The sequence below is a fragment of the Saccopteryx leptura genome, chromosome 1 (genome assembly GCF_036850995.1).
Source record: "Saccopteryx leptura isolate mSacLep1 chromosome 1, mSacLep1_pri_phased_curated, whole genome shotgun sequence".
In the NCBI taxonomy this organism is placed as follows: Eukaryota; Metazoa; Chordata; class Mammalia; order Chiroptera; family Emballonuridae; genus Saccopteryx; species Saccopteryx leptura.
The window spans coordinates 267,484,190-267,712,147 of record NC_089503.1 but is presented as its reverse complement, the minus strand read 5'-3'; the positions used below and the strand labels follow the sequence as shown (position 1 = coordinate 267,712,147).

The following is a 227,958-nucleotide window of genomic DNA, read 5'->3' as shown; positions in this document are numbered from 1 at the left end:
ATTTTGCTCTTTTTTAAAAAAATTATTTATTGGTTTTTAGAGAGAGAAAGGGAGAGAGAAAGAGAGAAACCTCAGTTTGTTGTTCCACTTATTCATGCTGTCGTTGGTCGATTCTTGTATGTGGCCGTGACTGGGGTCGAACCTGCAACCTCAGCATGTCAGAACAACATTAACCACCTGAACTACCCAGCCAGGGCTAATTTTGCTCTTTTTGAAAGAGAAGAAAATGAAAGCTCCAAGGAGGTAAGGAGTCTTCTCTATCTTGAATTGCTAACAAGTGTCAGAGCCAAGGCAGGAATCAACAACCCTCTGACTTGCTGATCTGCCTGCCCTCCACCACCATTGTGGTTTTCAAACTGTGCAGAGACTTTTCAGCAGTTCCATCTTTAAATGTATTTCTAACTCTTTAAATCTAATAAATGCCAGGCAGATGTGAGTGTGTTGATACCTACATTTTAACACCTAGGCATTCACCAGCAGGCTCACTTTTGTTTTCAGTGACTCATTTTGTGCTGACATTGGAAAAAAGGTTCCCTTGCGTGATCTTGGCATGTAACCAAACTCCACTCTCTCTTTTTTTCTCTATTGAATTTATTGGGGGGGGGGTGACACTTGTTAATAAAATTATGCAGGTTTCAGGTGCACAATTCTACACCACATCATCTGTATATTGTATTGTGTGTTCACCACCCCAAGTCTGGTCTCCTCCATTTATCCCCCCGTGCCCTCCTCCGCTTCTCCTCCCCTTCCCCCTTGAATTTGTCTTAATGTTCATAGATTAAGGGATCTCTAGCTCCTCATGGGTGTTTCAATCAGGCCCGTGCATGACCTTGGTATGAATGTGCTAGTACAGCCATAAGCACCACTCAGTGAAATGCTAGTTGATGCAGCACATCACGGTAGCATCCTGTGTATAACAAAGTTGCTTCGCTCCTCCGAACATCAGTTTCCTCATCAGAAAAACGGGAAAGTCACAGAGTAAGGCTGTTTGTTCTGTTAAGATAAAATGATATAATGCCTTTTAAGCACTTAGCATGACGTCTGGAATATAGAAAGTCCTTGATACACTGAGACATTATTTTCATGATGCTTATTGTCTGCTCAGTGCATGCTCTCTTTATTGTTCTAACAGTTGTGCCATAACAAATAAATATGTAATCTGTTAGTCAAGTTGTGACAACATTGCCATGTGAGTGCTTCGTGCCCGTTATTCTGTGATAAGTATTCTAGCCATTGTTGACTCTTCCTAGTGATTCAACTTGGAAACAATAAATTACTCTTTCTGATTGTGGATAATTTTAACTGAAGAATACCCTGAGATTGTAAGGAAAGCATTTTTTTTTAAAGAAAAGGTATCACTTGTGATCATTTACCTTTCTAAGTTATATTTTTCAATACTGTTCAACCAAAGTGATAAAATTATCATTCTGGGCACCCTAATTTTGTGTTTTTTGTATTCATGAAAATGCCCTCATTATTTTCATTTATTGATAGTATGTGAAGTAAAGTGTTATAAATGTGAAGTTATAAAATAAACACATGCTAATAAAATTCTGAGTTTTTTTTCTGTTTCATGTAGTGTGGTTTTATATAAGCTATTAATTGAAGAAGGGGTTTTATTAGTAAAAGAAAAATGTTGGTAGGCAAGGTTAGACAATCATTAAAGCTAGAAGTCTGGAAGTCTTCTCGATATGCAAACCTGAAAGCAAAATGCTGAAATAAGAATACTTGGGCTTGCCAGTTGGCTCAGTGGTAGATCGTTGACCAGGTGTGTGGAAGTCCTGGGTTCAATCTCTGGTCAGGGCACACAGAAGAAGCAACCATTTGCTTCTCCACCCCTCTCCTTCCCCCTTCTCCCTTCTCCCTCTCTCTGTCTCTCTTCCCCTCCCACAGCCATGGCTCTATTGGTTCGAGCAAAATTGGCCACGGGCACTGAGGATGGCTCCATAGCCTCACCTCAGGTGCTAAAATAGCTCAGTTGCCAAGCAACAGAGCAATGGCCCCAGATAGGCTGAACATCGACCCATAAGGGACTTGCCAGGTGGATCCCGGTCGGGGCACATGCAAGAGTCTGTCTCTCTGCCTCCCCATCTCTCACTTAATTAAGAAAAAAAAAAAAGAATATTTAGGCTTTGTTTCCAGGGATGAGAGAGGGCTCAGTCCACCCATCATTGATTTCTCTTTTAAACTATGAGAAAATGACAGGTGGAGGCCAACTCCTTCAGAGATCTTCAACTCATTGGCTTAGGCCAGTAACTGGATAAATTCATCAACCTCTATTCTATCCACAGTGAAATGACTAGAAGTTGAAATACTGCATTTCTTGGATGAAGTCATTTTTCTACTATACAGCTGTGCAGGGTTAAAATTTTCTCTCACGTTTGGCCCTCTGGAAATTGTTTCTCTGTCTCTTTTCTGTGGTACAATAGGGAGCATTCTCCCTGGGCTGCACACAGTGAACCTCGACCTGTTACAAGTGTCCTGAAGGGTGCCCAATATCCTCTCCCAAGGTTTTGAGCAACAACTTCTTAGGAAGTTAACTGGTCTTACCCTGTACCAGTCCTGACCCTCATAGGCAGAGGCCTCCAAGATTACACAGCCCACTGCTGCAATAACTTTTCACCAGGGGCCAACTGCCTCATCAGGCACCAGGTGTCACCTGACATCTCCACTTGGATCAGCTCCCCCTGCCAAGCCTCTCATTCTGTTTTCTGTTCATCCCAAATGCAAGAGTCTCTGACCAGCAGTTCCCACCTTTCCTGTCATGTCCATGCTACCCTGTGCTTCCTCCTCAGTATTAGTCTGTAAGATTCTCCAACGTGTCTACCGGATATCCCATGATGTTCTAAACAAACTAGCCTACGTCATCAGCATCCCTGCAGAACATCCTGCCATCATGTTCCTTAATTGACCACTGGTCCTCCCAGTGGTCTGCTGCCCTTGGCCACCTTCTTAGGCTCACCATCGCCACCTCCTTGCTCCTTCCTGTCATGTGCTTGCCCACTCTACCTCACTGTCCACTGTGGACCAGTCCTTCTTCTAAGAGCACTGGCAAAGAAGCTGAGGAGGGACCCATTGAGGATGGAATCTGGCTGGGGTCATCTAAAGCAACAAAAGTAAGGAGAGAAAGCCAGTGATTGTAAACCATGTTCAAGAAAGTTCTGCAAGTCAAGATGGGGAAAGCTAGAATTCTGAAGGGGTAGGGCCTGACCGAAACATAAGAGGTAAAGTAAGATGATTGGAGACAGAACTGTCAAATGTACTAAAGGTTTGTTTTTTGTTGAACACCAGCATAAGCTTTGATGTGAAGGCCCTGGATCATGGTAGACAAGTCTCCCACCCACCCTCTTGTCAGGGAGAAGCTCTCTTGGAGAGGAAGATAGTGCCTCTAGATCAGTGGTTCTCAACCTTTCTAATGCCGTGACCCCGCAATACAGTTCCTCATGTTGCAGTGACCCCAAACCAAAAAATAATTTTGGTGGCTACTTCATAACTGTAACTTTGCTACAGTTATGATTCGGAATGTAAATACCTGATATGCATTATGTATTTTCCGATGGCTTTAGGCGACCCCGCCGGGGTCACGACCCACAGGTTGAGAACCGCTGCTCTCGATGGACTTCTGGGAAGCTAGCCTCTCTACCACAGCAGGCCCTGGAGCTGTCCCTGGTCTGGGCTGCAATACACAACTTGATGTATGCAGTGGTTCTTGACATTTCCAGATGGACATTTCCTTTAAAACCACAGTAACTCTGAAGCATATGTCGAGAGCACTTCTATCAGAAGGAAAAACAAGTAGGGTTTCAGTCTCTCAGGACACCAGCTGGAGCTGCCCATTAGTTGTCCAGGCAGCTTTAAGCAGCAGCTGAGACTTTTTCCCAGTCTTCCCCACCCCTACCCAACCCTGAAGGGAAAAGTTATTAAAAGGAGGAGTTACCCAGACTGCGAGCTGGTGCTGAGGCTGAGAGTCACTTCAGGAAGTCCCCCAGGAAGGCAGAGGATGCTTACCCCTCCCATATATCTCATTACCTCCAGGTTTTTCTTTAAATTCCTGAGCATGTTTATGATGGCTCTTTTAAAGTCCTTTTTTGTTAATTCCATCATCCCTATCATGTCTGGGTCTGTTTATATTTTTATTCATTTTATGGGTCCATTTCCTTGCATTATTGCATATCTAACAATTTTTTTTATTTGATGCCAAATATGATGGCTTTGCAATGCGTCCGGCTGGGCAAGGTGGGTTGAATGACAGTCCCCAGAATCCCGTCTCTAGCGTGTGTCCAGATAGGGTGCAGCACAAGGGCGCTGTCCCATGGGAGCTGTAGGCTGGAAGGAAAGAAGCAGAATTCTGTAGGAAACACGTCTCATCCCTGCTATTCAATCACACAGCTGCTTCCCTGAGGATCCTCGCAGAGCTGAATTCTTAGTGGTCATGAGGAGGAACAGCAGGGGCCAGGGTCAGCTCTCTTCTGAGGGCAAAGCAGTGCCCATGCACCAAGGCTGACAAAGAACAAAAGAGAGAGAGGGAGAAGCAGCAGCCAGGGCAGGCCCTGTTGCTCAAAATGTGCAAACACGGCTCTGGCCGGTTGGTTCAGCAGTAGAGTGTCGGCCCGGCATGTGGAAGTCCCGGGTTCGATTCCCAGTCAGGGCACACAGGAGAAGCGCCCATCTGCTTCTCCACCCCTCCCCCTCTCCTTCCTCTCTGTCTCTCTCTTCTCTGCCCTCAGCCATTGCAGCAAAGTTGGTCCGGGCGCTGAGGACTCCAGGGCCTCTGCCTCAGGTGCTAGAATGGCTCTGGCTGCAGTGGAACAATACCCCAGAGGGGCCGAGCATCGCCCCCTAGTAGGCATGCCAGGTGGATCCCGGTCAGGTGCATGCGGGAGTCTGACTGCCTCTCCGTTTCTCACTTCAGAAAAATACAAAAAAAATAAAATAAAAAACCAAAATGTGCAAACAAGGCCCTTTCTCAAAATTAGAGAGAACTCTGCGCTACTGTTGTTCTAAATAGTGCCAGCTAATGCCGCTGTCAGCTTTTCTCAGACCTCACCGCTGGCATCGTTTAACGTCTTGGTGGGCAGCAGAGTGGCCTACCGAGGAGTCACTGAAGCCTGCCTTCTGGGCTGGCGAAAGTCATCTGCCGCCTGGTCAGCATGTTCCTCCTTGCCTTGTCCAGTCTCGTTTTCAGTGCTGGCCATTGCTCCCAAGGGGAAGGCAGGGGTCTGGCACACTGAGCAAGTATTTCTTTCAAAGAAAGCCTGTTGCCATGGGAACTGGCTATCAACTGCTTTTCTGCAGGGGAGGTGTCAAGAGTGGGGCCACAGCGTTTCCTTAGCACTGCCTGCTTCGCTTTCTAATTTGTGACAAGAACAATGAATGATTGGAGAGGGGGTGGGGAGGAAAGTGCTCCTGTGTCATAAATGTACTCTGAGCGTGAGTTGGGGCTTATGGTATAGCCTGTTCTAATGGAGCCTTCCAGTTGAAGTGCTTAGGGATGGAGCTTGATGCACTGGAGACAGTTCAGGAAGCAGTAAGAAGCCACATGGATGGGAAAGTGTCCCCAGATGGGGCTCAGCCACGGGCTGTAGGGATGGTAAGGAAGTCAGACACAGTCTGTAGCTTTGGATAGCTCACACCTTGTTGGGGAAGGGGAACTAGGACACCCAGAATGACATAAATGTCACAAATTAATGTGCGATATTGACACGTGTTGCTACTCTAAAGGCACCCTATCTCCACGGGCAACACTGCTTAGCATGGATGTAGACGTGGAGAAGGGCATGCCTATGCCTGACCTGTCTCCTTGAAGAGCTGTTTCCCTCCACATGGGACCAAAGTTAGTGTGACAAGAACGGAGATGTGTTGCTCAGGTTGGCCATCCTGGAAGCACTGGCCAAGCCACTGGCCATGTGGTGAACTGACAGGCTCCAGTCATAACTCCTCTAGATCCACTGCAGTGTGCAGCGAGGCAACGACTGTGCAGGATGTTGCAGTAGTGCCCGGCGTTCCCACGCAGGAGCTGGTGCATGCTCCGGAGCTGCCGCAGAGCGGGCAGAGACAGGTGTGCACCGTGTCTGACTTCCCGCAGGCCTACCCCTCCTGCTTCCCGTGTTTTCCTTTCCCAGGTGTTACCCCTAATAAACCTTTTGCATTCTTACCTCATCTGAGTACCTGCTTCCCTGAGGAGCCTAGCAGAACTGAATTTTCACAGTCCCAAGGTGACTATGGGGATTGAAAGCCATCCTAGAACATTGGCAGTAACAGGGACTTAGAAGGTTGCCATGCATCCGTGTTATTCTGATGGGCTCAAGGACCCCTCGGAATCTGCACTGGGAAAAAGGCTATTTTTCTATGCAGACGTGGAGGAAAAAGGGACCACCCACTAAACCTGACAAGCTCAGGGGAAACCTGTGTGGAGGCTTTACAAACTCAGTCCTAAAGAAACCACACAGGATGGACTGAAATGAAAATTTCTTAATTAAAAGCGAGTCATGGCAGTTGGTCATGTCCTAGGCCAGTATTTTCCTTGACAAAGGTTAGTCTTTACCTGAACCGAGCCTGTCTTTTTTCACTTACCATAACATACCTTTGGCATGTCAGAGTAACCTCCTTTTCTGGACCACTCAGGGTACACTTACACAGTAGAGGCCACAGAACCCTTATTTGCTATCTTGTTGCCCAAATACCATCTCTGAGTGCTGTAAACATTAACTATCCTATATCCACCAATGTAAAAGTATTTGTCTCTTCACTTTATCCAATCTCAGAGATCCCCCCTTTTGTTCTCTCCTGCCTCCCTAACCTACCACCCATGGGTTTTACATAACCCCCTTATGCCTCCTCCTTTGAGTCTTTTTTTTTTAATTACGTGAGAGACAGAAGACAGAGACAGACTGTCATGTGTACCCTGACCAGGATCCCCAGCAAGCCTCCTACCAGGTGATGCTCTGACCATCTGGGGCCACTGCTTTGTTGCTCAGCAACCCAGCTATTTTTAGCACCTGAGGCAAGGCCTTGGAGCCATCCTCAGCATCCAGGGCCAACTTGCTGGAACCATTCGAACCATGGCTGTGGGAAGGGAAGAGAGAGAGAGAAAGGGGAGCGGTGAAGAAAAAGATGAATGCTTCTCCTGTGTGCCCGAATCGGGAATTGAATCCAGGACTTCCATATGCCAGGCTGACACTCTACAACTGAGCCAACTGGCCAGGGCCTCCTTTGATTCTAATGTATAAAATAAACTGCAAAACTGCTGTCCTCTAGAGCATCCTCTCATTCCATTGAGATTTTGCTTTCTGGCAATTATCATCAGTTTGGCTCAAATAAACTGATAAAAATTCTCTACAGGTTTGGAGGTTTCTTATGTCAACACTGGTGTGAACATTAATAAACAGAAACCTTATTTAAAATAGAGTCTGGAGAGGAGAAGAATGAACTCTCTTGTATGTGTCACTCAACACACATTTTAACTCCAACAGGAAGAAATGTACCTTGTGTCTCCAACAGGAAGTGACACTACTACCTCAGGAGGAGGAAGAGGAGTCCTCCTTGCCTAGTAAGACCTTAACCGATGGGAGGCTGTGTGACTCAGCCAATGAACAGTTAGTTGCAGCTTCCAATCCTTAGGAGGAGACCTTCTCCAACTTTAAGATCAAAGTATCCAAAAGTCACCATGGCAAGAAGCGAAGGGCTGGCCATGAACTACAACGCCTTGAGGGTTGATATATAATACAGGGCTGCACTTGTTTGAACTCCTCCTGCCTCATATCCACTTCAGCTATAATTTTTCCACGTTTGTCTTCCTCACTAAGCTGTGAGTTCCTTAAGTGTTCTTTGTGTCCTCAGCTGGTGGTGCAGTACCTGGCACTGGGTAGGTGCTCCATAAATGACTGTGGAAGTATGAATGAATGAGTGAGTACTCAGCTGGGCAGCAGTCCTTGGAGACTGCTGAATCATGCAACGACTGAGCAGATGTGGCATCAGAGAGGCCACAGTCCTCCTGCGGGAAGCTCAGCAGTCCCTTGTTAGAATTGTGTCTAAGGATTTTTTGTACTTCTCAACGAGTTTGATAGGTGTGAGTTTTTAAAACCTACACATACCTGGTTTATTAAATAAACACAAGGGTTTCCCCCCCTACATATTGAAGCTAAATTGACTTAATTTTTTTACTTCATTTGCTTTTTGTATATGTGGTGAGAGGGGCTGTAAACAGCATTAGAGAAGGTAGAGGAAAGATTCTGGGCTTCTCAGAAGCATCCAATCCATTGTTTATCCAAAGCCACAGAGAGCCCAGAATCTTAGCATCCTCCTTCTGAAATGTTCCCATGGAAACCATGCTTGTGCTATGCATACAGAAGGGCAACTTCTAGTATGATCAGCCATGGCTCCTGAGAGAATGTGGTGCTTGAGGTAGCAACATGCAGACAAGTCATCAGGAAGGAATAGCAAAAATATTTCTGCTCTACAATCAGAATGTATGCCTTCTTCCTCTTTCCTCTTGCTCCGTTTTCCCTGATGGGAAATGTGCCAACCCTTCAATGACATGGAGCACAGATCCTGTCCTGGCCTGAGTGATGGGCCAAACAGGCATCTGCTTAAGAAGGCTAGAATGTTAATTGCACCCTGTCATCCCAGAGGAGGAAATGAGCCAGGGATGAGGGGCAGAAAAGGAATTTTGCTTGGGCAATGTCTTTGATGCATTCTGCCATGTGGACAGACAATGATTAAGAATAACCAGGACAAAGCTGCTGCTTCCATGGACAGGGAGATGTTGGTTATCCCATCCCCCGACTCCTGGTTAACCAGTCAATCTTTCAGGCAGAAGTCACTGGAGCTGCCATGTTTACCTTTAATGCCAGCTCCATACCCCCTTGTAAGACAGTTACTAGTTGTGTGACCTTGAGACATCACATGACCTCTCTGAGCCTCTGTTTCCTTAGCTGCCAAATGAGGATAATAAGATCTGTTGCATAAGTTTCTTGCAATTCAAAAAGGAGGGGCTATATGGAAGATTCCTAGCATAGCTGTGGGCACGAAGAGGCATTCAGCCAGTGTTTGAGCTCTCTTCCCTTTCCATTTGTACACCGATGCCCTCTCTGTCAAGAGAACTGACCCTTCTTCCTTTGAATGTCCCTCAACATACCCCTGCTCCCCATCCTACCTCTGTAATTGTTTACATGGACAGTGCTCAAGAGCAAATTAGACTCTGCTGGAAGGATGCCCAGGTATCACATAAAATATTAGGACAGGAAACATAGCCAGGCCTCATAAGGGAGGAACCAGGAACTCAGACTAAACGGCCTCTCGTCTTCTTGAACTCTGGCCTGTCTTTCTCTGCTTGTCATCTTGCCCCACCTCTGTGCACATGGAAGACAGGGTCAAACCAGCCTTGACTCCATGCAGCTTTAGACTTTAATGTTCAATAAGCACTCAAAGTGTCTCCATGCCAGCCCCCAATTCCAGGAAGATCATCTCATTTATCCATGGTCAGGTAACCCTCTACAGCCCACTGAACTGTGACCAGAGATGGTGCTCATGGCGGATCCTAGGCCCTTCCCGCAGGAGGAGTACTCAAGAAGGGAGTTTGGGATGATCATACACTCAAAGTGTTCTTTGGTTCCCCCGAGCTCTCATTAATGGATTTGCAGGAGATTGTGGTCCAGACTGTCTCCTAACACACATCCTGTCATGGATAAAACAGGCTGCTAGTTCCTGGGAGAAATTCAGGTCTCCATCTATGCCCATTATATGGCCACATCATCCATGTGCAAAAGGGGACACACCTAGTCCAACCCAGGAGCCTTCTGCCTGCTATGGTCGAGTGCAGACACTCAGTGCTTACAACTGTGCCCAGATTTCGGCATTTGGTATACTAAGAGTTTTCTTGAGCTCTAAGGAAATGGTGATGGCGTGAAATTACAAGCTAGATTTCAGGAAGAGTTGTATGCTGGGAGAAAGAAATACCACTTACTGGATACTTTCCCAGAAAGTCAAAAGCCATTCTCTATAGCTGAGTTTAATAGGATTTATCGGCTTTAGAGTTGCTCACATTTTGGGGTGATTTTCTGTCTTCATTATGCCAGCCTCAGAAGAGGCCCATGAAGAGGATCAGCCTGTACCGAGAATCCTACAGGAAAGTAACTCATCTAATCACTCATTCATTCAACAAACATTTACTGAGTACCCATTATGGGAGGGACAGGGGATTGAGCACTAGGGATAAAATGGTAAGCAAAAGCAGGTAAAATCCCAGCCTTATTGAGTTCACAGTCTAAAGCTGAGTCTAGACACTACACAAACCACACAGGTATATAGAATGGCAACAGTGACAGGTGCTCCACAGAACAGCGCCTCTGCTGTTAAGGGGAAGGTTTGTCTCACTCAGGAGTGAGCTCCCTTGCTACGTGAGGCTTGAACTGAGTTCAAGGTGATTCTAGGAATCAAGGCAGGAGGAGGATTCAAATTAGAGGAAACTGCATGTGAAGAAGGCCTGAGTGTGAGGGGCATGGAGAGGAGGAAGGACTGACTCAGACCAGTGTGAGCGCTGTGAGGGTTGTGAGCAGTGGTGGGATTCAGCCAGTTCTCACCTAATTTGTTGTTGAGTTCAGTGAACTGGTTGTTAAAATGGCACTTGTAATCAGGGTTCTCTCTAAGGTGAATGCCCGGGCAGCAGCCAAATGTAGAAATCACAAATTTACATTCCTTACCCCTTTTTATTGGTCATCTGTGCAACAGCATACTCTAAACTCTCGGGTAATGTTCATTCTGTCCATAGGTGAAAAAAATTGCAAGTGAAAAAGCCAATCAAGAAGCAATATGGAGAAGGATTCCAAGATGGCAACAGAATAGGTGGACGTTCCAACTGCCACCTCCCAGGACCAAATTGGATTACAACTTAATTTAAAAACAATCATCTTGTAAAAACAACTTTGGACTAAACGAAGAGGAGTCTATAACCAAGCATCACTGAAGAAGCCACACCGAGACTAGTAGGAAGGGCGGAGACGTGGAAAGGGCTGTCCTGCTCCCAGGAGCGAGGTGTGGCTGAGGGTCCGAAGGGACTCTCACTATGGGAAGGGTTACTCTGAGAGGTGTGGGTGCTCAACCCCAAGCCTGGAGACCCAGCCTAGAGCCCCAGAGCCTAGAAGAAGCACCCAGACAGCATTTGGCAGTGAAAAGAGCAGGGTTTCTGTCTTCGAGAAAGAGACTGAGCTCTTGGAGTTGCAAGCTCTGTCTTAAAGGGCCTGTGAAGAAAATCTCGTTCATAGCCACTTACTCAGGGCTCCACTGGAGGGAGAGCTGAGAGGAGTTGTGTGAGTAGAGTGTAAAGTTGGAGGCCCAGGGAGAGACACTGGGGGACGGCCACCGGAAAACCTGTGCTGAGTCATTCTCCAGTACTTCAGTCGCCATCTCTCTTGGGTGAAGTGTCCCCTCTGTGCGGCATCAGCCTGGGGAAAGGCAACTGCTCTGTTCTCGGGAGTCTCTCCTACCCCAGCCACGGCGATGGGTTGTTCTGAGAGGCCAGGAAGCAGGGGGCACGTCAGTGACTCAGTTTTCTGGTGTTGACACTGGAGCTTTTCCCACATGCTCCCAGCTCTAAGACTGGAGTTTCCACTTCACACTTCACGGGAGACTCAGTAGAAACTGTCTGAGCAGGAGGCAGACCACACCTCTGGGTCTCACAGGCCACACTCACCAGACTCCTGGGGCCACACCCTACTGAGGTCTGTGAAAAAGTCTGGACAGACTGACACCTGGGGCTGAGGGGCAGAGCCACACCCACCACCCTTCCAAATCACTGAAGTGCCACAGGCTCTAGACTCTATCAGAGGTTTTTTCAGTGGCTGAGCCCAACAAGCAGTCAGCAGAGACTGCAGGAGGTGGGACTCAAGAAACCTTGGCCTTCTAAGTGGATCTTCCCCCAGGCCCAGTGTGGGTAAAAGCCAGTCTAGGTGTGCAGCTTGGTATTTCCATGTACACCTGGGCCCAGCAGAGGCAGCCATAAACTCTGGATTGCTTGTAGCTCCAAGAAGGTTGCTGAGGGCCAGTTATGGGCAGTGTCTGCCACTGGTCTGCACTGTGTTCTGCCAGAGAGGCCCAGGGCTGGCACATCCAGAGGCCAGATGCAGAGAGCATCAGTTCAGGACCTAACAACCCTTGTTAGGGTGGTATCCTAAGGAAAGGTTCCTCACACCTGGCCCAGCTGAGGTGAGTTTCACTCTCTGTGATCAGCACTGGCACAGCGGCTCATGTATATTGGATAAAGTGGAGCTTCACAGTGAGCTGGCCCGGGTACTGGATATTCTGTCCTGCTGGGCTAGATTCCACAGGGTAAAGGGAGAGAGGCTTGGAGCATGGACATTTAACATGTGGGTCCCTGTGAGTCTATTGTTGGGTCTGGTCAAGGGGCTTAGCCACCTTTGGGGGGGGTGATAGCACCAGGAGAGGACTCTCTCAGTCTTCCTCTCTGAGACCAGGGTCTCACCAGCTGTAAGAACTTTTGCAGAGGGGACTGTAGGCCACACTCAGTCTGAACCTGCTGCTTTCTTGAGGAGAAATAAAATTTGAGTGTCCAGCAGTGGCTGAGGGATCAAGCTCTGGAGTAGGGGCCACATTCCCTGTACTGAGCTCCTGACCAAGAGACCCCTGATGTAGGGGGTCCCACTAATGTATTCTCAACTTCAGCTGCCCTAACCCAAAAAGTGTGCAACCTGTAGAGCAGTAGGTTGGCTGAGGCCAGTCTGAGCCCACACTACAGTCTTACTACAGAAGACTCTGTGGGAAGACCAGGCAGCTGCAAGAGGAGGAGGAGCAGCTGAGAAGTGGAGACAAATCTTACAGAACTTGGGGCTTTTATGGAGCTGCTGTCATCTCTAAGCAGGAGGAAGCTGATCCTTATACACAGGTTGGTCCCTCCCACACTACACAGACACAGAAAACACAGACACAAACGGTAAAAAGTGCAGTAGTTCAGACTGGTAGCCCATAGTGGGTTACAAACAACAGCTGACACCAACTCAAGAAGATCTAGAGCCAACACAACTGGTAGTGGGTGGCAGACAGCACCAACCCTAGACTCAACTACCTATATAAGCAGCACGCCCAAAGGTGGAGTCTAGCAGGCACCAGACACTGTGGAGAATAAATACACCCAACAGGACGGACATTGCACAGTGTGTAATACACATGATCAATGTTGACCCTTAGAGCCAGCCAGCCTGAAGGGATAACCATACCCATGAAAGGACAACTGCATCTAATACTCACAGACAAGAGGGAAAATAGTACCCTCAGGAAGCATTCCTAGAACAAGGGAAACAGGTGACCTGGAGGTCAGTACCACCAAGCCCATCCTCTTCATAAAGACACCACAAAAATTTCAAAGTCAGACAGCACTACCTAATACACAGACAAAATAGGCAGATGAAGAAATGCAACCCAAATTAATCAACAAGAGAAATCCCCATAAAAAGGGAGAGGGGATTCGAAATAAAAATGGAGGAGTAACACTGACACGGTAGAAACACAGAGGATTGTAAGAAAATATTATAAAGATCATTATGCCAACAAATTGGACAACCTAGGTGAAATGGATAAATTCCTAAAATCATACAATCTTCCAAGACTCAATCTGGGAGAATCAGGAAACTTAAACAGACTAATTACAACAAATGAAATTGAAATAGTTATCAAAAAACTCCCAGCAAACAAAAGTCTGGACCGGATGGTTTCACAGGCGAATTTTACCAAGTATTCAAAGAACTAACACTTATCCTTCTCAAGCTATTTCAAAAAGTTCAAGAGGAGGGAAGACTTCCAACCTCCTTTTATGAGGTAAAAATTATCCTCATTCCAAAACCAGATGAAGACACTACAAAGAAAGAAAACTATAGACCAATATCGCTGATGAACACAGATGCTAAAATTCTCAACAAAATATTAGCTAACTAGATCCATCGATACATTAAAAAAGTCATACATCATGATCAAGTAGGATTTATTCTGAGAGGCAAGGCTGGTACAATATTTGCAAATCAATTAATGTGATTCATCACATAAACAAAAGAAAAGATAAAAATCACATGATTACATCAACAGATGCAGAAAAAGCATTTGATAAAATCCAGCACCCATTTATGATCAAAACTCTCAGCAAAGTGGGAATACAGGTTGGGGAGAAATAAAATTTGTATTCACAACCTCATAGTAGGAATACAGGGAACATACCTCAACATAATAAAGGCCATCTATGACAAACCCACAGCCAACATCATACTCAATGGGCAAAAATTAAAAGCAATGTCCTTAAGATCAGGAAAAGACAGGAGTGCCCCTTTTCACCACTCTTATTCAACATAGTTCTGGAAGTCCTAGCCACACCAATCAGACAAGAAGAAGAAATAAAAGGCATCCAAATTTTAAAAGAAGAAGTAAAACTATCATTATTTGCTGATGACATGATACTAAACATAAAAAACCCTAAAGTCTCAGTCAAAAAACAACTAGATCCAATAAATGAATTCATCAAGGTGTCAGGATATAAAATTAATATTCAGAAATCTGTAGCATTTTTATACACCAACAATAAACTGTCTGAAAGAGAAATTAAGGAAACAATCCCCTTCACTATTGCAACAAAAAAAATTAAGTACCTAGGAGTAAATTTAACCAAGGAGATGAAGACTTGTACTCAGAAAATTATAAGACATTGAAAAAAAAATCAAGGAAGATACAAACAAGTGGAAGCATATACTGTGTTCATGGATAGGAAGAATAAACATCATTAAAATGTCTATATTACCCAAAGCAATCTATAGACTCAATGCAATTCCTATTAAAATACCAATGGTATAGTTCAAAGATATAGAACAGGCCCTGGCCGGTTGGCTCAGTGGTAGAGCGTCGACCTGGTGTGCAGGAGTCCCAGGTTCGATTCCTGGCCAGGGCACACAGGAGAAGCGCCATCTGCTTCTCCACCCCTCCCCCTCTCCTTCCTCTCTGTCTCTCTCTTCCCCTCCTGCAGCCAAGGCTCCGTCGGAGCAAAAAGTTGGCCAGGCGCGAGGATGGCTCCATGGCCTCTGCCTCAGGCACTAGCATGGCTCTGGTTGCAACAGAGCAACGCCCCAGATGGGCAGAGCATTGCCCCCTGGTGGGCATGCTGGGTGGATCCCGGTTGGGCACATGCAGGAGTCTGTCTGACTGCCTCTCCGTTTCCAACTTCAGAAAAATACAAAATCAAACAAACAAAGCCAAAGATATAGAACAAATATTCTAAAAATTTATATGGAACCCCCCCAAAAAAACTACTAATAGCCTCAGCAATCTTGAAAATGAAGAATAAAGTGGGAGGTATCACACTTCCTGATATCAAGTTATACTACAAGGCCATAGTAATCAAAACAACTTGGAACTGGCATAAGAACAGGCATACAGATCAATGGAACAGAACAGAGAAACCAGAAATAAACCTATGCCTTTGTGGTCAATTGATATTCGACAAAGGAGGTAAGAGCATACAGTGGAGTAAAGACAGTCTCTTTAATAAATGGTGTTGGGAAAACTGGACAGGTACATGCAAAAAAATGAAACTAGACCACCAACTTACACCATTCACAAAAATAAACTCAAAATGGATAAAAGATTTAAATGTAAGTCACGAAACCATAAACATCTTGGAAGAAAACATAGGCAGTAAATTCTCCGATATCTCTCGTAGCAAAACTTCTGCAGATTTATCTCCATGGGCAAGTAAAATAAAGGACAAAATAAACAAATGGGACTATATCAAACTAAAAATCTTTTGCACAGCAAAAGACACCATGAACAAAATAAAAAGACAACCCACACAATGGGAGAACATATTCGCCAATATGTCTGATAAAGGGTTAATAACCAAAATTTGTAAGAACTTCTAAAATTCAACACCAGGAAGATAAACAATCCAATCAAAACATAACAATCCAATCAAAAATGGGCAAGAGAACTTAATAGTCACTTCTCCAAAGAGGACATACAGATGGCCAATAGGCATATGAAAAAATGTTCAATGTCATTAATCATCAGAGAAATGCAAATTAAAACAACAATGAGATACCACCTCACATCTGTTAGAATGGCGCTCATTTAAACAAATCAACACACAATAAGTGCTGGTGAGGATGTGGAGAAAAGGGAACTCTCCTGCACTGCTGGTGGGAATGTAGACTTGTGTAGCCACTGTGCAGAACAGTATGGAGTTTCCTCAAAAAATTAAAAATGGAACTGCCTTTTCATCCAGCTATCCCACTTTTAGGAATATATCCTAAGAATACCAAATCACTGATTCAAAAGAAGAAATGCACCCTCATGTTTATTGTAGCATTGTTTACAATAGCCAAGATCTGGAAACAGCCCAAGTGTCCGTCAGTGGACGAGTGGATTAGAAAGCTGTGGTACATATACACAATGGAATACTACATGGCCATTAAAAAGAAGGAAATCTTACCTTTTGTGATGGCCTGGATGGACCTGGAAACTTTTTAAAAAAATTTTATTTATTCATTTTAGAGAGAAGAAGGGGGAAAAGGGGGAGGAGCAGGAAGCATCAACTGCCATATGTGCCTTGACCAGACAAATGCAGGGTTTCGAACCAGCAACCTCAGCTTTCCAGGTCTATGCTTTATCCACTGCGCCACCACAGGTCAGGCGGATCTGGAGACTTTTTTTTTTTTGTATTTTTCTGAAGCTGGAAATGGGGAGAGACAGTCAGACAGACTCCCACATGTGCCTGACCGGGATCCACCCAGCATGCTCACCAGGGGGCGACGCTCTGCCCACCAGGGGGCGATGCTCTGCCCCTCCGGGGCCTCGCTCTGTCGCGACCAGAGCCACTCTAGTGCCTGGGGTAGAGGCCAAGGAGCCATCCCCAGTGCCCGGGCCATCTTTGCTCCAATGGAGCCTCGCTGTGGGAGGGGAAGAGAGAGACAGAGAGGAAGGAGAGGGGGAGGGGTGGAGAAGCAGATGGGCGCTTCTCCTGTGTGCCCTGGCTGGGAATCGAACCCGGGACTTCTGCACACCAGGCCGACGCTCTACCACTGAGCCAACCGGCCAGGGACCGGACCTGGAGATTTTTATGCTAAGTGAAATAAGCCAGGCAGAGAAAGAAAAATATCACATAATCTCACTTATATGTGGAATCTAATGAACAAAGTAAACTGAGGAACAGAATAGAGTCAGAGGTGGGGTCACAGGGAGCAGAGGGACAGCTGTCATAGGGAAGGGGGAATGAGAGGATGGGATCAGAGAAGGTGAAGGGATTAATGAAACCATATATACATAACACATAGATATAGATAACAGGACAGCAAATCCCAGAGGGAAGGGGGGAGGAGTTTTAGGGAAGGGGACAAAAGAAGTGTAATGGGGACACAAGGGGATGGGGATGATGGAGTTATATTGAGTGGGACACTTGAATCCATGTTAATGCAATAAATTAAAATTAATAAAACATTTTTAAAGAAAAGAAGCAATATGTAAATATCTTAACCTTTTGAGTAGTGAGTTTTCTGTTAACCCTTTGAGTGAGGACGAACATAAACGTTCGTACTACTCAAAGGGTTAAAAAACAGTTTTATTGTTTTTTGTCAGGTATTATTTAACATTTTTCCATTAATATTTTAAAACTCTTATAATCTAGTTTTGTGTACGTCTTTTATTGTTCTTATTTAAGTATTAAATGCATGAAATAATAAACTACATTTCAGTATATCGTTTTTTATACTTAAAACAGTCATTAGGGCTGAGAACCAGTTATTACATTATTTGAATCCCACCCCTGGTTGGGAGGCGGGGACACAGGTGGGATCTCACCTCTTCTGAGAGCAGGAAGATGGTATGAAGAGATTTGCATGTTGAAGAGATCACTGGGCACTGTCCTCTTTGTAGTAGTTCAGGTGAGAAAATGTTGCTGAAACTGGGTGTTACTGTTTTGGCAGTGTTGGCAGCAAAGAGAAGTGAATGAATTTGAGAATGCTTTGGATCCATATGGACAGGACTTGGGTAAGAGGATGAGGGAAGGGAGAGGGGAGGAGTGGCAGTGAGGGCTCTGACGTGCCCAATTGGATGGTGACGTGCACAGAAACAAGGACTGCTGAAAGGGGGTTGGGGTTGGGGTCAAGTCAGAGGTTTGATTTGGGCCATGTTGACAATGAGGAAAAGGCTGGGCTGTCCAAAGGATGATACCGGTCTAGAACCGAAAGGACACATTTGGGCCTGAATCATTTTGCTGTTTTCTGTAGTTATGTGTGAATGGTAGATGTGGTTGAATGAAGGTCAGGAGAGAATATGGAGTGAGAGGAGTGCCTCGGACCTCTCTTGATAAAAAGCAGTCATGGCGTCCAAGCAGAGGAAGCGGAGCCTGCAGGGGGTGGCAGAAGGAACATCTCCAAGGCTGCAGAGGGCAAAGGCAACCCTGGACCACCGGGCCCAAGGGAAAGAAAGGAGCAAGAAGCAAGTGTTAGGTTCTGCCAAGAAACAAGTCTGATGAGGACTGAAGTATGCGTTGTATCAAACAATATCACTAACGGATCTATCAGGAGCTGTGACCATCTAGGTCTAGAGCTAATCAGAATAGACATCATTGCCCTGAATGTTCTCAGGTAAGGGGGGGGGGCTAGTGACTTTGAGCTTGGAGGCCTTCCTTATTAAAGATAACATTTTCTGTCATTTCATGGGATTTGGCATAGAAGAAGAAATAGATGCATGTACTTGGTAAACCATTTCAATTCAATCTCTGCTTTTACTATAGGAGGAAAGCAACTGAAAAAGCTTATTTTAAGACAAAAATATGAGACGAAAGCAGAGGATGATGCTCAAAAAAGTGGGAGATGGCTTGGTAGTGGGGAATTTTAGGAATGGAGTCCAGTTTATTTGGGGATTTAAGGTCTTCAAAGGGTAACTCCATATGACCCTGTGAAGGTAAACTTCTTTTCCAAGCATGCGTTCAACTCTGCTAACTGTATCTGGTTTGACATTGGCCAGAGATGTCAGAGCAGATACCCTGAAGAGCCAGATGACAGGCTAAATCACTGGCTAAAGAACCAAGGCCAGGAGCAAGAAGCCAAGACCTATTCTGGGTCTCACCAGGAATGATCAAGTTTTGAGCCAAAGAGAGGGTACAAATTGCTGAACACTGTGTCTGACAATGCTTTAATCAGGTGTGGTAAGGTACGCAGGCATAAAAAATGACTGTCATGAAGGATGTTTTTTTTTTTATTAAAATTAATGCAGGCCCTGGCTGGTTGGCTCAGTGGTAGAGCGTTGGCCTGGCGTGCGGAAGTCCTGGGTTCAATTCCCGGCCAGGGCACACAGGAGAAGCGCCCATCTGCTTTTCCACCCCTCCCCCTCTCCTTCCTCTCTGTCTCTCTCTTCCCCTCCCGCAGCCAAGGCTCCATTGGAGCAAAGATGGCCCGGGCGCTGGGGATGGCTCCATGGCCTCTGCCTCAGGCGCTAGAATGGCTCTGGTTGCAACAGAGGGACGCCCCGGATGGTCAGAGCATCACCCCCTGGTGGGCATGCAGGGTGGATCCTGGTCGGGCGCATGCAGTAGTCTGTCTGACTGCCTCCCCATTTCCAGCTTCAGAAAAAAAAAAAATTAATGCAGTGACATTGATAAATCAGGGTATATATGTTGAAAGAAAACATCTCCAGATTATTTTGACATTTGATTATGCTGTATAACCCTCACCCTGAAGGATGTTTTTTATATCCAAACATCCTTCCTTAAAAATTGGAGGCATGCCACCCAGGGAAGTCCCAGGGGCAGTCAGGAGGCAGAGGGAGTGGGGGACAGTGAGCAAGAGCCTTTACGGTGGCTTTTGCAGGGATGGTAAGGCAGGGGAAGCAGGCTCGGGATTGGCTAGTTTAAATAATTTCAGTGGGCTCTGCGGCACAGGACTTTCCCTAGTTGTCTGTTCCTAGAGAGATCAGGGCAGGTGGACAGTGGTCCAGACTGCGAGAGCCAGTGAGGGCGGTGGCTGGTTGCAGGCTCTGCTTGTGTTGGGTTGCATGCAAGAGGTGTACTTGTGGGCAAGTTTTTACTGTCCCTAGGAACTGGCCAGCTCTGAGAGAAGCAGCCTCTCCAGGATCCACAAGGCCAAAGCACTGAAAGTACAGAAAATAAAAGGCACAGTTTATATGAAAGTCTTAACTCAAAGTGGGAACTGAGGATCCGGAATCAGGAACAGGTCGCTGGGAAACTGGTAGACTAGAATGGCTACGTGGGGACCTGCTGTTCTGCAGAGGACTTGAGCGTGGCCTTCAGAAATGTCTCGTGTAGTAACTGGATGCCTGATGTTGTCCCCAGAAAACTGTCCCCAGCTGGGACACCTGCCTCTTCATTTCCCCATAGCTCACGATCACCAACACAACAGCAAGTGGTTGTCCACAGGGTTCTTTTAATTAGTGAATTTATATGAAAAACTTAAAAAATATATAAAATCTACATCACATTTCACTATTACCCTTAGCATGTTATCTCTGTTCTAATAAATGAAGTAATAATCTGAACTAGTCCAGAAAAATACAGACCGACATCCTATTCTCTGTGCAGTGGAAGTCTGGGTTCCATCAGGAGGCTGGTGGGTCCTGCTCCTGTGGATGGACAAGCCCTCGAGGGGAAAGTGGCCAAGAGAAAGCCACCATGCCTGCAGATGGCACACAGGTGATGCCAATGTGTGGGTCCCCCGAAGGGGACCAGCCATCCTCCTGGGCTCTCCAGCTCAGCCAAGTCCAGCTGAGGTGGTGAAAGCATCCATCAGGGACAGAAAGCCCCGCCAGTCAGAGCCAGCGTGTCTGATCCAATGAACAGGCCTTTGGCTGGTGGCCATAGAGGTGACAAGTATAATCCTCTGAGATGGCTGAAGGGTCTCTATCTCCTTTCTCTGCTATCCTGGCAGTTACACCTGCTCCAGCATGAAGAAAAGCCAAAGCATCAGGAAGATGTGACCAGAGTCTGTGTTTTACAAGGAGCAGGCGAGAGACAAGGGCTGTCAGCTCCTTCTGGCCCCCCTCCCAGGGAGAGGCAGCAAAGCCAGTGGCTATGGAGTCTCGTTCATTTTTATAGTCAACAAATATTTGTGCAGCCCCGCTGAGCCAGGCACAGGGCAAGTGCTGTGGGACATGCAAAGAACAAAACTCAGGCTCTGCCCTTTGAGAGTTCACCAACCAGAAAGCGGAAGAGGTCAGTCCGCAGGCCTGGACAGACAGGGAAAGGGTCAGAAACAGCCTCTGGGGGAGCAGGAGTCTCCCCAAACTGACCATCGTCTGCTAGTCGGAGTAGACTGTGCTGGGAGCTGGAACAAATGCATCCTCTCCCGGCAGGAAGTCTGTGCAGTGCAGGGAGCAAGGAAGGAATGCAAACACTTCTCAGCCAGAGCCGTGCACACAGGAGTAGCGGTGTGCATTTGCACAGCCACAGCACTGGGGAGCGCTTGAACTGGGTGTTCAAAGCCCAGGAAGGATTTCAACTGAGTGGAAAGGAGAGAAAATCCTTGTTTTAGCCAAAAGGAGCAGTTCATGCTAGTGTGAAGAGGTAATAATGTTCTGGGCATGCCCAGCTGGGGTAACCAGAGAGCAAGTATGAGAAGGGTTGAAAGCAAGGGTACAGAACTTAGATTTACTCGATTCATCCATTAGTCATTTTTAAAAATTATGACAAAAAGCACATAACATTTACCATCTTGACCATGATTTTATTTTTTAATTCAGTGAGAGGAGGGGAGGCAGACAGACAGACTCCCACATGCCCCCCCCACCAGGATCCATCCAGCATGCCCACTAGGGGCCGATGCTCTGTCCATCTGGGGCCACTGCTCTGTTGCTCAGCAACCGAGCTTTTCTTAGCTGAGGTGGAAGCCATGGAGCCATCCTCAGTGCCCATGGCCAATTCGCTTGAACCATTCAAGCCATGTCTGTGGGAGGAGGAGGAGAGAGAGAGAGAGAGAGAGAGAGAGAGAGAGAGAGAAGCAAGAGGGGAAGGGGTGGAGAAGCAGATGAGTGCTTCTGTGTGCCCTGACTGGGAATCAAAACCGGGACATCCATACACTGGGCTGATGCTCTACCATTGAGCCAACCAGCCAGGGCCAGTCTTGACCATGTTTAAGTTCAGTGGTACGAAGTGTATTTACATGGTTGTGAAACAGATCTTCTAAATGTCTTTATCTTGCAAATATGAAACTCTGAACCCATTAAACCAGTGATTTTCAACCTTTTTTTAGCTGCGGCACATTTTTTACATTTACAAAATCCTGGGGCATACAACCTATCAAAATGACACAAAATGACACTCTAACACAGTACATATTATACATATAGTTAATAATATAGTTTCTAAATGTATTTTTTTTTTTTCATTTTTCTGAAGCTGGAAACAGGGAGAGACAGTCAGATAGACTCCCGCATGTGCCCGACCAGATCCACCCAGCACGCCCACCAGGGGCGGACGCTCTGCCCACCAGGGGGCGATGCTCTGCCCCTCCGGGGCGTCGCCATGTTGCGACCAGAGCCACTCTAGCGCCTGAGGCAGAGGCCAAGGAGCCATCCCTAGCGCCCGGGCCATCTTTGCTCCAATGGAGCCATGGCTGCGGGAGGGGAAGGGAGAGACAGAGAGGAAGGCGCGGCAGAGGGGTGGAGAAGCAAATGGGTGCTTCTCCTGTGTGCCCTGGCCGGGAATCGAACCCGGGTCCTCCGCACGCTAGGCCAACGCTCTACCGCTGAGCCAACCGGCCAGGGCTCTAAATGTATTTATACTCAGTGTGAAACCTGTGCCTGTTTCGATGAACACAAAAGGGATATCCTGGCAGGAATGGTAGAAAGACACACACGAAGCTCTTCCTCAACAGTTCTCAGTCTCTCTCTGTTTTTAGTTTTTATCGCAGTCAAGTTTGAGAAGCTCAGCTCACATAGATATGTGGTTGAAAACGGGAGCAATGTCAAAATAGCTTTGTTGGCCAGAATGGGGAACTCCTTGGCAACAGATAACCAAAAACTGTCCAAAGGAAGATCAGCAAACTTCAGCTTTAAAGTTAGATAACATTGTGATGCATTGTGTATCATCAATATGCATGATGATATACATGCATATATATATCATCTCTTTTAAAAGAGGCCCTCTGCGGGGGCCTCTTTTAAAAAGAAAAAGGTCAAATATCTATATATACCATCAGTATAGACATAACCAGCTGAGGCTGAGGCTTCATCTAGTGGTGGCAACATTTACCTCCAGTCCTGACCAGGATTAGAAATCGGGACATGGGGAGGAGTAGCAGCTTCAACTACTCGCCCCAGCCACTCAATGACAAGTGCGCGGCAGCCCAAGCAGGGACCTTCCTGGGTGTGATGAGAGGCGGCCTACTATTGGTTCATCGCTAGTGGTCGGGATGAATCCTAGAAGGTGATTGGTCAGTGAGCATTCCCTGTGCCTCCACTCTTCCTGTCGCTGATAGCTGGAGGGATTGTGAGGGGAATGTTTATGTTTGGATGGAGGCGGCTGGCAGCGGGCCGGATAAATAACCTTAGTTTGGGGACCCATGTTTAATTTCCCCATGGCACACCTGACCATGTCTCGCGGCACACTGGTTGAAAAACACTGCATTAAACAACTCCCCCTCTCCCCCACACACACTCCAGGCAACTCCCATTTTACTTCTGTCTCTACAAATTTGAGTACATTTAAATCTGGGTACCTCATTTAAATGCAATCATACAGCCTTTGTCTTTTTGGACTGGCTTATTTCACTTCACATAATGTCTTCAGGGCCATCCATGTTATAGCATGTTCAGGACTTCCTTCCTATTTAAGGCTGGATAATTTTCTATTGTGTGTATCTACCACATTTTGTTTATCCATTCATCTATGGATGAATACTTGAGTTGCTTTCACCTTTTAACGATTAGGGCTATGACATATGGGTGTACAAATATCTCTGAGTCTTTGCTTCCAATTTTGGGGGGTATATACTCAGAAGTGGAATTATGGGATCATAGTGGTAGTTCTATTTTTCAACTTCCTAGGAAGTGCCATACTGTTTTCCTTAGTGATTGCACCATTTTACATTCCCATCAGCAAAGTGCCAAGGTTCAATTTCTCTACATCCTCACCAACACTTGTTATTTTCTGTTATTATTATTTATTATTATTATTATTTTTTTTTTTTACAGGGACAGAGAGAGAGTCAGAGAGAGGGATAGATAAGGACAGACAGACAGGAATGGAGAGAGATGAGAAGCATCAATCATCAGTTTCTTGTTGCGACACCTTAGTTGTTCATTGATTGCTTTCTCATATGTGCCTTGACTGTGGGCCTTCAGCAGACTGAGTGACCCCCTGCTCAGCGACCTTAGGTCTGAGCTGGTGAGCTTTCTTTTTTTGCTCAACCCAGATGAGCTCGTGCCTAAGCTGGCAACCTCGGGGTCTCGAACCTGGGTCTTCCGCATCCCAGTCCGACGCTCTATCCACTGCGCCACCGCCTGGTCAGGCATGTTATTATTTTTTTATAGTAGACATCCCAGTCTGTGTGAGCATCCATCAGTCAGTTTTGAGAGAGGCATGGGAGGATCTGTCTGGCAGCAGAAAAATCAAGAGACAGGAGACAGCCAAGGCTTTGGTAAGGGTCAGAAAGAAGGGAGGGACTCCTGACCAGCAGGGGTGGCAGAGAAAACAAGGACCACAAAAGGAAAGCAGCAGCAGATTTATGTTAGGAAAGGGGAAGCCAGGGAGAGGGAAGAGGGAGATGTGACTCAAGTTCAAAGCACAAAAAACTGAGAAAATAGCAATATAATGAGAAAAATGGGAAGTCATGAGGGACAGCTGCTTATGTGGGAGGTACTAAAATCTCACAGGTGCCCAAAGGTGGGAGGTTTGTTGTTGAGGTAGGGCTGGTGCCCCAAAGCGAGTGCAGGGCTAGAGACAATCATGACATTTAGTCATATACACCTTCATTTACATGGCTCATGACACCTCTGAGGTCAGCCCAGATAGGCATCAGTTCCACAAGCTGAGCATGAGAAACCAGGAAGTACAAAGAACGAACCAAGGCCACGTAATGTGTCAGAAACAGAGCCTGGGCAAGCTCCTGAACCTGGTTCTAGTACAGAGGCCTCTTTTCCTGAGATAAGACTTGTGTAGGCCCTGGCCAGTTGGCTCAGTGGTAGACCATCAGCCTGGTGTGCGGAAGTCCCAGGTTTGATTCCCGGTCAAGGCACACAGGAGAAGCAACCATCTGCTTCTCCACCCTCCTCCTCCCTATTCTCTCTCTGTCTCCCCCTCCCATAGCCATGGCTGGAATGGTTCGAGCAAGTAGGCCCTAGGTGCTGAGGATGGTTCCATGGCCTCGCCTCAGGTGTTGAAATAGGTCGGTTGTCAAGCAACAGAGCAGTGGCCCCAGATGGGCAGAGCATTGCCTTGTAGGGGGCTTGCAGGGTGGATCCTGGTTGGGGCGCATGTGGGAATCTGTCTCCCTGCCTCCCTGCCTCTCACTTAATAAATTGATAAATAAATAAATGAAAATAAACTTAGAAAAATACGGCCTGACCTGTGGTGGTGCAGTGGGATAAAGCGTCAACCTGGAACACTGAGGTCACCGGTTTGAAACCTTGGGCTTGCCTGGTCAAGGCACATATGGGAGTTGATGCTTCCTGCTCCTCCCCCTTCTCTCTCTCTCTCTGTCTCTCTCTCACTCCTCTTTCTCTAAAAAATCAATAAATAAAATATTTAAAAAAAAACAACTTAGAAAAATACTTGTGTAGGAGCACACAGAGAGTCCAATCAAATGAACTTATTCATTTGAAAAATATTTTCTTGAATTCCAGGCAGTGTTTTAGGTGCTGGGGATTCACTAGTTTAAACATACACAGACTAGACATGATCCTGCAGCATGGAGCCTATATTCTTGTACATGAGAGAGGAGACCCACTGGTCCTTTGCCAGTTTACCTAGAAGCCCAGAGAATTTCCCAGGAGAAGTGTCCCAAGGCAAAGCTGTGCCTCACAGATGGAAGCTTCTCTGCTGTGTCTGTCATGCTAATTAAGGTTAACACACACACACACACACACACACACACACACACACACACACACTTGTGCACACGGTTGGTCATTGTCTTAAGTCACTAAATTTTGGGGGTGGGAGATTATTAGTTAAACTGGCAAAACAACTAAAGCACCTGATAAAGCTGGCTGCCTCTCCTAGCATGACTCAGGTGTGTTAGACTAACAGAGTCTCTATCCCCTTTCCCCATTTTTACCAAGGATACATCTTAGTATCCTGGCATAGCATAAGCTGGGGCCCCAGGAAGGGGGGGACATAAATATCCCATCTCGGCAAGAGGGGGAGGGGAAGGAGAAAAGGATGCAGCCTGACAGCTATGCCTGGGTGTATCTAGAGGGCACCTGACCTGACCTTCATTCCGCATGACTCTGGGTGCTGCAGGAGCACCGAGACATACCAGGTAGCATCCCTGCCCCCAGGAAACTCACATTCCAGATGAGGAGGTAAGACTCACGGACATAGGACATTGGCAGCAACTCACAATCGTATAAGTGTGTAGAATGACACTCAATGTCATATGAGTTCACAGAGCAAGGCTGCAGTTGCCAGGAAAGGACTGGAGATGGACATGGGCTCGCAATGGATGTGGAGGATGGGCAGGACCAACTGGTGTGAGAAGATAAGTCAGGTGTGTGTATGGGGATGCTGTAGGTTGGTATGAAGACGTTAATGAGCCTGTTGAGAGGGGCAGAGGTAATATAATACTGAGAGTGGGAAGGCAACCTGGCTAGAAGGAAGTGGTCTTATAGCTGTCCTGCTTCCTCGCTGCTGCCTGGAAGGTCAACTGGGATGCCTGAAGGACATTCAAGAGCTGTAAAGCCTGCTTGGCACCCCATTATGTAAAGTTCTGAGGAGTAATGGTAAGTCCAAGAACAAGCCTGTCATCAAAGCAGGGCCAACCTGGAGAAGGCAGCAAGGCTGGCCGGGCTCCTGAGGGCTTGGCTGACTACTGCATTGTTTGCATCCATGGCCACATTTTGTGGCTCAGCCCTGACTGTTCCATAAAGCAAGCTGCTCCTTAAATCCCATTCCCACGTTCGGCACAAAGAGAAGCTTCACCTGCCCTGGCCAGCATCCCAGGCATCCGCAGAGCCAAGCTCTGCTTCAGAGAAACCTCAATGTCATGATGGCTCTCTCTGCCAATCCACCACACCTTTCCAGACTTCCTCCTCCTCTCCCTTTGAGGGGTTGCCCCCTCCCTGCCAGGCTGCTCTGTGTTGCTTCAGCTGTGCCAGGGCACTGACCTCACTGGGATGCTGCTCCCACTCCATCCCACAGAAATGACAGTTCCACCCACCAACTGACGACATGTGGGAGGAGATATTTAGGACTGAGCCTGCCCTAAGGGAAGCTAAATAGTCAGCATCCTCACTTCTGACTTGCAGGTGGAGAAACTGAGTCATGGACGTGACCTCCCAGGGCATTTGAAACACTTCAGTGACTCAGTAAGATCCAAATTCCACAGTCCAACCCACAGCTGTGTGACCTCAGGCCTCACTCTGCTCTGTGCTGTGCAGTCCTGAGAGTCTGCCTCTCAGACCTTGTTATGTTGCCGCCACTAAAGCTGGAATCCTGAACCCAAGACAGACCTGCAAATCAAGGAATTCTGGCTGGGGCCTATGAAGAGATGAAGCCAGCAAATGTGTGTCTCTGTGTGTGTCCATCCATTTTGGTGCAATGTCAGTACTTCCCTTTGCTGTGATAGGTAAAGATCCCCAGCAAAGAATAAACAAGTTAAAACCATAAATGTAATGCAGACCCAATCTCTAAGGGGATGTGCGTGCCAGAAACAGATGGCCGGCGAGGTTGGTGCCTGTTCTGCTTGACCCTTGGACACATTCTGTTGGACTCTATTTGGCTTTTTGCTATATTTGTAGTGTCCAGGGAAGCCTCACATGTTAAGTCCTTTCTCATGCTGGGAAGGGTACTACACTATTACATACAAATCTTCACCACAGTGAGATGCTGTCCCACCTACTGCCGGGGTCATCCAGGATACTCCGGCCAGGTCACACGGAGAGCCTCCCATGCACCCGCCTCACACTATGAGGACTCTGCAGGGCTCTGGGCTGGCCCAGAACCTCTCCGGCGCCCCTCCCACTGCTCCCGTCCTGGACCCCAGCAAGCCCCTCCTCCTGTCTCAAGCACTTCATTCCCTTAGCTGAGCGTACCCACAGCTCCATCTTTCAAGGCCCTCTCCTCTGTCCTGACGCTCCAAAACCCCCAAAACCCCGCAATCAGACTCCCTTCAAGACCTCTTTGTAGCTACCCCCATCTAGGGGTCCTCTTGGTGATCTCGTATCCTGGGTACCCTGGTTTTATATCCCATTCACCCAGCACCGCACAGAATGCCGCCAAGCTCCCGGGAAACGACCCCGACGTCCCTCCCCTCCCGTGAGCACAGTCTGGCAGCAGGAAAACGGAAGGGCGGTGGCTGTGAGAACTGCCAGGGGAGAACAGAAATTCCCAGAAACATGCTGTGACAGTAAATCTCCTGGGCACTCAGCCTGAGCTGCAAACCCAGTCCTGCCCAAGACTTCTGCGCACCAGCACACACCGTGTCCCCGCCCCCAACCCTTCTTTAGGAAGCCCAGGCTCCCTTCTCTCCGCCTAAAGAACCAGTAATGGGTCACCAGGGACAACATTCTCCACGGGAAGAGAGGGACGCAGCGGATCCCTGCCCCTGTCTCCACCCTACCCCAACCCCCTCCTCCAAATGGTATCCCTCTCCCTCTTCCCACCCTTAGTCACCCTCTACCCTCCCCACCCTGGTCCTCTCCTCTCTGCTCCCCTCAGCAGTTTGTCCCTTTCCTCGCGTTTGCTCACTGTGCCTCTTTCCCCGCCCTCACCTTCCCCCTCCCCCTGTACCCCAGGAACCTGTGGTGGGAGATGCAGAGTGGGGAGCGTTGTGTGCAGTAGCCAGGGTGGGAGGCAACTCCTGGTGCAGAAAACACCAGAAGACGGGAGTGTCCAGACATCAATCATTTAGCCAAAATTGTGAAGCAGACGTTAGTCACATGCATTTAACCCTTTATGACTTAAAACCTGCTTTCCTATAAGTGATCTCACTTGGGCCTCCAAATAACCCAGTGAGGCGGGTGTCATTACCTGTTCTCATAGGGGAGGAAATTAAAAAGCACAGAGATAAAGTCAGTAGCCTAGGGTCTCAGACTGGGCGGCCCAGCCAGGTTTGGTCAGAGGCAGACTGGAAACAGATCTGGGCCAGACTCCACTGCCCTCCTACTTAAAAACCGAGGACAAGTTGAGTCACGGGTGATTTTTCTTGGTTGCCCTGACTTGTAATCACTTGCCTGGACAATTGTTCCAAGAGCTTTGATGTACTGCGAGGCAGAGTTTAGGCAGAAAGGTGAAAATCCAAAAGATGACTTTGGAATTTCTTCTGCTACAAGTCTGGCGGGTCTAAGGGAGGAATTTGCATTTTATCAAAGAAAACCAAAGATAGAAAAGCCTTGGGAGATATGATGAATGGCAGAAACCCTAAGAGGGCAACGCTTTACATGCGAGTGTCCCCAAGGATGCACAGAGCCCAGTGCTCTGTGAATTCCTGTTCTGCAGTGCCACTCAAATGACAGTTCAGAGACAGAAATAGTGCTGCCAGGACACACCCCAAACAGAGGCCTGAATAAATACATGGTGAGAACAGGTCCACTTCATCGTGACCCTCTTTCCCCACCAACTTATGCCATTGACAAAAACAAACTCAAAATGGATAAAAGACTTAAATGTAAGTCGTGAAACCATAAGCATCTTGGAAGAAAACATAGGCAGTAAACTCTCTTGTAGGAATATTTTTGCCACTATATCTCTGCAGGCAAGTGAAATAAAGGACAAAATAAACAAATGGGACTATATCACACTAAAAAGCTTTTGCACAGCAAAAGACAGCATTAATGAAGTAAAAAGACAACCTACACAATGGGAGAACATATTCGCTGATATGTCAGATAAGAGGTTCATAACCAAAATTTATAAAGAACTTCTAAAACTCAACACCAGGAACATAAACAACCCAATTAAAAAATGGGCAGTGGAACTGAATAGACACTTCTCCAAATACAATGGCCAATAGACATGAAAAAATGTTCAATGTCACTAATCATCAGAGATATGCAAATTAAAATCACAATGAGATATCATCTCACACCTGTCAGAATGGCGCTCATTAACAAATCAATACACAAGTGCTGGTGAGGATGTGGAGAAAAGGGAATCCTCCTGCACTGCTGGTGGGAATGCAGACTTGTGCAGCCACTGTGGAAACCAGTATGGGGTTTCCTCAAAAAATTAAAAATGGAACTGCCTTTTGACCCATCTACTCCACTTTTAGGAATATATCCTAAGAATTCCAAAACACTAATTCAAAAGAAGATATGCACCCCCATGTTTATTGCAGCATTGTTTACAATAGCCAAGATCTGGATACAGCCCAAGTGTCCAACAGTGGACGAGTGGATTAAAAAACTGGTACATATACACAATGGAATACTATGGGGCCTTGAAAAAGAAGAAAGTCTTGCCATTTGTGATGGTGTGGATGGACCTTGGGATCATTATGTAATGTGAAATAAGCCAGGCAGAGAATGACAAATATCATATGATCTCACTTATATGTGGAATCAAATGAACACAATAAACAGAGGAACAGAATAGAGGCAGAGGCGGGGTCACAAGGAACAGAAGGACAGCTTTAGAGGGAAGGGGTGATGAGGGGACAGGATCAAAGAAGGTGAAGGGATTAGTGAAATTATATATACATAATACATAGACACAGATAACAGGACAGCAAATCCCAGAGGGAAAGGGCGGATGAAGGTAGTGAGAGGCGGGCAGAAGGGATGAAATGGAGAGAGACTGTATGGGACATGGGCACAATGTGCGGGGTTGAGGGTGTTATATTGAGTGGGACACTTGAAAACATGGAATTAACATATTAGTAATTATATATTTGAAAGTTGCTAGGAGAGTAGATTTTAAAAGTTCTTATCACACACAAAAAAATTATAATTGTGTGTGGTGATGGATGTTAAGTAAACTTACTGTGGTGATCAGTTCCTAATATATATATACACATATCAAATCATGTTGCACACCTAAAACTAATACAATGCTACACGTTAATTCTATCTCAACAGAAAAAAGGAAAACAAAAAGCAGCAGTGGAAGCTAAAGCACTGGGACTTGATTTTTGACCAAGGGTGGCTACCCATCTCTGCTTCCTGTGGGGTTCAGCATAACACCCTTACACAGCTGGTGGCAATCAATGTGGTCAAATAGACAAGATTCTCCTAAACACACACACATGACTTCCCTCTCACCCTACACCCCTCCATCAAAAAGACATCCCCCCCCAAAAAAAACTAGTAATTAGTAACAAAAGGTTGACCACTTGGAAATGTTAGAACCCTCTCTTGAACTCTTGGATCAAAGAGAAACTCAATATTGAAATGATAGTTTGGTTAGAAAATGACATGGAGAACATTTACCTATGAAAAATAAGATTAGGAAAATCAAAAGAAAAAATTAATAATGATATGGGAAAAATTAATTTGTTATAAAGTAAAAAACAGTAATGAAAAGATAAAGATTTTTTTGGAGCTTCAGACTGACAGCCTGCACTGCCCTGGTGTCTCTAACGGGGCAGCTGGCCGACCAGAAAAGCAGTGTTTCCTCTTTCCTTCCATTCCACCCGTATCATATCTAGGTAGTCATAGAATATCTAAGGTCGACGTCAGAGAAATGGTGCCGTCAGGAGCACTCCTGATACCTCTCCCCAAAATTTCAACAAGTTATACAACCAGAGACAGAAAAATCTATCCCTGGAGCGTCTGGAAGTCCTACACACTGAACAAGAAGTGGTATTAACAAAACCACCCTCAGATGCCATTAAGGAAAAGGAAATCAAATATCATGGAGACAAAAGACAGAGATGTAGCACAGATAGATGAGGAAAAATCTATAGAAAAAAATTTTAATAGATTGGAAATCTTGAAGTTAAATGACAGAGAATTTAAAATAGAAATCTTAAAAATACTCAGAGATATACATGAAAACACAGAAAGGCAATTTAGGGAGCTCAAAAAACAACTCAACGAACACAAAGAATATATTACCAATGAAACTGAAACTATGAAAACAAATCAGAGATGAAAAACTCAATTCATAGACTGAAAAACAAAGTAACAAGCTTAGCTAATAGAACAGGCCAGATAGAAGAGAGGATTAGTGACATAGAAGACAGGCAACTTGAGGCACAACAGAGAGAGGAAGAGAGACTCGAGAATTTAAAAAAATGAGAAAGCCCTACAGGAATTGTCTGACTCCATCAAAAAGAGTAACATAAGAATAATAGGTATATCAGAAACAGAAGAGAGAGAAAATGGAATGGAGAACATATTCAAACAAATAATAGATGAGAACTTCCCAAGCCTGTGGAAAGAACTAAAGCCTCAAATTCAAGAAGCAAACAGAACACCGAGTTATCTTAACCCCAACAAACCTACTCCAAGTCACATCATAATGAAATTGGCACAAACCAACGACAAAGAAAAAATTCTCAAGGTAGCCAGGGAAAAGAAGAATACAACATATTAAGGAAGGCCTATTAGATTATCATTGTATTTCTCAGCAGAAACTCTACAACCTAGAAGAGAGTGGAACCCAATATTTAAAGTTCTGAAAGAGAGGAACTTCCACCCAAGAATACTATACCCATCAAAGCTATCCTTCAAATACAAAGGAGAAATAAAAACATTCACAGATACAGAAAAGATGAGGGAATTTATCATCAGAAAACCCTCACTTCAGAAAATGCTAAAAGGGGTTTTCCATCCAGATACAAAGAACAAAACAAAACAAAACCACAAGTAAAACCTCCACCAAGAACACAATAAAACCAAATTTAAACTGTGACAACAAAAACAACAAAAAGGGGAGAGGACGAAGATTAACAGTAGCAAAGGACAATGGAGTGCAGAAGCACTCATAAGATAATGTACTACAATGAACATGGTAGGTACCCTTTTCATTACTTAATCTGAAAAAACCACCACAGAAGCACATGACTTAAAAAAGGTAGTAACTGAGAAAAAAAGTATGGATTACAACCAAACAAAAACAAAGGATAGAAAAACAAAAGAGAAGGATCAAACAAGATAAAAAACTAATAGAAAGCAATATATAAAATGGCAATAGGGAACCTCAAGTGTTAATAATTACAGTAAATGTAAATGGATTAAACTCACCAATAAAAAGACACAGAGTAGCAGAATGGATTAAAAAAGAAAATCCAACTGTATGCTGCCTACACGAAACACATCTAAACAACAACGATAAAAACAAACTCAAAGTGAAAGGCTGGAAAACAATACTCCAAGCAAATAACATCCCCAAAAAAGCAGGCATAGCAATACTCATATCTAACAATGCTGACTACAAGACAGCAAAAGTAATCAGAGACAAAAATGGTCATTTCATAATGATTAAAGGGACACTGAATCAAGAAGACATAACACTTCTTAATATACGGTCTACCAGAAAGTTCTGTCCATTTTTGGAATAAAACAAAATACAAATTTTTCTTACCATCAATAAACTTTATGAAATAATATAATTGCCATTATTATTAATGATTTCTTGCCAGCGTGAGGGCAATTTGTATATCCCTTTTTTTAAAATTTTTATTTATTTATCTATTTTTTACAGACACAGAGAATGAGTCAGAAAGAGGGATAGACAGGGACAGACAGACAGGAACGGAGAGAGATGAGAAGCATCAATCATTAGTTTTTCATTGTGCATTGCAACACCTTAGTTGTTCATTGATTGCTTTCTCATATGTGCCCTGACCACAGGCCTTCAGCAGACCGAGTAACCCCTTGCTGGAGCCAGCGACCTTGGGTTCAAGTTGGTGGGCTTTTGCTCAAACCAGATGAGCCCGTGCTCAAGCTGGCGACCTCGGGGTCTCGAACCTGGGTCTTCCGCATCCCAGTCCGACGCTCTATCCACTGTGCCACCGCCTGGTCAGGCTGTATATCCCATTTTTGAAAAATGTTTTATTTTTTGATGTGAAAAATTGAAACATTGCTTGTTTAATATCTTCTTCATTTTTTAATTTTTTGCCCTTCAAAAAATTTTGTAAGGACAAAAACAAGTGATAGTCAGAGGGTGCTAAGTCCGGGGAATATGGTGGATGTGACAGAATTTCCCAGCCTAGTTCTGCAATTTTTTGACAAGTCCCCAAAGCAGGCCTGGCATTATCATGATACAGTATGATGTTGTTCTTATTGAACATCGCTGGCCTCTTTTCTTGGACTGCTGTCTTTAAATTATCCAGTTGCTGACAATACTTCTCCGAATTGAGCTTTTTGTTCGGTTTTAAAAGCTCATAATGTATTGGTTCTCGAATGTCCCACCATATACACAACATTCTCTTATTCAGAGTCAAATTTGGTTTAGAGGTGGAAGGGCTAGGTTTTCCAGGTTCACAATATGCCCTTTTCCTTATGATATTTTCGTAGGTATTCCACTTTTCATCCCCAGTTATTATCCGGTTCAAGAAGGGCTCAATTTTGTTCTGAGCAAGCAGAGATGTGCATATGACAACTCGATCATCCAAATTCTTCTGACTTAATTCATATGGCACCCATCTTGAATATTTCCACAAGAATCCTATCTTCTGAATATGGTCCGAAATGGTTTGCTGAGCTGAATTAAGCCTTTCTGCGATCTTCGATGTTGTCAGAAAAGGATCTTGCTCCAACATGGTCTTAACATCATCATCGATCAAAGGTGGTCACACAGAACGTGGCTTATCAGAAAGGTCGAAATAACCTGTTTTGAATTTTTTGAACCATCTTCTGCATGTCCTATCAGAAACTATACCTTATCCAAACACTTTCAATAAATTTCTATATGCTTCTGTAGCATTTCTTCCTTGTTGAAATTCATAAAAATTACAGTGGCGTAAATGAACTTTATCAGTAGCCATGGGTACACTATCGCTTCACACATAGAACTAACGTGAATCAACTTTGTTTTAGTTAATTTGCTACGTCAGTATGTATACATTAAGTGATAAAAATAGAGAGGCACACATGCGCCAAATAAACGTGCTTATGTGTTGAAACTTGTTGTGATAGAAATGGACAGAACTTTCCGGTAGACCTGATATATATGCACCAAACCAAGGAGCACCAAAATATACAGTGTGTCCATAAACTCATGGTGCACTTTTGGTCAGAGGAAAGCAACAAAAGACGATAGAAATGTGAAAACTGCACCAAATAAAAGGAAAACTCTCCCAGTTTCATACCTATCCAGTACAGTTCGATGTGGGCTCACACACAGATTTTTTAGGGCTCCTTAGGTAGCTATCCTGTATAGCCTCTACAGACTCGTCACTGTCTGGTGGCCTACCAGAACGGGTTTCTCCACCAAACTGCTGGTTTCCTTCAACTGCTTATCCTACCGAGTAATGCTATTCCTATGTGGTGGCACTTTGTTATAAATGCGCTGATATTCACATTGCACTTTGGTCACAGATTCGAATTTAGCAAGCCACAGAACACACTGAACTTTCCTCTGTACCATCCACATCTCAACTGGCATGGCCGTGGGCTGCTCTGCTGTATACATGGTATTATGTCATCATCTGCGCATGCACACATGCTGCCACATCATCCTACAGAAACTGGGAGGGTTTTTCTTTTATTTGGTGCAGATTTCACACTTCTATAGTCTTTTGTTGCTTTCCTGTGACCAGTCAAAAGTGCACCATGACTTTACAGATACACTGTATAAGATAGCTACTGACTGACCTAAAAACAAAAACTGACAAAAATACAGTTATACTTGGAGACTTCAATACACCACTGACGGCTCTAGATCATCCATCCAAACAGAAAATCAATAAAGAAATATTGGCCTTAAACGAAACACTAGAGCAATTGGATATGATAGACATCTACAGGATATTTCATCCCAAAGTGATAGAGTACACATTTTTCTCTAGTATACACGGAACAGTCTCAAGAATTGACCATATGTTGGGCCACAAAAATAACATCAGCAAATTTAGAATAATTGAAATTGTACTAAGCATATTTTCTGATCATAAAGCCTTGAAACTAGAATTCACCTGCAAAAAAGAGGTAAAAAAAAACCCACAAAAATGTGGAAACTAAACAACATACTTTTAAAAAATGAGTAGGTCAAAGAAGAAATAAGGGCAGAGATCAAAAGATACATACAAATGAAAATGACAATATGACATATCAGAATCTCTGGGATGCAGTGAAAGCAGTAATAAGAGGGAACTGCATATCACTTCAGGCCTATATGAACAAACAAGAGAGTGCCCAAGTAAACCACTTAACTTCACACCTTAAGGAACTAGAAAAAGAAGAACAAAACAACCCAAAACCAGCCAAAGAAAGGAAATAATATAAATCAGAGCAGAAATAAATGAAATAGAGAACAGAAAAACTATAGAAAAAATTAATAAAACAAGGAGCTGGTTCTTTGAAAAGATCAACAAAATTGACAAACTCTTGGCAAGACTCACCCAGGAAAAAAGAGAAAAGACTCATATAAACAAAATCCAAAATGAAAGAGGAGAAATCACCACAGATATCAAAGATATACAAAGAATTATTGTAGAATACTATGAAAAACTACATGCCACCAAATTCAACAATCTAGAAGAAATGAATAAATTTCTAGAACAATACAACCTTCCTAGACTGAGCCATGAAGAAGCAGAAAGCCTAAACAGACCTATCAGTAGAGAAGAAATAGAAAAAACCATTAAAAACCTCCCCCAAAATAAAAATCCAGGCCCAGACGGCTATACTAGTGAATTCTATCAAACATTCAAAGAAGACTTGGTTCTATTCTACTCAAAGTCTTCCAAAAAATTGAAGAAGAAGCAATACTTCCAAACACATTTTATGAGGCCAACATAACCCTCATATGGAAACCTGGCAAGGACGGCACAAAAAAATAAAACTACAGACCAATATCTCTAATGATACAGATGCTAAAATACTAAACAAAATACTAGCAAATCAAATACAACAACATATTAAAAAAATAATACATCATGATCAAGTGGGATTCATCCCAGAATCTCAAGGATGGTTCAACATATCATACGTAAAATGGTTAACGTAATACACCATATCAACAAAACAAAGAACAAAAACTACATGATCCTATCAATAGATGCAGAAAAGGCATTCGATAAAATACAACACAATTTTATGTTTAAAACACTCAACAAAATGGGTATAGAAGGAAAATATCTCAACATGATAAAGGCCATTTATGATAAACCATCAGCTAACATCATATTAAATGGCATAAAACTGAGGGCTTTCCCCCTTAAATCAAGAACAAGACAGGGTTGTCCACTCTCTCCATTCTCATTTAACATGGTGCTAGAAGTTCTAGCTTGAGCTATCAGACAAAATAAAGAAATAAAAGGCATCCATATCGGAAAAGAAGAAGTAAAGGTTTCACTTTTTGCAGATGATATGATCCTATACATCGAAAACCCCAAAGACTCCACAAAAAGATTACTAGAAACAATAAACCAATACAGTAAGGTCACAGGATACAAAATTAATATACAAAAGTCCATAGCCAACAACAAAACATTTCTATATGCCAACAACAAAACATTAGAAAATGAACTCAAAAAAATAAATTCCCTTCACGGTTGCAACAAAAAAAATAAAATACCTAGGAATAAACATACCAAAGAATGTAAAGGACTTATATAACGAAAATTACAAAGCATTGTTAAGGGAAATCGAAAAAGATACAATGAAATGGAAAAATATTTCTTGTTCTTGGATAGGAAGAATAAATATAATCAAAATGGCCATATTACCCAAAGCAATATACAAATTTAATGCAATTCCCATCAAAATTCAATGACATTTTTTAAAGAAATGAACAAAAAATCATCAGATTTATATGGAACTACAAAAACCCCAAATATCCAAAGGAATCCTAAGGAAAAAGAATGAAGCTGGGGGCATTACAATACCTGACTTCAAACTATATTATAGAGCCATGACAATCAAAACAGCATGGTATTGGCAGAAAAATAGACACTCTGACCAATGGAACGGAATAGAAAGCCCAGAAATAAAACCACATATATATGGTCAAATGATTTTTGATAAAGGGGCCAACAACACACAATGGAGAAAAGAAAGCCTCTTCAACAAATGGTGCTGGGAAAACTGGAAAGCCACATGCAAAAGAATGAAACTCAACTACAGTTTGTCCCCTTGTACTAAAATTAATTCAAAATGGATCAAAGACCTAAATAGAAGACCTGAAACAATAAAGTACATAGAAGAAAATATAGGTACTAAACTCATGGACCTTGGTTTTAAAGAGCATTTTATGAATTTGACTCCAAAAGCAAGAGAAGTGAAGGCAAAGATAAATGAATGGGACCACATCAGACTGAGAAGTTTTTGCATAGCAAGAGAAACTGACAACAAAATAAACAGCCAACTAAATGGGAGATGATATTTTCAAACAACAGCTCAGATAAGGACCTAATATCCAAAATATACAAAGAACTCATAAAACTCAACAACAAACAAACAATCCAATAAAAAAATGGAAAGAGGACATGAACACACACTTCTCCCAGGAAGAAATACAAATGGCCAATAGATATAGGAAAAGATGCTCATCTTCATTAGTTATTAGAGAAATGCAAATCAAAACTGCAATGAGATACCACCTCACACCTGTAAGATGAGCTATTATCAACAAGACAGGTAATAGCAAGTGTTAAAGAGGCTGTGGAGAAAAAGGAACCCTCATCCACTGTTGGTGGGAATGTAAAGTAATACAACCATTACGGAAGAAAGTATGGTTGTTCCTCAAAAAACTAAAAATAGAACTACCATATGACCCAGCAATCCCTCTACCCCCAAAACTCAAAAACATTGGTACGTAAATACACATGCAGCCCCATGTTCATTGCAGCATTGTTCACAGTGGCCAAGACATGGAAACAACCAAAAAGCCCTTCAATAGGTGACTGGATTAAAAAGCTTTGGTACATAATACTATGGAACACTACTCAGCCATAAGAAATGATGACATCGGATCATTTACAACAAAATGGATGGATCTTGATAACATTATACAGAGTGAAATAAGTAAATCAGAAAAAACTAAGAACTGCATGATTCCGTACATAGGTGGGACATAAAAATGAGACTAAGAGACATGGACAAGAGTGTGGTGGTTACCGCAGGAGGGGGGAAGGGAGGGCACAAAGAAAACCAGATAGAAGGTGACAGAGGACAATTTGACTTTGGGTGATGGGTATGCAACATAATTGAATGACAAGATAACCTGGAGATGTTTTCTTTGAACATATGTACCCTGATTTATTAATGTTACCCCATTAAAATGAATAAAAATTTATATAAAAAAAGAATATCTAAGGTCATTAAGATTGGTTCCTATGTTTTTCTCTTAAGAATTTTATCTCATACATTAAATGTATTATCCATTTTAAGTTTTAAAATGGTTTTATTTAGAGATTCAGATGAATTCTTTTACATGTAGATGTCCAGTTATCCTAGAATTTAGGCACACTAATTGAATAATCAATTGACTGCGAATGTAAAAGTTTATTTCTGAACTCACAATTATATTTTACTTGTTTATGTTTATCCTTATGCCAATACTACAGTGGGCTGATTAGTGTAGTAGTGATTTTTAAAACTTGTAAATGTGAGTCATCAAAGTTTGCTCTTTTTAAGAAATATTCTTGACCAAATATCTGGGACCTCTGAAAAGCTATATTTTAGAATAAATTTACCAATTTCTGCCAAAAACCCCTCACAAACAACAACCAGATATCCTCAGACAACAACAACAAAACAGCAGCTGGAATTTTTTATAGGAATTGTATTGACTCTGTAAATATATTTGGAGTGTCACCATTTTAAGAATATTAAATCTTGCAATTCCTGAAGAAAAAAAAAGATAAAGATATTTTTATTTCTATTTAAGAAAAATGGATACAGAGGATGTCCAGGAATTGGGGGAGAAGAGATTGTGCCAAAGAGGAGAGAGAAAAGGAACCAAAGAAATATTTATCTTTGCTTGACTGGTGGTTGCGCAGTGGATAGAGCATCAACCTGGGATGCTAAGGTCTCAGGTTCCAGACCCCAAGATCACCGGCTTGAGCACAGGCTCATCTGGCTTGAGCACAGGCATGACCCCATGGGATCACAGACATGACCCCATGGTCACTGGCTTGAGCAAGGGGTCATTGGCCTGGCTTGAATCTCCCCCACCCCTGTACCCCGTTAAGGCACGTATGAGAAAGCAGTCAAGGAACTACTAAAGTGCTGCAACAAGTTGATGCTTCTCATGTCTCTCCCTTCCTCTCTCTCTCTCTAACAAAATAAGAAAGAAAAAATATTTATCTTTCCCTACGCCTCCTACAGCCTAAGGCTGCCCTGGAATTCAGGTTTGACAGTCCTATTATACAGCAGAGTTGTGAACAAGGGCAGATTACTCAACCTTTCTCTGAACTTCAGTATGTTCATCTGACTAGTAGGGGTGATGTCTACTTTTCAGGAAGAAGCAGCCAGTGATCCGATTGGAAAGACCCGAATGCAGAGCCTGGCACATGAGGGTAGTTGTTACTACTACTGTGTTGTTGATGATGATATTGTTAATGAGAATATTAGTATTTCATTTCACCCTGTGGGAGGTCCTAGGGAGGAAAACGTGAGTGGAAACCTGAGGGCCATGCCTGGGACCAGTTCACTGTGACACAGAGCAGAAAGGCGTCCAGCAGGACAGCAGGCCACTCCAGTGCACAATATGAGCTCCCTCCTCCAGCACCATCACATGAGAACTCGGTCAAAATGAAGGTCTTGCCCTCTGGACAGGGTTGGGCCTGGACTGGTTGTCCTGATGTTTTTCCTAACTCTGCTGGCCTATGGCCAGGGGACTCTGAAGACAAGCTGCAGAGAAGGGAGGCCCAGTAGAGGAGTGGGGAGTAGTTTTCCAGGTCAGATGCTGAGAGTGATGGTAGTGGGATGTTATGGGGTCATGATCCAGATATAGACCTCCAGATGTTTTCAGCTTCTTGCTTGCCTACGCTGGGAGAGAGAGGAGCAGTGCACTAGACACATGGGGGTTCCCTGAACACCAAGGAGGGTATGGTTCAAGGAGCTGTGCCCAGTGGTCAGCCATCCTCAGTTCCAGACTTGGTGTCATCACTAGTTCACTGCACACCCCGAGCATGGTGCCCTGTCACTCTGTGCACCTGCAGACCAGATGTCTCCCAGGTTTCCCTCCCGCTCTCTTCTCCGATCCTTCACACCAGTGTGCTGAATACCAGCCAGCTGTGCCATGTATCAGGACAAAGACACGAAGGCCGCCACTGCTTCTGTCTTGCCAAGTCCTTCGCAAGGTTGCTTCTACCCACGACTGTGTAACAGCACTGTGTAATGCAGAGAGCGGCTGTCAGGAAATGGTGTCAGACCCAGTGATCAAAGTGGGTCCTGTGAAGTGGCCACTGTGGTGCCCTTGTTGGAACCATGCCAGGCCACTGTGCTGAGCCGGGTGCCCACAGCCCAGAGCCCACAGCCCCTCCTGTCTGGAGAAGGCCCCTCCACTGATAGGAGCCCCCCACAGTCAGGAACTGATTGATACAATACACAAAGCTGACCCCTTGCCTCGAGGCAAGTCAGCTGTGCAGTGTGGATTATGTTCTAGAATCCTCCCTGTGCAATAAGCCAAACCTAAACTTTGAGATAACATGCTTGCTTACTGCCCCAGCCTTGCCCTCTTCCACCCTGCTCCCTCCCAGCTTCTTCCTGAAGAGCACTGTCTTAATCAGTCCCTTTCACAAGACCACCCACCTCAGGTCCTGCTTCTAAGGACTTGATCTAAAACTGTGCCTTTCATAAGGAAAAGTAAAACGCCACCAATGGGTAAAAGGTGACTGGGCCAAACATGTACGGGGGCACGGGAAGTAAACACCCAGATTCATTCTGAACAAAGAAAGGCTTCACCAGCAGAGGAAGGCCAGCTTGCGGTGTGTCCCAGGAGGGGAGTCAACTGAGTAGTTTCCTATCGAAAGCCCAGTTTTCCTGTTTCGGTTCCTAAGCATCGTGGCGCAGCTGAGAGCTTCCAAAGTAAAGATCAGTCCCTTTTCTTGAACAGCACCAGGGACTAACCTCACGCGGAAGCCCCTTGTAATGAAACTCCAACAGGGAACATAGTCTTCCTTTTCTAGAGGCTGGGCGCATCTGTCGAGTCCAATTTTAAAAGGCAAGAAGCCACACCAGCCAAACTTGCTCCACCCCCATTGACCACTTAAGTTCCAACTGAAGTGACCAAGGGCAAGCCATGCCCGATAAACACCTTTGCTGGGCCCATGCAGTGCCCTCAGGCACATCTGTCAGATTGTGTAGCGTGGGGTGAACAGCACAGGTTCTGGACCAACGTATGCATGTACAGCTCCTGGCTCCGCCTCTTGGTGTCTGTGTGAGCCTGCCTCCGAGTCCTCCTCTGTCCTATGTTATTAGATGCATTAATACAGAGACTGAGCTGAGAATGGTGTTCGGCACATGGAGAGGTCAAAGTTAACTTACTGTTATTATAATACATACCTGCTCATTCATTTGAGGGCACTTGGGTCACCACCACTGTTATATGTATCTGAGCAAACCACTTAAGCACTTCTAGCTCTTAGACACAAGGTTCACCAGGATGTCCCGCTTCTAAAGTTGTTTCTAGACATAAAACTGAGTGAGTCAATGATCTACTAATGTCAGCTCTGAGCTCAGTATGCTTACAGTTCAGGTCCTGGACTGCAATTGTAACTGGACATTTTTTTCATTTATCCATGTAAGACTTGTGACAGATAGTTTTGTCAATTTGACCAGGCCAGATATTTGGTTAAACATGATTCTGGTGTGTCTGTGAGGGTGTTTCTGGTGAGATTAACATTTGAATCAGTAGACTAAGGAAAAGCAGGGTGCCCTCCGCAATGGGGTAGCACTCATCCAATCCATTAATGGTCTGAATAGAACTAAAAAGTGGAGGAAGGGGGAATTCTCTCTGTGTGACTGTGTTCGAGCTAGAATATTGGTCTTCTGCCCTCAGACTGAACAGCCACCACTCACTCTTGCTGGGTCTCCAGCTTGCAGATGGCAGATCATGGGACTTCTCAGCTTCCGTAATCACATGAGCCCATTCCTTACAACAAGTTTCTTAGCTAGCTAGGTAGACAGATAGATAGATAGACAGACAGACAATAGATCTACTACTGGTTTTGTTTCTCTGGAAAGCTCTAATATACAACTGCGTATGCATGTCCATTAAACAAAGACACTGAAACAGGGATTTGTTTAAATAAACAAAAAATATTCAGGAGTGTGATTCATTTATTTTCAAAAAGAAGAAAGACAGTAGGGACAAAACTTTGGACATCCCAAGGCAGTTATGTTTCCTTGTTTTATGGTCTAGCTCTCCTTCCAAAGACTTCAAGTTCTTACCAGAGGTGAGCTCTTGCCCCATCTGGTAGGTACCATGGCCGCCAACCATTCACAGTTGAACTTAACTTTCATTTTAGAGGTGGGAGTGCTGGGTACAGGACGGACCTAAAGCACATGGTGACGAGTAGCCAGCTCTTCCTTTAAACCCAGGGTCCATGACTTGTGTTGCACAACTGAATCTTTACCTAACGAGTCACACTCTCCTCTGCAGTGTAAAAGGTCCTAGCTTTCAGTCACGTCAGGAGGTATAAATGAAAGAATGCATGTGAATCAGTTTTCCATTGCTGCTGTAACCGACTGCCACAAAGTTAGTCACTTAGCACAATACAAATGTATTATGTAACAGTTCTGGAGGTGGAAGTCGGAGCTGAGTCAGTAGGGCTGTGTTCCTTCTGCAGGCTCCACAGGACACCCGTGTCCTTGTCTTCTCCAGCGTCTGGAGTCTGCCTGCATGGACTGGCCCGCGGCCTCCAATCATGCAGAATTCTGCTTCCAGCACCACAGCTCCTTCCAACTCCAGTGTATCCTCTTATCCTTATAAGGACCCTGTGATTTGCAGTGGGCCCACCTGGATAACCCAGGTAATATCTACCCTCAACACCTTTAACTTAATCACCTATGCAAAGTCTCTTTTGACATCGAAGGTAACAAACATATTCACAGGTTTCACGAATTAGGACAAGGACATCTTTGAGGGGCTGGCATTTTGCCCACAACAGCCTATGAAAGGCCTGGGACAGTAATTCTGAGCACAGAGTAGGCGCTTCACAATAGCACTTATTTGGCACGGAAAGCAGGAAGTCAACAGTACTAGAGCAGTCAGTGTTGACAGCATTCGCTGGTCACAAACAACAAATACTGTATGTTTTCACTAATACGAGGTAACTAGGTTAGTCAAATTCAAAGAGACAGAAAGAACTGTGATTGTCAGGGGTGGGGGACAGGGAAATGGGGAGATGTTGTTTAATGGCCATAGAATTTCAGTTTTGCAAAATGGAAAAGTTCTAGAGAACTACTGCCCAAAAATGTGCATTTAGTTCACACACTGAACTGCACACTTAAAGATGGTTAGATAACCCAAAATGGATCACAGACATAAACATAAACTGCAAAATGATGAAATGCCTAGAAGATGACATGGAAGAAAATCTAGATGGCCTTAGGTTTGGTGATGACTTTTTAGATAGGCATGATCCTTGAAAGAATGAGGTGGACTTCACTAAAATTAAAAATTCCTGCTTTGTAAAAAAAGATGTCAAGAGAATGAAAAGATAAGCCACAGACTAGGAGAAGAAATTTGCAGAAGGCATACCTGACAGATGACTATTATCCAAAATACACACAAAAAACTCTGAAAACAGTAAGAAAACAAATTTGATTTAAAAGATGGGCCAAAGTCTGATCAGGCAGTGGTGCAGTGGATAGAGCGTCAGACTGAAACACGGAGGACCCAGTTCGAGACCCCGAGGTCACCAGCTTGAGCGCGGGCTCATCTGGTTTGAGCAAAAGCTCACCAGCTTGAGCCCAAGGTCACTGGCTGGAGCAAGGGGTCACTCTGTCTGCTGTAGCACCACCCCCTCCACCTCCCATCAAGGGACATATGAGAAAGCAATCAATGAACAACTAAGGTATCGCAACAAAGAATTGATGCTTCTCATCTCTCTCCCTTCCTATCTGTCTGTCCCTATCTGTCCTTCTCTCTATGTCTCTGTCAAAAAAAAAAAAAAAAAATGAGCCAAAGACCTTAGCAGACATTTCATCAAAGGAGACATGCAGGTGGCAAATATAAGAAGATCTACATCATATTACATCAGAGAAATACAAATTACCACTCTATACCTATTAGAGTGGCTAAAATCCAGAACACTGACAACAACAAATTCTAGAGAGGATGTGGGGCAGCAGGGACTCTCATCTCTGCAGGAATGCAACACAGAACAGCCACTTTGGAAGACAGTTTCTTACAACTAAACAGTCTTACCACGTGATCTGGCAATTTCGCTCCTGGGCATTTACTCAAATGAATTGAAAACTTACGTCCACACAAAACCTTGCACACAGATATTTTATACACCTTTATTTATAATTCCCACAACTTAGATGCCACTAAGATGCCCTTCAGTAGGTGAAATAAACTGGTACATCTAGAAAATGAAATACTATTCAGTGATTTAAAAAGAAAATGAGTTGTGACGCCATGAAAAGACATGAAAAAAATGTAATTGCATGTTACTAAATGAAAGAAGGCAGTCTGGAAAACAGCTACATACGGTGTGGTTCCACCTCCATGGCATTCTGGGAAAGGCAAGACTGTGAAGGCAGTAAAATGATCAGTGGTTGTTCAGGGATTGGGAGGAAGGAGGGGAGCATAAATGGAACAGAGAGGATGTTTAAGGCGGTGAAACTACTCTGTATGGTACTGTCATGGTGGATACATCACTATACATTTGTCCAAACCCACAGAACACACAACACCAACAATGCCCCTTGCGTACACTATGAACTGTGGGTGTAATGATGTGTCAGTGTGGGTTTCTCATCTGTAACAAATGTACCCTCTGGTGGGAGATGCTGGCAGTGGGGAGGCTATGTGTGTGGGGCAGGGGACACATGAGAAATTTCTGCACCTCCACTCAATTCTGCTGTGAACCTAAAATTGCTCTAAAAAGAAAGTCTATTGAAAATGATATTTTAAAAAGTGGTTTAGAGGGTGGATTTTGTTATCTGAATTATTACACTTAAAAAACCCCACTCCTTTCATCTCAGAGACTCATCAGACTGCATCTATTTGATTGCTTAGAACAGGTTGGAGCAAGCTTCTTACACCATGTAATCTGATCAATATTGCCTGTAAAGTGACTTTTAAAAGGCATGCTTTCAAGTACATCCAACACTTGTAATTACCATGCCACACCATCTTTTTTTCCTTTTTTAAACAATTTTGTCAGGTGACTTGCTTACGCATCTCAAAGGACTTCTGACTGAGATTGTTCCCAGTTTTCCTAAGCATTTTGTTCTTAACGTGAGGATAATATGAATAATGTGAGGACGTGGGAAGCTGGGGGACAGGTGATGAAACTGTTCTGTATCTTGATTTTTTTTATTTATCCAAGTTTCAGAGAGGAGAGAGAGAGAGAGAGAGAGAGAGAGAGAGAGAGAGAGAAAGGGGAGGAGCAGGAAGCATCAACTCCCACATGTGCCTTGACCTGGCAAGCTCGGGGTTTCAAACCCGTGATCTCAGCATTCCAAGTCAACACTTTGTCCCACTGCGCCACCACAGGTCAGGCTGTATCTTGATTTTGGTGGTGGTTAAAAACAGTATATACATTTGTCAAGACTCCCAGGACTGTATTAATGAAGGGTTTTACTTTTTGTAAACTTATTTTCTTAATGGGAAAAATAAGATATTTGGTAAATACCGCTTTGTCTGAATTATAGTTTTGACCCAGTTGTGAAATCTGTAAGGTCGGTGGGCAATGGGGGAAGGTCACCTGAGGAACCAGGCCTGAGAACTTTGGCTGGAACCGCCCACACCCAAGCGCACCAGAAAGAAACTTCCCAGAAGCCCTTTGGAAAAGAGCGACTGTCCGTCAGCCAGTGAGATTTCGCCATGTCATATCAACTCGCCTTCACCCTGCAGACCCTATAAATTTACCTCACATAGATTTCTCCATGCAACTTCTCTGGCCCCTGTCCCCTGGGCCAGAGAACCTTGTCTGAGAAGCGCTGTACTAAATTAAGCTTTTGCTATTTCACACTTTGCCGTGGCTACGTCCTACCTTCTTCTTCGGTGGGGAAAAATACTTTACAAAATCCATCTCTTTAAGTACCCTCCAAAATAATCAGTAAGTATTTGAGGCAAACAAAGCCGACTTCACTGGAGACTTGGTTTGGAAAGAAGAGGTTTACATTCCAGGTCCTCCCAGCTAGCAGATTTCTGTGGCCTCTTTTCTCTCTGCCCCTTCTCTGTCCCCTAGGAATCTGCACTCACCCCCGATGCTTTGCCCTGGATTAAACGGACCAGTTTAGCTCTCTGCCTTGTGCCCTCAGATCACATACCAGGTGTAATTGCAAGTGTTGGGTGTAGTTGCAGACATGCCTTTAAAAATTACAAGCAATATCTATTGATTTAATGGTGTTGAAAATAGGCACATCAATCACCCTGCTTAGAGCAACTGTCCCCCGCAGGCACTATTCTTGGCCTGGACAGAGCAACCAGGGGCTTGGCAGCCAAGGGCACAGTGAAGAATCTCGAGGCGGCTTCGTTCTCTGTGAAACAGAATTATGTTAAAAAGAAAACAACAAAACCCCGCGATCCTGTATCCCTCCTTTATCTTCAACTTCTTCCTACTAGATCCTTCTCCTAAGGATTTAAACATGCTCAAAATCTGTTCCATCTTTTAGGAAAAATCCTCATGCCACTCTCCCCTAATATATCATCCTATCTCATTCTTCTTCCTGGCCACATTATCCAAAAACGGTTGCCCCCTGCTTTCTCTTCTCCCTCCAAAAGCACTCCAGTCTGGCCCTGTAGGGCCAGTAGTCACAGCCATTGTGGCCATGCACATGCAGGTTCCCGCTGAATTCGGACAGAAGGTAAAGAAACAGTGGAGCCAAAAAATGGTGGGCCATTCCTTTATTCAGTCTCACACTGGCCGACTAGCAACACACACAGGGAAAACACTTCCCTCTTCATTCAGAGCTCACAAAGCCCTGACACATTCTCCGGTTACACAACCAGGAGAATCTTCTCCAGTTTCCCCTACAATCAAAGGCCTCACCAGTCTCAGCGGAGCTCGCAAAAGCCCCTCATCTCTGGTTCCCCATCTGCACACTTTCATTCTCTCTGTTCTCTCTGCACAAACTCGGCAAAAACATGGCCTCCCCCTTCTCTTTTCAATACTTTCTGGCACAAATACCTCTCCTCCAGCAAACATTAGCAAGACAAGGGCCATTCCCAAGCAGGAAGGTAAGTTGCAATTTCACAGATCACAGACCTGGCGCTGCCCACCACCATTTTTTAACACTAAAAATGAGCAAACTCAAAAAATACAAATTTTACAAACTCATTTGCCCAACAGGCCCCATCCCCACAATATTCTAAATGGGATTTGGTTCTGGTCAGTAATAGCTATGTAGATGAAAGCAGTCACACTCTGCAATGCTCACTGAAATGGGTCTTAAAACAACACTGGGCATCATGGCTCTAGAGCCGTGGTCGGCAAACTCATTAGTCAGCAAACTCATTAGTCAGCAGAGCCAAATGTCAACAGTACGATGATTAAAATTTCTGTTGAGTGGCCAGGACATGGAAACAACCAAAAAGCCCGTCAATAGATGACTGGATAAAGAAGATGTGGCACATATACACTATGGAATACTACTCAGCCATAAGAAATGATGACATCAGATCATTTACAGCAAAATGGTGGGATCTTGAAAACATTATAAGAAGTGAAATAAGTAAATCAGAAAAAAACAGGAACTGCATTATTCCATACGTAGGTGGGACATAAAAGTGAGACTAAGAGACATTGATAAGAGTGTGGTGGTTATGGGGGGAGCGGGGAGAGGAAGAGGGAAAGGGGGAGGGGGAGGGGCACAAAGAAAACTAGATAGAAGGTGACAGAGGACAATCTGACTTTGGGTAATGGGTATACAACATAATTGAACGACAAGATAACCTGGACATGTTATCTTTGAATATATGTATCCTGATTTATTGATGTCGCCCCATTAAAAATAAAATTAAAAACTCCAAATACAGACCCTGGCCGGTTGGCTCAGTGGTAGAGCGTTGGCCTGATGTGCAGAAGTCCTGGGTTCGATTCCCGGCCAGGGCACACAGGAGAAGCGCCCATCTGCTTCTCCACCCCTCCCCCTCTCCTTCCTCTCTCTCTCTCTTCCCCTCCTGCAGCTGAGACTCCATTGGAGCAAAGATGGCCCGGGTGCTGGGGATGGCTCCTTGGCCTCTGCCCCAGGCGCTGGAGTGGCTCTGGTCGCAACAGAGCAACGTCCTGGAGGGGCAGAGCATCACCCCCTGGTGGGCAGAGAGACGCCCCCTGGTGGGCGTGCCGGGTGAATCTCGGTCGGGCGCATGCGGGAGTCGTCTGACTGTCTATCCCCATTTCCAGCTTCAGAAAAATACAAAAAAAAAAAACAAAAACAAAAAAAGAAATTTCTGTTGAGAGCCAAATTTTTTAAACTTAAACTATATAGGTAGGTACATTGTTATTAACTTAATTAGGGCACTCCTAAGCTGGCCTTTGAGTCACACTCAGGGGGCCAAAGAGCTGCATGTGGCTCGCAAGCCGCAGTTTGCTGACCCTGCTCTAGAATGCTCCCACGCTTGGCTCTCCTCTCTCTGGCTCTTCCTTCCATCCTCCTTCTAGCTTCTCCTCTGTCCAAATCTTTCAAAGTTCTGGTTTGCCAGGGTTCTTCTGAGACCTTCCTTCTTCTCTTCCACCCTCTCCCTCTATACAACATCCTCCATTCCAGCTTCCTCTGCCATCCTCTTGCTGATCAAGTACATCTGGGTCTGGAGCCCAGCTCTTTCCTGAGTTCCAGACGCATCTATCCAATGACCTTGTCTGACTTCCACCTGGTTAGCTGACACACCCTCAGTGTCATTCTGGACCACGAGACAGCTGTCAGGAAATGGAGCCATCATCCTGTAACTATCTAGGAGTAACCCTTTTCACGGTTGGGTGACATATCCTCATTCACTCAGCCCCCTAATGATTTTACTTCCTGGATAGTCCTCAAGTCCCTCTTTCCCAACATCCACAACCACAAACTTAACTGGTCATCCCTCACTTGTTCTTGTCCTTCTCAAGTTCATGCTGAGTTTAAGAGTGGTCTTTTAATAATGCAAATCTATGCTTGTTGTTCCTCTATTTAAAATTCTTCAGTGATGTCCTCAAACTCCTGGAATGAAGTCCATAATCCTTAGCACAGCCTCCAAGGCTGCATCTACCGTTTGCTGTCTGCCCACTCAATTCCTCCCAGCTATGTCTCGTCTCTTGGATCAGCTTTCAGGTACTCGCAAATTTTTCTTTTTTACCTTAGGAGCAGATGCTGCTCCTCTACCTTGAATGCTCAAATATCCCCCCCCCCCCCATAAGCCTGCTCCTCAGCTGTCTGGGCTGGGTTTAAGGCCACCTCCTTTGATCCCCTACATTCATGTCCCCCATGTGAAAGGCTCTCCCAGTTTTCTTTACTTCTTTTGGATACTATCATAATACTTTGTGCAACTGTTTACTTTTCCTGCTAGATAAAAAGTTCTGTTTTGTTCAGTCACAGACACTTCTTTCCTCTTCACGATACCTACACTTTCTATGTTGGAAGAATCAACCAGTTTATGAATTCTAGTTGAAGTGGCAGGAAGGAGTGATTGTCGAAACCCCTCACTTTCCCACCCTCTCCTGTAGGTAGGCCGCAAGCAATCCTCCAGTCGGCACCGCCTTAGAGGATTTGCGCTCAAGAAATGTAAACACAGGAAGAGAAGGTTGGGACACTCACTCTTCTCCTCTCCTCTGGGCAGAACAGCGAGCTCCTAGGACAGTAGCAGCATTAGTGCTAGCTGCTGAGCAAGCTCCTGGAAAAGTGGGAACTGCAGTATCTGGTGTTCAGCAGTTCCCACCAGCTTGGAGAGAGGCTCTCCAGACCTCTCAATGACTCTGATCAACTTTTTAACGGATTCCATGTGCAACAGGGTCAGAGTACACCAGAGTGCACTGAACAGCTATTAATCTGATGTCCCGGAGGAATTCCTGGCACGCAGCCTACACAGTGAATGTTTGCAGGTTAAAAGAATGCATGGAACAAAAGGCTTTTGTGAACTGAAGATCCCTTATTCTTACCCTGAATAATTTTATTTATTTATTTTTTAATTTTTCCGAAGTTGGAAACGGGGAGGCAGTCAGACAGACTCCCACATGCGCCTGAATGGGATCCATCCAGCATGCCCACCAGGGGGCAATGCTCTGCTGCAATCAGAGCCATTTTAGCACCTGAGGCAGAGGCCATGGAGCCATCATCGGCGCCCGGGCTAACTTTGCTCCAATGGAGCCTCGGCTGCGGGAGGGGAAGAGAGAGACAGAGAGGAAGGAGAGGGGGAGGGGTGGAGAAGCAGATGGGCGCTTCTCCTGTGTGCCCTGGCCGGGAATCGAACCCGGGACTCCTGCACGCCAGGCCGCTCTACCACTGAGCCAACTGGCCAGGGCCTACTCCTGAATAATTTTTATTTTATTTATTTATTCATTTTTAGAGAGGAGAGAGAGAGAGACAGAGAGGGAGAGAGAGGAGAGAGAGAGAGAGAGAAGGGGGGAGGAGCTGGAAGCATCAACTTCCATATGTGCCTTGACCAGGGAAGCCCAGGGTTTCGAACCAGCGACCTCAGCATTTCCAGGTTGATGCTTTATCCACTGCGCCACCACAGGTCAGTCCTGAATAATTTTTAACACTCGTATCCATCCTGACAAGTAAATGGCAAAAATCACAAATGTTAAACAAATGCTTGGAAAACACTGCATTAAGCTGATATTGGAAACTCCTTTAGGATTGTGTTCCTGTATTAATTTGTAATTTATTTCCCACTGGAAAAAACAAGTCACATCCACCAAAATATGAAAAGTTGAACCAGCCACCAGGGCATGTGCTTTCAGTGAAGGACAGCTCCGTCAGAGGGGAGGGCCACCTAACAACTAACACCCCACAGGTTCAGAAGCTGTTCGATGAGAAAGAACGTGGGCAGACACCTGCCTGGTTCATTTACTGAACTTAGATTTTCTCCTCAGTAAAACCAAAAAAGCAATGACCTCAAGTGGATTGTTATGAGGATTAAAGAATATGAGAGAGTTCAAAAGTCAATGTCTCGCTCATGCTATGCTCTCCTTCAACTTTTCCTTATTTCTTACTCCCTTGCTCCTCACTCCTCACCCAAAACAGTGATTAAATTATATGGCTAACACAGCAATGTTTAAGTAATCTGTGATACTGGCCCTGGCCAGTTGGCTCAGAGGTAGGGCATCAGCCCAGTAGTGGAACTCCCAGGTTCGATTCCTGTTCAGGGCACACAGGAGAGGCGATCATCTGCTTCTGCACCCTACCCCTTCTCATTCTCTCTCCTCTTGCAGCCATAGCTTGAATGGTTGGAGCAAGTTGGCCCCAGGTGCTGAGGATGGCTCCACGGCCTTGCTAAAAATAGCTCAGTTGCTGAGCAATGGAGCAGTGGCCCCAGATGGGCAAAGCATCGCTCTGTAGGGGGCTTACTGGGTGGATCTTGCTTGAGGTGCATGCAGAAGTCTGTCTGTCTCCCGTCTCTCACTTAATTGAAAAAAAAAAAAAAAAGATCAGTGATACTGCTTGACCTGTGGTGGCACAGTGGATCAAGCATCAACCTGGAATGCTGAGGTTGCTGGTTCAAAACCCTGGGCTTGCCTGGTCAAGGCACATACAAAAAGCAACAACCACATATTGATGCTTCCTGCTCCTCTCCCACTGCCTTTCTCTTTCTCTTAAATAATAAAAAATCTTAAAGAAATCAGTGATACTGAGTTTTTTTCATGCTATTCTAACCCTGAATTACATCCTCCAAAATATAATTTCTTGGGGGGCAAGAACATTACAGCATTTATAAAAGCACAGATGATATGAAAATAAACATTCAGAAATGGTTGAAATAAGTATGGATCTTCTATTTCAGATTTATTCACGATGCTGAAGCTAGTGATGCCCAAATGGATAGCTTGAAGATTAAAATTTATCTTCACACAAGGGTTATCCGTGGTGCTGAATGTAATAAATGCATCACACTGACTCCGCTCTTTCCCAAATCTGCCATTGGAATGGTTGACAAGTATTTTCAAGAACATTAATTATTACAGAAGTGTAATGTTTCAGTTAGAAGCTGTAGTTTTCAGGATATAAATTGACACTTCAGAATTATTTCAGAACTCAGAAACCCTAGGTGCTTCATTTCCTACTATAAATGTCTGGGTTTTGTGAATTTTTAATGATTCCAAAAGTCCCTCTCCCCCCTTTCCAAGATTACTTTCCCAAGTCCTTCACGCAGCCCACTCCTGCCAGGTTCTTATTCCATTCCTTATCTGTTCCTGCATACCTTTAACATATCCTTTGTACTCTCTCCTTAGCCTACAGACTTACTCCTGTTTCTTACCTCAGCCCAAGAAAATGATCTTACCCTCCTGTCTCTGTAAATCTCCCACTCCTTTTCTATCTCTAAATTTACTGAGAAAAACCAGTACTTCCTCACTTGCTACTCACTTACCTAATTACAATCTCATCTGGGTCCCCCTTTTGTTCCTACAGAAAATGTTCTTGCAAAGATGAGCAGTGATTCAACTGTCAAGTTCCAAAGCTCCCCTTCAATCCACCCTCCTTAACCACTACATTTGACAGGACTGGAAGCCTACTCCTCTTGGGGTGCTCCCACAATACATTTTTGAGTTTCTCCTCTGCTCAATCTTCCAATGTTAAATACTTCACTGCTATTTTTTTATTCATTTTTAGAGAGGGAGGAGAGAGAGAGACACACACACACACACACACACACAGAGAGAGAGAGAGAGAGAGAGAGGGAGGGAGGGAGGTGGAGGAGCAGGAAGCATCAACTCCCATATGTGCCCTGACCAGGCAAGCCCAGGGTTTCAAACCGGCGACCTCAGCATTCCAGGTCGACACTTTATCCACTGCACCACCACAGATCAGGCCACTTCCCTGCTATTTTAACGTTCTTCCTTCCCTGTGTTCAAATGTTTAAATACTATATAACACGTGTGTGCATCTATGTTTCATTTTTGTTCCAGACCTTTCTCCTGAGTCAAGTTCTATGCAAGTACTTACGTTCTAACCAGCTTCAGTGTATTGAAAATGGAATCATCTTTCTCTCTCCTTCTCCTGTCCTCACTTTCTTAGTTAAAGGCATTGATAAATATTCAGGCTCCCCTCATTCCTCACCATCAGAAAGAGCACACACATGACTTCTTCCTCTTTAAAATCATCTTCTCACCACTGACTTCATTCAGCTCTGGGTCTCACACCTATCCAGGTGTGTACACCTATCCAGGCCATCTTTCCCATCCCAAGGGTCACAGCCCAGGACCGGCTCTTCGTCACTTACAGAACTGACTGATCTTTGCTCCCGGTACCTTCCTTCACGCTTTCATAACCGTGTAAACCCTAAGTCTTCAGCCATTTCCCTGCTTTGAGTAAGCCCTCTAGGCATCCCACTGATCACACACAATGAGGTTCAGCCCCAGAAGGCCATGTACATTTCAACGTGGTTCAACACTGAGTTACGTGTGCAGTTTCCTCTCTACATAGTGTCTTCCAACCATACTGAACTGCATGCTATTTCTGGAATAGACTTCCACATGTTGGTTCCTGCTGTTCCCTTTGCAGGTGTGCTATGCTCATAAGTCCCTCTGCACTTGTCAGGCACTTACTCGCCTTTCAATAAGTCACCTCCTCTGTGAATAATCTGGCATAATAAATGCTCTGAATTCCAGCCACCATCCCATCATACTTCATACATACTTCTCCAACAGATTATATGTGTGCTGTCTACCTGACAGCAGAAAACTCGGGAAGGCAGGAGTGTTACTCACTTCACAGTGCTTGGCAAGTGCTTCTGTTAGGGCGGGCTCCATGATAAAAATTTTCTCATCTCCTCTAAACTCTCAGGCAACACACACGACAGAAAATGAGATACAGACAGAGAGTTTTGTGAGCTTTAATGGCACAAAATGTTCATAGCTACAAGTTATACATGTATTGTAAACTGTATATAATGATACAAAGTGCTAACTAAATAGATAAAGAATCCATAATCGCTTTGGCTCAGTTAATTCCAATAATTTCAACAACTGGTTCACTTAAAAATTCATCTGCCTGGCTAAGTCTTCAATTTTCATTGTTTGGGAACAGTAAATATTTGTACTGCAATCAAAGGAGCGTGTCACACTTTTTGATGTGCCAGTTTGTGCAGTTTTGCTCTTGACTGTGCTTATAAATATTGTAAGCCAGTTTTCATCAAACTGAAAGGAAATGAAGCCTGCTGTTTCACCTCTAAATTGTAAACAGGTGTAAAGCTTTTTAAACACTAATCTTAAAATGTCAACTATTACTTGCTGGAGTCTGCTTCCCAAGCACAAAATGCTCCTATCTGACATGGACCCGAGCGGAACACAAACACCCCCGTGTCAGGCTATCAACAGACACTTGTGACTTCAGCTCATGCAAAGTCTGCCTGTGACCATGCAATTTAATGGTCCAAAATTTCACTGGTATTCTTAAGAAAAAGGAGAGAATTAAATTTACTTTCAATATTGAGAAAAAAGCATTATACCCAAGCCCAATCACACTAATGACAGAACTGCTACTGAATTTCAAAAGAGGGCCATGTATATTTTAGCCTGTACAAAGTTGCTCTTATTTCAAGAATAATTTTACTTTTCTCTCCCATGATACCAATTGTAATTCAAAGTATATATTATAGCAGTTTAGTTATTTAGTTCTCTTAGTTTTACCAAACTCTCCAATTTTATTCAGGCTTTTCAAAAATCAGTGGGCCGTCAGGTTTTTGTTCTTCCCAAAGAAATTTAAATATGAACACTTGAAATAAATAGGTTATAGAAAGCAAATCAAGTGTCATCAAAGTTTAAGAATAAGACAGAAATATGGTATAATAAAAAGATGTACAAAATTATTTAGCATCCCTCGCTAGAAACAAAAACAAGGTGAAATAATTCAGAAAACTATTTTGTATATGTCATCTTTTTCTTAAAGATAGGCAGCTATATTCTTGAAAAGAGAGTCAGAAATTTTTGTTTAATTTGTATAATATTTTCCACTATAACACTTCAATTTTACAAAACCTGATGTCAGAGAAAAAAAAAGAAAGTTAGTTTCTACAAACTGGCAAACCTGGTTGTCAAAGTGTTTTATTCAAGTCAACTTGATGCACTTTATTTAATGAGTAAGTTGCTAGTTTTAACAATGGTTTTCTAAATATTCAATAGTAATGTCTATACCATAAACAGTAATTATTTATATATAAAACATTTGTGTCATGCTATATGTTCTGAAATCCAATAAATTTACTTGAAATAACTGGTAATCCTGATGCTTTCTTAACAATTTGGTCCTAAAGCTTCACATTTGAGAAACAAACAAGACAGGTATGTCACTGAAGGAAGTGGGAGAGTTCTGGAACTTGAGGAGTTGAACATACTGAGAAGATGGCAACATGAGAAAGTGACAGAGCCTGCAGAATCACAGGCATCCCCTGGGGGGGGGGGGGTCACAGAGTAAACGTGAGATGGGCGAGATCAGAAAAAACAAACACTGTCTTCTCAGAACTGTGTCAAATGTTCCCACAAACCAAGTCTGCTTTTCAAAGTTGCATGAGCGCCCGGAATAACTGAAAAGATTCTCTTTAGAGTCTAGAGGCTTGAGAGTACGTGCTTCCTAAAACAGCACGCCTATACTTATTCCACAAACTGGACCGCATTCCAAAGCCTCTTTTTAGAAAAAACTTTTTTTTTAAATTTTAAGAAAGTCATGAAAAATTTACATGCAGCTAATAAACATAAAAACAGCAAACGCACACACAAAGACCCCCAAAGCAATTTCATATATTTCTAGGCCTGAGACGTTCCTTATTGGAAATAAAAATTCTATGCCATAGAAGATGACATCACGACACACGAGGGTTAAAATCTGATGCACGTCAGTCCTCCCTGTCCGTCCCACCTGCCATCCCAGGGACCGCCTCCTGCAGACAGAGGCGCCGCAGGACACTTCCACAGAGTGGCTCCACAGCTGGTTTCAAATGATTTTTTATTGCCTAGGATATTTTTTTTCTTGTGTCTTTTTTTTTCCTCTTATTTTTTAATAACTATAAATTCAAGCTCAGGGAAGCTTGCCTTTGTCTTGAAAACCAAATGAAATACAAAGCTGTTGTATCGTTTTCTAATCTGATCTTGTTTTAAGAGAGAGAGAGATGATAGTTATCTTGCAAGAGTAAAATTTATACCATGGGTGACTCAGGTCTAAGTCTGGTGGTACTAAGAGAGACAAGAGCATTATTGACAACATTATCATTTGCTGGTGGCATTTGCAGAAAAGAAGCCCTTGCAAATTTCTAAACAATAGTAAACTCTGTTAGGAAATTCTAAAGTGTCTTACAGGCCAAAAGGGGAATGAGGTTAGTAAAATGCCTCAACAGAGTTTGAATAAAATACTGGATTTGAGAGTTACTGGAGCTTGGATAAGTAAAAATAGGGTTGTAGGTTGGGTCATGCTTACAATGGTCTCAAGTTCAGATAAACTATTGTGACAATACACCACTTCACAGGTCACACGCTTTTCCAAGGCTCCTTTCCTTCAGTAGGTGCTTGCAGAAGGGGTGCTCAGTCGCTTTCCAATATAGATGCTGAAAGGAAACAGAGTGCACCATGTATCATCTGCTCCGACAGTTCCATGCCAGCTCCCACACAGGACGAGCTCCAATGAAAGGTACACTCTTCAGTTCTCACAAAGCGCGCAACAGGTCTATGTGCACAGTTCCCTATCACCTTGGGGTCATCACTGACTGACAGCCAGTCAGCAGCCAGTTAAACTGGTTCAGTCTGAATCTGTTCAGCGCACTGGGTAGGACTGGACAGCACAGGGGGAAGCCAGACAGAACAGACCCCTTCAAAGAATAAAGCAGAGCCAACCTCCTTTGGATTATTCCTCTGTGGTAGACAAAAGTTCTACTTTTTACAGATTGACACTTCAAATACAAAATATAGTTACAGGCCAAATTACAAAGTTGCCAGTGCTTTTAAGAAGGTTCTTAATAGTTGAAGTCTCAAGGATTAAGAGCCTAATATGACTTTTTCATGCAGAGCAAGTATTTTGCCCTTAAATAACATAAGCAGAAGAGAAGATAAGGAAAATAGGAATTAACACCCTCCTCCAGTGTAGTAAACCAAATTTTTAAAATCCGTTTTCCTACGTTTATCTATAACAACAGTTACACTTACAACAACAGCCAGAGAAATAATCTGCATTCATGATAGAAAGAGATACTGCAAGGGACAAAAATCAACCTCTTGAGGGCAAATGAACTGCTGTGCAGTTGATTCTGTAAGAGTTAAACCCTACCCCATCCCCGAACACTCATACACTCCCCTTCTCCACGGACGTCCACCAATTTGATATTTGTTTCTGGCCCTCAAAAGCAGACCGAGCTCAGAGAGACAAAGAGGTGCGTGAGAAAGCCACACACTCGGTCCATGTTCCTGACTATGAACCTCTCCCCCATGTGCTGAGCTCCTTAAAGGGAAACGAAGGGAAGATGTCTCTTACTTATTTTATATGCAGAAAGTGACCCACTGGGCATGCTTAAAGAGAGTAACAGATAGGTCTTGAAAAAAAATTAACAGCTAGTGTTTAACTCCCAAAATATTTCAAAAATATATTTTCTCAATTATACAAATAAAAAAAAGAATTTAAAAGACATGCCTGAAAAATTTATGAATTACAGGTAAATGCAGGACCAAGTTTAGAAGAATACCAATCTCACTCAAGGGTTATACAATAAGATGGTGCATTGCCCAGGTGGGAAAACATAAGTTCACATCAACCCCCCAATTTACATACTGAACATTACAAGATTTAAAGAATCTTGAGTCAATTTATAAGCAACAACAAAACCCAAAAAGAAAAATTAATCATAGACAAGTCCACTGAAAAATAATCGCTTAGGAAATGAACAACTTATTTTACAAATAAGAAAAAAACCTCTACTATTAAAAACCTCTACTATTAAAAATGGTTATCAGTATACCAACAGTGTCCCAACCATAATAATTTTTTTTAAGCTCACACCCTATTTGCACTAAAACATTCAAAGCAAAACAATACAGTTTTCACGTGTACTTCTTACGGCTGGAAATGTAATATGAGGATAAAATGACTGAAGACACAGCTGTGTGTTGAGCGGTACTTACCCCAGCCCCAATGCCAAAACATGGGAAAGGAAGAGAGATGGAATGAACACCTTGAGAAACTCAGCCGAGAAAATACCACCTTTCTTCATGGCCCCACTCTTCCTCATGCTCAAGGAAACAGAACGTTTAGGGTGCCTGAAGTGGAACTCCCTGGGGGAAGAAATTCAGAAACAGGTTATCAGAAATGCATCTGTGGCCTGACCAGGCGGTGGCACAGTGGATAGAGAGTCGGACTGGGACACAGAGGACCCAGGTTTGAGACCCCGAGGTCGCCAGCTTGAGCGCGGGTTCATCTGGTTTGAGCAAAAGCCCACCAGCTTGAACCCAAGGTCACTGGCTCAAGCAAGAGGTTACTTGGTCTGCTGAAGGCCCGCGGTCAAGGCACATATGAGAAAGCAATCAATGAACAACTAAGGTGTCACAACGAAAAACTGATGACTTATACTTCTCATCTCTCTCTGTTCCCGTCTGTCTGTCCCTGTCTATCCCTCTCTCTGACTTTCTCTGTCTCTGTAAAAAAAAAAAAAAAAAAAAAAAAAGAAATGCATCTGTGAAAGTATCTTGGGACTAGCAGGTTCACTGCACATACATGCACTGTGTCCTCTGAAAACAGGGAAGGACTTACTTCGGGGGAATGTTCTCGGGCCGACTGGACCAGTCCGACACCCAGTCTACACTCTTCTTCAGAGCATCGACTTCTTTCTCTCCTTCCACAGCTTCTTCTTCTGACTGGAGAGAAGAATTCAAACTTTAAAAAAGACTAAAGGGGGCAATGGGAATGCAGCATAATCAAATGTCAAAATAAACTAGAGATGTTTTCTCTGAACATATGTACCCTGATTTACCAATGTCACCCCATTAAAATAAAAAAATAAAAAAAGACTAAAAGGAAGACCTACTACAGACAAATCTAGACAGAAAATGCACGAAAATCCTGAGGTTGTATATCAGTCATTTTAATGTAAAAAACATGCTGTTTTGCTGAATAGGCTGACAAAATAATTTAAGATCAAAGTGTTTGATATCTTAAAAAGACCTTGAGTGAGTTTCATTGTTTTTGTATCTAAGCACAGAATATGAATCTGAAACTTTATTTAAAATTAAAATAAACTTGACTATAATTTAAAATTAAATTAAACCTCTATTTAAAAAGTGAACCTGAAAAAAAGTATATTTGAGGATATGCTAACTAAAAGCATAAAAAATGTTGATGACTGTAAAATCTGGGCGATGTTTACTTATATGAAGGCCTACTGTAAAAATACCCTCTTTACTTTTGAATGTATTTAAAACTTTTCAAATTAAAAAGAAAAGAAAACATATTAAAGAGTACATGCTAACAAAAAGTGATGAGAAAATAACTGGGAGACTTGAGGAAACAAACAGTATTTATTACGCAGGTATCAGGAGACAAGCATGATTCTCACCACTTCCCATGGGCTAACTTTACCCTATAAAAATCCTATAAAAACAAGCCCTGGCCGGTTGGCTCAGTGGTATAGCGTCAGCCTGGCATGAAGGAGTCCCGGGTTCGATTCCCGGCCAGGGCACACAGGAGAAGCGCCCATCTGCTTCTCCACCCCTCCCCCTCTCCTTCCTCTCTCTCTCTCTCTTCCCCTCCAGCAGCCAAGGCTCCATTGGAGCAAAGTTGGCCCTGGAGCTGAGAATGGCTCTGTGGCCTCTGCCTCAGGCGCTAGAATGGCTCTGGTTGCAACAAAGCAACACCCCAGATGGGCAGAGCATTGCCCCCTGGTGGGCATGCCGGGTGGATCCCAGTCGGGCGCATGTGGGAGTCTGACTGCCTCCCCGTTTCCAACTTCAGAAAAATACAAAAAAAAAAAAAAAAAAATCCTATAAAAACAAATTCTCTTGGCCTTGGCTGGTTGGTTCAGTGGTAGAGCGTCATCAGGTTAGATGTTCCAGGTTAAATTTCCGTTGAGGGCACAGAGAAGAAGCACCCATCTGCTTCTCCACGGCTACCCCTCTCGATTTTCTCTCTCTCCCTCCTCCTGCAGCCATGGCTCAATTTGAGCAAGTTGGACCTGGGTGCTGAGGCTGGCTCCAGGGCCTCTGCCTCAGGTTACTAATAAGAGCTTGGTTGCTGAGCAATGGAGCATCGCCCCAGAAGGGCAGAGCATTGGCCTTAATGGGCTTACCGGTTGGATCCCGGTCGGGGCACAAGGGAGACTCTCTGCCTCCCTGCCTCACTGAATAAACAAACAAAAACAGGAACTCTCATACTCCATGTCACAGACAAGGACACTGAGATGTCCGTGAAAGTGCAGCCTGAGGTCCTCTGAAAAGCACGTAGTGGCAGGGCCAGACTTCAACCCAGGCATGCCCCCAAAGTCCCCTCCCTTCAGCTCTGGGTCTAACTCCCTGGAAGATGGTATTTTTCTAGACAAATTACTATCCAAACATTTCCTGAGGTTTATTCAAAACTACTTAAGGCAAAAGTTTTTTGGAATAAGTTGTTTTATACTGAGTCAGAATTTGACATCTTTCATATCAAATAAATGAAAAAGAAATTTGTTTTCTCTTCAATAATAACCTCAAGTTTCCAGGCCAAGAGCAATGAAATTTTCCAAGAGCTTCTCTTTCAATAGAAGCCACAGGAATGAGACATTCCTAAAAATGACACAACCTTATTTACTCAGTTTTAGAGAATGTGATGCTATGACCTCAAACCAAAGGATCTCAAAGCTAAGAATTGTTTTTGATGTGTTACTTTGTTTGAACAGGATCCATTCTCCGACCAACGATTTCATTCTTTTCAGTAGGTAGTTATGAAATGCAGACCTGACATACACCCATGGCTCTTTTTGACAGGTCTAGTCTCTGGGGAATAGCTGCCCAGGAAAGGTAGCTTCTCTAGATATCTCTGGATACAAACAGTCTCTTTTACTATCAAACTCAAAGGAAAACCTCTGTAGGTTCTTGCTACTCTGTTGTATCATTTCTATGTAGTTCACTGGACTTGGCAAACCCCCTGGATGACACAACGCAGCCTTCAGGATTCGGCTTTTTCCGCTGATTATTGAGGTTACTCGGAATCATGAGTTGGCTCTTTAGATAAATCTAAAAACATCCTCGATCAGAAACAATACATTATTACAATTTATTTATAGATCAATTCGTGTACACACAGTATCTGACCAACACCTTCAACATATTGCAGGTTCTCTCCTTAAGTTTCCAACCTTGGTCTCACACCTCTCTCTAAAACTGCTCAGTTTTTAGGTTTAAATTTGTGAACACATTCGTATTTCATTTCCAAGAGAATAAAAATATAAGACTTTTTTTTCTTTTTTTAAAAAAGCTGATGTAATTTTCTCAGTTGAGTGAGATCCCAGATGAGTTCAGAATCAGAATTATGAGCTCTGCAGTCCTCGATTACTACCAGCCCCATGTTTCCTTTTATTAATCTTAAATTTACCAGTTTCAGATTTTAACTTGTCTTCCAACTCTGAGAATTCCAGAATGCGGTAAACATGTACTTAGTCTAATTAAGTGTCACGCTTTCTTCCAAATCGATCACTCTCTCTTTCTACACCTACAACTACTCCGATCAGCTAGTAAATGATGATCGTTTTAGCCTGTCCACCTGTGGAAGGCCCTCACCTTTTCTCCACTTCCGCTGCCATCTGTGATCTGTGACCTCCCTTGAGTCTCATAGTCCTCTAACCATGGGTAGTATAGCGCACACTGGGGCCCACGGTCAGAGAAACCACACTTTGCGAGAGGAAAAGGGAGGACAATTTCATTTTCTACCACCCTCAAAAAATGCTCAACACTGTGCTGGCCTCTGTGGTCCCAGAAACACATAGCAAAAATGCCTTCAAGAGACAAGTATGGTCTATTTTCTGCTATAAGCTGAGACTCTTAGGGACTACCATCCTGAAAGTATAGTTTGAATGACCTTTTGCCTAAAATGCATGGCTTCCTCAGACCAGCCATGTTTTAGTTCATTCTCAGGACTTTGTGAGTGCTCCTGAAATCGATCCTGTTCACTTACTTATTTTAGTGGAAGGACCAGGGGTCACAGGCTCAGAAAGCCCTGTTTTCAATCCTGATTCTATCACTCACTTGGCTTTGTAATCTTAGATAAGTAACTTAATTAAGACAAAGCCTCACCTCTCCCATTTATTCATGGGTATAATATCACTTCTTTCCCTGCACTGAGAACATTACAAGTGTGAAAAACTTAAAAAAAAACAACCCAAAAAACTAGTACCAATAATATAGCTAATAAATATATTAGTACTTTTCCTTCTTTCCCCTAGAAAAGGCTGAAAATGTCATATTTCTCATACACACACAAATATTCAGTAAGAGCAAGGACCATAATAGTCTTTTGTTACTGGTTTTTAACTGCTTCCTAACCTTAAACTTGCTTCTCATTCATGAAAATAATCTATCCTCCTAAAACCTACAGTGATTCATTTAAAATGATCATTTCTGCAATTAAAAAAAAATTTTAAAGGCTTTTTGAAAGTTTAAGTAAATTGTATCTATTGATATTTCACTTACTAAGTCTTAATATAAAAGATATAATGCTTTTGATATAGAAGTTAGACTGCTTTTCCAAACATTAACCCTGTTTAAACTGTGACTGTTACTATCACTTGCCAAAGGCTTGATGACCACTAGTTTTCTTTTAGGTAATTGTTTCTGAATAGGGACCACACTAGCAATGCTACCATAACCTGACACATAGGCCAAAAGCCTTACAATTTCAACTTTAGAAGTCCACTCAAATTCCACTCAAGCTCAAATGAACAGCTGCTACTTACTCCATGAGCCAGGCAGGACAGCACTTATCAAAGTGTTCCTTAAGGTTGTTCAGTAGATTATTACAGAAAAAAAAATGTATTGGGTTGGGGAATAAGTTCGTAGCGTTTTTATATTTTATTTTACAACGATTTGTTTGCTGTTTGGCAAAGGGTAAGTATTCATTCGATAAAACTCTTTCTGCTCTACAAAACTATGTTAATTGTATTTTTGAGTTATTTAATTTTTTATTAGTTTTGAGGCTTAGAAATGGAATACCCAGGAGGCAAAAATCAACATTTTCGACACCTGCTCTTCTTTTGCTTTTCATTGAGGTCAAAAAGCTGCTGAAGCAGCCCGGGACATTTGCGACGTGTATGGAGAAGGTGTCATAGGCGAGTCTACAGCACGGAAATGGTTTGCAAAGTTCAAAAATGGCGACTTTGACGTCGATGACACGTGCCGCAGAGCAAGGTCTTCTGAATTCGATGAAGAACTGGGAAATGCTCGAAAAGAATGCACGGTCAACAAGGAGCTCTACACTGCCCAGCTACACCGCGTGAATGAGGCTATTCGACTGAAAAGACTTGATCGACGTGGTCAAACCATACTTCTTCACGACAACGCCAGGCCCCATGTTGCACAAGTCGTCAAAGCTGCACTCCAAGAGCTCGAATGGGAGGTCCTTCAGCATCCGCCGTATTCTCTGGACCTTGCACCGACCGATTACCATCTTTTCCGCTCCTTGTCAAACCATATGAAGGGTGTTACCTTCGATAACAAAGAGGTCCTTAAAAACTGGCTCAACAACTTCTTTGACACCAGACCGGGGATTTTTGGCGGAAAGGCATCAACAAATTGGTCGAGAGGTGGGAAGAGGTTGTAAACAGCAACGGCGAATATATAATTGATTAACTTATTGATATAATTATTGTTTTTTGTTTAAATAAAAGTCTTCGGTAAAAACGCTACGAACTTATTCCCCAACCCAATATGTGCAGGGAGAGGGAGGTCTAAGGTCCAATAAATAATAGGGAAACACTTGGTTTAAAGAAACAGATTTCTTTATTGCAGGAACTGTCAGAGCCTTTAACACGCACTACCTGCTGTAACAAATGGTGCGGGACAGGGAGGGAGCCCAGGTGTGGCACGGTTCTCCTCCTCCCTAACTTCAGAGCTGTCTTATGGAGCCTCCCAGGGAACAAACACCCTCAGCACACATTTTGGAAAACGCTAATCTAGATTTTCAATGTGTCTATACAAAAGGCAGTATGATTGAGGACATTTTCCTCAGGACAGACTACAGCAAAGAACTAATTTCATTTCTCTATCCTGGGATTCCTTAGAACACTTTTTACCACGGAAACTTCATAGACTTTCTTTTACACTGTTATAATTTAACTGAACATGGCCAAAATGACATACAAAAGCCAGCATTTTGATAATTCCAGTCAAAAATGTTCTTATATGACAGCCTTGCTACTAGAAGCTTCTTTACAGAATAAAGGCCATCATAAAATAAATTTGTATTCAAACCTAGAGATTTCCTAGGTTTCAGAGAACAGCACAAATATAGCACAAAGTCAGAAGAAATTGTGAGCCTTCTGAAAACAAAGCATACTGGTAGATCCCAAATAACATGCAAAATAAAGCAAAGTTTTTGTTAGAATTTATTTAAACATTCACTCAACATATATTCTTCAAGCACCTCAGTACAGGAGAAAAGGACAACGGTTCCTGCCCTCAAGAACTTGCATTCCGACACTTTCAGGTGACCTGACACATCACTAAGTTAAGGGCTGACTGGGAACATTCCAAATCATTAACAATTAATTACCATAAATATTATAACATAATCCTTTGTAAGTTTCCAATACTATATCCATCTCTATTTCCAACAACATTAACTCCTAGTAGACTGCATTGATCTTCATTAACTTAAGGAACCTGTGTAATTAGATCAATTTTATCTTAGCTGCTGCTAAAGCATCTCAAAAAGTCATTGCTTTCATTAGGACACAGAAAAAGTTTTCATACCTGATTCTACAGCAACCTTTCTTTACTTTTCCTTTTTTTTATTTTAAATTTTATTTATTGATTTTACAGAGGGAGGATGGTGGGAGGGGAGCAAGAAGTACAGTCGCTTCACTTTGGCTATTCATTGCTGCTTGCCATATGTGCCTTGACCAAGCAAGCCTAGGGTTTTGAACTGGCAACCTCAATGTTCCAGGTTGACACTCGATCCACTGTGCCACCACAGGCCAGGCTACAACAACCTTTCTTTTCACAAGACGTGTCTCGCCTGACCTGTGGTGGTACAGTGGATGAGGTGTCAACCTGGAACGCTGAGGTTACCAGGTCGAAGCCCCAGGCTCACCTGGTCAAGGCACAGCGAGAAGCAACTACTATAGGAGTTGATACTTCCTTCTCCCCTCAATTTCTCTCTCTGTCCCCTCTTTCTAAAATGAATAAATGAAGTCTTTAAAAATAAATAAATAAATAAATACAACGTATCTGTTTTCTATTTATAAACTCAAGAAACTAGCCAGGAATACTAAAATGATACATCCTTCATATTCAAGAATTTTCCAGTTCTTTCAGGGTCATACTTCTCCCACTTCTCAGTTGTAAAGGAGTATAACAAGGATATATCACACTAAGTGAATTCCAAAATCAGAAACCAAAGAACTTAAAAACAGCTTCAAACTATTTTAAAATTTTTTCCTATTTGGTAATATATTTTAGCCATACTTAGAGGCTTGCTTTTTCCCTAGTTTATTGTAAACCAGAAAAACAAAGACACACGCACACACCTGAGAGCTATGGTCCCTGCTGGTGTGCATCTCCACATCAAACATGATTTGCCCATCTTCTTGTGGGGAAGGGCTAGAAGAAAAAGAATTTAGCCATTAGTTTCCATTATCATTTTGTCAAATTAGCCTCTAGTGAAAATTAGAAAATTAAGTTATAGTAATATGGTTGAAAAGCATCAAATCAGAAATATACCACAATCTCATAAAAGAAAAATAAAATTGAGCACATCCAAAATGTTCTGGAATTTTTCAGTAGTGATTAATTCTTCACAATAACTTTGCAAAGGAAACGCTGTTACCTACAGATGCAAAACTGCCACATTCTATTTTTAGAATAGAATTCTATTTTCCAATAAAGGAAAAAGGATCTTTAAATTCAGAAACCTCATTTGCGGTTCTTTGTCTCAAAGTTCCTCCATCATTAAATAATTCATCACTAGCAGTTCTCAAAGTCTGAAGCAGTTTTCAAAGACTCATTTAAAAGGTCTTCAAGGTAAAAAATTTCCATAACACTATTAGATTCACTTGCCATTTTCATTCTCATTCACTCATGAATCTACAGTGAAATTTTCCAAAGTCTACATCATGTGTAATATCACAACAGACTGACCACAAGAGCAGATGACTATCCAGCGGTTTTCTATTAAACTACATAATAAAGAGGTTTGTGAAAATGTAAAACAGTGCCTCTAGTCCTAACATTTTTTGTTTATGGAAAAGTTATTTTCCATTTAAAAAAATTTAGTTACATTAAAATATAATTGTTTATTATTGCTGAATGAATACAGATTTTTAAATTTTCTCAGTTTTAATTTCTAATATAGTCAGTACCAAAATATATAACCCACATAAATAAAAGCTCCCTCGGATCCATAATAATTTTTAGAAGTGTAAAGAAGCACAGAGACCCAAAAGTTTGAGAACCACTTTTTACTTATTTCAGAAATATTTGCTTTGAGATATTTCATTGAATTAGGTAAGCTTATACACACACACACACACACACACACACACATACACGTACTTATATATGAATAATCTTCAATGAATTAATTTATATATACATATACAAATATATAACCTTTAATGAAAAACATAAAATATAGTCCCAGAACTACAAAAACACAGATAAGTTTTTAGATAAAAACACATGACCATGAAGTGTACTTGATATAATGAATGACCACAATGTGCTATGTTCTATTCCTAACTTTATCAATGATTCCTTGTATCACTCCACAGTAAGTCTCTAGGTCTTTCGCTACATACCTTGCCCCCCCTAAATCTAAATTCAAGTAGGGATAAAAATTCTCCAGGGCTTAACTTGCTCAAAGGAGTAGACATTAAAACTATTAAATTTACCATGAGCATGTGTACAATGTTAAGATATACACACACTTGAGACTGACTCAAAACAAGTAAGACCACCAAAAATGTATCAGATTGATTAAGCCTAAGAGCCCTAGACTATTATAGTTGTCACAGGAAATTCGTAAATGAAGACAGGAAAAGAGAAAAGCTGTTTCTGCCTCAGACAGACATATTCATGCACTTAGAAACTTTTAGTTCTGAACTAGAACTCTCGGGGACCAAGCAGAGCAAGGTGCTCTCGTCCTCGGTTTATGGCCACTATGTTCATAACCTAGGCTCACAACCAAAGATCAGGGTTAGGGGCAGCTTACACAGCCACGGCCAGGCCAAGGCAGTGGTCTGAGCACATCTGGACTTGGACAGAAGCACCCTTCTACTTTACCCTCTTCTTCCCTGTTGGCGTCCAGCTCGCTCAGGGAAGACTAAACATGTCCCTGCTAAACTGCTTATGACTCCTTCACAATTTGGAATGCATTGCAGCTTCAACCTGGGCTCATGTTAGGACTGGCTAGGAAGATTTTCAAATATTCCCACATTTCCACCCTCCTGACAACAGAATGAGAACCTCCAGGGATGGGGTCTGTACAATGGTATTTTTGAAAGCTCCCTAGGTGAGTAGAGGGTATAGGCTGGGAAGTCCTACGACAGGTGGAACACAAGGAGAACACATTGGGATTATATTCTAACAACCACCACAGTGACAAAACGGTATCCATGGAATAATTCTAAAAATGCAAGTATACATAAATTAACTTTGGGACTAATATCCAACAATCTTAAAACTTTTCTACATATAAGAAATACTTCTTAACCACTTCAAATATAGACATACATGACAATTCAAATGATGTGATTTTGATGATTCTTTAAATGTTCAAGTGTGTTAGATATCCCAGGATTAGAAGCTGGAGGTCTAGGCCTCCCCTGACAGGTGGCCAGTAGCCCAGGGCAGGAAGGTACAGAGCTGAGGGGCAGAGGATCAGAAGCATTCGCCACACCTCTCTACACAGGTTTACAAACCCAACTGATACAAGATCATGAAGGGGAATTCATATTTGATCACAAGTGTAACTGCAACCATAAATGAAAGATGACCAAAAAGGCAAGCCGCTGACCTTTTCTCTGCTCAATGACAGCATCAAGTGAACAATAGGTAAAGAAACACACTGGTTCCAATGATCAAGGGTCACATACTTAATGTACAGTAAAAGCCTATCAGCAGGGCCTTAGTAAGCAGTAAACTTCAGAACCCCATCTGGGAGTCTCAGATATGAATGTAATGCATTATATTTTATTTTTTGTGCTATGTTTTACTGTGCTTTGCTTTACTAAACTTTATGAATGTTGCATTTTACACAAACTGAAGACAAGATCCTCCAGCAGCAAAGTGATGACGACTTGCTTTATTGAAATACCATAAAGCTTGCCTGACCTGTGGTGGCGCAGTGGATAAAGCGTCAACCTGGAAACACTGAGGTTGCTGGTTCAAAACCCTGGCTTGCCTGGTCAAGGCACATATGGGAGTTGATGCTTCCTGCTCCTCCCCCTTCTCTCTCTCTCTCTCTCCCCTCCTCTCTAAAATGAATAAAAAAAAAACAAAAAACCACATGTATAGCCTGACCTGTGATGGCGCAGTGGATAAAACATCAACCTGGAACCCTGAGGTTGCCGGTTCGAAACCCTGGGCTTGCCCGGTCAAGGCACATATGGGAGTTGATGCTTTCTGCTCCTCCCCCTCCCCTTCTCTCTCTCTCTCTCTCTCTCCCCCCCCCCTCTAAAATGAATAAATAAAATTAAAAAAAAAAATTAGAACGTCTGAAATACCATAAAGCTTCACTGCAGTGGTCTGGAAACAAACCCACAGTATCTCCGAGGTCTGCCTACATCACATCAACTTCGTTCTAAGAAACAAGCTAATGCTGTTGCAACTGGAATCAGAGGCAAGCTGCTCAAAAAAGAGCTGTCTGTTCTGCTCACAACCAGAACCATTCCAGGCTCTCAAAAAGCACAGGATAAGTCAGAGATGAGACAGGGTGGTGGCTGGGTGCTCACTACGCCACCGAGACAGTGAGCCAGTCCTCTGCTGCCCTGGTTACATCAGTGGGTCATAAGACACACGGGAACTTCAAAAATTTAACTCTGTTTTCTCCTTTTATACCCTATCTGTAATTAATACTGTGTGCCACACACACAATTTTTACAAAGTACAAAAATATTCAGAAGAAAATCTGTAATTCCATCACCTGGAGATAATTGCTGTTTACATTTTTAAATATTTCCCTAATCTTTCCCCAGGACATTTGCATTTTCTACATGGCTGATATCAGTTAACTCTTTTTTTTTTTTTTTTTTTAAATGTTAGTTCCATATTTTTTTTTTAATTTTATTTATTCATTTTAGAGAGGAGAGAGAAAGGGAGAGAGAGAGACAGAGAGGAAAGAGAGACAGAGAGAGAAGGTGAGGAGGAGCTGGAAGCATCAACTCCCATATGTGCCTTGACCAGGCAAGCCCAGGGTTTCGAACCGGCGACCTCAGCATTTCCAGGTCGACGCTTTATCCACTGCGCCACCACAGGTCAGGCCTCAGTTAACTCTTAACCAGAAGATACTAGCACCTGTAATGGTACCAGTATGTCGCTGAATATATAGTCCCTCTGAAAAAAAAGAGATGCTTATACTGAAAAATAAACTAACAGTTAAGTGTCATTCTACCCATACATACCTCTATATTTTTACTGCTCCCCCATAAGCAGTCCTTAATCAGTGGAATTGGTTTCTCTAACTCAAATAGAGAAAAATGAGGTCTGAAATAAAACTTCCTCTGAGGAAACAGAACAGCCTTCAAAATTAACTATACAGACCTTGGCTTGTGCTTCCACCGTGCAAATACTACTCTAACTTGAATTAACTTGCAGTGCCTATGACACCAACATTTCCTGAGTGTCTGCAACATGCCAGCACCATGACTGTGAGAGTACAAAGGAGATGGAACCTGAGCCGGCCTTCTGGAGTCTCAGAACCTAGAAGGGAGGGCAGATATACACAGATAACTATACTCAAGGCAGAATGTGATCTGTGAAACAGGGACACAAAGGACAACAGAAAACAGGAGAAAGGTTAGCTCTATGAGTAAACACTTATGCCACTGACTTTATTTTTTTAGAGAGACAGAGAGAAAAGGAGAGAGATGAGAAGCATCAACTTGTAGTTGTGGCACTTTGGTTATTCACTGATTACTTTTTATATGTGCCTTAACTGCAGGGCTCCAGCAAAACCAGTGACCCCTTGCTCAAGCCAGCAGCCTTGGGGTTTCAAACCTGGGTTCTCCGCGTCCCAGGTTGATGTTCTTATCCACTGCACCACCACCTGGTCAGGTATCATTGACTTTTAAACTGATAAATATCTAAAAATGATACAATCTGATAAGGAAATGGATTTAATCTGGGGGAGAAGAGTAGGCATGCAAGTGCTTGTCAATCAGCAGTCTGACTTAAATACACATGCTGTAGTAAGTCAAGTGTCACATTTTGTGCAATGAAGATGGAAGCCATTTATTTTTCCTACTGGGAATTAACCTTGTGACCCCACCTGTTGACTGCATTCTACCAAAACGTGGATCTCACTTACCTGTCACAGTGAGAACTGCCTCTTGAACTACTTTGTCCGGATTCATGTTGTGCATCCAAAAGAATCTTCTCCATGTCTCCATTGTGGATGGAGGAGGAGGAAGGGACATGTTCCAGCCCCCCGTTCTTCCCATTGCCATGATCATTGCCATTGCTGCTGTTCATGGGTAGCTCCACCCAGGAACCTGTTGGACAGGTCAGATAACTTAACCACAGTAGAACTGGAATCGTCATGTGCACACAGATGTGAGTACAGTGAATTCAGATAAGAAGTCTTACTCCCCTCACACCAAATGCAAAACGTATTCTGAAGAAGACAGACAAGGAGCAGTCAAGTCTAAAACTCGTATCTAATTCTGTCCCTGAAGGAGCTCACACAATCAACCGACTGAGAAGAAGCTAGAACTCTGAAACCACTCTTAGAAAATGTGTCTTTCAGCCAATTTTCTCTCTGGTTAAAGCTTAGATTATAAACAAAAAATACTTTACTGAAAACTTTTAAGTTGTTTTTCAAAAATAAAAAAGCTACTTTCTATCTAGACTGGCTATTTACCATTAATATTTTAGTTACATATATATTCCAGAGTCTACCTCACCTATTTAGTTGTATTTTTTCCACAAAAGAAATAAAGATAGGAGTTAACTTCATCAAGGCCATCTAATTAGTTAACAACTATATCTTAATGAGCATAAACACTGAGAAGCTCCCAGAGAAGAAATTTAAATGTAATCAAAAACATCTCAATTTGTACACGACCTGAAGCGTAAAATTACTGCGCTGGCTCTGGACTGAATCAGGGGTTAGTATTAAAGTCTGAAAAGAGTCATACCTCTACCCACACACTCGGTTCTTCCTTTTTTTACACCTCTCTATTTTTTCTTTCCTCTATGCACTAAACATACCTTGTGAACTTGTCTTTGGTCTCTTCTCTCCTCCGAGTTCCTACTTTCTAGGGTTTTCATTAATAAGCCTTGCTGGTTTGTGGGGACAAAGAACTGCGTATCTGTTACCAGCCACACTGAAGTTTTCCCAGGGAACAAAGGGGGTGGGGCCACAGGAAAGGGGCTAAGGTCTGGTAAGGTTGATAGGTCTTAAAATTACTTACTGGCTCAATGAGTTTCCTGAACACATAAAGGTGCTCTAATTTTAAGAACTGGCAACAGTGGCCAATAAGCCAACTTCACAACAAGGGATAGTAATATACATTTTTTCACAAGTTCCATTCCTTACAATAAATCTTGTTTTAGAAAAATGTCACCACGCAGGTTGTTGGGCCACTCCTCTGAAACCCCAGCAAAAATGTTAAGAGTTTGTGGGAAAACAGTATTCCATCAGAAAATCCGAATAACACCTGTTTGGATATCTGATTCTACCTCTTCCTATCTGACTTTCTGACTTTGAGTTTCCTCATATGTAAAACAGAAATGATAACATAGTACTGATCTCCCAGGGCTGCTATGAGGATTAAATACAGGAACATAGGTAAAGCAGATGCTCAGTTACACACTAGTTAAAAGAATTTATATTTGTAAAGTACTTAAAACATTACTTGCTAAATAAAAACTGGAGTTACCCTTTCCTTCCTTTCCCTCTGAGGTAGTCCTGGCGCTGTCAGAGTCTCATAATCACCACCAATTCTTTGGGACTACACTGCCAAACAACAGAGTCATACGACATCTCTGTGGTCTCATTCTATATACACACAAAAAAATGGACTCACTAGATAGAACTCAACATGGGTTAACAAATTCAACTAGCAAAGCTAAGACAGATCTAACGCTGAAGGTAATTTAACTAAATACAATACTTAAGAGTGCTTCTGGACTGTATAAGAAATATGCTAAAAGCATGCTTAAATTTAGAGTTCTACAAAATATTTCAACGAAAAAAGAGAGGCAGAGAGAGGTACTATATATACCCATGTATAAGATGCACATTTTCTCGAAAAATTTGGGGTCTAAAAACTGGGTGTGTCTTATACAGTGGTTGTAGAAGTTTTTACTTGTGTTTTCTGCTTTTTTGCACTTGTTTTTGTGCTCATTGTTGAAGACTGATTAGTCATCAGACACAGATAAAGACAAAGCTAATGGATGGGAGTTTTGACAGTGATGAGTTGTATGAATTTCATGATGAATAAAACTTCAGTTTAATAACTTTATGTATTTTTTTTTCTACAAATTTCAGGCCCCAAAATTAAGGTGCATCTTATACATTGGGAGCGTCTTATACATGGGGAAATATGGTATATGATAAACTGTGGGGTTTTTTTTTCTGCTCATGCTATTTCTGGAATTTTCAAACTTATTCTATTTTTAAATGTTTATTTTATTGATTTTTAGAGAGAAAAAGGAAGAGGGCAGGAGAGGGACAGGAACATCTGTATGTGCCTTGACCAAGAATCAAACCAACAGCCTCTGTGCTTCAGGACGACGCTCTAACTGACTGAGCTATTTGGCCAGGGCTCACACTTATTTTAAACCAATAGGATCAGTTCTTACACAGAAGCCCAATGTGTAAAATAAACAAAAACAAAGAAAAGGCTGGAGCTGATCAGGCAGAAGCAGAACTGTGTAGAACATAACAAGGAGTCCCCAATGGGTCTGTGGGAGCCAATGTTCCCTAAAACACAATTCATGTTCACCTGAAGTAGCTGATCAAAGAGAAAAAAAGGTTTTAAGAACATCAGGTTTTCTGGACCTTACTTTTCTGAAGAATTTCCATACTAATACCTAAATTCTATTTCCTGCATTAAAAATATGTAAGCAATCATCATCTAGGAACTTAGAAGACACACCTAGATGAGCTTAGTAAAAGTGATCTCAATAATCGTCTTAACACTCAGCATAACTGAAGGCGTTTCTACTTAAAGCAGATAATATTTATTTGAATATATTATACAGTGGTTCAGAGCACAGACGGAAGCCAGACTCCCACTCCATCACATACAGCTGCTCACCCCAGGCTTGTCAGTTTTCTCACTGTAAAATAGGGATAATAACTGTATCTACATCATAGTATCATTAGGAGGATGAAATGAATAAAACACATTAAAAAAATAGGAAAGGCTGCCCTGACCAGATGGTTCAGTTAGTTAGAGCACAGTCCTGAAGTGTGGCGGTTGCCGGTTTAGGCCCTGGTCAGGGGACACACAGGAACAGATGGATGTTCTGTCTCTTCCCCTTCTTTTCTCTCTAAACTCAATAAATTAAATTTTTTTTTCTTAAATAGGAACTGTTATTAGTACATGGTAAGTACTAAGTATTAGCTATTATTATTATTATACTCTTTTAAATTTTTCCTACAAATAAAGTGATAAAATTTTCTAAGTTTTTTTTAAACATTTATTTATTGATTTTAGCAAGAGAGGAAGGGAGAAAGACAGGAATCAATCTGTTCCTGTATGTGCCCTGACTGGGAATCGAACCGACAACCTGTGCACTTTGGGATGATGCTCTAACCAACCAAACTGTCTTGCCAGGGCTGAAGTGATATAATTATTAAAATACCTATTTTGGGGCCCAGGCTAGTTGGCTCAGTGGATAAAGCATCAGCCCAGCATGTGGATGTCCAGGGTTCAATCCCTGGTCAGGGCACACATGAGAAGCAACCATCTACTTTTCTTCCTCTCCCCATCCCCCTTCTCTCCCTCTTCCCCTCCTGCTACCAGTGGTTCTATTGGTTCAATTGTTGGCCCTAGGCACTGATGATAGCTCAGTTGGTCTGAAGGCGTGTTAGCCTCAGGTGCTGAGGAGAGCTCAGTTGACTTGATCATTGGCCCTAGAGTGGGGGGGTTGCAGGTTGGATCCCAGTCGGGCACATGTGGGAGTCTGTCTCACTATCTCCCATCTTCTCAATTAAAAAAAAAAAATCCTAATTTTGTTTTGTATACTAAATACTCCCTTTTTTTTTTACTTTTTAAAATTTAGAAATTTAATAGGGTGACAATAAAGCCTATCTTTTAAAGAACATTTGTTACAAAATTTTTTGTGTGTGTGTGACAGAGACAGAGAGAGGGTCAGACAGGGATAGACAGGAAGGGAGATGAGAAGCATTAATTCTTCATTGCGGCATCTTAGTTGTTCATCAGCTGCCTTCTCATATGTGCCTTGACGAGGGGTGGGGGTGGGGGCTACAGCAGACTGAGTGACTCCTTGCTCAAGCCAGCGACTTTGGGCTCAAGCTAGTGAGCCTTGCTCAAACCAGTTGAGCCCCCGCTCAAGCCGGCGACCCTGGGGTTTCGAACCTGGGTCCTCCATGTCCCAGTCCCAAGCTCTATCCATTGCACCACCTCCTGGTCAGGCACAAAAATATTTCCTGAAAATGCATGCATAGAGTAAAAATGACCTCTCCTCCCACTCTCACAATCCTATCTTAAAGGAAGCCACTTTTAAAACATTCATATGTAAACTTCCAGAGTTTTATAAACATAGAATCATACTATACGTATTTTTCTGTAAGTAGCATTTCTTACCTAACAACTTGCAGATGTCTTTTGATGTCAATATATATATTGCCTTACTTCGTTTTTTTAAACATCTGCTTTGCATCACATCATAATGATAAACCATACTTTAACCATTATCCAAAATGGTAACGGTTAATCATTACCCAAACTATTATTTCTAATACTGTTATTAAAATCAAGGCTTCAATGGAGGATAATTTGGCAATATGTATTAAGGGCCTTAAAAAGGCAGATTTCCTTTAACTCAATAATTGCCTTCCAGAAATATCATCTATGGGGGGAAAAACAGTACTACAGAGAAAGTTATGCACAGAGATATTCATTAAGAGGCTACATATCAGCTTTATCTTTTTTTTTTTTTTTTTTTTTTTTCTTTCATTTTTCTGAAGCTGGAAACAGGGAGAGACAGTCAGACAGACTCCCGCATGCGCCCGACCGGGATCCACCCGGCACGCCCACCATGGGGCGACGCTCTGCCCACCAGGGGGCGATGCTCTGCCCATCCTGGGCGTCGCCATATTGCGACCAGAGCCACTCTAGCGCCTGAGGCAGAGGCCACAGAGCCATCCCCAGCGCCCGGGCCATCTTTGCTCCAATGGAGCCTTGGCTGCGGGAGGGGAAGAGAGAGACAGAGAGGAAAGCGCGGCGGAGGGGTGGAGAAGCAAATGGGCGCTTCTCCTATGTGCCCTGGCCAGGAATCGAACCCGGGTCCTCCGCACGCTAGGCCGACGCTCTACCGCTGAGCCAACCGGCCAGGGCCTCAGCTTTATCTTTTGAGAAAAATGGGGGAACGACAAACTTATCTTTCTCAATAGATAAACTACACATGCCTTTTTCTCATCACCTAGTTTATTCCTGATTTATAGCTCAGAATTTTTCTTTGAATTTTATTTAGAAAATTAACAGTGATATTGATCAATAAGAGTACACAGGTTTCAGGTAAACATTTCTATAGCATTTGAACTGTTGATTATGCTGTATACTCATCACCCAAAGTCAAATTATTTTGTCACCTTATATCTGTCCCTCTTTACACCCTTTACCCCACACCCTTCCCATGCCCCTCCACCACTTCCCCTTCCTCCACATCCCCTCCCCCTGGTAACCACTTCACTTTTATCTATGACCAAGAGTCTCAGTTTTATATCCTACCTATGTGTGAAATCATATAGTTCTTAGCTTTTTATGATTTACTACTTATTTCACTCAGTACAATGTTATCAAGTTCCATCCACGTTATCATAAATGTCACTGAATTTCTTGATGTTTGAACTCTACCAATCCCTACTAAGTCCCTTTTTACTTGGAAGAGAAACAAAGGCAAGATGTGAGAATTGTGCTTTCCAAGCAATACAAAGTAGGAAAAAAAATCTCAGTGAATTCTCTTACTAATAAGCTTTAAAATGAAAAACTGCAGGCTCTATTAAATTAAAAGTATACTTACAAATTGAAAATGCCAGACAGTATATATACACAATACATTCTTTTCTAGTTTAAGTTCTTGAGAATTGCTAAGAGATTCAAAGAAGCATGCTTCTATATTCTCAGTATAGTACATGTCGTGAAGACTGGTACAGCTGTTGTGATTACACTCGTGACTATATGCTGTATACACTCTTTATAATCACCGGTTCAAACCTCTTGTAAGGGGAGTGGGAGAGTTAAGGGATGAGGGAGAGGGGAGAGAGGAAGAAGAATACTAAATACTTTCCCCCATGTTCAGTCTGACCCTAAGCAGGGTGACACATTTCATTATGTCTTATCCCCTTTCCTTAAAACCTTTATTTTATATTAATTACCTGATGCTAGAATCCAGGCCACTAACAGTCACTGACATTCTTTTCTCTTTTAAGAATTAAAAAAAAGAAATTATTTATTGATTTTGGCGACAGAGGAAAGGAAAAAGAGACAAACAGGAATACTGAACTCTTCCAGTATGTGCCATGATCAGGGATCGAACCACCAACCTATGTGCTTTGGGACAATGTTCTGAATAACCAATCTATCCAGCCAGGGAAACCAATGACATTCTTATGAAAATAAAAGTTGGTCTTTTTGCACAAGTACTTACACACTAGTTACTTATGTATTCAAAACAGTATTATGAGACAGTGAAGTTTCACATATCATAGCCTTAAGAGCCATGCAATACTGGGAAAGCAAGAACATTATGGTTGAAGATGTTTAAAAAGAAAAAGAAAAAGGGCTGTACTTCCTACATTAATAACAAGAATTATACTACTATTTTGATTTTCATTATATTATCTATTGATTTTTGACATAAATGTCCTATACAAATATTAAGTCCTATACAAAAATTTCTTAAGAATAAAACTAGAAATTGAAAAATATCTTTTTAACTTTGAAAGCAGTTGAGATTTCTGTCCATTAATTGGTCATGAAAGTGAACAGTTCCCCCTATGATGGTAAACTTAAAAAAAAAAATCAGACAGCAGTGGCACAGTGGATAGAGCATCGGACTGGGACATGGAAGACCCACGTTCGAAACCCTGAGGTTGCTGGCTTGAGAGCAGGCTCAACCTGCTTGAGTATGGGGTCGCTGGCTTGAGCAAGCTCCCCCCCCCCCAAGGCACATAGGAGAAGGCCCGATGAACAACTAAGGTGCTGCAACAAAGAATTGATGCTTCTCATCTGTCTCCCTTCCTGTCTGTCTGTCCCTCTCCCTGTCTCTGTCACAAAAAAGGGGAAAGATTTAATTATTCCATATATTTCCATAATTTGCTATTAAAACACTGCTTTAACCCATGAACTAAGGATAAAATATCAAGCCAGAAATAATCTGTACCATGAGTTCATCTCCTGTTTCCCATAGTTGTGCAACTTGAACAAAAAACTTCAATTTATCAGCAATTTGGACAGTACGTATTAGATGCCCGAATAAATTGTTTTGCCCAGTGCCACTCCTCCCCAAAAATCACTTGAAGTAATCAATAAGGCTTCTTGTTTTGCTTAGTCCAGTGTTGTATAATGAGCTAAAAAACCGAGTAAAAGGCAAGAGGGGAGTAATTAAATACAGGCACTATCTGAAAGCTCACCCTACCCCAAATGAAATACTTTCTATCCAGGCGATTTTCCAAAGCAACATTTTGATATGGCCCACAGGCTGATTGTTCTTCCACTTCTTCAGAGCTAATGTAAATGAAGCAGCAACTGCTCTGCCAACATAATCAAGTATCTCACAGGTTTGTCAGACACAGAGATAAACAATCACAAAGAGCTCAACCCCATTTTTTTGGTTAAATAACTGGTCAAAGAAAAATTACAATTCCTTGCTTTCTGTGAAATCATGTATATATACTAACCAAATAGCTAAAGTAAAGGTATCATTGAGAAAGTACTGAGCACAATTAAGAAACAGATACTAAAAAAGAGGTGAATAGGCAGGTCACCTCTGTACTATATAGGTGGGATAACATCCTGAGAGAATAAGAAACACATGATTCTGGGCCACTGAAAAGAAGTGTCCTGAAAGTAGCACTCGGTGCGATGAGAGTAAAAACCTCAGCTCCAGGTCCTAGTCGAACATGGACTTGGACAACACACTTTGACTCTAGATCTCTTTCTTTACTGGTAAATACAGTGACAGTTATCTCTCCAGTCTCTTCCCAACAGTTTATAAAGTATATGATCATCTAACCACTATACTGTACACCTGAAACTAACACAAAATAATATTAAATGCAAACAGTAATTGAAAAATAAAATAAAAAATCTCTCCCCATTCTAAAAGCCCATGTTTCTAAAAGACTATGCTAAACACGGGTAAATACTCTTAAAATGCGTATTAACAAGTAAAGCGAGTAACACTTCGAGACACATACGTTAACCCTAATTTACTGGGGGAAATAATGTCTTACATTCTAGATCAGAACAGTTAGAAGTTTTAAAAAGTCAACACTTAAGGAATTTATGCATGAAAAGATGGAGCAGCAGCTACAAACAATGAGAACATCTTCATATACTCAAATTATATTCTCATCTTGTGAGGCCAGAAACTCTTCCCCCAAATACATAACTTTTAGGTCCATATCTTACGAAAGATACTGCAATGCTTCTAAACGTCTTTTAAGCATCCAAATGATTTTTAAACGATTTCATCTGGCCGTATGTTAACTATCCCAACCACCTCTTTCATGACAGGAATTTCAGAAGGATTAGGCAAAAACCTTTCCAAGGCTCTAAGCTTTAAAGACATCTGGGAATAACTTTAGGACAAGATGTCTGAGCACCAGAATGTTACGAAAAGCAATTGTATGTAGTTGATCGTAAATTAACACTGCCATTAACTTTCCACCGCCGTTGTGTATAAACTTGTTTTTAATCCCGTTTCTGAAAATTCATTGCTCCAGACTCTGATTTGTGCAATCCTGTATGTTTCAAGAGGGTGTTTGTTCATAAACAGCTTTACAGGGCACACAAGCCCATCGGTGGAAAAAAGAATCACTTGAGCAACTCTGAAACGTCTCAAAACAACAACAAAAAAAGGAGCATAGTTCCCCTCCACACACACATGATACAAGTAACCACTAAATTACCAAATGATTTTCCTAATCGGCCTGTGGTAACAAAAGAACGCAACCACAGAGCTCACCTTCTGAGCCCCGGAGAGAGGCCGACCCAGTCGGGCCAGGTCCAACCCCACGGCACACCGCAGCTCCCGTCGGTCCCGCGGCCGCTCCGTCCCCATGGCCCTTTCCTCTCGGCCAGCATCCATCCCCTGGTGTCCCCGCCGCACGTTCCCATCCCTGCCCACGTCCCCCCACTGTAGCCCGTTTCGTCCACCTCCCGGTGCTCCAATGCCCGCCCCTCCTCGCCCCGACAGGACGCTCTCAGGGTCCCCCTTCAGGTGGGACCGGCTGTGCTCCTTCTCTTCCCATCCACCAACCCTCCCGAACAGCGAACTCAGGCAGCCCCCGACCCAAGACCCCAGGACGGAGAGGAAGACCGGTCTAGAGGAAGACAGAGCACCTCATCCTGACAGGTGACGGAAGCTGTCAGTCAGCTGCCCATCTTCGCCTGGACCAATGGGTTGCCTTCTCCTCCCGCCTCCCCCACCCCCCGAGCGCACGGAGCTGGCCGCGGCGGCCGGAGCAGCTCTTCCTCCCCAATCTCCTTCACCCCGGCCACCCGCCCGGCACTCACTGTTGAGGCCGGCTGGCGGGGGCAAGGGCTGTTCCCCTTCTTCACAGTTGTTGTTGTTGTTGTGCAAGGGTGGCGGCTGCTCTACTAAATGAGACGACATGGTCGGGCGGCTGGAAAAGCTGTGGCCGCAGCGGAACTGGCTCCGAGTCTCAGACAGCAACACAACAAGCCGAGTCCCCCGCCCCCTTTTCTGCTCCTGCGCAGTCCCTCCCCTGCAGTGACGTCAGGGTCCGTTCCGGCCCCGTGACGACAACACAGCGAGCGACGGGATGGGCGGGGGTGTTCCCGGGCGGAGGGCCGACGTCGAGACGCGGGAGTTGCGCTGACGCGTCTGGAATGAGCTCTTGCGTGTCGTTTGCCCTGGCGCGACCGAGTGAGTGATGCTGAGGGCAGCCGGGTGGAGGGCAGGGACCAGTGAGTAATGTGGGCGAAGCGCTCGCGCGCTGGCACCTGCAGCTCCTGCCCCTGTAAGTACTCTGTGCTCATTTCCCCTTTAAGTACTCGCTCCTGTAATGGGGGTGGAGCGGATGGAGCGGAGACCCTGGTGCCTCCCTGTCACAAGTCTAAACCAAAGATGGGAGAACAGGAACACGATAAGACAGACCGCACTTTTTAGTTGTTCAAGAATTTCTTTTTTATTTTTTTCCATTTTTTTTTTTTTAAAACTAATTGAGAGGCGGGGAGTTAGACTCCCGCATGTGCCCCGACGAGGATCGGCGGCAAGCGCAGTCGGGGGTGAAGCTCTGCCCATCTGGGGCTGCCCCTCCATTGCTGGGCAACTGCGCTATTTCAGCTCCCGAAGCGAGACCAGGGAGTCAGCCTCAGCACCGGGGGCCAGCGTGCTCGAACCATTCAAGCTATGGCTGCGGGAAAGGCAGAGAGAGAGAGAGACAGAGAGAGAAGGGGGAGGTGTGGAGAAGCAGATGATCGCCTCTCCTGTGTACCCTGGCCAGGAATCAAACCCAGGACTTCCACATGCCAGGCCGACTTTCCGATGCTGAGCCAACTGGCCAGGTCTGTTAAAGAATTTCAAGTTTAATTACAAACGTAACACCGGATCATTGTAAGAAAATTGGGAAATTTCAGGAAAACGTAGAGAAGAAACAAACCACCCATATGCCATCACCTAACTTCTGGAACATGACGTAGAAAGTCTATTTCCTGGCCTGACCTGTGGTGGCGCAGTGGATAAAACGTCGACTTGGAAATGCTGAGGTCGCCGGTTCGAAACCCTGCGCTTGCCTGGTCAAGGCACATATGGGAGTTGATGCTTCCAGCTCCTCCCCACCTTCTCTCTCTCTCTCCTCTCTCTCTCTCTCCCTCTCTGTCTCTCTCTCTCCCTTTCTCTCTCTTCTCTAAAATGAATTTAAAAAAAAAGTCTATTTTCCTGCATGTGGGTGATGCTAAGCTGCTCACGCTGGGAACGTGCCACCTACTTCAGATCTCTTTGCCTTTGTCCAGTTTCCTTGGTCTGATTTATGTGGCAGATATGCCTCTGTCTGTCCCTTGTGCTTTAACTTTTGCAGACGTTTAAAATGTTCACGAAATCAAATCGATGCTTTTTATGTGACTTGGTAATAGCCTCACACCAAGATTATGAACCTATGATAAGTTTTGCTAATGTTATAGGTTTAATTTTTAGATCTAGACACAATCCATGAGAAATTTATTTTTGATGTTGTCAATTACCGTATTTCCCCATGTATAAGATGCTGCCATGTATAAGACGCACCTTGATTTTGGGGCCCGAAATTTGAAAAAAAAATGTATTACATAAAGTTATTGAACTCAAGTTTTATTCATCATAAAATTCATACAACTCCTCATCACTGTCAAAACTCCCATCCATTAGCTTGTCCTCATCTGTGTCTGAAGATGAATCACTGTCTGCATATATTGCCTTGTCCTCAGTTCCATCCATGGCATTTGAAATGCCACACTTCTTAAATGACTTGATAACAATCTCAATCTTGATATTATCCCAGGATCTTCTCACCCAGGTACAAGATTTCTTCACTCTTCCTGCTGATGTCAAATTGTCCCCAGAAGACTTCATCCACTGGTTCCATTCGTCTCTCATGGCAGCTTTGAAGGGTTTGTTAATGCTGACATCAAGTGTTTGGAGCTGGGATGTCAAGCCTCCAGGTATGATGGCAAGTTTTGTTTTTTGCTCTGCAGCAATCTTCTTTGTGTTTTTTGTTACGTGTGCCCTGAACTGATCGAGCACCAATAGGGAAGGTTTGCATAATAGCCCACCTGGTCTCCTTCTCCAAACTTTCTCAAACCAGATCTTCATCTCATCCTGATCCATCCAACCCTTGTCCTGAATGTGGATGATCACTCCTCGAGGAACGTCTTCTTTCGGCATTGTTTTGCATTTGAAAATCAGCATAGGAAGCAGCTTGGTTCCGTCGGCACAACAAGCTAGAATAACTGTATAACGGCTCTTTTCATGTCCACTTGTCTTCACAGTTACAGTTTTCACCCCCTTATCAACAGTTCTGCTACTTGGGACATCAAATTGAAGGGAAACTTCACCCATATTTGCAATCTGTCCCAACTCAAACTGATGTGTTTTCTGACATTGAATGACAAAACGATGAAATTCAAGAACCTTCCGCTCATAGCTTTTAGGCATCTTTTGGGCAAGTCTGGTGCATGTACGCATGCTTAGTCCATTCCGTTTCATGACCCTGAAGCACCAGTTGTATCCTTGAAATCAGTAACTTCTTTTTCATCAGCAATTCTTCTGGCTTTATGCTGAACCATCTTTGTGGACACAGGAATTCCAATTGCCCTTTGCTCTGCAATCAATTTCTTCAATTCTCTCTCTAAATCAGGCCGTTTTGCTGACTTGCCTCTCATGGCCTTCTTCTGCTGTGGCATTTTCAATAGGGTTTCTTCTTCCCATAGCCAGTCTTGGATTGATTTCTCAGTTAGAGGAGGACCACACTTACGTTGAGCAGCAGAATTTCCATTCACTTTTGCAAACTGGATCACTTCTTACTTGAATTCAGCACTATACGAGCCATTTCTGAGCCATTTCTGGGCAGAGTGTGGCAAAACGTAACTTACCGTAGTATACCGGTAACAAGTGTGAAACAATGAGCGCAATAACGACAAGCACAAGAAGGTGGGAAATGTAACTGAAAAAATCTACAACCACTGTATAAGACACACCCAGTTTTTAGACCCCAAATTTTTCAAAAAAGAGTGCATATTTTTTTTTAAATTGGGAATTCAGTGTTTATTTTATTTTTCAGAGACAGAGAGAGAGTCAGAGAGAGGGATAGACAGGGACAGACAGACAGGAATGGAGAGAGATGAGAAGCATCAATCATCAGTTTTTCGTTGCATGTTGCAACACCTTAGTTGTTCATTGATTGCTTCTCATAAGTGCCTTGCCCGCGGGCCTTCAGCAGACCGAGTAACCCCTTGCTCGAGCCAGCAACCTTGGGCTCAAGCTGGTGAGCTTTTGCTCTAACCAGATGAGCCCACGCTCAAGCTGGCGACCTCGGGGTCTTGGACCTGGGTCCTCCGCATTTCAGTCCATCGCTCTATCCACTGCGCCACCGCCTAGTAAGGCAAAGAGTGCATCTTATACATGGGGAAATGTACTTAATTTCAGTCTTTCTAATTGAAAAGTCCACTGATCCAATCAATCAATTTTTAGGCCATCCTTTCTACACTGATGAAATTGGACCTTTATTGTCTTGCCTGCTAAATACCTACAAAAAGGTGAGTCTATTCTGGGACTCTCTACAACAGTTTTATCATTAAAAAGTGTTTTTAAGGCTCTGGACTGTTGGCTCAGTGGTAGAGCATCGCCTCATATATGGACATCCTGGGTTCGATTCCTGGTCAGAGAACACAGGAGAACCCTCTGTTTCTCCACCCCTTTCCCTCTTCCTTCTCTCTCTCTCTCTCTTTCTCTCTCTCTCTCTTCTGCTCCCACAACCATGGCTGGGTTGGAGCAAGTTGGCCCTGGGTGCTGAAGATGGCCCCATGGCCTCTCCTTAGGTGCTAAAGTAGCTCTGTTATCAAGCAACAGAGCAATGCCCATATGGGCAGAGCAGAGCATACCCTGTGAGGGGGCTTACCAGTGGATCCCGGTTGGGGCACATGTGGCAGTCTGTCACTCTGCCTCCCACTTCTCACTTAAAAAAAATTTTTTTTTAGAGAATTGATTTGTCGAATCCCATTGCAAATTCTTTTAAGATTTTGGTCAGAAATTATTCAATTAACACATTAATTGGGGAATAACTGACATATTTACAAAGTTGTTTTTTCCATTCAGACTATGATATTCCTCCTTATACTATTTTTCTTTAAAAAGTTGCTTCAAAAATGTCTTAAACATTTCATTTTTCTTGAGTTTTGTATAATCTTATGCTCATTTTATAAAAAATAATTAGAAAGTTTTCTATTGTCTTAAGTAGATGAAGTTGTAATTCATTTTTTTTTTTTTTTTTTTTTTTTGGTATTTTTCTGAAGTTGGAAATGGGGAGGCAGTCAGACAGACTCCTGCATGCTCCCGACCGGGATCCACCCTGCATGCCCACCAGGGGGCGATGCTCTGCCCATCTGGGGCGTTGCTCTGTTGCAACCAGAGCCATTCTAGCCCCTGAGGCAGAGGCCACAGAGCCATCCTCAGCGCCCGGGCCAGCTTTGCTCCAATGGAGCCTTGACTGTGGGAGGGGAAGAGAGAGACAGAAAGGAAGGAGGGGGGAGGAGTGGAGAAGCAGATGGGCGCTTCTCCTGTGTGCCCTGGCCGGGAATCGAACCCGGGACTCCTACATGCCAGGCCGACGCTCTACCACTGAGCCAACCGGCCAGGGCCTGTAATTAATTTTTTTAAGGATTTGGTTTCCCTTAAGAAACAGTTTCCCTAAGGAAACACACAGATGTAGTGTGTTTAGGGAGGTTAGCTTTGTTTCTATAGGATGTTACTTTTAGTTCTTATTTTGTGTTATTTGTCCTCCATTTTTTTCTTGGTTATATTACCTAATGGCTTATTTTATTGATTCTTATATCTAATTGCTTCTTCCTAATTGTGTTATTATTAACTCTTTTTAACAACTTGAGATATAATTCACATACTATAAAATTAATTTCAAGTTTACAATTCAGTGTTTTTATTATATTCAGAGCCATACACCCATCATCACAATCTAATTTTGGAACAGTTCTGTCACCCAAAAAAGAAACCCTATAGTTATTTGTCATCACTCATCTTTTCCGAACTTCTTATATTTGATGCTCATTTTATTCTTTCTTTAATTAATCGGGTATTTAAGAATTTTTCCCTGGTCAGAGGATATTTTTGTACTATTTCTAGTTTGGAGATTCTTAGATTTTCTCTGAGGCCTAATATATGGTTCCTTTTGGGGAATGTTCCAAGAATATTTGAAGATTTAGGGTATCAGGCTTGATGTATCTATTGGAACTACCATAATAATACTTATTTACATTTTTATATTTTTTCTCTCTTTATGTGTAATAGATTCTAAGAGGTCAAGTAATGTCTTCTACTCTTTATATGCTTCTGTTTCTTCTCTCTCCTTTTATTATAGTTGATGCTTCATTATTTGATGCACAGGTATTCATAACTTGTCTCTTTATGTGGTCATAATTTTGCCCTCAGCTGAACCTTATCTGATATTAAAATCATGATGCTTGTTTTGTTACTGTTATTGTTGGTTTTATGTTTAGTTGCAATATTCTGATGTACTTTTACCCGTTCTTTTAATTTCCACCTTTCTAAATCACTTTCCATTAAGTGTGTCCCTTGATAACTGCAAAGAGTAGTCTTTGCGTTAGAGTCTAATCAGAATATTTTTTCTTTTAATAGAGTAGTTTAACACATTTACTTCTATTGATAATATAAATGTATTTGGATTTAATATTGTTATTTTATACAGTGCTATCCATTTAATATCTTAAAATAGCTTTCACTGTGTGCCGATTTGTTTTACATCATATTTCATTTTAAAACTTAGAAATATTTTTAGTGATTTCCTTTTATAACTGTATATTTATATAATTCTTTTAATCTCAATTTATTTAGACATTTTCTTTTAATGCCCAACCCATTTTTTCAGTTGATCATATGCTCTCTTAATATTTACTTCATTAGTTTTAGACGGAGTTGTATATCTGTCACTTGATTTATTAACTTAATAAGATAAATTTTTTTTTAATTTTTATTTTTTTTATTTTTATTTTTTGTATTTTTCTGAAGTTGGAAACAGGAAGGCAGTTAGACTCCCGCATGCGCCTGACCGGGATCCACCCGGCACACCCACCAGGGGGCGATGCTCGCCCATCTGGGGCGTTGCTTTGTTGTAACCAGAGCCATTCTAGCGCCTGAGGCAGAGGCCACAGAGCCATCCTCAGCACCTGGGCCAACTTTGCTCCAATGGAGCCTTGGCTGCAGGAGGGGAAGAGAGAGACAGAGAGGAAGGAGAAGGGGAGGGGTGGAGAAGCAGATGGGTGCTTCTCCTGTGTGCCCTGGCCGGGAATGGAACCTGGGACTCCTGCACGCCAGGCCGACGCTCTACCACTGAGCCAACCGGCCAGGGCCTATTTTTTATTCTTTATTTTTTTACAGGGACAGAGAGAGAGTCAGATAGAGGGATAGATAGGGAAAGACAGACAGGAACGGAGAGAGATGAGAAGCATCAATCGTCAGATTTTCGTTGTGACACCGTAGTTGTTCATTGATTGCTTTCTCATATGTGCCATGACCTCGGGCCTTCAGCAGACTGAGTAACCCCCCACTCGAGCCAGTGACCTTGGGTCCATGCTAGTGAGCTTTTTTGCTCAAGCCAGATGAGCCTGCGCTCAAGCTGGCAACCCTGGGGTCTCCAACCTGGGTCCTTCCGCATCCCAGTCTGACGCCACCACCTGGTCAAGCAATATAAGATAAATTTGATGAGTAGAAATAAGGTAGCTAGCGTATTTGCCCTATTTGTTTTCTCCCTTTTTCCTACCAAGAACAAGTTTTGTTAATTATTAATTTCAATATTATTAGAGTTTATATATTATAATGTATCCTGTAGCTGTTGTCACAATCATGCTGAATAGTAAACCACCCCAACTCACTGGCTTAAACAAGAAACAGTAATTCTCTCTCATGCATCTAAAGGGTAGTTAATAAAGACTTAGTTCATATGGATTTGGTTTCAAGGTGAAAGGTGGTCCAGCTCTGCTCCTCTGTGGATCATCCTCTTTGGACCATGAGTTGGCCAGGGCATATTCCTCTCACAAAGATGAAAGAAACTCAAAGATTGAGTAGATGCAGCTCTGAACTATCATCTCCATGCACGTTCCATTGGCCGAAGCAAGTCAGATAGCCAACTGCAGAGTCACATTGCAAAAGTAATAGATTTTGGGAGCGCGAAGAATTGGGAACAATACGCCTGACCAGGCAGTGGCGCAGTGGATAGAGCATCGGACTGGTATGCAGAGGACCCAGGTTCGAGACCCCGAGGTCACCAGCTTGAGCGCGGGCTCATCTGGTTTGAGCAAAAGCCTACCAGCTTGAACCCAAGGTCGCTGGCTCCAGCAAGGGGTTACTGGGTCTGCTGAAGGCCCGCGGTCAAGGCACATATGAGAAAGCAATCAATGAACAACTAAGGTGTTGCAACACGCAATGAAAAACTAATGATTGATGCTTCTCATCTCTCTCCATCCCTGTCTAGCCCTCTCTCTGACTCACTCTCTGTCTCTGTAAAAAATAAATAAATAAATAAATAAATAAATAAAAATTAAAAACAAAACAAACAAACAAAAAAATTGGGAACAATAATATAATCTACAACAGTTTGTTAGCATAAGCCCCATATTTGATTTAGTCTCAATTCTATATTTATAGATTCTCTGCTCATTGTGGGTTCTGTTGCCATGATTTATTTAATTATCTCTGGCTAGCTGAAGTTTTTTACCTGAGAATAGCATTCTTAAAATTATGTATGTTATAAAGATTGGCCTGTTGGCTGTGGATTTTTTTTTACTTGAAATGCCTTTTGTTTGTTTGCACAATGATTGATATACAACAAACCACATAGTTATAAGTACACAGTTTGACAATTTTGGACTATGTGTGTACACTGTGAAACCACCATTACAATCAAGATAGTGAACATATCCATCATCCCCAGCATTGCTGTTGTGCCCCCCCCCCCTTTTTTTTTACAGAGAGAGAGAGAGTCAGAGCGAGGGATAGACAGGGACAGACAAACAGGAATGGAAGGAGATGAGAAGCATCAATCATTAGTTTTTCATTGTGACACCTTAGTTGTTCATTGATTGCTTTCTCATATGTGCCTTGACCGTGGGGCTACAGCAGACCAAGTGACCCCTTGCTTGAGCCAGCGCCCTTGGGCTCAAGCTGGTGAGCTTTTGCTCAAACCAGATGAGCCTGCGCTCAAGCTGATGACCTCGGGTTCTTGAACCTGGGTCCTCCGCATCCCAGTTTGACACTCTATCCACTGCGCCACCGCCTGGTCAGGCTGTTGTACACTTTTTAATCTCTCCCTCCTGCCCCTACCCTCCTTTCTCTCCCAAATGGTCAATGATTTTGATTTCATCATTGTGAGATCTGTAGCAGAGAAACTAGCCAGGACCACCTGGACTTCTAATCTACAAAACTGTGTGATAATAAGTTGTTTTAACCCTCTAAGTTCATGACTTTTGCTTGGAAGAAATAGAAAATTAATTTATTATACATCATGCTTTAATATGACTTATTTATTTTAGAGAGAGACAGAAACAGGAAGGGAGAGAGATGAGAAGCATCAACTCGTAGTTGCACTTTAGTTGTTCATTGATTGCTTTCTCATATGTGCCTTGACTGGAGTGGGGGTCTCCAGCTGAGACAGTGACGCCTTGCTCAAGCCAGAGACCTTGGGCTCAAGCCAGCAACTGTTGAGTTTAAGCCAGTGCTCATGTGGTCATGTCTATGATCCCATGCTCAATCTGGATGAGCCTGCATTTAAACCAGCATCTTCTGGGTTTTGAACCTGGGTCCTCAGTGCCACAGCTTAACCCTCTATCCACTGTGCCACCACCTGGTCAAACTAATGTGATTTATTTTTTAATAAATAGATCAAAGTGATACATTGATTAGAAATGAGAAATGAATGGGTTTGCAACTTTTGACCTAATGCCTCTTACTAGATATCTCTTCCTTTACAGTCTAATGTTAACATGTTACAGATTTTATTGTCATTGTCCAGAATTTCCACTAAATATGTAGTCATATTTTCTCTTGTCTAGGAAGTCTTGATTTTCTTTATGAATAAGGCTTTATATTTAGGTGTCTAAATATAAAAGAAATAGTAAAAATTGTGTAAAGATGGGATAAACAAGTAAAGAATGCATCACTGATTGAAAAAGCAAATAAAATTTTATAAAAATGTTAGAGCATGGATACAACTATTTAAGTTAAAAATGTTGCAGAGCCCTGGCTGGTTGGCTCAGCGGTAGAGCGTCGGCCTAGCGTGCGGAGGACCCAGGTTCGATTCCCGGCCAGGGCACACGGGAGAAGCGCCCATTTGCTTCTCCACCCCTCAGCCGCGCTTTCCTTTCTGTCTCTCTCTTCCCCTCCCGCAGCCAAGGCTCCATTGGAGCAAAGATGGCCCGGGCGCTGGGTATGGCTCTGTGGCCTCTGCCTCAGGCGCTAGAGTGGCTCTGGTCGCAACATGGCGACACCCAGGATGGGCAGAGCATCGCCCCCTGGTGGGCAGAGCGTCGCCCCTTGTGGGCGTGCCGGGTGGATCCCGGTCGGGCGCATGCGGGAGTCTGGCTGTCTCTCCGTTTCCAGCTTCAAAAAAAAAAAAAAAAAAGTTGCAGAATTACAGTATATGACTTCATAATTATATATAATAGTGGTAGAAATATTAATTCATTAAATTGATGATATTTTGGATAAATCACTAGGACAGGACATAAAATTTAAAAAGAGAATCAGAAGCAGAGTTTGACAGACTTGATGAAATGAGAGAGGGTGAGTCCAGCTTGGACCCAAGGTCGTTGGCTTGAACATGGGGTTGCTCAGTTTGCTGTAGCCCTACCGTCAAGGCACATGTGAGAAAGCAATCAATGCGTTGGCCTGGCGTGCGGGAGTCCCAGGTTCGATTCCCGGCCAGGGCACACAGGAGAAGCGCCCATCTGCTTCTCTACCCCTCCCCCTCTCCTTCCTCTCTGTCTCTCTCTTCCCCTCCCGCAGCCAAGGCTTCATTGGAGCAGGGTTGGCCCGGGTGCTGAGGATGGCTCCATGGCCCCTGCCTCAGGCACTAGAATGGCCCTTGTTGCAACTGAGCAACGCCCCAGATGGGCAGAGCATCGCCCCCTGGTGGGCGTGCCGGGTGGATCCCAGTCGGGTGCATGCGGGAGTCTGTCTGACTGCCTCCCTGTTTCCAACTTCAGAAAAGTACAAAAAAAAAGCAATCAATGAACAACTAAGGTGTCGCAACAAAAAACTGATTGATGCTTCTCGTCTCTCTCCCTTCCTGTCCATCTGTCCCTATCTATCCCTCTAACTCTGTTTCTATAAAAAAAAAAAAAAAAAAAAAAAAAAAAGACTAACTTAGGAGGAGTGGACCAAGATCAGTTTTAGTCTGGTGAAAGCTCTCTGAGGAGTAGACATTTGAACTAAGACTTAAAGGAGACAGCCTGTGATGGTCAGAAACTTGGCATGCTCAGAGATCATAGGATGTATTTACACAAACTACGTGGTCTATCCTACTACCTACCTAGGCTGTATTGGTATATAGCCTATTGCTCCTGGGCTATAAGCCTGTACCACTTGTTCCTATAGGTAGTTGTAATACAGTGAGAAATATTTATATCAACATAGAAAATATACAGTAAAAATATGATATAAAAGATTTAAAAAGGAATACCTGCATAGGGCCCTTACCATGGGTGGAGCTTGCAGGACTAGAAGCAGCTCTGGATGAGTGAATGGTGAGTAATGGTGAAGGGCTGGGACATTACAGTACACAACAGTAGACTTTATAAACACCATCCACAGCCCCTTCCCATGCTTCCTTCCAACAGTCATAAATAGAACATGAAAGCTATCAATGCTGGATGGGCTGGGGTGATTGGAAAGACTGAGGCACTGACTAGGAAAGGCATACTCATGATAGTGATTGTCTGGAGGAAGTGAAAGATGGTCAGAGGGTCAGTAGGAATAAGAAATCAGGTGGCTATCCTGGCCAGATAGCTCAGTTGGTTAGAGCATCGACCCACAGTGCAGAGGTTGTTGAGTCCATCCCTGGTTCGGTCAGGGTACATACAGGAACAGATTGATGTTCCTGTATCTCTCTCCCTTCTCTTCTCTAAAATCAATAAAAATAAAAATAAAACATTTTTAAAAAATCAGGTGGAGAGATAAAGGAACATAGTAGATAGTCGTGGCAATGTGTTTTGGCTACTGGATGCTGGAGCAGTTGGTCAGATGAAAAAACTTTGTGGTATTCACAACAAAATAGTGTGTTTAAGAGTGGTTATAGAACTGAGGCCTCAATATTTTGATTTTGGAAATTTGTATTTGGTCCCACTGACCCTATCTGGCACAAAGTACTCTGACATTGAATTGATAGAAATACTTACCTACATTTCACATCATTACAACCTGAAGATATTTCTGTAGTACAGGAACAGAACAGGGCTTCCACACAACCACAGAATGCTTTACTAAAGTGGCAGTGGCACCCTGGCTGGTTGGCTCAGTGGTGGAGCATTGGCCTGGCATGTGGAAGACCCAGGTTCAATTCCTGGGAAGGGCATACAGGAGAAGTGTCCATCTGCTTCTCCACCCTTCCCCCTCTCCTTTCTGTCTCTCTCTTCCCCTCCTGCAGCCAAGGCTCCATTGGAGCAAAGTTGGCCCAGGTGCTGAGGATGGCTCCATGGCCTCTGCCTTAGGCGCAAGAATGGCTCCAGTTGCAACGGAGCAATGCCCCGGATGGGCAGAGCATCGCCCCCTGATGGGCATGCTGGGTGGATCCCGGTCAGGCACATGTAGGAAACTGTCTCTCTGCCTCCCTGCTTCTCACTTCAGAAAAATACAAAATAAAAATAAGGTGGCAGTGGCCCCTAATAATTGTTGAGGTAGCTCCTATGGACCTGTTCTTGCACAGGATGTTATCAAGAATTTACAGCAGTTTCCTCTGACGATTATCAAGCTAGATTCAGGAGGGTGGTAGTGCCCTCTAGATATGTAGTGCCGTGGGGACAGGATTGTGCTGAGCGAGGTCAGTGGTCATGGACTTGGATGGGGTCTGTGCACTCAGAATTGAGGTGCTGCGACAGGGACTCTTCTGCCAAGGCCTACAGGTACTGCTTCCATTAAAGAGAAAAATTCTCCTGAACCACATATCCTTCCATGTTTTACAGGAAATTCAGCTCCATTGTAATGTTATGGGACCAGTGTCATATACAGTCCATCAATGACTGAAATGGTATTATGTGCCCTGGACAGATAGCTCGGTTGGTTAAAGCATCATCCCGAAGCACAGAGGTTGCCAGTTCAGTTCCCAGTCAGGGCACAGAGGAACAGATCAATGTTTCTGTCTCTTTCTCCTCTCTCATTTAAATCAAAAAATTAAAAAAAAAAATGTCGTTATGTGCTATATGATTATTACATTTAGCATTATTTTGGAACTTTTTGCAATTGAAGCACAAAAGTAAAATAAAAGCCACATTACTAGAAATGAAATGATTTGGAGACAACATAATTACATAAAACACCAAGGAATCAATCTACATACTAACTAGAAAGTTCTAATTAATGGTTAAATTTAAAATACAGTGAAATGAATAGCTCTCATATGTAATCATTAACAGCAATGAAGATGCAATGAAGAAAGAAAATGATTCTTAATATAAGCATTACATGTAAAAAGGAAACATAAAATACCTTTTTCTCATTTTAGGTTGGAGGACTTCCTAACCGTAAATGAAATTAACTCTTTGGTTTGACCACAAACCAGACAGACAGTAATAGTCTATGGTATTTTGTTAGAGGAGCTTGACCAGACTAAGGCAAGATTATTAAAGAATACTCCTAAATCTGACAATTTAGATGAAATGGACAATTTACTTGAAAGACAAACTCAAACCTCACCAGGAAGAAACATAATCTGCGTTAGTCTGTTAGTCTGTGTCTATGTAAAACATTGCATTCAGATAAAAATCTTCCAATAGAGGCCCAAGAGGCATCACTGGTGAATTCTACCCACTATTTAAGGGAGAAATTATATCAATTTTACCCACATCCTTCCATAATATAGGAGAGGAAGGAAACTCATTTTATGAGGTGAGGTCAGTATTACACTAACCAGACAATGACATGAAAAGATAAAAAAAACTACAAATCAGTTATCACTTATGAACACTGATGCAAAATACTGTACAAAATACTAGTGAAAGAATCTGGCACTATTCCTGGGAAGGCAAGCTTGGTTCCACAATTGAAAAATCAATGTAGCATTATATTGACATTCTGAAGAAAAACAGGATCATTTTAACAGATGCAGAAAAAAAGAAAAAGCTGACAAAATGCAACATCCATACATGATTAAGAACTCTCAGAAAACTAGGAATAAAAGAATTTCCTCAGCCTGACAAAGGCTAGCTACAAAACTCTACCTAGAAAACAATGATAAAACGCTGAATGTTGCCCCCCAATATTGGTGACTAGGGAAGGATGTGTCTGATTTCACAACTCTTTTCATCATCATTGGAAGGTCTAACCAGTACAGCAAGACAAGAAAAAGGCACTGGAAAGGGAAATTGATAAGACTGGAAAGGAAGAAAACATTTATTGTAATAGTAATCTGCAGATAACATGACTAAGCAGAAAACTTAAAAAATATCTACATAAGTGAGTTTGGCAAAGTGTCAGGATACAAGGTCAATATTCAAGAATCCTATTTCTAGTTATAAATGAACAGCTGGAAATTGAAAATTTTAAATAGCACACTTACAATTGCACGCACAAAATTTGGGCACTAACGTGCAGTATCTGTATGCAAAAAAAGCTGATAAAATAAATCAAAGACATGTATCAATATGCTGCACTTGTGGATTGTAGGACAAATATTAAGATGTCCACTTTCCCTGAACTGGTTTATGGAATCAATACAATCATCAAAATCCAAGTGGATGTTTTTCTTAACAGGCTGATTCTAAAACATCTATGGAAAGGCAAGACAATTAAAAAAGAAAATGGTTGGCTTACTTGCTAACGTAAAGTTAAAGGCACAGAGGCAAACTGATGGACTAGTTCAAAGAGAGACATTCTGTTAGTGTCAACTGATTTTTTGACAAAGGTGGAAAGAAAAATGATGCATATATTAACTTTATATATACCATATATAAAAACTTATTCAAATGGATCAGACCTAAATGTAATAACTGAAAATTATTAAACTTCTGTCACTTTCTCTTTTTCTTTTTTTTTTTTTTTTGAGAGACAGGAAGGGATATGAGAAGCATCAACTTGGAGTTGTGTCACTTGTTTATTACTTGCTTATCATACACATTTTGACCAGGGGCTCAAGCTGAGCCAGTGACCCCTCCTTGTTCAAGCCAGAGACCCTGGGCTTCAAGCCAGTGACCTTTGGCCTCAAGTCAGCAACTATGGGATCATTTTGATGATCCCATGCTCAAGCTAGTAGCCCCACACTCAAGCTGGCAACCTCAGGGTTTTGAACCTGGGACCTCAATGTCTCAGGCCAATGCTCTATCCATTGCACCACCACTGGTCAGGCTAAAGCTAGGAAGAGTTCTTAGATTATGACACCACAGTGTAATAATGCATTAAAGAAAGAGTTGGTCAAGTAGACTTTGTGAAAATTAAGAATTTCTGCTCTTCAAAAAGCTCTATAAGAGAATGCAACACAAGTCTCAGACTAGACGATCTTTTATAAAGCACATGTCTGGTAAAGGTCTTGTATCTGTATTGTACATACTAATATCTGGTTAGAAATATGAAAAACAAATTGGGTCACCATTTTTTGTTTTTCAAACATGACAATGCTAAAACATGGGATTATTTATGTCCATTAGTAAGTGTGAATATACAGGTAACACTATATACATTAAGTCCACACTTAATGTTACTGGTGAAACAACATATAACAAAACCAGTTTTACCATAGGCTAATTGATAAAATGAGTCAAGTTCCTATGGCATCTTACCAACCTTATGATGATAGGACATTATTCAAAGACCTGCTGCACTTGTGATGAAAGTTACATCTTTGGAAGGGGAATCTATTTCTGGAAATGTACCCTAAAAATCTTACATGTCACTACTGGCATGGACGTTCACTATTCCAATACTTCTACTTGCAAAAATGAGAAAAGTCAGTCTTCTTCACAAAAGACTGATTAAATAATAGACCACCAATATATGTGAGCATAGAAAGACAGAAAAACCTTGCTTAAAGAAAATTTGAAATAGGAAACTGCTCAAGACACAAATGTAGAGAAACAGGACATTAAACTGCACACACAATTCCATTTTCTATTTTAAAAATGTATACCCAAAAGAGAGTAAAATACATACAAATGCAAATGGGAGTTTTCTCTGAATAAGATCACTGGGTATTTTTTTGTTTTGTACTTTCTGAAATGTATTCAGACCACATAAGTTTTAAAAGAATTTAGGCATTCCAGTTAATTAGCATAAATGTGCAACATGAAATTCCTGGTCTACTTATAAGGGGAAAGCTAACATGGCATTCAGAGTGCTCTGCAGACGCAGTAACCTGTGATTGAGAAAGGGCAGCTCACAACTCTCTTCCAAGTTCATTTCTGCTGCTTCTCATTTAAGTATGACATCATAGTTGACATCTGGCTTCTCCCTCCATTGCTGGGCCCTCAAGTTCTCATGCCAGGGTCATGTTGAATAGCAGTTTTATTTAGGCATAAATATGTTTTGGACTTTCCCTTTATTTAGTTCCCATTTTTTATGAAGCTCTTCCAGTCAAGAACCCGTTTATTCTCATTAACTAGTAAATCCTATTGAAGACGTAACTGTTGCCCCCTAGTGGGAATGTCTCCAAATAACTTGTTGCTTGTTCACATAATGCTAATGAACAGCATAGAACATTCTAATGCCACTATGCAATGAATGTCAGGTACAAAAAACTCATCACACAAAAATATTTTCAGCAACTGAGAACACCCCAAGACTTTGTAAATTCACTAAGTATTTGAGTAATACCAAATTGAGTTATGTATTGACCTCATATGCATAATTAAAGAATGACGCCGAGTCAGTTTCCAACGCTTTGAAGTGTGTGTGTATGTGTGTGAGGGGCAGAGTGTAAACCACCTTTTTAACAATGGTAAAACTCAATTGAATTATCAACCATCTGAACAGATAGCTAAAATAGTATGCTCTCAAATACTAAAGGAAAATGACTTGATTCTGAATTACCTAGCATACAATCTTTTCTTTTAGGGAGTGGCTGGGAAGCTTCATTTTGTCTTTTCCAAAGAGCACATTACCACTGCCACTTGAATTTATGTGGTAGAAAAAACACGCTGAAGCAGTGTTCCCTAAGATAATGGTTTATATTTTACTAAAAATACTTTGACCAGTACTGTTTCAGCTGTCACATATAATTTCTTACACATAAAGATATTATTTGTATACATACCGCTACACACTGAAAGAACCTGTTTTTACTTCTAGTTCTTTTTATAAATTTTTTTAAAGAGAGGCAGGGAGAGACAGGAACATCTAGTTTTCTTTAGAAAGAACTAATCAGAAAAACCCTCACAATCTGAAAGGAAAAAAATGTGTATTTCTTATATTCCAAGACTAACAGCATCACAAAAGCTTAATATCCAGTAGTTATATAAATATGTATTGATGTAGACATAATTATTGCCCAGCCACTAGATAAACATCAAAGGAGATGAACAGAATGAGTTTTCATATTGTAATTTTTAAAAAAGATTAAGAATGCATAGAATATGTATATGTCAAGAAAATAGGAAAATAAAAGTAACTTGACAAGACTGTTTATTCTAAGTATAATTTTTATTGATAAAAAGATTAACCATGACCATGTGAGTGGCTGGGCTTAGTTTGTTACACCAAAGAAATTAAAAATTGATACTTGAGAACAGTTACTATATAATTTATAATAGCATTCCTTTATAGAGGCATTTTAATTTTAGCAATGTTCCCTTTAACCATAAAAAACTAACCTTTAATGTCATGAATGAGAATCATTATAGCTACTGCTGAATTAGAAAAGAATATGCAGGAGCTGTTTGGTGGTGGTGTCTGAAGCTGTACACTTGAACTTTAAGGAAACAACCTCCCAAAAGATCTAGAAAATTGCCTGATCAGAGAGGCAGTATCAGTTTGAAACCGGTGGCAGGAGAATAGCCCACTTCCAAGCATGAAGAATAAATAGCACAAATTATGAATGCACCCAAGATCCTCAAATAAATTAGTGCCATTATTTTAAGAATTATGAGACATATAATGTGTTTTAAATACAAATCCAAATCTGTTAAGTCCAAAAAATACAGTAATTTTATTACATAAAAGTTCTCCTATGTGCTAAATATGTTACTTACAAGACATAGTAGTTAAGTGTAAAGGGAATTACGGTCCAATTGTTGAATCATTTTTCACTGATGAGAATAGAACAACAGGTAATGGACATATATAGAAGCACTCAAGAGTCCTCTAAAATTCAAGGTGGTTATTTATTACTGCTCAAGCAAAGCATACTACCATTCTTTAATAAAATAATTGCCTACTCAATTTATCTTTTAAAAATAAAGTCCATCTGTTATCCATTAAAGCTTCTGCAGGATGGACAAAGGTACATTCCGCCTGTATTACATAGGGGTACTCTTCATCTTTGGATAAGGAAAATGTAGTCATATACAGATTACTAACTTTTTAATTTGAGGCAGCTGTAGGAGTACATTAAGCACGTTTTGAACACTATTTTTAAAGTTTGTCTTTAATATCACTAGCTTTGGAAAACCAAAAATAGAGAAAAACATCTATGGCAAAGTACATTTCATTCAGATTTCATACCAGTAAGATACAAAAAAACCCCCAAAACTTGGTGCAGTGTCAGTTTTATCTGCGTAAATCACTTGCAGATAGTTTTGTTTTATGATTGAATGACAAAAAACGTTTTAACTTGTTAAAAAAAGCTTTTAAGTCTTTGACTTAGTATTTAAGTAAGGCAAAAATGAAATTACTATAAAAAGTCTTTTAAAAGGAAGCACTATAGATTTGGTTCCCATTTACAATTTCATTAACATGAGTTAAGTGTAGATACAATGTATCCAATACTCTCATAACTACAGCCAAAAAAAAAACAAAAACAAAAACAAAACCTCTAGTTGCATTTATAGGTTGTGAAATCCTTAGTAATGCCAATATATATCCAAAACATGTTCATACAGAACCAATACCTCTCCTTTTCCACGTTGAAGAACACTTGTTAGAAATAACAAATATACCAATAAAACAACAGAAATTCATTCCATTTCTCCCAAAGTTATGACACAAGATGTGGCTTAAAGAGGTAGATTAAAAAGAAAAAGAAAACCAGATTCTCCATTCTTTGTCACTTTTATTCAGTAGTAGTTTTTCCCCCTTATTTTCAGTGCCAGACACGGCAAGGCGGCAAGGAGTGATTACAGCCAACTGTTATTAAAACATTTGTTCGCAATATGTACCCCCTTGACCACTGACCCCAAACTGACTCATTTTGTGTGCTTTCGTTCTTTCTTTTTTTATATACCACCACCAAGACCAGGTGGGGGGGCAAGGGTGAGACATGACGGGGAAGAGTCCAAGAGGCCAGAAGAGGAGAAATGCTACAAGCCACAGTAAGAATGAGCTGTATTTAATTTAAAAAGGGGAAGGGGTGTACCCCACAAATGATACAGTAATGAGGATACACAATTAAATCCCATAAGCATGACTGAAGGCTTTCACTGCGTTTGACGTCATCACAATGGAAGGCATAAAAAGTGGAGTAAATCAATGTTGATACAGTCCAATCTAGTCCATTAGGCAAGATGGTGCAAGAAGTCATTTAAATTAAAAGTGCCCTACCCTTACCTAAATGGCTAGCAGGCATGGAGAACACCAGTGATGAATCCACAGAGCTTTCTCCATGCAGCTATAAAAATGTGTTGTTGAATGGCACATTGTCAAACACTGGAAAGGGGTGCCACAATGGACCTCTCTCTTTTAGGTACGAATGCTAGATTCAACTATCTCAACTAAGCAGGAAGTGGGCTCTTCTGCTAAGAATGCCAACCCTAATTCACTTTGTCTTGAAATATATACAGATTGTTTGTAGTAGCTACGGCAATGATATTTTCCTTGGGGTGCCATGCTGTATGAAGTATTTTCTTGTTGAAGTCTAGGCTGTCAACACTTATCTCATCTTTCTTTCTCTTGCCACTTGCACAGACTTTGCGTGGCTTCAGAACCGTGCGAGGTTTATTGTTTTCCCGCGATGCTTCTAGGGTGATGTCTCGCTTTGTGTTCCTGTCAAACATTCTGAAGAAATTATTGTAAGATCCGGTCATGACAACACTGTAAAAGAAGAACAGTCAAATGAGCAAGAGCTTGTTTTCAGTAAAATAATTCAGTGATGAAACCAGCCTACTATTCTACTACAAACAACTATGTTAAGCAGATTTGGATTTTAGAGTGAGGGCTGCTGATATCACACCAGAAATATATGGTACTAGTTAACTTGGTTACTCATTACTCCTATTCATGACTACCAAAACTATCACTAAAACTGAAAGCATCCTCAAGTAAAGCTTCTTAGTAGTACTGAGTTATTTTTGTTGAGTATTTATGCAAATATAGACTGATCGACCAGACCAGTCAAATTCTTGAAATACCAACTAACTGTGGGACTCACAGGCTCTAATACCAAAAAAACCCCCAACAACATAAAAAACATGGTATGCAAATTATTCATAAGAAACCAATGCTTGCTTTATAATTTGAATTATAAGCTATTTAATTTGTCCCTAGTCTAGTTTGGATAATCACATCTATGATGCTTATGGGAAATCAAGATTATTAGGAAAGGAGCACATACAAAAAAAATTTTTTTTTCCGAAGGGGGGGGTGCAGACAGGCTCCCACATGCGCCCAACCGCATGTGCCCAACCGGGATCCAACTGGCATGACCACCAGGGGATGATGCTCCGCCGACCTGGGGCGTTGCTCTGCTGCAATCAGAGCCAATCTATCTAGTGCCTGAACCAACTTTTGCTCCAATGGAGCCTTGGCTATAGAAGGGGAAGAGAGACAGAGAGAAAGGAAGGGGGTAAGGGTGGAGAAGCAGATGGGCACTTCTCCTGTGTGCCCTGGCCAGGAATCAAACCCGGGACTTTGACACGCCAAGCCAACGCTCTACTGCTGAACCAACCGGCCAGGGCCAGCACATGCAATTTTTATTAACAGAAAATCATTTTACCTATAACACTAAATACATTTTAAGTAATTTTTTTGGACAAATATTTTAAATATCAGTGCAAGTTTTTACTCTGCTCAAGAAATGTAATTTAGAATGGCATACCCGTGTTATATAAATCTGTGAGGTTTTTTTAGATTAGGTTATCTAGTCTATAGCTACCTATAAATTTTAAAAGGTGCTGTTAGGCTAGCATATCTATAGTAGTCCTGTCAAAAATGTATAACCTGAATCTATCATGAGGAAACATTAGACAATACTCAAATTAAGAAATTTTCTGTAAAATTAGTGGCCTATGTTTTTCAAAATGCCAAGGTCACAAAAGTTAAGGAAAGAACAAAGAACTACTCCAGATTGAAGGCAACTAACAAGATAGGAAAACGAAATGTCACATACACTGTTGGACTGGATACCAAACCCCCATTTTTTTTTTTGCTAGGACATGGTTGAGAACTGGTGAAATTTGAATGGAACCTGTGGATTGGATGGGAGTGGTGCATCAATGGGAACTTTCCTGTTGGAAGTGCTTCTACTGTTTTTATGCAGGAGTGTCTTTCAGGAAGTTCTCATTAAAGGAATCAGAGCAGAGGCCTCATGTCTGCAGCTGAGTTGTGTGAGTACATATAAAAGAACAGGAGGAACCTGGTAAAGGCTAAGGAAGAGTGTGCTACTCTTATAAATTCAAAGTTGGAGATCATTTCAAAAAAATGTTTTAAATGTTAAGGAAAATAACTTCTGACAATGGAACATAAACTGATAATAATATGTTTGAACAATGCTAGGAAAAACTAGCTGTGGCAGTGCACCAACATCCATTTTATCACTATCTTCTCTTCACATTTGGTCACTTCTTCTGTCTCCTTCCCTGTCCTTTTCCTTCTCGATGCCTTAGAGTTAGCAGTGGAATTCAAAGTGCTTATTCCTATTTGAGGTTTAATGTGGTCAGTCTGTTACTGGGCATCAGTTTATAATCTGATAAAAAATAATTTAAAAATCAGACAAAAGATGAATGATCCAAGTTCTTTTTATCCTCTAATAAATAAAAAATGGCATGAAACCGGAATCATATGGAGCTTCAGTGATAAGACTACTGTGCAATGAAGTACTTCAAATTACCCTAAAGGCAAATTTAAATATTTCCAAAATGATGTTTTCTTTTACTATTTTCTGTTCTACTGACACCTAATAATTGGTAAACATTCAAAGAATTGAAAGATTAAAACTTGTTTATCTTTGAAAATGATGGCATATTTTGATGACATAGTAAAAAGGAATCATACTGTGGCAAATTTGTTAATTATAAAAAGCCTAATTACTCATAGTAATTTTTTAAAATTTTATATAGAAAATTAAATTTAACCAGGTGACATTGATCAGTAAGAGTACTTATGTTTCAGTAATATGGTTTTAAAATAATATATAGCAATTACCACTTTTATCTGGAGAAACTGGTATGTTACATTGCAAATGAAATATATACTATCTAAATAGTTTTAAAAAGTTTCATAGTAGAGTAACAAAATGAAATAACATTTTAACTGTTGGCATGTCAAATTTATGACTGATCTGGTTCATAATAGAAGATTTAAAGTTATTTAAATCATAATTTAATTTTTATCTGCCAATATTGCTGTAGGATTACTAAATTTCAGGGAAACCCTGAGGGGAAGGAGGAATGAAGTTTAGGATTTGTAATTTACATCAATATAAAAGGAAGTCTGCCACCCTGGCCAGATGGCTCAGTACTGGGTCAGAGCAGATATAGGCACAGATCAATGCTCCTATCTAATCTTTCTCTTTCCCCAAAATAATCAATAAACATTTTTTTAAAAGTTTGCCATATTTTTAGTAAAAATGGCAACCATACCAGGAGGAGTGATGAAATGGTCCGTTCCTTTCCTATAGTGCAGGGATGCTCAACCTGTGTGCCGCAAGATATTTTAAATATGCAACACCTGACTGGTCAGGGGCACTGACCTCCTTTTTCTTAGATTGTCAAATAAAAAAATGTCAACAGTCAACACAACAATAGCTATCTGCTGGTGTGAATCAAAATTACACTTTTTTATTTTCAGACTGACAAGCATTTGCTTTGATGTGGCTGAATTTTAATAATTAGTTTAATATGTGCTGTGAGACAAAAAAGGTTCTAGTAGAATTACAACTGAATGAGTTCAAATTAAAATCAGTTACCTACTAGAGACCCTGACCGGGTGGGTGGCACTCTGGGTTCAAGTGTTGACCCAGCGCACCTGAGGGCACGAGTTCGACCCCTGGTCAGGGCATGTGCGAGAAGCAATCACCAAATGCACAAGTAAATGGAACTAAGTGAAACAATGAGTTGATGCTTCTCTCTCTACCCCTTCATCACCCCCTTGCACGCCTCTCTCTCTCTCTCAAATCAATAAAAAAATAAAAAATATAAATTACCTATCAGAGCCATTCCAACAACATTCAAATTTGTCAAATATGCAGTCATTTTCATACAGTGAACAAAGTTTACTTCTGAGGTATTCATGCACCTGGGGAAAAACATCAATATATACTTAGTTTACACCTTAAGACTTACTGGTTAAAATTAGGGAACAGATTTAACAAGTAGTCTTTTTTTTTTTTTAAGGGGTAGAAACACATACACATCCTTTCAATCTTATTAAAAATCTCTTTACAAGTGCAACTGAAATATTTAGACCAGAAAACATTTAAAAATGGCATAGATAAGACACTAAAGAATATTACAGTAATATCTGAATACATTAGTACTTGGCTTTCAGTCTATAAATTGCTGATAAAAAACACGCTCAACACTTTGCTTTACTTCCTTTTTAAATACCATTTTTATGGGCCTAAGTAAAGGAAACCTACATTATCACTAAGTGCATATGTTATGCACAGCATGACCATGCCCTGGCTTGGTGATAAATTATATGGTTACTCTAGGTATGCATCATTGGAAAATTTGGTATCACTTGATATTACTTATACAATATCAAAGCTAATGGAAATATGCTTTTTTTTGAAATAAAATTCTAAATAACAAATCTGGTGTTTAAAACACATCTTAATACATTTCATTAATATTGTTAAGTTACAAAAGAAAGTTTCAAAATATTCCTTGTTATCAGAAGGAAAAGTAGGAGTCTCTATCTCACGATCCATTCTTACTTATAAAGGACCTTAAAAAGAAGTGATAAAAGAACAGAGCTGATACCTTGTAAATGTTAGAATTCTCTATTTATGTAGCAACCTGAAGTCACCTTAACAATTACAGTGAAAAGATTCAGGCCACGTCTATGTGACTTTATGCAATTTGTGTAGGGTCAGGATTAAAAGTGAGCATGTTAAGGAGAATAAATAATAAAATCACAATGACCCTCAATCACACATAGCTCAGCAAAATGCTTATACATATTCAGCACTAATAGAATAGCTCAATCTGCATGTGCTGCATTTAATATAATGTGACACTATTCTCAATCACTAACTCAGCATAGGCAGAAAAACTGCCAGGTAAGATTAGGTAAACCATAACAATCCAACAGTTTTAGAATTCATGTGCCAGGTTTCTCATCAAACAATTTATGAGTATGAAGTGAAGGTTCAAATCCATTCTTCTCCATGGAAATGGGATGGTGGTGGTGAGGACCTCTAGGAGACAATACTTCAGAATCTGGGCAGTTATATAAATGTAATTTTAAAACAGAGCAGTACTGTATCCCTTTACCTTTCCTCAACATAAACATGTATTTGGAAATGTCAAATACCATGAAGAAGAATATTAAGTGGTTAATGTTTGCCAAAGAGGATTAGAAAGTTTGAGAAATACTCTTCTAATTTTAGTGAAAACATACAACATAAAGACATAAAGGTACAATTGATCAATTTGTATTCCTAAAGCAGCAGTAAGTGTTGTCTACAATGTGACAACCTAGGGTCTGGCATAGGCTTCAGCTGCCCCACCCTGTCCTGGCTGTGCAGCTGCATTCCCGTCTCTAGGAGAGATGGCTAGGGAACAATGGTAGTGGCTGACCGACAAGAGAATCCAGAACTGACATCCCACAACAGACAAACAACTTCTAAAGCTGTCCGCTGGGCTTTCAAGCTCTTCTCCTTTAGTTTAAGATAACAGTTACTAGCCAGAAGGCAGCTCTTTAACCTGGCAGGCCAAAGTTAAGCTCTAGTTCAACTACTACTGCCCGTGCTCCAACTGGGGCACCTCCACTAAGACTGGCCACTCTCCCCAATAACCCCCACAAGCACCAGCCCTTCAGAGTGCTCTGCCCTCCTCACTTTAAATGTAGACAGAAGCAGAGGGAAAAACAAGTTGTCGATATTGAACCAAATCGGTAGCAAAATCACACTTTAACTACGAAAGTACCACCCAATCTATAAAAGTATACATAAACTTAACAAGGAAAAGCCAAACACTCAGGAATCTTTAATGAAAAAGGCCTAATTGTGAACAAATACTGTTAGGATTAACACATAATACAAAATCCTTCTCTGTAAACATCTGAAAGTAAATAGGTATATGATCATTGAAAGAAAAAACTGCAAATACCTGGTATGTTTCCACAGGCCTGTTTTCCATATTTAAGTCCCAAATTTTGACTGACAAATAGTCTCTAGTCATCATATACCGACCACTATGGCTGAATTTCACATCAGAAATAGAGGAGATGATTTCAGAAAAAAAAGACCTGTTACTGGGATCTTCAGGTTCTTCAAACACTAAAAACAAACAAAAATATTAAATAAAAAGGCAATTGGTACAATTTTCTGGTTTGCACAAAGCATTTGCTGAAACACCTCAAAAATTCCCTAAAAAGCAGCTAAAGATGGCAGCCAAAAAAACCCTGAAAAACATCCCTCTGGCTGTAAAATAATCTCCCTGAAAGTTTCTTAAATGAATAAAATAAACACTGAAAACAAAGATGCAGAGACTTTACCCCCCCCCCCCCCGAGTCCCACAGCTAGTTTAGTAAAACCAGACCCACCCAGGACTTGAGACTTGAGTGTACGCAGGTTCTGCATACACCTCACTGACCTTGCCCATCCTATCACAAGAAACATTCCATCCTCACCATTCTAATTCACACCAGCATTTTATTTTTTTCATGGCCAGGTAAAATTATCTTGATAACAAGCGTGTACCAATTTTCATGAGTTTTAAAAATACTCAAAAACATGAAGAAAAAAATAACAGAATCCAGGCCTGACCTGTGGTGGTGCAGAGGATAAAGTGTCAACATGGATGCTGAGGTTGCCGGTTCAAAACCTTGGGCTTGATTGGTCAAGGCACATATGGGAGTTGATGCTTCCTGCTCCCCCCCCCCATAATGAATAAAATCTTAAAAAAAAAAAAAAAAAATAACAGAATCCCTTAATTTTTTTTTAACCCAGTGGTTTTCAAACTTTTTTTCTTGACAGAGACAGAGAGTCAGAGAGAGGGAGCTAGGGACAGACAGACAGGAAGGGAGAGAGCTGTGGCACCACAGCTGTTCAATGACTGCAATATTATCACATGTGCCTTGACGGGGGGGGGGGGGGGGGGGGGGGGCTACAGCAGACCAATTGACCCCTTGCTCAAGCCTGTGACTCTGGGCTTCATGCCAGCGACCTCGGGGTTTTGAACCTGGGTCCTCCGTGTCTCAGTCTGATGCTCTATCCACTGTGCCACCACCTGGTCAATTGCAATTTTTTTTTTTTAATGCTAAGGGAACTTTATAAGATATCTTCCTAGGAAGATCAAAATAGGAAGGGAGGGAGGGAAGAAAGAAAAGTAACTGTTGTACTTGAATACAGGATTGGAGCACCTCACCCCAAATTCCCAGAGTAACATTCCATTAAAAATATAACCACTGGCCCTGGCTGGTTGGCTCAGTGGTAGAGCATCGGCCTGGCGTGCAGAAGTCCTGGGTTTGATTCCTGCCAGGGCACACAGGAGAAGCGCCCATTTGCTTCTCCACCCCTCCCCCTCTCCTTCCTCTCCGTCTCTCTCTTCCCCTCCTGCAGCGAGGCTCCACTGGAGCAAAGATGGCCCGGGAGCTGGGGATGGCTCCGTGGCCTCTGCCCCCGGCGCTAGAGTGGCTCTGGTCGCAGCAGAGCGACACCCCGGAGGGGCAGAGCGTCGCCCCCTGGTGGGCATGCCGGGTGGATCCTGGTCGGGCGCATGCGGGAGTCTGTCTGTCTCTCCCTGTTTCCAGCTTCAGGAAAAAAAAAATAAATATATATATATATATATAACCACTGAGACAGCAACAGACACGTCTCCGAGAAAGCCTTCTATGTTCTTCCAGTAGAATAACCTCTGGTGCCTCATGCAGAGTCAACAGCTTATAGGAGGTTTAATTTACTTGTAAATGTTCTGTGCATGTGGTTACCATGTCTGAGGCTAATTTCAGGCAAATAGAAAACGTTAGGAAAAAAAAAAGATGCAATTAACTTACGTTTAGAATGTCTATCACAGAGGGCAGATGCCCTCATGTCACATAAGCGAATTGTCCCTTTACTACTGCTGTATACAAATGTGTTACAGCTGTTTGGGTGGAACTCTGCTGCTGTAATCACCTCTGTTAGCTCTTCCATGTTGGCAGGCTTGATATCCACAATATCTGGATAGCATTTTATTAAGGAATTTCCATTTAGAAAAAAAGGGCAAATATAATTTTACGTTTTTCAAATCTGAAATTCACTCTTAGGCTGAATCAAAAGTATTCTGAATTGCATTCTAGTCCTATAACCCCAGAGGGACCAAAACCTGTAATATTAAAAAAAAAAAATCTTAGGGCCATGGCTGTTTGGCTCACTGGTAGAGCCCAACGTGTAGATGTCTCAGGTTCGATTACCGGTCAGGACACACAGGAAAAGCAACCATCTGCTTTTCGACCCTTCCCCTTTTCCCTCTTTTCTTCCCCTTCTGCAGCCATGGCTCCATTGGTTCAATTGCACTGGCTTCAGGAGCTGAGAATGGCGCTGAGGATGGCTCCATGGAGCCTCTGCCTCAGGCGCTAAAAATAGCTCAGTTGTTAGCATGGTCCCAGGTGGGTAAAGCATTGGCTCCAGACAGGGGTTGCTGGGTAGATCCTGGTCAGGGCTCATGTGGGAGTTTCTCTCTATCTCCCTCTTCTCACTTGGAAAATAAAGGGGAAAAAAATCTTAGAAGAAAACATGGCCAAATTTTAAATTATCTAGAATACAGAAGTCTTTTTCTGAGTGTGATACAAATCTCAGATGCCATAAACAACAAAGTGATAAGTTTATGTTCCTAAATATTATGAAAACAGTGTGAATTCCAAACAAAACAAAGTATCTTCAAAGAGAGCAAAAAAGGGAAAACTATTTGTACCACAAAGGATGGAGCTAATTTACTTACCATAAAAAGATGCTTTAAAAACAAAACAATAAACATAAGCAAATCTTGTGAAATTAAAATATATAAATATAAAAAATGTAATTTTTACTCATGATGAAAAGAAATGCTAATCAAAACAACACCAGAAACTTTTCATTCACTATGCTGGTCAAGTATAGTACAACTGGCTCTTTATACACTGTTAGAGTACGCATTATAGTCAAGTTAATTTTTTCAAATGTTATGTATTTGGAAATACATTAACAGTAGTAGTAGTAATAGCTGTAACATTTAAGAACTTTATACTTAATATAGTATATGTGTGCGCTAGGTATACAATATTTATACATCACATACTTGTGTATGCACAATTTTCCGGATACTATATAAACATTGATAATGGGGATTGGAGAGACATTTCTATTGACTTTATACCACCAAAAAAGAGAAACCAAATGGATACTAAAACTCCTGTCTGTAATTTCCAGATGCCAAAGATTAATCCGCAAATCATCTGCAGATAAATATGTTTCATAATCACTATTAATAGAAATTGAGTTGATGTGATATGTATGAGCATTGGCAAATATTCTTCGTGGACTGGCTTCAACCATTAGATCCATGGGCCTAAAGACTGGCACCTGTCAAAAAGACACATGAAAAAGTCATTACAAAATACAAGAGGACTCAAGGTTTAGAACACTTCATTTCTACAGTTTTTTAGGGAATATCAAACAGTATGATATTATACATAATTTTTAAAAAAGTTTTCATTGATTTGAGAGAGAAGCATCAACTAATTGTTTACTCATCTTCCATAGCCACATATTCACTGACTGCTTTTGGTACGTGCCCTGAATGTAAGACCTCTGGCGTTCAGGGACGATGCTTTTATCCACTAAGCCACCCAGCCGGGCCTACAGATTTAGTTAAAAATTAACTGATGCTGATCCTCTAAAGCCCTGGTCAGCAAACCGTGGCTCGTGAGCCACATGTGGCTCTTTGGCCCCTTGAGCATGGCTCTTCCACAAAATACCATGTGTGGGCGCTACCTCGATCAGGAATGTACCTACCTCTATAGTTTAAGTTTAAAAAATTTGGCTCTTAACTGATATTTCGATCGTTGTACTGTTGGTATTTGGCTCTATTGACTAATGAGTTTGCCAACCACTGCTCTAAAGTGTTGAAATGAGAAGAAAAAGGAAAAATTTAAATAATTTACCCTTCCTTTACAGATAGAAATACTATTAGAATTTGCAGTTTTTCCTAGTTCCAGTTTTTTGCTTGAAAAGACTTGCAAAGCTAATAAATGTTTATGGTTTCAAGTTTAAATTAAAGTGGCTAAAAAGGAAATTAGCCCAGAGTGTCTAATTCTTGGTGTTTTTTAGCAGCTAACATGATTTGGTCCATATACTTTTTCAATCTCCAAAGAAAATCTTGAAACTCAAGTTTGTAATAGTTGATATTCAAATGAGAGCAAAGGAGAACATGGCACAGTACATAACAGTCTTGTGTGGAGTCCTGGACTGCCCCTTGCTGCTGTGAGACCTCTGTATTGGCCAGGAACTGTTAAAAATCTAGTTATACAGAATTGCTGGGATGGACAGTCTGTAATCATTCCTATTCAAGTTTTGCTCAGAGTCTGGACTCTGTAGTATGAATACAGAACATTTTTCTATGCACTTACTCGTAGTGTAGTGACTGTAGTAGGGTCTCTGTACCTCCCATCTTCCTCTTTCAAGTTATACCCTTCTGGTCTTTTGTCCCTTTCACTTATTTTCCATAATTTTATTGTTTTATCTGGAGAGACAATGGAGAAAATCCTCAAAAAAAGAAGTGATACTTGTAGGAGAAAAACATTTTAAGGTATAAATATGGCATTTTATATTTCACCTAATAAAGATCCCAAGAATAAAATCTGTTATTTGACTCAACAACAACAAAAAAATTTACTTCCATGTAAATAAAAACAAATGCAGTGAGGAAACTGCATTTTTATGTTAACAAAACTCGATATTAAAATCAAGTCACAGCCTAGTCCTTATCTTTTAAAACTAAAACCAGAGGGGAAAAATTTTTATGTGTATGTAAACACATGCATGTCTATAATATGTACATAGAATCATACTCACACATATGCCCAATATTTGATTTTGTGTGTGTGTGTGTAAGAGTCAGAGAGAGGGACAGATAGGGACAGACAGGAAAGGAGGGAGATGAGACACATCAATTCTTCGTTGCGGTTCCTTAGTTGTTCATTGATTGCTTTCTCATATGTGCCTTGACCAGGGGGGCTATAGCAGACCAAGTGACCCCTTGCTTGAGCCAGAGACCTTGGGCTCAAGCTGGTGAGCCTTGCTCAAACCAGATGAGCCTGCACTCAAGCTGGTGACCTCAGAGTCTCGAACCTGGCTCCTTCGCATTCCAGTCCGACGCTCTATCCACTGTGCCACCGCCTGGTCAGGCCCCAATATTTGCTTTTGAAAGTAACACAATTGGTTAAGACATCCTAACAATTTAGAATAAAAATGATAAGGAATCTCTCTCTCTCTCTCTCCCTCTGTGCCCCACTTCCCAGCAGACCCAATCAAAGTCCATAAATTCCTTCACAAGCCTGGCTGCCAATGTTTTAAATTTCTCTTTCACCCCTGTATTAGGGATTCATAAATAGGTAACAGGACCTGAAAAAAAAACTTGACTGATTAAAAGCATATGTTCCCAAGTCCTTCAAGAAAAAATTCTTATGTGCCAGAATATATAAAATACTATTTTTAAAAATAAACTTTTGCCCTGGCTGGCTGGCTCAGTGGTGGAGCGTCGGCCTGGCGTGCAGAAGTCCTGGGTTCGATTCCCGGCCAGGGCACACAGGAGAAGCACCCATCTGCTTCTCCACACCCCCCCCCCTCTCCTTCCTCTCTGTCTCTCTCTTCCCCTCCCGCAGCCAAGGCTCCATTGGAGCAAAGATGGCCCGGGCGCTGGGGATGGCTCCTTGGCCTCTGCCCCAGGCGCTAGAGTGGCTCTGGTCCTGGCAGAGCGTCGCCCCCTGGTGGGCGTGCCGGGTGGATCCCGGTCGGGCGCATGCGGGAGTCTGACTGTCTCTCCCCATTTCTAGCTTCAGAAAAATACAAAAAACCCCAAAAAACAAAAAAAACTTTTATTTTGGAATTAAGTTGATTACAGTGAAGTTACAAAAACAGTGTTTCCATTATCCTTTAGCCAGTTTCGTCTGATGTCAACATCTTATGTAACCTGGTACATTTGTTAAAACTAAGAAAGTAACATTGTACGTGACTATTACCTGAACTCCAGGCTTCACTCTGATTCTACCAGGTTTTCTACTAACTTCCCCTTTCAGTTTCAGAATACCATCCAGGGTCCACAGAGCACTTTAGTTAAGTCTGTTTGTACTTTTCATCACCCTCACAGTTCTGAGAAGCAGTGGGGAGGTATTTTGTAGGATGTCTTATCAACAGGGTATGCTGTTGGCATTTGTTAACAAAACTCGATATTAAAATCAAGTCACAGCCTAGTCCTTATCTTTTAAAACTAAAACCAGAGGGGAAAAAATTTTATGTGTATGTAAACACATGCATGTCTATAATATGTACATAGAATCATACTCACACATATGCCCAATATTTAGTTAAGTCTGTTTGTACTTTTCATCACCCTCACAGTTCTGAGAACCAGTGGGGAGGTATTTTACTAGACTGGACGAGCACCTGAGGGAAAGTGAGGGTGTATGTGGCATCGACAGGACCTCTTCCCCTTGCTTGGGCAGCCTGTGCCAGATTTCTCCACTGCACAGTTACTATTTCCCCTATTCTTCAGAACTGAGTCACTAAGTCCGGTCCACACTTACAAGGAGAATTATACTGCTCACAAAAGTTAGGGGATATTTCAAAATGAATATGAAGCTATAAAATATCCTCTAATTTTTGTGTGCAGTGTAAATTACACTCCCTGGAGGAAGCAGTATCCACTCACGTACTGTTTGTAATTCTCCTATAAGTAGCCCTCCTTCCCCACTTATTTCTTCAATCAATATTTGTATCACTATGGATTCACGCATGTTTAATACTTTGTGTTATTCTAAAATTGCATTCATATAAAAGTATCACATTCTTAATGGTCTTTTATAAGCAAAAGGGTTAATAAAATGGAAAAACTAGTGTATAATAAGATACTGTCATACCGAGAGGTCACAGGGACTCCTCTAGCCTGGCCACCTCTCTCTGCTGATGGAGAAGATTGTGCAGCTGCCCTGGGAATGCCCTATGTAAAGATGATAGCTACACTCAGAAAAAACCGCCAACTCTATGAATTCATAATCCAGTGTTTCATCTGAATCCTATGTAATCATGTTTCTAGACATCTTGCAGTTCAGTCACGTGTTTTCATGCACTATTTAATTTAAATATACTTTAGGATATTTTGTGCCCAAATCTGTAATATAAACGAACCAAGCCTGAATTCTGTATTTTGGGAGAAACTTATCTAAAGATGATGATGTCAAGTCACCCTGCCTGCCATCCAATCCCTGTAATTGTCCTATGGCCTGTTCAAATTCATCAACCTTAGTAAAGATCCAGAAAAATAAGTCACAATATACTTCTCAAACTTTCAAATGATGAAATTAGTTTATGGATCCTAATAGTGTCTGAGAAGAAATTACTTTAAAAAATTATGAAAAATCAGGCAAATATTTTAAAAACAGATTAAACTTCAAAATATTTTAAGTGCTAAAACTAGTGACTTATGAGGGCAAAAAAACATTTTTAACAGCATAAAACACAGGATAGGACACAAAAGTACTACACAATTTTAGTGCAGTGCCTGGGGACAAGGAAGGCTGGAAATGTTTAACAAATATGACAAAAATTTAAAAAAAAATTTCAGGCCCTGGCCGGTTGTCTCAGTGGTAGAGCGTCAGTCTGGCGTGCAGGAGCCCGGGTTCGATTCCCGGCCAGGGCACACAGGAGAAGCGCCCATCTGCTTTTCCACTCCTCCCCCTCTCCTTCCTCTCTGTCTCTCTCTTCCCCTCCCGCAGCCAAAGCTCCACTGGAGCAAAGTTGGCCCGGGCGCTGAGGCCTCTGCCTCAGGTGCTAGAATGGCTCTGATTGCAACAGAGCAATGCCCCAGATGGGGAGAGCATCGCCCCCTGGTGGGCATGGCAGGTGGATCCCAGTCAGGCGCATGCAGGAGTCTATCTGACTGCCTCCCCGTTTTCAACTTCAGGGAAAAAAAAAAAAATTCATTCCTATGCACTGTGAAAGTGACTTTTTTGGAGTCTTTGGACCATAGGTGGAGATACACCATCAAATGCCATAAAACCGCATGCAAGATTATGTGCTTATACAAAACCTTTCTGTGAAGAGGACCGAATGAGTCTCAGAGATGTTTCTTCTAAAAAACTAAGAACTACTGCTTTATGGTGCTTTCCTAAATTGTCAACTCCAATAACCAAAAAAGTATTCAAGAAGTCCAACAAAGTCCACGTGTCTCTGGTATAAGCAGAGGGTTGGAGCAGGTGAAAAACCATGCTGCCAAGTTTCCTCTGTGGGAGTGCAGCTTTCTGTAAGAGCCAAAAAGCTTCTTATTGAAAAGCTGTTAAAAGGTAACCTATTTATGAGTGAACTCTGTATTACTTATATATTCAAAACCCACCCACAGCCAACAGGTTACAGTTGAGCCTTTTTGCAATGTGAAAGAATCAAGGAGATTGCAGAGAAAGACAAAAGATAACAGAAAAAGAATAAAAGCACTTGAAGAAACACTGAATGAACTCAAGTTACAAAGGCAATTTGGGAAACACCACACAGTTTACAATGGTCATGAAGAGCCAATGCAGAGATAAAAGTTAAGATTAATTTTGCTGAATCAAAGCTGAAATGTTATCATATTTTCTGCCATTCTTCCACAAGATTTCTAAGCTTTTTCACTATGAAGAACTCATTACACATTTGAGGTAAGGAGGTATTATTACTCTATATTTCAAAGAAAAAATTATACAAAATAATACAGTAGAAAGATATTACTCCCATTTAATGGATACTGACATTTTCCCAGAATTGCTTTTTCCCTCTTTAAAGACTAACCCTTCTCAGATACAGTGGAAGTCCTATCCCTTCCATCCTTTTTCTCACTCACCATACCCCAGGGGTCAGGAACCTATGGCTCACAAGCCAGATGTGGCTCTTTTGATGGCTGCATCTGGCGTGCAGACAAATCTTTAATAAAAAAATAATATTAATAATATAAAACATTCTCATGTATTACAATCCACTCATTTCCTACTGCTCATGTTCCTGGTTGCGGGGGGGGGGGGGGCTGGAGCCAATCACAGCTGTCCTCCAGGACAACCCCAAATTTTTATTGGATAATGCGTAAAGCACACGGGTCGTCGTATGGTTCTCATGGAATTACATTTTAAAATATGTGGCGTTCGTGACTCTCTCAGCCAAAAAGGTTCCCGACCCCTGCCATACCCAGACACAACAATCTGTAAAATTCCCATCCCTGTTCTAGCCCTCCACATTTGACTCTACTTTCAACACATGCAAAAATAATGCAGCCCTCAAATACCTGGTTTTATTTAGTATTCATTAACAATAACAAATAGACAAAACCTATCATACATTGTGTAGTGCACTTTAAAATAACTTTTATTATTAATCAATGATTTTTCAAATTTACACAGATTTTGTCTGCAAAAAAGTACTACACAGATTCACATCCTCCAACCCAACCCCTGGAAGTCCCAATGTCTTTCCTTGTCCTGAGCCTTTGCAGAGTTTCGTGTTTACAAAGGCTCATCTGGTTATACGCTGCCTTGCTTATCTCAAGCCACAGAGGAGCAAAGGAAGCCTGCTAGGAAGACACATAAACATAAGCTGGAAACTGAAAGCTACTTAAAATTTAAACTGGAATTTGCTTTTAAATAATATTGAGGAGGAGGGGACGAAGTAGGAGCTGAGAAACAGAACTAAACATTTCCCTGGGACATTGTCTTCCAAAAATAGAAACCACAATATACAAATGGTAAAATTATGCATTATCTGATATCAAAGAAAAAAGTATCTGAAGTGTTATTTGAAACAATCTAGCATATAAATCAAACGCTGAACCGAAATTAGAAACCAACACATGACATGAGTAAAGACAGTACCTCCATCTATGATGCCTTGAGTTATAAGCTTTAAATTGTTATTTCTATCTATGGGGAATGCAGTTCATGTAAAAAAGGGAGCAGAGGGTACAGGTGCCAATGGGCTGATTAGGGAACACCTTGATAATTAAAAAAAGGGGGGGCTAGAGGCAGCAAACATCTATGGTGTCAGAGTGAGATCATTTTTTCAAAAGCAGTTTACACTCTGTGAATGGTAAAGAATGGTAAGGTCTAAAAATCTGCTTTTATAAATGGTGAAGATATGAAAACATGACTGGTTCTGCCAACCCTTCTGCCAGCCTCAAAATAGTTTTAATACAATTTTTTTTACAGACGATGGCTACCCAGAACCTGGAAGTACCTCTCATTCACTCTAATGACTCTTCAGACCCTAGTCCCTAAAGAATAAATCAAATCACAACAACTTACATGGAAAAAAAAATTAGAACAACAAAAGACCCAATTGGCTGGGTAGCTCAGTTGGTTAGAGCACAATCCCTACAGGCTGTGGTTGTGGGTTTGACCCCTGGTCAGGGTAGATACAAGAATCAAGCAATGACAGCGTGAGTAAGTGAAACAGTTATCCTCCCCATTCCTCTCTCCTCTTTAAAAAACAAACAACAATCCTTAATTTGCCATAAAGAAGTTCGATTTCTGGTAGGGTCATCACACAATTCTAACCCTCACTTAAAAGCTTTTCCTGAGAAAGCAAAACAGTTTAAGAAATCCAGTCACAAGGCTTGTTGGAAAGAAGATAGTGATCTGCTCAAACCCAAGTCAAGAGGTGACAAAACAGAATCAGACCTAAATCCAATGGTAACAGCTCATTTTCTTCACTACAAACTGCATGTGTGCTAAAATAAAACTGACACCTAAAAACCTCTTGCACAGAATTTAAACAATAATAATAAAGGGAAGAAAAAAAAAGTTTATATTCCATTTGGGGAGGAAGGATTTCCAAATGTCTGTCTATTTGCACAGATCTCTTAACTATTCCTCTTTGAAAAGGAGAACGTATCCTACAGAGTATGTGTACAAAGAGAGCACAGGGAAAAAGAATCACACTTACCATTGGTAGACAATAAAAACTGAGCAGCATTTTTCTGGGGTAACCACCTAATTTTGTTGATCTTTTCTTCTATTTCTAAACTTTTCAAGTAGTCAAACTCTGGTTCATGGCTCTGAAAGGTGCTGTAAACATTATATTCTCCTCTGCTATGAGACTGGATTTTGTTCTAAAATGAAAAAAATATTTGGACCATTGTTGAGAAACATTTCAAAATAGTAATAAAATTTTAGCAGTTGTAACAGAGCTCACACAGGTTCTGGTTAATGCATTACCTAAATCCTATATATAATTATACACATTCTATATTATTTATATTTTTTATATTTATATCACATTATATATAAATATATATTTTAATTACTTAAAGGCTTTCAAGGAATAAACAAGAAAGCTTAAAAGAAAAAAAAAGCTATATAAAGCTCAGTGATTTAAGCCCAATTTAATGGGAAAAGCGACAGAAATATTAATCAATTTGATTACTAATTTACCATTATATTTTAAACAGTATAGGCTCATGCTGATTAAAAGAACAACCACAAACCCTGAGCATCCTTAATAAAGGTGCTCATCTAAAATGTAAAGATTAAATGAGAATCACTTGTCAGAAATAGCTAGGTAGAGCACACCTTTCTCCGCCCACTTCAGGGTCAAGTCTCAGTCAGTTAACTAGTAAGATATATTGTCCTCTTTTCCCTTTCTCCCGACTGCTGGAAACTCTGAGTTCTCATAGATGTAATGGTATTAGCTGACACCCCCCAGCCCCAAGATTATAGTTACAGCTGTTACTCATTAAGCCCACACTCAGCATTACCCAGCAAACTTCTCCCTATAGCGGCATCAACAACTGCTTGTCATCCTGAAATTAGACTTCTTATATATACTATATATATATAAAGAAATAGGAATTGAATGTTCTTTTTTATTTTTTTTGCCCCTTTCATATACCCATTGTAGATTATGTTATGTAGTATGGTCTGCATTCATAATATTGGCAAACCCACTCAGTAACAATTGATACAGCTTTCAGAGGGTCCAAATATAATTGTAACCATGAATGATCAATCCAGATAATTAAACTACTGGAAAAAAAACCCCAGAATGTATGCTTTCAAAATGATGATTCAGTAAGTTTTTCTTTTTATATGGAGAACAACTAATTGACTATTCTTATTATCAAGTAATGTTAAACTATTTGATAATTTTAAATAATCAACTATCAGTATCTTTCCTTTCAACTGTTTTTCCATAGGTTCTTTGAAACTAGTCTTTGTGTATTTTTGATGGGAAGATTTTTAATCGTGTGATGATAGGTTAAAAGGTTAAATTCTGAACATGCTTAGAATTCTCACTTTTGCCTAAGGTACATATTAATGTTAACTGAAGAAGTGCACAACTATTCTCAATCCAATAACTTAAACCAGGGGTCGGGAACCTTTCTGGCTGAGAGAGCCACGAACGCCACATATTTTAAAATGTAATTCATGAGAGCCGTACAACGACCCGTGTACATTAAGCATTATCCAATAAAAATTTGGTGTTGTCCAGGAGGACAGCTGTGATTGGCTCCAGCCTCCCCCCCCCCCCCCCGCAACCAGGAACATGAGCGGTAGGAAATGAATGGATTGTAATACATGAGAATGTTCTATATTTTTAATGTTATTTTTTTTATTAAAGATTTGTCTGCACGCCAGATGCAGCCATCAAAAGAGCCACATCTGGCTCACGAGCCATAGGTTCCCAACCCCTGGCTTAAACTATATTCGCACTCACTGATAATAAAAGAAATAAATCATTGGTTGTGATAGGCTCATAATATAAGGTCTACCAGAAAGTTCTGTCCGTTTCTATCACAACAAGTTTCGACACGTAAGCACGTTTATTTGGCGCATGCGTGCCTATTTTTATCACTTAATGTATACATACTGACGTAGCAAATTAACTAAAACAAAGTTGATTCACGTTAGTCTTATGTGTGAAGCAATAGTGTACACATGGCTACTGATAAAGTTCATTTACGCCACTGTAATTTTTACGAATTTCAACAAGGAAGAAATGCTACAGAAGCATGTCTGTCGCATCCACCATATTCCCCAGACTTAGCACCCTCCGACTATCACTTGTTTTTGTCCTTACAATATTTTTTGAAGGGCAAAAAATTCAAAAATGAAGATATCAAACAAGCACTGGTTCAATTTTTCACATCAAAAGATAAAACATTTTTCAAAAATGGGATATACAAATTGTCCTCACGCTGGCAAGAAATCACTAATAATAATGGCAATTATATTATTTAATAAAGTTTATTGACGGTAAGAAAAATTTGTATTTTGTTTTATTCCAAAAATGGACAGAACTTTCCGGTAGACTGTGTATATATATTTTAGGTGAAAGGAGAAGACAGCGAGGCAGACTCCTGCATGCCCATGACCAGGACCTACCTAGCAACTCCATCTGCAGCCTATGCTCGAGTACCAAGCCATTTTTAGTGCTTGAGCTTGACATGCTTGGACCAAGCAAATTATCCTCAGCATCCAAGGCCACGCTAGAACCAATGAAGCCACTGGCGGCAGGAGGGAAAGAAGAGAAGGGGTACGGCAGGGGGAGAGAAGATAGTTGCTTCTTCTGTGTGCCCTAACCGGGGACTGAATCTGGATGTCCATAAGCCAGGCTGACACTCTATACCAGGGGTCCAAACTACAGCCCACGGGCCACATGAGGCCCCCTGAGGCCATTTATCCAGCCCCGCCGCACTTCTGGAAGGGGCACCTCTTTCATTGGTGGTCAGTGAGAGGAGCACAAGATGCATCTGTATCCTGTGGCGGCGGTGCAAAGCGCAGCATTGCTCATGTACAGTACTACTTCCGGTGACACAGGACGCACGCCTCACGGCTCCGGAAGCGCGTCATATCATTTATTACGGCTAGCAGTGACAAATATAGAACCGGACACTGACCATCTCGTTAGCCAAAAGCAGGCCCATAGTTCCCATTGAAATATCGGTCAGTTAGTTGATTTAAATTTATTGTTCTTTATTTTAAATATTGTATTTGTTCCCATTTTGTTTTTTTACTTTAAAATAAGGTATGTGCAGTGTGCATAGGGATTTGTTCATAGTTTTTTTCATAGTCCAGCCCTCCAACGGTCTGAGGGACAGTGAACTGACCCCCTGTGTAAAAAGTTTGGCGACCCCTGCTCTATACACTGAGCCACTGGCCAGAGCCTCATTACCATCTTCTTATAACAAATTAGGTAACTCAATTCATTAAATATGTATGCACTAATACCACTTTAGAAGAAACTGCAAAAATCTTCTACCTAAAATGATTCAGTCTCAAAAGTTTTATGTTAGTGTCCAAAAAAATTACAATAAATAACAATTCAGTTTTCAACAGGAATGCTGTCTTTTAAACTAGCAAGAGACTACTAAGGCATATTAGGTCCCACACAGAGCTTCAGATTTAATGACACAGAACCTCTGTCTTCAAGTAATTTATGTATGTAAACCTTCAGTCAAAAGCAGAAATTAAGGTCCATGTGATCTAGGTAAGCAAGATAAAAAGCCAAGGCTAAGCACACACCATTCTCTATTAAACAACTTGGTTTACATGGGCCATGTTTTATTTGTTAAGTAAAAAAAAAGCACAAACATATGGAAATATTTCCTAAAACAGAAAAAGTACATAATCCTAAAGAATCATGAGTAACTACATGGGTCTAAACATGATCCAAAAACAAAATCATGGAGGTGATTAGCAGTTTCAATAGTGCAAGAAAGACTTTTTTTGCAACAAGAAAAAATGTATCACACTAGGATAAAGTTATGTCTAAAAAGTTAAAGATGCCAGGCTGGGCTCATGTATGAACATCCACTCTCTCTCGAAACTCCACCAACATTATAGTAAAAGGATTTCTAAAGACAAATTGATAAGAACAAAGACTAACACCAGAGGTGACAGCGGCTGTCACAAATGGAAGAGGACATAAGTAGAAGAATGAGTGGTAACTGACTTAGCGGACTACAGAGAGCTGGACCCTTGCCAGGGATTCTTCCTAAAACTTAGAGAGGAATGTTTACATATTATGATCATAACACAGTTCTCAGCATGAACTAAGTACAGTGAGCAAATATGCAATTGAAATTTATGTACTTATTTTCTTTCACTAACCTCTAGCAGAAATTCAGGATTCCTTCCAATTATGGATGTAGGCAACAAACCATAGTATTAGCAACACCTGTGACTTTGTCACTATAGAAATGACGTGTTTTGAAAATCACATTCTCCCACAAAAACACATTATTCAATAACGTTTTTTAATACCCTGAAGAACATATTCAAAATAATTTTCTTCATAATCTTATGTATTTCATGCAATTAAAACATTCTTGGCCCTGGCCGGTTGGCTCAGTGGTAGAGCATCGGCCTGGCGTGCAGAAGTCCCGGGTTTGATTCCCGGCCAGGGCACACAGGAGACTGCTTCTCCACCCCTCCCCCTCTCCTTCCTCTCTGTCTCTCTCTTCCCCTCCAGCAGCGAGGCTCCACTGGAGCAAGGATGGCCCGGGCGCTGGGGACGGCTCCTTGGCCTCTGCCCCAGGCGCTGGAGTGGCTCTGGTCACAACGAAGCGGCGCCCTGGAGGGGCAGAGCATTGCCCCCTGGTGGGCGTGCCGGGTGGATCCCGGTCGGGCGCATTGCGGGAGTCTGTCTGTCTCTCCCCGTTTCTAGCTTCAGGAAAAAAAAAAAAGTAAACGTGCTGGAGTCTTGGGCATCCAGGAATTCTAATTTAGTGGTTTTAGGGTACATCTAGGAATCTGCATTTCAAATACATCCTCCAGGTGATTCGAACATTCTATACTCTGAAAAGTGTAACAGATCAAAGGGTGAGTGAAAAATGGAAAGATAAAGCCTGGTAGCTTAGAAAAGAAATCTTATTTTATAGATATACTGCTCATAAAAATTAGAGGTTATTTCAAAATGAGTATGAAGTGATAAAGTATCCTCTAATTTTTGTGAGCAGAATTAGGGGATTTTCCAAAATAAATATGAAGCGATAATATATCCCCTAATTTTTGTAAGCATTGTATTTTGATTTGGAAGAAAACTGAGATTTTCTTGAATTTCTCATATATACATTTTTTGCTCTTGACAGATGGGCATCCAACTCTTGTGCATTTAGTTCCATATATAAAAATAAACTAATCTCAAAAATAAACAACTAATCTCTTATTTACACATGAATCCCTAAATATCAACACTCTTCACAGTTTCTTCTGGCTACATAACCTCCACCCCTCAACCATTCCCCACTGCCACGTCTAAGCCTGTTATTGAGACTGGCACACAGTTAACACCATGGTAAAGGATGCCGATGCATCATTTGGCACCAGGTCTGTTCTTTCACTTACATATCAAACTAAATAAGCCCTCTGTATAAGTGACACTGAATTCTATGAAGCTGCATCCTATTAATTTTGAGTCCCATTCTAGTCTTTCAAAATAAACAAAGAGAATACAATCACATTAACAGTACTATCAGTCTTTCGTGACAATCATGCTAAGATTTCGTCTATATCCTGTTAAGGAGTTTTAGCGAATAGAGCGTCGACCTAGGATAGTGAGGACCCAAGTTTGAGATGCTGAGGTTGCCAGCTTGGGTGTGGGCTCACCAGCGTGAGTGCAGGTTGCTGGCTTGGCTGGAGCCCCCCCCCCCCCCCCGGGTCAAGGCACACATGGGAAAGCAATCAATGAACAACTAAGGTGCTGCAACAATAAGATGATGATTCTCATCTCTCTCCTTTCCTTTCTTTCATGCAAAAAAAAAAAAAAAGTATGAGAAAAAAATTCCTAGAAAGTTACCAGCAGTCCTAGAAAACAAAACAGAAGCTGTATAACAATCTAGAAAGAATCCAGGAAGAAATAAAAAAAGGATTAACCTCTCTTCCCACTTTTCTCCTTAATTGTTCCTTTAAAAAAAGGAAAAAAAAATCACATCCCACCACATACCTAAATTGTTGTCAAAAACATGAAAACAAGTTATTAGGATGAGTCATCTATTTCACATTTGCTAGATATAAAAATTTGTACCCCATATTGGGGTGATCACTGTGTAAGGTATATAAATCCCTAATCATTATGTTGTACACCTGAAACTAACAAAATATAGGTCAACTGTAGTTGAAAAAGAAACTAATTTAAAACATTTGGACTCTTACTATGTGGTGTGATGCCTCAAGGAAATCATTTTATCCTTGTGTTCCAACTACCCTACTGCCCTGCTTCCATCCAAAAAAAAAATTACTCAAATTTGTTAGTTATAAAAATGCTATTATTAGGCCCTGGCAGGCAGGCTGACTCAGTGGTAGAGCCATTGGCCCGGCGTGTGGACGTCCGGGATTCAATTTTCGGTCAGGGCACACAGGAGAAACGACCATCTGCTTTTTCCTCTTTTCCCTCCCACAGCCAGTGGCTTTATTGGTTCCAATGTATCAACCCTGGACTCTGAAGAAGGCTCCCTGGAGCCTCCGCCTCAGGTGCTAAAAATAGCTCAGTTGTGAGCATGGCCCTAAATGGGCAGAGCATCTGCTTCATACAGGGGTTGTTGGGTGGATCCTGGTTGGGGCATATGCGGGAGTCTGTCTCTCTTATCTCCCTTTCTCTCACTTGGAAAAGAAAAAGAAAAAAAATGCTATTAAATGACGCTGGATCACCAGGCTGACATAGATTTGAACTGAATAAAGAGCCTCTACATGACTACTGGGAATCTCTGACTGGGAGATAGCCAAATGGATAGGCAGCAAGAGGATCTGCCATTTCTGAAGGGCAAAAGAAGTTGAGACGGAAAGGTAGGTTGAAGATGTAAAAGTGTGATGTGCCTGGTTCGCTAATGCTACCTACCGTCTGACCTTCTCTTCTAAATTGAGGACAACAAAAAGAGTGAACAAAACATGGTCTCCACGTTAGTGAAATTTTGCAAGGAATCCTGACAATCTTGAAGCTGAAGGTGAGCGGATGAAGTCAGAATAGAACAAATGCCCTTGTGTTTTGAAAACAGCACAAGCACTGTTACCAGAAACTAAGAAATGCTCACTGGACAGGTACCAGTGTATCTGGTATGTACTGTAACAGCTGTGGTTGTTAGAAGACACTGGACTGAAATTTAGAGAACCAAGTTCTAATTCCAGAGCTTTGCTATTAAACTAAGAAATATAATCTTGTATTATAAACTTTTCCTGGGACTTGTCTAAAAATTAGAAAGACTATTTCTAAGTTCTTCTCAAAATGCAATGCTATTTTACAGATGTGTATCTCTGATTCATACAATCTAATCTATATGTTAGGCACTGAAATAAAGGCGCCCCATAGGTATAAGGTACATACATTTATACTCAATGACATAGACATTGGGTGTGCTGAAGACACTATATTAGAAGCTGCAGTATAAGAGAGGGTTTAAAGATGTAGAAAATAAATTAGGTAAAATGCACCAAATTAATATTCAGTAAGATCAAGTTCCAGGGAGAGAGGGTTATTCAATTTTTACCACCATCGTTATTTAACCGATCACTTAAAAAATAAAGGTATTTACACCAAGTTATTCTCAAAAGATATACTACTAATCTGAGCTTCTAGATAATGAATCCTGTCTTGAATTCTTATATCAGTTAAGAATGCTAGATATATGAAAAAGAAAGTCCTTTGTTCCTACCATTAGCCTTTCTCAAAAAATCAGTCACTTTACTAATTCCTTTTTATAAAAGCATGTATTTTAAATATTAGAGCTTTAGATTGTTCAGTGAAATTTCAGAAAAGAACCACAGGGAAAGAAAGTTGTTGGCCTTATTTTCCAATAGAAGTGAAATGTGGGCCCTGGCTGGTTGGCTCAGTGGTAGAGCATCGGCCCAGCGTGTATAAGTCCTAGGTTTAATTCCCAGCCAGGGTACACAGGAAAAGCACCCACCTGCTTTTACACCCTTTCTTCTCTACTTTCTATCTCTCTCTTCCCCTCCCACAGCCAAGGCTCCATTGGAGCAAAGTTGGCCTGGGCACTGAGGATGGCTCCATGGCCTCCACCTCAGGCGCTAGAATGGCTCTGGTTGTAACGGAGCAATGCCCCAGATGGGCAGAGCATCGCCCCCTGGTGGGTTTGCCAGGTGGATCCCGGTTGGGCACACGCAGGAGTCTGTCTCCCCACTTTTCACTTCACAAAAAATACAAAAAAGTAAAATGTGTAAGCAGTTTGAGTAACTTCATGTTAGACCTTGAATTCCAATTCAATATTATCTCTGACAGCCACTAGGAAAATCTAAGCTACTGCTCTAACTACATTTATTGAACCCCTAAAGGTAAACTTCCTTCATTAAACCTGAGTCATTTTTCACATTTAATTTTGACTTTAATAACAAACCACCTTCTGTAGAAGGTGAAATGACCTCATTCTCAAGGAAAATATTTCTAAATTAGTTTTTAATTAACAACTTAAGATTTTAAAATAACATAGTCTTCATTAAAAATGTAGACTCTCAGAAACCCTCATGTAAGTCCATGCATTATCCTTCAAGACAGAACTGCTGAAGAAGCAAAATTTTAAATGTCTTTCTCCAAAACCTTTCTTTAAAACAAAAGCATGTAGAAAGTAGAAAGCCACTGATTCTCAGTAAAAAAAATAAAAATCAAGGGCAGAGAATGCCTATGGAAAGGCAGCTCTGACTTCTGAATGGCTAAAGTAACATTCCCACTTTGGCTGTCAACACTGAAAAGACACACCAGAAACTGGGCTCTAGTTGTCAGCTCTGCCACTACGTAATCAAGCGATCTTGCAGTATCCCAACATTTTCACTTGTAAATACAGGGAAACTGGAATGATCTGTATGTAAGGCTGCATTTCAACTCTTTGTTATGTCAATATTCTTATGGTCAGATTTTTAGCTGCTTGAAAGTAGGAATAGGAAACTGACCTTGTTCCCCCATTCCCATAAGAATATCCTCTGTCAAGAAAAGCTTGAGTCTTATTTTCATATTTTCTTCCAACCAAGAATAATAAATAAAAGACATATTTAGTGTATGTGCACCTTCTAATTAGACACTATTAATTATTTCTTTTAAAATTAAATTACCTACCTCACTGGGGTGTTGTGAGGATTAATTCATTAGTGTTTGTAAAGCACTTTGAGATCCTCAGGTCAAAGGCGCTATAGAAGTGCAAAGTAGTAGTATTATTACTAGATTCTTTGCTTATTTAAGGAGTTTCACAATCCTTTAAAACCTAACTGTGTTATAATTTAGACATCTACTTGTAAAACCTTGTAATTTATCCACATCACTCTTAACTCTTTTTAAATATATTATATACAGACAGGGGCAGGATGTATCAAAAGTAATTTTAAAGGCTTAACTTTGATGTACAAATAGAGGGAGAGAGTAAGGAAAAATCTGTGACAAATTTTGTTTAGATAAAATTTAAGTGAGAAATCTTGTCAAACAGATCTGGAAGTGTGCCTAAGTTTTATACCCCAAACAAAACAAAACCCACTTTAAAAGCAGATTCTGCAATGAGGAATTCCTTTCTTCAAAGAGAAAGGAATCTCTTTAAAAGGGTACTGAGATTATAAATTCCTAAAGTATACATGCAAATGTCATTTAAAACCTTTATATTTAAATCAGAGTAACAGTATCAGTTTGGACTAACATCACAGTAAGTGAGCAACTTTTTATTAAGCTGGCCCCAACTACACAAAAACAGACTCAGGAGTAAGAAGTCACAAGCAATTCTGCTTCATAGAGTTTTAAGAGGGGGAAAGAGAGAGAGAGAGAGCGCCAAAGCTTCAAAATCAGTTAATTTCTTGGATTACTCCACTACTCCCCACCCCTTTCTCCCAATAAATCTTTTTACACAATTAAGTCATTGTTTTTAAATCAGAACAACACATACAGCTAAGCTATCTCTACCTTAGATATTTTGCTTGGTAAACAGGCATGTCTTTTAAAAACTGCCAATATCCTCTGATGAGATTCTCCTGTTCAACAAACAGCAAACTGTTATTTATACAATAAATCTTTAAACACTTACCTCCTGCTCCTGTTGAAAGATGACGACTCTACCACCTTTATCTCCTGTTGCTAGTAATTCTCCAGAATGATTAAATTCTACTGTAGAAATTATATCTGCTGTATAATTGAAACAACAACAAAAACAGGATATTAGTTTCTCTCTCCCAACTCACTCTAGTATTAGAACCTAACAGCTTTTTCCTAACATAATCCAAGTTTATATACATAATCCAAGTTTATATCAACCTGCCCTCAGGAATAAAGTAAATCTAAAGCTCTTTCATGAGTATTTTGGCTCAACCAAAATATTCACCCCAGAATAAACCAATATAACATTATTTTAACATACAGGAACACAACAAATAATATACCAGTGCTGTATTAATATTTCACTAAAATCATGAATATAAAGAAATCAGCAACTTGTGAAACATTCTATGATAGGACCATTAAACATGAATAATTATCATGCTAATTTTCTTAGATGCTTTTGACAATCTTTTATGCAAACCCAAAGATGGACTCTAAAATTAAGGCAGATATAACAAAATTGGGGAAAATGTTTAAATATAAAAATAATTTCAGATGAAATTTAAAGTCAATAAATTAATACAGTCAGATTATGACCTCTCAAACAAAAATCTGCAAATGGAACACACTTATACCAGAAATACTCTGTGCTTGCACCTTCAGTGTGCAAAGCTCCTCTTGCGGCTCACAAAATATTGCAGGGGCACTATAATGAGTCATATTGCACTCAAACTTGGTGATTATTTCACAGTCAACTTCAAATAAAATGATTGGGTTTTTTCCTTACTTTCTGATACCAGAGCCATTTTCCTAAGGGAAAAAATCTTCAGTTACAGAATTTGGTATTGAGATAAAGTAATACACTGTGCAATTCACCATTTTTTACTACCAAGTTCTTCACTATAAAGCACTATGCCAAATTAGGAAAGACTCCACCATACGCATTTTAAATAATAAGTTAACTTCTTCAAGGAGGGTTTTTTTTCTGGTCTATAATAAGCTGACCCTAATCTGTCCAGCATTGAACTTTATAACTTTCTTTTTAGAGATTTTTCCAAGTCCAGCTTGATTTTGGAAAGTTTTGCTTCCTCCATTGTTTAGGTCAGTGGTTCTCAAAGTGTGCGCCCTAGAAGATTTCCAGGTGCGCCCTATGGTATTCCAGAGAAATATGAGCCTGTTGGGGCCAAAAAACCAAGAGGTTTTTGGAGTTTAGATTTTTGGGGGACAAAGGTGTGGGGAATTGGTTGTAAGCTGACAGTCTGCCCAACTCCCCACTCACTTGCCTGATTAGGTTGCAAAAGGCTGTTAAGCTGTAGTACTGGATTGTTTACACTAACTAGCCACTCTGTTCCCAGGAAAGACTGACTGGAGGCAAGTTTCTTCTATCCTTTGTTTGGTGTCAAGTTAAGATGATATGTGTATAGTGGGGGTTTTGGATTGATGATTAAACATAAGGAATTGTCTCTTGAAGCCTTTTGAATTTCTATAAAAAAGAAATATGTGGTAATATCTAAAATAGCTTTGCACATTTTACTACAGTTTTCAACATCTTATTTCTGTGAATTAGGATTTTCTACCCTTAACACAAGAGTAAAAAGAGATGAATTCTTCAATGTACTGACGAGGAAATGAGAGTTTGCCTTTCAAATATATGCCCAAACGTTAAAGAAATTGCTAGGAAACATCAGGCTCATGTTTCTCATAAACACAAGAATGAAAAAACAACACATTTGCGCTGGGACCCTGCCAAATTTACTAAATCTTACTAAGAATGTTATCTACAGATATATAGAAAGATTACATTTTTGTCATTCTTTTTATTTTTAACCCCCTTTTTATGAATTCTAAAAAGCATAACAAAAAATGTACATAAAAATGTTTTTAATGTCAGAATAAATTTAACTTTGCTGTATTTATTTTGCTTAATTATCATAAAAACACACTTGGACTTTTTTTAATATTTGACTTAATTATTATAACGTATTTCTCAGAAATTTGTATATAGTGCACCTACAATTATTTGTAGGATTTTAAATGTGCCCCAACTTCAAAGAGTTTGAGAACCACTGGTCTAGGTCCTAGCCATTTTACCTTCTGAAATTCTGATAATCTGCTCAGTTACACAAGCTCTCCCAAGAAACTGCACTTACTTAAGAGCACACAAAAACAGGCATATAATTTTATAGGGTCTGGACAGCACTTCACCTCCAGGTTAAAAACATTAACCCAGACAGCCCAGCACAGTGTTATTAGGTGGAAAGGCCGTTTCCTGTTTACATTGCATGCACATGTAACACACAGGTGTCAAACAATGTACTGGACTACTCTGTAAAGCCAAGTATCAGAAAGTACTTAAAAGACAATCTACTAGGTGCTCTATACTTTACTGACTTCTGTGTGAATAAAGCATTAAAAACATACCCAAGTCCCTGCACTTAAAAAAACATCAGGCCTGACTAGGCGGTGGCATAGTGGAGAGAGCATCGAACTGGGACGCTGAAGACCCAGGTTCAAAATCCCAGCGTCACCAGCTTGAGCCCAAGGTTGCTGACTTGAGCAAGGGGTCACTGGCTCATCTGAAGTCCCCCCTCAAGGCAAGTATGAGAAGCAATAAATGAATAACTAAAGTGCTGGAAATACAAGTTGATACTTCACATCTCCTTTCCTGTCTTGCTTAAAAGCAAAACAAAACAAAACAAAAACCCAGGAACGAATCACAAAGAACACTGTGAAACTGAGCTTTGGACTGGATGTGCTACCGCATACCGGTCAGTGTGCCAGAAATGATCAGTTTGCCTGGATTCTGCAGAGCACCCAAATTTGTAATCTCCAGCTGGGAGCAACCTTTTTACCTCAGTGTGCCATGATGTGCAAAAGGTAAAGAAGCATGGCTCTAGAACAGCGGTTCTCAACCTGTGGGTCGAGACCCTGGCGGGGGTCGAATGACCAAAACACAAGGGTTGCCTAAAGCCATCGGAAAATATAGTTATTATACAATACATTTTTAAATAATGTCTTTAGGCCACCCCTGTGTTTTAGTCATTCGACCCCCGCCGGGGTCGTGACCCACAGGTTGAGAACCGCTGCTCTAGAAATAGTGCTCCCATGTTATGCTATACCAGGGGTCCCCAAACTACGGCCCACGGGACACATGAGGCCCCCTGAGGCCATTTATCCAGCCCCCACCGCACTTCCGGAAGGGGCACCTCTTTCATTGGTAGTCAGTGAGAGGAGCATAGTTCCCATTGAAATACTAGTCAGTTTGTTGATTTAAATTTACTTGTTCTTTATTTTAAATATTGTATTTGTTCCTGTTTTGTTTTTTTATTTTAAAATAAGATATGTGCAGTGTGCATAGGGATTTGTTTATAGTTTTTTTTTATAGTCCGGCCCTCTAACAGTCTGAGGGACAGTGAACTGGACCCCTGTATAATAAGTTTGGGGACCCCTGTGCTATACTCATACAAGGTTGGCCAGATACTAATATCTATTAAAAAACAAGAACAACAATAAATCTATTTCTAGAAAACATTCTTCTAATGTTCTGATTCCAATACCATTAAAAAATTTACAGAGTAATGATTGCAGAGTCTACAATAGGGCTGTTCAACAAAAATTTTCTGTTACAGTGGAAGAGTCAGTCCTATATCTGAACTGTCCATTACAATAATTAACAGCCACATATGGCTCCCAAGTTTTTTATTGTAGTCATATGTGCCTACGGGCCACCATCCTGGACAGCCTAGGTTTAAAATATTTAAGGGTAAACACTAACTTTTATTGAAAATCCAAGAATGCTAGGGTCATGTTCTCACAAACCACTACCAACAAATAGCAACATAAACGAAAGAACAAGAAACTTCTTTTATAGAGAAAAACCAGAATCTTTCTTATGATGAGTAAAAATGTTGTTTTACAGGGAAAAAAATGCTGTGCTGATCTTATAAAAGAACATTTTTTATATAATAAAAAGGAAAGGCTCCCTTTTAGAACAAGAGTTACTGTCCGACAGTAAGTCAACACACAATTTCATACATCCTGATTCCAAAGTATGTAACATAAAAGCAGCATTTAAAAGACACACTCAAATTTTTGGTAAGAGAACTTAACACAATGCTTACTATTAATAAAAACCAAAAAATTTATAGTATTATATAAAATGGAATTTTTACTTCTTCTAACCCAGGCATGGCCAACATCCGGCCCAGGTAATGAGTTTATGCGGCCCGCGATTAAATTTTTAATATTCCCTGCTACTTTAAAATCTCAGCTACTCAGAAGCGGAAGCGTCTTTGATTATTGGAAATCAAGATATTTAAGAAGATAGTGATACAAATGGAAAAGAATTCCACGTGTGACTAATCTAGGGTTAACTTCCGATAATTGGTTGAATGGATTCGCGATACTTTATTTTTTTTAAAAAATTCCATTATAAAGAATTACAACTTTTGTACTAGTCTGTACTCAATTTGACGTTTAGAGGTGATGTGAAACCCACATTCTTTTAGGCGGAGTTCACCAGTGTGCACCTAAGGTCAAAAAGTTTATTTTTGTGGTCAAGTGTGCTGAATCAAGTGCCATTGTAGCATAGACAATAACTGCAGTTGATAACTGAAAATGTGTCCAGGCTGTTTGTAAAACAAAATAATTGTTTTATTTGTGATATAACCCCTTTCAAGCTCATTCTATTAATTAATTAAATATTGTTTCGATTGATTGCGATACAGTTTGGATATTTATATGGTATAATTATTATTTTTTTAACAGAGACAGAAAGTCATTGAGAGGGATAGACAGGGACAGACAGACAGGAACAGAGAGAGATAAGAAGCATCAATCATTAGTTTTTCGTTGTGCGTTTCAACGCCTTAATTGTTCATTGATTGCTCTCTCATACGTGCCTTGACTGGGGGCCTTCAGCAGACCGAGCAACCTCGAGCCAGGGACCTTGGGCTCAAGCTGGTGACCTTGGGGTCTCGAACCTGGGTCTTCTGCATCCCAGTCCGACGCTCTATCCACTGCGCCACCGCCCGGTCAGGCTAATTATATTTTTATTAAAATATATTTTTATTAAAATAATACTGTATATTAAAATTTTTTCACTCACATTTATTCATAAACAAATTACATAATAAAATTTTTGTTTACTTAAATGAACCGTTTTTGTATTTAACGTTTTTTTTTTTGTGTGTGTGTGTATTTTTCTCAAGCTGGAAAAGGGAGAGACAGTCAGACAGACTCCCGCATGCGCCCCACGGGATCCACCTGGCACGCTCACCAGGGGGCGATGCTCTGCCCCTCCAGGGCGTTGCTCTGTTGCGACTAGAGCCACTCTAGTGCCTGGGGCAGAAGCCAAGGAGCCATCCCCAGCGCCCGGGCCATCTTTGCTCCAATGGAGCCTTGGCTGCGGGAGGGGAAGAGAGAGACAGAAAGGAAGGAGAGGGGGAAGGGTGGAGAAGCAGATGGGCGCTTCTCCTGTGTGCCCTGGCCGGGAATCGAACCTGGGACTTCTGCACGCCAGGCCGACACTCTACCACTGAGCCAACCGGCCAGGGCTAACATTTTTTTTATTTTAATATTTTGTCCAGCCCATGAAAAATGTTTTCTTTCTAATCTGGCCCAGGGCCAAAAACTGTTGGCCATGCCTGTTCTAACCCCTTCTTTCTAATCTAAACCATTAGTACCAGGGTTTCATCTAAAGAAGGTGAAATAATTAATTGCTTGTCTTTGGAGGTGGAATGGTAGTTGGTGACAGTGATGGAAATAACCATAGAACTACATGTTGCTGGTCTGCTTTTACTTCATAAGGCACATCCTGCCTTTCTCTATTCTTATGTGCTATAATATTATAAACAGAATAGAACAAATCAGAGAGCTAAAGGTAATATTATAAACAGAATAGAACAAATCAGAGAGCTAAAGGTTCAAAAATGAAACACATTTGGCATAAAAATCAGGAGAGAAAATTAACTATCAGTATATATAAATGGTAGCCATTAACAATAATTACTATATATTAAGTGACCAAATTATTACTAGCTTTGACATTTTCTAAATATTTCTACTCTTGCATTGTGAGGAACTTTATAAGATTACTCAATGATTTTATAATCCCATTTTGGGGACTATGGCCCAAATAAATAATGTAAAAAGAACCAATCAAAATTAATACAGAAATGGTTATAGTATTATCCTTACAATAAAAAAAGCTGAACACATTTCAAACATTCATTAATTAGGAAATAAAGAGCAAGTGTTTATAAAGACTTGTGACACGAGTAGCTGCCAGTGTGGTATTCTAGAAACACACAACTTTCACACCTGGAAGAAAACAAACTTATCAAGTCAGCACTGAATCTCTTTTTTTTTTTTTTTTTTTTTTTACAAATAATGCTTAATTTCCCACAAAACTCTTCCAGGTAAACCAGTATCCTGTCCTTTTCACTCCATTTCAGTAAAAACAAAGATTAACGAAGAACACCAAAACTAAATACATAAACAAAGTATACAAAAAAGTACCTAATAAAATGTGCAGAAACTTAACACTTCTTTTTTTAAAAGGGTGAAGTGAAAGACACTAGTAAAAAATTTTAAATCTGTAATTTGCCTTCTGCTCTGGCCATAAGACAATCTGGATTCATCCTCTCACTATGAATAACTAGAAAACAAACAAAATATACAAGAGATCTGTTTTCAGACAACCAACAACGTGGAGTATAGGAGTCTGTGAACCCTTACTAAAAAACAAACAAACAAAACAAACAAACAAAAAAACTTATTAAAACAGAGTTGAGTATTAGGCTTAGAAAATATTCAAAGAAGTTTCCTTTAAAGCACCATAAACATTTGGCAGACAAAATTTTTTTCTTGTTCAAAATTTTCCTGCCAACTGTCAAATAGCACAATTGTCCATGTCCAGAAAATGGTAAATCATCACACAATTAAGTTAAAGATAATTTACTAGGACAAATGGGTTTATTTTATATGTAATAATAAATAAAAGATAAGGTAAAGATATAAAATGCATAAATTTGCCCCAAAAGAGCTTTTTATATTTCAGGGTTATTAGGAGTTGACAAAAATCATAATTATAGTATAAGACTGACATATCCTTCTCCATGCCTGACAAATAAAAAAAGAAGAAGAAAGAAAAAGAGAAAGAAAGAAAACGGCAGGGAAGAGGAGGATTTGGGGTGGAGATAGGATAGACACTTGAAAAATAAACCTGATAAACACACAGAGAGAAAATTTGGTAATCTTAAAACACTATAAATGAAGAAAAACATTCAATAAAAACACTTTTAAAAGCTTTATAGGCCTGACCAGGTGGTGGCGCAGTGGACAGAGCGTCGGACTGGGATGCAGAAGGACCCAGGTTCGAGACCCCCGCCCACTTGAGCATGGGCTCATCTGGCATGAGCAAAAGCTCAGGGGGTTACTTGGTCTGCTGAAGGCCCGTGGTCAAGGCACATGTGAGAAAACAATCAATGAACAACTAAGAAGTCGCAACGCGCAGAGAAACTGATGATTGATGCTTCTCATCTCTCTCCGTTCCTGTCTGTCTGTCCCTGTCTATCTCTGCCTCTGTAAAAAAAAAAAAAAAAAAAAAAAAAGCTTTATAGGAACTTACATAAATACTTAAAATAGTATTGTTTCTGTAAAACATGATTCAATTATAAACTAACCAATTATAAAAATTAAAATAAAAAACTCAAAATATCACTGATAACATAATAGGTGATAAATGTCTTTTATTAGCAAAATCATGTAAATTGCAAAAGATATCAGATTTATTTATATACATGGCTACTATAAAATCACTTAATCTCAGATTAAAGTATTAATTAAAATTAGTTTTACTTTTTTTTACATTCCAAAAATAAACTGTTAAAAAAAAATTAATCATCCAGCATAAAAAGGCTAGCATCACCTCTGAGAGAACCACTATGGTTATTTTGTATATCTGTCCCTCCAGAGTTTTACCACATGTACTTTTATATGCTCAGTACAAAAATAACAGCTTTATATTGGAAAGAACCTTGTCTACTTTATATCACGGAGTTGGAAACAAAAGTTACAAAGTACCATCAGTAAAACCATCAAAGCATCATGGAATTAGAGTTTAGACAGGGAGACCAAGTAGCATATGCACTAGCATAATAGTAACATGAAAACTGACAATCAAGGAATTTCTATAGGAAAGTAAACAAAGTAACAAGATACCACTACACACTATTCAAATGACTAAAAGTTAAAACAAAACGACAATCCCTGGTACTTATATTAAGCAAATAGAATTGTCACATAGAGCTGACAGGAGTGTAACGATGCACACCCTCTTTAGGGAAGAAAAAAAGTTTGGCAGTTTCTTATAAAGTTCAAACAAACACCATGTGAGCCAACAACCTCAATGCTAGATATTTGCCCAAGTCACATGAAAACTTATGTTCACACAAAAATCTGGATGCAAATGTTCACAGCAGGTTTAAAATTGCCAAAAAATAGGTACAACCCAAGTGATCCTCAACAGGAATGAATGACTAAAATGTGGTAAATGCGTAAAACAAAACACCAGACAACATAAAGGAATAAACTACTGATACAAACAATAACATGGGTATACTTAGCATAATGCATAAAGCAAAAGAAGCCAGATTTAAAATGCTACATGCTATATGAATCCATTTACCTGAGATTCTGGAAAAGGTACAACTAGAGGGACAGAAAACAGGATCAGTGGTTGCTAGGGGCTAGAGGTGGGGAAGAGGTTGACTATAAAGGGATATGGAACTTTTTGGAAGTGATGGAATTGCTTTTTATCTTGATGTGGTAATTATAATGTGTTTTTTTTTTAATCAAAACTTGAAAAACTAGGCTAAAAAGGATAAATTTCACTGTATGTAAATCATGCCATAAGAAAACAACAAAATCCAGACACTGGAATCTCATCCCAGACATTCCGAAATCCTAACTTGATGTTTTACTCACTGGTTAAAAAGCTTTCCTGCTCCAAAACTTTCCAGAGTCCTCTAAGGAGTATGGTGCGAGTTTGCGTGATTGGTCAACCTTCTCCATAATAGGAGCACTGAAGTATATACTACACCTTATTTTCTAGTACCATAACACGCACCAAATTCTCTAGGAAGGTTAAATGGTTTACATCTTCTAGGCCCTGGCCAGTCTGCTCAGTCGATAGAGCATTGGCCTGGTATGCGGACATCCTGGGCCCAATTCCCAGTCAGGGAACACAAGTAAAGCTACCGTCTGCTTCTCTCCCATTCTCTCCCTCTTCTCCTCCCACAGCCAGTGGCATCAGCTTCAGACGCTAAAAATAGCTCCAGTGATTTGAGCATTGGCCATAGACGGGGTTGCCGGGTGGATCCCAGTTGGGACACTTGAGTGATTCTGTCTCACTTTCTCTCCTCCTCTCACTTAAAACAAACAAACAAACAATAAAACAACAAAAAACGTTTTATACCTTTCACATGCATACTTATGCCCACCTTTAGCTTAGACGTACTGTCTACCTTTCTTGAAACACCACCTTTCCTCTTCTCCCCATTCCTTTGAGCTCTTCTGTATGTTGCCCATTAGGAAAAAAAGGAATTAAACTCAAACATATCTGGAGCAATATTAATACATCAAAATATAATGTCTGTAGATATGATAAAAGAAAAATGAGATTTTTACACAATAAATAAAAGGTAAGTGGACTAGAAAAAATTATTTCTAAAAACAGTTCATACAAAACAGGAATACAATTCACAAAAGAATAATACTGGTAAAGTGAAAGGAAATATCCAGTCAAATCAAACTAAAAATATTTTATAAGAAACTTTTGTATTTCTAAAACTACAGGAAAAAACCAAATTGTTCAAGAGACTGAAATTTACCTACACTGTAGATTGTATCATGTATATATATATATTACTTCGGAAAATTATTTCATAATTTATATAAAAAAGCCACAATGTATTCATTTCCTTGGAACTTTGCCAGTTCCAAATGTTATCCTAACTGAAATAATCCAAAAACCATTTAACATATAAAGATGCTCACTAATGTCTTCAAATTATCTAAAGTGTTAGAAAATACAAGAAAAACATCAAATGTTCTTATTCTGCCAATATCCTTCCACATTTTGTTCTAGTTTCTCCTAAAATCCTCTTCCCTTTTTGTCCCTTTTTTCTACCACCCTTGACTCTGTTAACTATCATATAAGAATAACAAGATAACTGAGGATGTAGTCTTAGCTCTATTTAAGTAATAATTTGACCATGAATAAGTAATCTTTATGAACTTCAAATTTCTTATTTGTAAAGTAACATAAATAGATGATCTCTTCAGATAATTTCTCTTTTGCAAAGCTTATACAACATGTGTCTGGGCACTTGAATTCTACGCTGGAGAAAAACACGTTTTTTTTTTTTTTGTTTTTTTTTTTTTTGTATTTTTCTGAAGCTGGAAACGGGGAGAGACAGTCAGACAGACTCCCGCATGCGCCTGACCGGGATCCACCCGGCACGCCCACCAGGGGCGATGCTCTGCCCATCCTGGGCGTCGCCATGTTGCGACCAGAGCCACTCTAGCGCCTGGGGCAGAGGCCAAGGAGCCATCCCCAGCGCCCGGGCCATCTTTGCTCCAATGGAGCCTTGGCTGCAGGAGGGGAAGAGAGAGACAGAGAGGAAGGAGGGGATAGGGTGGAGAAGCAAATGGGCGCTTCTCCTATGTGCCCTGGCCGGGAATCGAACCTGGGTCCCCCGCACGCCAGGCCGACGCTCTACTGCTGAGCCAACCGGCCAGGGCCAAAAACACGCTTTTATTAGAAGACTTCCAATATGGAAAACTGAAGACCTGAAATGACAACATAATGCAAATACTATGTAACTCTACCCATGTCCATGAATCTTGCCCTTACAAAATAGCATCCCAGATTTCTTTCAAACCTGGAACTCATCAACAACAGTGATTTAATGCAAGGTACCTTCAGTAAGTTACAAGCCAATCAACTGTGAGATAAGAATAAAACAGAGACAATGAATAACGATGTTTTCTGCTGGGTTTAAACCATGGTACCAGAGATTGTGTCCTCTTATCATTATTCACTAATCATTTAAGCCATGGAAACTTCCCCACTTTTAAACAGAAACTACTTTACTGCAAGTGATAACGCATCTACATGTAACAGAAAAGTTCTCCATTTTTCAAACATCACTGAACAAAACATACAGAAGAGCTGAGCTCAATCATTTTGTTTTTCATGAATTTTAGCATAATTTTTGACTTACAGAAGAGTTGCAAAGATATTAGAGCGAGTTCCTGTATACCTCTCACCAAATTTCTCCTATTGTTTACATCTTACATTACTATGGTACATTTATCACAACTAAGAAGCCAACAATGGAGTCATTATTATTAACTAAACTCCACACTGTATTCAGATGTTGCTAGTTTTTTCTAAGGGTCCTTTTTCAGTTTCAGGATCCCACATTATATTGAGTCATCATGTCTCTTTAGCTTCCTCTGTGAGTTTCTCAGACTTTTCTTGTTTTTAATGACCTTGAAAGTTTTGAAGAGTACTGCCCCTCAATTTGAAATTGTCAAGTGTTTTTGTCACAACCACACTACAATTATGGGTTACTGTCAGGAGGATCAAGGTGAAATATCATTCTTATCACATTGTATCAAGGGTACATCCTCTATCAATATGACTTACTGACGACAACCTAGATTATCTGGCCAAGGTACAATCTGCCAGGTTTCTCCACTAAAACATTACCTGCCCTCACTCCCCTGCTAAACCCTCACCACCACATAAGGCAGTGGTTCTCAACCTTTCTAATGCCGTGACCCCGCAATACAGTTCCTCATGTTGCAGTGACCCCAAACCAATAAATAATTTTGGTGGCTACTTCATAACTGTAATTTTGCTACAGTTATGATTCGGAATGTAAATACCTGATATGCATTATGTATTCTCATTGCTACAAATCAAACATAATTTAAACATAGTGATTAATCACAAAAACAATATTTAATTATATATTGAGAAATATTTATTACTAATGGACCTCCTTACCTAGTGTATTGGGGCTACCATTCCGTAAATAGCTGCTTAACTAATGGATCTTTTTTCCAGATTAGTGGCAAGTTTTCTATATAGAACAGTGTGAACTACGTCATAGGATACACTGCAGTTTCTGCACAGCATGGTATCTTTCAGGGCTCTTTCACACTATAAAGCAGCGGTTTCTGCGGTGGAATCCACATCTCATTTACTTCAATGGGAGACCCGTGGATTCCGCAGAAGAGGGATCCCCTGTACGGCAGAAATGCAGTTCCGACACATTTCTTCCTCTCCTATTCAAGTCAATGGGAGGCCGCAGCAGATTCCGCTCAAATATAGAGCATGTTGCTTAATTTTTTCCACGCTAGAACTTTTCCTAGAGCAGAAAAATTCCAAAGGTGGAATCCACCACCCCCAATAGACTTCTATAGGAGGCAGATCTTTTACACTGCAGAATCCGCACAGCAGATTCCTCAATGTAAGGCCTCTTCCAGTCTATTGGGGGTGGTGAAAAGTTCTAGCGTGGAAAAAATTAAGCAACATGCTCTATATTTGAGCGGAATCTGCTGCGGCCTCCCATTGACTTGAATAGGAGAGGAAGAAATGTGTCGGAAACTGTCATTTCTCTGCCTCTTATTGAAATCAAAAGGAGGCTGCGGTGGATTGTGTGGTAACCCGAGATTCTCGGGAGCTCTCTTCCACAAAAGCCACTGCACTCCCAATGAAATCAATAGGAGGCGGATTCAATGCCGGAAACCGCTGATTTCAGCAGTTTCCTCATTCAGAATATGGGAAAATAGTGGGCGATATGGGAGATAATTATACATTGGGGAACAGTGTGAACTACATCTTATAGTGGTCACTTATAGTATAAGACCGATGTAGGTCACACCGTGTAAATGTATGGTGCTTTGATAAGTGTAAGCTTTGTGTACTGTGTAATGATTACACACAAAGCACCTTACACTTACACAGTATTGTGTGTATGGTGTGTGTACTGTTTTTACATTATTAACTTTTACACCAGCAGGCTGTCTCGAAGGCTCTCTTGGCTCTCCGCCTCCTAGGCTTCGGTCCTCCAGCACTTGCTGCATCCGCCCACTGATGACGTCAGCAAGCGCCAGACACACGTAATGTGCTGTTATGGATGAGCAGCTGGGCTGCTATGGACTGTGGAGCACCCCCCCCCCCGCTTCCCCCACCCCTTAGGCCCCGGACAGATGATGCAATCACGTCTGCGCATGACCGCAGGCATTCAGTTTGGAACGCACGTCCATAACCGCGTGCGTTCAAGCTGAATAGCGCTGCTGCAGACGATAGCGCGGCTTCTCAGCAGCTAAAGCCATTGGAAATATGTATTCTCCGACGGCTTTAGGCAACCCGTGTTTTGGTCGTTCGACCCCCACCGGGGTCACGACCCACAGGTTGAGAACCGCTGACATAAGGTATTCTGGAAGAAAGTCCTTAAGTGCAGCCCACATTCAAGAGATGAGGGGGCATTAAGCTGTACCCTGAGTATCTACATAAATTACTTGGGAGTTCTTCTGTATGGGGAAGTTACCTCTTTTCCCCATTTATTTAGTCAATCATTTATCAGTATGAGCTTATGGACATTTATTTCATATATTGTGCAATTTTTTAATTATTAATTTTTAGAGAGAGAAACATTGATTTGTTGTTCCACTTATTTATGCATTCATTGGTTTACTGTTTATGTGCCTGACCTGGGATCAAACCCGCAACTTCGGCATGTTGGGATGCTCTAACCAGCTGAGTGACCGGGCCAGGCCTCACACACTAATTTAATGTGATGTGTTGCTAAACTGTTGCAGATTTGTCCATTGAGAGTTCTTTAGGTTGGTTCCTGGGTCCCTCTACATGCTCCCATCCTTCTGCTTGAGATTTCTGGAACTTTTAAGAACATATGCAACTTTCACATATTCTTATTACCACAAATTAAATGATTTCTTTCATTATATACTTATCTACTAAGTTTTAAAAACTGAACTGTCAGTTAAATTCTGAAAAATATCTGACCATGACTAAGATTTCTGTCCTGGAGTAATTTCCCATTTGATCAACTGAGGTATGAAAAGCTAAGAAACTGTTATGTGTTAGCTTTCTGAGCTAAAACATGCCTGCAAGCTAGGTTTCATACCATTAATCTTCTGGTATTCACTGTGCTTTTCTTTCAGGTGTTGGGGAGGTGGGAGTGAGAACACTGCAGGTATACTGATCCCCTCTAGCTCTGTTAAAGCAATGGCTTCCTGTCAAAACGTTCTGGCACATCACAGTACAAAAATTAATTCTCATTTTAATCTAGTGTGGTCTCAAACTCAGGGCTCCCATTAAGAAGCAAGCTATTGCCTGACCAGGCAGTGGTGCAGTGGATGGAGTGTCGAACTGGGATAGAGTGGAGGACCCAGGTTCGAGACACGCAAGGTCGCTGGCTCGAACAAGGGGTTACTTGATCTGCTGTAGCCCCACGGTCAAGGCACATATGAGAAATAAATCAATGAACAACTAAGGTGTTGCAATGAAAAACTAATGATTGATGATTCTCATCTCTCTCCGTTCCTGTCTGTCCCTATCTATCCCTCTCCGACTCTCTCCGTCTCTGTTAAGAAAAAAAAAAAAAAAAAGCAGCAGCAAGCCATTAAGACTCATTCTCATGATCTTTTTTCTATCAGTTCAATATATACCCTATACTGGCAAACTTCAGGAATGGCCCGACACAGCTCATTAGAATATTATTGACCCAAATTTCTTCTCCAATGTTAACTAATTACTCTCTAATATAAGAAAATACTGGACAATGCATCTATAAAATGTTTCTTGTTAAAGAGGCAGGCTAGCTTTAAGTATAGTTATTTCCCATCACTAGGATACTCTTTTTATCATTGCTGACCTCTAGAGGGAGCTCAAAGTACTTGTTACTTTTTCCCAACATCCAGTACACTTCTCCCTCAATGTGGTATATTCAAAATTTAAGAACATTTTATTATGGCACCCTGAAGAGTAAGTTAAATGTGTGCCATCCTTTTAGGAACTTATTGCTCCTCAGAAGTGAATACGGCTTAACCTGCTCACCTGCTCCAGAGGGAGCAGGCCTCAATCATTTCTTCTCTCCCTTCCATACTCCTGTGACTGTCTTCAGATATTCTCTTTCTCATCTGGTATTGGTTAGGCATATTACTTAGCCTGAGAGGCTGAAGGGAGGATAGCTCTAGGCAATGGAGGCAAATGCTCCCTCTTGCTGATTCCCCGTACTTTCAGTGTAGAAGGCAGCACACTAGGATGAAGCTACTCACGTCTGCCCAGGAATTTTAGTGGTCTAAACCCATCACCAAGGACAGAGGAACCATTATTTCAGTACACCTGTAACACAATCTTTGTACCACATCTGTAGGAAAGATGTGCAGAAAATGACGAGATAAGTGCCAAATCCCCACTTAACCGGTCTATACGACTCTGAAGAAGGAACTCAGCCCCGTGAAGACTCAGTTTCCTCATCTTTAAATACTTACTTTGTAGAGTTGCTTTGAGGACTAAATGAAAAAATACAAAGAAATGAACCTTGTCTGAAGCACAAGGCAGGCATATTTGGCCAAGTAGAAGACACTGGCTAGGGTTTGGGCTTTGTTGCAAAGTAGAAGCAAGCATTTAACCTCACTTGTCTCTTGGCTAATTCAAGTCATTCTAGTTTAGGTAACAAGTTCTCTGAATGGTCCAGCTTTAGCCTGAGGCTAAAGCCCAAACCAGTAAGTAACAAAGTGTTATAGATGCCTTTTTTGCTGCTTTTTGCATAGATATCAAAGAGGCCTCAGGTTGAAGCCAGACTAGTCAGGACAGAATTGTCTTGGCAAAATATCACCTGAATTACAACGTGGTATCTCACAATGAAGTAAGTGCTAATGACTCCTTTTTCTAAATCTCTGGCTCTGAACAAGAACATGTTATGTGATAAGCTCAACAAAGCCCACTTGAAGGCTACAACTGCTCACACAGAACCTACATTATGATGTTGCCATGAGAGTCAGGGTCCATAGGGTAATTCCAGAGATGTGTTCTGGAACAGTCTCCCTTCTTTTTAACTTGTTTCTGGATAATCTGATATATTTGGATAAAATGGAATGGAACAAGACCCTCCTGCAACAAAAAGAAAAAGATAAACAGTTGCTAATACATTTAGTCTAAGGTGTGACCTTAACAAACAAGCCTTGGTGTATTATTGTTATATATCAGGGGTCAGGAACCTTTTTGGCCGAGAGAGCCATGAACGCCACATATTTTAAAATGTAATTTCATGAGAGCCATACAACGATCCCTGTATGTTATGCATTATCCAATAAAAATTTGGTGTTGTCCTGGAGGACAGCTGTGATTGGCTCCAGCCACCCGCAACCGTAAACATGAGCGGTAGGAAATAAATGGATTGTAATACATGAGAATGTTTTATATTTTTAACATTTTTTTTTATTAAAGATTTGTCTGCAAGCCAGATGCAGCCATCAAGAGCCACATCTGACTCACGAGCCATAGGTCCCCAACCCATTATATATAATGCTAAAAAGAGAACTCTAAAGGAATCATTCTAAATCTGAAGTTACCATCTTTGTTAGAATGTTCACCAATTTTTAACTGGCTCTTAATTAATTCCACAAAGCTAATCACCTCATTAAGTTGCCTAATTAAATGTAATGCAGTTTCTCATGGAGATGATACAGGACTGGTAGCACTGCATAAGCTCTGCACTTCTATGTATGCCTTATTAAGATATTTTTTAACCAGAACGGGCATCTCATTAATATATCTACCTAAAATCTTTATAAACTAGGATTGTTTGGCCATACTATAAGAACCATAAAGCACTTCATTGTCTACTTGTCATGGTAGAGTCAAACCCAACTCAAGTTGGTTTTCTGACAGGATTCCTCCTACTCACTCACTTTTGAGTAAAAAGGGGACAAAATAGTTAAGAGAAAGAGGCCAGAGATCTCCAAGATATGTTACAGAAAAATCTGACTTTATCCCAATGGCAAAATACAGCTCATTAGGGAGTTTTAAATATGATGAGGTGTGGTCTTACATCACTTACGCTGAAGAGAAGAGGACTGGGCACTGAAAGATGGGTGGATGGAAGTTAAGAGTGAATCTGGAAAGCCTTATATGCAACACTAGTGATGTAATCCAGTATAAGTGCAGTAACAGTATTATCGTAATTAGCGAACACTTAAAATGCACTTACAGTATGCAATCCTCACAAGAAACCAAAGAATGGCTGTATTAATAATATATCCATTGAACAGAAAAAGAAAGTAAAGCAAAAAGGCAAAAGAAGGGATAGAAGTGTACAGATCTGAAAATACATCTATAAAGTATATAAAGCAAAGCGTGATAACTGGACCACGAAAGATGAGAGCAATAATAATACCCAGGTCTGCATGCTGGCTGAACCTATTTGATGCCTTTGATAGATAAATATTTACTTCACATTAAGCTTTATTTAATAGCATCTAAATGGCAAGTACAACTTCAGGTTATTTCAAACGTTAATATCCACTGACTAAATAATACCAAAGATTACATGAATACTTTTACCAAAACTCTTAACCAAAAAAATACATCAATACCATTACAAAAAAATCATTTTGTTCATCTTTTCCTTTTTTTTAATCCATTTCCTCTTGGTTTTGGTAGGTTAGTTTGCTCAAGGTAACAATTTCCTGATCTTGTTTTCAATTCATGCTTCCATTTTAAACAACTGTAATCATGTTTTTTCAAATGATCTGAAATTATTTTCACATGATTCCATTTTCAAAGATGCAATTTCTTTCATGAATCTCACTGAAAAAGAGAATTAAACATTTAAGGTTTTGCTTTCTCCACCTATTTGAACTAAAGTTTATTTCTCTAATTCTAACTCCTTCAACAAATATTTTACTAAACACCTACTACATGCTAGCTAGTCAGTCTAACTCATGCTAGTATTTCTAGGTGCTAGGGATACAAGACTGAATAAGACAGATCAGAAACTCCATGCCTTCATGGATCTTATATTTTAGTGATGGGGGGCATATTCTAACAATGAATAATATAAAATGTATCAGGTAGTCCTGAATACTATAAACCTATAAAGACCAAAAAGAGAGCAGAAAGTAACAGGAGTGCATTTCAGATACAGTAGCCAGGAAGAGCCTCTCTGAAGTGACTTAGGCCAAAACCAAAATGAACAGGGAATTAGTCATCCAAATTTGTAATGAAAAGTATTCCAGCAAAGGACCTAAACAGAAATGAGTTTGCTAAACTTGGTAAGACTAATGCAGAATAAGGTGGTAGAGGAGTATTCCGCAGAAATGAGACCATACACAGCGCCTTGCAGGCCCCAGTAGAACTGTGGACTTGTTATATGAGTAGTGAAAAGCCACTAGATAGTTTCTTTTCTTTTTTTTTTCTTTTTAATTCTTTATTCATTTTAGAGGAGAGAGAGGGAGAGAGAGAGAGAGAGAGAAGGGGGGAGGAGCAGGAAGCTTCAACTCCCATATGTGCCTTGACCGAGCAAGCCCAGGGTTTTGAACCGGCGACCTCAGCATTCCAGGTCAACGCTTTTATCCACTGCGCCACCACAGGTCAGGCTAGATAGTTTCTAATTTATGCTTTCAAGTGATAATCTGTTGAGTAAATATAGCACAAACAATGGAAAATTTGTTCATAAGTTATCGCAAGAGCGTAAGCAAAAGATGATTATGGTTTGAATTCAGGTAGTAGCCATAGAGAAATGGATGAATACAGAATACCTTTTGAAGACAGTACTGCTAGAACTTGCTGATGGATAGAGAGAATGATTCCAAGGTTTTAGAACCAAACCCTATGGAGGAAAGGCAGTGTGATTTACTGGGGAGAGGTACACGAGGAAAGAGATTTGAGGTAAGAAAGGAGCCAAAAGTTTTATTTCCACACTTCTTTTGGTTGATTTCAGGCAGACATACAAGTAGATAGGTCATAAAAGCAGCAAGATAGATTTTAGAGCAGTTTAGGGAAGGAAGAGGAGATATAATTACAGTATCATCAGCTAACAGAAGGCATTTAAAGACTAAATGAGAAAAAGAAGAAACAGATCTGGTCAAGGAATGAGCCTTGAGTTCTCCCACATTTAGCACTGAAGAGGAACAGCTAAGAAAGGAGATTGTGCAGCATTTACTGGTGAGGTAGAAAGAACTTTCTGGAAGCCAGGCAAAGAAGTGTTTTTTGAAGGAGGCCACAACGAACTGTGTCGAAAAGTGCACAGAGATATCAAGGGAAGTGAGAGCTGAGAATTAAACTTGAATTTGGCAACATGACGATTTTGGGGGTGATTTCAAGAAAAGCAGATTTAGTGGCTTAGTATCCTTAAAATAAAACCGGTTTTCTGTGGCTCTATTTTATAGCTGTGAGAAGCAGCAGTCCTGGAGTTGAGGTGTCCAAGCTAAAATCACTGTTCTGACAGTCTGATAAAGTTGGGCTCCTATCTACCATCAATGAAGGGTTTTCTTTATTTAAGTCTTCGGCATTCTGGAAAACAGAGGGTTAAACCAACAGGCTTGTGAAGCTGACTCATCATGCTTCTGAGCTGCTGACTTCTCAGTTAGTTGGCTGAATGTACTATGAGTAGTATTTTTTTCAAGAAAAGTACTCGAGTGGTATACTGAGTCATTGCAAGCCTGCAAAAGGCTATTTTGTTGCCCTGCCTATGTGAAAGATAGTTTCAAATCAATTGAAGATTTGTATGTTATAATAGTTTTTCCTCAGTTTTCTAGCTGCTGCCCCACTATCTTTTATCACAGCACCATCCAAAACTTTTTCTGATAACAGAAATATTCTATTCTGCACTGTACAACATGGCAGCCAATAGCCATACGTAGCTATTTACTGACCACTTAAACTATGAGCAATGAAACTGAGGAAATTAATTTAACTTTAATCAACTTAATTTTATAACCACACATAGCTAGTGACTACTACTAAATGGACAGTATAGTTCTAGCATACAGAAGACAACGGCAATGCCTTCCTGATATATTCTTGCCTGGATATTTATACTATTTATTTCTATATACTAAAATTTAAAATTCCACTAGGCTATTCCTAGGTATGGATCTCATCTATTTTGCCTGGAATGTACTTTAGGTACCTGTAAGAGAATAATAATAACAGGCCCTACCATATGGGAATTATAGAGAATTTTACATGAGCTTCAACTTGCCAAATACTTGGCACATAGTAAGTGTTCAATAAATGCTAGCAATATTCTATGAGCCCTTTTGATCTGTTCTCTCTGGTGACTTTTTTATCTGTTTCCTCTGATCTCTCATTCTACACTTTTATTACACACTGAATCTTTTCTTTGTTTCTTAAGTGCTGCACAGGAAACCATTTGTTCACACTGATCACCTGCATTCAGACTACTGAGCCTATGTCTATCTTTTCATGTATTCAACTTTAAAAAGGTCTATGTTTATGAAATATTGGGAATTGTGCTGGGTTCAATCAGAAAAAAATTAAGAACCAAGTTCAAATCTTTTTTGGGATGGGGATGATATATATATTGTTGCTTCTTGTATTAGTTCTCAACTGTTACCTACCAAACAACCCCAAATGTAGCAGCTTGAAACAAGCAAGTGTTAACTCAGTTTCTGAGGATCAGGACCTTGAGTGTGGCTTAGCTGGGTACATCTAGCTCACTCAGGGTCTTTCACAAGGCTGCAGCCTATGTATCAGCGAAGGTCTCTGTCATCTCAAAACTTGATTGGGAAAGAACCTGCTTGCAATTCTAGCTCATGCACACAGCTGCAGGCAGGCACCAGGATGTCCCTGGCTACTGGCCAAAAACACTAGCTCCTTGTTCTGTGAGCTCCCAGGGCAGCTCACAAAATGGAAGATGGTTTCCCTCAGAGCAAGTGAGAGAGGGCAGCCCACCACGGATGCCAGAGCCTTTCTGTCACCTAACCTCAAAAGTGACACCCCATCACTTTTACCACACTGGTAGAAGCAAGTCAGTAGGTCCAGCTCTATTCAAGAACAGGAATACTAGGAGGCAGAGTACTGGGGGCCACTTCAGAGGATGTCCACACACTTCCTTGTTCAGCTTACAGATTCAGCAGTATGGAGTCAGGCAGCAGGGTTGCAGGCCAGAGAAGGCAGTTTTGAATACCCAGCCTTCCTTGGTAAAAGTATTCTGAGTCATTCAGTTTTTAATCCCTTCTTCAAAGTACAAACTATGGACCACCCTTCAATTCTAACTCTAGCTGCTCAAAGAGGTCCCTTTATTCACACCAAGTCAGCCAAGAACGACTCACCTAACTATGTTTCTCATTTATACTGTTTCCAGCCAGAATTCTTGTTAGTTTAGTTATAGCACCCTTCCAGGGTTTCCAAGGAGACCGAACTCTCCCCATTATGCTTTCTGGTCATTTCAATGTCTATTTGTTTTAACACATGGGCTTAGATCATCACCCTCCACCACAAGTCAAGATAGATATTTTTCTTTAAGCATTTTGTACATTCTTTAAAAGACTCTATTTTGATAAATATTGATGGGAAGTGCTTCCTTTCCCTAGCCATATAATTCAATCTTATTGTTAGATAAAATAAAGGTGTTTTAATCCACATCAATTCCTAGGATAAACTCTACAGTAATTTAAGTAAATTTTGCGGGTGTATAAAAGAAATGCAATGTCTCCAAACTTAGTTCAATTTGAGATGTGACTAATTACAAAACTTAGTAAGCATATAAACATTTTAACAATGTTCCTACAATCTTAAAAGGAATCAGACACACAGCTGCTCAGAAGGATAAACTAATCTCACAGTTTCAAAAACATCTAGTACTGAGAAATGGCATAATACCTAATCGAAGACAAACCTTTAGTCAGAATATCAACGGTATTTTAACTCACATGCCAAAATATGTATTTTTTGATTTAACAAAGAAAAAAATTTCCCTATACTTTATTACCCTCTACCCTACCTTCTTTCCCCTGAACTAAATTCATTCATTCTATTTCTTTAGAACACAAATAAAGAGTGCAAGGAAGAGTCAACACACACAAATTAGATGTTAACAAATCTGATAAGCTGGTACACAGTATAGTCTACTGAATAATCAAAATTCGGGCTTCTTGTCCTCTGCTGATGAATAGGAGGGGACAGAAATAGGAAGGGACTTAGCACGGATGTGTTAAGCAGACACAAGACCACCACATACTGCTGCACAGTACCTAAACCACACAGCCACCCTCCTGTATAGGCACAGTGTGCCTGAGGGTTACATCCTGTGTCTTATCAGATTTCTAGCTGATCCATTCTTAAAGAAAAGGGATTTTCAAATATTTTCACACTTCACTATAGGTATAAAATTACTTGCTATCTCAGCAAAGTTGCAGAATACAAAATCAACACACAAATCAATTGCATTTTTATATATTATATTAGCAATGAACAATACAAAAAGGAAATTAGTAAACAATTCCTTTTACAATGGCATCAAATAAATAATTAGGAATAAACTTAGTAAGATGAGTATACACCGAAAACTACAAAACTGCTAAAAGAAATAAAAAAGATGTAGTGTAGTACTGACATGAAGACAGACATATTGGACCAACAGAAGAGAGAGTCCAGAAATAAACACTCTATTCTACTCCACATATGGTCACATGCAACCTTTGCACACATGGTCAAAAAAATTTTTGACAGTCTTTTCAACTCATGGTGCTGAGAAACCCGGATAGCCACATGCTGAAGAATGCAGTTGGATCCTTACCTTATACCACTTATAAAAATTAACTTTAAATAGATTAAAGATCTAAAATTAGTCTTAAAACTACTATAGAACTTTCAGGAAAAACACATTACATTGTATTTAGCACTGACTTCTTGAATATGATACCAAAAAAATAAGCAACAAAAGAAAAAAATCTAAATTCAACAAAATTAAAAACTTTTGTGCACCAAAGCACACAGTTAACAGTGAAAAGGCTACCATGAAATAATATGTGCAGATCATATATTTGGTACTAGATTAACAGCCAGAATATATAAAGAATTCCTACGATAACAATTTTAAAATAAAAAAGAACTTGAAGAGACAGTTTCTAAAGATAAATGACAAAAAAAAAAAACACATGAAAAGATGTTCAACATAATTAATCATCTGGGAAATAGAAATCAAAACCCAAATGAGAAACCGTGTCACATCTATTAGGATGGCTACAATCAATGTGGAGAAAGTAGAACCCTAAGTGCATTGGTGGTGGGAAAGGTAAGAGTACAGCAACTGTGAAAAACAGTATGGTAGTTCTTCAAAAAGTTAAACATAGAATTACTTTATGATCCAATAAACTGCACTTCTCAGTATATACCCAAATGAATTCACGCAGGGACTTGAACAGATATTCAAACACTGATGCTCACAGCAGCACTATTCACAACAGCCAAGAAATGGAAGCAACCCAAGTGTCCATCAACAGATGGATGGATACACAAAATGGTACATATGTATGTGGACTGTTAAGCTTTAAAAAGGAAAATCCAACACATGCTACAACACTGATGAGCTCTGAGGATGCTGTGAACTGAATGGTACCCCTTCCCCAATTCGTATGCTGAAATCCTAATCTTCAGTGTGATGTTAGGAGGGGCCTTTGGGAGATGATTAAGTCATGAGGGTAGAGCCCCCTGAATGATTATTAGTGCCCTTATAAAAGAGACTTCAAGAGACCCCAAAAAGCTCTCTCACCCCTCTGCTATGTGAGGGCACAATGAAAAGGGAGCCCTCTGTGACCCAAGAAACAGGCCCCCACCAGAGACAGAACCTGCCAGTGCTTCCATCCTGGATTTTCCAGAACTGAGAAAAATACATTGTTAAACCACCAGACTATGGGGGTTTGTTATGGAAGTCTAAATGGGCTAACACAAGCACATTATGATAACTGAAATAAGCCAGTCACAAAAAAGACAAACACTGAGTAATTCCACTTTTATGAGGTACCAGAGTAGTCAGACTGAGAGACACAAAGGAGAATGGGAGCTGCAGGGGCTGGGAAAGTAGAGACAGGGAGTTACTGTTGAATGGTTAGAGGGTTCCAGTTTGGGAAGATGGAAAAAGTTCTGGAGATGGATGGTGGCCTATATACTCAATGTCACTGAACTGCACACTGAAAAGTAGTTTAAACAGTCTTCTATTATGTATATTTCATCGTCCACAACAAAAAACTGTTAACACCTATAATCCCAAGGTAAAGCAATTAAATCCAGGGTTATTTCAACAAAGATTCCTTGTCTGACAAAAGATAGCTATAAGGTTAGGAGTTAGGATTCTCACTGTAGGAGAAAAATACAAATATAGAATGGGAAAGGGAAGGAAGAACTCTGTGGCATTACAATTGATTGGTATATGTTTTAAGTATTTTTAAATCTATATATTCCTTCCTCTATTTTCTCTTGCAATTTATCTTTTGAGGAAACCAGGTACTGTATGTAGTTCATCCTATATAAACTCATAATTTGAAAATCCCTAAATCCTTTTAATTTACTAGCTCTGTCTAAAAAAGAGGAGGGGCCTAGAAATAGTTACATTCCAGTAGTAAAAAACACAACACATGAAAAAAATACAATCTGAATCATCCTGTGTCAGAAAAACAGGGAATGATCAAGGACTGATGGGGATATGTAAACAGCAGGTATTTGATAGGACCTCTCATTTGGCCAAATAAGGGCAATGTGAACATCAAAAATAATGGTGGGCCCTGGCCGGTTGGCTCAGTGGTAGAGCGTCGGCCTGGCGTGAAGTCCAGGGTTCGATTCCCGGCCAGGGCACACAGGAGAGGCGCCCATCTGCTTCTCCACCCCTCCCCCTCTCCTTCCTCTCTGTCTCTCTCTTCCCCTCCCGCAGCGGAGGCTCCATTGGGGCAAAGATGGCCCGGGTGCTGGGGATGGCTCCTTGGCCTCTGCCCCGGGCGCTAGAGTGGCTCTGGTTGCAGCAGAGCAACGCCCCGGAGGGGCAGAGCATCGCCCCCTGGTGGGCAGAGCGTCGCCCCCTGGTGGACGTGCCGGGTGGATCCCGGTCGGGCGCATGCGGGAGTCTGTCTGACTGTCTCTTCCCGTTTCTAGCTTCGGAAAAATACAAATAATAATAATAATAATAATAATAATGGTGGCATTAATAGATCTTTAATACATGGAATAAAAAACCAAAACAAACCTCTGAGTCCACAGTGATACTAAAAAGGAGAGAAAAGACTGGGAGATTAGAAAAGCACTATCCTACAGATGAATCAGAGAATTGTACACTTGAAACCTATATAACTTTAGGAACCAATATTGCCCCAATTAATTCAATAAAAAAGAAAATCACCATTTTGCATTACCACAACAGAATGCCTAAGGCAAAGAACAATAAATGCTTAGGGGGGTTCTTTTTTGCAAGAACTAGCAGACACTTTATGCTCAAACTAAGAATCATCAATAATTAAATTTATATGATCTGACGCACTAGAAAGTACAAATTATGTACTTATGTAATATGTCTTGTCAAAAATATGTAACCTGGATTTAAACCAGGTGGTGAAAGCCCTGGCCAATGGTGCAGTGGATAGAGCATCTTCCTGAAGCCCCGAGGTCCCTGGTTTGAACCCTAGTCAGGACATGTATCAGGAGCAATGAACGGCCTGACCAGTGGTAGTGCAGTGGATAGAGCTTTGACCCAGAACACTGAAGTCGCCAACTGGAGCACAATGTTACAATGTTGCTGGTTTGAGTGCCCAATCATAGACATGATTCCAAATTACTGGCTTGAGCCCAAGGTCGCTGACTTGAGCAAGGGGTCACTCCCTGAAGTTAGGCTTGAACCCCAGGTCAAGGCGTGTATGAGAAGCAATCAATGAACAACTGAAGTGCTGCAACTATGAGTTGATGCTTCTCATCTCCTCCCTCTCTGTCTTGGTCTCTAATTTTAAAAAAAGTGCAATCAAAACAACTAAGTAGAACAAGCTGAGGCTTCTCTCCACCCACTTCCTCTCTCAAAAAAAAAAATTAAATAAATAAAAATAAAAATACAACAGTTGGTGAAATCCAGAAAGTGTTATTTTATATAAAGTTAACAAGCCTTGACTCTTCCAAATTAGCCAAATGCTCTCACTGGATCCTGGACTGAAAAATATTTTAGGGACTGTTTTTGAGCCAATTGAGGAAGTTCAAATATGGATTGTGTAACATGTCTGAGTTAACGCTACATATCTTGGGTACTATAATGGTATTGTGGTTGTGTAAGAGAATATTCCTGTCCTTAAGAAAGATAAAGGCTGAGTAATTTAGGGGTAAAGAACCATATGCTGTTTCCAACTTACTTTCAAAAGATCTGGGGGCAGAAGTGCAGGTGGATGTATAAGTAAGGTCACGAACTTTTTTACAATGAAGAGGAGGACAAAATTAAACTGAACAAAACAATATCGTAAATAAAAAACATTTTATTCATTGCAACAATACACTATGATAAATGCATAATAAAAACATTTGTAGTATTTTATATTGTAATTATGCTTACATGCCTATTAATTTTTAATAATTGTAAGAAAAAAGTACTCATTTAAATATTATCTAAATGAGTTCTTTTCCATTAAATGAATATTTTGTCAATGATCATCTTGTAACAATATATTGGAAATATCTGAAAAAGAAATATTCTTCATAATGAATTTTACAGCAAGTGCTGCAGCTAGAGTATCAATATTCAATCTCAATTTCTCACTTGTCCAAAAATCATTAGCAATTGAAAAAACTCTTTCAACTGCTGCATTAGTTCCAGGGCAGCACAATGTAAACTGAAGAATAAATAAATTTTCACATGGAATATGTTCGTTTTTGAAATGGCTCAATTATTTCCACCCATCTTTTACCAATTTTGATGTGTTCATTTTCCCACTGTATTAATTTTTCAGAATTTAAATATACATTCAGTCTTCTAATTTCTTCAAAGAAACAATTGTCTATTTTGATGTCTGGCATTTCTTTAGATAAAAACTCAAGACAAGATTCAATATCTGTCCAATATACTTGCAATGAAGTAAAAAAACACCATTGAAAACTGTTACTTCCCATGATGTTTGTTTCAAACCATTCTTCAATACATTGAAAACATGTCTGGTAAAAATTTTGCACTTTTTTGATAAATTTTTCTGTTATACCTGGATTTGATTCCTCTAAGTCTGACAATTTTCTTCTTATAATTAAAGAAAGAAATTTTTCTTCAAAACGAGATTTATATTAAAGGATAAAGTCATTCAAAATAAGACTAACTTCCGTAGCTGAAATGTGTTCACCTTCAATCTTTTGAATAGTTTTCTGAAAAACAGATGCGTATGTACAAAATATATTAATATCTCAAATATTATTGAAAAATGATTCCAGGATTTTAGGACATTTTCTAAACTTAAAAAATATGAAAGAGGCTCAAATAATTGTAGAACACGCTCTACAGTAGGTGTTAGAACAAGCCATCTAACTTTTGAATATCCTGAAAGTTTTTTGCATTCAACATTTGCTTCTTCACAAAATTGTTTTAAAGTAGCAACACTAATGGTAAAACAACTAAAATGCAAATAAATTGTAGTTATTATTACTTCTACATCAATTGGCATGGCATATGGCACTGTGTTGATTGCATTTGACAAAATATATGCATTACAACCTATTCCTAGTATTTTCTTTTGGAGTAACTCTTGTAATTTTATATATACATATTTACCCCTTTATGTCTTTGCCCACCAAAATTTGTATTTGTATTATCAGCCATATTAGTGCAACAACTTTGAATTTCAAATTGTTTTCATTTATTACTGTGTAGATGGTTTGACAAAATTTCAGACGTTTCACTCTCAATAGATTATAAATTTAAAATTTTTACTTGAATGCCCTTGGTAACATTAAAATATCTTACTATTATTAGATACAATTTAATTTCATTATGATTTGATGCATCAGATAAAATCGTTACAAATGCTGCAGTTTCCAAGTCCTAAGTATTGTAGTTAATACTTGTCACAGTAATTTTTAAATACTGATTTCAAAATAGCCTCGCATTTTGTCCTGGCATATAAAAATTTTGCACTGTGAAACTTTAATAATTTAGTTATACAATCCATACTATGAAAACTTTGTGAATTATGGTATGAAATGCAAATGTTCCCTCCATTGCAGCCAACTGTTTTTCATCTTCAGAATAATTTGAAGTTTTAAAAAAACTTGTTACTTTACAACTGGAAGCTGATGCATCTAATGATTGCTTATGTTTGTTGGTGGTCAAGTGTTTTGTTATCGCTGTTTTGCCCCCAACTGCAATACAAAATTCTCTGCTGCAGATATTGCAGAAAACAATGGTATCTTTCTTTGATATGAGAAATAGAAATTCCTTTTTCAACTTATCATTGAAACGGCATTTTCTTTTTTGATTTTTCCATCCCTTAAGTGAAATTAAAAATTAAAAATAAAATATAGAGCCTGACCAGGCGGTGGCGCAGTGGATAGAGCGTCGGACTGGGATGCTGAGGACCCAGGTTCGAGACCCAAAGGTCGCCAGCTTGAGCGCAAGCTCATCTGGTTTGAGCAAAAACCTCACCAGCTTGGACCCAAGGTCGCTGGCTCAAGCAAGGGGTTGCTCGATCTGCTGAAGGCCCGTGGTCAAGGCACATATGAGAAAGCAATCAATGAACAACTAAGGTGTCACAATGCGCAATGAAAAACTAATGACTGATAACTTCTCATCTCTCCGTTCCTGTCTGTCCCTATCTATCCCTCTCTCTGACTCTCTCTCTGTAAATAAAAAAATAGAGAGAGAGAGAGCTACACAAATGATGCAAGCACATTAGGAACTGAAAACGTTATACCATGGTAGGTGAATTTTCTGGAAGCTAAATTAACAAATCCAAATATCAAACAAAACCACTAATTTGGAGTGATATTAAGGTGTATTTATCATTTTCTAGTTAAAAAACATGTTTTATGCAACTATTTAATCAAAATGTTATTAATAGATATGGTTTGAGGTTAGATTTCCACTTTAAACTTGAATTTCGGGAAAATACTTGTAAATAAAATTATATGGAAATTATTAAGTAGATAATGAACTAATAAAACATGAATTGTGCTTACCTATGATTTAATTTTCACTGAGAAAGAAATAATCGTGAGTCTACAGCGTAGTATGTGCCATGTTGTGTTTCAGTTTTTTTCACTACTTTCAGAGGTACACAAAGCCATTTGCACGCTCGGTATACTGCATATTCTCTCAAGGTCTCCTGTGCGGAGCGCATGCGACTCATAATCGCGTCTCGCCGCACTGTATTTACTGATCCTTGACGAATCGTCATGTAAAATACAAATACGTCACATCACACACAATGGATCCACTCTGCATCGATCAAATACGGACATTTACAGATTAGTCTTCCAATATCAAAAAGGAGGACATGTAGGAGGACACTTTTCGAGGGAGGACGGAACTTACAGAAGGACTTTCCTCCTTAAAGGAGGACGATTAGTCACCTTAGTAAAACAGAAGAAATAAAAAAGCAAATGCGGCAAAACATTTACAACAGGTGAATATCAAAGAATAGCTTCAGTCATATTTATTTTTCAACTTCTTGATGGGCTTAAAATTTTTCAAAATAAGCCCTGGCCAGTTGCTCGTGGTAGAGTATCAGCCCAGCGTATAGACCTCCTGGGTTCGATTCCTGGTCAGGGCACACAGCAAAAGTGACCATATGCTTCTCACCACCCCCTACTCCTCCTCTCCCCTCTTCCTGTCCTGCAGCCAGTGGCTGGACTGATTCCAGCATGGGCCTCAATAACTAAAAATAGCTTGGTACTTGAGCACTGGCCCAAGACACAGTTGCCAGGTGGATTCCACTCAGGGTGCATGTGGGAGTCTTCTTATTTCCCCTCCTCTCAGCTACCAAAATAAATAAATAATAAGTTAAGTAAGTTAGAAAAGAAAGGAAGAGGGAGGAAATACAGTATAGCAGTGCTCCCCCCCAACCTTTTTTGGGCCACGGACCGGCCTTTAGGGTGGGATGGATAAATGTACCACGTGACCAAGACAAGCGTCAAGAGTGAGTCTTAGACGGATGTAACAGAGGCAATCTGGTCATTTTTTAAAAATAAAACATTGGTCAGACTTAAATATAAATAAAACAGAAATAATGTAAGTTATTTATTCTTTCTCTGCGGACTGGTATACCAAATGGCCCACGGACTGGTACCAGTCCGCAGCCCGGGAGTTGGGGACCACTGCAGTATAGTAACTCCTGATAGTCTTCATACACCATACCATAAAAGGAGACTCTCCTCCTCAGGTTTCTTTTTAAAGTGCTGCCATGCCTTTCACAGAACCACCCACCCCCTGGCTCCTGCCCCCAGCAGACACAGCTCTTCATATTTCATTGTACAGATCTAGTATTATCTTACCTCATTTCTTATTTAGCTTAGTTCTAAAACTATGGGGGAAAATATATATATAGCCAATCTGGCCTTTTCTCACTAGCCAGTATGAAAGCCAAGATCTAAAATGGCATGTTTCCCCTCCAAACTATCACTCAACCTAATAACCTCCTCTATTTTAATCAGACTACACAGAACATTCATAGTTGGGGGTGGAGCATTCACTTCTTCAAAGGGAGATGTGGGCCTTTCCCATATCCCTTCAAACAAGATACAGCCAAACCAAAGTTGAAGATTTTTAATTGTTACTATTCTGTTACTACTCTAAAACTGATCCCATTCTGTGTTAACCAACATTTTACTTGACAATGAAAGTTAAGACATTTTTATTTTTTAAATCTTGAAGAAAATACCTAATGTTAGGCACAGATGAGGTAGTAGGAAGGAAGTCAAAAGTTCTGACTAAAAATTCTAAAAATGACTAGCTATAAAAAAACTAATTGTCCCTGTAAGTGTCCATTTCTCCCTTCCTCCTTTTAGTTATGGCACACACCCTGGCACCCACTTTCCCCTCAGCAAAACTACAGTTTTAACAGGAAATAAGAGGTTACATTTTTTGGGCTCACTTGACCAAAATCTGAACAAGGGGATATTAGTGTAAAATTTCCATGTCACATCTTAAAAAGAACCCACTGCCTTCTTTCTCTCGCTCCTCCCTCCACATAGGCTGAACACAGGTATGAGCTGGGTGTGACCACACAGGCTACAGCAATATGTTATGGAAAACTGAACAGCAAGACAGAAGAAACCCAGGATGCTGGATAACTGTTGTCAAAAGCAGCTATTCACTTTAGACTCCTCTCTACTACTACTACTGGCTGGTTACATGGGAGAGAATTAACCTTTTAATTTTGGGATCCATTGTATAATTAATTGGGTCTTTTACAGCAGCCTGGCCTGGACTGGTTCAACAGCTTCTGTGACTCTGGATCCTTTTCTGGGCCTCGTTTTATGATGAATGTATCTTATGAGGAAGAATGCTAAGTGCCATTAAATTTCTTAGCTTACTGGATATTAATTATTTTATTTTATTTTTTTTTAAAGAAAAAAAAAAGTACCATATTTCCCCATGTATAAGACACACTTTTGGAAAAATTGGGGTCTAAAAACTGGGTGCATCTTATACAGTGGTTATAGAAGTGTGGCATTTAAAATGTCATAGATGGAACTGAGGATGAGGCGATATATGAAGACAGTGATTTGTCATCATACACAGTTGAGGACAAGCTAATGGATGGGAGTTTTGACAGTGATGAGGAGTTCAATGAATTTTATGAGTAAAACTTGAGTTCAGTAACTTTAATACATTTTTTCAAATTTCAGGCCCCAAAATTAAGGTGCGTCTTATACAGGGGGGGAAACAGTATGTACATTCAGTAAGATAAAAAATTGACACCTCCAATATTTTAAAATAGAATGACATGTAAAAACAACTGTACAACTGATCTACTTATTCAATAAATAATTACAAAAGGCCCACCAACAGCCATATATTTTTTTTTACTGAGGAGGGAAGGCAGATACAGACTCCACATGCACCCAACCAGGATCCAACTGGCAAGGCCACTAGAGGGTGATGCTCTGCTCATCTGGGGCCCTTTTTCCATCGCAACCAGAGCCATTTTTTTGTTTTAGCATCTGAGGCAGAGGCCATGGAGTCATCCTCAGTGCCCAGGGCCAATTCACTCCAATGGAGCCCTGGCTGTAGGAGGGGAGGAGAAGAGAGAGAAGCGAGAAGGGGAGGGGTGAAGCAGATGGTCTCTCCTCCCGTGTGCCCTGATTGGGAATTGGCCCACAGACTGGGCCAATGCTCTACCACTGAGCAAACTGGCCAGGGCCACCAGATACTATGTATTATGCGCCTAAAACTACTAAAGATACTGAGAATAAAGTGTTAGAACAGAAGAAATAGTTCATTCCTTCATGCATCATGGTGAGAATTTGAGAGAGCGCCAAAATAAATAAATAAATAAATAAATAAATAAATAAAAGCAAGTAATAAACAAGATCATCTCAAATAATAAGAGTACTGAAAAAGAGGAAAAACAAATACAAGACACACTGAGCATACTTTGGGATATCAGTTAATTTACACAGGGTAGTCAAGACCATGCAAAACCCTGGGTCAAGTATATTTCAGGTTAAAAAGGGCAAGTTCAGGGTCTTCAGCAAGAACAAGGCAGTATATGCTCCTGGACCACCAAGAAAGCCCCTGTGGCTTGAGCTACATGAGTAAGAGGATGAAAACATCTGGGAGATGGAAGAGGCAGCCTGGTATCCAGCATACAAATGTTTCGTTATTAACAACAGGGTGAGTGCTCCTGATGAAAAACAAAGAAAATCTATTACTCTCCTCAGTCTATGTCTTGGTTTCAGGAACAAATGATATTCCCAATAGAAATTATAATCTTAGCTGCCCTGAAATCAGTAACTAACTACAGTGTGTCCGTAAAGTCATGGTGCACTTTTGCCCAGTCACAGGAAAGCAACAAAAAACGATAGAAATGTGAAATTTGCACCAAATAAAAGAAAAACCCTCCCAATTTCTGTAGGATGATATGGCAGCATGTGCACATGTGCAGATGACGACGTAATACCATGTATACAGCGGAACAGCCCACGGCCATGCCAGTCGAGATGTGGACGGTACAGAGGAAAGTTCAGTGTGTTCTGTGGCTCTCTCAATTCGAATCCGTGACCAAAGTGCAACGTGAATATCAGTGCGTTTATAACAAAGCGCCACCACATAGAAATAACATTACTCGGTGGGATAAGCAGTTGAAGGAAACCGGCAGTTTGGTGGAGAAACCCGTTCTGGTAGGCCATCAGTCAGTGACGAGTCTGTAGAGGCTATACGGGATAGCTACCTAAGGAGCCCTAAAAAAATCTGTGCGTGAGCCCACATCGAACTGCACTGAATAGATACGAAATTGGGAGAGTTTTCCTTTTATTTGGTGCAGATTTCACATTTCTATTGTCTTTTGTTGCTTTCCCGTGACCGGTCAAAAGTGCACCATGACTTTACGGACACGCTGTATACGTCTTTATACACAAGCATTTTAATTAAAAGTGGTTTTTAAGAGCAGAAAAAACTCATTTATTTCTAATAAAGCTTTCTCTGACATTTTAGTGAGAACAAATTTCACATATGCATTCAGTCAAATATTTCATGAGCTCCTACTATGTATAGCAGATACTACTGCAGGTATTGAAGGTATATAGCAGTAAATAACCATTTCTTATAGAGTTTAATAAATCAAAATACATTTCAAAGTTCAAGAATGGTAACAATAATTTTTTTAAAACCTCACTGCTTTTGGCTGACTCATTAATGCCAGAAATTTACCTGTGAAAATGCAACATAGTTGCCTGACCTGTGGTGGCACGGTGAACAAAGCACTGACTGGAATGTTGAGTTCGCCAGTTCAAAACCCTGGGCTTACCCAGTCAAGGCACATACAACAAGCAATCAATGAACATCTAAAGTGAAGCAACTATGACTTGATACTTCTTGTTCTCTCCCCTCCTATCTCTGTAAAATCAATAAATAAAATCTTTTAAAACTTTTTTAAAAAAGAAAACACAACATAGTGCCTTTATTTTGATTTTTCTTATTTTTTGCTGTAATTAAACGGGAAAATTCCACAATTTAACAAGACAGTGTATTAAAAACAATACACATTGTAACTTAGACGTAAGAAAACAAACCTCTACTTCCATATAAAAAATATTACAAATATATGTTCTGTGAAGTCTTCCTTTCCATGGCAGATAAAGTGACTACCAAGTATTCTAAGACATAAAGGAAATGAAAATATCATTTTATTGATGTTAAACATGGAGATTAAAACATTCATTTATCTCTCTCCTCTAGATCCCACTAAAATAACATTAATTGAATAAAACAGTTTAAAACGGTAAGAACGAAGGGAATATGCAGGGAAGCAGCAAAAGGAACCCAAGGATAAACGTGCTGGAAAATGGAAAGCAGATAAATAACTTAGCAGAATAAAGGAAACTGAAACCCAAGAGCATGTCGAAGAAGCTGCCAAAGAGAGGCAAGCAGACTCAGCCTGCAGACCCTGCAAACCCTGCAGAGGGTCAAGAAAAGGATCACCAGGCTTAAAACAGGGCTACTAGTTAAAACATTTACCTAAGATGCAAATAAGCCCCACTCTGAGGAAGAAAAGTACTTTATTTTCTGAAGAAACTGAACCAGAGAAGACATCCATGAAGGACCAAAATGAAAGCAGTATGAAGTGGAAAGATTCATTCTAAACAGAGAGCTAGCTGTTCAGCTATCTTCCTGACTCACAGAACATCAGCACACAGGCTTGAGTATGACATCTCCCCCCCACAACACGTCATTCTAAGACTCCAGAACACTGGATGTTCCTTCTTACACTGACACAAGAAGAGTCCTGATTCTCACTGGTGAAGCCGCCACATAATTTCTGCCAGTGAACAGAGCATTCCCAATCTATCTTTTTTTATCTTTTCTTATTTTTGGACAGAGACAGAGAGTCAGAGAAAGAGGGACAGATAGGAACAGACAGGAAGGGAAAGAGACAAGAAGCATCAATTCTTCGTTGCAGCACTTTAGTTGTTCACTGATTGCTTTCTCATATGTGCCTTGACTGGGGGGCTACAGCAGAATGAGTGACCCCTTGCTCAAGCCAGTGACCTCGAGGTTTCGAACCTGGGTCCTCCGCGTCCTAGTCTGATGCTCTATCCACTGCGCCATCGCCTGCTCAGGCCCAATCTATTTTTTAATCACCTCATTCTTAAATGCTAATAAACAACGAGGAATCACCAGATACTGCAGCCTACTAACACAAGAAAAGAAGAATTCACAAGAAATAGAGCCTGGCCTGTGGTGTTGCAGTGGATAGAGAGTTGACCTGGAATGCTACGGTCGCCATTTTGAAGCCCTGGGTTTGCCCAGTCAAGGCATGTATTAGAAGCAACTGCTATGAGTTAACGCTTCCCGCTCCTACCACACCTTTCTCTCTCTCTCTCTCTCTCTCTCTCTCTCTCACGCCTAGAATCAATAAATTAAAAAAAAAAAGAAATGGAATGCCAAAATTAGAAAATTTTTATAAAATTAATCTTAGAATTATAAAACAGGTTGCTGAAAAAGGAATATTCCAAAAGGTTTTAAAAATATCATAAATGGAAGTAAAAATCAGTGACCTAGTTGGGAACAAAATGGAGAAACTCTCCCAGAAAGTAGGACAAAATGTAAAGATGATGGAAAATAGAAGGAAAAACACCCTAGGGGATGCAGAAAGCCCAAGATCCATACATAACAGGAATTACAGAAAGAACAAATAAAGCAGAAAAGAAAAAATCTAGGGAAGTAAATCTACAAGCTGAAAAAGCCCAATGAATGAAGACCCACACCAAGGCCATCAAGGCCCATCTCTCAGAAAGGAAAAAAACCAAAACAACGAGAGTGAACATAATGGCTTCAGGCTTCTCAAATGCAACAATGGATACCTGTAGTCATAAAGAAATCCTTCCAAATTCCGAGGAAAAATTATTTCCAATAACTAGCCAAACCTGAAAGTATGAAAACAGAATGGAGACATCTTTTTCCAGACAGGCAAGGTCTCAAATACTGTTACCAACTCATGCCTTCTTTCTCACAAAAAAGCAGCTGCTATGCACCAGTAAATGAGGTAGGTAGAGAACCAAGAAAAGTACATGAGATCTCAGAACAAGGGCAGCCAACAAAGAGGCAAAAGGAATTCCCATGGTATATGAAAATGCTAAACAAAGGAAAATCCAAGGACAACAGTTATACAATAATACTAGAAAACACACAGGCTAGACAGGAGTATGGGAGGGAGAGCGCTCAAGGCAAAAGTAAAACTGATACAACACTTGATGCGCTTCAATATACTGCAGGAGATTTGAGGAGGATTTAGTGGAGTCACAGAAAATGAAACTATTCCAGACTGAAACGAGAACTTGGGTGGGGGTAAAGAAAGATGATAAACTGACAAGATTATCTGATTCTTTCCACCATGTAGAAAATTACATTGAAAGGTGCAGAAATAAACAGTGATGGTAAAGTGAACAAAACAAAAAACACAAATGGAAAAACAAGGTAATTATTAACTCTAGAGCAGTGTTTTCAACCGCCAGTCCCTGGACCAGCCACTAGAAATTCCATACCAGTCTGCAAAAGAGTTAACTGCCTCATGATGTATGAAAATTATAGTCCTAATGATCTTAGTCAAATTCGCTTATGCTCGGGGGATTTCCGCTTTAAGCGGCCCCCAAAATAACTTTCCTATTTTCACTGGTCCCAAGTGTAAAAGGCTGAAAAGTACGGCCTAGAGAAAACAATTATTAAGGCAATGAACAGTACTTATATAGATATAATAATGCCTACTCTTAGTTTCCTACGGCTACTGTAACAAAATACCACAAATTTGTGGTGGTTTAACACAACACAAATTTATTCTCTTACAGTTCTGGAAGCCAGAAGTCCAAAATCAGTTTAACTGGATTACAAGTATCAGCTAGGCTAGACCCTTCTAGAAGATCTAAAGGAGAATACGTTTCCTGGCCTGGCCTGTTTCAGCTTCTGAGGCCACCTGCACATCCTGGCTGTGTGACCTAGTCCTTGCATCACTCCAAGCTCTCGCTTCTGTGTCAAATCTACTACTTCCCACTAACAGATCTTCTTATCTCCCTCTTTTCCTTTATAAGGACCCCTGTGACTACATTTAGGGCCTAAGAGGATAATCCAAAATAATTCCATCTCAAAATCCTGAATTTAATACCTCAAATCCCTTTGCCATCTTAGGTAATATTCACTAGTTCTCAGGATTGGATGTAGTTGTCTTTAGGGGGAGGGTGATGTTCTTTAGCCTGCTACACCTTGAAACATTGAAATAAATGATATTACTGGTATAAAAAGATTTGAGAAAACAGGAGCAAAACAGAGTTCAATTCTTAGCACCATTTACATCTGAGAATGTAAACTGATGAAGAAACAAACACCTGAATGAATGCAAAGTTTGGAAATAGGAAAATAAATACCAGAAGAAAGAGCTATAAACAGTTTGAAGACGGGGACTCAAGTTGAGGACAGGTAAGAGACAGGAAACTTAACTTTCCTAATAAGATGACCAACTTTTTTACAATGAAAAGGACAAAAATAAATTGAAGAAAATATCATAAATGAAAGAAACATTTTCTTCATTGCAACAATAATACACTATAATATGATAAATGCATAAAAAACATTTGTAACATTTTATATTGTAATTATGCTTACATGCCTATTAATTTTTAATAATTGTAAGAAAAAAGTTCTCATTTAGATACAAATATGTCATATCACATGCAATGGATCGACCGATTACGGACATTTACAGATTAGTCTTCCAATATTAAAAAGGAGGACATGTAGGACAACACTTTTCGAGGGATGACGGAACTTACAAAAGAAGGACTGTCCTCTCTGAAGGAGAACGATTGGTCACCTTACTTATAAGCATTTTCAAACTATTGACTTGTTAAACTATGTGCATGAGCCACACAGATAAAATCAAAATCAACCTAAAACAAAACTATGATTAGGTAGATAGAGAAGGAGAAAAATTCTGATTGGGAGACTGAATAGGTACCTCAAGGGTAATGAAGCAAACAAAATCACAAACATAAAAATTAGGAGGTGAATCTATTATACTTATTAAAAACCTGTGTTAGAAGTTATGAAACAACCAATTAAGGAGTTAAAAGTTTCATTTCCTAAATTCACTGTTTTTACAGCACTGGGGGTCAATCTACTTAAAAAGGCAAATTACTAGCAAAAGGAAACCTTTTGGTAATATCTGAGCTAAACTTGAAATTCAAACACAAATTTAATCTAACAGCAGGGATGGCTAACATGTAGTACTATGATGCAAGCTACTCTTTTAACAGCTAGTACAAAGCTCCCCAGGAGGTGTTTATTCATTTGTTGAACAAATGTTAACTGATGCGAGAATAGCACAATGGATTTATCCAGTCTGCTAGAAATGCTGAGTAAAGGAATTAAGACACTGCCCTACCTACTCCCCTTCCCCTCAAAAAGGCTATAAAGCTGTCTTGTCATTCCAAGTGTTGAGAGACTGCAGACCATCAGAACAGCAACAACAAACATGGATACCACTGGAGCTGGTTAGAATCACAGGCTCTACCTACCCCATACCTACATGCAAAATCATAATCTGCATTTTAACAAAACTCCCAGGAAATTCATAGGCTTGAGTACTGGGATGGAGCTAATACAAATGCTGTATAAAACAAAGCACTGCACACTTTTTCGCTTTCTCTTTGGACTTCTGTAGAGTTTTTTTTTTACGGGTTCTATATATATTCCTCCGCCTACTCAAGGACCAGTAAAGAAATCAGGGCCCTGGCTGTTTGGCTCAGTAGTAGAGCATCAGCCTTGTATGTGGATGTCCAGGTTGATTCCTGGTCAGGGCACACAGAAGAAGTGACCATCTGCTTCTCCACCTGTCCTCCTCCCTTCTATCTCTCTCTCTTTCTCTTCCCTTTCCACAGCCATAGCTCAATTGGTTCCAAAGAATCAGACCCCCAGGGCCTGAGGATGGCTCCAAGGATGACTTCCTGGAACCTCTGGCTTATGCACTAAAAATAGTTCGGTTGCAACCATGGCCCAAGATGGGTCAAGGATCCCAGTCAGGGTGCATGCGGGAGTCTGTCTATCTTCCCTTCTCTCACTTGGGAAAAAAAAAAATTCTGATAATCCCAGAAATAGCTGAAAAGTAGAGGAAAGAGTAAGAACAAAATATTTATAATGTAAAAGAATACGCACTTACAATCTTGTCTTAGGCAACAAAAAAGGAGGCAGGGCTTTTTAAGCCTCAGCAGTTATCTGTCAATACTTCTATCTGAATTTTCCTCAGACTACACCTTCAGATGCCCCCAAACTCTACTGCTACCCTTTAAGGGAAAATACAACTTGATAGCAGAGGATGTTTGAGAACTATTGCACGTTCAAAGCCCCCCCCCCCCTCAATTATATGATTCTTGAGAGCAGATGCAAAGTACATACACAATCACAGTAAAGAAATAATCACTGGAGGAACTTAAGAAAAATGGGAAAATAAAACAGAACAAAACAAGAAACAAGCTTGAACTTTAATTTTAAATTATTCAAAGGTAATAGTTAAAATGCAAGACCCCCACCTGGCCCGTGGAAGTGCAGTGGATAAAGCTTCAACCTGGAATGCTGAGGTCACTGGTTGGAAACCTTGCGCTTGCCTGGCCAAGGCCCATACAACAAGCAATCAATGAACAACTACAGTGAAGCAACTGTGCGTTGATATTTTCCACTTCACCCCCTTTCTCATTCCTCTTCATAAAATCAATAAACAAAATCTTTAAAAAAAAGATTTAACTTAAAAATGCAAGACCCCAATTTTGATGAAACTAATCTAAATAATTCTCTCTTCAGATTTGCCAAACTCCTAACCCAACCAAGCCTAAGCTGTTTTGATTAATACAACATATTGCAAGCAAGTGCCTATAACCGTGATGGAGAACCTTTTTATAAAAACCGCCCACTTTTGCAGTGCTGGTCAACCTGGTCCCTCCCGCCCACTAGTGGGCGGTAGCGGAGCAACCAAACAGCGCTGCCACTGGCCCACCATGAAAGCTGGAACGCCCACTAGTGGGCGGGAGGGACCAGGTTGACCAGCACTGCAAAAGAGGGCGGTTTTTATGAAAAGGTTTGCCATCATAAAAACTTCTTCAAATCTCAACAACAGTTGATCTTGATTGGTGGACTGGAAAAGGCTTTTAATCTTGTTAATTATCTGTTCTTTCTTTTTTTCTCTCTCTTTCCTTCCTTCCCTCCTTTCTTTCTTCCTTTCTTCTCCCCTCCCCCCCCCCCCCTTAAGTGAAAGGAAGGGAGATAGAGATGCAGACTCCCACATGTGCACCAACCAGGATTCACCTGGCGACCCCATCTGGAGCCTACACTTAGACCAATCAAGCTACTGACTGCAGGAGGGGAAGAGAGACAGAAAGGGGAGAGGGAAGGGAAGAGAAGCAGATGGTCGTTTCTCATGTGTGTCCTGATAGGGGTCGAACACAGGACATCCAAACGCCAGGCCGATATTCCATCCACTGAGCCAACTGGCCAGCACCTAATCTGTGATTTCTGTTAATCATGAATTAAATAACTAAATAACTGCATCAACAAAATTTTGAGTAATTAGTATATGATAAAACTAAGCACTCATGTACATTTAATCCTCTGAGTCACAGGCAAGTACTATTAATAATTATCCTCATTTACAGGTAAGAAAACATAGTTCTCAAGTGCTTCATTACCCTCTGCCTTCCTCAGCCTACACCAGTGGTTCTCAAACTTTTTGAAGTTGGGGCGCATTTAAAATCCTACAAATTGTAGGCACACTATATACAAATTTCTGAGAAATATAATAAAGTCAAATATTAAAGAAAAAATATCAAGTCCAAATGTGTTTTTTTATTATTAATTTTAATGGGGTGACATCAATAAATTAGGGTTTTTTTTTATTAAACCAAGTGTGCTTTTATGGTAATTAAAGAAAATAAATACAAAATTAAATTGACATTAAAAAACATTTTTGTTACATTTTTTGAGTTATGCTTTTTAGAATTTGTAAAAAGGTGTTAAAAAATAAAAAAAAAGACAGGTTATCTTTTTATATATATACATTCTTAGTAAGATTTAGTAAATTCGGCAGGTCCCGGCATGAATGTGTTGTTTTTCATTCTTGTGTTTATGAGAAACATGAACCTGATGTGTCCTAGCAATTTCTTCAAAGTTTGGACATATATTTGAAAGGCAAACAATCATTTTTCTCGTCAATACATTGAAGAATTTCTCTCTCTTTACTCTTAATTGTGTTGAGTGCAGAAAACCCCCACCATACATATATCATCTTAACTTCACACCAAAGGATAGAAGAAACTTGCCTCCAGTCTTTCTGGGGAACATGGGGGGTAGTGTAAACAATCCAGCACCACAGCTTAACAGCCTTTTGCAACCTAATCAGGCAAGTGAGGTGGGGGTTGGGCAGACTGTCAGCTTACAGCCAATTCCCCACACCTCTGTCCCCCAAAAAGGTAAATTCCAAAAACCCTGTTGGTTTTCCTGTCCAAGTACTAACCAGGCCCGACCCTGCTTAGATTCCGAGATCAGAAGAGATCGGGCGCGTTCAGGGTGGTATGGCCATAGACAAACCCTGTTGGTTTTTTGGTCCCCAACAGGCACATATTTCTCTGGAATACCATAGGGCACACCTGGAGATCTTCTAGGGTGCACCGGTGCACCCTGGTGCACACTTTGAGAACCACTGACCTACACAAATAAAAATCACTTTAGAAACTTTTCCCATCTATATTAGCTTCCAAATTATTTCTTCTCTGAGCTTCCATACAACTTTTCTCAGCTGTAATATGACTCAAGGGGTTGGGTAGGTGAGAGAGAAGGGTTTTGCTATTACAATGAATAAGACAGACAAACATCCCCAAAGATTAACAAAGAACATGAACAGAATCTATACACTTTAACACACTCAAATAAATAGGTGGAAAAGGTTTTTCTAAATGGTAAATAGTGCCAGACATTGTCAACAGGTCAGAAAACAGGCAGTCCCATTCACTGCTGGAGGAAGTGAGAGCCAACACCAACTTTCTAAGGCAACTTGGTAATATACAAAATAAGCCATTTAAAAAAAAAAATAAAAGCACACTATTGACCAGCAATTCCACTTCTAGAAATATACTCTAAAGTAATAAGATCCTCATGAGGATTTGCATCATAAATTTGTAACAGCAAAAACCAAAACACCTACATGTCAAAATTAAATACACTAGACATCCATTAAATCATACTATTTACCTTAAATGTTATTGGAGGGAAAGCCTAATACAAAACTATATATGTAAGGCCAGTTTTGAAAATACATATTCACAGAAGAAAAGGGGCTTTAAACTGGAAAGATCTATGCCAAAATTTCTACAGATGTTATCTAAAAGTGGTAAAATTATATGCGATTTTTAAATTTTCATTTACTGCCTGATCAGGCAGTGGTGCAGTGGATAGAGCGTTGAACTGGGATGCGGAGGACCCAGGTTCGAAACCCCAAGGTCACCAGCTTGAGTGCAGGCTCATCTGGCTTAAGCAAAAAGCTCACCAGATTGGACCCAAGGTCGCTGGCTTGAGCAAGGGGTTACTCGGTCTGCTGAAGGCCCATGGTCAAGGAACATATGAGAAAGCAATCAATAAACAACTAAGGCATCGCAAGAAAAAACTAATGATTGATGCTTCTCATCTCTCCGTTCCTGTCTGTCCCTGTCTACCCCTCTGTTCCTGTCTGTCCCTGTCTACCCCTCTCCTGACTCTCTCTCTGTCTCTGTAAAAATTAATAAAAAAATAACTAAAAAAAATTTTCATTTACTTGCAGTGGTTTTTAAGTCAGAAGAACCAAAGTTCAACCTCTGGCTCCCCCCACTTATGAACTATGTGACTTTGGTCAAGTTACTTCATCTAATCCTTGATTTCCTTGTCTATAAAATGAAAATAGCAATACCTATCCTCAGAGGCTGGTTTGAAAGATTAAATGAGATAATGCATTTAAAGCACTTTCTTGAGCACTTAATTTTCGAGTATATCAGACATTTTATGATGTTTATACAGTATTCAGAAAGTTATTTTTTCTTAAGGAATAAAAATTCTTCATATTAACCCTTTGAGTAGTACAAATGTTCATGTATGTCCTTGTGCCTCCTGACCATCTAGAGTTTGATTGATTTATTTTAAAAATGTGTAAGCCAACATTAAAAAAAGGCAAATGTATGTTCTTCGTGTTTCCATAAATTGGTTATCAAACAAACATGATTTTAAATTAATAAAACAGTAACTGGAACTAATTTCATTTTTTGGGAAAACAACCGAACTCACTCCCAGGGGTCAGCAGCATGAAAAGAACTCACTACTCAAAGGACTAATAAATCATTGCAAGCAAGAAGTTAATGAAGCTGTAGTCTCATCAACTTGAGTGTACATATTGTGACATTTTGGCTTTTCAACAATGTTAACCAAATTCCCTGATATTCAGTTGAGAATTAAAGATAGTGAACATGTGAACAAAATAATCTATGTTTACTGAACAGTCAAAAGAGATACATTAGAAATAAAAAAGACACACTAGGTCTTTAAGATCTAGCTACTCTAGCCTGACCTGTGGTGGCACAGTGGATAAAGCGTCGACCTGGAAATGCTAAGGTCGCCTGTTCAAAACCCTGGGCTTGCCTGGTCAAGGTATATATGGGAGTTGATGCTTCCAGCTCCTCCCCCCTGTCTCTCTCTTCTCTCTCTCCTCTCTCTCTCTCTCTCCCCTCTCTAAAATGAATAAATAAATAAAATAAAAATAAAAAAATTTCTTTAAAAAAAAAAAAAAAAAAAAAAAGATCTAGCTACTCTAGAATGGCTAGTACAGCCCTAATTAAACAATTACCAAAAAACCCCTGGTCATTTCAGACACCATCAGAAACAATTAGAGTCTCCTGGAGCAAGTTCTAGGTCTAATTTAGTAAGGGGAAAGATACAAGCTCTAAGCATCAATGAACCCAAATTGTTATTTTTAAAGACTTAAATATCTTAAATATCAATTATTATACATTTTACCTCGCTGTAGACTCCACTAATCGCATATTTAGATGTGCATCCCCAACATGTACAACCTTCTCAGCAATTAGTCTGAAGCTGTAAAAATCACAGGTCAGTTAAAAGAAAAGGGTAGCTACTATATTTGGGCAATTCACCAGACCCTCCTGTGACAGAGCCTATAGATCCTGCCTATCTAAAACGAACATGTTCTGGTTCAGTAAAACATGCAAGTATGAAACCTTTCTGGAATAAGAAATTTGTGACAGTACCTCTGGGAATCCAGGTTAGGAGGGAGACATTACTTTTACTGTATACCTCTTGTATTGTTCCCATTTACCACTGTGTCTCTGTGTGTATATAATCCCAGTAGTAAAATATAAAATAACTGCCTTATACTTGGTTTGTAAAAAGGATGTGCAGACTCGATTTTGGTTATCACCAAGGAGAAAGTCAGAGGGAGACGTGGTCTCTGTATGAAATGAGAGTGCACAAAAGCCTTTTCTCTGGTAAGTGCCAAGTTTTTTATTGGCTCTAGAAACTTAACAGAATCCTACCTTGTTTATTTTTTAGTTTATTTATCTTTTAGTTTATTTACTATTATCTTTTTAAAAAATTCAGTGTATAGTTCAAAGGTTTTTACTTATAGTCCCAGAATTGTGTGACCACTATCACTACCTAAGAACACTTTTACAAGAAATGCTACCCACTGGCTCTTCCCTTTACTCCTGGCTTCCCACTAGGCCTAGCAACCACTAATCTACTTTCTATCTGAATAGGTTTGTCTATTCTGGACATGTCACATAAATGGAATCATGTAATGCGTGGTCTTTTGTGGCAGGCTTCTTCAGTTTGCACAATATTTTCAAAGTCCACCCATGCTGAAGCGTGGATCAGTAAGTACCTCACCCCTTTCTGTGACTGCGTAACAGTCCGTTATATGGATACACCACCTTTTCTTACATACATCATCAGCTGACAGACATTTGATTTGTTTCCACTTTTTGGCCTTTAACGAATAATGTTGCTATAAACTTTTGCATACAAGTTTTTGTGGATACATGTTTTCAATTCTCTTATATATTCATCAATAGAATTGATGGGTTATATGGTAAATTTCTGTGTAACTTTTTAAGGAATTGCCATAGTGTTATAATAAAGGTTTTGAAACATAACATACAGAGAAAGAGAAAAGGGCTTGTAAACTACCACTAACATTTACCTGGAGAACTCTTTTGTAATTTTATCAAGACTTGAGGTATATGTGATTCTTTCATTTAACCCCCTACAGCACAATCTCAACATCAACTTGGAAAAAAAGAAAACATTACTACTCACATTCTAGTAGCACCTGTGAAATTTTTGCATGTGATTAGCCAAGGATCTCCTAGTAACATGAACAGATTAATACCAGAAGCCACAAAGTGTTATGGAAAAATGCTTATTTTAATAAAATTGACCTTCTTAATATAACTAAAGTGAAGGAACTATGTCTTCTACTTCCTTCACATTCTCCATAGTGCTGAACTATCAACATACACTTGTGGATGAATAACTTAGGCCTTGCCTTAGCTCCATCCCCTCCTTATGCAAACCAGAGATTTAAGTTTAATGAAATAGTATTTTTAAATTTTGAACCATATATAAGCAATTCGAGGGCCTGAAGAGCAGACAGAATAGTTCTAATAACTTAGAATCATAGGTTAACATTGCTCAACTTCTTTGAGCTTTAGTGTCCTCATTTACAACATGACAATAATGTCATGTTCCTTAAATAACCTCAAAGGCTACTGAAGAAATGCAACCGTGATCATTCCTTATTGACAATTTCATTACAAATAAGTGACTTTGCTTAATTAAAACACACATGAAACAACATACTGGCTGTCTTTACTGTTAACATAAAGAGTTTTACAGTAAGGAAAAGTGACTTATAAAATCTATGGAGTAGGGGGGAGGCGAGGGGCACAAAGAAAACTAGATAGAGATGATGGAAGACAATTTTGACTTTGGGTGATGGGAATGCAACATAATCAAATGTCAAAATAACCTGGAACTGGCCCTGGCTGGTTGGCTCAGTGGTAGAGCGTCAGCCTGGCGTGCAGAAGTCCCGGGTTCGATTCCTGGCCAGGGCACACAGGAGAAGCGCCCATTGGCTTCTCCACCTCTCCCCCTCTCCTTCCTCTCTGTCTCTCTCTTCCCCTCCCACAGCCGAGGCTCCATTGGAGCAAAGATGGCCTGGGCGCTGGGGATGGCTCCTTGGCCTCTGCCCCAGGCGCTGGAGTGGCTCTGGTGCGGCAGAGCGACGCCCCGGAGCAGAGCATCGCCCCCTGGTGGGCAGAGCATGTTGCCCCCTGGTGGGCGTGCCGGGTGGATCCCGGTCGGGTGCATGCGGGAGTCTGTCTGACTGTCTCTCCCCGTTTCTAGCTTCAGGAAAATACAAAAAAATATATAATAAATAACCTGGAACTGTTTTCTCTGAACATATGTACCCTGATTTATCAATGTCACCCCATTAAAATTAATAATAATAATTTAAAAAAGATTTGGGGGACAACATAAATAAAATTGGAATTTTTATCCCCCCCCAAAAAAAATCTATGGAAATTTCTACTTTTTAAACCAGAAACTGCAAAACAAGTGAGATGAAACTTGGGAAAATTTTGGATTTTGCCTAATCTTATCCTGAAATAGTTATCAAAATAAAGTAACACGGTTCTAATTTTTAAAGTTAATCTAGGATAAAAGATCTGTCTCACAGCAGCACCAATCTGTGTTCTTTAATATCCTCTAATATATTTTCATGTTCTGCCTAGGACTCTTTCTGTCCAATTCCAATCACTTACAGGAAGTGCTTGAGCTGTTCCTTCTCACAGACAAGACAGCACAACAGCTAAGAGGTGGAAGCAAACTAACTGTCCCTCAACAGATGAACAGCTAAACAAAACACTGTCATATGCTATAATATAGATGAAACTCGAGGACATGAAATCCAATCACAGAAAGACAAATAATATAAAGTATCACTTGCAGGCAGTATCTAACTTAGTCAATCAAATACATAGAAACAGAAAGCAGAATGAAGAATACCAAGGGTTCAGGGGAGGACAGAATGGGGCAATGTTTAATGGGTCCAGTTTCAGTTTTAGAAGATGAGAAAGTTCTGGATCTGTTTTACAACAGTGTGAATATAGTTAACACTACTGAACTGTAACTTAATATGGTTAAGATATTAAACTTTACGTCAAGTGTTTTTTACAATAAATACTGCGTTAAAATATTAGAGAACTAAAAAATATTTCACTTGAAGAAATGGTTCTGTTGCTAGAAAAATAAGTAATTCTCTTTTTATGTCTAGGGGGATAAAACCCTAGGCTCAATCTCATCTCTACTACCAATTTCTATAATAACCATTTTGCATGTTGCATCCCAAAGTAAAAAATTTGACAAGAACTTATTTATTGCCTCCAAAGCCTGTGTGTCTTGAAATAGAGCCTTCCTAATCTATTAGCCAATAAAAAATATTTAAAATTCTTCTTACACTATCTTAGCAACTCCAGGTCCACAAAACTGTTACCTGTGGGAAGCTGGGAAAAACGGAGACACAAGAGTGACAGTAAAAGGTTCTATTTCCACCTTCACGTGGAGTAGACCTGAGACTTGACAAATGCAACTTTCACATCTTCAGAAAAATTTTAAAAATTTCCCACCAATCCGTTACCTACTTTGGATTTTGAACCTATTGCTTGTTTTCTATTTCATTTAGAAGGAATCTAAATTCTTCAGTAGTGTAGATTCCTTCTAAATGAAATAGAAAACAAGCAACAGTTCAAAATCCAATATACTCCTCTAATATTTCTGCCTATGGTTAAAGTGACAGTAGCTTTTAATTTAAAAAAATTACAAAGGGGAATACACTAAAACTGTCAAGTTTAATACCTTAGAGAAGATTCATCCCTCTGATACTACATCAGAAAAAAAGAAGTACCAAAAGGATTCGTAACAAACAAGACTTTATTTTATGTGTTTGTGACAGAGACAGAGAGACAGACAGACGGGAAGGGAGAGAGATGAGAAGCATCAGTTCTCCGTTGTGGCACCTTAGTTGTTCACTGATTGCTTTCTCCTATGTGCCTTGACCAGGGGGCTCCAAGCCAAGGACCACTGGGTCATGTCTATGATCCCATGCTGAAGCCAGCAACCCTGCGCTCAAGTCGGTGAGCTCTTGCTCAAGCTGGATGAACCCACGCTCAAGCCAGCGACCTTGGGGTTTCGAACCTGGGTCCTCAGAGGCACAGTCCAACCCTCTATTCACTGCGCCACCACCTGGTCTGGCAATAACACCTTCTTTATAAGCTAAATAACCACCATGTAAAAATATCCTTGATTCCACCAAATTTCAGTAAGCATATAACCACAGGCAAAATTTCAGGTTAAAGCAGAGGTTCTTAAACAGTCTTTGGTTGGTCCACAAAGACCCTGAACTGGGTAAAGAAGATCATTCAAACTTCAGAAGAGAAAAATCCAGTTGACATTTAAATATTCAAGAAAGTCAACCAATAGAAACTACAATTTCCTTGGTATAGTGGTATACAGAAGCATTCAATGATTTGCCAAGGATTCCACATATGCCGCAAAGATCTAGATTAGATTTAAATCAACTGCTAATAGTAAGTAAAAATAATTCATATTAATGAAAAATTAGCTTTCTTTTTTAATAAACCCAATGTTTGGATATGGAAAGAAAATTAGTACAGCAAATTTTAAAAGTCCTACATACTATGACAACATTCTTAAGGGAAGAAAATAGTAAAAAAAAAAATACTAAGAAATATAGTTGATACTGCATTCATAGAATAGAAAATTCAGCAACTATACTGCTCACAAAAATTCAGGGATATTTTACAGCTTCACATTCATTTTGAAATATCCCCTAATTTTTGTGAGCAGTGTATTTTAAAATAGAATACTGTTGTACTTTATAGTAGAATTTAAAGAAAAATACTGTTCCTTCACCTTTCCCTCCCCTTAGTATATAGTTAAAATAGTTGGGAAATAGAAAGTTATGACTTTTTTTCAAGAAAAAACAACAACAACACATCAAACTACAACATGTTGGGCTCAAAACACAATGTCAAGGCACCAACATTTTTCTAATGACCAAGTAGCCAATCCAGAAATGTCACTAGACTAGGTTGACTTCAGTAATAATCCTACATTAACTATTAATGACAGGTGGACCTGAGCAGAGAGTGGAAAATGCTCTACAGTACTTTGACAGCTAAATTATTTTGGCAAATATATATCAGTATTTAATCTAAGGAACAGTTAAAATTCAAAACAAAATTTAAAGTCCTGAGAGTATTCTTTCTTTACCAAGATCCCCAGATGAAAGAGTTTAAGGCAGAGCTAACAGAGTATCTAAAGAACAGCAAGAAAGTAGGCTGGAACAGTTTCCAGTCACAGGAAAGCTTTAATACAGGGGTCCCCAAACTATGACCTGCGGGCCACATGCGGTCCCCTGAGGCCATTTATCCGGCCCCCGCTGCACTTCCGGAAGGGGCACCTCTTTCATTGGTCAATGAAAGGAGCACATTGACCATCTCATTAGCCAAAAGCAGGCCCATAGTTCCCATTGAAATACTGGTCAGTTTCTTGATTTAAATTTACTTGTTTTTTATTTTAAATATTGTATTTGTTCCCGTTTTGTTTTATTACTTTAAAATAAGATATGTGCAGTGTGCATAGGGATTTGTTCATAGTTTTTTTTATAGTCTGGCCCTCCAACGGTCTGAGGGACAGTGAACTGGCCCCCTGTGTAAAAAGTTTGGGGACCCCTGCTTTAAGACATTCATGCACAAAAGTAGCACACTATTGTGATCACTCACTGATCCTGTGGTTCACAAGTCTTCTAATGCACTGGGTACAATAAAAACTATTAGGAAACTAAACCAACAGTCAGATATTTCTGCATGGCAGATTTCTTTTAAACTTATTAAAATCCGAGGGCCCCAAAGACCTTTAAATTTTAAAAGTCTCTCTAATGTCTAGTATAATTTAAAAGAAGATGCCTAGATTCTCTTAACTGCTTCTGTATTCAAATATGACCCTTGCTGTGTTGGTTAAATATATGAAGAAAACCCAGCCTCACTCAGGTAAATAGTTGGAAAGGGAGTATTTTAATAGGCTTTGCAGGTAGTTATGGACATCTCTTAGATATTACACCAAAACGCAACATGTCATAGTTTCTTAAAGGTTTGTGGAATCTGAAACCCTGTTAGTTGTCTGTTATATTAAAATCCAATGTTCTATCTTGCATTTATATTGTGCATGATAATATATTTATATTATGCATGATTTTTTTTAACATCACAGGCATTGGTCATTCGTAAAATGATTCAATTAATGCAGATCTTCCAAATGCTAACACATTTCATTACATAATATCAAAAATCAGTCAATAATATTACTACTAATCTCATCTGAAAAATCTTTAGGTATTGGTAACTTAACAAGCTCAGGGTGGCAGACACCGATTTCTAAAATTCTATTTTTTCCTTGAAAGTTCAAAATTTACAACGGGCAACAAATACTGTCCACTGAGGTAACAGATTCCCTTCTCATTTAAGATGTCTGCCAAACATCACAGTCTTAATAACCATAGTTTGTCAGTAGTGCCTACTAGCAAAAATAATGTTCAATGAAAAGAAAAGCTTGTTCAGCTTGAAGCTCAGTAATTACTTACACCAATACCTTCCTTCAGAGAACCACTGCACTCTGGTCTGCAGCACAAGTGCTTTCTGTGTGCTTCTCATTTTGGCACACAAAAAGACATGTACATGCCTGACTGGTGATGGCGCAGTGAATAGAGCATCAATCCGGTACACTGAGGTCCCAGGTTCAAAACCCCAAGGTCCCTGGCTCAGCTGGAGACCCCCAGTCAAGACACATAAGAAAAGCAATCAACGAATAACTAAAGTGCCGCAACTATGAGTTGATGCTTCTCATCTCTCTCCCTTCCTGTCTCTCTCTCTCCCCCTAAAAAACAAAAACAAAAACAAAAACAGAGAGTCAAGACTTAATAAAATTATGAAGTTTTACTATTTCATCAAGGACATTCTTAAAGAAAATTGGCATTTTTTAACTGCTGGTACATGGTGATGGAAGATGACCAGGATTCCTTACCAGTCTTGTTTGTTGCCAGCCTTGATTCATGTTAAGGCGCTAGCAGATCTACCCGCATTGCAAATTGTACCACTGGTGCAAATTCATCTTTGTGTTATTATGAAAATATGTAGTTTTGACGTAAACCTTTTAAAAGAATAGAAGGGTCTTCCAGACTACGCTTTGAAATACAATAAATGATAGTTGTTTTAACAGTAATGGACCCTTCCTGACCAGAACAATGCTCGTATGTACAAGCACACATAACACAATCTTATGTACAACTTCAGAAGGTTCACAAAACCCTTGGAGCCCATTTATATAGCACGTTCTATCTAGCTTAAGAAATCCATTAGCAGAAAATTCAGGTCTCCAAATTGGATTCAACTACTTCAAAACAATAATCATCTACTAGGCATTATAAACTATTATAAGCAAGACACATTCAAACCACCTCACACACCTTCACTTGAACTAAAAAAGTAGCTCAAGGTTTAAATATATAAAATTTCATTAGAGAAAATAAAATTTTAAGATAAGAATCATAGTCCACTACCTGCTCAAGGACACTCAATAAATTAACCTTCCTAGCCTAGTTTCTCATCTGCGATGGAAAAACAACAGGGTTTACATATTTAATAGTTTTTCTGCAGAGATTAATGATTACATATAAGACATCTAAAACAATATCTGGCATGTGGCACATAGTTAGGCACGCAATAAACGCTGGCTGCTGAAATTACTTACAATGGCCATGCTATCTCTTCCTTATACTAACTATACAGTGGGAATAATTAAATTCAATTATCTATAAAACATATAGTACATATATTACAAGGCCTTTACTGCAAAACATAATTACTCAATTTTAATTTCCATTAACACCTAGAAGGACCAGATTATTGCGATAGTAGCTAAACCATCTATCTCCAACCCTCCAACTGTCCTATTTAACAGCATAAGAAACTTAAAATATACTTTATCTTTCTTCCTACAACTCAACTAAACCAGGCAATTTATGTGTACAAATACTGTACACAATATATAGAAAACTTTTTACTAATAAATTCTTTGCTTCAAACAACCTTTCATCATTCTGCTTATTCCACAATTTTCAAGGATTTTAAAATTTAGTTCGCTAGAAGAGAGTATAAAGAAATAACTAAATTAATTTGTGGTTTTTTTCTTATTTTAGTAACCTAAGACAAAATGCCAGTTAATATTCTTCCAAAGCCATTAACTCTTTTTTTTTTCATTTTTCTGAAGCTGGAAACAGGGAGAGACAGTCAGACAGACTCCCGCATGCGCCCGACCGGGATCCACCCGGCACGCCCACCATGGGGCGGCGCTCTGCCCACCAGGGGGCGATGCTCTGCCCATCCTGGGCGTCGCCATATTGCGACCAGAGCCACTCTAGCGCCTGGGGCAGAGGCCAAGGAGCCATCCCCAGAGCCCGGGCCATCTTTGCTCCAATGGAGCCTTGGCTGCGGGAGGGGAAGAGAGAGACAGAGAGGAAAGTGCGGCGGAGGGGTGGAGAAGCAAATGGGCGCTTCTCCTGTGTGCCCTGGCCGGGAATCGAACCCGGGTCCTCCGCACGCTAGGAACTCTTTTTTTTTAATCAATAAAGGACTATGAAACAAATTAGTATCTTTAAAAAAAGCAAGGATACTGCCCAATACTAGATAAATATGATCATTCATGCTATGTGATGGGCAAATTTACATAACTTCAAATGACTGAACTGCTGGTAAATGATAGACTTCCATCAGCAGTGATGCCCATGTGAAAAGAACAGAGCACCACCAAACAGGACACAAGGTAAAATGCTGAACAAGACCATGGCTATAGGTCATTAGGCTTTGGAATACAGCTAATGATATTCAAAATCTGTAAACAACAGGGTTCTACCATTTTTTCTACTCATCGAGCCTAGTACCTAAATCTAACATGCATACTACTCTAAGAAACATGCAACATTATACAGAAAATGGATTTAAAGCCATTAAATATTATGTGAAACCCCAAAGATGATCTGTTTCCCAAAAATTTATGCATGTCCTTATTTGGGGAGTACCTCCACTCTACCACTGACAGTGTTTTCCCCACAACCATCCATAAGCATCTAAATCCTACCAAAAATAAACAGGCAGCAAAGTGCTGAAAAGATGCAATGCATTTGGATCCAAGGTTCATAAAAACAGGCTTCATGTAATAAAATCATATTCTAAAAAAAGTTTATCAAATATGAAGATAAGGAGAATTACACTCCCATTAAAATAATGAAAATCCTAAATATTAATATTTAAGAATATTATATTAAATTAACAAAAATTCTAAGCCTTGAGTGACTTAAGTCCAGTGAAGACTTATTTTTTAATTAAGGTGTGGGAGTCCAACATCTCAAACAACTTAACTTACCAATAGTAATGATGTTGAGCTGTTTCTTTCCAGCACATCTTTGAGAATTAACAAGATTTGAGTAAAAAGAACAACTGAAATCACCTGATCCAGTCCTGTAATCTTAAGGTAAAACATACTGGAAGCCAGAGGAGTGATTATCTACAGTGATATATAAATATATACTAGTCTGTTACTAGGCTAACAGTCTTTCTATTATACAGCTGTATCTCACTAATCCAGTTATAAAGCCTACCATGTAAATAAATCCATGACGGCCAGAAGGATCAGCCTAACTTTCACCTCCTTTCTTCCCCCTTCATAACCTCATAATAATACCATTTATATTCCTTCACTCAACAAATACTGAACACCTACTGTGTGGTAGGCATTGTTCGAAACCCAGCAGTTCTTTTTTGTACAGGCTGTCTGCTATGGAGCACAAAGATACATTAGTCCTGCTCTAAGCTTACAGCATCACCTCAGAGGTTTGAGTACTAAATATTATAGATACAAAATGTTATTAAGGAAGATAAAAAGGGAGATCAAGGATTCTAGGCTTGAAGGACAGGATTCTAATAAGAGAACTGTGGGAGGGGTATCAGGCATTCTAAGGGGAGACCAGCAGAACACAAACACCCAAAGTAGGCGTACAGGCTTGTTTGAACAACATCCATTTAGCTGTACTATAAACCAGTGGTCCCCAACCTTTTTCGGGCCACAGACCAGTTTAATGTCAGAAAATATTTTCACGGACCAGCCTTTAGGGTGGGACGGATAAATGTATCATGTGACCGAGACAAGTGTCAAGAGTGAGTCTTAGACAGATGTAACAGAGGGAATCTGGTCATTTTTAAAAAATAAAACATCATTCAGACTTAAATACAAATAAAACGGAAATAATGTAAGTTATTTATTTATTCTTTCTCTGCGGACCGGTACCAAATGGCCCATGGACCGGTACCGGTCCGCGGCCTGGGGGTTGGGGACCACTGCTATAAACCACACCAGGAAATAAACTTAGAAAAGTAGAGGCCACTGTGGTGAAGAGTCTCATACTCTAGGCTGAAACAGCTGAAAGTAATTCATAATTCTGTGGACACCGTGACCACTGAAGATTTCTAAGGAAAAAAACAGTGGGACTCTGTTGAAGGTTAACTCAAGAAAACACGGCACAAGAAGCAGGGAATCATTTCAGAAGTTATTGCAATCCTGATGAGATACTGAGACCCTGAACTGAGGTAAAAATGGTTTGCCAAGACAACCATCCTAAGTAGGAAGGGAACGACAGACAATTAGGAGACTCTGATGGGAAAAGAACTGGGATGTATCATTAACCGAAAATACACAAACTAAGCTAACTGTTGAGGTAGATGTAACTTGTTTAGAGATTAGTATAAGCCAAGGGAAGGCAATGTATTAACCTGATTTTAATTCAGAAAAGCAAACCTTCCCTTAGTAAAATAAACATGATAGACTATGATATGCAAAGTATGCAAAAAAACCCAAATTAAAGCAGTTTAATTTGAAAATTGGGTTTTTTATACTCTGTACATTTTTATAGACATAGGTATTAGAATAATTTATATTTTTATTTACCATCTATAACCAAGCCCCAGCATGTTAAGATGCTAGGAATGCACTGTATGTTCAAGCAATACAGGTATTTAACAACCTCAGAAGAAAATTATTTAATGATTTAAGAGCAAGATGAAGCTACTAAGTATCATCAGCAGAAGAGAACTGATCCATTATCTATATCACAATCCTTTGGCTCAGTTAGGTAAGTCTGGAATCATCAATTTCTTCAGATTAAATAAAACCCCTGTACCTAATTTGGGAGCCCATCTGCAACACTGCTTTCTGAAATGAGACATAAGGGTTTACCTGAACTGACTTATTCTCAGGACTGAATGGTTAGTTCAATGACAAAGGAACAACCTACCAAATTAGTTTCTGGAACATGAAACTTTTTATTCAAAGTTTCAATGGTAGGGCTGAAGGGGACCCAAGTTTTGCCACCCAAATATAAGGGATATTGATTTTGGGCTGGTTGTTAGAAAAAAAAAAAATTCAGAAAGAACTTGTGACTCTCCCTCTACCCACTTAAAGGAAGGGAGCATGACCTTAGCATCATAATATAAACTAAATGTAGCAGACAGAGAAATCTAACAAAGCCTGTTTGTTGAACTTCACTCTTTTTAAGTGGCCCAGCAAGAATTTGGGTACATGTTCACTCACTTATCTACCTATAAACTGCCTGCTTTCCCTGTAAAATCCTACACCCCCAAACATCCATTCTCCTTTGTGCACAGTGACATATAAACCTTAGCTTCCCAAAGCTAAGGGAATGAGACTTTGGGTCTCATTTTCTTATGGCACCCTCATGTACTTCTGTAATAAATATCAGACATTTTCCCCTATTAAAAAAAAATAAACAAACAAAAAACATCCACGTGGTCTCTCCACCTACCATTTAACAAGTAAACTATGAGCTTCTTCAGGGCAGGGTTTATGTTCTAGACCAGAGGTCAGCAAACCGCGGCTTGCGAGCCACATGCATCTTAATCAGATTGAGTATGTTTTAGCAAAAGCCAGCTTAGGAGTACCCTAATTAAGTTAATAACAATGTACTTACCTGTATAGTTTAAGTTTAAAAAATTTGGCTCTTGGCCTGACCTGTGGTGGCGCAGTGGCTAAAGTGTCGACCTGGAAATGCTGAGGTCGCCGGTTCGAAACCCTGGGCTTGCCTGGTCAAGGCACATATGGGAGTTGATGCTTCCAGCTCCTCCCCCCTGTCTCTCTGTCTCTCTCTCTCCCTCTCTCTCTCCTCTCTAAAAATGAATAAATAAAATAAAAAAAAATAAAAAAAATAAAAATTTGGCTCTCAAAAGAAATTTCAACCGTTGTACTGTTGATATTTGGCTCTGTTGGCTAATGAGTTTGCCAACCACTGTTCTAGATACCTCATAGCCCCAATGCTCAGATTTCAGGAGGCCCCCAACAGATCTCTCATAAAAGGAATCAATGGAAATTAACCAAAGAATATTTTTCTAGTATACAGCACTCTCATAACTTGGTGAGTATTACACAACAGCTCAGAGCTAGTGATCCAAATCTGAGTGCCTACTCTTCAACAGGTAAAGGAGTTACAAAATAAGTTACATATGATTCCTCCCTTGAACTTAGAATTTATTTCTCTAAAGTCCAACACCAAAAGGTTTCACCAGAAAACCTTGATTTGCCCTATCTGTGTGACCATCAATAAGTCTCTTAAATTCTATAAGGCTCTGGTTTTTCATAATAAACAGATGAGGATTCAAAAGAAATGTAAGCGTGCCCTCTAAAGTATCTCAGGTACAATGTATGCCAGTTGGCTCCCCACAGGACTCACCAAACTCTGATCAGACACTTCACTAAAAATGACAATGACATAAACAAACGCAAGCCTTCTACCGGCTTAGCACAAAGCCATCATCCTACAATCACTGGAAAAATCTGCAAAACAACAGTACTCTATAAACTAAGTCAGAAATAGGGTCTTACTATGTTAGAAAAATATAATCTGAGAAAGATGACTTATAAACTTTCACTAGACAACATTTTAAAATTAAAAGTACATGTTTTCATTTATCTGAGTTATGCTGGAAAATTCCTACTGTAATTCAAGACACAGAATACTATTAAAATTCAAACTTTAAAACTGCTGAATGATGAAATAATGCAACTACTTTTGGGGAAATAATGCCTCCTCAACCTAAGACCATCTCCAACAAGTGCAAAATTCTAAAGTTTCAAAACATTAAACTTTTGAAATAGACTAATTAAAAAATATATAGAGGGCCTGACCTATCGTGGCGCAGTGGATAAAGCGTCAACCTTGTACACCGAGGTCACCGGTTCAAAACCCTGCACTTGTCTGGTCAAGGCACATATGGGAGTTGATGCTTCCTGCTCCTCCCCCCTTTCTCTTTCTCTTTCTCTCTTTCCTCTCTAAAATGAATAAATAAAAAATTAAAAAAAAAAAAAACAAAAACCAAAACATCTGACCATCTTAAAAAAATATATATATATATAGAGGAAAATTTAAGACTTAAGTACTTCAACTGATCAAGTCCAGCTTGTAACAGCACAAGAATAAGCTCCCCAGAAGACAGCCATTGTATTCACAGCACTGTTATTTTCTTATTCACCTCAATTAATCCTTACAAGACAATAAAACACATCTTTTGAGCAAGCATTTCTTTACAGAATATGCCAATCAACATCTCACTCTCAATTCAATGTAGGTAAGTTTAAAAAGCCTCCCTTAAAAATAAAAGAGACTGTCAAGATGCTTCTGAGATAAATGCTGATGGCACCTATTTCAACTTAATTATCTAAAAATGAAGTACAAACACGAAAAGCACCACCTTTTATTTGTACCTGGAAGTTTATATAGCAAGGAAACCTTTATCATATAGACCTTCGATTTTTCTTTTGGTTTTTTATATATATCATCTCCTGCTCCTTTCAGGAAAATAATGAAGCATAAAAAAAATGAAAGATTGAAGACTATTTTCCAGAAAGGTGACTTTTAAAACTGTTCTTCGACAACACAAAATGTTCTTAAAAAATTAGGGGATATTTTATCGCTTCACAGTCATTTTGAAATATTCCTTAAGTAAATGCATTCTTACCTTCTGCTACATCATCATCTACTGCTCCTTTCACCTGAGAAAAACACCACTGAATATCATTCCCTCCTCCAGCTCCTGGAAAAAGAACACATACCAATTAAAACTTAGTTCTGTCCATGTTTACTCTGGTAAACACTGAGATGGTATCCATGGTTGGCATGATACTCATAGCTTAGTACTGCCCACATATCCAACCACCACCCCAGAGCATGAATTTTAAAAAAAGCTTTAGTCCCCAATAGTTGGTTTTGCTTTAGAAAGAAAGAGATTACAGGTATGAAATATTAAAAGGCCATGTACTGTCACTAATGCTGTATATGTGTTCAAAATTTCCCTTTTCCTCAGGATAAAGGCCTAACACTTAAACAAGACCTACCAGAAAAAAAGCAAATACCAAAAGTTAAGAATTTTCCTTTAAGGTTACAAAAAGCCTGCAAAAGAGTCAACAAGGTTAAACTACCATAAAACAAGACCTGTGCAGAAAAATTCAGGAACACACTGCCTGGGTGAGGAGTAATGATTCATAGGAACTCTATCACCAAAGCGCACAAACAGCAAACACAACAGTCACCACCCATTCCTTGCATTTCATTACCAGAAAATCACTGGCTCCAGAGAGGAAAAGCCAAAATGAATATGGGTGAAAAAGACTGTCAAAGGAAGCCTGTCTCTTCACCTCATCCCGAAGATATCAAAGGACCTTGCAAATAATTTTATTAATGTGTCATTGATCTTGTGCCAAGCAATTTAAATTTTACATAATTACTCAACAAGGCCAAAAAAGCAACTCGTTTTTTTATAGCAAACCGTAAGTCAACCCAACCTGTAAACTTTTCAATGGTTTAATAATCTATCTAAATATTGGTAAAAAGCCAGGAAAATTGGTTTGGTCCCTGAATGTTTCCATATATTTCACTTTTAAGCATTGAGGAGGAAATGTCCGGGGGATCTACGGAGAATCTAGAATTGATTCTACTAGATGAAGATATTCAGCCACACCAAAATGTACGCAAGTAACCAACAAAGCAATTACCTTTCTCTACCTTCACTTCAATTCCTTGCTAAATATTCCAACCTGTTTTTCTCTTTTCACTTTGCATCCTCCTCCCTGTGCTTTTACCTAAATCTCTCTTCTCTTAGCTATTTATATCACTGAACTCCACAACTATTTTAACTAACTCAATTGAAACCCTTTTGGGAAAACGACATCTGCACAAAAGCTAACATGCAAAACGGGAAAGTTGAAATCACTTTTTTCATGCAACTTATCAAAGGCCTTGCATTATTCGGACATGAAAGGTAAGAAACGAAAGGGAGATGATTCGAGACAAGAAATTCGGTTTACAGTCTCAAAAATGTACGTGCTCACGTGTGTCTGTGGGGGTGAACGACACATTGTATTTTAACTTGTAAAGCACCCTTCCTTCTCAGTGCAAAATATATTTGTATAAACATCCAAGGAGGTTTGCAGCGGGGGAAAAACAGTAATTAAATGAAGGAAGATCCGCCAGAAAGCCCGGCGAGAGGAGGATGAAGGTTACACAGGCTCCAAAGCAGTAAGCACAAATCTGCACTCGCCCCCACCCCACCCCGCCCCACCCACGCCTTACCCCCAGCTCCTGGCGCACACCCCACCCCCATCCATGCCAAGGTTTCAGCCCTCATCTCAAAAGCCCTGTCGACATCACAGCGACCACTCGCTGCACCGGAACCTTCCCCACCCCCACCCGCCCCACTGGACCAATTCCCCGAAATCCCAGGGACACCCCGTGGCTCTGCGAAAGGCGGCCCAGGCGGTCGCTAGGGGGTGATGACGGAAGGAAGGAGGAAGCGGTGCCTTGTCAGTGGCCGAGGGTTATTTCTCCTTTACCTGCCATGTTGCGCTGCAAATGGTGACCCTGCTGGGTTCCTCGGGGTCTCCGCTTCCTGAACTCACCCCCCTCACCTAGGGATGGGGGGGGCAGAGAGGGCGGATGGCGGCGGATGGCACCTGTGGGGGCTCGGGGCGGGGGTCAGAGGAGAAGGGGCGGGCAGACGAGCCAGTAGGATGGTGGATTTCACTCCGGGGCTTCCACGCTTTCGCTTCCTCCGGCAGCAGCGGCGGGAACTACGACAGCCACGGCGGCGGCTGCACCGGCAGAGGTAGGCGACTCCACTTTCAAAATGGCGCCGGCTGGCCTGGCTAGTGACGTCACCCAGGGCGGAGCCGCCGAGCTAGACTGGAGGGGCGGGGCGGGGTCCGGGGAGCTCCTGGAACCGCCCCTTCCCACCCTGGCCCCGCCCCTTCCTGCCCCGCCCCGCCCCGCCCCTGCGTCCGGGCCGCCTGGTCGCGGATAAGTAGGGCCACGCTCTGGCTGGGTCTGGTCCCTGCTAGTTCCTCCCCACCGCTCGCTCCTCTGTTCCGGCACGCCGTCCTGCTGCACAGGGGTGTCCTGAGCTCTAGCGCCGCGGTCCAGACTGTGGGCCCGGCTCCGCTGTGCAGTTCCTAGCGCTTCCTCGCTCTCAGGGATTCGTGCGGGCCTGTGTCTTTTTAGCGAATACCCGTATTGCTACTTAAAATAGTGACCCTGTGAGTTAGTCCTGAGGCCAGTGAACAAAAGAGATAGTGGTGCAAACTCTCTGCATAGCCAAGGTGAAAGCGGAGATGCGAAGGGCGTCGCTAGGCAGATTACATCTGGGTGACCCGGGAACTGAGGCGAGAGCCCTTGGTGACTGAAAGCAGTTAAGAATGGGTTCTAAATAGAAAACCGAGTTGTTAGTGGCGGAATATGGCCGCGATGGTGGCCCAGTTCTGTCCCGCTCAAAGTGTAGAAACAGTGATTAGCGAAGGGCTGGGCTCTGAAGTCAGGCTGCCAAGTGATTCCTTACCCACATGAGATAACGGTTACAATCCTACCCTATAGGATTGTTTCAAAGATTCAATGACTTAATTTGAGTACATGGTAAGTGTTAACTGCGGTTGTGATTAGATTTGTATTGAAAGCATCTTCAATACAGTTAAGAGGTATAAGGACAAAATAAATAAGTAATCAGTCATTAGTAGAGAGATGTGCACTTCATTGAATGATGCATTAATGATGCAGTCACAATATACCATACACTTTACATCTCAATCTCCACGATATTCCTATGAGATAATATCCACATTTTCCACATGTAAAACACCTGCAAAAATTAGCCAGAATTTGACATAAGGTTGAAATGAGTAATAAAGCATTTGGAGCCCAAGGGAAAGTTTACAATATTTACATGTCATGTCCGTCATTTCCACTTTCTACCTTATTCTTGGTCTCCAGAGAATTTAAAACAAGTTTCAGAATTGCTCCACAACGGAACAGCTCCATTTCTACATTATTCCTCCATTTCTACATTAATATTTTTCATTTTACCATGCCAAACAGTTGGTCAAATAAGTTTGTAAAAATGATATATATGTTTGCTCACTTATAGTTTGCATTGTGTGTGGGAGACAGGCTGTAAACTGGCAAAGTCATTATAGCCTGAGGCTTAGTTTTAAGACTAAGCTTTTCCCCACACCCTTGACTGTTACATGATGTGGAGTGGTGCACTCTCATGAGGAATCCCCTTATGCCTCAGATAAGTGACTTTGTATTAGAGACTTCCCTATTTGTATATTGGATTAAAGGTTTTGATTTCTACACTATAAAGTGGGACAGACCTGGAGCTTACTCTCTCGGTTCCTGAGATTAGCATTAGAGGAGAGCAGAGAAAGGCCACATGGAGGAGAGGAGAGGCAGCCAAGATGGTGGATGCTGAAGGAGAAGCCAGTTTGTGTAGAGTTTATGCAGAGAGAAGAAGATGGGAAACAGAGGTGAATAAGTCTGGTGAGCTAGAAACCTTTGATTCTAGGAAACTCGGATAAGTCAGTAGCCTTGTGAGCACTGAATGAGTGGGTTTTGGAGCCCAGTGTGTGTTTTTACTTGCCTGCTGGGTGCAAGCTAGGATTAAAGCTGATGGCTCACCAGTTTTTGGCTCTGTTGTTTCATTACGGTCCGAATCTAATGTGAACCTGCACTGGCCAGGCAGTGCTTATGGATAGATTCATGTCAGCTACTTCCAACTGGTCCTTTATTCCTGAATGCATGCTATCCAATAGAATCCCAGAGGGCACCGTTCCCTCATTCACATGATCCACCTGCTGTCATGAAAGCATTTTTTCCTGTGAGCGCCTAGCCAGACTTTAACACCTGATCACATGTAGGATGCACAAAGCATTGTTTGTGCATTTTATACATTTTCCCATGTATAAGACATGCCTTTTTTTGAAAAATTTGGGATCTAAAAACTGGGTGCATCTTATACAGTGGTTGTAGTTTTTTTTTTACTTGCATTTCCCACTTTTTCACACTTATTTTTGTGTTCATTGTTGAAGACGGTGGTTCGTCATCAGACACAGATGAGGACAAGCTAATGGGTAGGAGTTTTAACAGTGATAAAGAGTTGTATGAATTTTATGATGAATAAAACTTGAGTTTAATAACTTTATGTAATTTTTTTTTCAAATTTCAGGTGCCAAAATTAAGGTGCATCTTAGACATTGGGAAATACAGTAATGGTTTCCTGCAGAACTGAGTTCAGCTTAGCCATCCAAGAGAAAAACTTGCTGTGGGTTTCCCTGGTGAGGTCCTAGAGAACTTGTAAGTCCTGGAGGTGTTCTACTTCCAATCCGAGCTGGGAAGCACCAAGGACATCCACAATCTAGCTAGCACAGTAGAGCTAACGGGACTCACCTGTGGGTTTTGCAAGACTGTTTTTTAAAGTATATTATATGAGAAAAGAAACACTTGAAAGCTGTTCTTTTTCCTTGAAGTTAAGATGAACACAAAACTTTCTGTACACTGAATAAGGAATGACACTGTTTAGATGCTTCTTTTCCGTAAGTGGTTAGAACAAGGCGGCAGGGGGCTAGGAAAGACCATGAACTCAAGGGTAAAAGAAGTCCCTGATTAGACAAGATCTGGTGCATTCAGGGTGGTATGACCACAGACTAAGTCCTTGATTAGAAAATGATGCAGTTTAAAATACTGGCACATCACAGCCATGCTTTCAGACATAGAGAAGGTTCAACAGTTTTACAGGGGAAAATTATAAGAATGTTTTAATGTACTTTCTTCATATCTACAAATGAGGCCTGGAAGGCAGTTTCCCCAAACTGTGCAAAATCTAGACTATAATGACAATTCATACCACAATGTTGAAAGCGTAGAACTCACTATCAAATCATCAAAAATTCTATACTGGCAAGTGTTTAAGAAAAATGACAGTGAATCCATCAGGTGAGATATTATGTGGTCAGACTTATAAAAGCAGAGAAAATTGCTTTAGGAGCAGAATACAAAATGCAGATACAATATGATCACAAGTATGTACAACAAAATGTATGGAGCTGAAAAAGACAGGAAGGAAATGTATCAAGGTGTTCCCAGAAATGTCTCTGGGCAGTGACACAATGGGTAGCTTTTTCTTTTTTGACATTTGTCTTTTTCCAAATATTCTATAATCAACAAATATTATGGGAAAGAATAAACTTAATTTTTTTTTTGTATTTTTCCGAATTAGAAGCGGGGAGGCAGTCAGACTCCCACATGCCCACCAGGGGGCAATGCTCTGACCAGGGCGTTGCTCTGTTGCAACCGGAGCCATTCTAGCGCCTGAGGCAAAGGCCATGAAGCCATCCTCAGCGCCTGGGCCAACTTTGCTCCAGTGGAGCCATGGCTGCTGGAGGGGAAGAGAGAGATAGAGAGGAAGGAGAGGGGGAGGGGTGGAGAAGCAGATGGGTGCTTCTCCTGTGTGCCCTGGCTGGGAATTGAGCCCGGGAGTTCCACACTTTGGGCCGACACTCTACTGCTGAGCCAACCGGCCAGGGCCAGAATACACTTAATTTTTAAAGTCAATTATAATGCTGGTATTAGAGCATGATGATAAATTCTATGTTATAGATTTTTCACATTAACATAAAAGATGTTGTCCATTATAATTGTATATACAGATGTGATTTAATCCTTGGTTTGACCATAAAACAGGGAAACATTTTGTTTCAGTCTTTTAAAAGTGTGCATTTTTGAAGCTGGGGGCATTTCAATACCTGACTTCAAACTCTATTATAGGGCCACGACAATCAAAACAGCATGGTATTGGCAGAAAAATAGACACTCAGACCAATGGAACAGAATAGAAAGTCCAGAAATAAAACCACATATATATAGTCAAATAATTTTTGATAAAGGGGCCAACAACACACAATGGAGAAAAGAAAGCCTCTTCAATAAATGGTGCTGGGAAAACTGGAAAGCCACATGCAAAAGAATGAAACTGGACTACAGTCTCTCCCCCTGTACAAAAATTAACTCAAAATGGATCAAAGATCTAAACATAAGACCTGAAACAATTAAGTACATAGAAGAAGACATAGGTACTCAACTCAGGGACCTGGGTTTTAAAGAGCATTTTATGAATTTGACTCCAATGGCAAGAGAAGTGAAGGCAAAAATTAATGAATGGGACTACATCAGACTAAGAAGTTTTTGCTCAGCAAGAGAAACTGATAACAAAATAAACAGAAAGCCAACTAAATGGGAAATGATTTTTTCAAACGACAGCTCAGATAAGGGCCTAATATCCAAAATATACAAAGAACTCATAAAACTCAACAACAAACAAACAAACAATCCAATAAAAAAATGAGAAGAGGATATGAATAGACACTTCTCCCAGGAAGAAATACAAATGGCCAACAGATATATGAAAAGATGCTCATCTTCTTTAGCTATTAGAGAAATGCAAATCAAAACGGCAATGAGATACCACCTCACACCTGTTCGATTAGCTGTTATTAGCAAGTCAGGTAACAGCAAATGTTGGAGAGGCTGTGGAGAAAAAGGAACCCTCATACACTGTTGGTGGGAATGTAAAGTAGTACAACCATTATGGAAGAAAGTATGGTGGTTCCTCAAAAAACTGAAAATAGAACTACCTTATGACCCAGCAATCCCTCTACTGGGTATATATCCCAAAAACTCAGAAACATTGATACGTAAAGACACATGCAGCCCCATGTTTATTGCAGCATTGTTCACAGTGGCCAGGACATGGAAACAACCAAAAAGCCCGTCAATAGATGACTGGATAAAGAAGATGTGGCACATATACACTATGGAATACTACTCAGCCATAAGAAATGATGACATCGGAACATTTACAGCAAAATGGTGGGATCTTGATAACATGATACGAAGTGAAATAAGTAAATCAGAAAAAAACAGGAACTGTATTATTCCATACGTAGGTGGGACATAATAGTGAAACTAAGAGACATTGATAAGAGTGTGGTGGTTACGGGGGGGAGGGGGGAATGGGAGAGGGATAGGGGGTGGGGAGGGGCACAAAGAAAACAAGATAGAAGGTGACAGAGGACAATCTGACTTTGGGTGGTGGGTATGCAACATAATTGAACGACAAGATAACCTGGACTTGTTATCTTTGAATATATGTATCCTGATTTATTGATGTCACCCCATTAAAAAAATAAAATTATATTAAAAAAAAAAAAAAATCCAAGAAAAAAAAAAAAAAAAAGTGTGCATTTTTAAAGAGGAAGGTAAGATCAGTAAATTCATGCCATTATCTTCTGTTTATAAATTGCAACCCAAAATATTGTTTGATGCTTTTGTGAGAGGTAGAGTCTATAAATATATAACTTGAATATGTCTTTGGTATAAAATGCAAACTTAATAAAATTAAACATTCTCTCTGAAACCTATTTTCAGTGTTCTTACTAAGTGACCATAAATGGTCTGTAATTTAGATAAACTATTATCCACATAACCTATTTGTTTGAAGGATGAGTCTACTTTCATGCTGTAGATATGTTAGCTGGCATTTGCACTAATGAGCCCTGTTCTCACAATGGACACTTAAACTCCCTATTCCAGGGGTCCCCAAACTTTTTACACAGGGGGCCAGTTCACTGTCCCTCAGACTGTTGGAGGGCCGGACTATAAAAAAAAAACCTATGAACAAATCCCTATGCACACTGCACATATCTTATTTTAAAGTAAAAAAAAAAAAAAAAAAACGGGAACAAATACAGTATTTAAAATAAAGAACAAGTAAATTTCAATCAACAAACTGACCAGTACTTCAATGGGAACTATACTCCTCTCACTGACCACCAATGAAAGAGGTGCCCCTTCTGGAAGTGCGGCAGGGGCCGGATAAATGGCCTCAGGGGGCCGCATGTGGCCCGCGGGCCGTAGTTTGGGGACCCCTGCCCTATTCGACATGCCTTGCAGTGTTCACACAGCCCTTGATGTAAAACTTCCATTCCACCTGTATATTGAAGTATTAACTTGATTGAAGAGTAGAAACCCACATTTCTCTATTTGTTCTTCAAAAACTAGAACATAGTTCACTGCTATTCCTTCTCCTTTCATCTTTCCCTGAAGATGCTGCTTTCACTCACAGCAATGGTGTGCTGAGCCAGCTCGTACGGCTCTCAAGAGATGGTTGTTAAATTTTTAGAAATTTTGTGAGCTGGTTGTTAAAAAAAGAGCCATTATTAAAAATTAAAATGAAATTATTTATATTATAAAAAGGTAATAATTACTCAAATCTCAACACTGTCTGTTTTCACTACATTTTACTATTTTTTATGTTCTTCACATGTATTGTGTCTATGTGGTAGAAAATGGTCATGATGGGAATACTTATACCTCAGAAATCAGCAAATGCTGGAAATTAGGGTCCCCCCTGCAAGAAAGCTGGTTGTTAAACATTTGCCAACATATTGACTTCCACAAAAGTAAATATCTGCCTTAGGGCTATACTCTGCTTTCCTTCCTAATCAGCTAATTTTTTTTACCCCAAAGCATTTTCCCCTTTGATATGGTCCAGTAATGATGACCCTCATCTTCATGATGAGTCTGAGCTTTTCATTTTAAAATTTCAATTTTAGGATGTTTACTAAAATATGCTCATACCTTGGACATGAACTTTTTCTTCTGGGGAGAGGCACGAAATAGTGATGTTAGAATGAATGAAGACCGACCAACCAACCACAAAAGAAACCCATGATTATAGATAAAGGTTATTTTTGAGTCGCAACAAGGATTGATGGACATGATAAAAGCTGTCACTCATTCCTTTCTAACTACACTGCCAGTTGTATAGCTCCCATATTTCTCCCACCAGAAGTCAGTCCACAACTCTGCCCCAATGTTTGATAATGCATTTTAGGACTTACTTAAGCATTGTTTGTGTGCTTTGACCTTTTTGGGGGGCATCTACTCCATTAGACTTATTGTATCTTGCCATTATCCTGTTCCTATTTGTATCTAGCTCAGGGCATTCTGTAGCAAGTCATGGGAAACTCTTTCACACTAATGGTTCTTTCAAGCCTCGTATCGTAGCTGGAGATTCTGCACTGGTTATCTCACTGCATTCATTAACAATTCTTATGAAAAAATACTTCCACATTCCTTCCTTACACACATTAAAGCCATGGAACCTTCAACCCTAAATCCTAGATCCTTTGATGTGCCTCTACCAGTCCTCCTATTCATCAATTTCACACTATTTGGGTAAACTGTTGGGTCTGATACATTAAAGAATCTAGGAGTCCATTAATATTAATTTTTGAATCCTAGCCTATTATAACCAAGTCCAACCCATGTTGCTTCTAAGCCCCTCAGAGTAACAGTTTGTCACTTAACCATACAGAACATAGATAGCCTTTGGTACTGACACACACCTCACAATGTCCTATCTCAACAACAGTACTTCTGAACTTGAATCCTGGTCCAATACTCAGTCTGCCTTAAGCACTGAAAGACCCTGACATGTATGGGAAAAAGGGTGCCAAGGTAGGTTTTCCTGTGCTCACCCTCCAAATTTCTGAGCCAAAGCCCTGCCCACTTCAGTTTTTACCATATTTCAGGTTTCAAATTTCAAATTGCAAAGTATGTATTATTATCCATGACAACAAAATCAACAAAGATATTTTGCACTGAGACAATATACTAGCTTTGTTTATCATGTATATCATAAGATAAATGAAAATATTAGGGTTTTAAGAGGTGAAGACATTTGTTATTAAATGCTGGTAGATTTTGAGGTCACCCAGCAAGGTCATCATCTCACCAAGCTGATTATTTCTCTACTGTTTATCTTGGTACTGTACTACTATTCAGAGCACTTACAGAGATATGTCCTTTGACACACACGTTTCAAAAACAGTCAAACTATAACAACACAAAATTTCCCTGGGGGGTTAATTATGTAAAATCTCCTATCAGGCCTCAAAATATGGCCTGTATGACTGTACCCCTCATTGTTAGAACAGACTACTGCCCTCCCCAAATAAAGTTATGAATGTTTCCACAAACTCTTAAAGATGGCTTTAGAGAAAATTGGAAACTCAATGAATTAAATACGGCGTACACTTAATAAATCTGCAAAAACCTCTCTGACATGGTATGTTGGTAGCTTTGCAATAAAAATTTAAGTTTAATAACTTCGTAATTTGGAAGGCAATAGAGCTACAACAGAAGTTGAACTTCAAAATTGCTTTCAGCAAAGGAAATTAGATGAGACATCACTCTGCAAATGCTATTTGAAGCACCCACCTCCATAATATAACCTCCTCCACCTCAGCAAAGTTCACAATTCCCACCAAGTGGCAGAAGGAAAATCTTTGATTCATTTGAAGGTCACATGAAAATGCTATTTAGTGTCCCACCTATGTTCCCTGTCAGAGTCTTTTCCAATCTAAGGCTTTCCATCCAGCATAGGTACCCACTTCCACAATTTAACCACTTTAATTACTATGGGCTTCATAACCCCAAGCAACTCACCCAGGAGAAAACACTGCTTTGTGCTAGAAAGGGAGACTAATCCAAATCAAGATAATATGATATGATAAGGTAGAAATAGCTCCAGCAAAGTTGGGAGACAGTGCCGCCTCTAAAGTCCTGACACGTCCAAGAGTAAATGGTCTTGAGTTTTTTCCAGATAGCAAAAGTCTACAGTAACAGCAAACTAGTTGAAGAGTCAATGGTTGGAAAGCTATTCAATTAAGATAATTTAATTAACCAGCTGCTGTGTTAGGAAATCTGAAGATGAGGCAGCAACAGTTGGGTGAACGTTCAAGTATTGATAACTGAAATCTATAGATTTTATAGGGATGTAGATAGAACCTTGACTGAATCCTGCTCCTGACTGATCCCAATCTTGATTAGAAAGGAGTCCCAAAAACCAATATCAAGAGTTTTTAATAGGCATTCACTGCATAACAGTACAGAGAGGTAATAAATGGACTTACCAAATATCTTTGAATCTGGTAACTGGTTTTGACCTCTTGGGGAAAAAAAATCCTGGTGGTGCAGGAGAGAGATATAATTTGCCCATTTGGAGACAGCATTTCTCTCCTGTAAAGAAGTGGCACTTTGTTCTTGGTGGGCCCCAAAAGAATACCTCTCTAACACAGGAAGATCAGAGTACCTCTTATGGAAAAATGACTAGAGGCACCATTGCTGCTAAACAAAATTTAGTGGCTAATAAATCCAGCCCTAACTAAACACACCCTATTCTGGAAAAAGGGCAGATCTGTCTTTTAACAAGCAAAAAAGTTACAGAAATCAAAGCATTGCCTTCTCAAAAAGGAAAGCTAATGAAGGAAGGAGAAATAGTGTGCTCATCTGGGAGGCAACACTGTGTCTCTGGGAGAGAGAGAAGTTAACTCAGAGTGCAGGTTTCATACAAAGAAACTACACAAGAAAGGATAGCAAGGTATAAGATGTACATCTGAGACCTTTCTACCACCACAAGTGTGTCTGTGAAACTATTCTCTAAAGCAGGGGTCCCCAAACTTTTTACACAGGGGGCCAGTTCACTGTCCTTCAGACCGTTGGAGGGCCAGACTATAAAAAAAAACTATGAACAAATCCCTATGCACACTGCACATATCTTATTTTAAAGTAAAAAAACAAAATGGGAACAAATACAATATTTAAAATAAAGAACAAGTAAATTTAAATCAACAAACTGACTAGTATTTCAATGGGAACTATGCTCCTCTCACTGACCACCAATGAAAGAGGTGCCCCTTCTGGAAGTGCGGCGGGGGCCAGATAAATGGCCTCAGGGGGCCGCATGTGGCCCGCGGGCCGTAGTTTGGGGACCCCTGCTCTAAAGAGTCCCCATGCTAGCCTGCAGGAATGCCAGGATCCAGATGACAGACAAGAAGAAGAGAACTAACAGGAGTTAGAACCACACAAGTTTTCTTCTGATTGATAACTTGGCATTTTCAACTGGAAGGGCTGGCAGATGAATTGAAGGTCATTGAAAAACTTATAAAAGTCACTGTCTACATAGAAGTATTATTGATAGTAGAATTATCAAAGTGACACAAGAAAGATGTCAAATGGGTTTTTAAGAGAAATAAGTCTAGCCCTGGCCGGTTGGCTCAGCGGTAGAGCGTCGGCCTAGTGTGCGGAGGACCCGGGTTCGATTCCCGGCCAGGGCACACAGGAGAAGCGCCCATTTGCTTCTCCACCCCTCCGCCGCGCTTTCCTCTCTGTCTCTCTCGTCCCCTCCCGCAGCCAAGGCTCCATTGGAGCAAAAGATGGCCCGGGCGCTGGGCATGGCTCTGTGGCCTCTGCCTCAGGCGCTACAGTGGCTCTGGTCGCAACATGGCGACGCCCAGGATGGGCAGAGCATCGCCCCCCTGGTGGGCAGAGCGTCGCCCCTGGTGGGCGTGCCGGGTGGATCCCGGTCGGGCGCACGCGGGAGTCTGTCTGACTGTCTCTCCCCGTTTCCAGCTTCAGAAAAATGAAAAAAAAAAAAAAAAAAAGAGAAATAAGTCTATTGAATATGTTTGCCTATTGTCCCCTTTTACTTTCAAAAGGTCTAAGTTTACATGATAAAGCATATGGCCACCTTATTAATATGTTATGTTAGCTTCCTCTGTTCACCTGGTCTCGTTGGTAATGGGAGCTCCTGTCAGCCTGGCATCACGGAGAATGCGAGGACACTCTGAATCCAGGAGACCAGGCCCCAGCCTGACCTTTCCACTACCAGCTGAGACCTCAGTCTGGGCCATCACAAACCCGGGTTGCTTTCTCATGTATAAAATGAAAGAAAACGTCGACCTGGAAATGCTGAGGTCGCCGGTTCGAAACCCTGGGCTTGCCTGGTCAAGGCACATATGGGAGTTGATGCTTCCAGCTCCTCCCCCCTTCTCTCTCTCTGTTTCTCCTCTCTCTTCCTCTCTGTCTCTCTCTCTCCCTCTCTCTCTCCTCTCTAAAAAAAAAAAAAGAATAAATAAATAAATAAAATAAAATGAAAGAAAAGCACTTGAGTTTCTCAGTGGTCTCTTTTAGCTCTAAAAGTATGACTATATAGGAACTCCCCCCCCCTTTTTTTTTGCCTACTTAATCCCACCTACTCAGCGTTCATCTTTTACAATAAAAGGAACATGACCTGTCTCTGTCTCATCTCTGGGCTCCTTCATGCATGCAGATTTAACTGAGTCATCTACCTCTTTAAAATCAGCCTTAAAAAATTTTTGGCCGCCGCCTCCTCTTTGTCTTCTGTTCTGTTGCGACAGTGTACTAGGGAGAGTGGATGGCGTTGAATAAACCAGAGCAGCTTTTATTTTTACTTCTGCTACTTTTCCTCCCCATCAGAACACCTGATTAAAATGAATTCTTATGTGGTAGTTGAACAATCATTTTTTGGTGGACATGACATACTAAATGACATGAGGTACAAATCAATTACTAACTTAAAGAGGAAAATGTTATTCCCCACACAGAAAAGACACAGAAAGGAAAAGACAGGCTTTGTAAGGGGCTGGAGTGGCCAGACTACCTGAGTTAGTTCTTATTTATGGAGAGCCAGTACCGCCGTGTTCCTCAGACTTTGTTAACCATCCACTTCACCCAGGAGCTTGAACCACTACCACTGCCTGGCTCTCACCTGTAGACATGTGGATTTGATTGGTCTGGGGTATAGCTTGAGCACACATTTAAATTTGTAAAGGTCCCACATATGATTCTAACATTCGCCAAAGCTAACAACCATTGCAAGAGGAGGAGTTAAAAACAAAATGACAAAAATAATTAGATTGCTGAGGTTCGTCTTGTGAAGGTGTGGCCCTGGAACTCGGCATTTAAACTGGTAGCCATGGAATATTTTGAAAATTGAGCCATGGAATATTCAGAGAATTTTGGAAAGAAGATTTGTTTCAGAATTTTCTTTTTCTAGTTCTCCCATGTTCATAGCAGGGGAACCTCAGTGAAGCCCCTGACACTGCAGACAGATTATTCTGTGCATATGTGAGTGTGCACTGTTCTTAGCAGAGGGTGCTCATTTTCCATCAGGTTTTTTTTTTTTTTTTTTTTTTTTTTACAGAGGCAGAGATAGACAGGGACAGACAGACAGGAACGAGGAACGGAGAGAGATGAGAAGCATCAATCATCAGTTTCTCGTTGCACGTTGCAACTTCTTAGTTGTTCATTGATTGCTTTCTCACATGTGCCTTGACCGTGGGCCTTCAGCAGACCAAGTAACCCCCTGCTGGAGCCAGCGACCTTGAGTCCAAGCTGGTGAGCTCTTTGCTCAAGCCAGATGAGCCCGTGCTCAAGCCGGCGACCTCAGGGTCTCGAACCTGGGTCCTTCCACATCCCAGTCCAATGCTCTATCCACTGCGCCACCACCTGGTCAGGCTCCATCAGATTTTTAAAGGAGTTCATGACCCAACATATTAAGAACCACTAATTTGTTGGAAAGAAAAAGATCATACGAGATGATTTATTTGGGATAACAAATATTCTTATGTTGGTAGAATGCTGGCCCTTTAAGGTCAGTTCTGGGAATCAGTGCTCCTGGTTAAAAAACCAACACTCGCAATGGAGTATTGAATTTTTATTAGGCCCTAGCCCTGATGAAATGGAATTAATACTACCTGTTCTATCCAACAGATGATATGTACTGTATGGCCAGTATTTGCCCTCGGTACTAAGTGACCTGGGTGCTTTCAGAAGGGAACAACAGTAGCAAACAGAAGCAGCAAAATATTTACTTTGAACTTACCAACAGCTCCAAACCCTGATCTAAGCCCCTGACATATATGAACTCATTTGTGCCTCACAACAACCTTAGGAGGGAGGTACTATCATCTTCATTTTGCATGCAAGAAAATGAAAGCACAGAGAATGTAAATAACTGGACAAGTCTCATAGCTAGTAAGTGGCAGAATTGAGATTCAAACCCAGATAGTCGGACTCTAGGGTCCATCTTTTCTTAAGTGTCACAGAAATGAGCAGACTGCCTGGACAACTAGTCATAAATGTTTGGAAAACCGTTCACTGCTGCAAAATAAGCACTCCTTTTCATCCTCCTTATTGTTAGTCCTGGGCTAGAAATTTAGGGTGATGAAAATACATTTGGATGTATTCAGGTGACAACACTACAGTTATGAGAAGTTGACTAGGATGCAATGAAATCTATCCTATTTCTAGTTATTTATCAGTTTCTACTCACAAGTTGCTGCTGAGACTGTGACCTCTTTTCTAAGTGTTCCTGGGAAACAAGTTTTTGAAGAAAGGCAGAATGATTATTATTCTACACTTTGAAGATGGCAAACAGGCTGATTTTACATGGAAGAGTCATCTTACTCTTCTCTGTCATTGGATGGAATCCCTCTGCAGAAAGTCTAAACATGCAGGCATGAAGCACATGCCATTTTATACCACTCCCATCAGCTGATACTCCATGAATGATTCCACACTAAATACAAGTTCTACTGGTTACAATAGGAGCCATCCTCTCCAGCTCGTGCTTAGAGATGTGCTCTGCAGTTTTGGACTCAGAGGAAGAAGAACTTGGATGTCTTTCATGGTGAGCTTTTGGTCCTTCCAGAGAAATTGACTCTATGGCCAAATCCAAAATATCTATGATTTCCATTATAAAAATGGATGGAAGATGCTGTCATATGTGTGCATGCCTCTTTCATTTTGTTTGGTTAGCTAAAGCTTGCAGTTTAGAATATCACCATTAAACCCTGCACTTCCTTCTGCCATTCAATGCCATGCACCTGCTTTGCCAGCAACTCACCAGGAGACCTCTCTCTAGAACCTCTGTAGGCAGCAGTGTAGAAGGATATGCTCTCCTCTGTCACTAAACAGAACATCTTAGGGGACTATGTAATCATATTACTGATCTTGTCTGCCTGTGTTGGCACCAAAAGTCACATAGTGACATACACTAAGCCGGGGGAGGAGGAATGGAAAGGGACACCCTCACCACTGAGAAGTTGAATGTTTTGGTGTCAGACACATGATAGAACTGTCAAAAATTGACCTGCATGTGGCCTCTATGTTGTGCAGGCTTTTTTTGTTTTTCAGTAACAGTCTGAAAACAATAACATTTTCATCAAAATAAAAATGAAAAACAAAGACTAACTATACACACTTGCATAACTCAAAGGAGGATCATGGCACCCTCATGGTCCCATCTCCACTTGACTGTCACTGCTGTGTTGGTTTATGTACCTGTCATAGGCTATGTCGTTCTTCATGCACATGTTTCTGACTCTCCCTCTTGACCTTCCTCCTAAGAGATGCCAAATCTCTTGAGGGTCTCCCTTGGGCTCCTACCTCAGTTACTTGGCCTCTTAATAGATACTCTGACTACTCAGTGGGAAGGCATTTAATCCAGTTCAAAAGAGACTCACTGCCCTCCTTTCCTCCAACCTCCTCATTCAGGTATATAACTGATGAAGTACAGAACACTGGCCTTAATGAGGTCTGTGTCTTGTCCTCTACCAGGATCATCTGGGAAGAGAGAAAAAATATTTGTGGGGTGTTGGAAGTGATTTTTAGTCATCTGATTAGTGTGCCTCAAATGCAAAGAGGACTAAAGGGCCAACTAGCCAACTGGCTATCTGGGACATCAATCTGAAAAGTGTCGTATTCATTCACCATTGGAGTGAAGTTGAATGTTCCCAGCCACTTAATACAGGTTTCTTACCTAACTGTTGAACATGAATCAGTCTTGCTACTGTCAAAGTAGGGAGTGCCCTTGAAGAAATACAAAACCCTTCTTGGTGTTTACACTCCTGGTACCTTTAGCATTTTGTGGCACATTCATGTAAGACAAACCAAGTGCAACTTTACTCAGGTCCTGTCCCGACCTTAAAGCAGTTAGTTACTTGAATAATGGATGACACCATGTTGTTTACCAGTACCATTTATTTTTATTTAAATTTGAAACTATGCTATCTACCTCTTGAGAAGTTGTATGGAATTAGAAGATTACAAATTAAGAAATTCAGAAAAAAACAAACATGTCAAAAATCTCTTATTTGAATTTAAAGAGGTACACAATATGTATTTATATCCTTAAAAACTTTCTCTCTAAACCACTAAATACATGGTTTAAAAAAATACATTGGTTTAAAGGGTACATGATTACTAGTCTGCCTGAGGCACTGTTTGTTTAAATCAAATTTTATATATTCACATTATATCAGCCTAGTAAACCATTCTGATGACCTGTCATTTTAAGAAAACAGTCAAAATGATATATCAAATCATGCCACTTGAGTACTATTAGAAACACCTGTTACCCTGAGGTTTACCTTGTGTCTCATACTAGAATCATCTGGAATGTTTTCTCTTTTTTTTCTTAAGTACAAATTTATAGGTATTAGTTCAGACCTACCAAATCAGTCAGGAACAGAGTCCAGAAATTTGTATCTTTTAAAATCCTAGCACAATTCTGCTGTGAACCATTGGACAACTGGGATTGAAAACCATTAATTCAGTCCACTGATCCCAGTGAACCAATCTCATACAGATGAGGAATGTGCCAGCCGGGAAGTATTCATTGAACACACGTCCACTGAGTGCCTACTCCATTCCAGTCACTATTCCATGTGCAAAGTCTACGTCAGCGAACAGAATAGGCCAAAATCTAATGGCTCAACGGCTTGTTCAAAGCAATTCATTAAACAACTATTATGTACTAGCTGTGTATTAAGTTCTAGAAATATAAAGATAAAAGAGGCATTGTCCCTGCCTTCGAAGAGCTTCTAGTAGAGTGAGAGATAGTATGGAAACAAGGTAATTACAATACTATAAGATAAATCTTATATAGTAGAAGTATACACAGGCAGGACGAACATAGTCATGGTAACAGAAAGGACTAGAGGCCATCTTGACCAATGATGCTTTTAATAGGTACTTTTATAGTAGCTAATCCAGCTCATAGCTAGTTACTTGAGAACTAGATGTTAGACCAGTGGTAGTCAACCTGGTTCCTACCGCCCACTAGTGGGTGTTCCAGCTTTCATAGTGGGTGGTAGCGAAGCAACCAAAGCATAAATAAAAAGATAGATTTAACTATAGTAAGTTGTTTTATAAAGATTTATTCTGCCAAACTTAGCGAAAATCCGACATAAAGTACTTGGTAAGTAATTATTATTATATGCTTTAACTTGCTGTAACTCTCTTTATAAATTTTATAAAGTTACTTCCCTACTTTATAAATCACCATTACTGTGGAACGGTGAGCGGTTAGAAAATTTTACTACTAACAGAGATACAAAAGTGGGTGGTAGGTTTAAAAAGGTTGACTACCTCTGTGTTAGACTGTACTGCTGATGTACATCTTTGGTGTAAGGGAATGAAGCCTATAGGGTTATAAACTACAATGCAACTGCATAAAATTGGGTGCTTAAGCTGGCGAGGGGCTGATAAAAGGTGCCAGCAAGGGATAGGCAAATAATAATTGGACTGGTTAGGAGTGGGGGTCATCCAAGATGGGGAGGAACTTCTTTACATATCTACTGCACCCCAGGCACTTCACACCTACTACCTTATCAAATCCATATTGGGACGTCAAGGCTTTTATTATTAACAATCCCTTTTCCTTTTTTATTGAGGAAGATAGGGAGGTTCACAGAGGCTGGGTAACTTGCAAAGCTCGCACAGCGAGTGCGTGAGAGAGCTGGTCTGCAAACTTAGGTCTCAAGGACTGCCAATCTTGAGATTCTTCTCCTTCACCTCCCAGGCAGAGGCTGGGCTCAGCCCTCTTTTCTGGTCTAACAAAGCCCTGCGCGCTACCTCTGTATTATTTTTAATGGACTGGAGGCTGCATTCGAAAGGAACTTGAACAATGCATGGCTGCCCTGAACTTCTGCTCGTGGAGCTTTCCTGGGCACTCAAGTCATCACCCAGGGTTCAGTCAGAGGAAAGCATTGTTTGAGGAGCCAGACCCCTGCGATGGCAGCGGGAGATAAGGCTGCTGTTGAATGCCGAGAGGCTGTTGTAGGGGCCTGCTCCATTTGGGCAGGAAAATGTGTAACTTCCTCTCGGCTCCTATATCATTTCTCCGCGTGGGAGGAGGGGAAGGGATCTGCGCCTTGAAAGAATTCAGAATGGGTCCGGGCGGGGCGAGGGAGAAGCCAGTCGGAGTGGACGAGTGGGATTGAACCGGCTCTGGCTACGCCCTATTTAAAAGCCCCAGTAGTATTTTTACTTCTTGGCTTATTCTCAACGCTACCCTTCTAACTGCATCCTTATCCTTATTTTAATTCAGTGCTGGGATCTCAGCACATTCACTCCTCCCCCACCTCCTTTCTTATATGCAAAATTTTACTCCTTAATCTTTGCTGCGTCTATTTTTCTGCAAAGTTGGGACTCGAAGAGCTGGCTGAGTGCTTCTCCCCCTCTACATAGCCCCACCCAACAGAAATGTGCACACACATACACACACACACCCAGAGCCTGATTCCCACAGAATAGGTTTGTTTTTTTTTTACAGAGTCCTGGTTTTGCTCACAACCATACTCAGCTGTTTCCCCCTCATTGTCTCACTGGAAAAGCAATGGAAGAAAAAGAAAAAATGGGATATGTACTAAACCAATTTGAGTTTGGAATGGGGCTACTGTATTTAGAAATCTTTCTGCAGATGAGAAATTGGGACCCACAGAGACTTATAGCAAGTCTCCCAGCTGCTTAGGAGCAGAACTCAGGTAAGAGCTTACATCCCCTCAGTAGACTTTGCAGTGTTTCAGAGATTGGGTGGAAGGTGGCTTCCTCACACAGACAAATCCAAAGCTCACAGTTCTTTGTTCTACAATTCACTCCATGTGCATAATTACACCACTAGAAATATAGTGGCATTGAAGGGCCTTCCTTGAACCCCACTTTAAATGACTTCTTTTCTCACACAGCCCTAAGAGTTGGGCTTGCCATTCAGGTGCATCTTGAGTTTCACAGGCAATAAGTAACTCTTATAACCTCTTGCATTCTGAAGCCACCCAGATTTTGGCAACATTGGGTTTCCTTATTTGCTCTGCTCCTTATTTGGAAGCAGCTGAGCTTTCCCCAAAACATGCTGGGACAATGCTAATTGGCAAAATGTGTGTCAACACTTCTAAACTCACCGGCCAACTTGCATCATTCACCTTTCAGAGTGGTTCCAGGAGAGAAGCTGGTTCCCTGCCCAGCCCTCGCTCGATACCACACACACCCAGCCCACGCCATTAGAAGGGCTTGTGCAGGGAGAATTTCCTGTTCTGCTGACTCATCTCCTGCAATGAGATGAGAGACACGTTTAGATTTTCTTTTCCAGTTTTTAAAGGGAAATGGGTACATGAGGAGTTTGGATCCCTTTAGGGTGAAATCAAGAACAGGCAATGTTTGGCACCTGGTAGGACTAAGTCAATGAACACTGTATTTGTGATGGCCCCAATAGCTGACACAGAGAGGTGAGCGTTCAGATGTGGTGCAAGTCTGGCTAGAGACAGCACACCCCCAGGGCTCTGCATTTCTATTTTAGAAGGACTCTTGACTCTTGGCCAGAAGGACAGTTTGAAGGGGGCATACCTGGATTTCACTTGTGAGTGGGTCACAATGCAACAACTAGATTTGATATTTCAGATGCTTTCTGACTGAGAACAAAGGCATTCCTCTTCTAGCCATACCTAAATCAAAGGAAGGATGATTCAACTCGGTGTAAGAAACAAAAGGAAATCCATCAATAACATTTACATTTTGGAGAAATAAACCCAGACTTGCCAAATCAGAAGGAATTAAGGGGGGAAAAAGGATCCTGATAAGGTTTGTCCATTTATTGCATGTAAATTTTATCTGGAAATATATATACATACATATATCAAACAATGGAATGACAGGTGGGAAGTGATGGGTACATGAGGGTCCCTTATAATATTGTGTTTACTTTGTAAATGTTTGAAGTTCTTCATAATAAAAATATTTTAAACACTTGAATCCTATTTTTGGTTCTAATCTTCAATGTTTGCTTTTAATCTTTATTTCTGTACTTCAACATTTTCTGTAATATAAGGCTATCTGAATGTATAACTTCTTGGTAAGGATGGTTGAACTATTTGTGAAATTATGTAAATGAAAGTACTTTGTGAATTATAATATTCTGTTGAGACATGGTAGTTAGAAAAGGTTCATGATTACATTACTGTGGTAAAGATCAACTAGGCACATTACAAGAAAAAATTCAAGCTGTACAAAGGGATATAGGACACAACGGTGTGACAGTTTCCCTCTCTCAGAACTCTGTTCCAGAAGCAATCACTGTTATCATAAGAAGTCTATGGAGATGAAATTTCAAAATTTCATAAGAAGATTTTAAAAAATTAATTAATTGATTGATTGATTGCCCCCCCCCCAAGTTAGAAGCAGGGAGGTAGTCAGACTCTCGCATGCGCCCCACCAGGATCAACCACCCGGCATGCCCACCTGGGGGTGATGCTCTGCCCATCTGTGGCTCCATTGCTGCTGGAGCCATTCTAGTGCCTGAGGCAGAGGCCATGGAGCCATTGTCAGATTATTTCAGCTTTGGCGTGTGTGTGTGCATGTATGCCTGTGTGTGTACGCATGTGTGTGTGTTCATGCCTTGTGCCTATCTATAAGGTTTTTTGTCTTTTTCCTGTCAAACTTACCATCTGAAAGGCTTTAAGTGTTTCACATCATTTTACCTCATACTATTCCTGTTAAGTCATGAAGCTAAAATAAATAGACATTTCAGGAGCATTTAGTCGTTGGTTGAAAGTAGATTGCTGGGCTTTTGGATTTGTGGCTGAATTGGCTCCCACGCTGCCCTAGGGCAGATAAAGTCACAGTTATGATCCTGAGTGGCTTGGCTTTCTCATGTGTGTTCTATGTGCAACATGTTCATTTTTAGTCCCCCTTTCTTCATTCACAAGGGGATGCATGACCATAGGAGGGCTATCTATAGAATCATGTGAGGCCCATGTCCTGTGGGCTGTGGGCCAGTAGTATCATTGCTATGAATAAGATCACATTCGTGTCCCTGGCTTTCTCCCAAATGTCCTTCGATTCCTGTCGGAAGGAACTGAAAAAAAACGAAGTTCCATCTTCCTGGAAATTGTCTTATATTTATCTCTTTGAATGCTGATTCTCTGAGGCAAGGTCAGCAGTCCCCCCCAAGGGGACTGTGGTAGAGGGTTGTGAGAGAGGGTTGAACTTGAGTTCTAGCCCTGACACTGCCACTCATGTTCCTGATGAGAACCCATTCACTGCTATACCCTGGGCTTGACACATGCTGGACATACAATACAGTAGACACCTAGCACCTACTGATTAAGAACAAATGCCTTTTCCCAAGTGACCTTGGGCAAACCAGTTAGCCTCTCTAGTCTTCAATATCCTTCTCTGGAAAATGGAATAACGGGTCAGAGCTCTGTTTCTCCTCTCAGCTGGAGTATTCCTTAATTTGAAAAAAAAAGTTTCTAAATTTAACTGTTATTACTTCTATCTCAGCATGTTCTGGGTAGGAATAAATACCAAGAGAACAGCTTTAAAACTTTATCTTCCCAAAGAAATAAAATTGTTTTTCTCCTTAGGGCAACACTTCAGAGTGGGAGGGGGTGCTGGGCAGGGAAGAGGAGCAGAACTTTGGAGATTAGTCATCAGCTAAGAATAAGAATAAGAGTCTATAAATGATTGTCTGTCCCTGCCTCGAGTCCCTTTGGGACATCAGGGATATCTTGGTAAGGAAGGCAGAAAGGTTCTTCTATTTTAAAATCTCATTACAAAAGAGAAGAATCAATAATCAAAATAACCAGATTATTCAACAAGGATAGTATGTGCATTTAAAAGACCACCACACCTTTTATAGCTTATGGAATGTATCATTTATAAAGGCTTTTGATCAATATGTGCTTAAAACAATTTGCTTATAAAGAAAAATTTTTCAAAGAGAAACTATGATAAGCAAAGTGTTCCTTTCCTGATAAGCAGGTTGTTCTGGGAAGTGCTAGGTAACTTACCACTACTGCTGCCTTAGAGCAAAGCAATGAGACAGCCGGCTGTGGTCCATTTTATAGCTGGGGCATTTCAGGTAGAAGCATGTTGGGTATACAATGAAAGTATAATCATAGTGTTGCTGTTTTCACTCCTGGAGAAGGGTGTGTACTTGTTATCAATCCTAAGAAAATATAGTGGAGCTAGAAGTAAAGACACTTAGGCACCCCGATGTGAGTACTATCCTCTTCTACTTAATTATCAAACATCTTCGCTATTTAAAAGCCATAGAAAGAGGCACAAAATTTTCCTGGATGGATATTCAAGGCATTTGGAACGGAGCCTGTGTCTTGGGAAGAGGGCTGGTGACTGGGAGATTGGAGTCAGGGTTAAGAAATAGAAACAGTTTTCATAACATACTTCTTATATTGAATTCTGCAAAACCATGTGATAGATTATACTTAACTTTTTTTTTTTTACAAAGAGCTATTAATCCTTACTGTTGGTCAAATAAGTTATACATATTTAACTTTTTTTTTAACAAATAACTTGTAAGGTCGATGGATAATGGGGGATGGTCACGTGGGGAACCCAGACCCGCGAACTTTGGCTAGGACCACCCACAACCAAGCGCACCAAAAGAGGCTTCACAGGAACCCTTTGGAAAAAAGCGACCGTCTGCCAGCCAGTGAGATTTCACTACGTCATATTAGCTCGACTTCCCTAGAGGGACCCTTTAAATATCTCCCACACGGTTTAATCCTTGCAACTTCCTTGGCCTCCATCTTTCCTGGAGGCCAAGGAACCTCGCGGCGGGCGGGGGGGGGGGGGGGGGGGGGATGCGCACTCCGTACTCAATAAAGCCTTTTACTATTCCACATTTCATGGCTCTGGCCCCTTTCTTTCTTCTCGGCAGGGAAAAATACCTTACAGAACTATTAATCATTACTGTTGGTCAAATAAGTTTGTAAAATATGATTTTTATGTTTGCTTACTTATAGTTTGCACTGGGGACTGGGCAGTGCCAGGTATATGTGGTCTGTGAAATTGCAAATTCCCTTCCTGCTTGGGAAGGACCATTGTTTTGCTAATATTTGCTGGAGGAAGGGTCTTTGATGGGCCCAGGTAGTTTGGAAAAGAGAAGAGGCAGAAAGAAGCCGTGTTTGCAGAGTGAGAGCAGAGAGAATGCAGAGTGCTGAAGAAGAAGCCATGTTGGCAGGGAAAGAGAAGGTATGCAGATGGGGAACCAGAGCTGAGGGGCGTTGGGAGCCCTACTGAGGCTTGTGGGGGCCTTTGATTCTAGGAGGAACCGGAGAAGATTCTCCTGGTTGTGGAACCGGAGAATGTGTCAGGGCTATGGGAACCCTGAGTGAAAGGGAAGTGTTTTCCTTGCCTGTTTGCTCGTGGGCTGGTGCGAGAATTTAATAAAGGAATGGCCTGCCATTTTTTGGCTCCATTGTTTCTTTATCATCTGTCCGAATTCATATGAATGGCCACCATGCCAGCGGTCTCTGGCCCTACAATTACTCAAGCCATCACGATGAAGATTGGTTTAAAAACATGGACTGAATTGCACAATAAAGCATAATAAAACTGAATAGAACAAAAGTTGAAAAGGACACAGTGAGCACAATGTTGAAAGAGCAGTCATGAAGGCCTCTATTTCTGTCTAGTTTGCTCACCTTCACAGATATTGCTCCTTTTTGGTCTTCAACTGCCCCGTGGAGTAATGGGTTGGTGTGAGACAGTGGGTTTCAATCCTGGCTGTATGGTAGGGAATTTTTAAAAAATGTTTCTTGGGGCATGGTGTTGGGGCCAACTTGGTCTTGGTGAACATGTTAAGCACACTACTCTTTTATGGATTCTTGCTGTAGTGGCCAAGAGTTTGCTTAAAGGCTTTAATCACTGTAAAAAAAAATAGAAGACTAGATAAAGAAGATGTGGCACATATATAACATGGTATACTATTCAGCCATAAGAAATGATGACATCAGATCACTTACAACAAAATGGTGGGATCTTGATAACATTATACAGAGTGAAATAAGTAAATCAGAAAAAAACAAGAACTGCAGGATTCCATACATTGGTGGGACATAAAAATGAGACTAAGAGACATGGACAAGAGTGTGGTGGTTACGGGGGGCGGGGGGAGGGAAGGAGAGAGAGAGGGAGGGGGTGGGGGAGGGGCACAAAGAAAACTAGATAGAAGGTGATGGAGGACAATCTGACTGGGTGATGGGTATGCAACAGAATTGAATGACAAGATAACCTGGACATGTTTTCTTTGAATATATGTACCCTGATTTACTGATGTCACCCCATTAAAATAAAAATTTATTTATAAAAAAATGTTTCTTGGGTCCTACTCCTCATAGATTTTTAATTCAATTGATCTGAAGACACTAGAGCAGTGGTTAGCAAACTCATTAGTCAATAGAGGCAAATATCAACAGTACAGCGATTGAAATTTTTTTTGAGAGCCAAAGTTTTTAAAATTAAACTATATAAGTAGGTTCATTGCTTATTGAGGTAGTGCCCACATGTGGTATTTTGTGGAGGAGCCACACTCAAGGGGCCAAAGAGCCGCATGTGGCTCACGAGATGCGGTTTGCTGACCTTTGCACCAGATTATCAGTTTTTCAACTGTTTTTTCTTTATTTATCTCCTATGTAGCCATTTTAAAGAATATTTTTAATATTTTCTCCCACAAAATTTTAATACCACCAAATATACTGTCTGTGATTTATGTACTGAATGTGATTTTACATTAAAAAAGTAAGTTAATTTTTGCCTATATTGAGAATTCATGCCTGGCTTGTGGTGACGCAGTGGATAAAGCATCAACCTGGAATGCTGAGGTCACTGGTTTGCATCTTTGGGCTTGCTTGGTCAAGGCACATACAAGAAGGGAGTTGCTTCCTGCTTCTCTCCCCTTTCTCTCTCTCTCTCTTTTTCTCCCCTCTCTCCTCTCTCTAAAAAAAATCAATAAATAAAATCTTAAAGAGAAAAGGAAAAGTAAAAACTTTAAAAAAAAAGAAGAGGAGAATTCATGGTTATAGGGCCAGTAGCCACGGCCACCATCACAGCCGCCTGGCTGGTTCACATTTGATTCGGACAGATGGTAAGGAATCAACAGAGCCAAAAACTGGTGGTCCGTTTTCCTTTAATCCTAGCTCATACCGGGCGGGCGAGAAATACACACCGCAGGAAACACTATCCTTTCCATTCATGGCTCCCAAAGCCACTAACTCATCCAAGTTCTCCTAGAATCAAAGACTTCCACCTCACCAGTCTTATTCACCTCTGTTCCCCCTCTCTTTCTCCTCCACGAACTGGCTTCTCCTTCCCCCATTCCGCCATTTTGGCTGCCTCCACGTGGCTTCCCTGCCCTGCTACACCATGGGCTGATCCTCTCTACAAGAACATGATCACTCTTCCCCAGATGGCCTCCTAGCTCCTCCTTTTAAAACCTTTTGGCGTGAAAGCCCTCCCCCAACACACATCAGCACAACCAAGCCCCTTCCCAAGCATGAAGGCAATTAATGTTATCACCTAGGCAATGGCTAGCCACATGGGCAGAGCCATCTTTAACAAAGTGAGCAAAACATATCTTTTCTGCCTGACAATGGTCGAGATTAATGTTGAAGTCCCCTATCAGTCTAACAATTATGTAACTCTCTAAGATAAATTTATCTGAAATAATAGAATAAAGAAATGAAAAAGAGGATATACTACAGTGAAAATTCCAACATGATCTTCACTGGGTTTTGACAGTCAATGGTGAAACCCCAACATATGTCTTGTGCCTGTTGTGTTGGACCTGTCTTAGTGGTTTAAGACATTGCACTCAATGAAATAAGCAGATGGAAGGGGGGACGAACTTTTTGACAAATGTTGAGAAGATCCATGGGAAGTTGTCTGACCACCAGAGCTGTGCAGCCATGGGCGGGACTGCCTCAGAGCAGTGATCTACCAATACTGGGAGTGGTAGACAGGGTCCACATATAAAACAGAATCCCAAAATTTGTTGGGAGTTTGAGCTAAATAACTTCTAACACATTTTTAACACAGTTCTATGCCCAAAACAAAAACAAAAGATAGTCCTTGATGGATAGCTCAGCTGGTTAAAGCATCCTCCCCACATTCAGAGGTTACCGGTTCAATCCCTGGTCAGGGCACATATAGAAATATACTGTTGTTTCTCTCTCTTTCTCTCTGCCTTCTTCTTTCTCTAAAATCAATAAATAAAAATTTTAAGAAACGAATGAAACATAAAACAGTCTTTCCTCCTTAATATTTCTATAGCAGGTCCATATATATTAGATGGTATTAACCACTTCTACTTGTACTGGGGTTACTTATTAACTTGTCTATGGTCCTCTACTAATAAAAGGGGTGTGAGAAAAGTTGGGCTGCTGCCCATTTAGTGGGCAAGACAAATAACAGCTACAGTACTTGAAGAGTGTGGAATGACTTCCAGTAAAGTGTTTTAAAGTAAGTGCTCTCGTTATGAAGGAACCTTTTATACATAAGCTGGACCCTGCCAAGTTCATTTGTTTGCTTTAACCACAAAAACAAAAGCTCAGAAAAGCCTAAAAGTTCTAGATATGCATTTGTAGGTACACAAAGTGCAAATTTTAAAAGTCAGTTTTGATCTGAGATACTTATCTGAGATGCTATCATTTGTGGACATTGATCCCAAATGCTGAGTCTTCCTTCTCTTTTGGCTGAATAATGGTAGCTCTATGTTCCTCACCTCATTTTCATCTGAATGCACCCATTTAAATTTTTTTGGTCTCAAAGATTCAGAATCAAAGGAGAGAGTGGATGGTAAAAGGGAGATGTCAGCTTATAAAAATAAAGAAAGCAAATTAACAACAATAATGACAATAAACCTAGAAACTCAGGTTGGTCTGTGTGCTCACAAGGGTCTTGCAATAATACAGTTGGTTAAGTCAGTTCATTTTTTTCTGAAAAGTTAAGTAACGAAAGAAAGTATCATTAAATAGGAAATACAGGTATTAAGAAATTTAGAGGTGGGCGTGCTCCCTGAGAGCTGGTGTCAGAGACATGCAGGAATGCTGGGGGTGGAAATACCTGCATATATAAGGCAGGAAGAAAGCTAGCTGGAGACTGAAAAGGTACAAAGTAAATTGGGTTAAACTATTCAAGAGAAGTTTAGAATGAAGTTTCTTTTCTTAATTTTGGTCCTTCAATCTGCTGCATCTGGAGCTGTTCCTCTGCCTATTAGTGCAAGTCCAGAAGAAACTGATGTGGTGTTGGTGAGGAGCCCTGAGGAGCCAATACACCACCTCACCCGCAGATGTTGTAAAGAACCAAAAGCTACAGAATCAATATTTTATTTTATTTTATTTTATTTTATTTATTCATTTTTAGAGAGGAGAGAGAGAGGGAGAGAGAAGGGGGGTGGGGCTGGAAGCATCAACTCCCATATGTGCCTTGACCAGGCAAGCCCAGGGTTTCGAACCAGCGACCTCAGCATTTCCAGGTCGACGCTTTATCCACTGCACCACCACAGGTCAGGCCAGAATCAATATTAATATTTTAAGAGGCTTAAAGAACATTTTATTAATTTGGGTTAAGGTGTGCAGAGAAATTTTGTGAATAATCTTTGTACTCTGTGATTGGCATAAAACCAGAATGGCCCTTGGCATTGTATTGTAAATGCAAAGGGAAGGAAAACATGGATTCCCTGACATTCCACCACACCTGTGGGGAAGGTTTATTTACTTTTTCTTATAGTAATGAGCCATTTGTGGGCATTTGTCCCCACAGAAACTACCTCTCCCATATGAATGCATATAGTTAATGTGTGTGACTCTGGACAAAAATATGGCGGATAAACATTAGAAAATATAGGAATGTCTCTTAATATGTAAAGAGACATCTTTCTATCATTGTGTTGACTTGTAAATTTTGTTTTCTCCAAAATGATGTATGGCTTGCAAATTGAACATGGTCCTATCATGTTAAAGGGCATATGACTATAACCAATAGTGGTAAAGGGCACCTAATTGCAATTTTTGCTTCTATACTTCCCCCACTTGCAAAACTATAAAAACTAAGTAGAACAAAGGGCCGGTGCACTCTCCCTCAGATTTCTGTCGGAGTTGCTGCCGCTTGGCCAAACTAGACAATAAAGCTTTGGTGTGGAATCGACGGATTTTGTTGGTGTCTTCAATGTTGCGAGTCCCTCTGGATTAGGCTTAACATTGGCACAAAGGTATGATGGCCTCCAGATGGAAATACTTACTTTGGAGCTCAAAATGAGTCATTAGTGATTTTGTGGTGGGAAACACCCAGAAAATTTGCAGTTCTCGGGGCTAAATGTGATGGGGCAAGGGGCTGCATGTCTTCTGGCAATGATGTGCATACCTGGGTGTGGAGTGCCTTATGTTCACCAGGTCAGCACAATGCTGGGAGGCCAGAACAAAACATGTCACCACAAGAATTCAGAATAACACTCCTGACATGGGGTGTGTGGAGTCATGTCACCCCTTCCCCCCTCCAGACTCAGACACATTCATTCTGGTGTGGCTGACATGATACATGTCACACAAGTTGTTCACAGGGACTCCGATCCTTTTGATGGCAGAGGTGGAACCATTGCTAATGTTTATGGACCTTTAGCTGATATTGGAAGACACAGGTGTTTTGATGAGGCTGAAATCTGGTTTAAACAGATCAAAGACATAGAGTTGTTTCTTGTTCCTGTTTATGAGCTTGGCCATTCCAAAAAAAACCCTCTATAGTTCCTGCTTGGCAGTTATTTTGACCCCAACAAATGTTGCCTCCTTGTTGGTGACATTCAGTATTTCTGGGGAGATTCATAAAAGCACCAACCTATGTCACATCCTTACACTGGGACAAGCCACTTATGGCTACAAATTGAGTTGTTGATGCAATCACTACAATTGGAGGAAAATCTTATCATTTGAAGATGGGTTGTTCTAGTGGGAGCTTCTTATCGAGCCATTTATATAATTGGAGCCAGGAGTCAATTTTTTTTTCTTTTTAAAGATGACAAGTACTGTTTAATCAGCGATTTAAAACCACAGCCAAACTATCCCAAGAGCACACGTTGCCTGGGACTGACTCTGTGAACAGATTGCTGATGCTGTTTTGTTTTGTTTTTGTGTTGTTTTTTTTGTTTTGTTATTTTAGCGAGAGAGACAGAGACACAGAGGGACAGATAGGAACAGTCAGGCAGGAAGGGAGAGAGATGAGAAGCATCAATTCTTCATTGTGGCACCTTAGTTGTTCATTGATTGCTTTCTCATACGTGCCTTGACTGGGGCCTACAGCAGAATGAGTGACCCCTTGCTCAAGCCAGCGACCTTTGGGATCAAGCCAGAGACCATGGGCTTCAAGCCAGTGACCTCTGGACTCAAGTTGGAAACTTTGTGCTCAAGCTGGTGAGCCTTGCTCAAACCGGATGAGCCTGTACTCAAGTTGTGACCTCGGGGTTTTGAACCTGGGTCCTCTGTGTCCCAATCCAGTGCTTTATCTACTGAGCCACTGCCTGGTTAGGCTGATGCCGTTCTTAATTTACTCATCTACAAAACCTACCTCTTTGAGGATAAACAATATTGGAGGTGAGTGGAGGGAAGACAATTCATGGACCTTGTTATTCCATCATGTTTACAGAGACATTTCCTGGAATGAATGCAGTCTTCTACTTTAAAGGATACAACTGTTATCTTTTAAGAATGTAATCAACTTAAATATGACAAGTTATCCAATCATGTCACCAAAGGCTGGAAGCCAGCAATGAGTTTGGCTGTTAGGAATGGCACTCATCAACTTACTTCAGCTTATATGTCTATGGCTTGTGGGCTTTGTGTACATGCCTTTTTATAGTGGTATCTTAAAATAAGAAGGCAAAGTTTACATATAGATCATAGATTAATGATCATGACAAATATAATCTGAATTTTTAATACTATTTCTTAGTTTTGAAAACCTCTAGGATCAATCTCTTCATTTTCAATTTATACTGCTAACTTTAAAAAGAGAAACCTTCCAAGGCCAAGAGGACACCTTTTGCAGAATGCTCAATAATTTGGTTCTTAAAATCCTTGGATTAAGAAATTATAATTACCCCTGCTCCTGCTCTGGCTTGCCAAAATTAAAAAATGACATTTTGATAACCATTACATTTTTCAAAAAGGTCATCATTTTAATAAGGAGTAAAAATTGAATACACCTTAGAACTTAAAGAAAATAACAATTATATAAGTAAACTACTTAAACAGTAATAATATACCTTTTATTGTTTCAGTATTGACTTTCTTAATATTACATATAAAGTATATATAAACTAAAACTTTATTTTCAAGTGAGAGGAGGGGAGATAGTGAGACAGACTCCCACATGCGCCTTGCTGGAAATCCACTCAACAACCCCCATCTTGGGGCCAATGATCAAATCAACCAAGCTATTTTTAGCTCCTGAGGCTGATGCACTAGGACCAACCAAACTATCCTTAACATCTGGGGCTAAGCTGGAACTAGTTGAGCTACTGGCTGCCAGAGGGGAAGAGGGAGACAAGGGGGAGAGGGATGGGAAGAGAAGCAGATGGTTGCTTCTCTTGTGTGCCCTGACCGGGAATCGAACCCAAGATGTCCATTCACCAGATTGACACTCTACCCACTGAGCTAACTGGCCAGGGTCTAAATTAAAACTTTGAAAGAAGGAAAAGCCAACTGAATCAGTGTTCTGTTTGCATTCTGTAATCCTGTGTCAAAGGCAGCATCCCTGGCCTTAACCAGTTTGGGATCCCCAGTCTCTACTTCTGTGTTTGCCCTGGTGCCTGCTGCAGCCTCAGCCTCTTGATGACCTACTTTGGCCTTTGCCACCCCCAGGGAGGCACTCCCAGAGGACACACCTCCACAACCATCTTACCAGTGGAATAATAGCAGGAAGCAGCTGGACCTAGGCCTGTGTGCTGCTTGGGACTTAGGCCAATGTGGGAATCAGAGCAGGGCATTCACGCAGAAGTAATGATTGAAAGAAAGATGCAGAGTGGAAAACATGAAAGGTGTTTGGGGGGCTGCATGTTGGCTGGTTTGTCTGAGACAGATGGTTTGCAGTGGAGAACACTGAGGTAATGCTGGAAAAGAATCTCAGAGTTCTACTGACGGTGCTTCTGGGTGCCAGGTCAAGGGTACGACACATGACTTTAAGACTCAAAGATACAATAGAACTGAGCCTCAATCTCTGGGTACTGTTAAGAAATTAAACACTGGGGGCCTGACCAGGCGGTGGCGCAGTGGATAGAGCGTCGGACTGGGACATGGAGGAGCCAGGTTCAAGACCCCAAGGTCGCCAGCTTGAGCATGGGCTTATCTGGTTTGAGCAAAGCTCATCAGCTTGGACCCAAGGTCACTGGCTTGAGCAAGAGGTTACTCAGTCTGCTGTAGCCCCATGGTCAAGGCACATATGAGAAAGCAATCAATGAACAACTAAGGTGTCGCAACGAAAAACTAATGATTGATGCTTCTCATCTCTCTCCATTCCTGTCTGTTCCTATCTACCCCTCCCTCTAATTCTCTTTCTGTCTCTGTAAAAAAAGAAAAAAAGAAATTAAACACTGGGGAAAGGAAGGTGGTGGCATTAACTAATGACATCCAGCTCCCCTCCTAGTTGCTGGATCTTTTTGCACAATTTTGTAGTCAGGCTCTTTGGGAAAGAAAGGGGCAAAAGTCTGATGTGTTACTTCAGTTGTCACAATGCATGGGGCAAACCCACATTGTAGCAAGTTCATATAACCATAGCACATAGGATGAGAAAGGGCCTTCGATTCCTTACATGCTATGCCATCATCCATTGTTTAAAAGCCTGCAACATTTAATAATGGGAACCTGGCCTAAGCTTGAACCCCTCTAGTGTCGGTTGGCTCCTTACTTCTCAGAGTAAACTGTAGTCTTCATCCAGTTTAGTTAGTTCAGCCTCCTGGGAGTTGCACAGAACACCTCTACAGCCTTTCCCATAGACGGCCAGCACCCCCCACCCCATCCTCAGGTTCTCTCTGCTTTTTCCCTCACCTTTTCAGGTGAACATCCTCAGGTCCTTGAAACATTTCTCATGTGACATGAGTTTTTGGTGTCCCCATTCTCATTTCTGTTCTTGTACTACCTTTCTTTATAAAGAATACTATTTTACGGGTTAGGACAGGAGGAAGCATTTATATAGGTTTAAATGGTTTTGAGTGAGATGTAATATGTATACCATAAAAGCCACCCATTTAAAGGTGAATTCCGACCCTTTCATCCCCTAAAAGTCTCCCGTGTGCTGATTTATAGTCATTCCCCATTCCTACTCCCAGCTCTAGGCAACCATCTACTTTCTGTCTCTATAGGCTTGGAGTTTTGTAGGGTTGCTTTTTATATAAAAAAAATTTTTTTTCCTATCAGCCATTAAAGGGCCTATGGAAACAATTATAGAACATTCCTTTAAGATGGTCTTTTCTTGGGGTTTTGCCTATAGATGCAGACAGGGTTAAAAATTCATAAATGATTGTTCCATAATGAGCTATTATTACAATTCATCTTCTTAATTGCTAAAAAAAAAGTCATCTAAATACTACAACCAGAGCTCTCCCAAAATATCCCGATGTTGCTGTCCGCTATAGAGTACTGAATGGGCTATTGATCCAGCCTAGCATGGTGCTTTATTAGGTTTTGAAGCCTTGCCCGGGGTCATGAAATAAGGATGAGGGAGCACACAGGGCCCTCTCTGCTCTCCTCCACACTCTCCCATTGAAGCTCAATTATGCCTTTGTTTGCATCCTCCTTTCCCCCACCCTGTATCCAGCCCACCCTTTAAGCTCCAGCCCTGGTCTCGTATGCCTTCAGTGACCACACACTGGAAAAGCTCTCTATGTTCAAACACCACATATTTCATGACATTGAGTTCAAACACCACACATTTTACAACACTGTATAAACAGCTTGGGAGTGGAGACCTTGTCATTAAACCTCCCTCAGGCGAATGGGCTGTCTGAACCCCTTTCCTGATTTCTCCCTCTTTTGAGCCCTGTTAGACCTTTATTATTTTCTGCCTTATGTCACAGTCCTCAGAGCACCTCTTTAAGTTGTGGTGTCCTGTGTGCAGTAGCGTACTCATGATTAAGTCTTTTTTGGGGGTCTGACATGGAGACTTGTATGTCATAATAACAATAAAATAATGACCAACATCATTTGCATATCACTTTGCAGTCTCCAAAGTTCTTTTATATCCATTCTGCGATTTGATATGACAATCTTGTGATAAAGGTATGATTATCATACCACTTTTACAGACAAGAAATCAGTGTCCAGCGTGCTCACTTCTCAAATATTCTGATGCAAAGTGCCAACACTCTACCACCCCAACTCACAGTGCAATAAATCTTTGCTGAATTGATTTAACGCTAGTTGATTGGTAGCATTGATATGGATAATGGTACAAGAAGAAAGAAGCAGAGTTGGGTTGGTTCTGTTGTAACTTTTGTTGCTGTTCATGTGTTCATTAAATTAAATAGTTTATTCATTCAACAGACAAATACTGAGGATCAATTATGTTCCAGAGCAAGGCACTGGTTAAGCACTGGGAATGCACAAAAAAGCTTAGCTGCTGCCCTCAGGCTGCTCACCACGTGGTGAGAGAGACTCAGAATTACACCAACTATTGAACTATAGAAACATATAGTGCCAGGGCTGTGGGGACTTAGAGGGGCCTTGAAGTTGCCTGGGGATGTCAATGAGGCTTTTTCAACAAAGATATCTCCTAAACTGAGTCTTGAAGGATATGTTTTGGTGGTTTTTTTTGAGATAGGAAAGGGTGTTTTAACCTAACAAGGTGGTGGCACAATGGATAGAGTGTTGGCCTGGGATGCAGAGGACCCATGTTTAAAACTGCGAGGTTGCCAGCTTGAGTGCAGGCTCACAAGCTTGAGCATAAGGTCACTGGCTAGAGCGTGGGATCATAGACATGACCCCCATGGTCACTGGTTGAGCAAGGAGTTACTGGCTCAGCTGTAGCCCCTCTCCCCAGTCAAGGCATATATGACAATATATGAACAACTAAGGTGCTGCAACAAAGAACTGATGCTTCTCATCTCTCTCCCTTCCTGTCTGTCCCTCTCTCTCTCTCAAAAAAAAAAAAAAAAAAAAAAAAAAAAAAAAAAAAAAAAAAAAAAAAGAAAGAAAGAAAGAAAAAAGAAATGAAAGAAAAGGCTGTTTCAGGCAGATGGATGACAGCTCTCCATACAGTGGAAAGCTGGGATGGGTGGCAGGGGTCTGATTTGCTCCAGAATATATGCAAGTTTTAGCAGGAGCCTGACCATGGTGATGCAATGGAGTGAACATCATCCTGGGACACTGAGGGCTCATCAGCTTGACTGCAGGCTTGCTAGCTTGAGCGCGGGGTCACAGGCATGACTGTGGGACAATCGACATGATCCCAAGTTTGCTGGCTTCAGCCCAGAGGTTGCCAGCTAAACGCCTAAGGTCACTAGTTTGAAGCCCAAGTTTGCTGGCTTGAGCTGAAGGTTTCTGGCTTGAGCAAGGGGTCACTGGAGTGGCTTGAGCTCCCTGGTTAAGGCATGATGAGAAGCAATCAATAAAAAAAAACAACTAAAGTGAAGCAACTACTAGTTGCTGTGTCTCCTCTCTCTCTTCCCCCCTCCTCCCTTCTTGTTTCTCTTTTAAAAAAAAGTTTAAGCAGGAGAGGAGGCCGAGTAGTCCAGTGGCTTACAGGTTTTGATGTCAGATGCACCTGAATTTGAATTCCACCTCTGTCATTAATTAGCTGTGTGACTTTGAACAAATCACATAAGTTCTTACTTAGACTTTTAGTTTTCTGATCTGTGAAATAGGCAAAAAGTCTTTTCTTATAGACTGTTGTAAAGATTGCAAGCCAGAGTGAAGGCAGAGCTCCTAGTACGGAGTCTTGCACTCTGGCACATTCAATACATGAGGGAAGACCAGACCTCTTAGAAAATTGCGGTGCCCTCTGTGGCATCATTAAAAAATGAAATTAGCAAGAGAAGTTGGACCGACCAGCCACTTAGCTTCCTCCTTTGCCTCCTCTGAGAAATACAGCCCTTGTCCCTCACAGGGCAGAAGTGAAATGCTCACCTGTGGCCTGGAGATGCCCACCTTGGCCAAGAGAAGATGAGGAGAAGTGGGGGACATGATTAAAACTCAGGAACACAGGCTGAGGCACTGAGCCAAAATAGAAAGCATTAAGTTGAATTTAAGGGCACAAAGAGTGGGAGACATGAAGGGATCTATGAAGTTCAAAGACGGAATACTCTTTTCCATTTGAGTTTGGGAAAGTTTTTATTGAGTCTTTTCTTAGACAAAAGAATTGATCCTGCAGTTCTAGAGTCTGGGACCTCAGGTCCCCTCTTGAGTGTTTTTTTTTCCCCAGATGGCTACTATTCCCAGTTTGCAAGTGCTGACACATACAGTGTCTCATCTAAATCAAGAAGCCATGATTGTAGGCCATTGTGACAAAGAGGTTGCTTCTTTCCACAGATGAGGAAACAGACTTAGAAAGCTAATTCTCTGACTTGAAGTGGACAAACATCATCCCATTTTAGAGCTTCCAGTAGAAATGTCCCATAGTTACCAAACAGGGCACACAGGCTTGATTCCTGTACAGGAAAATTTCTTTGCATCAGAACAATGAAAGCCAGAGAAAAGTAAGCATGTTCCCATCTGTCATTGCTAAGTTCATTTCTCTTTAAACACATCTGCTATCAAAGGCTTCAGCAGAATAAACATAGTCTATCTACGCAGCATCAGATCACCGAAGCCAGCACTGGACCTGTGGGCATGAAAAGCCTGTCTTGATCAGAAAGATTGAAAAGTTGACACACTTTGGCTGGTTTTCAATGTGCTTTCTTGGCTTTATTTTTGCTAAAATATTTTTTTCCAGCTTTGCCTGACTGGTGGTAATGCAGTAGAGAGAGTGTCGACCTGGGACTTTGAGGTCCCAGGTTCAAAACCCTGAAGTCACCAGCTTGAGCATGGGATCATCTGGCTTGAGCTCAGATCATCAGCTTGAGCATGGGATCGTTAACATGATCCTATGGTCGCTGGCTTGAGCCCAGAGGTCGCTGGGTTGAACTCAAGATCACTGGCTTGAGCAAAGGGTCACTGGCTTGGCTTGAGCTCCTGGTTAATGGGTTAATGAACAACTAAAGTGACGCAGCTATGAGTTGATGCTTCTCATCTCTCTTTCTTCCTGTCTCTCGCTTGCAAAAAAGAAAAAAGTATATATGTACAGTGTATATATTTCCCCAGCTTTATTGAGATATAACTGACATATAACACTGTGTAAGTTTCAGGTGTACTATGTGACAGCATAGTGTACAAACATACTGCAAAATGTTTACCACAATAAGGTAAATTGTAACACATCCTTTACCTGATATAATTACCATTTTGTTGTTATGGTAAGAACATTAAAGCTCTACACTTATCGCAAGTTTCAAGTATGCAATACAAAATATTTTTAAAAGAACAATTTATGGCTTAAGCAGTTTAGGAGGTGCCACTGACATGGCCCTATAGACACCCTCTAGAACAATCTTTTGCCAGAAACAGGCAAAGAGGACTTTCATAGGCCTGCACAGTGTTTGATTTCTACGGCTCCCACTGTGTAAGAGTCAGTGCCTTCTGGAGCACTTTGCATGTTTGTCTCACATAATCCTCATGGTATACCTGGCAGGTGGGAGGTTTTACCTCCATTTACAGGTGAGTAAAGAGAAGCGCAGAGAGGCTGACTTCTTCAGTGTCACAGAATATTTCTTTGGCAGCAATAGAATTCAAAACAAAGGCTGCTTTTCTTTACTCTCTCTCTTTCTTTTTTTTAAATTCAGTGAGAAGAGGGGAGGCAGAGACAGACTCTGCATGCGTCCCAACCAAGATCAACCCAGCGAGCCCACTAGGGGGCGATGCTCTGCCTATCTGGGGCCACTGAAATAGCAATGGAGCTATTTCAGTGCCTGAGGCCAGGCCATGGAGCCATCCTCAGTGCCTGGGGCCAACTTGCTCTAACCATTCGAGCCATGGCTATGGGAGGGGGAGAGAGAGAAAGAGAGAGAAAGAGAAGGGTGAGAGGGGTGGAGAAGCAGATGGGCGCTTTTCCTGTGTGCCCTGACTGGGAATTGAACCCAGAACAACCACACAAAAGGCCGACACTCTACCACTGAGCCAACTATCCAGAGCCAAGGGCTGCTTTTCAAAGCCAGTGCCACACTCTTTTTTTTTCCACTCATCATCTCCCAAGGAATTTAGCTCTTGATTAGAAATTTTGTGTTATTCTCTCATTATTCTTTGATGGTCTGCTTTACAGTTCACCTCTTTTTTCACCACAGGGCATCATGTTTCATTTTTTTTGTGTGTGACAGAGACAGAAAGAGACAGAGAGAGGGACAGATAAGGACAAACAGGAAGGAAAAGATGAGAAGCATCAATTCTTTGTTCTGGCTCTTTGTTGCAGCTTCTTAGTTGTTCATTGATTGCTTTCTTATATGTGCCTTCACCAGAGGGGCTACAGCAGAGCCAGTGACCTCTTGCTCAAGCCAATGACCTTAGGCTTCAAGTCAGTGACCTTTGGGCTCAAACCAGTGACCTCAGGGTTTCAAACCTGGGTCCTCTGCATTCTAGTCCGATGCTCTATCCACTGCGCCACTCCTGGTCAGGTTCATGTTTCATTTTTAAACATAAAACTACCTTTTATGGAAAAGATGGGATTTGGCAATCACTGTGATAGGCACTTTTTACATGGTTTCCTGATATTGCTATTATTTTTATCTTTTCTTTGTTTGCCAAGGTCATTGAAACCAGTTCCAAAGGAAACAGAAGTACATTGAATAGACATAGAAGCTGATCACTTCCATTCTTCTCCCCCAAAAGTAACCATGTTTAATGGATTTGTGGGTATTCTCAAGATATTTTTCTTCCCATGGAAAAACATGTGTTGAAGACAGATACAAATATATAGTGTTATTTCCGTTTTATGGATGAGGAAACTGAGGTTCAGAGAGGTTAAACTATTGCCCAAGATTAAATTGTAGGTGAGGAATAGAGCTGGAATCAGAATTTGTGTCCCAATATGCTGTCCAGGTTTCACCCACTATCTCTCCCACAAACCTTCAGTCCCAACACAAGAGCCAAAGAGAACATTATTCTGGGATCAATAGTCAGCTTAACTGTAACACATGCACTTGCTCTCTGATGAACTGCTTAGGTTAGGATACTCTGTGGACTTGAGTTTGTCTATTTGAGGAAAGAACATAAACACTTCCTAACCCTGCCTTGGCCGCAGCGGTGCTGAGAGAACTAATTAAATACTGTCTCAGGGCATGCCTAGCTCCCAGGAAAAAAGCACTGCATGAATGCAGAAGAGGTGGGAACACACTGTCCCCGCATGCAGACAGGCCTATGCAGCCTTCTTCGGAGAGGTGCAACCATTGTTCCAGGTTTTTTTTTCCAGCTGACTCATCCTGTGACCTTGAGAATGTTCCAGTCTCTCTGTACCTTTGTTTCACAGTTGGCTGTATTCAGGGCTAGTAACATTTTCATTCATAAGAGAGAGGAAATGAACAGACCAGTTCTTACGGTATATTCCTGTATAGCTGGGCTGGTGTCCTACCACTGGCCGAGTCAGGTGAGACCACTGAAACATCATCTGTCTCACTTAGACAAAGAGATGGGAAAAAGATAACACATTTTAGCAGAAATGTGTTTCTCTGAGGAAACTGAGTGTTTCTTAGATCACCATTCCTGAGCAAATGTTCACCTCACGCCTCTGTGAAAAGTCTTCATTTCTCCTGAAATACCCTCCCACATCTCTTCTTGTGAAATTACACCTGTCACTCAAGGCCCCCTGAAATGCCACATTTCCATGAAAGCTGCCCCCGTTTTTTCAACTAAACATTATTTATCTCTCCTCTGAATTCTGTGAAAATGTTTATCTTCTCTTAAGCTCTTATTCTGCCAGAAATTATTGTGATTTTTTAATATAAAGCTCATTCTCCTAGCAGATATGTTTATTAAAGGCAAGAATAGTATTTTATTTCTATAACTCCTTCAGCTACTAACAAAGCACAGTACACACAGTGGTTGCCTAATCATTAATGGCTGAATGAATAGACAAATGGATGAAATATTTGTAGAGGAAAAATTTAAAGTAGCAGCGAAGGCCTGGTGAAGACTAGCACCATAGAGTGTCCCAAAGTTTTGCTGATCATTGTTGACCTGTTAACGTCCCGCCCATCAATCGAGTCTTTGAACAAATACGACTTGAGCATCTTCTGGTGCATGATGCTGTGTAAGGTGCTTTGGCAAAGCACTTGGCAGATCCTGAATGCTCGAAGGGAGCCCTTGCTCTCTCGTTCTGCCTCGAGTTTCTGGGCAGAGTTAATGAGCCGTGTTTGTGTCAAGAAACCTGGGTTCTAATCTTGGTTCTGGTCTGATCTGTGGTGATGCAGTGGATAAAGCATCTATCTGGAAGGCTGAGGTCAGCAGTTAGAGACCCTGGGCTTCCTGGTCAAGGCACATAGGAGAAGCCACTACTACGAAATGATGCTTCTTGCTCCTTCCCCTTTACTCTCTCTCTCTCTCTCCATCTCTAAAATCAATAAATAAAAGCTAATCTTGGTTTTGAATCTTGCTAGCTACATAACCTTAAGCAAGTCACTTCATAAATCTCATTTTCAGCTTGTGTATAAAGTTAAATTTATAAAGAAGGGATAATGCTATAGTGCTTGTATGTCAAGTACTATTGGAAAGGTAGAATAGCAATGTGAAACAGTTTGCCTTCTCTAAGAGTGCTATAAAAGACATATAAATATATACAACCATGTATATACACACATATATGTGTACATACATATATATTTGGATGTGAGGGCGATCTGGCTGCGATATCTGTCACCCCATTGATCGCCAGGGTTGATTCGGCTGATCTGGCTGGCTAGGTGGGTGTCCCCTTCCTCCCTCACCGCTCCATGTGCGT

At 40.8% G+C, this 227,958-nt stretch overlaps 2 protein-coding genes and 1 non-coding gene across 4 annotated transcripts; 1 reads left to right on the top strand and 2 right to left on the bottom strand.

The window, feature by feature from the left end:
• Window positions 1–49,426: 49,426 nt before the first annotated feature.
• TRNAI-GAU (transfer RNA isoleucine (anticodon GAU)) lies at window positions 49,427–49,502 on the top strand. Its single transcript has one exon. It is a non-coding gene; the product is annotated as a tRNA-Ile (tRNA).
• A 5,896-nt stretch (window positions 49,503–55,398) lies between these two features.
• On the bottom strand, window positions 55,399–82,072 carry BNIP3L (BCL2 interacting protein 3 like). 2 transcript variants are annotated; one of them, XM_066352116.1, is made up of 6 exons: window positions 81,890–82,072; window positions 72,262–72,445; window positions 67,265–67,337; window positions 60,307–60,410; window positions 59,682–59,831; window positions 55,399–58,117 (listed from the first exon to the last, which is right to left on the bottom strand). In XM_066352116.1, the coding sequence occupies exons 1-6, from the start codon at window positions 81,987–81,989 to the stop codon at window positions 58,069–58,071; spliced, it is 660 nt and encodes a 219-aa protein (XP_066208213.1). In that variant the 5' UTR covers window positions 81,990–82,072; the 3' UTR covers window positions 55,399–58,068. The 2 variants fall into 2 exon arrangements, with proteins under 2 accessions (XP_066208213.1, XP_066208222.1); XM_066352125.1 differs by lacking the exon at window positions 81,890–82,072 and adding an exon at window positions 81,339–81,448.
• An 18,707-nt stretch (window positions 82,073–100,779) lies between these two features.
• PPP2R2A (protein phosphatase 2 regulatory subunit Balpha) lies at window positions 100,780–188,764 on the bottom strand. Its single transcript, XM_066352084.1, has 10 exons — window positions 188,460–188,764; window positions 186,590–186,664; window positions 128,054–128,151; window positions 117,991–118,156; window positions 111,441–111,553; window positions 110,217–110,394; window positions 108,849–109,013; window positions 106,961–107,130; window positions 104,830–104,921; window positions 100,780–101,501 (listed from the first exon to the last, which is right to left on the bottom strand). Exons 1-10 carry the CDS (start codon window positions 188,464–188,466, stop codon window positions 101,222–101,224), a joined length of 1,344 nt encoding a protein of 447 aa, XP_066208181.1. The 5' UTR covers window positions 188,467–188,764; the 3' UTR covers window positions 100,780–101,221.
• Between the last annotated feature and the right edge of the window lie 39,194 nt (window positions 188,765–227,958).

Coding starts and splice junctions, on each gene's coding strand:
- PPP2R2A (XM_066352084.1), bottom strand. Junction 110,395..111,440: donor CTACAGTCACTACACTACGA/GTAAGTGCATAG, acceptor TCTTTTTGACAG/GTGCCAGTCTTTAGGCCCAT. Junction 101,502..104,829: donor TGTTGGAATGGCTCTGATAG/GTAATTTATATT, acceptor CTTCTTTTACAG/TGTTGTCATGACCGGATCTT.
- BNIP3L (XM_066352116.1), bottom strand. CDS start 81,989: ATGTCGTCTCATTTAGTAGAGCAGCCGCCACCCTTGCACAACAACAAC. Junction 72,446..81,889: donor CCCGCCAGCCGGCCTCAACA/GTGAGTGCCGGG, acceptor CCTGTCCAACAG/GTTCCTGGGTGGAGCTACCC. Junction 67,338..72,261: donor GGCAGTTCTCACTGTGACAG/GTAAGTGAGATC, acceptor TTTTTCTTCTAG/CCCTTCCCCACAAGAAGATG.